This window comes from Pogona vitticeps, chromosome 2 (genome assembly GCF_051106095.1).
Source record: "Pogona vitticeps strain Pit_001003342236 chromosome 2, PviZW2.1, whole genome shotgun sequence".
Classification (NCBI taxonomy): domain Eukaryota; kingdom Metazoa; phylum Chordata; class Lepidosauria; order Squamata; family Agamidae; genus Pogona; species Pogona vitticeps.
The window spans coordinates 96,780,897-97,063,732 of record NC_135784.1 but is presented as its reverse complement, the minus strand read 5'-3'; the positions used below and the strand labels follow the sequence as shown (position 1 = coordinate 97,063,732).

The 282,836-nt window shown below is 40.5% G+C and overlaps 4 protein-coding genes and 1 long non-coding RNA gene across 14 annotated transcripts in view; 2 read left to right on the top strand and 3 right to left on the bottom strand.

Annotated features, from left to right (window-relative positions):
- Nucleotides 1-62,801: 62,801 nt before the first annotated feature.
- On the bottom strand, nucleotides 62,802-94,244 carry LOC140704472 (transposon TX1 uncharacterized 149 kDa protein). 3 transcript variants are annotated; one of them, XR_013541857.1, is made up of 3 exons: nucleotides 94,089-94,244; nucleotides 88,370-89,827; nucleotides 75,817-76,355 (listed from the first exon to the last, which is right to left on the bottom strand). XR_013541857.1 is itself a non-coding variant. In XM_072990094.2 (2 exons), exon 2 carries the CDS (start codon nucleotides 80,419-80,421, stop codon nucleotides 79,495-79,497), a length of 927 nt encoding a protein of 308 aa, XP_072846195.2. In that variant the 5' UTR covers nucleotides 80,422-89,827; nucleotides 94,089-94,228; the 3' UTR covers nucleotides 62,802-79,494. The 3 variants fall into 3 exon arrangements, 2 of the variants coding, with proteins under 2 accessions (XP_072846195.2, XP_072846196.2); XM_072990094.2 differs by having other exon boundaries at nucleotides 62,802-89,827; nucleotides 94,089-94,228; XM_072990095.2 differs by lacking the exon at nucleotides 94,089-94,244 and adding an exon at nucleotides 92,359-92,472 and having other exon boundaries at nucleotides 62,802-89,827.
- A 55-nt stretch (nucleotides 94,245-94,299) lies between these two features.
- On the top strand, nucleotides 94,300-146,556 carry CNOT6 (CCR4-NOT transcription complex subunit 6). Of its 6 annotated transcripts, XM_078385678.1 has the most exons (15): nucleotides 94,329-94,508; nucleotides 104,779-104,907; nucleotides 108,996-109,041; nucleotides 109,921-110,997; nucleotides 119,601-119,714; nucleotides 121,994-122,180; nucleotides 126,238-126,323; nucleotides 126,909-127,013; nucleotides 127,098-127,166; nucleotides 129,672-129,829; nucleotides 135,279-135,433; nucleotides 136,758-136,912; nucleotides 138,887-139,117; nucleotides 139,730-139,932; nucleotides 142,498-146,556. In XM_078385678.1, the coding sequence occupies exons 5-15, from the start codon at nucleotides 119,603-119,605 to the stop codon at nucleotides 142,708-142,710; spliced, it is 1,674 nt and encodes a 557-aa protein (XP_078241804.1). In that variant the 5' UTR covers nucleotides 94,329-94,508; nucleotides 104,779-104,907; nucleotides 108,996-109,041; nucleotides 109,921-110,997; nucleotides 119,601-119,602; the 3' UTR covers nucleotides 142,711-146,556. The 6 variants fall into 6 exon arrangements, with proteins under 6 accessions (XP_072846192.1, XP_072846189.1, XP_078241804.1 ...); XM_078385680.1 differs by lacking the exons at nucleotides 108,996-109,041; nucleotides 109,921-110,997 and adding an exon at nucleotides 97,256-97,597; XM_072990090.2 differs by lacking the exons at nucleotides 108,996-109,041; nucleotides 109,921-110,997 and adding an exon at nucleotides 97,251-97,597.
- A 4,339-nt stretch (nucleotides 146,557-150,895) lies between these two features.
- Nucleotides 150,896-164,341, bottom strand: LOC110073477 (uncharacterized). Of its 2 annotated transcripts, none has more exons than XM_072990087.2 (2): nucleotides 164,253-164,341; nucleotides 150,896-156,563 (listed from the first exon to the last, which is right to left on the bottom strand). In XM_072990087.2, the coding sequence occupies exon 2, from the start codon at nucleotides 156,559-156,561 to the stop codon at nucleotides 155,596-155,598; it is 966 nt and encodes a 321-aa protein (XP_072846188.2). In that variant the 5' UTR covers nucleotides 156,562-156,563; nucleotides 164,253-164,341; the 3' UTR covers nucleotides 150,896-155,595. The 2 variants fall into 2 exon arrangements, with proteins under 2 accessions (XP_072846188.2, XP_020638381.3); XM_020782722.3 differs by lacking the exon at nucleotides 164,253-164,341 and adding an exon at nucleotides 160,217-160,403.
- LOC144586813 (uncharacterized) lies at nucleotides 160,472-187,113 on the top strand. The gene is made up of 2 exons (XR_013541858.1): nucleotides 160,472-161,879; nucleotides 176,426-187,113. It is a non-coding gene; the product is annotated as an uncharacterized LOC144586813 (long non-coding RNA).
- A 27,917-nt stretch (nucleotides 187,114-215,030) lies between these two features.
- Nucleotides 215,031-282,836, bottom strand: part of ADAMTS2 (ADAM metallopeptidase with thrombospondin type 1 motif 2) — a 330,178-nt gene continuing 262,372 nt past the window's right edge. The window contains exons 9-22 of one of the 2 annotated variants that reach the window (XM_020782724.3): nucleotides 279,649-279,781; nucleotides 274,808-274,921; nucleotides 254,591-254,736; nucleotides 248,725-248,900; nucleotides 247,407-247,540; nucleotides 245,091-245,214; nucleotides 241,001-241,081; nucleotides 233,588-233,751; nucleotides 231,699-231,855; nucleotides 230,584-230,716; nucleotides 226,028-226,235; nucleotides 224,631-224,760; nucleotides 223,155-223,244; nucleotides 215,031-217,587 (exon numbers count right to left, since the gene is read on the bottom strand). In XM_020782724.3, coding sequence (XP_020638383.3) covers nucleotides 217,124-217,587; nucleotides 223,155-223,244; nucleotides 224,631-224,760; nucleotides 226,028-226,235; nucleotides 230,584-230,716; nucleotides 231,699-231,855; nucleotides 233,588-233,751; nucleotides 241,001-241,081; nucleotides 245,091-245,214; nucleotides 247,407-247,540; nucleotides 248,725-248,900; nucleotides 254,591-254,736; nucleotides 274,808-274,921; nucleotides 279,649-279,781 — 2,254 coding nt within the window. In that variant the 3' untranslated portion in view covers nucleotides 215,031-217,123. The remainder of the gene's footprint in view (nucleotides 217,588-223,154; nucleotides 223,245-224,630; nucleotides 224,761-226,027; nucleotides 226,236-230,583; nucleotides 230,717-231,698; nucleotides 231,856-233,587; nucleotides 233,752-241,000; nucleotides 241,082-245,090; nucleotides 245,215-247,406; nucleotides 247,541-248,724; nucleotides 248,901-254,590; nucleotides 254,737-274,807; nucleotides 274,922-279,648; nucleotides 279,782-282,836) is intronic. The other variant, XM_072990085.2, reaches the window with a different exon arrangement.

The following is a 282,836-nucleotide window of genomic DNA, read 5'->3' as shown; positions in this document are numbered from 1 at the left end:
CAGCAGGGATTCAGACCCAGGCCAGCTGAGTCGGTCACCCTTATTCACTACACACCACACTTAGGGTTGCCAGATGTCAGGCAAAAGGAGGACATGTCCTCCTTTTTAACCTAATGTCCTCCCTCAGGCAGGCAAAGATAAAAACCTTTAAAATGTCAGGCTTTTGTATATTTTATGTTATCATTTTGGATGGGAGGGGGAGAGGTGGCTTTCCCCACACCCACCTGCCCGCCCATCCCCGGTATTTTGAAAAAAAAAAGCCTCCATTGAATTTATTTTTAATTTTTAACATGACTGTTTCTTGGTCAGTTCACTAAGAGACATTTATTGGCAGCTGTTGTAATAAAATTGTATTGATTGTGGGTTTAATCTGGAATGATTCAAATGAAACATTCAGTATGTCCTCCTTTGTCCTCCTTTTTGTCTTTCTATGTCCTTTTAGTACCCGTGTATCGGGCAACCCTAACCACACTAGCTCTGGTGGAGTTCGTTAATATTTACGTGGTATCAGTATTTCCGACTTAGGGTGACCTTTTCCAGGTATTTACTTCCTATTAGTCTGTTTTTGGCTTTCCAAAGGCTCAAGTTGGCGATATAGCCCTGCTGGCTAGGGTGAGTTGTCTGTATGCCCATTCAGATCATGGGTCCACGTAGGCTGAGTTGATGAGTCCACTTGAGATGGCCGGGTTTTTTATGTGTTGATTATATGGGATGTGAATGGTGGGTGGCATCAGACTAACTGGCCTGTCCCAGAACTTGAGAAGCTTTCTCAAAAGGATTAGATAAATTCATAGCACATCTTTCAATAACTATGAGTAAAAGCAAGCCAAATGGAACTTCCATAACTAGAAGCCATATGCACAGATTGTTAGATTGTACAGAGACCAAACAGAAGAGCATGTCTTAAATCCAATAGCTAGTGCCGACTAGAGATGACCCATTTAATCAATGGGTTATATATATAAGAGCTGACTTATCATTCAGCAGTTGATTCAGTGGGTCTGCTTAGGGCTAGTGATTGGAATTAGATTTATGGAGGTTATGCTATACCCTACTGCTAAACTTCCCAAAGGCACTTCACTGTAACATTAAGAGAGGATGTATAATTAAATGAAGCAGATATCTTTCAGATTATGTTCTTGAGCATCTGTCAGTGTGGTACTGATTAAAGATTGCACATCTTTGTCCCTGTAGCCCCATAAAACTGATGCTATACATGTGAGCTTTCTTTATTTGAAAGCTTTTATTTTCTTTTTAAAAAATGTGATTGATCTAAAGAAAAGTATTTTTAAACTCCTTCAAACACAATTCTGAATACTTGTTTAATTTTTATATTTTCATATTTCTTCTGGCTGTTAGAGGACAGACTGCTGTAGGAGACTAGAGCACTAAATTCCTTTCTACCAGTACAGTGCAGAAGAGTCAGGTTTTCTGTACTGGTGGATTGACACAACTTACTTGCTTTTAAACATTTGAATTGCTTAACTTGCACTTACAGTACCTGCCACTACATTTTTTCATGTCATTGCATTGTCAGATATTGAATAATAAAACCTTGGACAGTGTGGAGGTATGGGGGAAGAGAGAGAGAGAGAGAGAGAGAGAGAGAGAGAGAGAGAGAGAGAGAGTACATAACTGGAAATTTTAAGCAACTGAAAGATTTTCAGTAAATGAAAATTCTACCATTGCCTTCATAAGGTTGTAGACTGCATCTTTCCTTGAACAAGTTCAAACGTGTACACTATTTCACTATCAACTTCCTGCAAATTTAGTTTGTCCTTTGTAACTCCCATCAGTATTTTGTGGAAAATTTGCCTGGTTAAAAACCATGAGATCAAGAGTGCACATTAAAGCTAGCTTTATATTCTGATGCATCAGAGCAGTAATTCAGACATGCTCTTAAAGATTAGATATTCATTTTAATGTATGCCTACTTGTTCATTTCTCTGTACTATTTGATGACACAGGCAAACTGCAGAATAAGCAATATTTCTTTGATATTTTATATTTTATAAATATACAAAGTTATACTACATTTGATAGAAACAAAAACACACATAACATTTTGGCTGCTAGTTTTGGGCAGAATAAATCTGGTTTAATTAGGTGGGTGGAGGACTTTAACAACATCCCTCATGAAATGTGTACTAAAGGAAACAAAAGGAGTGTTTTGTTGTTATGTGCCATCAAATTGCCTCCAAGTCATGGTGACCCTATGAATGAGCTCTCTCCAAATTGTCCTGTCCTCATCTACCCTGCTCAGCTCTTGCAGACTCAAGCCCATGGTCTCTTTTAGGGAGTCAGTCCATCTCATATTTGATCTTCCTCTTCTCCTGCTGCCTTCCACCCTTCCCAGCATTATTGTCTTTTCCAGAGAATCTTGCCTTCTCATGATGTGCCCAAAGTAGGACAGCCTCTGTTTCAACATACCTGCCTCTAGAGATATTGTAGTTCAGACTTGATTTGATCTAGGACCCACTTGTTAGTCTTTCCAGCAATCCAGGGTATCCACCAAACTCTCTTCCAGCACCACATTTCACCACATTAGTTAAGATACTATTCATAGCTAATTACAGAAGGTTTGGATCCAAAACACTGTGTATACTACAGTACTTTTAAAAATTGCACTATCAGTACTTAAGCTATCTGCCCTGCAGTCGGAAAAGTCTACAGTACTTTAATTCTGTAATGAATGGATGAGTGTTCTATCGGTTAGCTACCATTCTATAGTACAGTATAGTTTTTAGCTGATCCTGTGTTCCTATGAATTGCACTAAATAACATCAGAGTGTTAGAGAATCAATAGTGTTGTATGCTCATGTTTACACATTACACACTCCTCATAGCTGTTAGATTTTTCTTGTCCACCACCTATTATCCTCCTAGAATATGTGTAGAGAAGCTTAAAAAAACCAAATCATAGCAAAACTCTTCCATTCCCCCTAGAGCTTGGGCTGCTATTTTTTCATTAGTGACACGTTACTTATTACAGTACTATTGGAAGTGGATAGTGAGTGTCACAACTTTTTATTGGTGGCTTAGCTATGAGGTATGTTTTTAAAAATACTTAAATGCAAATCAGTTTTTAAAGGTACACAAGGACATTGCTAGAATTTGGGGGGGGGCATTTACTTGTCATTCTAAAAGAAACTTTTGTGGTAGTCAAGCAATGTTTTACAGTAGCAAGTAAATGCTACTCATAACCCCTCCCAAGCAATGGCATCACAAAAATAATATTTTGTTGCTACACATCACTTTTGGAGACAAATTACCCTGAGTTAAGCACTCAACATAAACATCAATCGTGCACTGAATCACACAACTCAGTATGCAACAAATAATACAGTATCTTATTAAATTGGGGCAATTTGCCTCCAAGAGCTAAGCCATTTGTGTTACGTCAGAGTAAGGCAAGAGGATTTAAACCATGGTGCTACTTTTAAAAAGTCATGCCACTGGTAATTTGTTGTTTAGTCATTAAATTGTGTCCAACTCTTCATGACTCCATGGCCATTGGTAATGTCACTGCTCAAAATTGTAACCTGCTCCAGGTAACCTCATTACTTTCGTTCCCCTTTGTTGCTACCACTTCAGGTTGTGAAGTTTAATCTCCATCTGTTCCATCTTTTAGAAGGCATAATGGCTTCGTATCTGTTGTGAGAGGCAGTGTAAATAATTGGTATCTTTAGATCATTAACAGAGCCTATATAATTGAGGAGGGGAGCTGGGACTTGTAACTGGTAGAGCCCCGTATTGTCTCTTATTTCAGGAGCCTTTGATCCCCTTATCTTTCAAATCCCTCTGAGGAGAAGCAGAATGGGAGTGGTGCCTTGTTTATCAATGAGTGTTGATAGAAATTCAGGTGCTTCTAATGCAATAGAGGACATCCGTCTCATTATTAAATGTATATTGCCAATTTTAGATGTGTCGGTGGTGTAGTAGGGAAGCACCAGGTAACATACAGAGTGTTTGACAATGCAGCCATCTGCCTATCTATTTAGAATAAGCCCTATCAAATTCAATTGAGCTTAATTCCAGATAAGTGTCCCAAGGGGTGCAAAGAACCAATGCTCAGCTGTCCCTCTGGTCTCACTCCTACTTAAGATTAAATTAATTATATATGATCTTTCTCAAGTACTTTTCACTTTAGAAAATAAATTATTTTTAAAATGCCTAATTAAAGGATACCCAGTTGGTGTGGATGCTCAATGTGGTATAGTGCAGTGGTTCTTAACCCTTTTGAAAGAAACGCCCCCTTGAGCCATTGAGGAAGTTATCATCGCCCCCCTCCCCACAGTGATTATATCTTATTTATTTATTTATTTATTTATTTATTTATTTATTTATTTATTTATTTATTTATTTATTTATTTATGACACTTACATCCAATGACCCCTGAAAACAAAATTCAATTCCAAGAAAATGAAATGCCCCCCAAAAGTAACATATAATGATTTAGTTGCAAGCGAATTTTAAGATGCAAAAAGAAATATAAAAAGGGCATAAAAACAAACCATAATGCAGGAACTAAAAATTTCAAGACAAAAACTCTGAAACTAAATTAAGATTGGAGGAAAATATATATTCATGCACACTGTAAAAAGGCTGCAGCCATCTTAACAGGTTTGGCTTGCTCCAGCGCCCCCCTACCGCCCCCTTCTGCTCCAGTGCCCCCACGCCTCCCCTTTTCATTCTACCGCCCCCCTGAAAAATGAAATCGCCCCCTGGGGGGCATTATCGCCCACGTTAAGAACCACTGGTATAGTGGATAGAATGTTGGACTAGGACTCAGGAGGCCTGGGTTTGAATACCTGCTGAAACAGGGAAACTCACTGGGGATGTGGAACTGGTAAAACCACCCCTTAAGTATCTTACTTACTTTGAGAGCTCAATTAGGGTTACTATAAGTCAGTTCCAACTTGACGGCACATAACAACAATTAATGTATCAATAAAGCAGGTAATTTTCAAATGTCTGCTGTTTCTAATATAAATATTCAGACCACTTTCATTGTGCCCTACAACATTCTAGTTAGTAGTATCAAACAATAAAAAACAAAATATTATACTGTATACTGAATAAATGCAGTAACCGTGTGTGTGTGTGTGTGTGTGAGAGAGAGAGAGAGAGAGAGAGAGTTGTGATATCAAATTCTTCTTAGGCACATTGCTAGTTAACATGTATGTTAATAGTCACACAGACACACCAATCCGTGAAAGAACAACTGATCAGGTCAGAGATGGCTTACGGATGAAATCGGGCAGAAGATGTTTCTCCAGACATCAGTTGCTTATGGATCAGAGTACACTATCTAAAATTATGGATATGTTGTTCCACCTTTGGAGAATTTACTAGAGCTGGATCCAGGTTTGAAGAAGGCAGTGCAATGATGTGGTGGGCTTTCTCCTCTACTGGTGGTCATTGACAGACTTACTATCCTGCTGTGATGTGGCTTCAAGCAGTGCTGGGAAGCTGGTCTAGCATCCTTTTATTGTCTCAAAAACCTAGAACAATAGTAGGTTGATTAAACCTGGGAAACCAGGAAGGTGACTAGATTCAGTGAACAGGGTTCCAGGGCCCTGACAGCTGACCATAGAGGCTGAATTATCCTGATCTTTGAACTGACACTTAATTGAGCAGACTAGTATAAGAGTAGTTTCTTTAATTATGTAATTGCAGCCCTACAAAACTATATATTTCATTATGAAGATATATTAAAAGGTTCTGTGTTCTTAACTGAGAAGTCAAACAAATCTAAAAGTGAGAAGCAGGTTTTCAATTTAACTCCAAGAGTGATTTTAATATAAACATCTAACAAAAAAACTTCTCTGGCTCCATGCATGGCAACCCATGCAATTTAATATTAAACCTATTAAAATGCTCACAGGTGTTTAAGATTGCAGCAAGTGGCTTGTATCCTGTTTGGTGTTAGCGGAACATTAACACCCTACTGGAACAATAATGATGGATATCTCACTTGCACACATAGCATTTTTCATGCAAGCACAGATTCCAGCTCCCCATAGCAATTGGGCAGGCTGTGGTTCCATAAGGAGGTCCCAGATGCCTCCTTGCCCAAATTGCTTAAAAGCCAGCCAGCTTGCACTATGGTCATTGTGTGAGTAGTTTGATCCAGAAAGTAACCTAGCTTGTCATTTTATGATATTCAGGTTGTGAAGAAATCTCATTAACGAGATTTGGTAGATGATGCCCTCCTTAGCAAGAAAAAAGAAACCAAAATTGTAGTTCTTGCACAACAACTGAAAAAGAAGGGGTTACCTTAAGTAGTTGCTAGGTACTACTCTTAATTTGGCTCCAGTTGACATCTTTTACTTACTGCTTCAACCAAATTTGAAGTTCAGTTCTTTGTTATGGGGAGTGTTATGTCTCCTTGTGCTTCTGCTCCCAACACAAAGCAAAGGGGAGTGGCCCAAGTGATTGGCAATCCTTGGTTTACAGTTATGGGAAAAAACAAGTCATCCTATGGAAATAACTGGATGCTTCAAGGTTGTGCAACAAGCTTCCAGTCTCTGTCTTGAGACATTACTGGTCCTGAGACTGCAACAAATTAAGTTTTTTAACTGTTCTGCTTCTTTCTCTCCCCAACTTCTCAAATTCTGCATTGGTCAGCCTAATCAAGAGTCTTGCTGGATTTGAATCCCGCCTGTTTTTAGCATCTAAGTGGTGTAATAAAAGTATTACCCAGTCTTGCTTCTGCATTTTGACCCAGCAAGACTATCGGTCAAGGGTTTTTCTCGTCATGCAAGAGGTTTTGTTTCCAGTCCAAAATGGAGGCACCAAGTGCTTTGGGAGGGGTAAGCCATGTTTTCCACAGTTTGCACAAAATGCCTACACAAAATTAGCATCTTTCATTTTCATGAATCTTAGCAAAAAAGACAAAACAAACAGTAATGGGTGTCAATTCCTGAAGGCACAATTCATGCTAAACATTAGGAAAATTACTGGGAAAGCTTACTAATGGCACAGACTGCCAACAGTGACTTTTTATCACCAGGTCTTTATGTTTGACACCCTTCTATCATGGATTACGTAGTGTGTTTTAAGAGACATGGAGTGCTTTGGAAAGGATTAGGTCCTTTCTGACACAAACCACTCTATTAATTTAACCAGCTCACAAAATAATACTAATTAAAATACTGATGGAATGACGTCCTTCTTCATTGTCCTAAATATTAATGTTGCCCGACTACCTTTTCTGATCTTCACAGGCATATACCAGCTGATTTTTCAAATGTTAAACATGGTAGATAATTTAGTGTTTCTCTTCTATCCGAGCAATGTGGCCAAAAGAGTCTGCACAGATATCCCTGCTGTTGATTTTAGTCTCTGTACACAAGGGATTGGAAAGGCAGATGTTGAAAGAGGGTGGATATTGTGAGGAAATGAAGAAATTACTAGATTTGACCTTCCAAGATGTCAAGCATATGTTTGTTTGTCAAATACTTGGATTTGTCTTGGCCTTTAAAAAGTATTCTAATGATAAAAATTAGAATAACTAGTCTTGTGACTGCATGGTTAAACATGAACAAACCCAATATTCATTAATTTTCTTTAATATTGCTACATGTTTTGATATGATGTCATCTTACAGCCAGGACTTTTTGTGAGTACAGACATCTGTACTTATAAGGTAGATGTTTAAGTAATTACCTGCAGGTATGTTTTAAACCAGCCATGCTCAACTTTTATTTTTTGGCCATGACCTTAGGACAGTATGAAAGAAATATAGGCCTAATCAAGATTGTAGAAATCATATAATGAACTTTATACGTTTGGGATGTGAAGAATTGTTTCCAGCCTGTGGACTCCTTCCAATGTGCCAGGCGCCCCCAAGAGGGCCATATAACCCCCATTGAGAATTCCCCTATAACAGCTGAGCAGTATATCACTATAGAGATTACTTAACACTTAAATAATAATTACGGTAGCTGCTGAACAAGGGTCTCTTCAAATTGGGAGAGGCCATGTTGCACCGCCTACTTCCAGGCTGAGCGCTCAGATGTCAATGTTCAGCTGGACTAGACACCTTCTGTTGCAGTTCCAAAGGCATGCTTCAGCATAACAGCAAAAAAGATCCCAGAGTTGGTGTGAGGACACAGCCCTGTTTCACTCTGCTTTGGATGTCAAAGGGATCAGATGTTGAGCCATCAAAAACTACAGTGCCTTTCATTTCCTCATGAAAGGACATGGTGATGTTAAGAGTTGAGGTGCACATCCAATCTTGGGAAGTATTTTAAAAAGGCTATCCCTGCTACCCAAATAAAAGTCCTTTGTAAGATCTATGAAGGCCACAAAGAGTGGCTGTCATTGTTTCTGCATTTTTCCTGCAACTGTCTGAGAGAAAATACCATGTCAGTGGCTGATCTCGTAGCTCAAAATCCACATTGTGATTCTGGATAGACTCTATCTGCAAGCACCTGGAGTCTCTTCAGCACAACATGGGCAAGCAACTTCCCTACAACGCTGAGAAGAGAGATGCCACAATAGTTATTGCAATCACCCCTGTTGTCTTTGTTCTTGTACAATGTGATGATGTTTGCATCCTTCATGTCCTGTGGTATTCCACCTTCCCTCCAACAAAGAGAAAAGATTTCATACAGCTCTGTGGTGATGATCTCTTTACAGCACTTCAGCAGGGATGTTATCCTTCCCAGGTGCCTTGCCAGAGGTGAGGGAATCTAAGGCTGCTTTTATTTCTGCTAAAGTTGGTTCACTGTCCAACTCTTCCAAGACATACTTGATGTTATTTAATGCCTCTTTGGTTACTATGAGGGACGTGGTGGTGCTGCGGGCTAAACCGCAGAAGCCTCTGTGTGCTGCAGGGTCAGAAGACCAGCAGTTGTAAGATCGAATCCACACAACGGAGTGAGCTCCCGTCGCTTTGACCCAGCTCCTCGCCAACCTAGCAGTTCGAAAGCACGTAAATGCGAGTAGATAAATAGGTACCATCTCGGTGGGAAGGTAAACAGCGTTCCAAATCTAAGTCATGCTGGCCACGTGACAATGGAAACTGTCTTCAGACAAACGCTGGCTCTATGGCTTGGAAACGGGGATGAGCACCGCCCCCTAGAGTTGAACACGAGTGACTAAAATGTCAAGGGGAACACTTACCTTTACCTGGTTACTACATTCTCTCTAGAATATAGCTCAGAGTAGTGCTGCACCCAGCATTCCATCCGCTGTGCTCGGTCCAGGATGATCACACCTGTAGCAGTCTTCAAAGGAGAAGATTTCTTCTGTATTGGATCTAAAGCCTGCTTGATACCGTCATACATTCCCTTGATGATCTGGCAGCTGATATTTAAAAAATCCCTGAGAGAGAGCTGATGCTCATTCTTGGAGATTTTAATGCTAGAGTTGGCGCTGATCACAGTTCTTGGCCCACTTGTCTAGGCTGTTTTGGCATTGGGAAGATGAATGAAAATGGCCAACGCTTGCTGGTGTTTTGCTGTTATTATGGTCTTTGTGTCAGCTTCAACACAGAGTTATCTGGAGTCAACAAATATCAAAGCATTGGCATTGGCCCGATTTGATCCTCACTAAACGCTCTAGCCTTCCCAGTATTACAAGCACACACAGTTATCAGGGTGCTGATTGTGATACTGATCGCTCCATGGTGTGCAGCAGTCAAACTGCGAATAAAGAGATTGTATCACACAAAAAAGGAAGGAAGACCACGTATTGACATCAGAAAGACTCACAATTGGAGAAAAGTGGAGGTATTTGCCCAAGCATTTGAGGAAACTCTTCCAGGTCCAGCTGGTGCAAATGCACCTGAACGATGGGAACATTTCAAGAATGCTGCTTATAACACCGCCTTGTCCACATTTGGCAAGAATACCAAAAAGACGGCAGACTGGTTTGAAGCCCATTCGGGGGAGTTGATGCCAGCCTTTGAGGAAAAGAGGAGAGCTCTAGCAGCATACAAAGCCTGTCCTAGTGAGTACGACTTGCAGGCTCTTCAAATTGCTCATATCAAAGTCCAACAGTCAGCCAGGAGATGTTCTAATATTTATTGGCTTCAGCTCTGCTCTCAGATACAGACAGCAGAGGACACAGGTACAGTAACTTATAGTTTATCAGCCTAGGAAGTCTTCAGTGCTCCCAGAAGAAAAGAAAGGAAGAAGTGGAACAGGCAGGTACAAGTGTTGTGTGTATCTCATCTTAATAGGCTAATCACATCAGAACCACCACTACCCATGAAAAGGAAACAGGAAATCATTGAGCAGCACATGCAAGCTTTTGCTTTTTTGTGTTTTCCAAAGGGTAGTGAATTATAACTAGGGCCTGTAGGTGACAGGAAAATACTATAATTATGTTTCATCAAGTTAATTCAAAATTATGGTGACCCTTCCCATTGTTTTCAGAAGTGGTTTTTCAGCCTTTCCTTCTGGTGCCACTCAAGAACTCTGCAGCTTCTCCATGGCAGCACAGGCTGGCATCTTTCCCAGAAGGCACAGTAGAGAATTGAATTCTGGGCCATGATGCTGGTGCTCCAATGCATTGAGCTGTTCTGCCAGCTACAACAGGCCTATAAACAAATCCATCCATCCATCCATCGACTGCCCTGCAGCTGCTCAAAGCAATCTATACTAACCATGATCAGAGAGATGGCCATTTTAATCTGCATAAAATAACAAAAAGGGGGGGAGTGGGGAAGAGAAAGAGAGCATCATGACATCTTTAATATTAATGGATTCATCTTATCATGAGCTTTTGTAAATTGCAGTCCAATTCCTTGGATGCATAGAATGCAATGTTGAAATCATAGGTTTATGTATGTGTATAATGGTAATAGTCTTAAAGGTGCCACACACATTTTAAAGTTTTAGTATTTATTCCCAACTGTTGCTTTGTTCTCCTGTAATTTGATTAGATGTCTTCAAGTATAAGTGTAGAAATAAGTCTCTTAGCCAAGAGTTAACAGATACAGCAAACAAAATGTAAGTTATGTTGGCAGTCACTGGTCTAGTCTTCATAACCTTCTTGAAATTGCTCATTTTAAGTTCTACCAGTGGCAAATCCATGTGGTTTTGATACTGAATTAATTGTTCCTTTTGCCTTAATTGAGTCAAAGAAACGGAAAACTGAAACTGTTCATGTGAACATGCTGAAAAAGCTAACTTTGTTTAAAAGCTAACTTTGGTATGGGCAAAGGACAATGGAATTTGTTCACCTATTTTAAAGTTAATGTTTTGCAGGTGATAGTTATATTGAAAATTGCACACATAATTAACACTAATTGGGTATTGTCAAGCCTTTACATTTACTTCTAGAATACTGCAACCAGGCATAAATAGCAAATGAGTATGTGAACTATTTCCAGCAGTTGAAGTAATTTCCTTTAATGTATTGTATATATTTTTTAATGCCGTAAATATCTAATGGGGCAACCACACAGTGGAAAAAACACAGATTTATTTGCTTTAATGAATTCACTATCGGTCATCTAGCAAGAGCAGAAGCAGAGAGCTCAACATACATTGAGACCCAAGAGCAGAAGCTGCCTTAACAAGGTGCTAACAAGTGCTGATTGGCAATGGTTTGGAGACAAGAGATGAGTGGTTGAGGAGAACTGACACTCCTCTGAGTACCCCTTTGCTTCGGATCAGACATTTACCCTGGCAGAAAGTAGAACAAAGGCAAAGCCAAATGATCACAACAAATTTAAACCACTCCTGGCGTCTGAACAAAAGAAAAGACAAATCCATTCTCAAAAAAGATGTTGTGTGGTCCTTTTTTAAAATCCATCACCGTCCAATCCAACATAAATTGCAGGATAAATGGCCTATGTAGTTGCGCCTTAATTTTTGTATCATGAAAAACTGTATGGGTTCCTTTGCTTATGAACACGAATCCTCAAGCCACTGTTAAGAGATATGAGATTAATTTCTTTTTTTATGAATAATTTTGAGTGGAATTCCTCTAAAAGCAGCTTCCAAACCGGATGTGAATAAGCTGGAAATGAAGCAGATGGAGCATGCTGACTCACAAAAGTAGTATTTTATCTCAGCCTCACGAAAAATGTTAATAAAGGAAGATCTTTGCCATTAAAGGTGTGTCCACGTTCTGAATGTGATGTAATTTTGCATCTTCCCCTCCCCACCCAGGTTTGCTTTTGTGCAACTCTAGGGACATTAGTGAACTATTAATCAATACAGATTTTCTGCAAGAGAATCCATTATCATAATCCAGGAATTTCTGTGCCAGAACTGCTTTACTAAACTTCACTTTTTAAAAAAACTGGTCAATTTTTATATGTCACAGTTTACGTTCAGTGAAATAGGAACAATGCTGCTAAGGAAAACAAAAACAAAACAGTCATCCTGAGCCAATTTCAGACTGTATAAGGTCTTGCTGACTATCTGGGGATATCAATTATGACAAATGTATTTTTTTCCCCTAGCAGTAGCACCATAATAGTAAGCAAGCACTGGCCTTCCACAATAGCTCTTGCATCCCTCCCATCACACTATGGCAAGCTTAAAAGGTATTTGGCTGTTAAGAATAATTTGTGAATAGGGGGAAAAAACATCAGCAGGCTGAAAGGTTTTGTTTCTTCCAAACCCTCTCTTTTTCTTTCTTTCTTTCTTTCTTTCTTTCTTTCTTTCTTTCTTTCTTTCTTTCTTTCTTTCTTCCCTTTGCACTAGAGATTGTAAAGCAGTGGTCCCCAACTTTTTGTCACCACGGACCAGTTGGGGGAGGATGGGGTGCGTGTGCAGGGAAAGCGGGGCACCTCCTGCACTTTTGTGAATGCATGCTGGGGCAGACGGCTCACGCATGCACTTGCATGCACTTGTGCACAGGGACGGGGCGCTCATGCGGGCGCAGGCACAGGAACAGGGGGTGTTCACATGGGCAGGCGTGCACTCACACATCTCCCCAATGCTTTTTAATATGTATACGAAGGTGCTGTGAGAAGTCATACAGAGATTTGGAGTTTGTTGTCATCAATACATGGACAACTCACAGCTCCAGCTCTCCTCATCGGTGCATGTTTTTGATAATGAACTGGATGAGGACCAACAAATTGAAACTGAATCCAGAAGAGATGGAGATTCCACTGTTGGGAGAATCATTGGACTGGTTAAAGGGACCTAGCCTCAATAGGTTTACTGGTTAGAGGGACCTAGCCTCAGCGGGGTTACACTTCCTCTGAATTGTAAAGTTTGCACTCTGGGGGTACTGTTGGGCCATTTCTCTCTATGGAGGCACAAATATCTGCTGTGGTCAATAGTGCCTTTCATCAACTTCAGTTGATTGTGCAGCGGCACCCCTACCTGGATAGGAAATGGCTAACAACAGTGCTCCATGTGTTGGTAATCTCCAGTATAACACTCTATACATAGGGCTGGCCTTGAAGTCAGTATGGAAATTTCAGCAGGTCCAAAATGTGGCAAACAGGTACCAGCAAATATGAATACATTTCCCACCGTCTTGGCACACCTTCATTGTCTCCCTGTTAGTTTTCATGCTCAACTTAAGTCATAACCTATAAAGCCCATAATGGTTTAGGACCTTGATAGTTGGTGGAATCTCTCTCTCTAAAAATAGCTATTCATCCGACATGCTCCTAGCAGTCCTTGATGTTAATTGTAACACCTAAGGTGGTAAAAAAAAGCCAACACAAGGAACCAAACATTCTTAGTTGTGGCCCCTTCCCTCTAGAACAAGCGTTTACAGAGGTTCCTGAGGCATCATCCCTTTCTGTTTTTAAAAAGCTAATAAAGACTGAAAGATACAAAGCTGCCTTCTACTAATTGTAAATATTGTTCAGAGATGTTCAAATGGGTTTTAATTTGTGTATGTTTATTTAAAGGTATTTTTAGCTAGCAAGAGGGTTTATTGTATTTCTTGTATGTTTGTATGTATTATATAGTGTTTTCATTATTTTATTGGATACTATGAACCACCCAGAGAATGGCAACACTAATGGAGTGGCATAGAAATGGAAATAAATAAAATAAAATAATCTCTTCCTCGTTAACACTGAGGTTTTTATATTTGTTTGTTTGTTGTTATGTGCCATCAAATCCAATCTGACTGACAGTGGCCCTAACAGGGTTTCAGCTGGCTGGATAGCTCAGTGGTTTAGGCATCTGATTGCGGAGCCAGAGGTTCGGAGTTTGAGTCCTCACTGTGCCTCCTGTCGGTAGAGCCAGCCTGTGTGGCCTTGGGCAAGCTGCACAGTCCCAGAGAAGAAGGGAAAGGTAAATCAATTCTGTATATTCTCCACCGAGAAAACTCTGGAATGTGTCGCCATAAGTCAGAACTGACTTAATGGCACACTATTATTAATTATTTAATAGGGTTTTCAAGGTATATGAGATATTTAGGGGGTGGTATTACCAGTGTCACCCTTCAGTGAGTTTCCATAGCCCAGTGGAGATTTGAAATGAGATCTCCTGAGTCCCGGTACACCAGTCTATCTACTATACCACACTGACTCTCTACGTTGTTATGCCTGGCCCAGGATGAATGTGAATTATTATCCCTGCTATACCAATAAAAACAGCACCATAATTCCCCAGCATTTGGATAGGCTAGGATAAGCATTCATGGAAGAAAGTCTAATCAGATAAGAGAACAAACTTTTATTTTTCTGCCTGTTCATTCTCAGTCAATGAGAGTTATGAAACTCCTCCACACACTTGAAGATTCCAGATCTGTTTGCTTTGACTTCTTGTAACCAAGCCTAAGGGTAAAGAGGAAGAAAAATCTGAAAATTTCCAGTAATTAATCCTAGACTTCTTAACTGTACGTCATCCAGCTCATTCTCTAAAGATATGTTGCAAACTGGGTCCAGCTGCACAGAAAAGAAAATATGGACACCACTGTGATTATGTTTGCACAGAAATGAAAGAAAATCAAGAAATACAGTATAGATTAAATTAAAATACAGTATGGACTAAATTAATAGGAAGGTGTAAATACTTGTTTTTTCTTCTGTATGGAATTGGTTGAACTGTGAAATGAACAATTGCCGAACATGAACCAATTATATTAGTTAAATATACTTGACATTATTCATTAGAAACATTAAACTAATTAAAAATGTTAAGTAGCCAGTATCTTACAGTCTAAATGTAGAGTGGAAGAACAATTGTGCTTACCTCCCACCTGATCCAGCAGGCTTCCCATCCTGTGACAAGTTGTGTAAGCAATCATGCAAAGTTTTCCTTGAATGCCTCCAGCATTGGAGTACTCACCATCTCCTGAGGTAACTGGTTGCACTGTCATAGTGCTCTAACAGTTAGGACATTTTTCATGATATTCAATTGAAATCTGGCTTCCTTTAACTTGAGCCCATTGTTGTGTGTCCTGCACTCTGGGATGATCGAGAACAGATCTTGCCCCTCCTCTCTTATGACAGCCTTTCAAATATTTGAAAAGCGCTATCGTATCACTCCTCAGTCTTCTTTTCTCAAGGCTAAACATGCCCAATTCTTTCAGCCTTTCCTCATAAGGCTTGGCTTCCAGCCCCCTGATCATCCTTGTGGCCCTCCTCTGAACTTGTTCCAATTTGTTAGCATCCTTTGTGAAGTGTGGTGTCCAGAACTGGACACAATACTCAAGGTGAGGCCTAACCAGTGCTGAATAGAGGGGGACTAGCTCCTCATGGGATTTGGAAACTATACTTCTATTAATGCAACCTAAAATAGCACTAGTCTTTTTTGTAGCCATATCACACTGTTGGCTCATATTTAGCTTGTGATCTGCGACAATTCCAAGATCCTTCTTGCATGTAGTTTTGCTGAGCCAGGTATCCCCCATCTTGTAACTGTGCAATTGGTGTCTTTTTCCAAGGTGCAGGACTTTGCACTTATCCTTGTTGAATTTCATGCTGTTGCTTTCCCATCACTTCTACATCGTGTCTCTTTGAAAACCCTGCAATTTGTTTTTCAAAAGTTTCGTCCACTTACTCTCTTTGATTGGGCAGTCGGTAGTAGACTCCAGCTACCAAGTTCCTTTTGTTTTTTGCTCCAACTAGATTGATCCAGATGCTCTCGATGGGACAGTCATTCTCCTCCTGTATTTCTGTGCCGGAATGTGAATTTTTGATATACTGTATACTGTAAATCCACTTCCCTTTTTATTCTCTCTGTTCTTTTTGATCAGTTTATATCTCTCAATTGCTATTTGCAGTCATGAGAGTCATCCCACCAAGTTTCAGTTATTCCTATCAAGTCATACTTACCCTCCTGAATTAAAATTTCCAGCTCTTCTTGTTTTTTTCTCATACTCCTGGCATTTGTATACAGACACCAGAGGTTGTGTGATTTGTGGCCTGTTTGTCTTTGTACATTATTATGAATATTATCATGATTATTGTTATGGTTATTATTGTTCATGTCATTGTTGTTGCCCTGTTGATCAGTTTGGTCCATTCCTCTTATTGTGTGTAAGACTTCATCTAGCCTTAACTCTGTGCTTGTGTCTCCCTCCCCCTTTCAATTCAGCTTAAAGCTCTCCTGATGAGGTTCTTCATGCTGTGCAATCCGTCCAGGAAGCTTAGTCCGTGGTCCCAAAAACCAAATCCCTCTCGTCGACACCACCTTCATAACCAGTCATTCACCCAGAGGAATTTCCTTTCTCTTTCGATTCCTCTTCCAAGTACCAGTAGGATGGAAGAAAAAACTATCTGGGCCCCAAAGTCCTTCAGTTTCCTTGCCAGAGCTTCAAAGTCAGATATGATTTCTCAGTAGCTCCTCTTGGCTGTGTCATTTGTTCCCACGTGAACAAAAAGAAAGGGATATGTATCTGTAGGTTTTATGAGTGATGGCAATCCTTCTATCACATTCCTTATCCATCCTCCAGGGAGGCAGCATACCTGGCGAGTCCATGGATTCTCCTGGCAAATTTCGGTCTCAATTCCACGCAGCAGGGAGAGTCCCCTACTACAACTACTCTCCTTCTTTTTGTAGGGTGTGGGTTCAGTGACTGTATCCTGCTGCGCTCCAGCCCTACTCATGTCCTCCTGTGGGGTCTCCTCTGCGTCCTGTCCAACAGACTCTTCTTCAAGAAACTGAAAGCAGTTGTGTAGTTCCACCGGGAAAGAGTGTCTTCTCCTTCTTTTGCTCCTAACTGTGATTCTTTTCCATGGTAATTCCTCCACTATGTGTGTAGCCTCTACAGCATTTTCCTCCACTTCAATGTTTTGGTTTTCTTCCACCAGCAGTGCCCCCTCTGATAGCTGCTGCTGTTCAAGAGTTCTATCAATGTAGGCTTCATCTTCCCTTATAGCCTTGGGTGTGGCTAGTCGCTGCTCCAGGACTCTGACTTTCTCTTTTAACAGTGCCACCAGTTTACACTTGTTACATGTATCATTTTGCACTCGGGAAGATGGGCAAACATAGCAGAAACTTTGTAGGTAATCACAACTGAGTTGTCTTCACACACCATCATCCCTTCTAGCTTTTTTACTTTCAGCTATTTGTTTAGGATACCTGTCCCTCTTGTTCTCTTTGTTTAAATGTAGTTGTATGTACAGTATACCCAAGGAACCAAAAAAATTGTTAGGGGCCTCCCCCTTGGCCTCCCGCAGCAAACTCCCTGTTTGCTCTCCTGTTTGTGAGCTCTGGGCACAAGCTTCCTGCGTCTGCCTTTATCTTTAGTTGTCAGCTGTGCTCTGCCAGAGTCAGGATCCAAAAGGCCCTCCCAGAACTCATAGCTGCTACTTATAGCCTGCAGCAGTAATCAGGACACTCCCCTTTCTGTTAGGCCAATCACATGGCTCTTCCTGTTAAGGACACACCCCTTCCTGCTCTACTTAAAGAGCACATGGCTCTTTAAGTAGAGTATGTGGTGCTTCGGTCTGGGCAATTCCTAGGGGTTACTTCAGGCCCTTTCTTGCTGTTACTCTACAGAAAAACCCACTTACTTCTCTGTTTTTGTCTCCTTGATCTCCTTTCTGTCTCTCCCACGGCAAACTCCCTGTTTGCTCTCCTGATCGCAAACTCTGGTCGTGAGCTCCCTGGGTCTGCCTTTAGCTTTATTTGTCAGCTCTACTCTGCCTGGAGTGAGGAACCAAAATGCAGTTATAGATAATCAAGGAGCTTAAAGCCTTGGTTATTTCTTAGCAGTACGTGTTTAAATATCTTTACAACTGAGACCCATGAGTTCCAAGGAACTTATTCCTATAAAGGTTCACAGAGGATTGTAACCCCAAAATATAAAGAACACAAAAACAGTGATAGTGTATATGTTCACTGTGGCAAGATTGTTCTACATAAAATATTCAAGGACAAATTAGATTCCCAAGCATGAAGAAAAGGGATTTGAATATGCCTTTATAAAAAAAATGAGCATGTTGCATAAGAGCAAATGAAACAAAAAACACACTCGCAACATCTTTCTTGTCTGATAATGTCTATTAGGTATAGAAACTTCATTTTGAGGTTGTTGCCGCCTCATCAGGATAGAAGTTAATCCAGAGTCATAGTCAGCAGAATGAACAGGAAGGACTCCAAACCCAGTATGGCTGATAGAGTGGCGCCTTCTTTCAAGCAGAAGCACAAATGCACATCCAAGCCTTAAAAACATCTGGAGAGTGAAACAACCCTTGTGATCCTTAAGCTCTTTGCTGCTGCTGTGAATTAAAGAGTTAAGCGAGTAAGTCCTCCTTGCTCCATTCCTCTCTCTGCTTTTCACTTGTCTGGCTGCCTTTGAACTGTGCTAGGTTCGGATGTTTCTCTTTCCTTTCAGAAACAGTCCTTCAGAATGATTCATTTTGACATTTCTCTGCCATTACTTGCTCCAGTCAAATAAAAGAGAAGGAGGGGAAGGGGAAGGTTTAAATCCAGTGTTTAAATGGCTGGAGAGTTTGTCTGCTAGCCCAGCAGAAAAGAAAAGCTGAAGAATACACGAGTGCATACTTTCTACCATATCTGCTTCTGTTGACGGTCCCACATTCCTTATCACTCTGTTCTTCAAGGAGTTGGTAAATCACTTCCGAGTACTTTATGTGTAGGAAATTCTGGCAAGGGTCACTATCAGTCTGAATGTATTTGATGACACATAATTAATTAAGCTATTTGCACCATTACATTTATGCTAGAATAAATCTACACTTGGATTCTGGCCAGAATTATAATTTTAGTAGAAATTCATTAGGTCACGACATACAGGCAAAAACTGTGACCAGGCTAACAGAGTTTTAGTAACAAGAGGAAATTTATATTAAGAATTTAAGATGACACTGGATCTCAAACATGTAATAGAAACTCTGTCAGGCTATGGTGAAGTAAATGTTTTACATAATTGTGCAAAAAAACAGAACATAGTCTTCTTTGAGGCTGTATTATTTGTTCATTTATTTAAAATCCTTATATCCTGCTTTTCTCCTGAAGAGGATCCAAAGCAGCTTTAGTTATTGTTTAAAGCATTTGGTCTACATTCAGTATGGTAAAGAACAAGTTAAACTATTACATTTACTCTTTTGCTCAAATTCAATCTGGGTATTAAAGTCATTTGTGTGAAGCTGCAAGGAAAGGAAGAGCTTATTTATCAGCTAGGCTGGCAACTCATTTCTAAGGGTGTCTGAAGTTCTGAACCTCCCAGGTATTTAGGGACTAGTAGGGATAAGAGGTTAGGTTTAGATAGGTTTAGAATCAGATAGGTTTATAATTGATCTCCACCAAGTAGTCTGGGTAATCAAACAATTGTTTATTTACTGTCAAAGACCAGCAATATATTACAGTTAAAATAGTAGTCTGGGTAAAGAGACTGTTGTTACGTATTCTTGAAGGCTTTCACAGCTGGGATCTGATGGTTGTTGTAGGTTTTTCAGGCTGTTTCACTGTGTTCTGAAGGTTTTTCTTCCTAACATTTCACCAATCACGCAGACTGGTGAAACGTTAAGAAGAAAAACCTTCAGAACATGGCCAGACAGCCCAAAAAACCTACAACAACCATCAGATTGTTGTTAGTTAAAAAGAAACAGGGAAGGCTTCAAGAAGGGCTTTAGTGGCAGGATAGGTAGCCTGATGAGGCAATGAAAGGGCTGAAAAAATGAAGGTGTGAATGCCAAAGGTATCACTGCATTGAAAGACCAGGAGGAATTATTTAGGAGTTAACTCCAAGCACAAGAAGAGGAAACAGAGAGAAGTTCTGCCAGAAGCAGTTTGGAATTAGGAGGATGTACTTGGGGAAAACACAACCTAATTCCTATTCCTTTATATTAGGGATGCGAAATTGGCAGAAGTCTGGAGGCTCTACATGCCTGTCCATGGACTTTGAAGGACCACCCCCAGTCCTCTGATCCCTATGCCTGCAAATGTTTCTTACAAAAGTGTGTTTTTTTAAAAAAAACCAAAACCGTATCTTCTCCCTTTTAGTGGCCAAAAGGTATTTGTAAAAATAAATAAACAAACATTGGGATGCAGAGGTCTGAGGCATTGCCCTCAAATGATGGCAAATGATTCCCCACACCCCCTAGAGGGATCAATTGGACTTTTTTTGAGCTACTGGTCTCATCCCCCAAAGGTGTATCTCCATGTAAGAAAACAATGTAGCTCATCTATAATTTTCCTTGATTCCAGGGCAAGGGGAATTTCTCACATGTAGTTTGTGCATGTAACAGTTCTTGCATGTAGCGCCAGCTTTGTACGCATGTGGATCCTGGAGGGAACAGAATCACAGTCCCTGATATTACACCTTCCCCCAGGCCTCATGAACTATCTTTGATCAGTCCTGCAAAACTGGCTCTGACTATGGTGGGGAAAGGTATCAAAAGACAGAGTGTCCAGAATATTAGATGGCCATCCAAGACTGGAAACAAGGGTAGGCTCATCTTCTAAAACCTAAACCTTTGCTAAACCTCTGGTAGGTGCTGCACTTTGGGCTCCCTAATGTGCTCCTAGATCAACTTGTAGCAGTGTTACAGCCAATCAATGTCAATTGGGTGCATGTAGATCTGTGGCCCATTAACTACCAGTCTTCTATTTGCCTTTGTGACGTGTGCCATGACATCACCCGCCTGTCTTGGCTAAGGCTGGAGTTTCCTGGCCTATGGCAAGGCAGGAGGTGGGTCTTATAGGGGTGGAGCTTGTGTATATAAGGGGGGTGTACAAGGAGAGAGGTTGTTGAGGGAGTTGTTGTTGGGGAATTAGACAGTGAGAGGGTTAGATATAGGCTAGGTGATTAAGAAACTGTGTGTTAAGAGATAAAGAACTGAGCAAGGTTTAAGGTCTGATAAATATAGTATTACAAGTAATTCTTTTACCCAGTGATTTCCATTTTATTTTTGTATACAATAAATCATCCTTTTTATTTTAAATCCACAATAAGTCTGAAGTGTCAGGTTTATGTGTGGTTGGTGGCAGCGAAGTACTGTGTGTGTGTGTGTGTGAAAAGGATCGTGGCCTGTCATCTCTAGTGGTGACGTAGGAGGAGGTGGCAGTCACGACAGCCTTCAATGGCCAATTGATCATTTTGCAATTGTGTGATCCCTCCTGTCCCCCTTTGGATTGAGGAGTCCTCCCTCTTTCATTCTTTGATCTTAAGTGAACCAGGCAAAAGGTACAAAAGAACTTGTGTTATTGAACTTGGATTAGAATCATGAACTTTGCATTTGGGATTGTGCTAGTACCATGGGCTGCATGGTCCCTTGGCTATTTCTTCCATCATGCACAGACTATAAGCCACAACAGCTGGGTATTCACCTTTTACACGAGTTTCCACTTTTGAGACATCTGAGATGATTGGGGAAAGTGAGATGGGCAAGGAGTGGCACAATAATGTGGCTTATAATGCCACTCTGGGAACAAGCAGGTCGGTCTTGGGTCCTCCCTCTCCATGGGGTTGTGGATCATGAGGGTCATCTTGTCGGGATGCTGGGATTCTGCTAGATTTGAAAAGTATTATCCATTGATTGCCTTGGGAATCCTTCTCAGGTTCAGTGATGCCTCTCCCTTCTCTCTCTCCCTTCCCAGTAGGTCGGTTTGTGGGGAGGCTTTGGGTTGTGTTGCTTCTTTGCCTCTTCATGAGGTTCCTACAGCTGCACAATTACCCATGTCCATGAATCTTCTTTATAGATGTATTCTGGGGGTTCTGGTTCTTCTGGTTCCCCAATGTCCAGATGATAAGTCTCTGCCCCGGGATCTTCTAAAGCATCCTCCCAACTCCTTCTCTTCCCTTTTCTCTAATTCTCCAACCACCCTTTCACCCAGGACTTTTCTAGCTCCCTCTGCTGCATCTCCTCCCTTCACATCTTTTGCTTCTCCTTTTATATCTTCCCCTCCATTGGGATCCTCCTCTCACTCTAGGGGTCCTCTCCTCTTCATCTGGGGTTTCTCCTTTTCTTGGGTTTTCCTTACGCTTCTCCCCCCAGTCTCCCGAATCCATAGAGTCTCTTATATCTCTGGAGAATCCATATTCCTTCATGGTCTTCCCCAGATCTACTGAGGAACTACTGGTGGGATAGTTGACCAGTGCTGGGGAAGGCTTAGACAGCCTGCTGACAGAGAAGTCTGTGTAACTTTCCTTTGTCATTATTTTTCCATCTTACTCTTATATGTTCAGTACTCTGTGTGCTCCTTGGCTAGTGCCTTGGCTAGAGACCCTTTCACAACTCTCCAGAAGCTCACCTGTTGTATTTTCAACTAATCCTGTAAACATTTGTATACCAGAATTATGCAAGGGCACAGAAAAACTGCTGAAAATGGCAGTATGTAATTCAACTTCCAAACTCTCCTCCAAGCATTCACTTTAAAAATAAACATATCCCTGTGACCAAAAATACAGTAGGATCCCCATATTTGTTGGACTTTGGGTCTAAGCCCCCCCCCCAGTGCAAACTGAAAACCACAAATAACAGTGAATGCTGTATACTTCATATAGCATGGTAAAAGGGGGGGGCAGAAAAATATATTCTTTACTAGGAAGTATTCGTAGCATAGTCTCTGACTCCCTCTTGTCGCTGGTTCTGGTAATACATGTAAAATGTTTTTTTCTGGATTTTTTTATTTTAATATTTTGAATATATTCAGACTGTGGATAAGCGAATCAGTGGATAGTGATCCCATGGATAAGGGGGTCCTACTCTATGCACTTGAAAGCCATCAGGTGACAACTCAAAAGCTAGAGAGGTTAAAGAGACTGTGGATCATCCTGTTTTTCATCATCTGTTTTGCCCTGAATTCCCCTGAATTGACCTCATCTGGTTAAGTATAGAGGACTCAGTTTGCCTAGCTTATAGCTATGCAAAAGTATTTTCACCTTTCAAATGACTGAGCTCAGTTTCCTGTTTAAGAGGGTTTTCTCATGAGAAAATGTGAGGTTAAAACATTACGAAGTTGGTCAGACCCAGTAGAATATATTATCTTCTTATTTGATTGTTATTTGGTTATCTGACGCTCCTGCCTGGTTCACCCAAAATGTCAGGGTCAAATGTATGACACTGGAACAATGACTTCAGGGATTATAAATTATATTGTAGCTAAGAGTAAATTGGAATAACTTAGTAGCATTGTAAACTAAGTAACATTGCACACAGCTGTTCCATCTGCACAATGTATATAGGCTGTATAATTCTGCTTTTTTAAATGCTGTTCTGGACTGTTTTGATACAGAACTGAATCCATGCTAGCCCTGTTCAAATATGATGCTTACAAATACCATGTTTCACAGGATGTGCCTACCTGTCACATTTCTTCCATAACGTTCTGTAGCCAACATCCAGTTGCTTAGCATAGTAAATGGCACTACTTAATCAGTGGGGATTTGGTGAGTCAACTTTTCCAGAAGTTACATAGATTTGGTCCTATTCTAACTGTACATTACTATGTTAAAGTAAGTCACAACTAGAGCAGGCCCATTTGAATCAATGGAACTTATGGGATAGTTGACTCAACAAAACCCTACTGATTCAGTGAGCTTACTGTAGTTCAGTTTATTATGCTAAACAGAAGGCTTTTAGTCAATATGTGGAATGTGGCATGTCTTCAGAGGAAAGGTTCCTAATTGCTTGTAGGCTCTCCACACAGATAAGACCCCTGTTTTTCAGAGTTCCTGTTCCTGCACAGAGCCTGCATGCAACCAGGAACTTCTCTTCTGTGGATACGTTGTTCTTTTTGTGGAGAAAGAAATCATGGAGAAGAGAAAGGCTGGGAGCTCCCCTAATTAAATCATGGGGAAAAACTGAGTCTGTAAAACAGGAATAGGGCTTCTGCTGTGATTCTTATGCTTGCTTTAACAACAAACTTTTCTGAGCCAATTATAAACTTTCATGAGCACATCTGACTATTTCTCAACCTAGAACAGTTGCTGAATTAATCTTCATCAGTCATGCTGCATATCTTCCAGAATGGTTTTCTGCCACCCTGTTCAGTTGTTGTTGTTGTTGTTGTTGTTGTTGTTGTTGTTGTTGTTGTTGTTGTTGTTGTTGTTGTTGTTGTTGTTGTTGTTGTTGTTGTTGTTGTTGTTGTTGTTTGCTGCCAAGTCGCTTCTGACCTATGGTGACCCTATGAATGAGCTATCTGTTACTATTGAAGTAAAGCGGCTCTCCTGGGACCTCTGTTCTGCAGTCAATCTCCTCAATGTGTTTGTTGTTTTATGTTGCTTATCAGAAGCCTCTCTGGAAACACTTCTCCTCTTAAACCAACCTATACATATTTTAAATAATAATTTTAAAAAAGCTACAGCAGATGGCGGTTTTGATGAAGCCTTTGATAAGAAGCTCAGTGATAAGTGCAATAGGCTGTTAAGCTGATTGAAGGATGATGACTAAAATAATCTTTTATTCTGAAGAAGCGAAGGGGACATGTGGTAAGAGATTTCAATTGGTGGTGGATAATTTAGCTAATAATTAACTTGAACAGAGATACAAATCACTTCAAGACTGTTGAGTGACTGCTTCAAAGCATCTCCTAAGTGCTAGTGTCTCAGTGGTTGTCTTGAACGCTTACAATTTCTAAGGAATGTACAACTGGCATTATTTGCAGTCAGGGCCAATGAAAAGTTCTTGGATTTGGAAGGATTAGCCATATTTTGCAATAGGAAAAATGAACCAAAACAGAACTGTCCTTTGAAACACAATTCCACCAGCATCTTTGCAAGTGACAATCTCCTTTGGGAAACTTTACAAGAAAAGTTGGATTCTCTCTTTGGAGAGTTTAGTAATAAATCAGATATGTTTTTCAACAACTTTTTAAAATCAATTCTTATGAAGAGGAAGAGGGAGAGACTGACTGTCCTGCTTTAAAGACTGTCTCTATTTTTCCCACCTTTCAGAGTTTTGAGGTGCAGTGAGTGATAGAAACGGCTTGTGACCTGAGCAGGAGAGCTCCCCTGAAAATGGAGGGCAGGGGATATTCCATTCAGGAGCCACTTAGGGTGAATGGTTTTAGTGAGATGAGGCTGGCATCTCACCATCAATGTCCTCAACCTCTATTCCTCCTCCTCCTAACTACTGCTTGTTGGATGACTGCTTTTTTTTTTCACTCATTACTAATCCAACTTATTCCTGGTCAGGTGTAGCCATGTTGCAGTTACATCTCTGTTGGACCACTGTTACACATTCTATGTGGGACTGCCCTTGAAGGCTGCTCAGAAATGTTACTTGGCCTTCCTTGCTGTTGGGAGCCTCTTGATAGGGCAAAGCAGTGTCTAAATTGTGTGTTGGGGGGCTGGTGGCTTGTGGCCCTGATTTAGACATTTGCTTCCAAATCCCTGATTTAGACATTTGCCTCCAAATCAACATGCACACAACCACCTGAGCTTATTTTTTGTTGTTTTGCTATATGTTCTAGAAAATCCAAATATTAAGTGTAACTGAATGAACATCCCCTTGTTCCGTATCTTTAAGGAAATAAAGCTAACCCAGGTTGAAAATGTAACTTTATGATAGAGCCACTCTGTTATAGAGTGCAAAAATTGTGATTCAACTGTGTAACATGGAAGGATCAAAAAGCTTGCCTTTGATGTGGCTCAATCTTGATTTTTCACCACAGAGTGCTGTGCTCAGTAGGAATGGTCAAATAATCAAAAAAGTAGAAGGAAATGCAATCTCCGAGTGACGTTTCCTTGTCAAAATTATTGCAAAATTTGCCCTCAGTATGTGCGCATATGTGTGAGTACACATGCTGTGTTATGAAAGGGTTTTTTTTATCGCTGGTCTATGACTCAGTAGCAGCCAGGCATAAAGTCCTAATTTGAATGATCCACAAACAAAGCAGAACAATGGTTAGAACATCAGTTGATTCCAAACACCTTTTAACAATTTCACTGCCACAGGACCTTGTTCTCACTTTCACCTTAACACAATGCTTTATCTCTATTAAACATTTTATAGCTCCTTTACGGGAATGAGTAAAAATTAAAAAAAATAGAAAGGGCATAACTTCCCATGTAGGTTGGGGGCTTGCAGAACAATGATGGCTGCAGCCCCATCTGCCCCTCCAGGTTCTTTTCTGCATTTTTCCTCTAGACTTCACCCCACCCCGTGTGTCCCCCCTACCAACCTAATTCTATTGCTTCTGCAACAATTGCTGTTGCAACATCTGACACAGGCATTTAAGTCGGATTCTTGTTACGTTGCAGGCTCCAAGCTTTGCTGCCAAGTCCAAAGCATACTTCCTGGGAAGTAAGTCCCACAGAGATATAGTTTAATATGCTTTTGGCTCTACAGACTCAGTTTCCCAGCCATGTCCTCACACATTCTCCTAATCCCTCCTCACTCACGCAACACACACACTGCCTTACAATGTGAAGATACTACGTTTTTTTGTTTTGTTTTGTTTTCATCTCTCTTTTTTCGATGCCCTTAAAGCAAGGGGCATTTTTAATTGAATGGAGACAGAAATGGTTTATGTGCCACTAGCCTGGGTTCAAGAAAAACAGCCAAATAATTTTTACCCTTAACGTGACTTACTGAGGTCATCCTGCTTTCTTGTGCCAATATGCACTCCCTTCCCCAGCCTCAAGGGCTCAGCTCCAATATGGATTTAATTACAGGCAGGAGTTGCTGAAAAGTCTTAATGTTCTCTCCATGTGGTGTTCCTTACTATACAGACAAGGGCGAGACAGAGGAACTCTCGGGTTAAGAAATTAAACGATGCAAATAGGTCGCGAAATGTGAATGCTTGTAGATTAGTGCTGATGTATGTACAGCTGTATCCAGAAAAACACTGGAAGGAGCATGAATAGTGGTTTAGCTAATGTCTGTAATGCAGATGCCTGATTTAATGGGGACCTCGGGCAGAAGTTTCCTCCTTCAGTAGACTTCTATGTGAATCATGAACTTTGGCTGTTTAAGTTAGGGGGCATTACTGAGTGAATGGACTGAAGGATGAATGGATACACTATTCTGCCACCCAACACATGTACAAGTTGAGTGGGATTAGCTTTTGGAGGGGGGGGAGAAGCATATTTTAGAGGGATTTTCTTCTTTCTGAAGTACTGTACTTTTAAGGTTTCTGAAGATTCTCTACTCTAGAGGTTGTTCCCACACAGCAAGATTTCTTAAAATGTTCCATGCTTGTTCTTGTTCCTTCAAAGAATGGAAAACTAAATACCACACCTAATGCAATCTGTAGCTTGTTGAACTGGAGTTTCAAAGTACCACTCAACAGTCTCAAATTAAAACTCAGCAAATATGATGCACAAGACCAGAACATAGTCACTGTGCCACACGAAGAAACCATACTTGCTCACCATGTGATGTGGCAATTTTCTGCATGCTTTGCCATTGCTCAATTCTCCACTTTTCAACCCAGAGATCTAGACAACTGCTGAAGACTGTAGAACCAGAAGCAGAAAATGTATGTATTGTTGTTGTTGTTTCGTTGTTACTGGTAAGTCATGCCCGACTCTTCGTGACCCCATGGACCAGAGCACGACAGGCCCTCCTGTCTTTCACTGCCTCCTAGAGTTTGGTCAAATTCATTTTGTTGTCCTTGCAGTCCAGGGGACTCTCAAGAGTCTCCTCCAGCACTACAATTCAAAAGCATCAATTTTTCGGCAGTCAGCCTTCTTTATGTCCAGTCCAGCTCTCACTTCCATACACTGCTACTAGAAAAACCATAGCTTGAACTATGTGGACCTTTGTCGGCAAGGTGATGTCTCTGCATTTTAAGATGCTGTCTAGGTTTGTCATCACTTTCCTCCCAAGAAGCAGGCGTCTTTTAATTTCTTTTAATTTCGTGGTTACTATCACCATCTGCAGTGGTGATGCATGTTCTTTAACTCCTCATCACTTTCTGCCATCAGAGTGGTATCATCTGCATATCTGAGGTTGCAGATATTTCTTCCAGCAATCTTGATTCCTGTTTTGGATTCCTCCAGTCCAGCCTTTTGCATGTTTATTTCGCATATAAGTTAAATAAACAGGGGGACAATATACAGCCTTGTCATACTCCTCTCCCAATTTTGAACCAATCAGTTGTTCCATATCCAGTTCTAACTTTTGCTTCCTGTCCCACATATAGATTTCTTAGGAGATAAAGATAGGCACTCCTATTTCCATATGTATATATATGTATACTCTCCTTAAATTGAACAAGGGTATTGTTTCCACCATTTGGCATGACAGTTAACAAGGAAAAAGCAGGCTTTGAACATGAAATTATTTTTAGGTCAGTCAGTCAGGAGGCACTGAAAGATCCTGAAGGGTACCGGGTTTCAGAGGGCTGGCTGGAGTTTCAAGGAATTACTGTGCTTTTCCAGGCTGAGAGACAATTCTTAAGGCAGGCAGTGCTTCTGGAGATGTGATTTGTTTGTGAGAGGTGTTTTTAAGGCCTGACACACATCCCCAGTCATCCCCAGCCAACACTAGTATTCATTGGCTTAGCAGAGTACTAGCCATCTGCCTTGGCAGGATGAAGAAAGAGGACTGGGGAGAGAGCCAGTGGCTGAAATCTTGTTGCAGCAGGCAGTGTTGTATAAGACTTACAGTGTCATCAGTGGCACTGTTTTTTTTTAAATTAGACATATTCTCCTCCTGTCTTGAGGGCCCTATGGGCCTGTGTAATCCCATTCATTATCAGGAATCTGGTATGGGTGAGGGCCAAGAAGAAGAAATCTTTAATTACAAAAAACAACAAACAAACAAAAAAACTGCATCCGATGAAATCATCCCACCATTTCTTGTAAAGACTTCCCCCTCCCCACTCACCATCTTCATGACAACGAACGTGATTCCACAAGAGCCTTTGGACCTTTTGGGGAGAAATCAGAAATGCTTGACTTTTGAAGAATGACCATAGCTCGTGATGTTGTCAGTCTTATCTGGCGTAACTTAGAGCAACAGGATTTCAGCCCCTTGGGACATGCATTTCAGCCCCTTGTGCCATTTAGAGGAAAGCAGAGAATGCCACTCCAGTGTTGGAGATCATTAAACTTCATCACAAAATGTTCCATTACTGCGGAATCACAAACCCGCATTCTCTAATATCTGTTTTGTGACCTGAAATTTCAAGGTCTGTTCACCTGTCAATCTTGCTGGTAGGTCCTGCCTTTGAGAATCAGTAGGCCTGCTCCACAGCAGAAAACAGTAAAACTCCTAGCAAGTGGTTTCTTTTTAGCATAAAATAGATGAACCAATTTTTCCGAAGACACTTTTACGGGGCGATAATGCAGTGTGAATAATCTGACGTTACAGGGATAGGAAAGACTACATACAGATGTTTAACAAATCATCCCTTTTTAGCTTAAACATTATATATTTTTAAAAACTGAGGATAAACCCCGACTTTTATGAGTTATGAGTCACACAGCATTACTGTTTTCTTTCATAAGAGTGGAATTATTTGAATCTATCTCTAGTCAAAATGTTTGCAAACATTTACATAGACCGGGATTGAACATATTGCTCTGAGATACACCCAGTTTCAGATGAAAACGCTGTTAGATAGCAGTTACATAGCTGTTTCCATTTCAAAATAATACTCACATTACATTACCCTATCTGTATTTAATGTCATGAGAATACTAAGCTATTATTTCACCCGAAACTTCTGAGTTTTTGACTTTTTTGGAATTTACTTTTTAAAATAGGTACATACTGAAGATGTAACAGTTCTCAACATTTGAACAATTTGGCGTTTTTTCTTCAAATATGTCAAAATGTGCGCTTTAAACATTTTATTTTGGAGGTTGACCTATCTGTTAGAATGAAGCAAAGGAAATGTTTTATTTGGATCATATTCTTTTAAATCACTCTGAATGTTAATGTTTTTGTAATGTTTTGGTAAGCCAAGATGACATTGATCACATTTCCATTTTGAAGTTTTTTCCAGATGTGAAATTAGTATTCATCAATAAAATATTTTACATGTTATTTATAAAAGAGGTAGCCTGGAATAAGGAATTGGCATTTGCAAGCATCTGTGAGCAAGCAGGGAGGCCCCCAACCAATTATAACCAAGTTCATCTTAAGCTGTAGAAAAGATTATTGTATTTTATGTAATGCTGCATTTGTAGCATTCATCTGGTTTTATTATATTCTATAAATTATTTATTTATTTATTTAGCTTTTAAGAGCTGTTAGCTACTCTCTGTGACAGTTTGGAAAGGAGTACGACAAGACTGTATAATGTCTCCCTGCCTATTTAACTTATATGCAGAACAAGCAAAATAATGTTCCATGATAAAAACACTATTAGTAAGCAACAGATGTTATAAAGTGAAAAAGCATAAAATAAGCTGGAATTTATCATTAAAAGTATATTAAATATTGTACCCATCAGCATCATTAAAATGAACATAATTTTTTTAAAGTGCAGTGTAATTAAAACAACATTTAGAAAAGTAATCAACTAGCATAAAACATGTAGCTAGTTAAAACTTTAGTTACTGTGAAATATAAATTTTGCTACATGTAAAAATATGTAGCAAAAAGTCAGTTTTATTAAAACATAAATCATAAGAGAATGTATTATTAATTATATCATTTATATGTCACCTTTCTCCCCTCAGGAAATGAAGGTGGCTCACAGTAGATAAAACAACAGATGTCAAAACATAGGATCACATTTTAAAAACAATTATAACACATATTAAGATTTAAAAAGGTTTAAAAATAATTTAAAAACATTTAAAAAATCTGTATGTTCAAAACCAGCATTCCTGAGACAACTTACTGCTTAAAAGCCTGCCTAAAGAGGAAGATATCTGCCTGACAAAGGAAGGACAAGAGGGAGCCAACCTGGCTTCTTGGGGCAATACATTCCAACGCCTGGGAGCAGCCACTGAGAAGTCCCTCTCTCATGTCCTCACCAAACAAGCTTGGGAAGGTAGCAAGAGAAGGGCTTCCTCTGAGGAGCAGAGAAGGCTCATATAGGCATATATGATCCTTCAAATACGCTGGACCCAAGCCGTAGAGGGGTTTTATAGATAATAATGAACATTTTGAATTTGACCTAAAACATTAGCATCTAGTGACACTGTTGTAATAAGGAAGTGACATGCTCCCTATGATCAGTGCCAGTCAGTAGTCTGGCTGCAACATTTTGAACCAGCTGAAGTTTCCGAACACTCTTCAAAGGCAGCCCCATGTAGGGCACATTGCAGTAATCCAAACAGGAAGTAAGTAAGGCATGTGTCACTGTGACAAAATCAGGCATCTTCAGGAACAGGTGCTGCTGGCATACCAGTTTAACTGTACAAATCCACTTCCAGCCACTGTTGAAATCTGTACATCCAAGCTCAATGGTTGAATCCAGGAGCACACCCAGGCTGCAGACTTGACTTTTCAGGGTGAGTGTAACCCCCCTCCAGTAAAGGCTGAATCCCTAGCCCCTGCTTTGCTTTGTGACTTAGCAGGAGCACCTGTGTCTTGTCTGGATTAAATTTCAATTTATTTACCCTCATCCAGTCCATCACTGACAACAGATGGACTGGATGAGGCAGAGAACAGCTTCCTTAGAATCAGATGAAAAGGAGAGATAGAGTTGTGTGTCATGTCATCAGCATATGACAGCACAAACCGCAAAACTCCAGACAACCTCCCCCAGTGGTTTCATGTATATCTTGAATTACATGAGGGACAGGATTGAGCCCTCAAGAACACCACAGCCCAATGGACAGGTGTGAAACAGGATTAACCCAATGTCACCTTCTGAGTTTGGCCATCCAGGAAGGATAGGAACTCCTTTAAAATGGTACCTCCAAGACCCATCTCAGAAAGGAGACCCAGAAGGATACCATGGTTGATGATAGTGAAAACCATTGAGTGATTCAGCAGAACTAAGAGGGACACGTTCCCCATGTCTAGTTCCCAGAGTAGGTCATCCACCAAAGTGGCCAAAGCTCTCTCTACCCTAATGAGGCCTGAAGCCAGACTGAAATGGATCTAGATAATATACTTCATCCAAGAACCTCTGGTGCTGAGATGTCACCAGACGTTCCAAGACCTTCCCCAAAAATAGAGCATTGGATACTGGCTGATAATTATCCAATTGTTGTTGTTTAGTCATTAAGTCATGTCCGACTCTTCATGACCCCATGGACAACAGCACTCCAGACCCTACTGTCTTCCACTGCCTCCCGGAGTTTGGTCAAATTCATGTTGGTAGTTTTGATGATACTGTCCAACCATCTCGTCCTCTTCAGCACTGGTGGTTCCAGGCACGTCCGCAGCTGAATGTCCTTTCGGCTTTGGCCCAACCACTTCATTAGCTCTGGAGCTACTTGTCCTTGTCCTCCGCTCTTCCTCAGTAGCATGTTGGATGCCTTCCGACCTCAGGGGCTCATCTTCTCACGTCATATCTTTCAGCCTTTTGTTTCTCTTCATGGGGTTTTCTTGGCAAAGATACAGGAGTCGCTTGGCAGTTCCTGCTCCAGGTGGATTGCGTCCACTATAACCTGTCCGTCTGGGGTGTCCCTGCACGGCATAGCCCCTAGCTTCTCTGAATTACTCGAGACCCTTTGCCATGACAGGGCAGCAATCCGTGAAGGGGAGAGCAACGCTAGCTAAGCAGAAAAATGTTCAGAACAGTCTTCTGCATCCTGTCATTAAAACATCTGAATACTGTATCAATCAAAGCTTCTTAAGTCATTACCAAGTATGAAATCCTACACTGATTCCTAGTTTGCTACTTGTGTCAACTATGTTATGCTTACCTTGTAGACTAATAATTTAAATTATTCATAGACTGATAGCCTTTTTAAAATAATTTTTTTAAAACTACTAGGAATGGGGTAGGGAATACAAAAGGCAAAAGGGAGTGCAAGGGATGGGAAAAAGGTTTTGAGGATAGGAGAGCACAGAGTATACAATCATCCACTCTATTCATATTAAATATGCATTTCCAGTACAAAAAAAACTTTGTATTCTTTATATCTGTATACTATTTGATTATCCTCTAAATATCAGCTTATATTCATATTTTAATTTAAGTCTAAGTTATTCCAACTCTATCAAGAAATCGAGACCAATTATAAAATACATCCCTTCTTTCATTTTCCTTCTGCCTTGGACATATCAGCCTGTCTGGAAAGATATCCATTTCTGGCACTTCCCATATTTTCTCAGTACCCTTCTCTCGTTTCTGTGCCTCTATTTTCTTCCAGTTTTGAGGAGATAAAATTAAATCCAGGACAGTAGTCTGATTTTTGAGATCACCTTTTCTGACTATTATAACTGGGTATCCCACATGGTAACTCTTAATCCCACCTATGTTACCTAGCATCTCTCTGAATAAAAACTGTTCTGGAGTTTCAGTTTCATTCAGTTGCTGTTTAACCTCAGATGGTTTCCCCTTCATCAGGTCTTCTACCTGTCTAAGGTGCTCATTTACCTGCTGAAATCCTGTTATTATTGTTATTTGCATAGTAACCAGTCATTCTTTGTCTGGCAACATTCCCACTGGGTATGTCCTCCCCCTCCTTGCCAAATATTATAACAGTATTCTCAAAATCCACACAGTCCAGTCAAAAGAAGGTCCAAAGGAAGCATCACACAGGGAACCAGTCTCTTCTAAAAAAAAAAAACCATCGTAGTCCTGTAATAACTCCAGATCTGATTTTCTTAGGTCCTCCGTCTGTTCTGTTAAGTTCCTCTCGCTGATGAGCTGATAGTTTACTGTCCGTTGCTCCCAGGGATTTATTCTTCCTTCCAAAACCAAAGACACTTTTGTTATCAAAGTCCCATTCGACTGGCTTCTCCCACTCTTCAGTCTATGTCGCCACACTGATGATTCATTGCCTGTTCTTTATTCCCCAAAGCCTGTGCCTCTTGCTCCAAAGACAAGGTTTTATTTTCAAAGTCCACTCAGCTAGTAAGAAAAGTCCAGATTACACAGCATTGACAAGATTTCAGTCCCTGTTGAGTAGTATTTCCTCTGGGATTTTTTTCCAGAAACACAAAATTTTTCCATCTCACAGTGTATCTGAATGACCTTGGGCCAACTTGCTAGTTATACACTTGCTGTTTATCAGGCAATTCACTTTGAAAAAAAAAACCTAGCTGGCATGCCGGCTCGCCGCTTCCTCTCTCCTTTCGGTCAGGTATTTTCACTTTAGTTTCTTCAACATATGAATGAGGTTATTCATAAATCAAAGGCTTACTTTGCTATTGTTTCTGTTCTCCTTCCTCGGGAAATTGGGGGTGGAGTTTTCTCACAGCTTTCTGCCATAAGATATGGCCTCCCGTCCCCTGTCTGCACGTGGATGGATTTTCAGAGGGAAGAAAGACCCGGTTGCTGCCAAATCTTCTACCATCTGCTTGGGGGTAACCTCTCTTGGCCCCCCCTTCCATCCCCCCCTTTCTAGAGGGACAACAGGCCAGGCGGTTCCAGCTTTTCCTGAGAGCTGTTCGCTGGGAGCTGCTGGCTTCACTGCAGTCAAGCTCCGCCTCTGGATAGCCTTTTATATTACTAAGAAACCATTGACACTTTGTCTATTACCTGTATCACTTTTATATCTGAGAAAGTAGACTTGATCCAGAAAGGTTCACATTAATGTCTATAAAATAGTCACAAAAATATATATGTCACAAAAATATATAAATCTGTGTTAGGTATCTGGCTGAGCTTGCATTCAGGAAGAGCCAGCTGTTGTGGCCTTGGGCCAGCTGCACAATCCCAGGATGCTTTAAAAAGAATGGAATAGCAAATCACTTCTGAGTACTTTCTACCTAGAAAACCCTGAAATGGATTGCCAAAGATCAGAATCATCCTGAGGGCACACAGAGATGATGATAATGGATTTCATAAATAGAGGGCCAAATATATTGTGAATCCAGAATCAGATATTTAATGAGCCATAAAAATTAGTATAAAACTATACCTTAAAGGAAATATATATTCCCTACAATTAATGTGTTTTCCTCCATGGATGGGATTTTCTCATAGATTAATGTCTCAGTAATAGACTTGTAAAGTAAGCTCAGGTTTACAGTTCAATTATAGTCACAGAACAGCTTAAAAGCAAGCTATGTTGTAGAAAGAAGCATCACTTGTAAATATGCACTAAACATACTATGTAGCTTGAGTTTTATTGGGTGCTAGTGCTGGGTATGGGCAGTAGTCTGGAATGAGTGAGGAGCTAGGTATTCAAACTGAAAAGCAAACAAGATCCACTAGCAAATCAGAAAAGCAAGACCAGAATGTAAGTCAGGAATTAAGGCTCAAAATCAAGACCAATCAAAATCAAAAAGACACGCCACAGCTCAGCCAGATGTTGTTGTTCAGAGTCCCATTAGGGCAAGAAATCTCTTGAGGGCCTTCTTGCCCAAGTGGAGGTGGTGGCCAACCTGGACAAAGGCAGCCAAGACTTTAATTGAAACTATTTAAGTAATGAAGACAAACCTTAGCAGATTTCCCTGAGGGCCCAACCTTCTCCTGGGCATTGCCTGTTACTGACGCTCCTGGGTTTTCTTCTGAGGGTACATCCCACAGTATGATACCCATGGGCTTACAGCTGGAAACCCTGATTGGACGTGGGTCTCCAAACTTGTACTTTAAAATACATATGTATTTGTAGGTAGCAAAAAAATACATATTTTTAAGATGAAAAAGGGATGGAACAATCTAATGCTCACACATGGTGATATCACAAAAATATATGTTTGTCTATTGCTTTTTAACAAAGCAACAGTGTTGTAAAGCAGGTAGCCCAAACCACAATGTCCAGCATTTCAACAGACAACACACAATTTAATCAGACAAAAGCTTGCTGGAAAAGCCATAGATGTGCCCTCTAATAGAATGACGTTGGCCCTCCCATGGGAAGACATTTTAGAGTTCAGGCATGAAAGCTGAGAAAGCCCTGCCTCATGGATCCATTAGCTGGAGCCGTGACAGTGCCAAGACACAAAGCAGACCTTCCAATGCTGGTCTGGGAGCACAGGGAGATTCATGTGGGACAAGACAACGGTTATGCCCATGTCTGTTCCTAGCTTGTTTAGTTCAGGCTTTACTAATAAATTGTCAACCCCTGAAGAAGTGAAAAACCAATACAAATTACATAACGTGAGAGATATGTCCTTTATACAGTGTATGCCAAATAATAGCCTCAACGTTGTATTCTAAACTAATCAGAGGCAGTCATAATGCATGCTAGAATAATCACATCCAGGTGTTACTAAGGCATACATGACAGTGGACAGGTCAGCACCCTGAAGGAAGAAGGACAAGTGGCACAACAGCTAAAGCTAGTGAAAAGCACTTTGAACCACTAGCGTTTCCATATTTAATTTCAGAAATATTGACAGATTCAGAAGCAATGCCATGCTACAAATCTGACACTGGATCCAAGAGTACTCATGTTCTGCTACAGACATTGCAAGTGTATGCAATCCCATCCAACTCAAAGTGTACGCATACTATTCAATGAAGCCACTAACAATGATTACCTCAGTTTGTTGATTTACATATTCCCAGTCCTTGACTGACCTCAGACACACTTTCAGAATTTTCACTGCCACTCCCTAGGATGGAAAGAGTTGAGTCTCATAATATCATCAGCATTCATAAAGACTTTGCAGCTCGGATCCTCACATAGCCTCGCCCATTGGGTTCACTGCAGATGACACATGGAATAGGAGACAAGATGGAACCATGTGCTTATCATACATGGCGAAGGCTAAGGCACAGTTTTCTGGTGCCATTGCAATGCCTTGCAGTGAACGATCCATAATTTTTGTGGTTTATTCTGTGGCACAGACAGAATCAATGATTTGAACTATTTACCCATGTGGAGATCACAAAAGTAAGGCCCAAGAATTCCCACATCCTTAAATTGAAGATGCAGGCAGTTAAATTTTTTTTGAAAAACCCATCTCCATCGTGTTATCCAAGAAGACTCTCAAGATGACTAAAGATCTGGTGAAAAAGTTTTTAGAAAACCAGTTATGGGGGGTTGTGTGAGATGGTGGTGGCCTGTATGTCTCCCAGATTTTGGAATACTGTTTCTCCACACTTTCTTTGCTACTAGGAAAGGTGTCAGGACAAATCTTTTTGGTGGGAGGTGATCTTTGTTTTTAACTATTTACATAATGGCTTTTGTCAGGTTTAAAGGTCAGAAGTGTTGGAGTTAAAATTTTAAGATCCGGCTGTGACCCTTGTTTTAATTTATATTGTCTTCTGCTATCATTCCAAATCTGCCTTTATCTTTGTATAGCTTGAGAAAGTTTGAGATTGTAATTTAGTATTTTTAGTATAAGCCACACAAAAAATTGTGGTTATTAATTGGCATGTTAATGTTGTAAATAAATAAATAAATAAATAAATAAATAAATAAACAAACAAACAAACAAACAAACAAACAAACAAACTATGCTCAGTGAGTTGGGGACCTGGCTGCAGAGTTAGAGGTTAGGAGTTTGATCCTCCACTGTGTCTTTTGGGAAAAGCACTAGGCAAGTTGTACAGTCCCAGAACTATCAAGGGGGAATGGAAAAACACTTCTGAGTGCTGTGCACCTAGAAAACCTTGGAAAGGGTCACCATAAGTTGTTCTTGTTGCTGTTGCTGTTAAATAAAGTAGTATAATTAACCCCTTCTTTTTGTCTCTTTTGAGGGAACAAGTGAAACATTAAAAATGACTCACAGGAGAAAATAGAGCATCTTTACCTCACCCACCATTCCTGTATTTGTGGCTGCATCTTCCAGTGATTTTTGGGGGGTGGGTGGGTCGAAATTATATGGCACTCTGAACAGCATATAGTTTTTCCCTTAATTCCAGAGAAAAATGTTTAGAATTGTGGCAACTAGGAAGGCAAAGAAGATATGCTGTCCAGTGAATAACTTTGCTCAGAAGTTTTCCTTTTCCCAGTAAAAATGAGATACTGTTCATTGTGCATTTTACAATGATAAATGCACTGCCAGGCAATGTTTGTGGTGAAGACATTCCTTTTTCTTCCAGAAATGAGAAGTCAAGGTTTGGCATTGTGGGATTTAGAATTAAAACATTCAGTCTCTGTTTCATCACAAACAGTAGATCTGGTGGCTTTGCTTTAGTTTAGTTTAGTTTAGTTTAGTTTAGTTTAGTTTAATCTAGATGATTGTTGGTGAATGACATAGTGAATTTAAATTTCGAAGGGAGCTTTTCCTTTCCATAGTCTTTTAATTTTACAGAAGTCTTATGTTCCCCAAGCTCAAAATACATATTTTCTGCCTCTGTTAGAGAAAAAGTAAAAAGCACCAATGCACCCATCATAGAAGCACAAAATTTATTTTCAGATAGTCCTAGGCAATGTTCTTCTCAGAAAATTGATTTTAAAAGGAAGATGAGAGCTTTTTGACCAGAGGTGACAGTGAGAGGAGAAATATCTATACACTGGGGATTGCGTTTAGTCGGAACTCTCCACTATGACCTGTCCATCTTGGGTGTCCCTGCACGGCATAGCCCCTAGCTTCTCTGAATTACTCAAGCCCCTTTGCCACAACAAGGCAGCAATCTGTGAAGGGGGACATGGCAATCCTTAAATATCGGCATAAGCACCTTCCCAAGTATGAAAGTTCAATCACTTTACGAACAGACACACAGATAATAGTGTAAAAATAGTGTAAAAAGTGTAGGAAATTAAGCTTAAGAAAACAGAAAGCAAAATTAAAGCCACAGGTCTAGACTTGGACATTTTTGGCTCACTTAAACTGGAGCATGCATACTATTTTTTTTAAACAGACTTTTAGATATTGAATATCAAGACCTGCTGACTGCTGCCAATTAGATCTGTTCACCTCTACACATGCATAAGGTGTGGACATATGGCAGATTAAAAAGTTGTAAGACTCATAAAGCCTTTTTATTAGCCAGAAGTAATGCTGTGCCCTCCAACATGTTACACAGTAGAGTTAGAGGAATTCCTACTGAGGAGAGGGACTGCAGGGGATCAACATATGATTTTACAATATATTGCCCCTTCTGTAAGGACCTTCACTCTGGTATCTTGGAGAGGTTCCTTAAGAAGGGGGAGGCTGGGCAGATCTGGAGAAAACAAGGTATATTCCTTCAGGAGTGAATGTTGATGTTTCAGAGAAGGCGGCAATTTTCTGGAAATTGATTATGCAGATAAGAAGGATGCTGCCCAGATCTAGTTAACTGGGTGCTATTAGATGGTCGGCCCTGCACTTGTTTCTGTGTCCTCTACTACAAACTTCGACTAGCCAGACTTTATTTGTCTGTTGGTTCTCTATTTACCATTGTGTTTTATTTTGTTATCCCAATAAAGGGATGATGCTGAGGAGAAAGAGAATATACCAGAAAGCTAAAATTATTTCCTCTTTCCTCAGTTCAAATTGCTGAGCTTTTTACATAACTTCTTAATCCCATGAACGTTGGATTGTGAATGAAGGATTGGCAGGCATTTTGCTTCACCCCATGAGTGACCAGTAGCTCTTTGCTCCAGCCCAGAACCACACCAATATTGTACACCTCACTTCATGTTTCTCACCTTTCACTTCATTGAGATAAAGGAACAGGGTACAAGGTTTGGTTGAGTGCCTGGTACAGGCGGTCCTGATTGTTTGTTTGTTTATTTATTCTGTTTATACCCCGCCTATCTGGTCATTTCGACCACAAGGAGGCCAAGTTAACTCCATTAGCCCCCTGCTGCTTCCAGTTCTCAACTGGGTCCAAGTTCCCATCACTGGGCACCAGGGTGGAGAAGACCGTTCTGAGTACAGATCTGCCTAGCTAGCATTGCTCTAGTGTAGCCAATCAACATTTTTGAATGGAATGATCTGAGGCAAGGTTATAAAGTTCATTTTCAGAGAAGCTTTGAAAGAAAAATAAAATAACAAGCATAGTATGCACTGAAATGTTTCATCTTCAGGATCCAGATCGGTACAGAATAACCACATAATGAGAGGCCAATTGTTTGCAGATGTTGAACTTCCCGAAGCCTCTCTCTGCTTCCTTTTCTTGCACACGCTTTGAAATTGCTCAGTAACAAAACGCTAACCACAGTCGCAAACCATTTTGAACTAGCCACAGGCAATGTTTGAGCAATGTTTAATCTTTCTGTTTGAAGCTGTTTCCTCCTGAGCCTTTTGCTGTGCAATCACCCTGCATTTTCCCACTGCATTTATAAACAGAGAGTTCAGGTGACACGGCTAGCTCTTCTGTGACTTCCCACTGTTTCTTCTACCTCTTTTTCCTTTGATTTTTTTAAAATCTGTTCCAGTGGGAAGATGCAGAGTTCAGAAAAAAAAGTTATATTTCTGGACTTCTTATTTTGTGCCTCTGTTACTAGAGGTTGGAGAACATCACAGTTATTTTGACTTTGCAAGGCTACTGGGCTCCTGAGTTAATATATTTATCTCCTTCTAGTATGTTAATTTGCATTTATTTTACCTTGAATGATCAGATATAACAATTAACAACATAATATGACTATTTGTTTTTTCTTCTTCTTTAGTGATACGCGTATAATCAAAATATTGTCTGTTCCTGCATTTGTATTGTGTAAGGACCACACAGCTTTCTTTGGGTGGATGGGGTGGAACCATTGCAGATACCAGAAAAAGTCACTCCACAACATCCCATACAACATGGACTCAAGCATGGACTCAATACATCTATTTATAACCACTAGGTAATATTATTATTTTGGCTAAGTACATTTTAACTCCAATTCCCTGATGAAGGTCTCCAGGTTTATGTGTTACTCTGTTTTAAGGCCAAACATGAACTCACTGTTTCAAAAGAAGGCGTGGGGGTGCATATGGATATTACCTGGTAATTCTTTGTTTGAGAAGCTTGGGGTAGTATCCACCAAACAGCTATCCAGAGGGTGTAGTTTGGAAACCATACCTTCAATGCAGCCTGTATTTTTGAAATCAGGCATTTCTTGCTCTATAGAAGGTAAAAGTCTTTGTTGCAACATCCTGAGCATCACTTTGCGCGCATCGAAAATTAGAGCAATGGTCCTATAGTTACTATGCTCCTTCACATCTTATTTCTTATGGGTTGGAATATATACAGTATTGAATGTTTCCAGTCTGTGAGCCACGGTTTTGTTTTCCATATTTGTTGGCATATACTTATTAAGATTTTGAGATTCAGTCTCTGTGGCTAGAAATCTACCTTTGGTGATTGATTTCTTCCCAATGCTTTCAGAGCAGCTTTCACTTCACTTTCTGGAATTGCAGACTCTTTTACAATTCTTCTTCTGAGGAATCTTTTGTACTTTTACCTCTTTTTAAAATAGTTCTTTATATTGTTCCTACCTTCTCTTTTTTTTCTCTTAGTCAGATAATGTGCTTCTGTGTTTGTCTTTCAGCATTCCTGACCTAGGCTTTAATTTCCCTTAGATTTGTTTTGGAAGATCTCTTGTTTTCCCTCTTCAATTATTTTCTTCTATTTATTTGCACTGATCTTGATAATAGTTCTCTTTGTCTCTATGTGACCAGTCACTGAAAAACTGTATTCAGGATTCTAGCCCTACTTCTGCCACTCTTTACTTTTGTTTCTTCCTTGTCTTTTACAATTTCGAGTGGCTTTCCCCCTATCATCTAGGTCTTTCTTTTGTTTTTACTACAGTACAGTTGTGCCTCGCTTAGCGACGTTAATCCGTTCCAGGAAAAACGTTGCTAAGTGATTTAATCGCTAAGCGATTTTAAAAAGCCCATAGAAGCGCATTAAAATGTGTTTAATGCTTTCCTATGGGCTTAAAAACTGACCTTATGCGAAGATCCTCCATAGGGGCTCCCATTTCCGGTGCCTCTAAAACGAGGCAAAACAGCGGGCGGCCATTTTGTTTTTCCGGCGGCCATTTTGTAACCGCTGATCAGCTGTGCAAAAAGGGTTGCTTTGCCATGATCGCTTCCCCGCGATCATCGCAAGGCGATTTTTCCCCATAGGGGCCATTGCTAAGCGATCAGTCTGGCGATGTCCAAAACCCCATCGCTAAGCGAGTTCATTGCTCAACGGAGCGATCGCTAAGCCAGGCACCACTGTAATTGTCTTTTTGCATTCTTCCTTAATAATAGCTCTAGCTGAATGATGGTTTTGTTGATGGGCTTTCCACAAAGTCTGATCGATATTATCCAATTAGAACTTTAATTATAACCCCTAACTGCCTGTGCTACATTGTGCCTCAGTATTAGAGCCATTCCATTTTTTCCTGAGATTATCATTTCCAGAATAGAACACTTTGTATTTGTCTGACCAAAAACATCCCATTCCAGTAGCTGGCTGACTGCTTTGTGTCCCAGGAGTATCATCTTTCAGCAATGTCTCTTGTTTCATTTTGAAATGTCTCATCGTAGGGTTTTCAAGGTAAGAAAGGTTCAGCAGTTGTCTGCCACTGCCTTCTTCCATGCAGTACTAACAAAAGTTAGCTTGAGTGTCACTGCTGTTGTCTGTGAAAGATCCTCTGCCAGCACCACCTTCAGCTGCCACTGCTGTCCAGTAACTGCCACCTCCATCACTATTGGAGCTATCCATTCTCTTCTGCTAATGCACTCATTACCTTAGAACTGGAGGGATGCATCGTAGTCTGGTATCTCAGCTATGACTATTTCACCTTGGGTGACCCTGTTAAGAGTCCAGGTTCATAATGGGAGCCTAGTGTCACATTCCCGGGGGTTACAACAGGCAAAGTCCGATAAACCAGCCCAAGGTCAGGAATACCAAGAATGCAAAGCCGATATCCAATTACCAAACCAACTTACAGAACGTAGTCCAAGGTCAGAGTCCAGAGTCAGGAACATGGTTCAAGGTTGTAGGAGTGTGGATGCAAGCCAGGGATTTTGACTTGTTGCTTCCACAGAATTCTTAGCTGACTAGGAGCTGTTTTTATAGCAAAACAGCCCCTTGAGCTGCTGGAAACCTTTTCATCCTGTCAATACTCAGGGCTATTTGAACGGATGTTTCTGTGGACAGCCTTCAAGCGTTCCTCTGACCTTTTTGCCATAAGTCTTCCCCCGAAGCTTGTCTGCTGGGGAAGGAGAATCTGGAGGCAATTCAGGTGTTTCTGATTGCTCAGCATTCTCCTCAGCCTCAGTTAACCCTTCTGGTTCCAGGTCTTCAGCTGCAGTCATGACACCTAGACTCCTGACTGCATTGCTATCGGCTTCTCTTACACAAACTCCCTTGCCGTGTTAACAGGTGCATCCAAGAAGGGGCACTGCAGCTAGGTGAAACTAATTAAGAAATGCTGGTTGTGTGCCTAGTCATGCGTTGATTACATAACTGGAAATGTGACCAATATCTCATTAATCAGATTCACTCAGCCATTGCGGCTTCCACACTTTTGCTAGCATGGGTGGAAAAACCCAAGTGGATTCAGAGAATTTTATGAAAAACAGATGTTTGAGAGTTCATCAAAATAATTAATTCATTATGCTTGCCATAGGCGTTCAGATAAATGTCATAGGTGAATTTTGGGCTCCTGTTTTTCCATTGGCTGTTACTGTTAACCTAAGTTACAGTGCAGATTTAAAATTTGTTTTTAATTGATGCTGTGATTTTAGCATGTGCAAATGTTAGGATGGAGATGCAGATGGAAATGCCATGCTATACATTTGATTCCGGCTGACATGACATATTATTAGATTCAGGCACTATACTGCATGAGTAAACGGGCATGGCTAGTTCAAATAGCTGACTCAAGGCTGTGTCATCCAGTGTCTTTGTAACTGCATCACCACTTTGAGGAAATGTTGTTAGCAGCTTAGTTGAGGTATTATGAATGGCTGCCCACAAAGCGCTTGTTTTCGAAACTTGGAAACAAGGCATCAAATACATCCTGTCCTGCATTAGGAGTAATAGTGGATTTTGACTGAAATGATTTAAAGGCCTCTCAGCAATATTTGCTGCAAAATGACTCATGTGAAAGAGTCCATGAATGAGAAAACATGTCTCTATTGGTGTGTAGCACAACATCAAAAACAACACTAGAAAGACACTGAATTAAACACCTTCCTTCCACACTTCTGTCTGGGTTCTTCAGCTATTGCTCTGCAGAAAGACCTGACCACAAGCATGAATAATTATGGCTCATAGTGCATTACAAAGTACTGTACACTTGTTAAAGTCTTTATAAAATGGATTGCACGCAACACCTCCTTTCAAATGTAAGACTGTCTAGGGCAGAGATAGGCAAAATTTGGGCTATGAATATTGTGACTCTCTGGAAGGCCTTCCAAATCCATATGCTAAACAAACAAACAAACCCAGAAAATGTGGGGGCACTTCAGTTTCCCATTTAAAGTCTCTCCCCCCTCCTGATCAAGGAAAAGATAGCTCCTGCCATTCTCTAAGGTTGCCTTTGTTGGCTAAAGTTCAGTAGAGTTTCAGTCCTACAGCATCTCGAGGGTGGCCTATTTCTCACCCCTGCTGTCTGGGGATCCTCCAGTGTTAAGCACCTCCAATGTTTTAACCAATGAATATCACAAAATCCAAGAATTCAGTTTTTGAGTTGTTTTCCATAAAAAGTCTTCCTCTGCAGCAGGGTTGGGCAAGGTAGGGACTTAGGGGACAAATTTGTGTCTCCAGCATCCCTGCATGGACTGCACAGAACTCAAAAATGGCCTATTCCAGCAATTAAAAAAAATAAATAAACTGGAAATGTCTGAATTGAGCACTTGCAGGCTTTTTGTTTGTTTGTTTGTTTGTTTGTTTTTTAATGAAGGGGCTTAGCAGACACACCATGGCACAAGAAGTGGAGAGCGGTGCTTCTAGAAAAATTTGGGAGCAGAAAATCACAGTCACTCATATTTTTTTCACTTTTTTATGGGGGCTCCTGAGAGCTGCAGAAATGCCCATGTGAATTTGGCCACCCATCCTGTAAAGAGATCTGGTGTCTGGTTTGTTGCCATATTTTGGCTCCAAAATAGAAACATACAGATTGCTGCTGTGTAGTGAGTGATGTCATTTTCTAACACTATAGAACTGAGTTATCATTTTGTTAGGAGTTAGGTATCTGCTTTGTTACGAGATAACAATCCCATGCTGTCTGGATAGCTCACTGAATTAGGTACCTGAGAGGTTGATTTCCCCCACTACACTGCCCAGGAGTAAAGCCAGCCTGTATAGCCTTGGGCAAGCTACACCATCCCAGGGCACTCCCAGAAGAAGGGAATGGTAAGCTACCCCTGAGTACTCTCTACCTGGAAAACCCTGAAAAGGGTTGCCATAAACCAGAATCCTCTTCACAGCACATCATAATAATTATTAATACAGTAAACCTGTATCTGGGGAAAAGATACAACCCACCCGCAATGGGTAGTCTTTTAAGACCAGTGGCCCCCAATCTTAGGTAACCTGGGTGTTCTTAGACTACAGTTCCCAGAAGCCTTCACCACCAGCTGTGCTGGCTGAGATTTCTGGGAGAGAAACCACTGCTTTAGACTATCAGGAGGCCCTGTGAGGGAGAACAAAACTGGAATCACATGTGTCTGAATGAAATGTTGGTTTCTAGTAAACAATGGCAAGTGTCCAGTGTATTTCAGAAACATAAGAGTTTCCTGCCCCACCCGAACAATGTTGCAAGTTTGTGGTATGCTCACGCCTGTGCCAAGGTAGAGCAAACTTGGAGTAGATTAAGATCCCCATGGTAAAATTCATCCCTTGGGTGTGATAGAAGAGTTCTGACTCGGGAGCAATGGGAACAAGCCAAAGGAACGAGCGTTGAGACAGAGAGCGTTTGATAGTTGCTTTGGGCATATATAAAACACACTGATTAACTTTGCCAGAATTGGGAGTTCTTACAGGAAGATCCCAAAGGTTGGTGGGATTTGCATGCGTGCGTGCGTGCGTGCGTGCGTGCGTGTAATGGTGCTTTATAATTTTTTAATTTAATTTAATTTGTTTATCTATGTGTGGTGCTTTGCTATGCTGTGGATTTGGGAATTGTGGTTTAGAGGCAGACACAAAGAAGTTAATATTTTTCCTTCCCTTAAAAGAAAGAGAGAGAAAGAAAGAATATGTTTCACGGCTCTATTGGGTTGGTATTGACAACCCCAAAATGGAATTTAAGAAACACGCAAAAATGCTATGTTATTTTCCATACCCTACTTTACAAAACTGCTGGAAACAGACTATTACCCCAGTTAGCCAAGAGTAATATTTGACTGTCTTACTATTCCATTCATTTCAGCAAGGACAGATCAGATCTCTGACAAGTTAGAAGCAAACATTTTTCAATAGATAGGTGATGGTATGAAACACCATTATGTTATGACCTCATAATTACTAGGGAGTGCATTATGAAGTGGTTCAGATCTGGGTTTTTTTAAGAAAAGTTCTGCAGACACTTCAAACAGCTGCTATGGTCCAAAACTTTCCCTTTACAGTGCTTAAAAACCAAACAAAATCAACAGAATGACCAGTCTGTTTTGAAAATATGTTTCACTATAGCAGGGACTCAAATATGTGGCACAGTTTTGTTTTTTTGGAAAAAAATACTAGAAGGATGTTGCTGATATAATTAGAATTACTATATTGTACAGATGTTGAGACTATTAAGATTTCTTTCAGATTATTGGCTGGATAGCTCAGTGAGTTAGGTATCTGACTGCAGAGCCGGAGGTTGGAACTTTGATTCCTCATTGAGCACTGTAGGACACTGGTCCCCAACCTTGGGCCTCCAGATGTTCTTGGACTACCGCTCCCAGAAGCCTTCACCGCCACCCGTGCTGGCCAGGATTTCTGGGAGCTGAAGTTCAAGAACATCTGGAGGCCCAAGGTTGGGGACTGGTGCTGTAGGATACAAGCTAGCCTGTGTAGCCCTGGGTAAGATGCACACTCCCAGGATGCTCCTAGAAGAGAATATTGTATCACTTCTGAGTACAATACTCTGTGCCTTGCAAACCCTGGAAAGGATTGCCATAAGTCAAAACTGATGTGGCGGCACACTATTCTTCTTATTAATTGAGAATATTTATTTATTTATTTATTTATTTATTTATTTATTTATTTATTTATTTATTTATTTATTTATTTATTTATTTATTTATTTATTTATTTATTGTATTTATACCCCGCCTATCTAGTCATTTCGACCACTCTAGGCGGCTTACAACAAATGATAACAAGAATACAGGATGACTCACTGTCTGACTGTTTGTCTATAGTTTGGGGGTCCCCAGATTAAGAAATTGTTTAATGGGCCTCAGTATTCCTTCTAAAATATACACTGTGCTATTTATGAAAAGGGTGAGAAAAGACTTTTTATTATAAAACTATTTCTTAAAAATAGGAATCTGTTAATTTTTAAAGACATCTTCAACAATTAGTAGTTTACATTTGGAGGTTAAATGAGTATGTTGATAGAGACTTATTGATTTTATTTGTTAGAAGTATTAGTATACTGTAGTTTTACATTTTCTTGTGATGCCTGTTGTTTCTCCTCCTGCTCCTTTTATTGTTTTAGTATTATGCTGTTTTTGTCATGGCTTCTATGGATTTGGAGTGTGTCTGTAGTTCATCCTGAGAGCTATTAAAGTACAGGACAACTAATGTACCTTAGAAATAATATAATAAACAATTATTATCATTTTATTTACTTTTTCTTTATGGTTATGAATGACATTACAAGAAAAACTTATTATTATATGGGTAAGATGTGGAAAATGTAGAACTGTGGGCCTGCAGTTCTTATTTCCCTGTTAAGGGTTATTTATACAGTAAAAATGTTTGGCAGTATCTTGAAAAGGGAGGCTCGGTGGAGTGAAGACAACTGAGGTTAATTCTCTGGTGTGTGAAGTCAGTAGCTCTTACGTCTTTCAGACTCTGGTCCACCCAGTCTAAGCCAAGAAATATACAGGCAGTAAGATCTCTGCCAGGGATAATTAAATGTACTTTGTGTCACTGAAGAAACCCCTTCACTTAGACACTACTGGGCCTACTGGCTTGCCACACAGTAGATGACTATAAAGTGGAGCCATCCATGGAGCAGACTCCCAGGGCAGTCTCCCGCCACTCTGTCTATGCAGATACATTCCATTTGTGAATGAAATGTTGTTCCACTAATCCAGTCATGAGGGAGTAGAAGACATACTCATTGATTTGGCCTGCAGCCCCAGTCTCTTGTACAGCTAAGAACCTTTTAGACATATAAACAATTACTCAGCTGTGAGGAGTTCCAGTTTTTTGAGATAGCGCTCGCTACCATCCCCCCTTCTACAGCATGGCTGATAGTTGGACATTCAGAGCTACTAAATGTTTTATGTTACTATCCACTTTGCAGCAACTAAGATAGATATCTGACAGCAGACTAGGTAAAATCAAAGAATCATACATTTGGAAGGGGTCTATAAAGCCATCAAGTCCAACCCCTTGCTCAGTGCAAATCAAAGGATATCTGCCAGGCGGTTGTCTAAATTTCTCTTGAATGCCTCCAGTGTTGGAGCACTCACCACCTCTCAAGGTAATTGGTTCCATTGCCATACTGCTCTAACAGTTAAGAAGTTTTTCAACTGAAATCTGGCTTCCAATAACTTGATCTCAATATTGTATATCCTGCACTCTTGTTTGATGAAGAACTGATCTTGCCCCTCCTCTGTATGACAGCCTTTCAAGTTTCGAAAAGTGCTACCAAATCTCCCCAGTTTTCTTTTCTCAAGGCTAAACAAGCAGGGTTCTTTTATTTTTTTCCTCACAGGGTTTGGTTTCCAGTCCTCTAATCATCCTTGATGCCCGCCTTTTAACTTGAGAATGATGGACACTGGTTCTGAGAGTTCTTCAGCCAGTTCCTTCAGCACTCTCAGATGCTATTCATCCGGCCCTGGAGATTTGAACTTGTTCAAGGTGGTAAGGTATTCCTTGACTATTTGATAAGCAATCTCCAGCTGCAATCTTGTCCTCGCCACCTGCACTTCACATTTCTCTGGAGGGTCATAGCCTGTCCTTTGGGAAACGACTGAGCTAAAATAGGAATTGAAAACTTCTGCCTTTTCTTTGTCTTCTGTTATTATTTTTCCATCTCCTTTGAGTAGCTGAGCCACTGTTTCTTACTTATCCTTGTTTGAGTTTACAGTGGTGCCTCAACTTACAAATGTTCCAACTTATGACTATTTCAAGTTACGACCAGTTCTGGCTGCAAAATGTGCGGCTGGAGCTTCCAGTTACGAACAAAAAAGGCAGGGGGAAAAGGCAGGAAATTGAAATTGCTAACCGTTGCTAGGCTAAGAGGCTGCTTCTTTGTAGCTCTTTCACCCCAGCGGTTAGAGTGAGTGCGATCGGAGGAGGCTTTGGACTGCCTGGTAAAGTAAGCTGCTGCTTTCTGGTTTTTAAAAGCTGTTCTGGGTGGGTTTGGCAATGTGGTTTTGGGCTGGGGGTTATGTTTCTGTGCTGCGATGGGTATTGGGGGGGGGTTTAAGCATTTCCTCCCGTTTCTGATGGGTCTTGGGGGGTTTCCTTGCTTTTTGGGTCCCCCCATTTCTGATTGGTCTTGGGGGGTTTGCTTGCTTTTTGGTTTCCCCCCCATTTCCGATCTCCCCCCATTTCCGATGGGTCTTAGGGGGTTTCCTTGCTCTTGGGGGTTTCCCCCCATTTCTGAAGGGTCTTGTGGGGTTTGCTTGCTTTTTGCTTTGCTTTTTTTGCATTTCCAATGAATCTTGCATGCTTCGCTTGCTTTCTGCTTTGCTTTTTTTCTGCATTTCCAATGGGTCTAGCATGCTTTGCTTGCTTTTTGCTTAGCTTTTTTTTCCATTTCCAATTAATGTTGTATGGTCCTCTTGCTTTTTTTGTTTTTTGCATTTGCAATGGGTTTTGCATGCTTTAATTGCTTTTCTTCCCTCCCCCTTCGGCTGGAATGGATTAATCGCGTTTCTGCTGGGTCTTGCAGTGATTTTTTTTTGGGGGGGGGGTACGATTTTTTTTCTTCAGCCGAATGGATTAATTGCATTTCAATGGAAATAGTGCTTCAACTTACGACCATTTTGAGTTATGACTGGAGTTCCGGAACCAATTAAGTTTGTAAGTCAAGGCACCACTGTATTAAAATTGGCTTTAAAAAAAATCCAGCATACATGGGTGGCTACACTCTGCTTTGGTTTCCTTTGAAATAAAGAATTCTAGTAGAAAATGGTCACTCTTGCCCAGAGTTCTCCTTACTGCCACTTCCTCCACCAAACCGTCTCTATTGGTTAAAATCAAGTCAAGGATGGCTTGTCTTCTAGTTTCTTTCTCCTTTTTTTGTAGAAGAAAATTATTAGCCACAAAAGCCAGGACATTCTTGGAAGGGCCATACTTGCCCAAATTTAACCCCCAACAGATATCAGAATAATTGAAATCTCCCATCACTACTAACATGTCTCTCTTTGAAATCCTTGCAGTTTGTTTTTCAAAAGTTTCATTTGCAGCTTTTCCTTGATTGGGTGGTTCCTTTTGTTTTTCAGTCCAACTACATTGATCCAGATGCTCTCAATGGGACTGCCAATCTCCTTCTGTATTTCTGTGCAGAAAAGTTTATTTTTTAAATGTACTACAATTCCACCTCCCATTCTATTCTTTCTGGGTTTTTTGAACAATTTATATCTTTCAGTTGCTGTATCCCAGTCATGAGAGTCATCCCATCAAGTTTCAATTATTCTTATGAAGTCATATTTACCTTTCAGAACTAAGATTTCCAGTTCTTCTCATTTGATTTGCATACTCCTGGCATTTTGCATACTCCTTTGCTGGGCATTTACAAAAGCCAATTGAGGACCTGGCTGTTTAAGCAGGCCTTCCAGCCACTATTTGATTTATTTTTTCTTTTTTCTTTCCATCTTGAACAATTGATTACTGATGTTGTATATTGTTGTTATGTTTAAATTGTTTCATTTTTAAGTGTTGTTAGCTGCCCAAAATGTTCAATTGACTAGATGGGCGGGATATAAATAAATAAATAAATAAATAAATAAATAAATAAATAAATAAATAAATAAATAAATAAATAAATAAATAAATAAATAAATAAATAAATAAATAAATTTGTATGCACTATCGGAGATTGTGTGATTTGTGGCCCGTTTTTCTTTGTACATTTTAATGAATATTATTATTAATGTTAATTTTATTATTGACCCCCATTAGAACGGTTCAGTCCATTCCTCTTATTGCGTGTAAGCCTTCCTCTATCTTTACCTCTGTGCTTGTGTCTCCATCCCCCTTCAAATTCAGTTTAAAGCACTCCTGATGAAGTTCATGCAGTGGCTAAACACATTCTTCCCAGTCCTTGTGAAGTGCAAGCCATTTCTTGCTAGCTGTCCATCTTCTAGGGCACTTAGGCTGTGATCCTGAAAACCAAATTCCTCACATCAACCTCACTTTTGTAGCCAATTATTCAGCTGGAGTATTCAATTTTTCCCTTTCTATTCCTCTTCCAAGTACTGGTAGGATGGATGAGAAAACTATCTGGGTTCGAAAGTCCTTAAGTTTCCTTCCCAGAGCTTCAAAGTCTGATGTGATTTCTTCAGAGTTGCTCTTGGCTATGTCATTTGTTCCTACATGGATGAGAAGGAAGGGGTATGTGTGTGTCGGCTTGATGAGTGATGGCAATCCTCCCATCACATCGATAATCTATTCTCCAGGGATCTATGGTGGATCTGTGGATCTTCCCAGCATACTTTACTTTCAATCCCACACAGTAGGGAGTCTCCTATTAGAACTACTCTTTTTCTTTGTCTTTTTGTAGGGTGTGGGTTTAGTGCCTCTGCTCGGTTGAGTTTCAGTCCCTCTCATATACTCCTGTGAGGTCCTCTCTTTGACTTCATCTGCTCATTGTCTGCCAGATTCCTCATCAAGAACCTGAAAGCAGTTTTGCAGTTCCACTGGTGAAGACAGGATATGAAAGTAGCAATATAAACCAAGAATTGTGTTGGAAATTTCAGGATCTTTTTGAAACATTTTACCATTTCCCTGGATCAATATCAAAGACCAATGCATTAGCTCTGAATTGTGAACTTATATTTTTTTCACAATCAATGCTAAAATGTGATGGATGGCTAGAGTAGCTTTCTCCAACTTTGTACCTTCTGGACATGTTAAATTATAATTCCCATCATCCCCATGATTTCAATTATAGTCCAACACCTTTGGAGGGTAATAGGGTAAGACGAACTGGTGCAGAGTGTCAGAATACAGCTGGGAGGGCCTGATTCAAATCCCAGTTCATCTTTTATGTATGGAGGGTGACTGTGCCCCAGTCGATATTCATCAATCTAATTTTCTCAGAAAGATTTTAAGAGGGAGAGGGAGAACCACATATCTGTCAAAGATCCTGAAAAGAAGAGGGAGGGGGAAATCTAATATTTATTGAATATATGTGTGTCCCACCTTCAGTCAAAGTTCCTGAAGAGAATAGAAATGTAACAAACATGTTTCACCAAAATGAGTGATAACTAATTAATAAATAACCCAACAGTACATGCAGTAAATAAAACAGAAGAAATAAGTCAAAAACAAACCATAACAATCATCAGAGTCTAGGAAACAAAGTTAAGACCCAGCTTACAGAGGAATGAAAGAAAAGCAAGTTGCACTGCTAAAATGGTATCAGAAATGGCAGCAGGGCAGCCTCTCTGATGAAGCCATTACACAGATGAGTTGCCATGACAGAGGAGGCCCTCTTTTTCAGTCATCTTCTACCTAGTTCAAGGTTGGGCAACTTTCGATGCTGCTGGACTGCAACTCCCAGACATTTAAGCCACAAGCCATCCAGGCATTTATAGGATAGGTGATCACAAGCACTCTGAATTTTATTCAGAAACAAATTGTTGACCACTGTAACTCTTTAATAACTGATGAGAAATGGCCCATATTCCTGGATGGTCCCAACTAGTAAGATAAAAACAGCATTCTATACTTACTGACAATTCCTGGAAATCTTTTGAGGCAAGATCCTGCCTAACACATTGGTAATATTCTAATAACCACAACATCCTGGTCAGAAAGGCCAGTGTTCTTATCCCCGTTTTCCAAGTGTTCCTGTGGACCATCTTGATACAATGAATTTTGTCACCAGTATGAGAAATGAGCAGTGGCATCCTGCCTTATTCCATGGTTGTTGTGTAAGTAATTTCACTCCTCCAAATGTCATTCAAGTCCTGGTTTCCAATTCCTTCTGTAACAGGAAACAGACAATGGCTATGCAGTTACATGATGGCCATGGCTATGCCTTCTCCCTTTTCTGAGGTTAGGTCCTTGGCCTGGGATCAGGTGGTTTGTTGCCCTTCTTTTTTTTAAATATTGCTTAGTCAATGTAGCAGTGAGGTACCCTGCCAAATAAGCAGTGAACTAATCTCAATAATATGAGGCAGATGCTTATTTCTGTCAGCCAATGATTTATAATGAGGGACTTTTTCTGTCTGAAATAATTAACGCCCATTGCTTCTCACAAGTGACTAAGGACACATGTTTGGCAGTGGATCTTAGAATATATTTTGAAATCAAAATTGTGTCTCCACTGTCACTGCTCTTCAGAATCCAGTTTTCCTCCTATAAACACATCCTATAACAATTCTATTTGAAAGCAAGCTGTCGTCTTTATGTACCCATTTTGATTTCTGCTGTATACGTGTTGTTTTACATAAGAATCCATAGAATTCTGAAGTGTAGACAAGTCTTGTGCTCCCCTGCTGGGGATCTTAGCACTCTTCTTCCTTTAATGACACCCCAGGAGAGAAGGATTTTCCCCCCTCACCCACTGTGCCTCTTGGAATTGATCCAAGATAATTTGCTACCCTCAACCACCAATTTAAGATCTGCATGTGACAGCAAAATCCACCTAGGCATGTTCTTTTCCCCATCTCAGACAAACAAATAAACAAACAAATATTAAATAACTTTCAATTTACTGCCTTTTCATGACATCAAAAATCCATCATCTGGGGTGCTTGCTACACTCTACTTAATAACAGGGCTGGCCCTGCCTTTCCTACACAACAGACTCTCTTGGGTCATAAAATATTCCAGGGTTTATTTATTTTATTTATTTTATTTATACCCCGCCCATCTGGTCTAAAAGACCATTCTAGGTGGCTCTTCAAATTATAGCCCCTTCAGTACCTTACAACACCCTAGAGTCTTTCCAAGGGCCTAATAATAATAATAATAATAATAATAATAATAATAATAATAATAATAATAATAATAATAATAATAATAATAATACGCAAAATCAGTATATAATTATTACATACAAACTTAATATATAATTATTACTTGCAAACTGAATATATAATTATTTAATTGAAAACTGTCTATAACCAACTGAACAGAAAGGGAACTTTAAAAAGTCAAGAGGCATGAAAAATCAGGTGCTTATTAATAAAATGATACTAAAGAATGCAAAAAGATGAAAAACAAACCTTAACATGGCCTGGATATCCAAATAAAAAGGTATTACACTCATTGTACACAGCTGGATTAACACTTGCCTAAAAGTATTTGGGATTAGTAAAAACATTCAGAAGTTCCTCAAGAAAAACATGGAAAAATGGAAAGCTGTCCTAATAGCCTATAGTGAAGAAACTGGGGAAGTTGGCATCAAAAGTGGAATATTTCAAGGGGATTCTTTGTCATCACTGCTGTTTAACATTTCACTAATCCCCATGTCAATAATTTTAAATAAAACTGGATTGGGGTACCATATTTCAGAACAAAGAGAAAAAATCAATCATCTCTTATATGTGGATGACCTAAATTAAATGCAAAAAGTTCCATGGAGATAGAGTCACTGCTAAACACATGTAAATATTTACTGAAGATATCAAAATGAAATTTGGAATTGACAAACGTGCACACCATGGCAAGATCCCAAAACGAGATGGAATAGAGTTTTAAAAATGGCAGTATTATTAAATCACTATCAAGTGACAACAATTGTAAATACCCTGGAAAACTGGAAGCAGATAACATTGTGCACACAAAAGTTAAAGAACTGACAGAAAGAAAATATATCAAAAGACTGCAGAAAATCTTAAAATCAAAATCAAATGGTGGAAATACAATCCAAGCCATAAACACATGGGCAGTTCCACTAATTTGATGCCCAGCTGGAATTATAGATTGGACTCAAAACGAATTAGAAAACTTGGATTCAAAAACACAGAAACTAATTAACATGCGTCACCCAAAAACTGATGTGGACAGATTATATTTACCATGAAAAATCTGAGGCTGTGGATCACTGCAGATACAGCAGATAGTAGAGGAGAAAAAAAGAAGCCTAAATGATTATATCAATACAAGCAGAGAACAATTACTGAAGGTGGTGAAAATTGAGAATATTTTGAATACAACAGAACCAAAGGTTCAATATAAGAAACAACAACTTGAAAATAAATTAAACAACTGGGGAAAAAACCACTACATGGACAACACCTGAGAAATATTGATGGAAAGCATGATCATAATTCAACATGGGCATAGCTAAAACTGGGGACCATTGAGAAAGAAACTACAGGCTTGATTTTGCTGCAAAAGAATAAGCGCTCCAAACCAATGTGATGAAAGCTATGATCCAAGGAATTAGTGCTAGCAGCAAATGTTGACTCTGCTGAGAAAAAGAATAAACTGTGTCACACCTCATCTGTGAATGTCCAAAGATTGTACAAAATTGCAAAGTTAGGCATGATCGAGTAGCAAAATTAGTGCACTGGTCATTATGCAAAAAATATAACTTGCAAGCCTCCCAAAACCCATGGCAACATCAGGTAGAGAAGGTGTCAGAAAATGAGGAAGTCAAGATCTTGTGGGATTTCCGGATCCAGACAGATAGATACCTTGAACATAATACACCAGACATAGCAGTAATAGAACGAAAAAATGCCTGGATCATTGACACTGCAATTCCACTGTTGAAAATAAAGAATTGGAAAAACTAACAAAGTACAGAGACCTGGCAATTGAAACATCTCGCTTTGGGAAGAAATACACTTCAGTAGTCACTGGGGCTTGGAAACAATATCAAGACATTTTCACACAGTATTATAAACAGTTGCAGGTCTCAGAAATAACACCATCAGAACTACAAAAACCAACAATATTAGGAACAGCATACATACTTTCTCCTTTTGAAGTTTGCCACACTTGACCTGAAAAACATGACAGGCTCACCCCCATTCTCACATAGGATTTTTCATTGAAGGGTCATGTTAGGAGTGGCAAGGAGAGAATCAAGCCCATCAGTGAAGTGTGTGAGAGACTAACAAATATAAGAAGAGAAAACTAGGGATGTCTAGTTAAAGTTTTGTATGGTTAATTAAAGGCAATATAGAAAATTACACCCTTCCACTCCTACCTCTAATTTGACGTCTGTTCTTTCTGTGCTTCTTTGCTCATAAAATTTTGGCATTTGTTTCCTAGCTGAGCTCCAAGCAACTCTTTCTATTCTGTTTGGAATCATTCAAAATACTTATGTCGATACAACCTAGAACTACATTAGCTTTTTTGCTGCCACATCAGATTGTGGACTCTCATTTGCCTGTTATTTGGCCATTTAGCCCCCCCCTTTTTTTTGAGTGGAGGATATTTGAAAATTATCTTTTATTATTTTGGTGCTTTTTAAAATTAATGAAAAATATAGGATATAATGAATTTCAGGGAAGCAGTTGGCAACTAGACAACATGTTGTCTAAATAAATAAATCATGGTGTTTATTATGAGAAAATGAGACAAAGGCTCTACTTTCTGTTGGTAGGAAATGGCCACGTTATGTTTAAAAAGAATGCTCGGCCTTACGTACTCCATTGCCCTCTCCTGCACTTCTGAACCAGCAGCTGTTTCCTGGATTTCACAATTTCTGAAAGGCTTTATTCAGGCTCCATCTCTTACTTCTTTTTCTCTCTCTTCACCTCCTGTACTTCTCCAAGGCTGTCTAGGGGGAACGAGGCAGAGGAAACTGTTTCCCTATGTGTGTGGTCATAACTCACACGTGTTGTCGCAGGAGAAAGCTCATCTTATTGGCTTGAGGAGACAGGGGACTTTTTGGAAAAGCCAGGCAAGAACAGCAATGTGTTGTAGTTAAGTGCTGCCCAGTCACTCCTGACTTAAGCAACCTTATGAATTGGTGACCTCCAGACAATCCAGTTGGTAACAGCCATGCTCATCTGATGCAAACGGCAAACCATGGCTGCCTTTATTGAGGCAATCCACCAGCAGCCTTCCTCTTCTCCTGCTCCCTTCAACTCTTACAGTGGTGCCTCGCTTAACGACGATAATCCGTTCCAGGAAAATCGCTGTTAAGCAAAAACATCATAATCCGAAATTAAAAAGCCCATTGAAATGCATTGAAAACCCCTCAATGGGCTAAAAACTCACAGTCCAGCGAAGATCCTTCATACGGTGCCCATCCCTAAGCACAGCGGGGAGCCATTTCAAGCACCTGGTGGCTATCTTGAAAACCCGACGATCAGCTGTTTTTGATTGTCGTAACGCGAAAATCAGTTCCCGAAGCAGGGAACCGATCATCGCTAAGCAAAATTCCCCCATTTAGACCATTGTTTTGCGATCACAATTGCGATTGCAAAAACATTGTCGTAAAGCAGATTTGCCGTAATGCGGGGCAATCGTTAAGTGGGGCATGACTGTATTGTGTTACTGTCTTTTCTCAGTGAGTCGAGTCTTCACATGATGTGCCCAAAGGGCAAAAGTTAGTTTTACTGTTTTTTTTTTTAATTTTAGATTGAAATCAGACTTGATTTGATCTAGGATCCATTTGTTTCTCTTTCTGGCTGTCCATGGCATCTGCAAAGCTCTCCTCCAGCATGACTGATTTTGCACTTCAAGCCTTCTACTGACAATTAGAGCTAACAAGCAAGTAAACAGCACCATAGAATTCACTAGATCAGATCTGGTAAGGACAGGAAGAGATTTCTCATGAAATGCCTCAACCATAACAAACGAAGGTACAAAGCATCGTCAAAGGAAAGTACAGGCAAGGTGGGGGACGACAACGTTAAGGGGGAAGATTCAAAGAGCTCATATGAAGCAACATTCCATCAGTGACGTAGAGAAAGTTTAATAGATGGATCACAGCAGTTCAGAGTTTTGACAGTAAAAATGCACTAAACTGGCATATAGAGACAACTGGAGAGTACACAGAGCCCTCCATCTGGAAATGCTCCCTTGCCACCTGATCCAATCCAATGTAAGCTTGGCACCTGATTCTCTTAAATATATACATTGGCTCTCAGAGTTTTTTCAGACATGTGAAAATGTTCTGCACTTTAGCCTAGTAAATTCTTAAGTATCAACTATATTTTTAAAAACACAAATACTGTAATTACCAGTTCGCCCAAACTCTTTATTTACTAAATAAGGAGCATCTCCCTTGAGTAACTTTGGACTACAAGACTCAGATGGTAATCTCAAATGTAAAGAAAAGCAACTGATGGTACATTTAATTTGTTTTTCTTGTTAAAGGTAAAGTTTGCCCTTGATAATTTATCCAGTCGTGTCCGACTCTAGGGTGCAGTGCTCATCCTTGTTTCCAAGCCATAGAGCCAGCATTTGTCCGAAGACAATCTTCCGTGGTCATGTGGCCAGCGTGACAAGACATGGAATGCCGTTACCTTCCCACCGTGGTGGTACCTATTTATCTACTTGCATTTGCATGCTTTCAAACTGCTAGGTTGGCAGGAGCTGGGACAAGCGACGGGAGCTCAATTATTCACATGGATTTGATCTTACGACTGCTCGTCTTCCGACCTTGCAGCACAGAGGCTTCTGCAGTTTAACCCGCAGCTCCACCATGTCCCTCTAAGTTTTTCTTATTAATTTAATTAAAAAGTCTTCCCAAATGATCTGAAAAAAAAACACAAATGGGCCCTTCTTTTTTCTTTGAGCTTTCCTCCCTCTGCCCCTCAGTTATGGATTTATTCTACTCTGCTGACAAATAGATGTTTCCATGGGGACCTTCCACCCCTAGCAGACATGTAAAAACAAAAACAAAAACAAAACAAAAAATAACCACACCCACACTGAACTTACGAAAAACTAGAAGTCCCTGTACTCTTCCCTGGTCTGAGTCACTTTTGGAGACTATGACATCTCCCAAAGGAAGGCTTAACTGACAAATCTACAGAAATAAAGTATATTAATAGTTTTAGTTTTTCTACCTTACAGAACAAATTTGCATCATCTAATAAAATATGCTGCAAGAAATGGAATGCGTTAATTTTGGACAGCCCTATCAAATAATTTTCTTGGTTCAATAAGGGATACAGAAAATATATTTAATTTCTCATTCCAGGTCATTACCTAAACTGATATTGTTTCAGGTTGTGGGGGAGGGGGGAATGATTGCTTTTTAATGCTTCTTTAATTAGCTTTGTGAGGAAAGAGCAAGAACAGTCATACCTGTGGGTGAGTTAGCAGGATTGCCACAAGGGACAGTGATCCAGTTTGTTCAAACCATATTACAATTATATGAAAACAGTGCAAAGAGAATTATGCCAGTCCGATCTATTTTTTGGACTTCAGCTGAAAAACAAAATATAGGTTTGGAGTCTGCATTTTTTCAAAATTATGATTTACTCTATCACAGTTACTTCAAAATACTGTACTGGGATTATAAAAACTTCTTGAGGCAACCCCTGGTTACCAACAGTGGATTTAGAATCTTGCATACTAAGGATTTGAAGGGGTTTTTATTTCCAAATGCCAGACATAGATTTTGGAATGTTAGTAGAAAAGAGTTTAGGTATTTTGTCAAAACAGTAAGCTTGAAAACCTAATTGATTTATATAACACTGGAAATGGACCCTTTTTAACATGTTGGTCAACATCGTAAAGAGCTTTTATGCCAGTGCACTGCAAACCACATCACTTTTAGAGGTGAATTTGCCTCAAGTTAAGCAATCACTGAAGACATTGTCTGCAGCATGCTGTGGAACAGTGATTTCTTAACTTGTGGTAATTCACCTCCAAATTTTATGCTGTTTATGTTACGCTTGCTAGCATAAATAACAGGATTTGGGCCACTAAATCACAGTTATACTAATTATGAATGTCAACATTAGAACACCACATGATTGGCATAGAAGAAGACATATCCTAATTTGGGTGACACTTTTGTCTGTAACATTCTGTTGCTTGAAATGTTCTCTTTCTTTCTTTTTTAATATTTTATTTTTAACAAAGGGTGACAAAAAGGAAAAGGGGATTGAGGTTAAAGGGGAAAAGGAGAAACAATGACATACTAACATCTATTCTATACATATTGCCATGTCAAAATTCCAAATTGCTCTTTTTACTATTTTCTGCCTTCCAAATTTAAGTTCTCATTTCAATGTATGCTCTTTATACGATGTCTGTTGACACAATCCATTTATAGAATAAGTCCCATCTTTCAGTTGCCTTTTGTAAAGGACAGTCCTTCATCACTTCTGATAAAATGCCATTTCCGCTGTTTCCCGTATCTTCTCTATGAGATCTTCTTGTTTCGGTACCGTCAGACTTTTCCAATTTTTGGCATAGAGAATTCTGGCTGCAGTGACTATGTATATAACTATATACTCCTTTGTCTTATCTATGTTATCAGGTATCATACTCAATAAAAACAGTTATGGGGTTAATGGCACCTTACAGAGCAATATTTGTTGCAACACAGCATGTACTCTTTTCCAATACTGTTTCGCTACTCTACATGACCACCACATATGATAATAGCTTCCCACATCTGCTTCACATTTCCAACACACATTTGATACATCTGTATACATCTTCAACAATTTTTCTGGAGTCATATGCCACCTGTAAAACATCTTGTATATATTCTCCTTAAAATTAACCAATCTCGTAAGCTTTATATTATTTTGCCATATTTTCAACCATTGATCAATATCAATATTATGCCCTATGTTTTGTGCCCACTTAATCATACATTCTTTAACCATTTCATCTTGCATTTTGATTTCTAACAGATATACATTTTCTTAACTATTTTATCTTTTGAACCTAGTAAAAGCTTATCAAACATCATTTGTTCTGAGTAGAAACCATCTATTTTGTCTTTTATATATCTAGATTCCAGCTGTGCTCTGGACCACCAGTCTGTGTAAATATTCTGTGACTCTAGCTCTTCTTTGGACCGTAATTCACCATCCTTTTTAAAATAAATCTTGATATCTTAAAAGTTTTGCTTTTGTCATGAGATTAGGTTGTGTAAAGGCCTCCATAGGTGATATCCATACAGGTGTTTTTTGATAAATTTGTTGTATAATCTTTCTCCACGTTCCCAATAAAGCTCTTCTTATCATATGTGAAATGTTCTGTTTCTTGGGGCTTAGGTTGCTTTCCCCAGCCTGGCAGTTTCTAGATGTGTTCAGAAGATCCCATAATTTGACTGCCTGCTGGGATATGAACCTGACACAACTCCGGGAGGCAGTAGAAGACAGGAGGGCCTGGCGTGCTCTGGTCCATGGGGTCACGAAGAGTCGGACACGACTAAACGACTAGACACACACACACACATAGTCCAATACATCTGGAAAGTACCAGGTTGGGGAAGACTATTCCCAAAGCATAGCATCTAACAGGATGTGCTGCTGAGTTTGACCACCTGTCTGCTGCATCCTTTCTGTTTGTTTCACCTCCACCAGCCCCAGCAATATGTGTGCCCTATTCATTTACTCTTCATACATTGTAGATTCTAAGACCAGGTGGCCTATCTGAAAAACTCCAACAAAAATGCCCATTAAAAGGCCCAAAATACTTTAAACATTACAGGCACAGACACAGAGCAATGTCATTCTCACACATTGTTTTTAATAATGGGTAACGTTATGCTCACTTTTTAAAATGTGGGTGGATTTGTTACAGATAATTGCATTGTTTAATTTCCTTTCAGTCTCTGGCTGAAAGTACTACGCATGCACTAAAGAAGTGTGTCTATTGGTCATTTCTGTTATTGAAAGTTTAAGAATTGGTTATCCCACACATTTTTAAAACTAGTCAAGACAGCGCATCTTGTATGGTCAGACACTGATATAGGGTATTACTCTTAAGAAGAATAACGCTATATGGCAAGACTGCAAATAACCACATTTTGGGAAATTAGCAGTATCACCAGGAATGAGATTTAGATATCCTGGACAACCCAGATAGTGTGACTGCTGACCTAGAGCCAGACATCCTGGAGAGTAGAAGTCAAGTGGGCCTTAGAAAGCTGGCTAACAAAAAGGCCAGTGGAGGTGATGGCATTCCAGTTAAACTATTTAAAATCTCAAAAGATGACACTGTTAAGGTGCTACATGCAATATGCCAACAAGTTTGGAAAACTCAGTGGTGGCCAGAGGACTGGAAAAGATCAGTCTACATCCCTATCCAAAAGAAGGGCAGTACCAAAGAATGCTCCAACTACTGTACCATTGCACTCATTTCACACGCTAGCAAGGTTATGCTCAAAATCCTCCAAGGCAGGCTTCAGCAGTATGTGTACCGAGAACTCCCAGAAGTACAGGCTGGATTTCAAAGGCGCAGGGGAACTAGAGACCAAATTGCTAACATGGGCTGGATTATGGAGAAAGCCAGAGAGTTCCAGAACAAAATCTACTTCTGCTTCATTGACTACGCAAAAGCCTTTGACTGTGTGGACGACAACAAACTATGGCAAGACCTTAAAGAAATGGGAGTGCCTGACCACCTTATCTCTCTCCTGAGAAATCTATATGTGGGACAGGAAACAACAATTAGAACTGGATATGGAACAAGTGATTGGTTCATAACTGGGAAAGGAGTACAACAAGGCTGTATATTGTCTGCCTGCTTATTTAGCTTATATGCAGAATACATCATGCAAAAGGCTGGACTGGAGGAATCCCAAACCAGAATTAAGATTGCCAGAAGAAATATCATCAACCTCAGATATGCAGATGATACCACTCTGATGGCAGAAAGTGAGGCGGAATTAAGGAACCTCTTAATGAGAGTGAAAGGGGAGAGTGCAAAAAATGGTCTGAAGCTCAACATCAAAAAAAAAAAATTAGATCATGGCCAGTGGTCCCATCACCTCCTGGCAAATAGAAGGGGAAGATATGGAGGCAGTGACAGATTTTACTTTCTTGGGCTCAATGATCACTGCAGATAGTTACAGCAGCCATGAAATTAAAAGGCGTCTGCTTCTTGTGAGGAAAGTGATGACTAACTTAGACAGCATCTTAAAAAGCAGAGACATCACCTTGCCGACAAAGATCTGCATAGTCAAAGCTATGGTTTTTCCAGTAGTGATATATGGCAATGAGAGCTGGACCATAAAGAAATCTGACCAAAAAAGAATTGATGCTTTTTTGAATTGTGGTGCTGAAGGAGGCTCTTGAGAATTTCCTGGACTGCAAGGAGAACAAACCTATCCATTCTGAAGGAAATCAACCCTGAGTGCTCACTGGACGGACAGATCCTGAAGCTAAGGCTTCAATACTTTGGCCATCTCATGAGAAGGGAAGACTCCCTGGAAAAGACCCTGATGTTGGGAAAGTGTGAAGGCAAGAGGAGAAGGGGACGACAGAAGACGAGATGGATGGACAGTGTCATCGATGCTACCAACATGAATTTGAACAAACTCTGGGAGGCAGTGGAAGACAGGAGGGCCTGGCGTGCTCTGGTCCATGGGGTCATGAAGAGTTGGACACGACTTAACAACTAAAGAACAACAACAACACCTGGAATGGTTATCTATAAGTAGATCACAAGCAGATCAATATGTCAGAAAATTCTGCTGTTTTGCAACTAAGAGTGTGACTATACTGTAAAGCTGTATTAGAACAATTTGGCTTTTCTTCAGCTTGATTCTCAGTTTCTTTAAGGTTGGATTTGGTTTAGCTAATTACACAAAGACCCCAAATTGTTAAAGTCTCAGTGTCAACACTGGCCCTTCATCCAATTAGATTTTATATGCACCCACAGCTCTCTTCCTTTGATACCTGCCACCTAGCAACCCCCAGCTTTCCTTTTGGGGAAGGGGGTCTGTGGAGAGGTGATCTAGTGCTAATCTAATGTATCAATGCAGTGATAAGGTGATCTAGGCCTAAACTCAGTAATTTGTTTAAATATATATTTTGGGACAACTAACGAAAAAGATAATGGCGATGGGTGTTCCAGCTGTCCCCAAACATCACACCCCAGCTGAATACATCACCATAACACTACCCAATGCCATGCCCCCTGTCCTTTTGTACAAAGAAAATCAAATAGGGAAAACACTATTCAAATTATTCTGGCATGAAAAAGTCAAAGCCCCAATAGCAGGAGGGGGGAAAAATCCGAAGCAGAAGGCAAAAGGGCTAGGTTGATTTGCATTATCTTTGCATTGTGTGATCATTGAAAAATATACTTTGAATTCACCTGTACTAACTGTGGAACAAACCTCAAAGTATTTGTCAATGTAGTTGCAGACTAAGTCTTCTGCAAGTAGCTTCAATAATACAACTTTATTTGAGTAGAACAGCTTTGGTTTTATTACTTTTGCCTCCAGTGATAGTTCAGGTTTGATTTGTTCTAGGATCCACTTGCTCATCTTCCTGGAAGTCCAAGGTATCCACAAAGCTCTCCTCCAGCACCACATTTCAAATTAATAATCCCCCCCCCCGTCTGCTTTCTTTACTGTCCAGCTTTCACACCCTTACATGGTGAGTGGGAATACAGTGCTGTGGATGATCTTAGTCTTGGTCTCCATCCTTACACTTGATTATCTTCTCTAATTTCTTCATTACTGCCCTTATGATCCTCAGCCTTCTTCTGACTTCTATTGGAAATCTACCCTTTTGGATTGTCAATCAACAACAGTAAAGTTGTGTAGTTTTTCTTTTGTCATGATCTTTGTCTTCTTAATGTTCAGCTGCAGTGCTGCTTTGGCTACATTTGTTTGGTAGGTGACATTTTGCTGATAAACACTCAAGCAAGTTCCCACCCAGAAGTCACACATGAAAACAGAGCCTGAATTTCAACTTACAATGTCTTTCCTAAACAAACTTTCAATCTGAGGTCACTTAATAAGCATAACAAAGCACTTACAGGAGATGAATGTGAAACATGCTGCCTGAATGCCATAACATGACAACTCACTGAGATCTGTTTCGGTAATAGTCACACTCGTGTAGAATGGAGTGAGCTTCTTGACAAAACTGTCCACTTTGTCCTGATGAGACAAAGCCTTGTGAAGTTACTGCACATAAAAGCATTTTTTAAATGTTTCAGCCAGAAAATGTACGCAAATACCTTTTCGTGAGTGGGAATAATGTGTGTACAAAAGTGTATGTTTTAGGAAAAATGTATACAGCAAATATGGGTGTAAGGCGAAAAGGATTCTGATACAAACAAAAGAGAAGAATATAGGTAAATTTGGAGAAACCACACAACTGAAACTGAGTTTTTCATATCTCTAACCAGGAGAGAAAACAAGTGACTGTCCTACATTTGGAAGGCAAACATGAGAATCAGAGTGATTCCAGGCAGATGATTGCAGCTGCCAATCAAAATGCATTATGCAGTTTTCCTGCCTTTGTTCCTTAACCACTTTTGTTTCTGGTAAAAGAAAAAGAAACGCGCGCACACACACACACACACAGAGAGAGAGAGAGAGAGAGAGAGAGAGAGAGAGAACAGAAAAGTCAGTGAGAAATACATATTGGAAGGCAAACTCTGAAGATGACAATATCTGGACCCTGTGTTAAATTCTATATTCAAACAGGGTGATAACAGGTTATAACCCCTTGCCTGGAAACATCTCAGTTCTTAATTTAAACTGAGAGCTCTACTTTTTAAGCTTTACAGTGACACCATTGAAGTGTCTTGGCGTTGGCCTGAGCAGGATACCTAACATGAGGACTGAAAGGGCCCTTTGGATTGTAGAAAAGAACTGCAGGAGCCTCTAGTGGTGAGCACTGGCTATTGCAGGATAAATCTTACACACTACAGTACATCTTTAGCCTGTGCAATGCCATCTGGTTGGTATTCAAGGACCTCTTGAATACCAGATGGCATTGCTTCCAAAAAACGTGGCGCTGTAATCCTTCCCCAACTATTCTACACTGATGATACAAATGATTTTATGCAGCAACCGTTAAACCTTTTGTGCTCCATCTTTAGCCTCATTTGCATGAATTCCAAGTCCTGCTCTCTCTTTTCACCATTAAAGGTGCAAGATGCTGCATAATGTGGACAGAGCCAGATCAGCGCTTTGAAAAGCCTGATGGCCAAACACTCAGCCTAAACTGGAAGTGTAATATTGTTTTCACAAGGTATACAGATTACTTTGAGTCTCCTCAGTGGTCCTTTTTGGAAACCCAAAGCTCACCATTACCTGTAAATACAAGATCCAATTTTCCTTATGTTATTCCTCCAAATCTATCAATCTGATCTTGTGCTGGAGTGAGAGGCTAAGACAGGAGCAATAGTACATGGCCAGATTTAGGCTCTCGTTGTCACTGTCCTCATAACGACGCCTTATAAGGAGGGAACAAAACAAGCAGTTATGTTGGGGTGGGCAATTAACTTCTATAGGGGGCACAGGAAAAATCTGAACCAGTCTGAACTGTGTTCAGGGGCTGAACCAACTTTACTTAAAAATAAAATGAAACAGTGATGTTATGATTGTTTTTATTTTAAACTTGTTAATCTTCACAAATATTAAAGAGGTTTTTTACGGTATGTTAAAGGTGAGCAACTGATCAACCTTAGACAAAAAGCTATACATGGTTTTGATGTTCAAAACTGTCCACAGGCAGGATAGGAGTGGCTTGTGGGCCGTATGTGGCCCTCGGGCCGCACTTTGCCCAGGTCTGAGTTATGGCGATCTATGTCTTTACACATATCTATCAGAGAATGGATTTGCTACTTGCTGGTTGTTGAATTTTGGGAGCTCCAGAAAGAACTTTGCAAGCGTTGGTGTTTAGAGAAAGAGGGTGTGTTGTGTGTGAGATAGAGTGTGCAAGAGATTTGGGTGGGGGACAGATCAGACAACATACTGTTGCTGGGAAAATCCACTCTCCTGCCTGGAAGACTGTAGGTACGTGGAGCTGGAAATACAACTTTCTCACCCCCAGTGATCTCATGCCACCGGCTGAAATCTCATGGAATTGCTGTGTTCCTCTACGGATCTTGGTGGGGCAGCAAATCTCAGACTGAGCTCCACTGGAAGAGGAGAAATTCTGATCTATGTGAGAGAGATGCTTTAAAGTCTGGGCAGAAAGCCTGGGCATCAGTGATAACAACCACTGCAGCTGCTGGGCACATCTGCCAGGTCTAGTGAGAAAGATAGCAGGGGTGGGTGTTCCCACTGTCCAAAACATCACACCCGATTTAGTGCATCACCAGAATCCACAGTCATTCTCCTATCGTTTTGGAGAATGAAACAACTGCTCACAAGCAGGTAAGTCCATTGAAATTGTTTTATCTTGAAGAAAAGTAGAAAGCCCCAGCAGCAGAGAAAACAAGCCCTCTGTGTTGGGAGTAAAAAGGGCTGGGATGATTTGGATTGGTCTTTTACTCTGTGTGATCAGTAATGCAAATTCATCCATCTTACATATACTGTACAGCAAATTCTGCAGTATTTGAACATGTTGTTGCAGCCTCAGGCTACTCCTGCCTGCCTCTGGAGGGAGTGGATCCAGGTCCCATCCATATTCTACTCTGGCTGATCTCCCAAATTCATCACATACTGTATGTTTGGATAAGAGAAAGAGGGATGAAGAGCAGAGAAAGATGAATATGAATGCATACCAACTGTCTAGCTTTGAACCCAGCCGTAGAAAGAAGCAGCTGGAAGTAAGAATATTTCTAATTAGGGAGGAATCTGTATTTTATTGCTTCCTAGCTGAGTTGTGGAGTAACTGAATCAGGTGAGGGTGAGACACTGTAAGTTGCCTCACCTGATTCAGTTACTCCACTGAGTTATATAGGTGCAAGCAGACAGCTACTCCTGTCTGCTTGCACCTATATATGTGTACACATGTGTATACCCATTTTATACCTTGAGCTTTTGCTCCCAGCTCCACCAAACATAGACTGTTGTGCCTGAAATCTCAGCAAAATGGATATGGCTGACTTGGCAACTAAGGGTGTGCCCTTTCAGTGTTTTGGACTGCAAATCGCAGAATTTTCCATCTGACAGACAAGATACTTTCAGATTCCAAAATGTGTCTTACTTGAGAGAAAGACTTACGTTGGATTTTTTGGATCCATTTCAATCAGGTTTCAGGCCGGGTTTTGGTACAGAGACTGCCTTGGTCGCCCTGTACGATGACCTTTGCCGGGAGAGAGACAGGGGGAGTGTGACCCTGTTGATACTCCTGGACCTCTCAGCGGCTTTCGACACCATCGACCATGGTGTTCTTCTGGATAGGCTGGCTGGGTTGGGAGTTGGGGGCACTCCTTCCTAGCTGACCGTGTCCAGAGGGTGGTGCTGGGGGACAGTTGCTCTGCCCCATGGCATTCATGTCATGGGGTTCCTCATGGCTCGATACTGTCCCCCATGGTGTTTAACATCTACATGAAACCACTGGGAGAGGTCATCAGGAGGTTTGGGCTGAGGAGTCAGCAATATGCTGATGACACTCAGCTCTACCTCTCATTTTCCACCAATCCGGGTGAGGCGGTTTCTGTGCTGAACTCGTGTCTGGACCTGGTTTGCGACTGCAACTGGTCCAGAATTGAGCTGCGCGACTGGTGAGTGGTGGGGCCGCTAGAGATCGCATCAAGCCGATTCTGTTTAGTTTGCATTGGTTACCAGTTGCTGCCCGGGCCCAATTCAAAGTGCTTGTTTTGACATATAAAGCCCTAAATGGCTTGGGCCCTGGATACTTGAAGGACCGCCTCCTTCCATATGAGCCTACCCGGGAGTTAAGATCTAGCCAGGGGGCCCTTTTGAAAGAGCCATCCCTCAAGGAGGTAAGAGGGACGGCTTGTAGACAAAGGGCCTTCTCGGCAGCTGCCCCCAGACTATGGAACGCCCTCCCGACTGAAATTCGTCTGGTGCCGACGTTGATGACATTTCGGCGCCAGGTCAAAATCTTCCTGTTCCAGAAGGCTTTTAATTTAAATAACACCAACTGTGGGTCCTGATTATGGCAATTTTAATTATATTTTAATTGTATTTTAATCATTTTATCTTTTATTGTATTGAATTTTAATTGTTGTAAGCTGCCCAGAGACCTCTGGGTAGAGTGGGCGGCATATAAATTAAATAAATAATTAAATAAAATAAATAAGTTTTTGTGGGCTAGCCTGGTCCTAGCTCTGCCTACACATGTAGGCATCCTTCAGTCTCAAGAGACTATAGTAACGTGCTCTGAATAGAGGTCTTAGAACAGCATCTAGTGTGCCTGAAGGGGGCAAATCGAGAGTGACAATCCCTTCCACATTGAAGACAAACACAATCTATCTCCTCTCCAGCTCCCTGATTTTCCTGGTTTCGGGACTGCCTCTTTGCCTCGGCCTGCTGAACAAGTGTCTCTTCAAATTGGGAGGCCATGTTGCACCGCCTGCCTCCAGGCTGAGCCCTCAGATGCCAAGGTTTCCCATTTGTTGAGGTCCATTCCTAAGGCCTCCAGATCCCACTTGCGGATATCCTTGTATCGCAGCTGTGGTCTCCTTCTGGGGCGATTTCCCTGCACTAATTCTCCATACAGGAGATCTTTTGGAATCCGACCGTCAGCCATTCTCATGACGTGCCCAAGCCAATGTAGACGTCGCTGTTTCAGTAATGTATACATCCTGAAAATTCCACCTCGATCTAGGACTACTCTATTTGGAACTTTTCCCTGACAGTGATACCAAAAATGTGTCGGAGGCAACACATATGGAACATGTTCAGTTTCCTCTCCTGCCGTGCACAAAGGGTCCAGGACTCACTGCAGTACAGGAGTGTACTCAGGACACAGCCTCTATAGACCTGGATCTTGGTATATGCCATCAGCTTCTTTCTTATTAACCCATACACTCTTTGTGAGTCTAGAGAACATGCATTTATCTTGCTCGACATCTAGCGAGAGAGTGTCAGAGATTGTTGAGCCAAGGTAGCTCTAACTAGCTTCCTGTTAAAAAAAGCAGCTGCCTCAGTGCTCGCTGGGAGCTTCCTTTTTAAACAGGAAGCTAAGCAGAGCTAGCTCTATGTTATTTATTTGGTTTATATACTGTCCCATTAGTGCAATGCGCTATTCTGGGAAGTTGACAACAATGCAGTGAGCTCAACAGAATTTATTTGGCGAGGGAGTATACCTAGAATTAGATTGCTGGGCTTTATCATTGTCTGAAAAGCAATACTTCTAACAAAGTTTATTTCCAGACTAGTTTTTTTTCCTAAATCTCTCACCCTCCACATCACACCCACACATTGTTCTTGCTGCTGATGTGCCATCAAGCTGTTTCTAATTTATGGCAGCTGTATGGATTAGTGACCTCCGAAAGATCCTGTCATTAACAACCCTGCTCAGATCTTGCCAGTTCAAGGCCATGGCTTTCATTATTGAATCTACCCACCTCATATTTGGTCTTCCTCTTTTCCTGATGCTTTCAACTTTTGACTGCCTTTTCTGCAGGTCTTTCTCACACATTGACACTCCAATATACTCCCCCCCCCATATACCAAAATGTGGAGGCCAAAACATTTGGCAACAATTTGAATTGAGTTCAGACAATATGAGTAACATTGAGTGAAACACCCTACACACCCTATATGACACACTGGCTAATACAGTCAAGCCAATATTAACAAAATTGTAAAAAAGTTTCCAGACACAGTTTTAAATCTGTTGTTAGCTCATTAGTGGTTTTGCACTTAAGAGGAGATGGCCGGACTTTTCCAAACAGTTTTGTCTGCATTTATTGCACAGTTGTCGCATTCAATCCATTATGCTTCCTCAAGCCAGCACTTACGTTGAAGGGAAATGATGGTACTCAAACCACATATATTAGGAAATATGTGCCCCTGCCGCAATCTAGGAGTTTAATTGAGATAATTAGTGCTATGTGTAATTATGAGTGTACATGTATTGCAGCAAGTGTCTATGATCTTACTGGTGCTATTGAGAACATACTCTTCATTTTTAAAGGAACGGATCCAGAGTTAGTCATACTTGCAACAGGCCCATTTAAATCAGTGGGGCTTAGTTTTGCAATAGTTGAAACCTATTGATTTCAATTGGTTTGCTCTATTGATGACAACGATAATTTCAAATTTTATGCACCACAAACTATTGAAGGACTTTAAAAAAATTAAAGTTCAAAGCATCTTTGAATATAAACTGCCTTCTAACACAGAGATGTTCCACAACTATTACCCTTCTTTGCTTTTATGTAATTTCTGAGAGGTTCTGTGGAAAAACGGGGTAGGTTTTCCCACCATTGCCACTAAATATACCCCTGCCTGTTTTTCTTTTATTGAAATTCTGGGACACAAGTCTCTAAAATTCCCTCCCTCAAACAGTTAACCATTGCCTGTCACCAAAATAAGCCCTCAGCCTAAAAAACACCAACTTTTTAAAAAATGGAGATAGTTTAGAAAAGAGAATAGTCATTCTTAAAATAAGGGGTTGGGATTGTTTAAATGTGCTTAGGTTTAATATGCTTGGTTATCTTTAACTCATAATGAATGTAATTTCTCAGCAGTTTTCCTCTCAGACCAGGTTTCCCCAAATTCTACCTCCACTACAGTGAAGAACACCTGCTGTACAGACACCATCTTCTTTTATTTCCTGGTTTCTAGGAGTCAAACTGCGTATGTGTTAAATATGTAGAATGTTGCCAAGGTTATTTTAAAAAAAAGAAACTTAGACGCAAACAAGCATATGTGGATGATACCCACCACGTCAGGTTAAACCTTGGCTCTCTCTCTCTCTCTCTCTCTGTGTGAGAGAGATCTTTCCCTAGCATCTATGCCATGTTCAATGGCTCTAGCTACCTTATCTCAAGACAATTCACGCCAGAGCTTCTTGAGAAATTATTTGTTGAGAGAGAGATAAGTGTATTTCAAGCATACAGAGGCCAAGTTCCATAAAGCTTGGAAAAATTAAAATCAGTTCTTTTAATCATGCAGTCAATGTGACTCATTAATGACTGGGCTCTCTAGGAAGATTGGGTAAAGTGTAGGAGTCTGCTGAACTGCAACTCCCAGAAACACGAAACACGACACCCTGTAGCAATTAATGGTTGGTTCACAAACCAACACTGTTTTGGTGGGTAGTATTTCTGCTTGATTTTTTTAAAATGAAGAATTTTATTAAAATAAATCAGAAATATGTTAATCCATTTCTAGATGGGAAATAGCATATTACAGTGTCTGGTGTGGCATCAAATTTGTAGACTAAGTGCAACAGCTGCAAGAGGCTTCAAAAAGCATCAAAACTGTGAGCTCTTATATGCATATTTGATAAAAAGTGGCTATGTCTTTGTAAATTTGTCTGTTGGCTCAAAGCTTTTAGATATTTTCAATTTGCAAGTCCATTTATCTGAAAGACTAGTTAACCAAGTTGTACCTGGTCAGTTTCAAATGCTAGGATTTTGTCCATTTTTTCCAGCACTGACTGTGACTAGCTGTGACCAGGCCCTTAATGGAAAGTTCCGAAGATTATCCCCCAAAATACTGATAAAAGCAAAATATCTCCTTTTTGCCATATAATGTTCATAATTTCTAGGACAGTGGTGTTTGGCTTTCAGTTCCAAAGAAACAGTTAACAAAATAGTCCAGGTGGGGAAGAGATGACAACCAAGAATCTGAAAAACACACTCTTTCCTTCTAGATGTGGATGCTTTTCTAAGAGCAATCCTACGTTGCAACTGTGTGGCAATATACTGGTCAAATCCTGCCCCCTGTGGGAACAGGGAGTGGCTTTTTGTCATATTATCCCTTTCATTTTTTCTATTATTAGTAGTATCCGTCCTATTTGCTTCTGTGCTTCAGGCAGCACCATACAATCAGCATTTCAGTGTTAGAACCTATAAAGGATTTCTTGGAAAAATGCTGGGATGGTTACATATCACACGTTTCATCAGACTTCTACTGGGTTTTAACTATATTGAATTGCTAGCGGCTGTTTCAAGATTACGGTATGCTTTATTGTTGTAAACGACCTTGGAGAGCGCTGCCAGGGGTGGGGAGCCACTAAGGTAAATATTTCTATAAAACAGATAAATTGAATTGACTCATTCTAGAGATTGTCATGTGGAATAATCCTTTGAGATTTTGCTAAAATCAATACATTTAGAATGTATCAACAAGTTGCAATATGCGTTAATACAACCTAATTTACAAGAGAGCTACTGACTTCTTTACTGGTCACACATACAAAATGAAACACAGGACACCATTTGTGATGATCACCTAGATGAGAAATCCTTACAGGGTCTCATAAAAATGAATTACAGTGGTGCCCCACATAGCAACGTTAATCCGTTCCAGATTAATCGTTGCTATCTGGAAACATCACAATGCAGACGGGAAAACCTCATAGAAACGCATTAAACTTTTTTAAATGCATTCCTATGGGGCCCAAACTCACCATTATGCGAAGATCCTCCATAGCGCCGCCATTTTCGCAGCCTCGGTGAGGAAACCGCGCGAAAATGGTTGCGGTGGCCATTTTGGGCACCTGGTGGCCATTTTGGAACCGCCGATCAGCTGTTTTAGAAACATCGCAATGCGATGTTTTGCCCATTAAAACATCGCAATGCGATCGCATTAGTGATCTCAAAAAATAGATTGCTATGCGGATTCGTCGTTAAACGGTGCGCTCGTTATGCATGGCACCACTGTATTGATAACCTCTCATTGGCAAATTCACCACCTTTGTAATTTCATAGATTTTAAAAAATCTGAGTTTTCTTTGTTATATGAGTTATATTCTGTCTCCCAAAACTAAGATTCAAGGCAGCTGATAATAAGGCTGACTGAAAATGTACAGATAAATATACAAGATACAATATTAAATTGCAATTGAATTAAAAGCTTTTTAACAACACATTGATAAAGCACATACACATAACATCTCTTCCTTAGCAACCAGTTAATTGCCCAAAGATTGCCTGAATAGAAAGGTCTTTGCCTGCTTGTGAATGGATAACAAGGAGGGAGTAAGGGGTTCCACTGCCTCTAAGCAGCTGTGTTTTTAATAGCATTCAAAAACACCCAAAGTTTTAAAGAACATTTACCTACAGCCTCCTGGATACTCTCTTTTGAGTTTACACTGTACATATTTTTTTTAGAAAAGGTTGCTTAGAGGCCATCATATTAAAGGTCAGCAGGAATGCAGTGAAGATAAACACCGGATACAACTGTTGCTCCTAATGCAGTGTTATGGTGAACATTTTCAGTCCCCCCAGCCCAGAAGCACTCCTCCTGCAAAAACATCATCTTTCTGCAGAACTGTCAGTGGAGCAAACCCAATTAATCGGATGAGTACAGTGATTACACAGAAATCAGTGATACCTACATTCCAAATCACTAAAGATTTTGGAGTAAGACAGTTCTTTAAGGTCCAAAACTAAAATCAAGAATAACGTACAGTATTCCAAAACAATTTTTTCTAATTTCCCAAATTATGGAAAGTAACTTTTAAGAAGGAAAAAAAATATATGACATCCTGGAACTCAAGACCATCTTCCCAGTGTTATGGCGTATTTCAATGTCTCATTATAGTCATTTCTCTTGAGCATAACTTTACAAGTTCTGCTTTCATACTGCAAGCATTTGGTGTCAAGTAGTACAGTGATGCCTCGCTAGACAGTTACCCCGCATGACAGTCTTTTTGCTAGACATTGAATTTTTGCTATCGCTATAGCGATTTGCAAAACAGTGATTCTTATGGGGGAATTTTGCTGGACAATGTTTGGTCCCTGCTTCGCAAACCGATTTTCGCTAAGACGACGATTTTGACAGCTTCCTCCACGCTCGCAAAGCAAGTGTTTTTGGGACCTAAGCTTCACAAGACAGCAATTTAAACAGCTGAACGGCGGTTCACAAAGCGGCATTCCTATGGCCAATCTTTGCTAGACAACGACGATTCTTCCCCATTGGAACGCATTAAACAGGTCTCAATGCATTCCAAGGGGGAAATGATTTTTGCTAGACAATGATTTCGCTAAACAGTGATTTCAGTGGAACAGCTCATCATCGTCTAGCGAGGCACCACTGTAATTAGAATTTCTTTTTGTGCTGGGACCTGTGAAAGCTGCTGGGATGTTGGTTGCTTTTGGGGGGGGACTACAGCTCCTACTGAGCCAGCTTTCTCACATATTCTAAGGATTACAATACAAAAAACTACAGTACTACCTATTTTCTATTCTGATTATAGTCCCTGCTGAACCATCCTACCATCCACCCCTGATTCCAAAGAGAACAGATGAGAGTACCCAATTATATTTTGCTAAGCAACCACCTGACCTCTGTATTTTTCAAGTAGGTAAACAGATTGTCTCTAGACTATATCCTGTGGTGAGTGAATAAAATGGAGCAATAGAAGCTGAGATGCAAGAGTTGGGGTATCTCGCAAGTTTAGTAATTCAAGATCAATTTTATTTTGCAGTGCAATGAACAAAAGAATGCCATCAGAAAAAGTGAGACCTGCACACAGTGCCAATGGCTCCTCTTCAGTGTTCTAGTCAACTGGCTGTTCTATGGTACTCTCCCTCTAAAAGCTCAGTACTCACTAGACCCCTGAGTCCCTCTCCAGGTTAATTTCTACGGATGTTCCATACCTCTCCAATCCCAGGTGTTCCTCCAAGCATGCTAATGTTACTCTTGAGGTAGACACTGCCATTCTGCTTATATAAGAATCATTTGATACTCATTTCAGAAAGAAGAGGAATGAAAAATGTCCAGTGATTTATATTACATGCTTAATAAGGAAAACTGTGATCGCTCAAATAAGACAGCTGTGCACCAGGTAAGGCAAAAAGCTCTTTGAGTATGAAAAAAACCCAGATCCCATTAACTGTGCTGAGGCTGGGATATTAAAGCAATGTTCAGTCTTCAAAATGCCATACACATTTAGGTGAAACTGTCCAGAGATTTGAGGCTTTCTGATCTTTACCTGCAGGAAGAAAAAGAGAAACAATGAAAGAGAATGCACTAAGGAGACAGCAGCAAATAAAATTCCATATGTACATAGCCACTGTACAGTAAAGATGACAGCAATGTGGTGTGCTCTGAAAGTTAAGTTGTCACACTCAGTTTCTCATATTTGTTGATAAACACAAGCAACTGTAAGTTGAGTCATGGCAACTGGGCTTCTTTCTTGTTAGATTGAAACGATTTGCTACTCATCGAAGTAGCTTCTTCAGTCTGAGGAAAGTTGGTAGGAGACTCGTGATATATCCTCCCCATTGGTTTCATTTCTCCCTGGCCTGAATAGGCTCATTAGATGGATAATGGATTGGGATTGAGTGAAATATCCCACCTCTGCAGTCCTTCTCCACACATTGACTCTCATTGCAACACATACTAAGGGTCATCAGGATGCTAAACTACAGAGCAAGAAACATCCCCACCTCCACAGAGGCAAGAAGAAGGCCTGTGAATAACCAAAATGGGCTTTTAACAAGGTAGTGTCCCAACCCAGGAGGACAATGGAACAGTCTGAGACCCAAAGCTGAGGGAAGAATCTGGTCATTCTTTACATGATGGGTGTGTCTGAAAAGATCAAAAGGATCTTTTCAGACCCGCTTACTTCAAACCCACTAAGGCAGAGAATCGCCCACACAGAAGCCCACACACCAAAACACAAGAGCAATATACTATATGTGGTCTGATGCAAAGACTTTTCGGAGCTCTACGCTGGAGAAACCAAACAGCCACTACACAGGAGAAGGCCCCAGCACAGGAGGGGCAATGACTCAGGATCATAATCAGCAGTGTTCCATTATTTAAAGCACTGGTTCTTAACCTTGGGTTACTCAGGAGTTTTGGACTGCAACTCCCAGAAGCCTTCACCACCAGCTGTCCTGACTGGGGTTTCTGGGAGTTGCAGTTCAAAAGCATCCGAGTAACAAAGGTTAAGAACCACTGATTTAAAGGACAAATGGCACACATTTGATGACCAAGATGTACTCAGAAAATCCCTCACTCAACAGGGGTGGAGGCCTTAGATACAATCTGTCTCCTATTTATCATCCTGCCCTTTTATCTGTCCCCAGAAAGATGGGGAACACAACCACCTGAAAGACCACTGTTAACGACCCACGACAATGGGTGGAGAAGGACTGCAGAAGTGGGATTACCCTGCAGAAATTAATATAAGACCCTGTCTTATTTTTGGGGAAACCTCACCCCCAGTCCTTTGTCCTTCTAATGAGCCTATTCAGATCAGGGGGAGGTAAAACCAACATGGAGGATTGTTGTGTCCACCCAGTGTCCTTTGTTTATTTTCCCTCTAAACACAAGTCCACCCTCTGGATGCGTTTCCTCACTTCACGCTGCCACCAGGTATTAGTCCTTCAATACCAAATAGATAAATCTTAGACACATGTTGCCAATTCAACAGATTTATTGATTTTATAGATGTCATGCAAATCACGGAAGTAAATCACAGATGTTTAGGCTTATTCATTAAATATCATTTGCTTTCACATTGGGTTGTATGTGTATTTATTCACTGTTATAATATTCTTTGACTATCTGTATATTCTCTATACAGTACTTTTAAACTCTTTTCTATTTTCTCTAGCCTTCTCTCTTAACTTTCACAATTCAATCTCCCAACTCTCTCTTCAGTTCTCTATCAGCAACCTCTTTTCTCCAACTCCACTCTCTCTCTCTCTGACTAACCTTCATAACTGTCCTTTTGGTTCCACCCCTCCTGTTCTCTCATAGGCTCCTGCCCTTGAGCTTCCCATGATGGACAGGCGTGATGTGGGGGTTCCGTTACATAGATATATCAGGGATCTCCTACAAACTCTCCTCAGACTGAAGAAGCTACTTGGATGAGTAGTGAAACGTTTCAACCTAACATGACTCAACTTCCAGATAACCTCACCTGGATGACTGAGAATCTTCACAGATAACAAGGAAGCAATCTTCTGCAAAGACTGTCTGAATATAGTTAGTTGTATAGTTCATTATGAAAAGAAAATAATTGCATGCAAATTGTTGCCATGTGTCATCCAGTCATTTCTTACTTATGAATTGGTGACCTCCAATTACTGACCCTCTTGGATGCAGAAGGTCAGTAATTGGAGGGGTTTGAGTGTGCCTGGAAACTGACAGCCATCAGGAGGTCACTCAAGGTGAACACAATACACCAGACAAAGATGCATCCACTCTCTTCAAGAGAAAGGGAATTCTCTTCAGCAGAAGAGAATGGACAATTCCAATGGTGAGGGGATGGAAAAACACCTGGAGGGGGTGACAGCAGCAGGTGACACTGGCAGAGGATCACACAGACAAATATAGTGACATTCATCAGAAAGCAGCTGTGGTAAATTACGTTTGAATTGTCGTCGTTTAGTCGTGTCCGACTCTTTGTGACCCCATTGACCAGAGCACACCAGGCGGTCCTATCTTCCACTGCCTCCCGGAGTTGTGTCAAATTCATTCTGGTAGCTTTGATGACCTCGTCCAACCATCTCATCCTCTGTCGTCCCCTTCACCTCTTGCCTTCACACTTTCCTAACATCAAGGTCTTTTCCAAGGAGTCTTCTCTTCTCATGAGATGGCCAAAGTATTGGAGCCTCAGCTTCAGGATCTGTCCTTCCAGTGAGCACTCAGGCTTGATTTCCTGCAGAATTGATAGGTTTGTTCTCCTTGCAGTCCAGGGGACTCTCAAGAGCCTCCTCCAACACAATTCAAAGGCATCAATTCTTTGGCGGTCAGCTTTCTTTGTGGTCCAGCTCTCACTTCCATACATTACGACAGGAAAAACCATAGCTTTTGACTATTCGGACTTTTGTTGGCAAGGTGATGTCTCTGCTTTTTAGGATGTTGTCAAAGTTTGTCATCGCTTTCCTCCCAAGAAGCAGGCGTCTTTTAATTTCGTGGCTGCTGTCTCCATCTGCAGTGATCATGGAGCCCAAGAAAGTAAAATTTGTCACTGCCTCCATGTCTTCCCCTTCTGTTTCCCAAGAGGTGATGGGACCAGTGGCCATGATCTTAGTTTTCCTGATGTTGAGCTTCAGACCATTTTTTGCACTCTCCTCTTTCACCCTCATTACAAGGTTCCTTAATTCCTTAATTCCTTAATCCTCACTTTCTGCCATCAGAGTGGTATCATCTGCATATCGGAGGTTGTTGATATTTCTTCCGGCAATCTTGATTCCGGCTTGCGATTCCTCCAGTCCAGCCTTTCGCATGATGTATTCTGCATATAAGCTAAATAAGCTGGGAGACAATATACAGCCTTGTTGTACTCCTTTCCTAATTATGAACCAATCACTTGTTCCATATCCAGTTCTAACTGTTGTTTCCTGTCCCACATATAGAATTCTCAGGAGATAGATAAGGTGGTCAAGTACTCCCATTTCTTTAAGGACTTGCCATAGTTTGCTGTGGTCCACACAGTCAGAGGCTTTTGCATAATCAATGAAGCAGAAGTAGATGTTTTTCTGGAACTCTCTGGCTTTCTCCATAATCCAGCGCATGTTAGCAATTTGGTCTCTAGTTCCTCTGCCCCTTCGGAATCCAGCTTGTACCTCTGGGAGTTCTCGGTCCACATACTGTTGAAGCCTACTTTGGAGGATTTTGAGCATAACCTTGCTAGCGTGGGAAATGAGTGCAATTGTACGGTAGTTGGAGCATTCTTTGGCACTGCCCTTCTTTGGGATTGGGATGTAGATTGATCTTTTCCAGTCTTCTGGCCACTGTTGAGTTTTCCAAACTTGCTTGCATATTGAATGTAGCACCTTAACAGCATCATCTTTTAAGATTTTAAATAGTTCGACTGGAATGCCATCACCTCCACTGGCCTTGTTGTTAGACAAGCTTTCTAAGGCCCACTTGACTTCACTCTCGAGGATGTCTGGCTCAAGGTCTGCAACCACATGATCCGGGTTGTCCGGGATATCCAAATCTTTCTGGTATAATTCCTCTGTGTATTCTTGCCACCTCTTCTTGATGTCTTCTGCTTCTGTGAGGTCTCTCCCATTTTTGTCCTTTATCATGTTCATCTTTGCATAAAATATTCCTTTAATATCTCCAATTTTCCTGAACAGATCTCTGGTTTTCTATTTTCTATTATTTTCCTCTACTTCTTTACATTGTTCATTTAAGAAGGCCCTCTTGTCTCTCCTTGCTATTCTTTGGAAGTCTGCATTCAATTTTCTATAACTTTCCCTATCTCCCTTGCATTTCGTTTCCCTTCTCTCTGCTATTTCTAAGGCCTCGTTGGACAGCCACTTTGCTTTCTTGCATTTCCTTTTCTTTGGGATGGTTTTTGTTGCTGCCTCCTGTACAATGTTATGAGCCTCTATCCAAAGTTCTTCAGGCACTCTGTCCACCAAATCAAGTTCCTTAAATCTGTTCTTCATTTCCACTGTGTATTCATAAGGGATGTGATTTAGATTATACCTGACTAGTCCAGTGGTTTTTCCTACTCTGTTCAGTTTAAGCTTGAATTTTGCTATGAGAAGCTGATGATCAGAGCCACAATCAGCTCCAGGCCTTGTTTTTGCTGACTGTATTGAGCTTCTCCATATTTGGCTGCAGAGAATATAATCAATCTGATTTCGGTATTGCTCATCTGGTGATTTCCATGTGTAGAGTTGCCTCTTGTGTTGATGGAAAAGAGTGTTTGTGATGACCAGCTTGTTCTCTTCACAAAACTCTATTAGCCTTTGCCCTGCTTCATTTTGAACTCCAAGGCCAAACTTCCCTATTGTTCCTTTTATCTCTTGACTCCCTACCTTAGCATTTCAATCCCCTAGAATCCAAAGAACATCTTTCTTTGGTGTCAGTTCTAGAAGGTGTTGTAAGTCTTCATATCATTGGTCAATTTCAGTCCCCTCAGCATTGGTGGTTGGTAAATAAACTTGGATTACTGTGATGTTGAAAGGTCTGCCTTGGATTCCTATTAACATCATTCTATCATTTTTGAGATTATATCCCATTACAGCTTTTCCCACTCTTTTGTTGACTATGAGGGCTACTCCATTCCTTCTATGGGATTCTTGCCCACAATAGTAGATATGATAATCATCTGAATTGAATTCGTCCATTCCTGTCCATTTTAGTTCACTGATGCCCAGGATGTCAATATTTATTCTTGCCATCTCCTGTTTGACCACATCCAGCTTCCCAAGGTTCATAGATCTTACATTCCAGGTTCCTATGCAGTATTTTTCTTTGCAGCATTGGACTTTCCTTTCCCTTCTAGATGCGTCCACAGCTGAGCGTCCTTTCAGCTTTGGCCCAACCACTTCATTAGCTCTGGAGCTACTTGTACTTGTCCTCCGCTCTTCCTCAGTAACATGTTGGACGCCTTCCGACCTGAGGGTCCCATCTTCCAGCGTCATATCTTTTAGCCTTTTGTTTCTGTTCATGGGGTTTTCTTGGCAAAGATACTGGAGTGGCTTGCCAGTTCCTACTCCAGGTGGATTGCGTTTAGTCAGAGCTCTGCACTATGACCTGTCCGTCTTGGGTGTCCCTGCACGGCATAGCCCATAGTTTCCCTGAGTTACTCAAGCCCCTTTGCCACAACAAGGCAGCAATCCATGAAGGGGTACGTTTGAATACTTTATATCTTAAAAATCCCATTATGGGGTACTTTGGATTGAAACATGTCAGTGAATTCTAACTAGAAGTAATCTGCACATCATCCAGGAGTTATTCTGAAGGGAGTGAGGATTTTGGAAAATATGAAGTACAGTGGTGCCTTGACTTACTATCATAATCCATTCCAGAAGATGGACGTAACTTGAAATGGTCATAAATCGAAGCACCATTTCCCACTGAAATGCATTGGAACACGATTAATCCATTCCAGAAGGAAAAAAATGCCCCCCCAAAATAAAATAAAAATAAAACACTGCAAGCCCCATAAGAATACACTGGGGCTGCCAAACACTCCACCACCACCAAAAATAAACCAGAGAGCAAGCCCTGAAGACACTGGAGCTTTAAAAAAACAAAAACCATGGAGCAAGCCCCAAAGGTGCTGGACTGCCAAAAAAATCACCAAAAAACAAAACAACACAGCACAGAGACATAACCCCCCCCAGCCCAAACCCACCCTGCAACCCCCCCCCCCCCCAGAAGAGGCAGTTTTTAAAAAGCAGAAAGCAGCACCTTACCTTACCAGGCAGTCTGAAGCCTCCTTGCAAACGCACACACTCTTACTCAGAAGCAGAAGACAGGCAGTCCCAAGTCTCCTTTGATTGCACACTCTCTAACTGCTGGGGTGAAAGAGCTACAAAGAAGCAGCCTCTTCTCTTCCAACAGCTAGCAATCTGAATTTCCTGCCTTTTTCTGTTTGTAACTGGAAGCTCCGGCCGCAAGTCGAAGCAAAATGTTGTGGCCAGAGCTGGTCATAACTCGAAATGGTCGTAAGTCAGGATGTTTGTAAGTCGAGGTACCACTGTATGAAAAATATTAGTCTCACTTGTGATTAGCCTTATGGACTGAGGCAAGCTGCAGGGACAAATGGAAAAGTCAGTGCATGAGCCTTTCTATCTGTGACTCATAAAGAAACAGAGCAAGAAAGGAGAAACATATGGTTTGTTATTTTGGCACAAGGTGCCAGGTTTCGAACTTTCAGTTGGAGGAAAATTTTCCACCAGCTCAGGCAGATCAGTTCAAGTCTGTAGTGGGAACAGATGGAGATCTTCATAGCACAGTGATGATGCAGCTCTCCAGGAGATGCAGTTTCAACCTTGACAGGATCAAGAAGGATCTGAGGAAGATGAAGAGCTGGAACTGATTACTGAGGGCTCAAGAGCTAGCTCTCATGCTCTGGTACATCAGCTGCTGGGATGCATACTGGCGATACCCAAATGGAGATGTTACAACAGGTGAAACTACAAGCTCAGCCTGTAGACACTGCCCATATATACAGAAGTCTACTTCCTGTCTATAAAGATCAGAAGGCATATGTGCTGGAGTGTTTCAAAGACTGGGACTAGATTCTACTTTACTTGCTTTTTGCTTATTGTGATGCTCCCCAAAAAAAGTCTCTCTGGATATAGCCTCAACCAATTTGAGCTTTGGGTGCAATTTAAGAGGCCCTTTACTTAAGGAGGACAGGGTGATGCTAAAGAAAAACACTAATTTGGTATGGGAGATCAAGTGTTGGCGCTGAGACCTCCTAAATGCAGCAAACCACAAATCTTGTGAGAAAGTTATTTTGTGAAGAATCAATGGCTTAGTGCCGTGAATTATCTGAGCGAAAAGACTGAAACTGCACTGAAGCACAAGGTATATTATGCTAATAGCCTAGCACTTTATCTGTCCAGGAACAGTGGGGTTCCAACATGTGTTGCCAGAAAGGAACCAATGGAGATTGTGAATGCGTTAGTAGAATTTCAGGAGGCTGGTGGGGTGGAAGAGTTGTACTGTACTTGTTTCCTGATATGACCAATCATGAACAATATAGACTATATAAGTTATTGCAAACATTTCAGCTTTCCTTTTCAAATAAGCCTGGTAAAACCTCCCTGGCTCAGCACAGTATTCTTATAGGAGACCATCCACGTATTCAGTCACCTCCCTATCATGCTACTGACAAACATATAGAAGCTCCTGAGAGGGAAATCAAAGAAATGTTGGCACTGGGTGTAATCAAACCTTCTTCCACTCCCTGGACTTCTCCTGTTGTTGCAGCTCATAAACGTTATGCATTTGGCAATGTTCTTAAGTGAGGTTTTGTGTGGATTATCACAAATTTAATTAAGGCACCCAGCCTGATCCACATGCCTAGTATGGATCATCTGCTAGACTTTGGAAAATACCAACTATGTTTTTGCTGTTGATTTGACCAAGAGATACTGGCAAATGCCCCTCGATACAAAAGCTTCTGCAAAGTCAGCATTTACTGCTAACTACGTAGTACAGCTAGCTTTCTTATTTTCTTCTGTGTTTGCTCTGTGTTGCTCCTGCTTCAAGCTTTTCATTATTCACTCCAAAAATTTTTTTGTCTTTGCAAGTGCTGAGACTGATTTTGAAAATTTTATGCTTTTAAAAATATATCATTAAAAAAAAAATATAAAAAAATCTTCCTGTCATTGTTTGATCTTTCAGATTAAGAGGGTTTGTGGTACTTATAACCAGGTCTTGCTTTGCCCACATACCTGGAGGCCATGTGTTTTGTGTGTCTGGTGGCACTTCTACCTTGGAGGACTGGCATAAGAGTCAAAGTGGTTTATCTTGTGGATTTTGGGGAACTCCCTAGAAACGCTGCTTAGTTGGGTCAGACTAAGATGTTGTGAGGGTGCCGGGCAGGTAGAGTCCTCCAGCCACCAGGACATTTGGCCCTCCTGGTTTCACCCGCACCAGGACAACCAGGACAGTGTGGCTAGTGGGCCTCCCCAAACCCAATGATCCTTGATACCAACTAATGGTGTAAGTAGGGTTTCCACTGACTAAATTCTAAAGATTTGCTTCCAAATGAATCCAGGTATATTCCAAACATAGGGAAATGCCCACCTCTTACCAAATTTGTATGGAAGCATAACATTTTTATTTCCGAGCAAGTGATGCAAAAGTCTTTTAACTAGAGATCAAGGGTAAACCAAGTGCAACCCTCTGGATGTTGGATTAAAACTCCTATCAGCCCAAGCCAGCATAATGAGAGGTTAGAAATACTGGGAGCTGCTGCCCACCAACTGGAGTGCCACAACTTTAGAGCTGTCATTCCCCAGCCTTCAGTAGAACACTGCTGCTTCTAAGAGACTTCTTGAAGTATTTTTACAGTTCTGCACTGCTGCACTGAAATTGCCAGTTTATATGCCTATAAAATCCAGCACTGTATGTATACTCAGTGAATAAAATGTTAACAGTTTAAGTCCCGGAAAAGTGCCGTTAAATTGATCAGTGAGCCAATGGTCAGAAACAAACTTATAGCAAAAGAAGACTCTGGTTCATAAATGCTGCAGCCTCTACAACCCAGAAATGGAAAGCGTTTTAAATATATATATACACACACACCTCTAATCCCTCCAGCCTCAATTCCTCTCCCTTCCCCCAACATTCCTTCCCCCACCCACCCCAGTGGACACCCACTATTGTGCAAACTTTTAAAAATTGTTCTGAAAGCTGACAGCCTTTATCTCTATACTGCAGGTGAGAAGGTTGCACTTAAGGAAGAGCTCAACTTTCAAGTGACCTGCAGTGTATTCTGCAGCTTAGAGGAAGGGCTTCCAATAGTCTGGATTTTCAACCAAAGAATGAACAAACAAAATACATCTCTCTCTCTTTTTAACTGTGTGCTAAAGAAACAAGTAGAATTACAGTGAAAGTCAGTCTTCAATTGCCCTCCCAGACTTCAATGCCAGCCAAAATCACTCGGTTGCAGACAGAAGCCTTATGGTCTATTGACATGCCTGGAGCCGAGTCACATTTTAAAATGTTTTGAAAGTAATAATTTCTGTCCACAACAAATAAGACCAGAGCTAAAAAGAAGAGCAATTATTGTTCTATTTGTTACTTGTTTTTGTTTCTGGCTAGTCATGCTGCTGGCCCGTCATAATCATGTTAAATTCTGGACTACTCCACTGTTTTCTATAGAAAGTTTTTGTCTGTGTCTCAATAGTGAAGAAGGCTCTAAAGAACGAGGATGATCACCCTCCAAATTAATTTAAACATTCCTCTTTCTGAAGGTTCTTTTAAAAATGTAGATACGTGAATAATGTTGTATACTCAAGAATCTCACAAATGCATATAATACATTCCTTATATTTGGATCCTCCTTAGCTTACAAACGGGTAAGACATACAACTACCGTGTTTCCCTGGAAATAAGACAGGGTCTTATTAATTTTTGCTCCAAAAATGCATTAGGGCTTATTGATGTTTTATTTTTTTCACGTACAGTGGTATCTCGACTTAAGAACTTAATTCGTATTGGGACTGCATTCTTAAGTCGAAGCACCATTTCCCATAGGAATGCATTGAAAACCATTTAATCTGTATCTGCTGTTTTTCCTTCTTAAGTCGAGGCGCTGTTCTTAAGTGGAAGCATTAGTTCCCGTAGGAACTAATGCAAAGCTGGTTAATCTGTATCTACCATTAAGGGGCAGATACTTAGATCAAAAAAGGGGCAGGAAAGGATTTTTTGGGGGGGGTTGGTTCTTAAGTTGAGGCTCTGTTCTCAAATCGAAGCAACTTTTTGCGAACGGAGCCGTTCTTAACACGAATCGTTCTTATGTAGGGGCGTTCTCAAGTCGAGTTACCACTGTACAACCATCTACATTTATTCAAATACAGTCATGTCATTTTCTTCTAGATGCTGCATGATGGTGGAGGGCAGAGTTTCAGTTAACTGGGGCTTATTTTGGGGGTAGGGCTTATATTGCAAGCATCTGAAAATCATACTAGGGCTTATTTTCAGGTTAGGTCTTATTTTCTGGAAAACAGGGTATCAGTTCATGATTAGAGGAAAATATCTGGAACTTGCAACAAAATGTCAGTATATCTCTACCTCTTATCAAGAATATTTCTACTCATTTTTAAAATTATTATTTTCCAAATACATCAATACAAAACAATACAAATATACTGACTAACAATCTAAAACCCAGTGCACCTCCATACCCTTGGGACCCTTTGAGTAATTATTTTATTACAAACATCTTTTACAAAATTGTATTGATTGTTGCTTAGAGGCTTTCCCCTTTCTTTTCACTAATACAAATTCAATAAATTTACCTCAAACAGCATAAAAAATATTCATACTTATTTGCCCTCTTTTCATCTTTAGTTCAGTAGTCAATTTGTCATTTAATGCAATGTCCCATACTTCATTATACCAATCTTCTAATTTGATATAATGTTTGTCTTTCCAGTATCTAGCTATTTATAATCTAGCACTTGTCATAAAATTAGAAATCAATTCCTTTGAGTAATACTCAAGTTATATTTTATCAAAAATTGATAGCAAAGCAATTTTTGAGTTACATTTATTTATTTATTTATTCAATTTATATGCCACCCACACTACCCAGAGGTCTTTTCCAAATATATCACATCTTTCCTTAAAAATCAATTTCCAAAATTTCTGAATCAATTTACACTCCCACCACATATGATAATACGTACCAATTTCTTCATCACATTTCCAACAGGCCTTATTTATTTATTTTATTGATTTATATATTAGATTTATATACTGCCCATCTAGAACGGGTCTAGAATAGTCTGAATTTGTTATGTTCAATTTCACCATAGTTGTAAACTAATTTTTAAAAAATTCTCCTTTATTCTTACCGACATTAATCTTAGAACTCTCATCTTCCAAATTTTTATCCCATCCTCTGTTCTAATTTCTGACTTTAAATCATGTTCCCAAATTGATTTTAATCCTTCTATTTCAATCTCATTTTCCTTCTGATCCAAAATTAGGTTATATATTTTACTTACTACTAACTTCTTCAAAGCATCCTTCTGCATGTCTTCATGTGATGATAGAAATTGTTCATACTTAGTACATTCTCTACATTTGCCATTAGTCCTCAACCATTCATTAGTCCATCTGTCTAATTGGATATAATTGTACTGTACCATGATAATTTATTAGTTTGAAGTTTAGCTATAATCTGATCCTTCGAACTCATTTTAACCATCCAATCCTTCTATCTGGCAACTTTTTTATCCTTAAACAAGTCAACAAAGTACTTCAAGTTTGCTGGGAAATTTTCTATTTCAGTCACTAATTTTAGTGGTGAAGTAAAAGGACAAAACTTTTTATATCTGTTCCACACATTTAACATGTTTTTTTAAAAGGAGTTATTCACCTGATTTATTATATTTCTTTTTACTGCACTGAACAAGTATTTTTCAATATTTCCATGTATTTCTGAAGATTCCATATCCCATCAAATTAATCTTCCTTCATCATATATAATATCTCCAATTAATCTTAGTTGGTTTGCTACATAATATTTTTATACAGTATTGGGAATATACTTACCTGGAAGGGGAGATACCTTGATCATGAAGAATATTTCTATTCAGGATAACACTCCATCTTTCCAGGGTAGCATATGCTTCAAATAGCTCAGACAGAACAATTCACTTTGATGTGCTACAGATCTGGTGGGGCAGTTGGGCATCTTTCCTGCTGATGAACCTCCTTTTTATTAAGAGTTTTTGAAGGGAGAGTGAGAAAGATTGAAGAGAGTGCCATCTGTCCTGCTGGACCACCTGAGTTACCTTATGCAAAGTGTGCAGAACCTTTTCACCTCTGACAGCTACAGTGTTTTCTGGAGAGCAACATAGGCTGCACACGAGCATGCACATATCTGCACACACACACTGTGACAGTTCCATTTTCAGAACATCCGTCTCCACAATAAAAGCACAAGTCTCTTTTAACTTTGAACTAGGAGAAAGGTTTATTAGAGTATTCAATTGAAAATTATTATAGAAAACAATTATTCCACAACTTGTTGCCTGTCGCCAATGGGTCAAACGGGGGTGCCCAAGCGTCTCTCAAAAACATGTTCATGTTATTATTATTCCAGGGTCCCAGCCAACCTACTAACCCTTCTTCTCTCAGGACCTCTCCGGCTTCTCCATCGAGGAGGGGGGTTAGTCCATCTGATGTTTCAGGTCCGGTAGAAGGGGGATCAGGGTCCATCCAGTAACCTCTCTTCTTCGCTTTCTCCACTCGCCATGCCAGTCGTTCTCTCTCTTTCCTTTCTACTACCTCATTTTCTTCCCTTAACTTCCTCTGCCACTCCTGAGCCTCAGTCTCACCCCAGGAAGAGGGCCTTTGGGGGATTCCCCTTCGGCAGCGGTAGTCTGCCTCTTCCCTTGGCAATCTCAGCCTTTCCCGCTTTCTTGTCCATGGGTCTTGTACCCATACCATCTCCCAACGCCCCCAGTATCGGATCTTCTCTCCCTTTTATATCGGCTATCCCCGCCTCAATCGCCACCCTCTTTTTCCTCCCGATTCCCGCCAATTCATCTGGAGTTTGAACTGCTACCGTTAGCCCGCACAATTATCTCTCTAAGTCCCTGGTATCAGTACCCTGTTGTTTGGTTCTTCTAGGCTCGGGTATTGGTGAGGGTTGTACCCCCCCCCTTTCTGTTTTTGACACAATGGACTGCACTCCGGCGAGAGCATCTTCCCTCTCGCCCCACGTCTCACACATACATGCACAAGGTGAGTTTGTGGAAGGTCATTCATTCATTTGACTTCTGTACTGCTCATCTGACTGATGGTCACTCAGTTTAGTGAAGCTAAAGTCTCCCCCTCACCCGCAGCAACTCTGACAGGCTTCACTACTTCCATGCTGTGACCAGCTCAGATGTAAAAGCGCAGCATGGGAACCACAGAACAGATGGGGTGGTTGTGACTTCTGCAGGCCACTGCAAGGCTGCCCAGCTGCTTAATCTGGGAGGCTCTTAGCCCTCCAGATAAGATCTAGGAAAATAGAAAGAAAAAAAAAGGAGCTTTGAACTTTTCAAGGTGGTGAACAGTCTGCTGCTTTTAAAATAACTGATTTGTCTGAAGTTTTCTTTAACTAGGTCCTCAAACAACTCATGGAGATATCCCTGCTGCTCTACAGCATGGCTTTGTCCATTCTAAATGCTTTACAAGACGAACAGGAATGCAGCCACTGAATTTCCAAAGGCAGAGAAATCAAACAGGCCATTCAGAGCCTGTGATGACATGATCACCTGTCCTCCAGGCGATTTCTGCAGACATCTATTTGAGATAAGCCTGAGTTACAAGGACATTAGCCTGCTGGGTATAGTAACTACAAATTTTGCTTCTGCCTGTACTTGTTTGGTCCAGTCCAGGCATGTTTGGACACCTTCTTTGTTCTCAGATTACTTATAAGATTATGAATTTCTAAGATTATGTTAACAATCCAGTGTAAACAGGCTGAAGAACCACAGACTGGAAATGGGTGCCACGTGTCATTTCTACCTATGAAAAAGTGAATCTATGAAAGTACTTTTTAAAGGCACATTTCCTGGACTTGGGAAAAAGAGAAAAAGTAACATGTGCAGAAAGCTTTTTTTTAAAAAACAAAGAATGCATTCTGCAGGCTGGCACTTTCTGCTCAGTACTGTACTTAAGAACAGAAAAAGATATAAACACAGAAAAAAACACCCTTCTCTCTCTCTCTCTCTCTCTAATATAAAAATATATAAAATAATATATTAAATACACATATATTTATATTTAGAAGGAAATAATCAAAACAAGAAACATTGATTTGATCAGATGAAACATAAACTTTCAACATGAATTGAAGCTTGAACGCATGTATTTTAGAAAACATATATACAGTGGTGCCTCGCTAGACAATTACCCCGCATGACAGTTTTTTCGCTAGACATTGGCTTTTTGCAATCGCTATAGCGATTTGCAAAACAGTGATTCTATGGGGGAATTTTGCTGGACAATGTTTGGTCCTTGCTTCGCAAACTGATTTTCGCTAGACGACGATTTTGACAGCTCCTTACGTGCTTGCAAACAGGGACTTAAGCTTCGCAAGACAGCGATTTAAACAGCTCATTGGATCTTCGCTAGACAACGATGATTCTTCCCACTGGAACACATTAAACAGGTTTCAATGCGTTCCAATGGGGAAATGCTTTACGCTAGACGATGATTTCACTAAATAGTGATTTCAGTGGAACGGATTATTATCATCTAGCGAGGCACCACTGTAGAAGTATTTTTTAACAGGAAGGTTTTATTTTAAAAAGTTTAAGAGGAATTAATAAACTTGAGCAATAAAGGTGTTGTAAAGGCCAAGTCCTATGCTTACACAATTCCCCCTGCGTTCATAAACGGAATACCATTAACTGACAAACTTAAGACCAATCTTTGCAATTATTAACATGAAATAAACTTTTTACATTCTAAGGATCTGATTCTTAACAGCCAAGCTAGCGTTAATTGCCTTGAGAAACCAGTTTGTCCCCCTCCCTCTTGTCTTTCCCTCCCCAGGCAGGCTTTTAAGCACTAAGTTATCTCAGGAATACTGATTCTTAACTTAAAGGTTTTTAAATGTTTTTGTATTTTTTTGAAATTAGATTTTAAACTTTAATATATGTTTAATTGTTTTTTTAAAATATGATATTTATACTGTATAGTGTTTTAAATCTGCTGTTTTATCTGTTGTAAGCCACCTTGGGTCCCCTGTAGGGAGAAAGGTGGCATATAAGTGAATAAATGAACACTCATGTGACATTATGGACAATGTGACATTTCTATTGTATAATTAATCACCGTTTCTTATGCACACACACAATGGCAAAACCCTTGTCAGTGATTTACATGTGCATAAATTGCTTACCGTAACTCACTACAGCCAACTGCCACTAAGGAATGAAACTCTGGTTGCCTTACAAAGTACATGCTTGATTAGGCAACAGGCATGCACCTAGTAATGCGACTGTCACCTTGTTAGGAGCAATTTGCCACAGTGAGTTGTGCAATGTAATTTTCATACACAGAAATCTCCAACAGAATTCTGGCTGGTAACAATAAAGCAGTATTGCTTATAAACTCCGTTCTTATAGCTGATGGAAGAATGACTGCATCTATGCCTTTTAAAAGCAGGGTAGATTTGATTTAAATTAAACATGTTATTATTATTATTTAAATTTTTAAAACTTTTTTTGTTTAATTGTGATTATTATCCACCCTGGCATTTATAAACTATAAGATGTTAGTAGTTGATTCCAAGCCATCTGTTTGGCTTTAAAATAACTCAGCTACATTTACAACTGATCATACAACAAATGCTAACATAATACACCTTCCTCCAGTATTAAAATATATTTAAGTGTTACTATTTCATGAGGCAAATGATTGGTTTTTGATTTCCAAATACTCGATCCTAGTACCCTGAACCAAGGTTAACTCCTCTTGCTCCCGACATGACTAGGTATTCACACTCTGTCCGCTGACACAGCAAAGTCTCCATACTGTACCTTCACTTCAAATACTGTATAGGGCCCCTTTCTTCAATAATGTCCCTCCTGTAGTTATCTAGGAGCCAGGATGTTGTAGTAGAAGATAAAGTTGGACTGGGACTCTGGAAACATATGTTTAAACCCCTCTGAGCCACAAAAGTTACCCCTTCAACCTCAAAACACGCCCACTGCTGTTAAGCCAGAAGTATATCTGCACTGTTTAAAAGGCGGATCTTCAAATTCTACACTCAACATATTCTTTTACAACAAGGGTAGGGAATTTCTTTTAGGCTGAGGGCCAATTTCAATTCCAGAGGGGGGTGTATTTGTGGTGGGGAAGGTCAAAGAAAAAAGAGTGGAGCTAAAAATACCAGTATATTTTAACCCAAATAATAATGATGATGGTGATAAATAATCTTAGAACCGCAGAGCTGGAAGGGACCCTACGGACCATCCAATCTAGCCACTGATAAGGAAGGAGGCACATATGAAGCACTGCACTCTGTTCTAAACTAAGCCAACCAAGAAACACTAGGCAAACTTGATTGCTTCTGTTCTGACTTGTTTAGATTGTGAATTCACCTTTACCAAATTCTCCCTCTCTATTCTGTTCAAATCTTACTGAAATGAATTGACTGCTTCAATTTCCCCCTTCAAATTACATAAAACCCCTATCAACAAACTTCTAACTCAGCTCTTCTGCTTGTTTATTTACTAAAAACAAACAAACAAACAACCAGTTAGCACCCTCCTCCCACTATCAAGTTATGGATGGCTTTTAGCATGCCCTTATAGTAACTCCTAAAATGAAACTTCCTTCTCTCTGGCTGGGGCAATTTGACATAGACGGTCATAGGAACAATTTCAAAGAGCAAAAGCATGGGTATGTGCTATAGGCACACAGACATAAGTGATCAGAGAGTTTTTGAGGAGTCAAAAGGAGTAATCAAAACTAGGGAATAGAGAACATCATCATGTTGCATGGGCACAACAGATTGCAGTTTTTTAAAAAGGAAGCAGGGTTCTTTGCAGCTGCCCGACAGCCAGCAAGTCAACAAATGACAAACTACCACCAAGTAGTGGTAGTTTGCCCTAAATACGCAGAACTCTACAGAAATTCCCTCATCTCATAGCATTCATCTCATCCATTATATTTACACACACACAGATAAACACACATATATAATGTATATGATGTGCATACACATACATACACACACAAACACTCTACCTATCTATACTCTCTCTCTCTCTCTCTCTCTCTCTCTCTCTCTCTCTCTCTATATATATATATACACACACACATACGCAAAATCTATCTATCTACGCGCGCGCGCGCGCGCGCGCACACACACACACACACACACACACACAGAGAGAGAGACAAAAATCAGCACAGCATTGTGTCTCCTTGCCTAGAAAACGACAAATCTTCCCATGGAACTGCCGCCAAAGCGTCCCGCTTCATCCCTTTCGGTCTCTCTATCCCAAGCCGAGAGTTCAGCCCCCTGCCCGGCCACGCTCCCGTCCTACTCGGAAGTAAGCCCCATCAACTGTCGCTCCAGAGTGGATCCTTGCCGCAAACGGCGCCCGGTGGGTCCCAGCTACAGCCGGGGGGGGGAGGGTCTGACACACCTGGGCTGCCCCACTCGCCCTTCCCCACCCTCTCCCAGACCCAGTGTACCAGGCTCCCCCCCCACACGCGTGTTTACTCAAAGGTAAGTCCCCCTTCGCCCCGTTGAGCTTACTCCCGTGTAAGCATGCTCCAACTGGAAGCGCTCCTCTTCCCGCAAGAGACAAAAGCAGGGCTTGGCGGGGAGAGCCCGGCCTCTCCTCGGTGGCCGTTCGGCCCGCGGGCTGCCTCAACCGCCGCCGCCGCCCGCGGAGCCCGCCCCGCCTTCCCCTTCCACCCAATAGCGGCAGGGAGTGGGCGGCCTCGGCGGGGCCGATCGGAGCGATGTGGGCCGGGCTTCCTCGCCGCCCCTGCCGTCGTTACAAGCCGCCGCCATGATGCTTGTTTGCTTTCAATGAGTGTGAGAAGGAGGCGGAGGAGGAAAAGAAGGAGGAGGCGAAGGAGGAGGTGGGGGGAGCCAGTTCTCCCGTCCGGCCCGCGGCAGGAAACAAAGAGCCAGGCAGGCAGTGCAGCGACGGGGATGCTGCAGCTACAGGTACGGAAAGGGGCGGGCGAGAGGGGGGGGAGAAGAGAAGAGCCCGAAGGCGGCGGTGGCAGCAGCAGCCCCGTCGGCCCAGCACCGCTCCGGGGGGGGGGGGTGCCCTTCTTTTCTCCTTCCTGGGCAGATCGGTGGGGTGGGGGCCGTGGCAGCCGCTTGAGGAGGGCAGCTTTCCAACGGGAGGGGGGGCAACCCGAAGGGAGGAGGGCGAAGAAGGGAAACGGTTGGGGCTGCTCTGTGGGCAGAAAAGGGGGGAGAAGCGATGCCCGGACAGTAGTGTGTGTGGGGGGGGGAAGGGAGAGAGGGAGGCGGAGAGCGCCGCTGCTTCGAGGTCGGGCAGAATTAGAGGCGAGCGGGGGGGGGGCGCAAATAGCTGACTTTCCGCGGGGCTGAGGGAGAAACGCCTTGTGGGTCGAGGTGTCGTGGGAGAGGAAAAGGCAATGTGGACGAGGGGGGCAGTTGGGGATGCCCCTGCGTGACAGGAGTGGGGCGCCGATATTGGTACTCCGGGACAAGGGGGGGGGAGGGCACCCGCGGGTGAGGTGGGGGCATGTTTTCTGTCCTCGGGGGAGCGAGTGGCGACCGTTTGGGGGGTAATCCTAAGGAGAAATATTATGGCAGTCGAAGGGAAGCCCCCGCGACTCCTTTCGACAGTAAAAGAGGGGGCGGGGGACGGGGGCGGACAACGAGGAGAGGCAGGAGTTTCCCAGAGTCTGTAAATATGAGGAGGAGTGCAAGGCCCAAGTCTTCCTGGCGGGTTTTAAAGGCTTTTATATCGGGCACCTTGGGGCAGGAATCTTTTTTTGGGGGGGGAGTGGGCATTTTGGGGACTAGGGAGAGATGAAGAGGGAGGGGTGGCCAATAAAACTACGAACAGGGACGTGGTGCTCGTGTACAGGCGCTTGAGAGGGGGTCCCTTTTGCTACCAAGGTTTTGTAGGCGGTTTTAAATATATACATATAAAATATATATAAATTATTGGTGCCCGTTTGTGGTGTTGTGTATATGTGCGAAGGGGGGGGGAGAAGGAAGATCAGGAGCTTAACTTAAAATGCCACCAGACGAAAAGCGTCTCGTCTGCAGCAAATGCAAGACTCGGTGCCCTGGTAGGAGAAGGCACCGAGTCCCTCACAAGGAGAGGGAAAAAGTTTCTGGCCTAGGCAAAAAGGACGGTTGTTTTGCGTTTGAAAGGGGGTGGGTGAGCCTTCCTGGAAGCTGTGGGAAGGTTCTGGAGGAAGTGACGTTCGGGAGGCTTGTTGACAACAGCCGAGGAGCTGGGCTGGTGGGGGGCCCGGGAGGTCGGAGGTGGGCCCTTATTTGAAGTGGGAGGAGGAAGAGGAAGAAAGGCCCCTTCACCTGCTGCTTCTAGATGCCATTAGGCTTCCAAAAACGTGCAGATGTCGATCTGGTGAAGGGATAGGCACATGGCCTAGCATGGCACCCTCTGTAAATGTTTGCACACACACACACCAAGGCAGCTGCAAGATGACAGGGACAGATGAAACTAGCTGCAGGCTTAAGCCTTTCTGGGGGTCCTCTCTAGAAATAAGGAGGAAGAAAGGGGGCCTTGCAGGGGACGTGTGTGTCTCTGCCCTTCGACACTCTTCCTTGTTTCTAGAAGAAACTGCTGTTCGAATTTGAACACCTAACTTCCAAAAAAAAAGAAGAAGAAAAAAAGAAGCTCTACTGAGAATGAGTAAGCCGCCTGCTTTGCCTCCTTGAAAGCAGGCGTCTGTATTTCATGGTCAATGAAAAGCTTGCTTGCATGGCTCTTGGGGCTAAAAGGCCTCGCTGGCAATAAGGAGGCCACAATAGACAGCCTGTGTTGGAAATAGAAAGGAAAGAGCTTTAGCTGAAGTGATTGACAGCGGTGGTGTCCAATGTAATAAGATGGGGGGCAGGCATTGTATTGCTGTGCAGGTAGGTGGGTGATGCAAAGAGACTCTAGAACTCACATGTAGGGGTAAATAGAAGGACTGGAATGCCATTATGCCAATCTTTTGGGTGTCTGTTCCATGTGTGTTTATGTGGAAGGGCTGTCTAATAAAATTAGGTGCTAAGAAAGCTAATGTCAGCAAATTGCAAGTAATAAAGGGGGGAATGCTAGTGTCTAAAAAGTGCAAACAGTTGTGAATTTGCTGAGAAAAATGGCTTTCTTTGTGTATTTCTATGAGGGTTGTGTTATTAATGTGTGGGTTTTAATGCTGAAATTTATTTTTGTGTCGGTCCAGGACTATACCAGAAATGTAAAAAACTAATATGGGAAATGTTTGTTTAACAATATAATGGCAGTTGCTGGTTGTGCAACCTGTACATGATTTTTTTAGATATGAAGAATTATATTTTTCGAAGAAAACAGATGCTGTTTTCAGTACAGACTGTTGTGAATTTTTAGTGAAACTGTGTTTCCAGAATTTTTCAGCAATATATAAATAAGGCAATGAGAAGATTATTATTTTCTTATTAATCAGAAGTAGGAAAAATTCTTCTGTTTAGATTAATAGGCTGTATACTTTTCCTGCAGTGCAGTACATTGATTGTGTTCTAAACAGTCTGGGATTTCTGTAGGACTGACATATTTCAGGGATATTTCTTTATCTAGATTTTACAACATTGATTCATAACATGTTAAATTCAAAAGGATTAAATAATGTTTGTGGTAATTATTTGGTTTGCATGTAAAGATTTGCCATTGTTGACTAGTAATTGTATTGTGTCTTGCATTTCTTTTTATCCTAGAGCAGGTCCTGTAATTGGGATTTATCATCATTTCCACTGGGGTAATTTTACAGAATTATCCACCTTGTGTTCTCTCTGCTGGTTCATCTGGACTCTGGAGTGTCCTACTAGGAATGATGCCTTCTCTGGGGTTTTATTCAGTACTGTTGCTGAAGTGGAGCCTTTCGCATATGGATTAAACCTTTATTCACTTTTCCATGAATTGCGTGGACTCAGTTCATTGTTTTAAAGGAGACTGATATGCATCACTTTGTTCTGAACTCTTGTGCACAGTCTTGATAACTTCAGGCTGTTTGTGCTTGAATCATTGAGGAAGAACTGAAATATAAAAATAAATGCATGGGCAGGTAATGATTTTTAGTGTTTTCTGTCTTCAGATGTTCTTTTTCATCTTAAATTTTTATTGATTGATAGCAATGTTTTCTCTAATTTTGGGGAGCACTAGGAAGGGGCTCTGCCCTGTGCACATGGGGTTCTCGCCACAACTGGAAACAAATGGGCAACAACACTGGCATGGCTGTATGCACCCAATGCAATGCTGCATGCTAACACAGCTGTGTGGCTTAGAAGGATCATTGATTCATAGGGTGTATTATTTAATAAGCATGTTAAAATGATAGGCCTAGGTGTTTCTCAAAATAATTATGCCAGCATTTGTATCCATACCTGACAATAGATTGCATTCTTCTGGTGGAAAATAAATTGGTTGAGAGTGGCAGAGTTGAGGTGGACTTCTGAAAGCACTGTGTTCATCTTAATTAAATTCAATATAGAATTAATATGTAAGTAGGTTAAATAACTCTTCAGATCCAATGCTGATGTTCACATCCTTCTAACGTGATGTTACTGATGCTGGGAGCCATGCTAACAGCTCGTGCTCATGTCTAAGACAATTTGTATGGTCTGTACCACTTGATATTTCAGTGCACAGATAGAGCATAACCTCACTGAGCATTGTGCAAATGTTATATCCAGTGTGTGAGAGTACTAGGCATAGATGGCTATGAGGCATTCTGTTGTGCTTTCCAAGGTGTAGCAGTTGAAAATTTCTATATGGTAACATGGACAGGAATCTGTGGTGAATTGTAAAAAGAAAACACAATCCCACTCCAAACCTAATCAGTATATTAGATATTTGCGCCCCTTTGCCTCTAGGCCAGTCTTCCCACAAAAGGTGTTACCTGCTGTATACCTATAAAAGTCAGGGAGAGATAGTTTTGGTCCTCCAAATGTTGTGAGACAGCGGCTTACAGCGTCGGTTATCATTGACCATGCTAACAATGGCTAGTGTGAGTTGTGGTTCTCGAGTGTTTTTAGTCTTACAACTTGCTACCGTTTAATTGGCATTGATGCGTGAAACATTCCATCCTTCCTTGGCCAGACTCTCTCACAAGTAAAAACCAGGCAAGTGAAGCCAAAACCATCCTGGTTTGTATTCTGAGGCTTTGGAAGGAAGCTTTGCCTTCTATACATCTAGCGTAGTAGAACAGCACACAGCACTGGAAAGTGAGAATGGTCCTTTCACCAGCTGCAAGTCTAGTTTTTGATTTATGTGAAGGATATGCAGGAAGCAACAGTGCCTTCTGTACATCAGTCATAGAGATGTGCAAATGGGCTCGTGGTGAAAATGTGGATTTGCACCACAAAGATTCCTGTGCGGCAGCCATGAGACCTTGGCAGTTCTTTGGTGACAGCAGATGGCTCCATTCTTGTGCCATCAATGTACTATGTTTCTGTATTGAATTTGGTTCCTGCACAGCCAGGATAGAAACACAGTAAGCCTGTGTTGTAGGCCTAGACTGCTTCATCCCTTCATCAGTAAGGTAAAGGTAAAGGTTCCCCTTGACAATTTGTCCAGTCGTGTCCAACCCATAGAGCTGGTGTTTTTGTTCGAAGACAATCTTCCGTGGTCTTGTGGCCAGTGTGACTACACACGGAACACCATTACCTTCCCACTGTGGTGGTACCTATTAATCTGCTCACATTTTTGCATTTTGTGTGCTTTCGAACCACTAGGTTGGCAGGAGCTGGGACAAGCAACGGGGGCTCACTCTGTCGCATGGATTTGATCTTAAGACTGCAGGTCTTCTGACCTTGCAGCACAGAGGCTTCTGTGGTTTAACCCGCAGTGCCACCACGTCCCTTCATCAGTAATCCGCCATTATTCTGTGGTAGCAGAAGAATACAACAGGTTGGCAATAGAACTAGAAACTTTCCTTTTCGCTGCCACCAGTCCTTTTATTTTATTTTCTGGTGGACAAAGAGAATTCTACTTTCTACATATCTGACATGGAAATGAAGTGAGCTGGTACAGGAAAGGTAAAATGCTCCATGCTGGTACTAACAATGTGCAAATGTTATTCTGGGCAGAGTAAGAGGGCTTTTCCTGTTCTCTGTGCTGCATAAAAGCACAGTGACCTAGCAAAATTGGAACTAAGAACTCCATACTCTTCTGGCATTTGCCTGGGCAAAATTGCTAGTTAAGAACAAGGCTTCACTAGGCCATTGATTGCCAGATGTATATTTAGGCCAACTAAATAAGATATCCAAATTATATGAAACTACTATTTTTTGAAGCATTTGGGATATTGTAGCTGAAATCCTGTTGCTTAGTATAATAAGTTGCACTAGAATAGGCCCATTAAATCAGTGGAGATTTGGTGAATCGGCTAAATGAGTTGCAGCTAGAGTGGGCCCATTTGAATCAGTTGAACTTACAAAGAAATTGGCTCCCATCACCGATTCAGTGAACCTACTGTAGCGTGACTTACTACACATGCAACAGGATTTCAGCCAATATATTATATAAACTTAAACATTTAGTGGTCAGAAGTTCAAAACATTTTGCTCTCTGCCTAAAATACACTATCAGCACAGTTACCTACTTAAGACAGAGGTGTAGTGGTAGACAAGTTAAACAAAATACCATTTTTGGCATAGCAGTTAGTTTTTCTTAAAAAATATTTCTCACATGCAGTTAGGCTGTAAAATTTCATTTCACACGCAAACTTTGTTCTTACAAATTCATATAGTTCTCACCTATAGACACCCTAAAGCTGCAAAATCAATTTGTTACACTTTAGATGAAAGTGACAATTAAGCAGCAATTATTATTCTGATCTGTGGCTTAAAAATAAATGTGTCATATTTAACCTTGGTAGCTTAAGTTTAGCATTTTTTAAAATCATGGCTGGTCTGAGGACTATTCATTAATTTGTTCTGCAAAGGAAAAGTATATGCTGTGAAGGATCTTTTCTCTGGCAGAGAAGAGCATCTCTTCTTCAAACTGGCTTATTAGTTTTGTAAGGACATCTTGTGTCATTATTACTGACCATATTCTGCTATGCATTTTAACTCATAGGTTAGTTTTCTGCTTCATAGTGGGTCGAGCGTTCTATTTTACTTGCCCTGATGCATACAATCTCTGGTTTGCCATTTTGCAAGCTGGTGATGACACTTTGCAACAAATGGGGCCTGTAGTTGTCTAAAGAGATACTGGATGCCTCCTTGCATAACCCTGTTGTTTGGTCATTAAGTCGTGTCCGACTCTTTGTAACCCCATGGACCAGAGCATGCCAGACCCTCCTGTCTTCCACTGCCTCCCAGAGTTTGTTCAAATGCATAACCCTGGGAAAGTCCAAAAATAAATAACAGTGAATATATGGACTAGGCTAAGAGGTTCCAACCAGGGTTTCTGAACCTCTTTGCCTAGTCCATATATTCACTGTTATTTAGTTTCTGAACTATACTCACTGAATTTTTCCTGTGAACTATACTCACTGAACTTAGTTTTCTGTGAGTATAGGAAAAATTTTACACTCAGGGTAGGATGTAAAACGGGTAGGATGTAAAACAGCAGCTGTTCAGAAATTGGGGATGCATGCCCACAGTGTTTCCATTAAACATTTGTTCTTGTGTTCTTTGGGTCTTGATATATGTAGGATGAAAAACATGTAATGACTTGAGCAACGTATGTGCAGAAGAGCAATTGTTTTACCTAGGTAGAATCTCACCAACATTTAATCAAGGCAAAGCAGAGATTTTTTATTTTTTATTTTGGTACTTGAACCTTCATCAGAAAAGAGCCTGAGAAAAAGAAAAAAAAAGGCAGAAAACAATCACAGATTTATCCCATCGAAAATGCATCATGGCCGCATAAAGTTAATGCTTAAGATACTCTGTATATAGATTTTGAATGTGTGCGGACCTCCTGTCTTTCGTTACTGCAGTCCTCTGTAGGAGACTGAAGATTAAGAGCCTGCTGGAATTAGTGGGGGAGGATTCCTGTGCACTGCAAAGTGCTTTTGCTGCTATAGTGGTCAGCTGCTAAAGCTATTGAAGCTACTTCTTTCAAACCTTCAACCTAAAGGCCATCATATGCATTAGTGGTTATGTCTGCAGGGTCCTGGCACTGTAAAAACTGTTGGTCTGTGCATACATATGCTATGGGAGGACAAAAGCATGCAGAGAGACACTGTACATTGCTGAATTTTCCCAAGCTTGGATAACAAATCACAGCACTATGGTGGCTGTCAGTCATAGGTCAGTTGTGATGCAAGCAGGGAGAGAAGACTTCAGTGGGGAGTATGTCAGGCAGTCAGCTGCTCGGGCTTCCACAGCTGCTATTTTATGCACCTGAAGTATGTTTATGCTTGACCTATATTTTACTTGCATGAAATGTGAGTGCTAAGGATGAAAAATATTACATGATAACACGACCTTTGAAAACAGGGAAGTGTTTCATTCTTTATGTAAATTGGGGGTTATAGAGTACAATAGTAAAGGTGTAAGGCTTTGTAAATTAGAGCTACAACTCCAAATATGTAGGAAACCAAAGCTAAAGAGGATATTAAATCAGGCTTGTATGTTCATTTTCTTAAATACCATGGAAATAGTCTGTATTTTTAATAGTTGAGAAACTAGATATTAATTTCACTATGCCAGTTTTCTTATGTGTATTGTGTGTCTAAATACACATGTCTATGAACATAGTGCTTTTTTTCAGCATTTCTCTTTATTACTTGTAGTGTAGGCTGTTTGTACAGGAACTGCGCCAGGAAACAAGTTTGGCTGGTGCCACACTGTGGTGGGCAGGCTGACCTTCTCCCATAATGTACAGTGATAGCCTATGGACTGTAGTATCAGAATGAGTATCATGTTCAGAGCAGCAACACTTCGGCCTTCACAGCATGGCCTGAGATTCATGTCTCTGAGTACAATTTGTACTAACATCATAGTTTACTCAAGAGGGCCATCAAAATGTTTAGACTGCGGAATAGTAGACATTGGGTGTTGCTTATAATTTGTCACAGTACTCTCCTTGACAATTAAGATTATTTTGCATTCACAGGAAATTTGGATAGAGGATATATATTTAAGTATTTTGAGCTGATACTTATGTTCAAGAAGTAGGAATTTGACATTGTATAAATAGCAATTTCTGCCCAAAGCACACAGCTTTACAGTTGCAATTCCCTGTAGTACATCGAGACTATAAATAGATAACATTTCTGCTTGTTTGGTATAATTTTCATACAAGAAAAATAGTATATGGTGACAACTTGAGTAATAACTTATTCTCCAATATTAATAAAAAATGTGCACACTGGGAGCTCATCAGCTAAAAGGAAGGAAGATTCTTTGTGGTTGTGGACAATCCAAACATGGCTCTGTTGTCTGCTGTTTCAGCAGGTGTCATGCCCAGTATCCTATTAAGCCTCTGTTAAGTAGAAAGTCCCACCAACATAGTAATGCAGCATTGTGCTCCTTGCACAAATGCTGTGTAAGCAGTTCTCTGTTGAAGAAGAAAGCCTGTCTTCCACTTGTATAATAGCAAAACAATCATTCCATATTGCCACAGTGGCAAGCTTTTCCAGTTAGTGGACACTTAATTCAATAATGTTCTCAGCGCACTTGAGTGGAGAGAGGGTAGTTTTAAGAACTAGTGTACAATGCTGTGATGAGATATATTTTTGAGCAAGGGTCTAGTTTCTTCATTTTACAGAAGCTTGAATTAAATGAAGGAATGATGCTGGAGATATTTACAGAATGAATATGAGACATTTTGGAGCTAATACAGTTGAATTCTGTACTAGTATATGTGGCAAGAGAGATGGTCTGTCATGATAGACTCTTAGAGATTAGCTCTTTCGCACTGCTCTTTCTGCACACAAGTGGTATGTGTACTGTATTTTATTCGCTTCAGGTTCTAGTTTGTGCTTCTCATTGTAGATTATACTTTTCTATCCATAAAATCTCTCTTGTCCAATCAAGTATCTTCACCTTGGTTGAAAATTTTTTTTCAGTAACATCTCAAGTTTTCAGTATGAAAATGAGCAAGAGAATGAAACCTTTCATTACTGTCTTTGGCAATGTGTTATCCCCCCCCCCGACACATTGTTGTTTCATAGTCTCGGACTTCTTCCTTGCCCTGTTTGCCTACATCCCATTGCCCTTTAACCTACTCACATCTCAAAGATCCGCTTCATTCTTTTTATATATATTGCTTTTATTACCATTCATGCTGTAAAGGTAAAGGTTCCCCTTGACAATTTTTGTCCAGTCGTGTGCGACTCTAGGGGGCGGTGCTCATCCCCGTTTCCAAGCCATAGAGCCAGCGTTTGTCCGAAGACAATCTTCCGTGGTCACATGGCCAGTGCGACTTAGACACGGAACGCTGTTACCTTCCCACCGAAGTGGTCCCTATTTATCTACTTGCATTTGCATGCTTTCGAACCGCTAGGTTGGCGGGAGCTGGGACAAGCGACGGGCGCTCACTCCGTTGCGTGGATTTGATCTTACGACTGCTTGGTCTTCTGCCCCTGCAGCACAGGCTTCTGCGGTTTAGCTCGCAGTGCCACCACGTCCCTACGTTCATGCTGTAGTACACTTTTATTTAGACCAGTGGTTCCCAACCACGGATAACCCAGATGTTCTTGGACTGCAACTCCCAGAAACCCTAGTTAGCACAGCTAGTGGTGAAGGCTTCTGTGAATTGCAGTCCAAGATTGGGAACCACTGATCTAGACTAATGTGTCAACTTCCTTGAAGATAGTCACAGAGCACATTGCAACTGAATTACAGAGTACAGTATGTGGCATTAAACTGTGTTCAGCTCTGAATTTAAGAACTACAAACAAAGAAGCTTTGTAGGACCTTGCACTATCCATTCCAGTAAGTCATTTCACTTCTGGAATTCATTCAGCATAGAGCTTGAACCTTCACGTCTTGAAGATGCGAGAGGCAGTGACTTTGACTTACATCTACTGTACTTGAGCATCTCTTTGTTTCTTTAAGAAACAAGCCTAACTTGCTTTATTAATATCATAGACTATGGAAAGTGCTTTAGGAGATGACAGTAAAAATAGCAGGTGTTTCAGATTTTTCTGTCTTTATACGTAGGTTAAAGCAATGCAAATAAGCTCTTAAGCCTCCCAGTTTTTAGCTTATTTGCTACAATTCCTTTTACCCAAAATAGGAACGTTAGTCTAACTGGATTTTCTCTTCTTTTTCTTAATCTGTTTTGCAGCTCTCCTAGTGGTCAGCCATATGTGGCTTCCAATGTGGATTTGACCGGGAGTACTGCAAATCTGATGGCAGGGGGTGCAAAATCCACAGCAGCTTGAAATTTCCTTATTATCCTGGCACACTTTTACCGGTAAATATTCTGTAAAATATAATCAAACAGTTAGGGAATGAGACTTCAACAGGAAAAGTTGCTTTTCTGTTAAATAATACATTGCACTAAGTGCAAAATAGCCATTGAAAACTAGTGTTTGAAAGTTCATAGAATGGTGAATACTGTATGTGTATACTTGATACTTTTCTTTATTATTCAGTTCAAGTACAAGTGGAAAAGTAATTATGCAAAAATGTTTATGAGCATTAGTTGGGGCCTACAAATTTGGATTCATAGGATTTCAAGTATTGTCAGGTGTAGAAGGATATGCTAGTGCTTTTGTGGTATTGTTATTTATAGTAGAAACAAACATGACAGGGATACTTTACAGTGGCACCGGGGAGTCACAGATGTTGAAATTTAAAGGGAGTCAAATTTTTGTTTGTTCAGGTCAGCCAATATCTTTTTTTAAGAAATGGTGTTTGTTACCACTTGCCAAGCTATTCTGAATGAACTTCTGCTTGCATTTAGTTTTTCACAAAAAGCATAAGTTGGTTGTTGGTGTGTGTGCGTGCATGCGTATGCCCAAACAGACCCTGAAAAACTGTTGAATAGCTCACTGGTTTAGATATCTCAATGCAGATTTTTATTTATTTATTAGATTTCTATTTATTTTTATATAAATAAATTACTGCAAAGCTAGAGTTTGGGAGTTTGATTCCCCACTGTGCCTCCTTGTGAGGGACTGGGCTTGGTAGAGTCCTTGTCTGCTCTGCTGTTCTAAAATTGTTATTAGCATTTTATTATTAAATTTTAACTATCACACAAAATGTGTTAACACTATACCAATATTTTTAAAATAATGTTGTGGCTTGATACTGTAGACCAGTGGTTCTTAACCTTTGTTACTCAGGTGTTTTCGAACTGCAACTCCCAGAAACCCCAGCCAGCACAGCTGGTGGTGAAGGCTTCTGGGAGTTGCAGTCCAAAAACACCTGAGTAACCCAAGGTTAAGAACCAGTGCTGTAGACGTACTTAGAAGTATATTTGTTCTTAGTACATGTTTTACAACAGCAAATTTTACTGTAACTATAACATGACTGGATTTTGAGATCTACCAGTGAGCTCCCTATTCCTAATGATAATATGTTGGCTTACCTTTTCCTTCTGCTTGCTTTTATTTCTTCATCATCCTGTTTAATGTATTTATGTGGCTGTTATACAGGATAATTGTGCAGTGACAATCAGCTCCACCTTGTGTAGTTGTTGTTTACTTAGTGTTGTTGCATGCCTTGGAACAGATCCGTTCTTTACCTGGATTTCACAACATGACCATCACCAACTGAGCAATTGCTAGTAATAAGTAATAAGCATTAACTATGTAGTAAAGGTTCTAAAATACCATTGATCATTCTGTGCTGTTTATAGCAGATGTGGACAGGTAAATAAACAAGAAAATTCTATAACTGAAGATGCAGAAGTAAAAGCTTTCAAGAGATATAGTTGAAGATAAAACCCAGTGCTTGAAATACCAAAGCAGAGTAAAATTGGAGGGGAAAATGTATTTATTACATGGTGGGGTGAGGTTGTTGCATATCCTGCCATCAGTAACAGAACAGATCATATATATGATGGGCGAGGCTTACTGCATGTTTGGCTAATTAGAAAACTGGGAATGTGGCAGACTTTGTCTTAATTGTCTTGTTGACCAGTGGTACTGATGACTGGCTTCCTATCAGTCAGAACTTGGACACACCTGGTCCCCCAGATGTTGTTAGACTGTAACTTCAAACAGGATACTGCTGTGCTGTAAATGTGTCTTTTTAGCCAGCATAGCTAGTGGTGAAGCATTATGGGAGTTATGGTCAGCAGCTACAGGGCCACACATCCTCCCTGCCAAGTTATAAATGTGTCTTGTAGTTTGATTGTATGTCTGTAGCCATCCATTTGATTATGAATTATTAAAGAAAAATGCATTAAATAGAAGTGGGAAGCAAAATGTATGATGTTTCTTTGGCAACCAATCTAGCTAAGAAATTCAGATATATTCTCGCAACACCTGCATATTGTCTCTGTTTGAAATGGTCACATTGCTATATACGGGCACATATAATAGAGGTATTATCAAGTTAACTTAAATCTTCTTACTGACTTAACCAAGACTTGAAAAGGAATTAGTTTAGCTACTTTTCAATTCCTAGTCCTTAATGATGCAACTGGTACGTGCCATCAGATTGCCTCCAATTCATGGCAAACCATGAATGAACGCCCTCCAGAATGTTGTATCACCAACAAACAACCCTCCACAACTCAAGCAAACCCAAGACTGTGGCTTCTTTTATGGAGTCAATCTGTATAATATTTGGCCTTTTCTCCCATAATTCTTTTGTTTTTTGTCCCTAGAATTATTAACTTTTCCAGCGAGTCCTGTCTTTTTATGATGTGCCCAAAATACAACAGTTTTAATTTCGTAAATTTTGCCTGTATAGAGCGTTCAGGATCGATTTGATCTAAGACTGACTTGTTTATCTTTCTGGCAGTCCATGGTATGTATAAAGCTCTTCTCCAGCACCATAGTTCAAATGAATCATAGAATAATGGCACTGAAAGAGACCTATAAGGCCATTGAGTCCAAAATCCCTTCAGTGTTTTTTACTGTCCAACTCTGGTTTAATGCTCATTACTACTTCTGTTTTAGTTGCTGGCGTAGGCTTAAAACCCCAAAGATAAAGTCCAAAATGCCTGCCCCTATCTTTAGTTCTCCTTGCCTGTGATGAAGAAATAGGAAAAAAAGCTGCTTCATTGTATATGCATAATTAATCAACATTATTCATTTCCTGTGATGAGGTCATGTGAGCAAGTCCGTAGTAACATCATGTTGTTTTTAGTGGAGAAGGCCCACAACTGGTAGGCTGGACCTGCCCACTTCTCTGAGATGGGAGAAAGTGGAAGAAGCCATATGGAGAGGTGCCTTGACTTTTCTTTTAGGACTGCCTTTGTTTCTCGAAATAAAGCAGAATTTATTCTGTAGAAAGGAATATAGCTCAATATCTTTCTCAGATCACAGTGGTTGGTGTATAAATGTTAGTGAAATATTCTGATAATAAATACAGTGGTGCCTCGCATAGCGAGGTTAATCCGTTCCGGATTAACCTTCGCTATAGCGAAACATCACTAAACGGAATAAAAAAAGCCATAGAAACGCATTGAACTTCGTTCAATGCGTTCCTATGGCTTGAAAACTCACCGTTCAGCGATGTTTCTTCATAGCGCCGCCATTTTCGCGCCCTTGTTAAGCGAGGGCAGGGCGCGAAAATGCGGCGCGGACCTTCTGGCGGCCATTTTGGAACCGCCGATCAGCTGTTCTCCCCGGCTTCGTTATGCGAAGATCGCTAAGCGAATCGCTTAGCGATCTTCGCAAAGCGGAAAAACCCCATAGGGGCCATCGCTGAGCGAATGCTCCAGCGATGGCCCAGAGTGCCTCGTTAAGCGATTTCATCGCTCAGCGAGGCACTCGTTAAGCGAGGCACCACTGTATCTAGATTGATGAGTAAAATTTGATTTCAAATGACTACTAGGGAATATTTTGCTACATTCCAAATCACTTAGGCTACATAAACACTAATTGAAGCAATGGATTGCAGCCTGTCAGAGTACAGTCTAAGAAAACTATATGAGTTATACATTATTTGCTGATATTGTTTTTTAAAGAGTGTTTTTTTGTACTTTGTTCGATTTAGAGAAACATCTCTAATAATCTGTTATTTCGTCATCTGTTTCTCGTGCTCCTCTTCACATACGTTACCTTATGTTGTTGAGTCTGTATCCAGATTTGGTACGCAAACTGAACAGATTGTGCAAAACCCTTCTGCTTTTGGGAAGAACTTTTCTTATCACAACAGATAGTATGATCTTCCTATAGCAACGGATAATCTCTAGGTCACTGCCCTATCCCACGAAACTGCATCAAGTTATAAAACCTGCATAAGTGGAGCTCGCCTTAATCCAGCATCCACAACAGACATAGCAACATAGCATAGTGTAGCATAGTGTGTACTAGCTACTTAATCTGTGACTCCTCTGAAGGATTTACTTACCTTCTTCTGTTTGTTCTGATTATTCAACAGGTTTTGGGTCACAGACCAAGGTAATACTGCATATATTAGGTACATGGTAAGTGCTACGAGCACACTGCACTTACATTTCTTTGGCTTGTGATAACTAGGTATGTATGAGAAATATTGTGGCTACAATTTTTGTGGATTATGGCCAGGTGGACACCCTCCATGGATGGACTGGTTTTTTTAAAAAAAAAATCCAGTTGAGACTTCTGGATGGTAGGGAAGGGGAGTGTTTGTTTGTTTCCTTGTTTAGTTGTTTGTTCAGTTTTTCATGAAGCCTCGTGCCCAACAAAACATGTTAGTTTTTAAGATGCCACAAGATCTATTGTTTGTATTAGAGTGGATAAAAATCAGTGATCTTTAAAAAAGCAAATTTATTTAAATCATTTTTAAAAATCCAATTTTTAAAATGTAAATCATGATTTAAATTGTGATTTAAATCAAATCCATCCTGGTTTGTATTACCATATTTTTCTGTGTATAAAACAAGACTATTTCCTTAAATAATTAAGACAAAAAATTGAGGGTCGTTTTGTACACAGAAGGCAGCCGCTTTCCCTGCCTTTTGCAAAGCCACAGGGCTTAGCCAAAAGGAAGGGAAGGCTCCTTCGGGTAAAGCAACCGTGAAAGGACTGCATGATTGCACCCCTTTGATCCTGAAGCCCTTTCATGGCTGCTTCAGGATCAAATAGGTGCAATCGTGTAGCCCTTTCATGGCTGCGTTACCTACTTTCTAAGCCCCGCATGGATCAAATTTTCTGATTTGGAGGTTAGAAAAGGAGCAGTCGTCTTATACCTTGGGTCATCTCATAAATGGAGAAATACGGTATTCTAAAGTCTTTAGAGCAGACACAGGGAGGTATGCAGAGTGTTACTGGAGGGTGAGTGAGTAAATAAATAAATAAATAAAACAAAACCTTTTCTTTTGCAGGCATAAGATGGTTTTGGAGTACAGAGGGGTGCAGCTGAACACAACTTTTCCCCTATCATTCAGGGTCAGAATGTGTGGCCATTTTGTTGTTTATTATTTGTTTCATTATTGAACAATAACTCCCATGATCCTTTGCCACTGGCTGTATTGGCCAGGGCTTGTGAGAGCAGTAGCTGAACAGTGTCATGGGGGGGGGGTTCATATTCCTTACCCCTGGTACACTTTCTGAGATTGGTACAGTGGTGCCTTGACTTACAAACTTAATCCGTCCCAGAAGATGTTTGTAAATCAAAACATTAGTAAGTCAAAGCACCATTTCCCATTGAAATGCATGGGAACGGGATTAATCCGTTCCAGCATTTCAAAAAAAATTAAAATACCAAAATAAAAATAAACAGAGCAAGTCCCATGCTGGGACTGCCAAAAAAATCACCAAAAAACAAAATTGACCCTCAATTTCCTCCCTCCAAACAAAAGAGAAGCCACCCACCCAAAACTTTTTTTAAAAGCAGCACTTTACCGATCTGAAGCCTCCTCAGCCTCCCAGGCTTCTACCGCCACTGTGACCGCCGTAGCCGGGAGGCTTGAGCTTGGCCGGGGTGCTTCGGGTGCTCGCTCCCCGCTTGCTCCTCGCTGCCCTCTGTGGGCCGATGGTGGGAAATTCAAATGACCTCCCAGCCGGGCTCTGACTCCCGGCGCTGGGTCCATTCCCGCTGCTTGCTGAGGGTGGTGAGGAGTGGCGAGGACTGAGGTGGCTGTCCCAGCGAGCAGCTGCTGGTTTCGGAGCTGGAGCCGGTGTCAGGCATCAGCAGCAGCAGCAGCGGTTCGCAGAGGGTGGCGAGGAGCAAACGGGAGGTGAGCTGGAAGGCGAGAAGCCGAAGCACCCCAGCCAGGCATCACTCCTGATGCTGTTCCACCGCTGCTTCCACCACAGCCGGGAGGCGAGCGGCTGAAGCACCCTGGCTAGATTCAAGCCTCCTAACCCTGGGCCATCACTCCCGACACTGGACCGCCACCACATCCCTTTCCCAAACCGTTGGGGTGAAAGAGCTACAAAGAAGCAGCCTCTTTGCTACGGTTAGTACATTTAAATTTCCCGCCCTTTTCCCCTGTCATTTTTCGTTTGTAAGTCAAAGCTCCGTTTGCAAGTCAAAGCAAAATTCTGCAAACGGAGCTGTTTGTAACACAAAGTGTTCGTAGGTCAAGGCGTTCGTAAGTCAAGGCATCACTGTATTATGTTCCAGTTGATTTAATTTTTTGACATCCCTGAGAAGATGGAGGGCAAAGCAGTATGTTGTAAATGAAGTTGTAAAATAAAGCTATGGGAAAGCATAGAAATTTCCTTCTATAATGTTTGTAAGATTGAAAGAAATTACCCTTTTTTCTGCTTTGGCAAATCAGTTTGGCATGTGAATAAATGTACAATTGAAAGTGGCCAGGGTGTAGGTCTGTGCGATATGCATCACAATACAGTGGGGTCTTGACTTGAGAACTTAATCCGTATTGGAAGGCGGTTCTCAAGTCAAAAAGTTCGCAGGTCAAATCTGCATTTCCCATAGGAATGCATTGAAAGCCATTTGATCCGTATCTGCTCTTTTCCGTCCATAGAAACTAATGGGAAGCTGCTATTCCGCCTTCGACCACTAGAGGGGGATATTTTGTTTCTTTTTTTCTTAGGTCAAGAAAGGTTCAGGGAAGGCAGGGAAAATACAGTCCAGGCAGTACCAGGCAGTCTGAAGACTGTCTCCCAATCCACTCTAAACGCTGGGAGGAGTGAGGAAGCAGACAGGCACCCTTTTCACTGGCCAACAGTTAACTGAAAGTTAAAATTTTGCACTTTCCCTGCCTCCCACGTGGTTTTTTTCAGTTTGTAACTCAAATCTAAGTACGTAAGTCAAGTCAATATTTTCCTATGAGAGCGGTTCGTAAGTCAAAATGTTCGTAACTCGGGCTGTTCATAAGTCAAGACCCCACTGTATAACAATTCATTCCATTGTCTCTTTTGTGGGTTTTTGAAGAGGAAGTGGGCAGAAAATGAGTTATTAAATGGAAAGGGGAATGTTCAGAGACTTGTTGCATTAAACCTTGTTTTAAAAAAACTCACAAAAGTTCAAAATTCTCCTTCCCTGTGATAGAGATATTTTATTGCATGCTGAACAAGAGAAGATAATGTGAAGGCAAATAAGGAGATAATGAGAAGCAAATAATGCAGCTTGAGAAAAGTATTTATGATTAATTTCTTTCTTTCTATCACAGCATTGCATAATTTAAAATACAGTGGTGCCTCACTAGACAGTTACCCCGCATGACAGACTTTTTGCTAGATATTGACTTTTTGCAATTGCTGTAGCGATTCGCAAAACAGTGATTCCTATGGGGGAATTATGCTGAACAATGTTTGGTCCCTGCTTCGCAAACCGATTTTCGCTAGACGATGATTTTTACAGCTTCCGCCGCGCTTGCAAAACAGGTGTTTTCGGGACCTAAGCTTCGCAAAACAGATTTAAACAGTTGATCTGCAGTTCGCAAAGCGGCTTTCCTACGGCCAATCTTCGCTAGACAACAACAGTTCTTCCCCATTGGAATGCTTTAAACAGGTTTCAGAGCATTCCAATGGAGAAATGCTTTTCGCTAGACAATGATTTCATTAAACAGCGATTTCAGTGGAACGGATTATCATCGTCTGGCGAGGCACCACTGTAATGGAAATATATGAAACATATATTAATTAAAAATTAAAACAAATTAAAATATTAAGATACAGTGGTGCCCCACATAGCGACGTTAATCCATTCCAGGATTAACGTCGCTATCCGGATTCTTCGCTATGCGGGGGGGGAACCCATAGGAACAGAGTTTAATGCGTTCCTATTGGGGAAAAACTCACCGGTAAGCAAAGAATTCCCCATCCAGCCGCCATTTCCGCCGCCTCGGTAAGCGAGGCGCGAAAACGCTGCAGGCGGCCATTTTCCCCCAGCTGGGCGGTGCTGGCTTCCAAGTGCCCGCAGTGGACACTTCCCCGGAAGTTGCTCTGAAGTCAGCGCCGCCCAGCTGGGCGGCGCAGGCTTCAGAGCAACCTCCGGGGAAGCACCCACCGCGGGCGCTCCAACCTTCTCCCCCCAGCTGGGCGGTGCTGGCTTCCGAGCGCCCGCAGTGGACGCTTCCCCGGAGGTTGCTCTGAAGCCAGCGCCGCTCAGCTGGGTGGTGCAGGCTTCAGAGCAACCTCTGGGGAAGCATCCGCCGCGGGTGCTCCGAAACTTCTTCCCCCAGCTGGGTGGCGCAGGCTTTGGAGCAACCGCCGGGGAAGCGCCCGCTGGTCAGCTGGGGGGAAATGGGGCCTACGGGGGAAAATCGCAATGCGATCGCTTTTGCGATCGCAAAATCCGCATTGCTATGCGGATTCGTCATTAAACGGGGCACTTGTTATACGAGGCACCACTGTAATTAGTTATTTTTGACCAGAAGGTTGCTTCAGTAGCATTATCTCAGCCATGTACTAGATTTTCTTTTGTACAGATGGTGAGGCATAAATTGCATGCACATAAAGTGCTGCATTGATTGAATTTCTCCACAATCACAGAAAATTTGTCCTGTATCCAAGTAGGCCCATTTTACTTGATTATTCTTTGCTTTGAAGTCAATTAATTGGCTTCCAGATGGTCCAGCTAGTTTTATCCTGGTAGGAGACACTATTTGGCATTCATCCATTTGGCAAGGTGTGTTGTTTTTTTTTCCCCATAGGTTTAGCCTAGCCTCTCTAGTTTAATATTTATAGCCTGAGATGTATGCCGAAAGTGTCTCTTTGATTTTAGCTGTTATCTAGATGGTTGGTTTCCATCCTATTTCATTCATTATTTGCTAGTACCTCTTGACATATGTCTGGAGGGGAAGTTCCAGCCAACTACAGTGGTGCCCCGCATAGCGAGGTTAATCCGTTCTGGATTAACCCTCGCTATGTGAAATCGTCGCTAAATGGAACGTAAAAGCCCGTTGGAACGCATTAAACATCGTTTAATGCGTTCCAATTGGCCCTAAACTTACCGTTCAGCAAAGTTTCCTCCATAGCGGCAGCCATTTTCGCGCCCTTGGTAAGCGAGGGGAGGGCACGAAAACGCTGCATGTGGCCATTTCGGGCATCCGGCGGCCATTTTAGAAGCGCTGAACAGCTGATCACCCGACTCTGTGGGAGGCTTGGGGGGGGTCGGCAGCAAGAGGAGGAGAAGAGGGAAAGTGGGGGGGAGGACGCGCGAGCGCACGGCTTCCCTCCTTTCGCCTGCCTGCCTGCCTGCCTCGCAGCCTGCCTTCGTCCCTGGGGGCGTCAGAAGGACGAGGAGGAAGAGGGAAAGTGGGGGAGAGGACGCGCGAGCGTGCGGCTTCCCTCCCTTCGCCTGCCTGCCTCGCAGCCTGCCTTCTTCTTCCCAGCCAGCGAGGCCCCGCATCACTCTTGCGGCGGCGGCTCCTTCCTGGCACCCGTCTTTGGCCCGTCTTCGGTAAGCGAGTTTTTTGCATAGGGATGACGCTATGTGGATTCGTCATTATACGGTGCGCTCGGTATGCGAGGCACCACTGTAATAGACTTTTTCAATAGGTGTAGTAGGTTCTTGCATGATTCATTAAGAGCTACATCCACTTGTTTGACATGCACTTGTTTGTACCATATGACACTAACATATTCTGCTTTGGAGTAGCACAGGGACAAAGCTGTTGTTCATATTGTTTGTGGGTGTGCACCCCAGTATAATCCAGCCCGTTTTCTAAGTACTCTACTGTATGTTATTTTGGTATCAACTTTCTGTTTAGTGTTTGGACAGTGGTTTGTTTGTTTGTTTAGGGTTGGATCTAGAATGATGCCCGAATACTTAGGGGTAGAGCAGTGTTCCAAAACTTGCCTTTCCAGCTAACTTGGAGCTTCCTCTCAGTTTCTGTATTGTTTAAGTGGAAGACACAGAACTGTATGTTAAAAGGTTTGGTTTCAGCTCATTGTTTTCATAATACAAGGAAATATCTTCAAATGCAGATGTTAGCTGATGCTGAGTAGCCTCAGTGGTTTCTCCCTGGACTGTCAAGTCAAGATCATTAGCACAGATGAAGCTTCTGGGTTATGGGATGATGATCGCTGCTTTGTTGCATGGACTTTCAAGGATAAGAAGTATTGGATGAGTTGTTTTCATCATTTAAAACCACTGACCACTTCTTCTGTGCTTGTTGTCATGTTTATATGTTACTTCTCAAAAATGAAAGGATATTAGGTTTTTTAGCAGACATTTCGCACAAGTTATGGAGACCTTGACAAGGAGAAACAGTGTCCTTGTCTTTCTCTGATGGAAGAACAGTGGGGTATTGAGTTCTTACTGCTGTTGGCCCACAGCATTTCCAAGCTAGTTGTGGAGAAGGGAATGTAACGGAAGACTGATGTGTGCGTTTGTGGCAAGAAGGAGATCCAAGCCGTATTCACCAGGCTATTCACCTCCATAGAATTTCCAGTTGCCTCTGACTACCAGATAAACTATTAAATGGAAAGCTTCATTAAACAGTCCAAAGGAGACAGCATTCTATCAACCATTCTAGGGGAAACTTGCATTCTTTAAGGTTGCAAACATGTTCCAGGATCCAGTGGGAAATCTTTAATGTAAGCCAGATTCAGATTAAGGGGCAGTGATGGTTTTTCACAGGTGCATACTCGTCTCATCAGCTTGCCTGCACTGACTTTTCTAAATAGGTAAATTTTGTATCTTTACTGCTAACATGTCATGTTTTCATTGTTTAGTCATGGGCACTCTGGATTTCATGTATATGCAGTCAGCTGTCTTAACATTGTGGAACTACTGTCATTTTTATAGTTGCATAAATAGGCAAATCACTACCCAGTGTCTTCATTTTTATTCTTGTTTTAAAACAAGATATTTTTATGGAGACAGATTACTGCAAAACTGAGGGGAGGCTATATAAATAATAAATTGCTTTTTTAGGGGAAGCCAATAATTTATATAGTTTCTGCACGGGGGAAGGGGGCAAAGATCTTAAGAACAAACTATAGGAAGTAACTACAAAAAACATTTGGTACATACATTATTCATTTCTCCCATTTTCCAAAGAGTTTGCACTTTGAAGTGGTTGTATTTTAATTAATTACTTTTAATGTTTTAATTGTTTTAAGAAATATTTTAGTATATGGTATTTTATACTGTTTCTTAAAATGTTTTTAATGTTTTTAGGTTTTGATGTTGTACGCCGCCCAGAAGCCACTGGCAATGGTGCGGCTGAAAAATATTGTAAATAAATAAATAAAAAATAAAAATAAATATATGAAGTTATTGTGTAGTTGCAGTCAGACAATGCAGACCATATATCCCTGTTAGTGTAAAAAAAAATTATATTCAAAGGAGAAGTTTGAGGAAAACCTGTCTCTCCAGTGCATACATAAGAGTTGATGGTCAGAAACTTACTGTTCCATCTTTGCAAGAAAAATATCCTCACGTGCAGATTGGAGTAAAATTTTTCCATTGTAGGTTTTCTGAGGAAAGACTTCTAAAAACCTAAATCTTTATTCATTACAAGGAGCTGTCAGTGATAACTATCACTTGTTATTTTTGTATAAAAAGTTTTGGACAATAATGAAATACCTTCTTTATTGGAACACATGAATTCTTCAGACTAGTCCTTGTGGTATATGAAACAGAGATAGATTACTAATTTACAAAGTTGTATTATACGTTTGTGATGAACTTTACTTTTACTTGATTTAGATTTATAATCCGCCCCTCTAGGGCGGCTTACAAAAAATGATAAAATACAATAGAACTGTATAAGAAATTATTTGTTTCACTCCTCTTACATAGTTGACACTTTTATTCAAAGAGCACTGTGGTCAGTTAGACACATACAACTATTTTGTTGTAGCACTTACTATTCAGGTATTTTAAAAAGATGATTCATACTGCTGTAATTTTGAATTAAAGGAACAAATATTTGATTATGGTATTGGTCTTAAATTTGTAAGGCACTGCAGAATTAACAGTGAGTACCATCCTGTATACCTAAAAGCAAGGTGAATCTGATTTCAATCATGCTTTAAATTTTAAAAAACACACATTTTTGATTATTTAAATACAATTATTTTAAAGTGCAAATTGTGATTTAAATCAATTTGATTTTTAAGTCATTGATTTTTTTATCCACGTTGCTTAAAAGTAATAATCTTTAATTTCATATTTTACACTTAATTTGAGTCACTGTAGAATTTATGTAACTTCTTTAAAATGTTGCTTTATTGAGATTGCCTGTCGTCATTTTAGAAAAGTGCTTTTTACATTTAAGTGTGGAAGAGCTGTGTTGAGACCCCCTCACATAAATACACACAGAAGATTGTGCAAGTGTGCCAAAAAACACTACAGAATGGATGTACCAAGCTTTTATGAGTTTATGTTGTAAAATAGTGCCCAGTATTGACAGTTAAGACTGTTCCTGCCTACAAGGCCAGACATATTTGTTTGTGACCTGTGAAGTAGAGGTATCGTAGATTTTTTTGTTGTTCTTCTTCTCTCTTGGAGGGGGAAGCACCTCATAAATGTGTTGCCTTTACCTGAGGGATGGGAACACATGCCCTCCCAGTGTTGTTGGATTGGAATGATCATCTTTGATCCAGCATGGGTGTGGAAAAGGATGATCTGCCTTGCAGTCTAACAAAATATGTTTCCGATACCTCTTGTATGCAGAGCAATTGGGAAAGACTGTCCTACTGCCATCTTCTGCCTGGAGAACAAGAGAAAGAAACACGATTCCCCAGTGCATGTTTATCAGAAATCTCAGGTGCCTTCATATTGTCTGAAGGGGCAAATGTAATAGATCAAAATTGTAGGACTCATTGTGCCATCAAGGTTTTTGGAAAAACCCTGATGGTAGTATTGGCATTAATAAACATGCATCTAATTCCTCTGGTGAATTAGTTACTGTACAGAATACATGGGTCAGATTTGGATAGTCTGACACTGTGGTTTGGAGAAGTGGGAATGAATAGCAGTTAGTGTTGGGCTCACAGTGCCCATTAGTGCCCATTATCTACTTCTCTTACACTCACGCCCGTACCCATTCATGGCCTTCCTTTTTCCTTTGGTGCGTATCTTGAGGTCTCCATATCTTGGAGGTCTTGGAATTATTTATGTGAAAGTCATATTGATTTACTTCTGTTTTGAAGTCTTTTTAAAGTGTATATGAATCATTGGATTTTCTGTGTCGCTAGCTTTTAGGAGTTGGTATTCCAACGTGAATGAAATTGTCTCAGTTTTATAGCATATGGGGGGGGAACCTTTGCTTTCTTTAACTGCACTGAAACCCAAGGTGAAAGAAAAGGATCAGGGTAACTGGTGTAGGACTCCTAGATAGAAAGTACCATACTTTTTTACTTGGTCGGAACTTCATATTAGTGAAGATTTTTTTTGTATAGAATTACAGTGGTGCCCCGCTTGACGACGATAATCCGTTCCAGCAAAATCGCTGTAGAGCGAAATTGTCATAAAGCCAAAAAAAAAAACCCATTCAAATGCATTGAAAACCAGTCAATGCGTCCCAGTGGGGGAAATACCTCACCTTCCATTGGAGATCCTCCATAGGGCGGCCATTTTCCGGTGCCTGTCTTGCAAAGAATTCATCCTGAACACAGCAGGGAGCCATTTTGAACACGCAAAGATCAGCTGTTTTTGATCATCGTTAAGTGAAAAATCGGTTCCTGAAGCAGGAAACCGATCGTCATCAAGCGAAAAAATCTCTTTGAATCATCATTTTGTGATCGCAATAGCGATCGCAAAAAACTTATTGTAAAGTGGATTTGTCATTAAGCGGGGTAATCATCAAGCGGGGCGCCACTGTATTAAGAAAAGAGGGCTCTAGAAGATTTTATTGTAACTTTTCAAATGGAAGCTTATATATAGATAATTTGTATGGACATTGTTAAGTCCAATACAATAAAGGTAGTGCTGCTGCAAGCTGTTTTGCTTGGTTTGAAATGCTGGATAAATTCCAAGGTTTAGGTACATGGCTAGGGCAGTGGTTCCCAACCTTTTTTTAAAGTTGTGACTCCTTTTATAATAGCCACATAACCTGCGACACCTCCTTGCCATATTTGCATAAAAAGGCATTTTTAAAGGGGTAAAGTCATCCCTTCTCAGAAATTAGAGGTTTCTTTCTTCCGTAAAATGCCTGTTTCTCTTACATACACATGCATACGAACTTTAATACCCCACTCTGAAAGGTCAAGGAAGAAATTATTAAACACATATAAGTAGCCAGAAAACACTTTGCAATGCCCTTGAGAGTCATTATCCACACATTGGGCTAGAGGTTGTGAGTTTGATTCCCCACTGTGCCACCCTGACAGGGGCTGGACTTGATGATCTATAGGTTGCCTTAAATTCCAAGATTATTGAATCATTGCCTTGATTGAAAGATAATCTATTATGATAATTCAGTTCAAAAACAGGTGCTTCTTTTAAAGGTTTCTGCTCATAAGAAGCTATTTATTTATTTATTTGATTGATTGATTGATTGATTGATTGATTGATTGATTGATTGATTGATTGATTGATTGATTGATTGATTGATTGATTGATTGATACCCTGCCTATCTGGCCCATCGGGCCACTCTATTGTTAACTGAACAACTTTTCGATCATTGCTTTTAACAGGAATGCCCAAAGAAAAGTACGATCCACCTGATCCACGGAGGATGTACACAATTATGTCCTCAGAGGAAGCAGCAAATGGGAAAAAATCACACTGGGCAGAGTTGGAAATAAGCGGTAAGAGAGGAAAAGCTGTTTAATGGGAAAGCAGGGTAGCAATAACTGGTTATCATTTAAAAATTTTAAATGGAAAAGGCCAACTGTTGTATTAAATGTGCTATTGCAAAACAGTATGTTTTTGTAAAACTTTGGCACTTCATGTATGCCTTTTTTAACTTATCCATCCTAGTAGCCTAGCCACATACCAGCCAAGTCTGGTAGTTAGATTAAACTTTTTATTATTTAATTTTTGTCACTTGTTTGCCTCTTTTACTTATTTAAAGTAAAAGTGAGTAATGCACCCACCCTAAGAAAAACAGTTCAGCTGTGTAGTTTTCTACAGTGAAGACTGATAAAAATTAAAAAAGAAAAATGTCATGAAATGCACATGCCTTCTTGGCTGGTATTTAGTCATTTTATTGTTGGCCTTAATGGGTTGGATGCTAAGTTGTCCCCCAACAGCTGGATCTTATTATTTATTTTATTGGTTATATTTATATCCCACCCATCTAGTATCTCAGTGCTACTCTGGGTGGCTTTGGTTAATAGACTTCTGCTCTGCAACATTGGATTTAAAGAATTAAAAATAATTAGTTGTAAAGAGAGGAAGCGTTTAAAAAATGATAGGAAACAAGTACACTTATAGAATTAAGCCCATGGTTGCTTCCAGCTGGTCAGAAGCATAGATGTTTATTACATCACAAAATATTACCTGTTGCAATTTTATATATACCCTCTTAGTGTGGAAATTAGTATGGTCATTGATTATTATACTTCCTCCTTTGACTGCCTCCTTAATACCCCTCTTCATCTTTTTTCTTCTCCTCTAGTGGTATGTACCATTTATCAAGGCTCTGATGCTATGCATACTTACATACTGGGGCTTTATGTGGGAGGAAGCATGCCTAAAATCTGGCTGTAGATAAATCTGAGACCTGTCTTTACACCCATTATGATTCTGTGAAGGACTTAAGTTTCTAATTTATTGGAATATTTTCTGTTGTTTGGTACACCCAGTACATTCTACCCTATCTTTCTGCATATGCAGAGTTTATCTTATTCCATTAATTCTCATAATTCTATCAGGGTTGCAATAGGCTTATGCATCCACGTCCTTTTAAAAAAAGATTGTTGTACTCTCCTGGTTCCCTTTCACTGGTTCTACCCTGTTTTCCCAAAAATAAGACAGGGTCTCATATTAATTTTTGTTCCAAAAAGCGCATTAGGGCTTATTTTCAGGGGATGCTTTATTTTTTTCATGTACATCTTCTGGTTGCTGCACAATGGTGGAGGGCTTTCACTTAACGGGCTTATTTTTGGGGTATGGCTTATATTACAAGCATCCTGAAAAATTATACTAGGTCTTATTTTCAGGGAAACACGGTAATGTTGGCATAGACAATGTATATATTGTTTTATCTCAAAATGTCTTTCTTGCATGCAGTTTTTCTTACAATTTCTTGGCATTTAAATGGCCATCTTTTTATTATTGTTTCAAACTTCTACCTTGTTCTTCTATTGATGATTCAGCCTAAGGGATGAATCATCTTGAATTAAATGTTCCCTAGCTTCTGTTCCTTCCTTTCAGAAATATTTTTCAAAACTCCTCTAAAGCCTTTTTGAAGTTGAACACCAGATGTTTACCAGTGATGCAGAAGTTCTGATTTGGAATGTATAAATGATGAATACTTAAGTGCTGTACTTTAGGAAACAGCTATTGGTAGAATATTCTGCAGGTACTAGAGTACAAATTTATAAAGTTCCCCAGGAAGGAGGCTGCCTATGTATTCTTTGTTGGTAATGAGGAAATGCAGAAACAGTGGATAATGGTATCAAAGAATTTCAAATGTTTATTGAACTCAGTGCGGGAACTGTGCCTACAACATATGCATATGTGAAAAAATGTTATTCTCACATTTTTTAATTTAAAATCATTATTCTGGTGTTGTTGGAACATATTTTCTTGCTGTCAGAACCTGTCCCCCATATTACCTTTTTGCTCTTTGGTCAGGAAAATGTGTTGATATTCCGTAAGCTATGTGCTGTGTTTTGCTTGTGTTAGCTTCATAATTTCTGCTTGCTTGTAAAGAAGCATTTTATTGCTTTTGGAGCACAAAGTCTTTAAATATAAAAGACGAAACATTTTGCATTTTAAATCATGAAAGGTATATCACACAGGAAGGGAAAGAGATACAATACTGTAGTTATGAAAGTTGTTTTACCTTTTTCTTATATTACAGAAATGCTTACACAAGTGCAGGATTAGACATAATTTCTGTGTTCCTATTATTTCCCAGGGAAAGTTAGAAGCCTCAGCTCATCTTTGTGGTCACTGACCCATTTGACAGCTTTGCATCTCAGTGACAACTCCTTATCCCGTATTCCTTCAGACATTGCCAAGCTTCACAATCTTGTATATTTGGACTTGTCATCTAATAAAATCCGCAGTTTACCAGCAGAGCTCGGAAACATGGTGTCACTCAGGTACATGCGAGTTCAGTGTAAAATTGCTTAAGATTTCTTCATTGTTTTGTATTGTGAGTTAGCTGATTTAACTGATTGTTAGTCCTTGTCTATTACTGTGGCTTCGGAACTAAGATCTACTGGGCTGATTTATTTTCAATATGCACTAGTATTTCTGATTCTGTTGTCCACATTCTTTAATCCAGATGAGAATTCTTCTGAATTCCAGGGAATTGTATGTGCACAGAGTTGTTCATGTGAGCTCCCATTCCTTTCTGTTTCCCCCCTCTCCATTTTTTAATCACCGTGAACTGGAAGTTCCCTGTGCTTGTCTTATCATTGTGAGAGCAGAGAACTGTTTTTCAAAGGAAGAGAGACAGAAATTTCTGCATAGCCCCCGGATCAGGTCCTAGTTCTTTAGCATTGATGGTGATAAAACCATAAGGATTTTATTTTACTGTATATCAGGTGTCATTATATGCTTGCCCTTTTTGCTACACAGTATTCTATAGATTTAGAGGAGGGACAATGGAAATTTTATTTTATACTTCTTGTGATTCTTTGCAATTGTCATTGCTATGTAAACTGCCACAAGTAAAAATATCACTAAGTTGGGAGGTATATAAACAGATGATGTTCAAAGTTTCATGGACATTTTTCCTAAAATGGTCTGTCCTTCAGAGCTGTGTTTTCGCTGATGCGCATACAGTATTTTTGTTGCTTATTAAAAGTGCTAAATTTACTAGATATCAAATGTAGAGTTCCCAGGTACCTTTTCCTTAAATCCTGTCATCTTCTGTGTATGGTTTGATGATGATGATGATAATGATTTGGTTTGATCTGGCAGCCAAGGCCACTCTGGGCTGTTTACATCAACTAAACAGAATAACAATAAAATAGCAAAATATGACAATAATAAATCAACAAATTAGAAAGTGCAAAAGAAAATATCATAAAATGCAGTGGGAGACATAGTGGAATAGAATACATTACATTTAATAGCATAAAACATGGCGGTATGTTAAATGTTACACTCTCAGAAGCACTTTTGTATTAGGATATTATTTGTTCTGGAAAGGCCTGCCCAAATAGTTTTTAGTAGTTTTTAATAGTTTTTTAAAAGTGCCTAGTGAGGGCACTTATTATGGCATATTTCCATGACAATAGTAACAGATAACTTGGCAATACCTCTGATGTTCTTGAAACCACTTCATCAAAATCAGAAATTCAGTATGTAGTTCTGTTTCCTGCTGGCTTGTTGGTAATACTCTTGGCAATGTTAAACTGCAACATAAATCAGTATAAAAGAATCGGCAGCAATATTGGTATTCAACACTTACCAACATATTGTTGTAAGTTGTTTCATACTAGAAGCAGACAAAGAAATTAGTTAGTTCTTTTATTTATTATCTTATCTAATTATCTGGATGTGTGTTGCTGCAGTTTTTTCTTCAGATTTGCTATTAGCGTTTCTGGAGCAGATTGTCTGAAAATATTCAGTTCTGTTTTGTATTGCACCCAGCAGTGTTAGTGTCTTGCTTGTTTTGCTTCAAGGCTATGTTTTGTGGACTGTCTGTATTCAACACTGCTTAGATTAATTGGTAGAGACCTGGAAGGAGGAGGGAGATGCAAGGAAGAGAACTTTGCCCCATCTTTCCTTTTTCCCCACACAGCAATTCCAAACCTCTTTCTTGCTGCCACCTTCCACCTGAAGGGAGACATAACATTTATTATTTGTGGAAAGGCACTCTGCAGGATGCACTTCTCTAAACCCTCAGTTGTTAGTTGGATGCTGACATTGTTGAGATGGTAGAGCCAATCTAGGCATCCCGCCCATTACCAGCGTGCTTGTGCATGGGCAAGCGCGTAATAAGATTATGTGCTCTAGTATACTAGGACCTACTTTTTGGGTATTCAGTGGTGCCTCGCAAGACAAAATTAATCTGTTACACGGTTAATGCCGTCCACTGAAAATTTCGTCTTGCGAAGCACTTTTTCCCATAGGAATGCATTGAAATTTAATTAATGTGTTCCTATGGGGAAAAAAGTCAGAAACAAAAAAATTTAAAATAAAGTCATTTATCAGGTACTGTAGACTGAGCCTGGCTCCTCACAGTGCCTTGGTAGCCCCCCAAAAGTCAGAAAAAGAGCGCCAAACAGCTGAGAGCCTGTACCCAGCAGAGAGGCGGCAGCCATTTTGTGCTCTGTTCCACTCCCACCCCCCTCCCCGGCTTACAGCTGATCGGTGCTGGGTCTTAGAGGCTTGCCCAGCACCAAAAAAGGCAGGGAAAAAGAGCTGGAAATAAAAAAAATGGTGCTTTTCCTCTGCCGCCGGGGAAGCCTCTGAAAGCAGCCCTGCCCCCTCCCCCGCTGGCATATAAATTTAACAAAACAAAAATATAGAAATGAATTATATGTATTGATGTGACTTGTAAATGTGTTTGCTACTTTTATCTAAATTAGGCTATGTTGAGAATAATTACATCCTGTAATTGAAGGTTGTTTTTTTTTTAAGGAAAAAATATGGTTCACTGTTACATACCAATAAAAGTAAGCCTCAGGGATGGTATATGGCTCTATTATTTTAGATACCATAAAAGTTGTAATTGTTAAGTGCAAAAACAGCATAGTTCAAATTCCACAGATAGAACTTACAAAACTTCGTTCCCCTCAGTCAATAAACTCTTGATGTGTCCAGCGATCATCCTGTTTGCTAGGTAGGCATTAAGCATTCTGTTAATTGAAAATAAATGAATATACCATGACTTCTTATGAACTTTCTAACATTTGAACTATAATTCGTGAACTTAGCAATGTGCAAAAAGGGCATTAAAAGCACATTTAGTTGGATTTTATACTAACATGGGATTGACAAGTATTGAGAGTGTGTGGGCAAACAAGCTACGGTGGTGCCTCGCACAACGAGTGCACCGTAGAGCAATGAATTCGCTCTACGAGGCCGGTTTTGCGATCGCAAATGCGATTGCATACCGATGCCTGCATAGGGCGAAAATCGCAGAGCGAAGGTCGGTAACCGGTTCGCTTACCGACCTTCGCTTTGCGACCCGCCGATCAGCTGTTCAGCGGGTCCAAAATGGCCGCACGCAGCGTTTTCGCGCCCTCATTAAGCGAGGGGAGGGCGCGAAAATGGCTGCCGGCCATTGGAAAAGCATCGCTGTACGGTGAGTAAAGCTGCTATTTGAACGCATTAAACTAAGTTTAATGCATTCCAATGGCTTTTTCCTTCCTGTACAGCGATGTTTTCACACAGCGAGGGTTAATCCGGAACGGATTAACCTCGCTGTGCGAGGCACCACTGTACTTTATTGGGCATGACACCAGGTAACATAGATGGGATAGAGAGTTATCCAGTGACCTATGCAGCTTCCAAAATTAAAAAGCATTATGTTAAAAATCTCAAGAAAGCAGAGATAATGAAACAAGAGAATCTTATTGTGAAAATATGGGAAGTGACAAAAATGGATATTCTGTCAGATGGGCTGAAAGACTGTTCAATTCAAAAGGAAACTGAACGATGGGATGTATTGGGTAAATGGCTGCAGTTACCAGATAGTGTTGGAGTAACATAGAATTAAACTAAAATTAAATTATAAGATGAAAGCAGGAGGTTAATCAAATTGTGAAAAAGCAAAAAGTTGATTTGTTATTGTAATACAGTATGAATTGATTGTGTTTTCCTATCCCCCTAACTCTTTTCCCCTCTTCCCTATTTCCCCTTACTTTTTGTATTCCCTACCCTGTCCTTAAATAAATACTTTAAAAAAACTACTGTTATGGCCGTTTGCTATTTTAACCAGCAATCCTGATTGTAGGAATCATTGTTCTGCCATTTTTACTTCATTAGCAATTTAACAGATAGTGCTTAGAAGACTTCCTAGTTGGTTTGCTTTTAATGTTTAATATTTTTTTAAATTTTGCAAAATTTCTAATCTTTATAATTTAGTGTTTCATTGTTTTTAAATGTGCTTTAAGATGCGCTTTTGTGGTTAAAACAGTAGTTTAAAATAATTAACAATGTATACTGTATTACTTTTGTCTTCATGTGACTTGCTAATAGGGAACTCCATTTAAATAACAACCTGTTACGAGTTCTACCATTTGAGCTGGGAAAACTGTTTCAGTTACAGACACTGGGTTTGAAAGGTATGCACTTTAAAAAATTGTCTTGCCCTTTGTCTGTTTTTAATTTGCTCTCAATACCTCAGTATTTAGTACTACCAAACTGATAAAATTAAAGATTGAAAATGTTACTTTTTTTTATTGCATCTCCCCAAAGCCCTCATCAAAGCTTATATAAATGAGCTGTAGTCCCCCAAAGCTTCAATGGGGGCTTTGAGGAGATGCAGTCCAAAATATATATCTCCCCAAAGCCCCCATTGGAGGGGGGAATTAGTAGAATAAGATTTAAGTTTTCTGAAATTGAATCCTTAATGAATTTTTTTCACACTGCTTTGCTTCTTGAAAAATGCTCTCTTAAGTAATTTACCTAACAGCCCCTTTTCATGCTTGTACTTGAAGCTTTGTTATAGACTTGAGTTTGTCTTCCCCCATCTACCCACGCAGCAAGCCAGCACAAATCAAGCTAGCTTAATGATAAATTTATGAAGTGAAGGCCTAGGTTTTCCTTAATAACCTTGTTTCTAGTGTTCTGAATTGAACATGTCAGAAAAAAACACCTAAATCATGTTCTAAAGGTCTGTTTTTTCTTCTTTCTAAACACCTTTATAGGAAACCCACTTACACAAGATATTCTGAATCTCTACCAGGAACCAGATGGAACAAGAAGGCTACTGAATTATTTGCTAGATAACCTGGCAGGTACTGCAAAAAGAAGTAAGTGTGACTTTCTAACACATGTATTTGCGCCCTTTAAAAACAACAACATTATCTCATATTTATTTTTGTCTCTCTTAATAGTTTCAACAGAACAGCCACCTCCAAGATCTTGGATTATGTTGCAAGAACCAGATCGAACAAGACCAACAGGTAATGCTGAAGCAGTCTGTCCTTTCTATTCTTAACAAATCAACTTTACCAATTCTTAGCCTTTCTAGCCACTTTTTTCTTAAAGCCTACTCGTTTATAGACATTGTAGAGGCAAGTATTGTAGAGGAATCTCAAAGGTAATCAACCCATGACCCCTACCAGTGCTTGAAATCCACAGATAAAGTATCCTTGACAGATGGCTAGCCAACCTTTCTTTCAAAAGCAATAATGAAAAATCCACTACCATCCATTCTATTATCACACAGCTCTTACTATCAGCATGTTTTTTCTTAATGTTTAGTCAAAATCTCTGTTCTTAAAATTTGAATCCATTCAAATCCTACTCTGGAGAAGAGAAAACAAGCATGTTCCATATGCTACAAGATAGCCCTTCAAATGTTTAAAGATATCATATCACCTCTCAGTCTAACACTATTTCTCCTGTTAAAAGTATTATACATTAGTTCACACATGCTGTCAAAACGTACTTGAATAAGTTATTTTGTTGTTATGTGCCATCAGGTCTTCTCTGACTTACGGCAACCCCATGAATGGATGACCTCATGAACAGATCTGCTCAGCTTTTATATACCCAGGACTGTGGCTTCCTTTGAGAAGTCAGATCTATCTCATATACAGTGGTGCCTCGCTTAGCGATGTTAATCCGTGCAGCAAAAATCACTGCTAAGCGATTTCGTTGTTAAGCGATTTTAAAAAGCCCATAGAAATGCATTGAAACCCCTTCAATGTGTTCCTATGGGCTCCAAAACTCACCTTAAGCGAAAATCCTCCATTGCGGTGGCCATTTTCAGTGCCTCTAAAGTGAGGCAAAACAGCGGGCGGCCATTTTGGATCAGCTGTGCGAAAATGGGGGCTTTGCGATGATCGCTTCCCCGTGATCATCGCAAAGCCCCACCAATCAGCTGTGCGAAAATGAGGGCTTTGCGATGATCGCTTCCCTGCGATCATTGCAAAGCGAATTTTCCCCATAGGGGCCATCGCAAAGCAGTCGCTTTTGCAATCGCAAAAACAGCGTCACAAAGCGATTTCTTCGCTATGCGGAGCAATCGCTACGCGAGGCACCACTATACTTCTTGCTTATTTTAACTTTTCCTAGCGAGAATTCATTTACATGGTAGAAAAATGCTCACCAATACCCCATGTTTCTATTCATTTACCCTCTCTGGGCATTAGTCAAGGACTTTATATATTTTCTTTGGTTTCCATTGAAACTAGCATTTGTGATTTCTGGGTGCTAAAAGCTCTCTCCCCTTTTGGGTCACAAGGTTCCCAAAGGGTTCCCCATGTCAAAAGGGATCCATAGGGAGCCTTGGAACCTTGGAATGGGGTCAGGGAGGGGGGTAGGAAACTTTTTGCTAAAGATTCAATTCCATGGATGATGTCATCAGCCATACAGATGGGAAGCTACACAAACAGGATTCTGGCCATTGATTCGTTTTGGAAGTGCTTCTGATTTTTAAAAATAAATGCAGTCCAGTTATTGTGATAGTAATTCTTAAAGTAAATTCAAATTGAATTTACATGGCCTCAAATCATGTAAACTTATTTCCACCTTCACTAGTTCAATCCTGGGCAGCCCATATACTCAGAAGTACTGCTAATTACATTGGCTTTTACTTAAGTATATTTTAAAATACTTACAAAGGAAGGCTTCAGTTAATATGAGATTTTAGTTAATTGAGACTTAGCTGTTAGAGCAGTATGACAGTGGAATGAATTATCTCGGGAGATAGTGAGTGCTGCAACACTGGAGGCATTCTAGAGAAATTTTGACAGCCATCTGTCAGATCTCCTTTGACTTGGATTCCTGCATTGAGGTTGGACTCAATGGCCTAAGTAAAGGTTATCCTCATCTTTGAAAAAGTTCTTCAAGTGAGTTCTAAGTTGTGTTTACAGTAGTGATTGATCATGTAGGAAAAGTTCTTCACTTCCTTGTAAAGTATATAGTACCAGTATATTATCAACAACAGTATTCTTCCTCGGTGGATGAAACAAATATATGTGTGTATTTATTACAGCCTTTTTTGTACTTTTTTGTTGTACAAAAGTAGCACTTAAGAGATCTGTGAAATTATCAGTATAAAATAAAGCGATAAGTCAACAGTTAAAATGAATTATCTGCCATCTATTTTCTGTAGAGCACAACCATAAATAGACTGTTTTCTAGGGTCAGCTACTCAACTGTATTTTGAAGTAAGTAGGGAAAATCTAAAAGTGATTTAACATTGATCAAAATCCTATTGGTACTGCAAATTGTGCTGCAAGACAGCCATCATGCTCCTCAGTTTTGTAAGGGTAGCCAATTGTATGCTCCTTTACATGCTTGATGACACATTGAATGGCAAGCAGCAAGGACAGCAATATTCTTTGGTTGCCTGTACACCCTTAGTTCTTCCAAATAGTATTTTGAAAAGAAAATTGATTAATGATGTCACATTCTGTATAAATTAGATAACCTTTGTATGTAAAACTCTTATTGCACAGCTCTGTTTTCTGTCATGTGTTACAACGTCCTCTGTGATAAATATGCTACTCGGCAGCTATATGGCTATTGTCCATCATGGGCACTGAACTGGGAATACCGGAAAAAAGCTATTATGCAGGAAATCCTAAGCTGTAATGCTGACATTATAAGTCTTCAGGTGAGAAGTGACTTTCCCCTTTCTAAGTACTCATGCATTCTTCACTGTTTAAATGTAGGTAGTTTATGTCATTGTATAAGATGGTGTGTATCGGTAGAAAAGAAAATAGCTATCACTTGTTTTCAGAATTATTCAGTTATAACTGCAGTAACAAATGCAGAATAGTTAAGAATAACCATAAACCTTAAATGCTGTCTCTCCCAGCCCCCACTCTGCAGTGAGAAGGCAAGAGAGTCATTTCCTGATTTATTCTTCTTGAGATTCAATTGCTCTCCCATCTGTTAGAAGGATGGGATATGTGGCTGCAGATGATGTGCCAAGCTAGCAGATGCAGTTAAAAGAGTTGTAGAGCTTCTCTGTTGAGGATTACATGGGTCTCGAAGCAGAAAACAGGAATTAGGGTCAGCCTGCTGGCCAATGCACACTTCATCAGACAAGGGAAATTCTATTTTGTTGCTTGTACTAAATATTGTAGCATATTTTGTCTCAAGAGCTTGAGGTGAGCATTAATAAATCAAAGTGAGCATTAATGAATCAGAAATTGTATGTGAAATACACGATTCAGGTTGCAGTTAAAAGTGATCAAATCTCTGTTTAGCTTCCCTGCCCATCTCCTCCATTCCATTCTTAAAATACATAATTCTTTTCATTCTGGCCTGGTTGTTTTCCTTAATGTTAGGAACATACTGTAAATCTTGTCTGAGAATGGATTTAGCATGTACCTTCTGGTGTGTGTCATGTGATGAGTCTTCTGAGATGCTGTGTCACTAAAATTCTGACAATTAGAAAAACAAGCACAGTTTGTTATGCAACTGAAGCACTTGCTTGCCCTGTGTTTCTTTACAAAAACTATACACTGCAGCTTTCTGGTTTTTAAGAAACTTACCCTAATTCTGGATTGTTCAGTCCTTGATGATTGCTTTTTATGGAAACTCTTATTCATAAAAGTTTTGGATATTGGAAAATGTGATATTATTAAGAGGTACAGTACTATAGGTTTATTACAGTTGCTGGTGTACTGTTATAGGTCACTGGATTCATTTACAGTTTGGTTCATTATAACGATAATTTTGTGGATCACCTGCTATCCAGCTTGATCTTCTGTGAATTCTTTGGGTTCCAGATCTAGTTGTTGAACAAAAGAATGATATAAAATATAGCTGGTGACAGTTCCAGCATATTTACTTCTTATTCTATAAACCTCATTTTGAATTTAACTTAAATGCTTATTACAGTGTTATTTCTGATGTGTTCTACCTTTTGAAGTGTTGGATCATTTCAGTTTTAAAGTGGATGTACCTGCTAAACAATATCAGATTTACTACTTTTACAAGTCACACACAGATGGGGGCTTAGGGGTCTATTTCATTCTCTTTCATTCAGTTGCTTCTGTAGTCTATTCCCAACAGTTTAAAATGCTGATTGTTGGGTAATCATGTCCCACTCTCCCTTAGAAAGCTGAGAACAGCGCGCAGGATTTGGTTGATCCTGTGTACACCCATTTCTATGGAATGTAAAAGCTCCCCTTTTCCTTTCTTCCCCCCAAACCCCAGGAGTCTCATATACACTGGAGGCACAGTTTTCTCCTAAAACTAGGTGTGCCCTTCAAGACATTTTCCCCCTGTGTCAAATTCAAGTTTTGTTTGTTTGTTTTTAAAATGGAAGTGGTCTTCCGTTCACTTTCATTTTCATTTGGAGATGCCCCTTCATATTTCTGGCCCCTGGACCTTGGAGCTTGCCCACTCCTGTCCTAGACGATTTGGGAAGCCTTCTTCCTGCAGTCATGGCCAAAAATATTGGCACCCTTGCCATTATGTCAGAAAATGCAATCCTCTCAGAAAATTGTTGCAGTTGCAAATGTTTCGGTACTCACATGTTCATTTCTTTGGTTTCTATTGGAACAACACACACACACACACACACACACACACACACACAAACAGAGAAGAAAAGTCAAACCTGATACAATCCCACATAGAAACCCAAAAATGCACTGGCCAAAATTACTGGCACCCTGTATAGAGTGTAAGAAATAATTGCTTTTCAAGCATGTGATGCTCCTTTAATTTATATTTAGACACAGCTGTCACAATTAAGAGGTGTGGCAATATAGTAATCACACTTTCAGCCGGTTAAGATGGAGAAAAGTTGACTCAACCTTTGTGTTGTGTGTGACACTGAGCATGGAAAAAAAATGAAATGTAAAGAGTTGTCTGTGGATTTGAGACAAAAAATTGTGGAAAAACATCAACAATCTCAAGGCTACAAGTCCATCTCCAGAGATCTTAATGTTCCTGTGTCCTCTGTGTGCAATATCGAGGTTTACAGCCCATGGCACTGTAGCTAACCTCCCTGGACGTGAACAGAAGAGCCAAGTTACAGAAAAATTACAATGAAGGGTTGTTTGAATGGTGGATACAGAACTCAAATTAATTTTCCAACAAATTCAAGGTGATCTGCAGACACAGGGTATAACAGTGTCAGCTTGCACTATCCGTTGCCATCTGAATGAAAAGGGACGCTATGGAAGGAGACCCAGGAGGGCACCACTGCTGACACAAAGGCATAAAAAACCAAAACTGGAGTATGCCAAAACTTATGTGACAAAACCACAATCCTTCTGGGAGAACATACTGTGGACAGATGTGGAAAAAGTAGAGCTTTTGGGTCAAAGGACATCATGGCACTGTTTACAGAAAAAGAAATGAGGCATTCAAAGAAAAACACAGTCTCTACAGTCTAACATGGTGGAAGTTCAAAGATGTTTTGAGGTTGCTTTGCTGATTCTGGCACTGGATGCCTTGACTGTGTGAATGGTATAATAAAATCTTTTCCCCCCTGAATATTTCTTTAAGAGCAGGGTAGGGTATACAAAAAGTAAGGGGGAACAGGGAAAAGGGGAAAAGGGTTAGGGGGATAGGAGAACACAGAGTATACAATCATCCGATCAATTCATATTACAATAACAAAACTTTTTGCTTTTTCATAATTTGATTAACCTCCTGCTTTCATCTTATAATTTAATTTTAGTTTAATTCTATTTTACTCCAACACTATCTAGTAACTGCAGCCATTTATACAATACATCCCATCGTTCAGTTTTCTTTTGAATTGAACATTCTTTCAGCCCGACTGACAGGATATCCATTTTTGTCATTTCCCATATTTTCCAAATAAGTTTCTCTTGTTTCAGTATCTCTGCTTTCTTGAGATTTTTAACATAATGCTTTTTAATTTTGGAAGCTGCATAGGTCACTGGATGACTCTTTATCCCATCTATGTTACCTGGTGTCATGCCCAATAACGTCAGTTCTGAAGTTTGTGCAACTTCATTTAACTGTTGTTTGGCATCTAACGTCCCCTCTTTCATCAGATCTTCTATTTTGCTAAGACCTTCATTCACTTGCTGAAACCCTGTTATTATTGTCCTTTGCATAGTAATCTGCCATTCCTTTTCTATTTCTTGTACAACTATTCCTAAACTTTGAGCTTTCACAGACCAAGTCTCCATTTGATGTCTTAAATCTTGGGGGGCCATCTCAGGCTTTCAAATAAGTGGGGTTTGTATAGATGATACTATGTCCTTAACCACAATAATCGCCCCTTAAATATCCTTCAACAGTTTCCACAATTTTATCAACAATCCAAATCCCTAATTATAAACCTCCCCTTAGATCTCCCTCCAATCTTTATCCAAATATTATAATATAAAAATCAACTTTTAACCCAGCAAATTCAAATTCAAGTAGAACCATGGCACAATTATTTCTTCTTCTCCCAAGTCTAGCAAGCTACTATTATCAGACTCACACACAGTCCAACAAACCAAAACAACCATCACAGAGTCTCAGACTGTCCAGTAGTTGTCCTTCAAGCCAGTCTTATGATCTTTCTATTAACCCATTGATACTCCTCAGTCCAGTCAACCACGTCAGCTCCTTCTTTCTTCTCCAGAAAACCACCAGATTCTATTATCAAAAGTTCACAGAGTCCAGGAAAGAGAAAAGAGAAATACGTCCAAGCCAAACTGCATTCACAAAACTCAAGTCTCTTGAATCCTCTCCGATGGTATTACCATCTGGGATTCTTTTCCAGAAACACAAGATTTATTTTTCCATCTCTCTCGGCTTTGAAATCAGTCTGCTGTATTAAAATCAGTCGCTTTTGAGGCAGACTGATAAGATAGGCTCGCCGCTGCTTTTCTTCTTTCAGCCAAATATTTTCATTCTTATTTTCAGCTTAATGGGGCTGTTTCATAAATCAAAGGCTTCAGCTTACTTAGTTGTTATATATTTTAAGCTTATATTGGTTGTTCTTTTCTCCCCCGGTAAAGGGTTACTCATGGCTCAGTGCCAAATATGGCTCCCGCCTCGATCCATGCTGGGTGATTTCTTCAGAGGGAAGAAGTCCGGGTTTGCCTCCCATTCTTCTCCTGCTGCTCACCATCTGCTTCAGAGAGAATTCTCCTAGACTCTTCTTCGACCCCCGTTTCAAAAAGGGGATCCCAGACCAGATGGTTCCAGTTTTTTCCAGAGAGCTCTTCTCTGGAGCTACTGGCAGCACCGCAACAAAGTCCCGCCTCCTCTGAATGTTATCATGAAATCTGATGATTACCAAAGAATTTTGTAGTGCAACGTAGTGGCCAGTGTCAGAAAGTGGTGTCTCCATCAGAGGTCATGAGTCTTCCAGCAGGACAATTACCCGAAACACACTTCAAAAAGCACTCATAAATGGTTACAAAGCACAGGAGAGTTCTGAAATGGCTAGCCATGAGTCCAGATCTGAATCCCATAGAACACCTGTGAAGAGCTCTCAAAACAGCAGTTGGGAGAAGGCATCCTTCAAATCTGAAGGCCTTGGAGGAGTTTGCAAAAAGAAGAGTGGTCCAAAATTCCAGTAGAGAGGTGTAAGAAGCTCATTCATGGTTACAGGAAGTGATGGATTTCAGTTATTTTTTCCAAAGGGGGGTGCTACCAAATATTAAGTTAAGGGTGCCAATAATTTTGGCCAGTGCATTTTGGGTCTCTGTGTGGGGTTGTATCAGGTTTGACTTTTCTTCTCTAGTGTGTGTGTGTGTGTGTGTGCGTGTGTGCGTGTGTGCGTGTGCGCGCGCGCTTACTCCTCTCTGTGGAGGTCTGTGCTTCAGTCTCCTTAGTAAGCGACTTGTTAAGGAATCTTTTCAGGGGGTTGCTAGAGGAGCCAGAGATTGAGAAAGATGAGAATAACTTCCAGTATCTTCTTTATCCATGGTTTTCTTGGGATGCAACCTGTTACATTTTTTTCATCTCTGCTTCCCAACCTCCATCCTACATATCTCAGTTACTCTTTTCTTCTAATGAATATTATCACTGCATGTCCTAAAAGAAGCTAAGTTAAATTTTTGCTTGAAAACTCTGCGTCGGGATGGTTTGACGTAAATTCATTGTCTTTTGTGTGATTCTATTTTTAGGAGGTTGAAACTGAGCAGTACTACAATTTTTTCCTAGCAGAGTTGAAAGAGCGTGGATACCACGGGTTCTTTAGTCCAAAATCAAGAGCTAGGACAATGTCAGAACAAGAAAGAAAGCATGTTGATGGCTGTGCAATATTTTTCAAGACAGAAAAGTAAGCAGAAATGTGTACTTTTCCCACTGGCTATAGTGAATTAATTTTCACAGTAAAATCTATTTTTAATTTTTCTTGTTAAACTTCTGAGGCATTTCTGTATTCTTCTTGACAGTTGCTTTGTGGTACAAGCAGTCGCTTGGGGGGGAACAAACGTACTTCATGGTTTTTCAAATTGAATTGCTTAGGTCATAAAATTATCAAATATGAGACACTGATATCATTTTATGAATTATTATAATAGTTTGGCTTTTTGGTTAAATGTCAGATATTTAATACAAAATCTGATTTACTGATTGGAATGTGCAGGTTTTTTGAGATAGTTTGGATACTGATTGAAGACGTATATCATGACTTTATGCTATTTGACTGTGTATTGTATATATTGTATCACAAATTTAATGAAATGAACATTTATCTAACAGTTGTAAGGAATTACGTCTTAGGAGACTGAGGTACAAATCAGGAGGCCATCTATAGATTCACTGGCTGACCTTGGGCAACCCTCTGTTCTCTCATGTACACCTCATCAGAAATATAAGCATAATAATACATGGGTTGTAAATATGTAAGGATTACAGCTAGCATATAGTGGTATGCAGTACAGTGGTGCCCTGCTTGATGACGATAATCCGTTCCAGCAAAATCACTGTAGAGCGAAATCGTCATCAAGCGAAATAAAAAACCACATTGAAATGCATTGAAAACCGGTCAGTGCATTCCAATGGGGGAAATACCTCACCGTCCAGCGAAGATCCTCCATAGGGCGGCCATTTTCCGGTGCCTGTCTAGCGAAAAATCCATCCTGAACACAGTGGGGAGCCATTTTGCACAGCGGGCAGCCATTTTGAAAGCCCGATGATTAGCTGTTTTTGATCGTCTACCAGTGGTAGAGGATGGATTAACCGGTTTTGCATTTGTTCCTATGGGAACGAATGCTTTGACTTACAAAGTGTGCCTTGACATAAGAACAAAAAACAGCTGGAACGGATTAATCCGGTTTCAATGAATTCCTATGGGAAATGCCGCTTTGACTTACGAACACCATTCCATTACGGATTACGTTCGTAAGTCAAGGCACCACTGTATGTATTACCAGAGGTGTATTACCAGAACTGGCTACTAGAGGGAACCAGAGACTCTGCTATTTATAAGACTGTGATATCCACAGTTTTCAGCATCTGGGGGGGGGCAATGTAGAAACCTACTGTATTGTTTTTAGGTTGTGCAAATATTTTGATGTAGTCCACTTAAATAAAGTATATCAATCATATTGAAAAGTAAAGGGATGTATATATATAAAAATATACTGTGTTGTTTTAAGGTTCAGCTTGGTTCAAAAGCATACTGTTGAATTTAATCAACTTGCTATGGCAAACTCAGAAGGATCTGAAGCAATGCTGAACAGAGTGATGACAAAAGATAATATTGGAGTTGCTGTTTTGTTAGAATTACGAAAGGAATTAATAGAAATATCATGTAAGTAATCATCAGCCCACCTTTCCTACTCTCATTGTTTGTGCATGCATGCACCCTTTGCTGTCTTGGAGAAGAGAAAGTGTCTGCTTATCATAAAAAATAAGTGGTCAGCAAAAAGGGTTAATATAAGTTGGGGAGTCTTTGACCGTCCTGATGGCCTGGAGTTAAGTTCTCAGAAGTCCCAGTCAGCATGGTCCATAGTAAGCAATTATGATAGATGTAGTCCGAAATAGCTAGAAGGCTAAAGTTAATCGCTAACAAGTGGTATTTTTAAAGCTTTTTATATTCTGTAGAGATGCCAGTTTATGCCTGAAAATTGGCTATAGTGTCATGTTTGTTATGATGATAGACACGGCAGTTTTGAGGTGAGAGGCCATTTTACTGTCAGAACTGCCTAGAATTGTGCCAAAAGGACAATTTGTCACTTTTAACACCTAAAGAAAATGTTTTACCTACTTTGAGACACTTTAATATATTAAAGAATGCTCTGCTTTTGGCGGTGCAATGCAAAATTCTTTGATAATTTGATGAGAAATTAAGCATGTGAACTAAACATCTGTTAGCATGTGCAGGCAGCAGTAAAAAAATAAGTTTCTCATCAGATCATTGCACGCTCCTTGTCTGGGTGCATATATAGTGCCCTGCTAAAATGTGAGAAATGTTAGATAATTACATGATTATATTGCCTTTGAAATTCTTACATAACAAATGCATTTTTAATCCCCGTAGTTCTAAAAAAAAAAAAAAAAGAGTTAATAGGCCTGAGAAAGCAGAGGCCAAATAGCAATTTATTAAGGCTTCAGTGCTTTCTCCTTCCTTAGACCCATCTCTGCTTCCTTGAGTCCTATGATTGTCAACCATCTTTTCCTTTTGACTGTTTTACAATTTGCATTGTTCTGCAGCTGAGCTTAACACTAACCGTCTCTAGTAGTACTGAATGAAACCTGTGTCTTGTCAACCATATGTTCTTATAGTTTGTCACTGAACACAGTACCCCTATTAAGGTATTACTTGGACAAAATGCCAATCTCAATGAAAAGAGCTTTAGAATCACATGCTTAGCTCTGCCTTTGAGGTTACATAGGTCCATCTGCCTTGTTGTGAGCTGAGATATGTCTTATTTATGAGGAGCTACTAGCAGACAGTCCCTCAAGCTTAATCCAGTTGTGCATTGGCTCATTAAGTCAATGGGACTTACATAAGAGCTGACTTCATATTCTAGTTAGGACTAATAATTGGATCTAGTCCCGTATGTTTCAGGGCTCTCAGTCATGTGAGGAGCCTTCATGTAGGTAAAACTCCCCATGGGTGTGGGTGGGTTACATTTAAACATGTGGAGGCTATCATGAATTGTGGAGGTTGAGGACATTCCCTTTTCATAGCCATAACAGCTCAGTAGGCCTGAATAGCCTTTTCAGACGTTAGAACTCTTATATATGCACTTGCCTTTAAATGATCAGCAAGGGATAGAATGCAGCAGCCAAAGTATATTGCAAAAAAAAGGTAGAGGTCTGTGACCAAAATCCTATGGCGTTTGTGTAAGGTTACCTGTAAGTTGCTACAGGTAATTTCCGTGGTGCTAGCGTGCATTTCGGTTGTGTGCCTGGTTGTTGCACAACCAAGATATGTCCCAATATCTTGTCAGTTTGTTATGCAAATCTTACGCAAACACCAATAGGATTCTGGCCTGTGTATACATTATAAATAGTATTTGCTAAAGGAAACTGCATGTAGTAGTATGTGCTTTGCAGACACATAAATTGCAGTCAGTCCAATAATGTAATAAATCCAGCAGAGGGAGCACAGAGCCTCTTTTATTTTTAAATCATAACATGGCTGGCCAAGTTTTAAAAAAAATCCTGAATCTGTGGCATTCAAGTTAAATACCACTGACTGACTTGGATTATCACTAGTGAAGCTGTTTTCATAACAGTCCTCTCTGTTATCTAAAATTCCTTATATTTTCTGTTTTAGCCGGCAAGGCGCACCCTGGAATGGATAAGCAGTTAGTTTTGGTAGCAAATGCACATATGCACTGGGACCCAGAGTATTCAGATGTGAAGCTGGTTCAGACCATGATGTTCCTTTCTGAGGTAAAGAACATAATTGACAAAGCATCTCGGAATCTTAAGCCCAGTCCTTCAGGAGAACACACAGCAATTCCACTTGTACTGTGTGCAGATCTGAATTCTCTGCCAGATTCTGGTAAGCACAGTCATAGTCAATTTACTGATTATAACTCTTAATTCGGTGCCTTTTTAATTTAGTGAATTGTTTTTGTTCTGAAATTGTTTACGCTTTATTTCATCAGTTGTGCTTGAAGAACATTGATATAAGAGGATTATAGATAAAACCTGGCAGTTAAGGAAATCATAAATGTCAATAAAATCTAAAATAATATTGAGGAGGTGGAATTAAAGCAGCAAACCCTATGTCCCTCAACAAGCTATTATTTTCTCAGCCTCAGCACTTCATTTGTAACATGGGGATAATAATGCAAACCCTTAAATGTTTGTTGTAAGAATGACTCATATACATGAAGTGTTCAGGAACTCTAAACAACTACTTGAATGTTGAGTGCTAGTGTTGAATTGGATTTCTTGAATTTAGATACTTTTTCTATGTTGTCCTTAACTGGGTCATTTTGTGCTAAATAATCTTGTGAACATGGAGGGAGGAGTTGGGGGAGCTTACACCAAGTGTTATAATAAGAACTATAAGCAGAGTTTTTAATTGCTTATGTTGTTCAGATGGATGCAGCAATATTATGATGGACAGCTTATTTACTTGTATTTCTTTTTACTACCTTTTCCGTAGGTGTAGTTGAATATTTGAGCACAGGTGGCGTGGAAACAAACCATAAAGATTTTAAGGAACTGAGATACAATGAAAGCCTCACTAACTTCAGTTGTAATGGGAAAAATGGAACCACCAATGGGAGGATTACTCATGGTTTCAAATTGAAGAGTGCCTATGAGAATGGTCTAATGCCTTATACAAATTATACATTTGATTTCAAGGTGAGACTGTCATTTAAAAGAAATCCCACCCCCTTAAGCTTATTTTATGGTTTATTTATCTTATGGTGTAAACCCTGCTCAGAAACTTTGGTTACTTATTAGGAAAGAAGTTGAAGTACAGTGGTGCCTCGATTTATGACCATAATCTGTTCCAGAAGATGGACGTAACTCAAAATGGTTGTAAGTTGAAGCACCATTTCCCATAGGAATACATTGAAATGCAATTAATCCATTCTGGCCGAAGAAACACACACACACACACACACACACACACACAGACACACACACACACACAGACACACACACAGACACACACAGACACATAGACAAATCACTGCGAGACTCATTGGAAATGCGATTAAACCCTTTCGGCTAGAGGGGGGGAAGCAATCAGGTGTGCAAGACCCATTGGAAATACACAGAAAACAAATGGAGCAGATTGGAAATGCACAGAGAACAAGGGGGATGGGTTGGAAATACAAAGAAAACAAAGGAAAAAGCAAGGGAAGCATGCAGGACGCATTGGAAATGGGGAACCCCCCTTAAAAAGCAACAAAACTCCCAAGACCCATTGGAAATGGGAGGAAACCAAAAAGCAAACAAACCCCCCAAGACCCATCGGAAATGGGGAAAACACTCCAAAAAGCAACAACACCCCCAAGACCCATCACAGCATAGAAACATAACCCTCCCCAGCTCAAAACCACACAGCAAAAACAGTTTTTAAAAGCAGAAAACAGCACCTTACCAGGCAGCCCGAAATCTCCCTGCAAACACACACACATGCTCACTCAGAAGCAGAAGTAAGGCAGTCTGAAGCCTCCTCCATGCACACACTCTAACTGCTGGGGCAAAAGAGCTACAAAGAAGCAGCCTTGTCGCCACCTACAGTTAGAAATTTGAATCTCCCACCTTTTTTCCCTGCCTTTTTTTTTGTTTGTAAGTGGAAGCTCCAGTCACAAGTAGAAGCAAAATTTTGCGGCCAGAGCTGGTCATAACTCAAAATGGTCATAAGTAGGGACATTTGTAAGTTGAGGCACCATTGTAGTAGTTAGGGACACATGAGTTGTAAAGATGAGTTATTAATCCAGCAAAGAAGAGCTTTTGGAGAAAGTTATGGAAGTTTATAATTGGAGGAGAACCTCCCTCAGGCAACTGCACTTCCTTCACCTTCCCAATACTGTAGAGGTGTGCAGATCTGTTTTTTGGATTGCAGCTCCCAGGATTCCCCAGGCAGCACAGTTGCTTAGGGAATTCTGGGAACTTTGGTCTGAAAAGACAAATCTGTGCACCTCTGGTCCCCAGATGAATGACCAGAATATGTGCTTAAAAGAACTGTGGCCAATGGGGTGAATGTTCTCTCCAAGGTGACTGATCTCAGATGTCCAGGCACAGAAAGTATTACTGAGAATGCATTTAAGGCAGGGGTCCTCAACCTCCGGTCCTTGACCCGGCAGCAGTCTGCAGCCTAGGCAGGATCAGGTCACGGACACAGATCTCCTGCCACCCGTGACCACTGATGCGTGCGTGCGAGCACACTCCACCCAATGTGAACGCGCATGCACGAGAGCAGCCCCTGCAAATGCCGCAGCATGCAGGTGCACTCCACCACCCCCATGAGTACGCAGGCATGCAATGCCCCCCCAACTGGCCCGTGGTTGGGAAAAGGTTGGGGACCACTGCTCTAAGATGTGTAGCAGCCCCAAAGTGTGCACATGCAACTCTGCCTTCCTCCACGCAACTTTCTTCCTCCTCCGCACAGCCAAGTGATTATCTAAATTTTCTTGAATGCCTCCAGTGTTGGAGCACTCACCAACTCCAGAGGTCATAGCTAGCCCCTTTGGTTCTGATGCTGAGGGAGCCCCACGTGCACACAGGAGAAGGTGCTGAAGAGAGAGGTGGTGCCCTGCCCAGTGAGGCTGAGACTTAGAGGTTACGTTGATTACTGACCATGTTATTCCCTCTTGTTAGTAACTGTGTGCCATCAAGTCAATTCTGGCTTACAGTGGGGACTCTTCTCATGTTTCTTTGTAGGTGTAAAGTACTCAGGAGTGGTTTGTCATTCCCTCCTCCTGGTAGTGTTCTGGGACTATGTAGACCAAACAGGCTGGCTTTTTTCCTGGGAGACACAATCAGGAGTTGAACTCGTAACCTCTGGCTCAGTTCCCCATTTAGGGAACTATCCAGCCCGCTTTCCTCTAGTGATTAAAGTGATTTTATGTACTCTCTTTTTCTGTACGTAGTACAGCGAGTGAAAGACTTAGGGTGTTTTTAAAGTTCCTATGCTACCTTTTATTCTGCTGTTACCCAGTTAGGCATAAGACACTTAAAAAAAAAAAGACAAATTTTAAAACCAAAAACTAAGAACAAAATGATCTACAGTGAAATGGGAAATATTACAAGGTTAATTTGGGCCCAGAAGCATGCTGGTGGCCAATGCATGCCACTTGTGTTTTTTTAAATATGAAAATGATATAGAAATGCATTTAACTATGTGTAAGAACTGGATCTGCTTCATGGGACTTGAAAAATACTCTTTTGCCCATTTCTTCTCTCCCTTTGTAGGGTATTATTGACTACATCTTCTACTCTAAACCTCAGCTGAATATTCTTGGCATCCTGGGACCTTTGGATCCTCACTGGCTAATAGAGAACAATATAAGCGGCTGTCCCCACCCGCTCATTCCTTCTGACCACTTCTCACTTTTTGCACAACTGGAGCTGGTATTGCCTTTCCTGCCACCGGTAAATGGAATCCATTTGCCTAGCAGGAGGTAGTCAAGTACATTTTAGAGGATAACCTCAGTATAATTTGTAAAATTGTAAAATCTGAATATAAAGGAGTGAGGTATGGCCAACAGGGATCTTTCTTAATGATCTTCATTTTAAATCTAATTATTTGATAAAGAAATAGTAAAAGCCAGGTGCTATCAGACACACAATTCTGAGCCCAACATGCTTTATATACTGTTAGACAGGGATTGGTGCTTTTGCACCCTTCTTAGATTTGTTACAAGTAATCTGTTCTATCCAATGTAATATTTCATGCCTTGAAAATAGGGAATTGCTATAATAAATTCTCTTTTGCACAGATACCTGTAGCACTACTTTTTTGAGGCCAGTAGTAAAACATCAAAAGACCATTCTTCCATACTTCACTCCCTTCTTTTTCAGACTTGTTTGTTTGTAAAATATAGAATTTGAATTTAGCCTTTATTGATTGTATATGAACAACAGAAAACCTGATTTATGAGATTTTGTACTTTAAAAAAATCAGATTTGGAAAATGATTGTATTGTAAACTAAGGCTAAATTTTTATCTGTTTCATGTGTTATAAAGGCCAGCTTGTAAAAGAAGTTGCACCAGGCTTTCTCTGCTAATGATTTGCACTGTTAGGGTTTTTAGCCCTTATGTACTACTTCATTTTTTAAAAAACTGAGAACACTGCTTTGAAATCTGAATTTGATAAAATCATAGCAAATTCCTTCAAGCTAATAACATACATGCATTTCTTTCTTTCTACTGAAATCGAGGTCATCAGCTTGTCTTAGAACATGTAAGCTAAACAGTGACTGAGTTGGGCTGTTGTAGATAGCCTTTGTCAAGATGGTCAGTCTAACCGTTTTGTGTCAGAAGTTGACCTTCAGAATAACTGTGTACAGCTTTTCAGTTTCTGTGTCAAGTCACCCATTTCCTATCTCCACTGTGCCTGCTTGATTTTGTTCTCAAATAGCACTGCCTGTGCATGCAGAGAGAACCTGTGCATCCTCTTTTATTTTTTTAAAATAATGTTAACATTTTGTGAAAATTTTATGAAGATACTTTTGTATAAGCTGTGGCATCTATTTTTTTTCCTTCGTGAAACGTTGAATATCACTTTTTGAACATGTTCAGATTGTGGGTACACAAATTCTAAGCTTCTTAATACCCGTGCACTGCTTCTTTCAGTGTCATTGCACAAAGCTGTGTGTGTTCGTTTCTCTCTTCCTTCTCCCCACCTCCCCACCCCGCTCGCTGAATACTATCATGTGAATTCCTTTTCAATTTCAGCCTGTTCATTCCTCAGTCATCATTCCTTGGAGATAAAGTGTACCGTCTTTGTTTTATGAAGCAGTGTAACTAGAGATGCATTTTCAGTACAGGTCCCCTAGACAACACTTCAGATCGATCATTAAAGTGACCAAGTTCTAGTCTGTGAAGTGTCAACAAAACATAGGTTGTAGTGTACCCTTAGTGTGCCATTAGTATTTGAAAGCCAAGTACACTATAATATACACAGGTAAAGCAGATATATTCTAAAAGGGAAATTCAATCTAATCCTTAGTAAATCTCTTCAGTAATAAATCCGTTTCATATTGAGAGAGGGAACTTGGTCAAACTGCTTTTGTTTCAACTGCAGGCAGAGAAACAAAAGGTTACTCTTGAATTGAGGAGTTCTGAGGATAATGAATTTTTAAAAAATAAAATGGGTCTTAGTAATAATGACTGAAAATTTTATGAAGAGGATACTATCTGCGTGTGGAAATATGTCACCATTTTGTTTTAGAGAAAACAATAAATTTGCAATGAGCTCATGTTTAAAAAACATTTTAAAATTTCAGTAGGAAATGTCTAGATCTTGAATCCTTGTCTAGGACCTGATTTCTCTTTTGTTATTTTGTTGGGTTTTTTTTTTTGTTTTGTTTTTTGTTTTTTAGCTGTTCCAACACCAAACATGTCCAGTTTATAATCAGTACATCGGAATGCTGGTAATAATTGATGTAGTAGATTCAATTAGTAGTGTTGCTTTCTCTGTTTTGTTTTTTGGGTTTTGGGGTTATTTTGTAAAAGTGTGAATAAAAGGTGTTTTACTCATGTTTCCTTAACAATGTGTTGGTAATGTGCATCATGACAATTTTCAGAGGCAATGAAGCCAATTTAGCTTGTCATATTCAGCAACTTGTTTTGTTTCCTGTTTATCTGGAATACTTAATAGTATGTCCAGAAAGCTTTATGGAAGGGAAGCACTTATTCATTTTATATTTCTTAGAAGGAGGTTTTTTTTTTCCTTTTAAGCTGGAGCTTGAGTGCACTTGGTATATCCTAAAGGTTTAAGCTTTACACGTGTTTTTACCTTTATTTTTCAGTCTTAAATATATCTATAATCTATAGTTATATGAATTTATGGGAGCACATTTAAAGATTAAACACTTATTCATGTGCTCAAAGATGCTGCATTGCCTGGACATATTGCAATCTATGGGCAGCTCAAATTACTTATCCATGTTTGGGATAGTAAGATTCCTGAAGTATGGAGAGAAAAACATAGATCCCCTATGGTATCAGTGAAGCTTTTGGTCAGGTCCTACTGCAGTGGATTGAAACTTACTCTAAGGAAATACCATGCATCTTTGGAGAATGATAGGTTGCACCAAATGTGTCTGGCAGTAAGTATCAGAAAAATAATACTTTGAAAGACAATTTTTCCTGCATCAAACAAATTTAGACATTTCATAAATGAATGCAATAAATTATCTGTCTTCAACAAAATGCTCACTTAACAATAACCTTAACACTTTATCTACTCAAGGTGGCTTTGGATGTTGCCATAATATATGTTCAGTGTTTCTTATTAATGTAATCACATATATTTTTAAAGAAAAGTGCATAGAGCATTGCTGGGCATGAGGCTCCCTCTCCCCCTCCTGCAACTTAATCAAACTAGATAGGAACACATATGGAAAAACCTCATAACTACAGCCTGCATATTTCTGGTTGATAGTTGTCATGCACATGCATAAATTCAGTTACGGTGGAACTTAAGTGGGAAGTATAAAGTGTCAGAACTGCTGGCATTTTTAAGATCACAGAGGAACTATATATAACTATTTTGGTCCCTTTTTATTTGTGGGTTTAAGAAATGGAAGTCTCAAATGTAAAAAACCATTCAGGATGCAGACTTGCACCCACTGATGTAAATTTTTGGTAAAAATTCAATCATTTCTGCTGTGGCTTAAATGTGTAATAGTAGGTTCTCATGTCAAGTTCTCACTTCATCCATGGGACAAAAATCTCCCAAAACAAAATAATTGCACTACCATTTTCAGCAGAATTAATCACATGCAAATTTTGCAAGTCAAAATGACTGCTTAAGTAGTGAGTCTGTTCCCACCCCCCACATCCAGCCTGACACAGTATTTTAGTATATGTTAACTTCTGCTATACTTTTTGGTTGTGTAAGCTTTTTTAAAATGTAGGTATCTTGGTATGTTTAAGTAGTGTCTAAAATTTAGATGACCTAGTCTCTATTCACAGTACTTCTGTATAACGTGTAATGCACTGGACTAACTCTTGTTTACCATACGTGTAACAAAAACAAAAAAACAAAAACCAGCACATCATCTGCACTAAGCTCAAAGAATGTTGCATTTGTCTATAGGCAGCTCTTCAATATGATAAATGGGAAGTTGAATATGGTCTGATGGTAAACAAGGGCTTTTACTGTTCTCTTCAGTGGAACTTTCTTCTTGGTCAAATTTTAACTAGCTAGTATTATATTTATATACAGGGTTGTCTTTTTTTCTTTACCAATGTATTTTCCTACTCATAGCTGACCAATAAATTCAATATCTGTTTCAAATCTCTTTGATGTCTAATATTCATATTTCACCTCTGCAGTGTGAATGCATCCAAACTGACAGGGGCTTTCTGGTTTGGTCTGATAGGGTGTTTGGCCAAACGATAGGGGCTGTTAAGGTCCTATGCTGAGAGCAGTCTCTTTGCAGTTGGGTCATAGCTCTGTTTTACCTACAGAAACATAACAAGATTGTTTGTATCCCTGCATTGGGGGGGGGGGGGGTTGGTTTGACTGTATCCCTGCATTGAGCAGGGAGATGGACTTGATAGCCTTGTAGGCCCCTTCCAACTTCACTTTTCTATGATTCTATGATAAGAATTTGGATCTGAGGGAGAGGGCATAGTCACTTCGTACCTATACTTTCCCCTCCCTGCTTCTCATAAAGGGAATTAAATCTTTTCCCTAGATCCTGGACAAATTCAAATAGCACTTTTGTCAGTGATAAAACCAAAACGTAGATGAGTGACTGGCCAACGTGACTGGGGAGAATGGGCATGGGAGTTAATAAAGTCACTTTCCTGCTCCCTGGATAAAACTGATGTGGATGTTGTCTGTGAAAAGTGACAAATGTATTTTGGCATGGGAAGACAAAGCTGCATTACATTTTTAGAAACATTTGCTAAATTTGTATTCGCAAAGGCTTTCACGGCCGGGATCTAATGGTTGTGGGTTTTTTGGGCTCTTTGGCCATGTTCTGAAGGTTGTTCTTCCTAACGTTTCGCCATTCTCTGGAGTGCAGTCTCTGGAGTGTTAGGAAGAACAACCTTCAGAACACGGCCAAAGAGCCCGAAGAACCCACAACAACCATTTGCTAAAATTGTTGGTAGATTTTAAATGCATGTTCTTTACAGTCATGAAGTAAGAACCATTCCTTTTTATTGCTTCTAAAGTAATTCCTCACAGTACAATTTTAATGAAGGTTTCAACAACACAAGAAAAGCTGCATTCAGTTGCCTTACCAAATGCTGTATCTGGGTTACCATCATCACTAGTAGAATTATCTGCTATGAAAAATCACCTTTCCTAGGATTCAGATCCATAGGCATCCAACCTAAGTTAGTGCAAGGAAACATTAATGTTATAAGCTAGGCTGCATGGAGGTATTTGGGATGCTTGGGGTTGTAAAGCCCTTAATGCAGAGTGAAGGGGTTTGTTAGTGGGACCATCACTAATTTTGGAGGGCCACATTCAAACTCTTATACCGTTATCCCCAACCTGTGGGTCCCCCAGATATTATTTGACTACAGCTCCCTAAATCCCCAACCATTGGCCATGCTGGCTGGGGCTTATGGGGTCCCAAGTCCATTCGCATCTCAGGACTCAAGCTTGGTAACCACTGCTTCCAAGTGTAAGCAGCTCCACTTATATTACGTTTGCTCTCTTTTCATGTTCCTGGAGTATGTCTATACATCAAATTCTCGAATATTCCTAGGGAGCATAACATGATGGGGTTCCCCGTTGCAGCAATATGTCCTGCTGTTTCTGGGTTTCCAGTAGCTATCTTGTAGGAGCAAAATGCAGGACTAGATAGGCCTTTGGCTGGATCCAGCACAGCTCTTCTTATGTTCTTATTGATGGTCTCTGTGGAGAAGAAGCTGTTTCTTCATCCCTGTCAAATGCTATTGTCACATAATTGTGATAAAAGAATGAGAACTGATACAGCTCAGTGGCCTGGAGCACCTGGCCTCAGGTCCAAGGGTCAGGAGTTAGAATCCCCACTGTGCTTCCTGGAAGCACATGTGTGGCTGAGTGGATTGTCTGCCCTGCCACGTGTGTGGCTTTGGGCTAGCTACACATTCCCAAATTGCTACTTGCAGGAGGGATGGATAAACTGTTTCTGAGTACTTTCAACCTAGAAAATCCCAGGAAGGTCTTTTAAAATCTTTGAATAATTTACTGCTTTTAGCTTTTAATATTGGGTTATTGATTATGAAAGCCACTTTGGGTCCTTTTTCAGGAGAAAGGTGGGGTAAAAATACTTTTAAATAAATAAAAGTGCAGTAACTTAGAACTGACCTGATGGCACATAATTGTTATATATAAAGTATGTAAAATGCTAAACTGCCACTAGATGGCAGAATTGACATATATACACATGACAGCAGTACAGTACTATACTCTCTCTTAATCTAGTACTGTATTTTCATGTGTACCATGAAGATTGGGGTTATGTTTACAGAGTTTGGAAGTCTTGGACTGTGAAAGATATCCCTCAGATATTTTTATAAGTAGAAGATGAGGAGGGAAAGAGAATAAGAGCTTTAGTTTTGATAGTTTCTATCATTTTAGTCAGAGAAAAACCTACTTGCTACTATGATGATTCTACATCCAATTACAGGAGTCTGAACAGTGATGCAGAAAGAATTTGTCTTTTGGTGTCAATCAAGCAAAAAAGGAAAAGCCAGCACAGCTGCTTGCCATGCTTTCAGGAGGGTTCTTGAAGTTGCCGTCCAGAATCGCTTGTCCACAATTGTTTTTCAAAGTGCTGGCTAACAAACAGGATTCAGATTTGTTTAGAGTAGTAATGTCACCATTCTTTTTTATTATTAAGGGACATGGTGGCGCTGCGGGCTAAACCACAGAAGCCTGTGCTGCAGGGTCAGAAGACCAAGCAGTCGTAAGATCGAATCCACGCAACGGAGTGAGCGCCTGTCGCTTGTCCCAGCTCCCGCCAACCTAGCAGTTCGAAAGCATGCAAATGAAAGTAGATAAATAGGGACCAATTCGGTGGGAAGGTAACAGTGTTCCGTGTCTAAGTCGCACTGGCCATGTGACCACGGAAGATTGTCTTCGGACAAACGCTGGCTCTATGGTTTGGAAATGGGGATGAGCACCGCCCCCTAGAGTCGAACACGACTGGACAAAAATGGTCAAGGGGAACCTTTACCTTTACCTTTAAACATAAACATAAAATACATAAACCAAAATACAAATTGACTGTGTTTCCCACCACCATAGACGGGACCTCTTGCGATATTTTTCTTTTATTGTCCTCTTCTCCAGAACTGCATTAATTCTTGAATTGGAGCTTTCCCTTTTCCTCTTGTTAACACATATTCCAAAAATCCACCCCATATATCATAAAAAGTATTCTTTTTCAACTCTCTTAACCTTAACATTACAAGTTAATTCATCGTTTATAGCTATATTCGATATTTCATTCTACCATTTGTCCATTCGAAATTCAAATTTTGATTTCCATTGCCTTGCTATTATCTAGCTGCTGTTAATAAATTGGTAATCAATTCTTTAGTCATCTTATCATATTCTACATTCTAAAATATTGACAACAAAGCGATCTGATCTCAGGATTAAATTCTATATCTTTTTCACATATGTCATTTAATTCTTTAAAGATTAATTTCCAAAATATTTGTACTTTTCACATTCTAACCACGTATGAAAGTATGTACCAATTTCCTTCTCACATTTCCAACAGACATTCAGATAACTAGTGTTTATTTTATTTAATTTTGTTGGTGTTAAGTATCATCTTAAGCCAATTTTTTTTAAAAAAATTCTCTTATTCTCATTGACACTAATCTTAAAACCCTCATTTTCCACATCTTCCTCCATTCTTCCTCATTTATTCTTTTTCCAAAGTCTTGTTCCCACACTAACCTCAATCCTTCTTTCTCACTTTCTTCCTCTTCTAAGTCAAGCATGAATCCATAAATTTTACTCACTGTACCCTTTACTGAATCAGTCATCTGAAAATATTCATATGATAACATAAATTGTTTATACTTTGTGTATTCTCTATCTTTGTACAATTATTTTAATTGTCTTTATGGTATTTGGTGTATGCCGCCCAGAGTAGTCGAAACGACTAGATGGGCGGGATAGAATTTAATAAATAAATAAATAAATTTGTTACATTTCTTTACCCATTCATTAGTCCATCTTTCTAATTGCATATACTTTCAAGCATGAAATATTATTCTGAAGCATTTGTTTCATTTGATCTTTTGATCTAATTTTTACAACTAGTCTTTCTATCTAATCACTTTTTTTCTTTAAATATTTCCACATACGTTTTCATATTGACAGGAAAATTGTCTAATTCAGTCACTAATTCTAGTGGAGAGAAATGGACATAAACTCTTTCTATATTTATACCATATGTTTAACATTGTCTTTAAAATGGGTTATTAATTTCACTTATTTTATATTTCTTAACCATACCAAATAGGTATTTTTCAATATCTATCTGTAATTCTGATTATTCCATTTTCCACCAAATAAGAGAATGCTGGCTAGTAGGGTCCATGATCTGATCTTCTTTCTGCCATTTTCATTCTGTACTTTGTTACGACAAAACAGCACTTCAGTCACCACAGCAGGAAGATCTTTTAAATGTTTATTTCCATTAATTCTCACATCACATACAGTACATATATAATTATCACACTAGGAATCTTGTGTACAGAACATGGCAGCGTTTCTAGGCCTTGCACAACTCTTCACAGCTGCTCAAATGGATGGTTAAAAGAAAAAGATTACGGTATCTTTCCATATAGAGGGGCAGGAGGGAGGATGTTAATATAAAGGCAATAATCTTCAGAGCTCTTCTTTCTTGATTCAAGAACAGGCCCCCTAGTCATGATGGGGCCCCACAGAAGTGCAACCAGCAATCAGTTCTACCTCCTCTCCCTTTGTCCTGTCTTTCCAATGCAGGCCGTGCTTGTCCTATCTACCATATTTTTCCATTTATAAGACGTCCTCCCCCTTTTCTAACCACCAAATTAAAAAATATGAAAATTTGCACACTTGCACCCCTTTGATCCTGAAGCCCTTTCATGGCTGCTTTACCCTGTGGCTTTGCAAAAGGCAGGGGAAGCGGCTGCCTTCCGTGTATAAAACAACCCTCAATTTTTTGTCTAATTATTTAAGTAAAAAGTGTCATTTTATACACGGAAAAATATGGTATATATCCTTTTTCCCCTGATATCAAATATGGTGTATACTTAGTAATGTATTTAGATGTTTTGCACCTCACTTTTCATTTAATTATTCTGGCCACCATCCTTTGATTAAGGCCTCCCCTACTCAAATTTTCTGGTTACAGACTGCCTTAAGGGACTTCTGCAGAGCCAATAAAGAAGGTCTACAGGTGTAAAAAGAAGAGAACCTAATGACAGGAGAAGTCAGTCATTTTCCTCTGGTTCCACCAATTCTAGGGAGTGCTAGCTAGGTGTTTTTTTTTTTTGTTTTTGTTTTTTTTTTTTGAATAGCCACCAAAAAAAGGCCAGATGCCAAACACATCTGAAACTATTAGTATTTCAAACCGGAATCTGGAAAAGTGACTTTTTTTACAAATTCCCAGAATCTCCCAGACAACTTTGGGAGTTTTAGTCCAAAAAAGGAACTTTTTCAAACTTTGTTTAAAACTAAACAGATTTGTTTGGCGTGGACAGGGTGATTGATGCACATGCCTCATCCATTCTGATGTAAGTGAGCACAGCTTCTGTTAAATAATGTGGTTTGGAGACCAATGCGGAACACAGAAACCCCCTTAAGGGGAAAAATTAGGAGCAGGAGACAAAAGGTGGCTCTATGACAGCATTACTCTTGAAGAGGATCTTAGCAACAGAACTTCGGTTGTCCTTTGTTTTCAAACTATGCCAAGAAGCCTATCTATTATCATGGACAATCATAGAGGCTGTGTGCTTCTTGATGCTTACACTCAGTCGTGAGTCGAAAATGTAGGTAAGTACCTCCCCACTGACTTGCAATACTGATTGCTAAATATGAGACCTTAAGAGTAGGGTGGGCTTGATATCATGGTAGGCTAGAAAAGAATTAAGGCTGTAAGAGGGGAGGCCTTAATTGGCTTGAACTGACCTTTGCAAGTCAAGAGAAGCACTTTTTAAAGCCCTGATGAGCCTACCGATCTGCCAGTTGCTGCCCCATAGACTGCTTCTTCCTAATGTTTTTTTAATATTAGCTTTTTTACTTATTTATATTTTTAAACCTTACTATTCTTAGTATATTCTTCAGGGCTAGCACACATATTTATCTAACAGATTTATTTCTTAGCAAACTTATGTGTATTAAGTTGGGAGTACATCATACTCCTAATTCACTTGGGGTAGACTGATGCACTGCAACCCAGTACATTACTTAAGAAAGTCCATGTAGACAAATGGAAAGTATATGATTGCATACCAGGATGCCAAAATACTCCACACGTCATGTACCACCATCCTTTTGATACCCTACAAACATACTCAACATTGATTTGTTTGCTTGTTTTTTATGCTCATTAGAAACTGGGTGATGACATTAACAGAGTGTTGTAACTGTGTGTTTTGTAACACAGTATTTTTTGGGCCCAAACTGGCATTTCTGCTTTGCTTTGTCCACTAATGGGGGCTGAGTCGATACATATCACAAAATGGATCATGTCACTTCAGCCCATAAAAGACAACTTTTGAATGGTCTCTTCTTTTTGAAAACATTGCCCTGGGAACAGGAAACTAGCATATCAGTCTGGAAAGGTCAGCACAAGCTAATTGCTTGGTATTCTGAGTTTATACGCATATGTTTATGTATATATCGTTTCTAAAGCACAAGGAGATTTTTAAAATGTCACCTCTCCACCACCTCCATCTGATGTCTGAAATGATCTACCATCAGGTACCTAAATTGTGGAAAGCACTGACAGATTTGTATTTTGGATCGAGGGAGTTATATAAGTAGAATTATGAAGGTTCTCGAGAAAATTCTCAAGTGTAAACATGTATCACTGGAGACCAAGACCAAAATAATTCATAATGTGGTATTCCCAGTTACAATATATGAATGGAAAAGCTGGACAGTGAAGAAAGCTGATAGGAAGGAGTAGAATTGTTAATGTTGGGAGCCCTTGGAGATCACACATTCATAGGGTTGACATAAACGGGAAGTGACTTGGTGATACATAACAACAACAATTTTGGATTGAAATTAGGCTTCTTCCAGCTCTGCACTGTTGTTTTACAAATCTCTCTGCATGTAGAATGTCTCATCATGGAATGAGGTTCATGTAGCAGATTCATGTTCAGAGCACCTCTTCCAACATAAAATTTGTCATTCTTAAACAAATTTGTCATTCTTAAACATTAAGGATTCTAGGATGTGGGTGATGTAGCAAGATTCACCAGTATGAAATGTAACAGTGGGGCTCCCCTTAGATGCATTTTGCAACTGAGAGACTTAACATGGGTATCCCAACTAGGTCCAACAAAACATCACTTTTTCTTTGATTGAATGGATATGCCACATGCAAGATTTGAGTTCATATTACATGTACATAACCTCCCCCCAAAAGTAGAAATAGTATACCACAGAAGCATACACAAATGTATCCCCCCTTCTTTATTTACAGTAGACTGGCCTTCTTGGTGGAGAATTGCTAAGAGTTGGAGTCCAGAAAAGTAACTTTCTCCAGATTCTGCATCAGGGAAAATTAGCAGTAACTGCCATATAAGTCTGCTTGTCTTCTCCAAACTAGAACTACTTACTAGTTTTGTATCATCAGAGCATTTTAAATTTAAACACAGCATGCAACACCTCAGTATCCAACAGAATGGTCTTGTCTGCCACCAATAACTGCATACAAAAGTGGCGACCCCATTGTTGCTTCTCCCCAGTGGACCATGAGGGGAGGAGTCTCCCTTTCTAACTGAAAGAATATTAGGTACTTTTGCTTCAGTGTAATGAAGAAAATACATTACACCCAACTGCTTATTTTAGTATCTGGACTAAAATGTAACCAATTTTTTAAAAAAAGGACATTTCAATGTTTGAAGATATAACTTAACATAATTTAAAATAATGTAATATGATTTACAAAAGGGAAAAAAAACCTGCTAAAAGACTATTGGCTGCTGTTTAGGAAACAGATGGGTATTCCTCCTTGTTGGGAATTGGCAGGTGGGGTGCCCCCCTTGTCAAAGGGATGGTGTGAAACACGTTTGTGAGGGAGATTGGATTTACTCTGCTGTCGACCTATATGCAGCAATGATCTACCGGCAGATCCAAATATCAAGGAAGTCAAAAGGAAAAGTAATTCCTACCACCACCACCACTACCACCAAACAGGTAATTTGTGAATGCAATTAGCTGCCATAAACTATGGGGACAGCTATTCGATCAGAAAGTTTTAAAAGGGGGTGGGTGGGCTAGTTCATGGATGCTAGTAGATACAAGCGACCCAGCGGCTGTCTGTGCCTGAATACTAACTGCTGGAGTGGCGAAGCAACCATGGAGGAGGCCATTGACTTTACATAGATGCATATGAGGCGTGTGTGGGAGGGGGACTTCCCAAATGCATCAGATGGACCATGAGGAAAAACAGGCCACGGGCTTCAGTAAACAGCAGGGTGGGGTTGGCTTTTGTTTTGTTTTTTTCATATCTTGTGGTTAGGCCTGAGATTCTGGACTCTTCTGCAATATACCTTTGGTGATCGTGATAGTAGTACAGTATTTTTTTAAAAAATAGCAAAACTGAAGCAGACCTATAATGTGATGGGAGAAGCAGATAATTTTCCTCTGCAGTTTCCTTAAATGGTTGTATGGCTGTTTTGCATGTGCGCAACTGGCCAACGGGGAATTTAAAAGCCACGTTTCTAGACAAAATATACAGCCAGGCTCTGAAGAGCCTGCAACTCCATTACTGCAGAGTGGAAAGCATTTCATATACAGTATGGCTTCTCTATTTTCGTGTAGTCAAAAGGTATAGAGGGTTATGAAATGCACAACAATTATTACAATTCCATAAGTGTATCTGAACCTGCAGTAGGTTCTCCATATAATGCTGTAATTTGTTCTTCTTACTTGATTCTCTGAACTAATGTGCAGCCTCTGGATCACTGCCACATGGCAGTTTGCATCATTACAACTAATTAAGCCTTCTGGGACATTAAATAAAATAACGCACCCACAGAACCATAGCATCGTAGAGCTGGAATATCATCCTATGCAGAGCTAGAGTGTCATCCAACAGAATGCTCTTTGAGAAAAGGGAAATGTTGCCCACCTTTTCTTCAGACAAAATGGCAGTTCATGATTCGGCAATGGCTGGGAGCAGGCAAGCCCTCATCTTTGCTTCTTTCCATGCACTTTGGTATTCTGAAAGCCAGTCCAAATTTGCAGCCGGTTGATCACTATGGAAGAACTGCACATGGTGTTCTCTGCTACTTGCTTCTCTCTTGCTATCTGGAATATAAATGGAAGATTTTACCTTCTCTCTTTCAGAACAGGTTGCTGTCTTCACTGTTGGTTGCCCTCTTTGTGATCTCATAACCTTGGCACCAAGTGCGGCTTCTTTGGGTGGATGCAGCCATATGGATTTGCCATTAACAATAAGGAGTTCATTTTCTTTCTGATTTGGATTGCTTTTCAGAGTTTGCATCTTGTCTTGGTTTTTCAGGTTTCTTAGCTCTTGGCCACCATCCTCCTTGGGCGGTGGTCTCGGGGAGGGAATTCTTGGAAAGAGGCTGACAAGATCGTGTTTCTCTATTACTTTTTCTTGAGGTGTGCCCAAACTGATGCCATGAAAGTTGTGCTTTGCGTCATCATTATCAGTGTTCTCATAGCCCTTAGGACATCTCCACCTATGATTTTTCTGAGTGTCTGTATCCAATGGGTCCATGTTTGAGCTGGAGTAAGTTTTGATGCAATCAAGAACGAAGCACTGTCTCTCTAACAATAGCATGTTAGGAAGGGTATATCTGGAGACCATTTTTGGTGTTTCTGAGAATTTTAAGACCCTGTAATTATTGTGTAGCTTTCTAGATTTGTTGATGTCTTGGATTTTATGCTTATTTTCTGGTGGTACCAGGAACGCAGGCCTTGCCTGCTGGTAGACAGATTGAAGGTAGTTTTCTTCACCAGAACAAGAATCCGAACTCAGATAAACATTCCCAAAACTTTTTGTGTTGCTTGTTATGTCTTCTAGCACTTCCTCAAAAGCTTCACTGATGGTTGGAAGAGGCTTAGCTAAGTTCAGTCTTATCCGAGGAGCCATTTCTGTAAGAAGCATGCACAGTATCATTAATGAGTGTGAATGGATTGCAAAAATGTCACTGGGGCACCATAGTTTCTAATAATCAACTTAGCATCACAAATTCTGAAGCCCATATTGGGCTAATTAGAAGGCCACAGAAAGTTTTGAAATCTCCAGATCTGTTCAGTGGATAAGATTTTAGAAAAAGCAAGCTGAGGAGGTACAATAGACAACAAATAGAAGATTGATTCAGTGTTGCTGTCATGGTGCCTGCATGTTCAGAAACTGAAGATGGAAGGTAGTTAGAGAACTCCGAATGATCATAATAATCATGTGCTGTCAAATAAGTTCTGACTCATGGCAACCCTTTGCAGGGTTTTCCAGGTAAAAAATTCTCAGAAGTTTACCGTTCCCTTTTTCTGGGCATCCTGAGACTCTGCAGCTGGCCCCAAGGCCACAAGGCTGGCTCTACTTGTAGGCACAGTGGGGAATAGAGCATCCAACCTCTGGCTCTAACGGGTGATGCAATGGTTTCAAATGGTACCTTGAGTGACCCCTAAATCTGACCAGTACAAGAAACAAAGATATGTCTGATACCCCAATTTTTGGAAAATAGAAAATTCAGCTATTACAGAAACAGCTCAGTAGAAAATTCTGAGCATGCAGACCAACCTCTGCCTCTAATGCATTTTAAAACAATAATAAAATCCTACATTTTAAAGGGAGCAATTCCACACACACCCCTGTTCCAACTCTACCAAAAAAGTGATCCTGGTAATCTCTTGGGAACGAGCCAGGCTTGGAGACTGGTGGCAAAAAGTATTAAAAAATGTTTAGTTCACCTTAAATGAAATGAAGAAAACAATTCAGTCAAAGTTCAGTTGGAGCTGGCAAATGTTAAACAATTAAAGTAGTGTTAACTGTTAAAAGTCAGTCAGAAAAGATGGGGACTTCAACTGAGATGGATTGCTTCGATAAAGGAAACTATGGGCTTTAGTCTGCAAGACCTGAGCAAGGTTGCTAGTGAAAGGATCTTTTGGAGGTCATTAATTGGAGGTCACTGGATAGTTCAGTGGTTTAGATATCTGGCGGAGTTCAATTCCCCAGTAGATCCTGCCTGTGTGGCCTTGGGAAAGCTGTGCAGTCTCAGGGCACCCTCAGGGAATGGCAAACCACTTCTCAATCTAGAAAAGCCTGAAAAGGATCGCCATAAGTCAGAATTGGCTTGACGGCACATTATTATTACTATTAACTCATAGAGTTGCCGTAAGTCATAAACTACCTGATTGCATGTAACAAGGGGAAAAAATGGTGTTAAATTTCTGTTTGTATTAGATGACTGAAACATTTCCGGAAATCAGGGTTCTGGTTCCTGCTAGTGTGTGTGGTCCCCAAAAATGGCTGAAAACGGCAACCCTTCAAACACAGTGGAATTTAATGAAGAGTGAGCATCTATAGGACTGTGTACAGACCTACAGTGGAGAAAAATACTGCTCACCTTGTTTTTAAACCTTCATTTCTACGGTTTATGGAAAAACATTTTTTTTTGCTTGAAACAAATACAGACACTTATGTAGGATTAAGACAAACCATGATTCAGCGTGATTCTGCTTAATGCCCTATCCAGGTTTTTAAAATTATATCTCTCTCTCACCAGTACAGGCATGGTACGCACACATAGAATCTTAGAAAAGTGAAGTTGGAAGGGGCCTACAAGGCCATCAAGTCCAACTCCCTGCTCAGTGCAGTAATACAATCAAAGCATATATGCCAGGTGATTGTCTAAGTTTTGCTTGAATGCCTCCAGAGTTGGAGCACTCACCAGCTCCTGAGGTAACTGGTTCCACTGTTGTGCTGCTCTAACAGTTAGGAAGTTTTTCCTGGTACTCAACCAAAATCTGGTTTCCTTTAACTTGAGCCCATTGTTGTGTGTCCTGCACTCTGGGATGATCGAGAACAGATTTTGCCCTATGACAGCCTTTCAAGTATTTGAAAAGTGTCATCACATCACCCCTCAGTCTTCTTTTCCCAAGGCTAAATATGCCAAATTCTTTCAGCCTTTCCTCATAAGGCTTGGTTTCCACCACCCCCGATCATCCTCGTCGCCCTCCTCTCAACTTGTTCCAATTTGTTAGCATCCTTCTTGAAGTGTGGTGTCCAGAACTGGACATAATACTCAAGGTGAGGCCTAACCAGTGCTGAATAGAGGGGGACTAGCACCTTGCGGGATTTGGAAACTATACTTCTATTAATGCAGCCTAAAATAGCATTTGTCTTTTTTGTAGCCACATGACACTGTTGGGTCATATTTAGCTTGTGATCTACAACAATTCCAAGATCCTTGACTGCATGACTATTAAGGAAGTCCACATCTACAACTGACCTACATAGACATCATTTGCTTTTTTGCTTTTGTTTTGTTTACACTCGGCACGTACACCAGATCTACCTTGAAAACTCCAGGGCTGAGTCACAGAACTACATGATAAACTATCATTCATCCTCAGAGGGAACCCAACTTTGAGTGGAAATTTTTAAGCAGATCCTCCTACCATAAAACGAGTAGCTGGACAACTGAAGACTTGCAGTATATCTTAATGGAAGTGCTAAACTCTTATGATGAAAAGTGCAATCCAAATCAAGTGACTTTCATTTTAAAAATTAACCACACTTTGTCTTTATTTGTGCAATTTTTAATAGTTACCACTAACTTCCTTAAATCTGACATGTTACTGCTGTCCTGTAGGACAAAGGTTATTTATTAAAAAGTAAGGCCTCTGCTCAGGGTTCTGTGTCTTCTTCCGGGATGTTTCATAGCAGTAACATGTCAGATTTAAGGAAGTTAGTGGTACAGCCTCCAAGATTCTTCAAGGCGATCCTTGAATGATTCATGAATTAAACCAGATTACATTTATTTTTATAGACACATCTCAGAAGATGACACCCCTTCAGAGATGATTATTACCTACCTGGAAATAGAAAATGGGACTTTCTATGTATAAATAACACACTTTACAATCCAGTTACTGTCCCTTATCACATCAATTCTCTCTGCAGTCCATTCCCTCATCCCTCTCCTTCATCTGCTGTGTTAGACAGGATCTAGGTGTAGTTTAGAGTAGATGAAGGAACACAACAGGAGATTGGGAACACAGTGGGAATGGGCAGGAGGAGCTGCAAAGCAACGCCATCTAGAAACCTCGGGGAGAGACACACATAAAAATGAGAGAGAGAGAGACAGAGAGAGAGAGAGAGAGAGGTAGCTTGATTCTAGGAGCAAAAGAAATAAATTCAAACTTTGTTCAAAAGCTTCTTCACCATATCTCTGTGTCAGCTTTCCCCTACCATTGAACTGTAGCCACAGCTGACCTTTTCATCCAGTTTCTAAACAGGTAACCTTGCTAAAATCAATAGAGCAGACACATAAAAATCAGAGGGCAAAAAGGTGTCACAGGCACTGTTGCTCCTGAGGTCCTCTCTGACCAGTCGCCTCTCTCCTCTGATACTTTATCAGCCTTTTAGATTTTCTCTTTCCTTATTCACAGAAATAACAAACACCAAACTGGCATTCACGGCCTGGCCATGCCTGCATATATCTTGTTCTTTTTCTTTCAGCTTTAGATTCTAGTCTCTGCATCTTCTTGTTTCCCCTTGCAAAGGTCCATGCTTTTCTTACCTGACTGGATCTGTTTCAGGGTATGACCCAGATGCTCTTAAACGTCCAGGCTCAGCGTCTCTTCTCTTGTGCTGTCTGTCCTCCTTGATTCTAGCGTTGAATATGTGCTATCTAAACCAAGGCTGCACATCAGGGTAGCAGCTTCCAGTCAGCTGATTCAGCTGCTTTGGGGTTGTTGTTGCTAAATATAGACTGGTCTGTGCCATTCTGTTTCTGAAGAATTCTAATTTGATAAGTGCTTCATGTTACTGGAAAGGCTGAAAGCAGGGAACTGGGGAGACGAGTCTAATACAATCTCCAGGATATGATCTCCAAAGAGAATCATTTCTCTTTGGCACAGCAAAAGCATTGCATTATGCTTTATACTTTAAATAATTCAATAGGCCCAGGGACTGTATATGTTTCATGCTTGCATCTGTAGGTGGCAGTTAGCAGCATGTTAAACCAAGCTGCAAGCTGCTCTCCCTGCTGATACCGGGATGCGGCAATTTAAAAAATACATGTGGATGTTACAATTAATAGGTGTCCTGTTTTTGGCCTTCAGATGATAGAGAGTGACAAAGTCTCTGTCCCTGGTCCCTCATCTCTAGAAAAGAGGTCTCCAGAAATGCATGCTATCCCCTCAGAGTCTCATGGCTTTTGTTTGGGACAGAGAAGGGAACATTTTCATTTTCTAGACTACTAGGCTACACTGAGCCTCGTGGCACAGTTGTTAAAACTGTGCTCACTGCAGCCAAAACTCTGCCCAAGACCTGGGGTTCAAATCCCAGGTAGCCGACTCAAGGTTGACTCAGCCTTCTATCCTTCCGAGGTCGGTAAAATGAGTACCCAGCTTGCTGGGGGGGGGGGCAATGTGTAGCCTGCATAATTAACTTGTAAACTGCCCAGAGAGTGCTTGAAGTGCTATGGGGCGGTATATAAGCAGCACACTTTGCTTTGCTTTGCTTTTACTATGCTGGGATGTTCCAGGAACAGTACTTGAGAAAGATAATTTTACTATTTCTGATATGGAAGACCTTTTTCTGTGTGCAAGATTGTTCATCCGTATAATTTCATTTGGGATTATGGTGAGGCCCAGGATGTAATTTCTGGGAGGATCCAGCCTCAGCACTTATCTTTAGTGCTTAGGGCCGACCCTGTCATTAGGCAACTGTAGCCAATGCTGAGCGATGGCTGGCTGGCAGACCTCTGTCACACCACCTCTTCTCCACTCAGATGCAGGGAAGTACTCTATCACTTGACAAAGCTGATGTATCTTTCAGCTGCCGGACTGTCTGGCATATTGGCAACAAAACTAAGAGAGAGACACCCGAATTAGAAAACAGATCTTCAAAACCAGAGAGGGGCCTTCAGATGTGGGATTTCCACCCCGCCCCCCCTCAGATCGAGCCCTTGTGCCAGCATTTAGTCTCCTCAAACAGCTCTGAGGCACTGGAATGATACCTGTTGTGGGATTGTGTCCACCTGCCTGCCTTGCCTGCTCTTGGTCTGAACTTTTCTAGCCATGTTGGCAGGCCCCTGTAAGCCACCTGTGAACTTTCCTGCAATCCTGTGAGTGAGAATACCTCAAACTGGATTGACTGAGCTCAGGAAAATAAAAATACTGTACTATGCATCCCCAGGTCTCTGGCAGAGAGGAGAGTGAGGTCCGAAAGGAGTGAAAGTAAGGCACAAAGTTTGATTTTATTGTATGTGGTGAATTTAAAGTGGAGGCTCTTCTCCTTGTCACTTCCAGATGGCTAAGTCTCGGGGGGAGGGGCTGATGCCTCTTAAGACAAGCTTTTTACCTGGTTGGTAGGGTTTGATTTAGCTTTTCCAGTGGGTCACCTGTGCCCTTTTAGCACCTCAGCTGGTCCAGATTCTAAGCATTAATTTAAACACTCTCACCCACAAACACTGTTAAATCTGTTAAACACTGTTAAATCTTTCCACCCTTGTAGAACTGGAGATTTAGGGCAAACCATGCAGTTACAAGTTGGGCCTGTTTCTTTAGCAAGAAGAAACAAACCTTTCTGTGTAATTAGCCGGGGTGGGGGGGAGTCATCCAACAGCCTCACGGAGACATTATAACATAATAATATGTTATAGCCCTGGAATTTCATTGCAGAGTTGCTTGCATAGTATTTCACAATTTTTACCAAGGGTCTGAAGCCTACATGGTGGTCCCAGGTTTTGGCCTGAACTCTCCAGGAATGGAAAGCTACTGAACTGGAAATTGTAAGGCATTGTGGATAATAAGATGGTGAGCTCTCCAGGACTGGAGGCATGGGGGGGGGGGTGGAGGGAGAGGGAGAGCTAAATAACCATCTGTCAGATATGCTTCAACTTGGATCCTGCACTGAGCAGGAGATTGGACTCAATGGTCTACTCTTATGGGATGCTTCCAACTCGATAATTCTATGATTCTCTGGTTAAAATAGTGAGCCATGCACAGTTATTCATCACATGTTGCAATACTACTACAACTCAGGCCTGTCTGAAAGATGAAGGGCTGGGGGGGGGACTGTGAAGGAGGGCTCAATAAAGAGTACTTTTGCCAGCAACCCTCTCTACACCTGGAGCTGACTCTGAAGACATGATGATGCTTGCTGCCATGTGTCTTCAGACCTTACCCCAGCCACAGCCAGTCATTGGGGCAGATACATGTGAAAGTTTACAGGCATATACCAATACACTAGGCCTCTTCATCAAATGACATGGATCCTGTCAACAAATCTGAGTAATTTCAATAGACCCGATAGAGACAAGCTGGCATGTGTGAAAGCTGTGATTAGTTTTCCTGGCCTCTTTTGCTTTGTGGGAAAGAAACTGTGAGGGCCCTTGGTTAGGTCAGATTTATAGCTTTGGACTGGTTTCTTTTAAACCCTCTTTAAATACAATTTGCCAAGTTGAAATGAGCTGTGTCGGTGGACTGGGAAATACTGTATAGGCACTATTCCTTTGGCCCCAGTTAATATGGCTAGTCATGGATCCTCCACCAGCGCAAGTTGAATCATCCTAATGGCATGTTGCCGAAGCCAGTTCAGAACTGTGGTGGAAGTGCTCACTGGAAATACAATACAGTATTGCTCTTACTGCATAATTAAACTTTGTAGAACAGACCTTCTCTGTACATGCATGCATGTGCCTATCTATACTAACTCATTCTTCCCTGCCCCTGCCTCAGATTTGTAGGGAAGTGAAGTCTTAAAATTTCTCCTTTCCCAGTTGTAAACTATATCAGCTCCAAAATAGCTGGACAACTGAGTGATTTAGGCATCTCCTCGTTGGGAGTGCAATTCCCCATTGTTCTTCCTTGAGAGAGGCTGGACTTGATGATCTATTGGGTCCCTTCTAGAAAGGTTGTTGTTCTTCTTGTTGTTAAATCTAGGAGGATGAAACTACTGTGACGTTTTCCCCTAGTGATTTGAAGACCTGTAGGGAACTGAAGCTGCCATTGCTCAGTTAAAATATGAATGTAAAATGCCCTTGAATTTGGATCTTCCTCAATGCTGATGAATATTGAACTTGCGTGTTTGAATCCAATTTGTCTCCCTCTCTGTTATTGAATTTCAAGATTTGAGAATTGTGAAAAAGAAAATACCGAAGAGATTCTTCCTTTTTGATACTTAATGGAAGTTGCCCTTTCTTTCAATACTTTCAAAACAACATTTATACAAGGATTTTTGTAAGATGCAAATTGGTGTGCATTTAGAGTGCAGTCCTGTCAATTTCTACTCAGAAGCAAATCCCACTGAATTCAGTGGACTCCATTTCCAGGCAAGTGGATATAGAATTACAGCCGTAATAGATCAGAAGCCAGATAATAAGATGACAGCTCTGCTGATGTGCTGTATTGATTTGAATGCAGAAATGAGTAAATAATGCATTGCATCAAGTAAAATGAGGCATCTTCCCTATATAACTCTGATGCTTTCAATTATTGATTGCCTGAAAGCATTTTTAAATGTTCTAGTGTCACATGCATATTTCAAAAGGCACTGCTGTTGTAACCAATATATTCCTTTGATATAATATAAAAGAGGGTATTATTTACCTATGAAGCCACCACTTTTCTTCTGTTTCTTCAATTAGTCGTCAGAATAATAATAATTTTAAAAAGCCCTGAAGCTTTGAAGAATTCCCCACCTTTACAGAGTCTGAAGATAAAGACAGCATTGGTATTTATACCTTTGGGAGTATGTAATAAATCAGCACGGGTAAAAAGGAAAGACAGTAAATAGCAAGGGCAGCGCCTGCTCAAACAAGCATATAACTAGTTAACAGACCTCGAAATATGAGGCTACCCTTTAACTTTTGACATTCCATAGATTTGTTTCTGTCTCTAAGTAGCAAATGAGGGAAGGAAACATTCCTAAAGAGATCTAACATAGCCAGTATGCTGAAGAGAAAACGTGAGCAATAACATTGCTGTTGTGACATGCTTTAGCCCTTTTCTGAATGGTGGTGGTAGTGGTTGGGGAAATCATTTCTAACACATTGTTATGCAGGCTTAATGCTTATATCCCACCGAGCTCAGTGAGTCTTATTCATTTTATTATTTTTTTATATACCTTGTCCCCATAAATACACTCAATGGGGCCAGAAGCCAATATAAATTTAAAAAGAACTCTTAATTAAAATTTTGCATCAAGGCAAATAAATCAAAAACACAAAGAAAATGCAATATCTCACCGGAACTGTGAACTAAGTACAGTAGTTATAAAGATGGTAGACAATTAAAGCAGTGATTAAAGCATAACTACATTGCATTGAATTTGTAACTTAACAAGGGATAATTTCGCTCTTTCTGTAGTGTAGATGTAATTTCTGTCTTGTTTCTGAAGCTACACCTTATTAAATGACAAATGATGCAGTTTGATTTCTATGATGATTTGCTGAGCACATGTCCACTATGGTGGACAATAGATGTGCTAGATAACAGCTGGAATCCAACTGTACATCACAACTAGAGTAGGCCCATTCAAACAATGTGGTAACTCCTCCATAAATTCTGATTATTCATTGGACCTACTCTTGTTGCAACTCATTAGTGGATTTCAACCACTGTAGGTTAAATATTGGAAAATTCAATCCCAATCTCAAAGAAGGGCAGTGCCAAAGAATGCTCTAACTGCCATACAATTGCACTCAATTCACACGTTAGTAAGGTTATACTCAAAATCCTACAAGGTAAGCTTCAGCAATATGTGGACCGAGAACTCCCAGAAGTACAAGCTGGATTTTGAAGGGGCAGAGGAACTCAAGAACAAATTGCTAATATGCGCTGGATTACGGAGAAAGCCAGAGAGTTCCAGAAAAATATCTACTTCTGCTTCATTGACTATGCAGAAGCCTTTGACTGTGTGGACCACAGCAAACTATGGCAAGTCCTTAAAGAAATGGGAGTGCCTGACCACCTTTGTCTATCTCCTGAGAAACCTATATGTGGGACAGGAAGCAACAGTTAGAGCTGGATATGGAACAACTGACTGGTTCAAAATTGGGAAAGGAGCATGACAAGGCTGTATATTGTCCCCCTGCTTATTTAACTTATATGCAGAATACATCATGTGGAAGGCTGGACTGGATGAATCCCAAGCTGGAATTCAGATTGCTGGAAGGAATATCAACAACAACAGATTTGCAGATGATACCACTCATGTCAGAAAGTGAGGAGGAATTAAAGAACCTCTTAATGAGGGGGAAAGGGGAGAGCACAAAAATGGTCTGAAGCTCAACATAAAAAAAAACTAAGATCATGGCCACTGGTCCCATCACCTCCTGGCAAATAGAAGGGGAAGATATGGAAGCAGTGACAGATTTTACTTTCTTGGGCTCCATGTTCACTGCAGATGGTTACAGCAGCCACGAAATTAAAAGACTCCTGCTTCTGGGGAGGAAAGCAATGACAAACCTCGATAGCATCTTAAAAAGCAGAGACATCACCTTGCTGACAAAAGTCCGAATAGTCACAGCTATGGTTTTTCCAGTAGCGATGTATGGGAGTGAGAGCTGCATCATAAAGAAGGCTGACTGCCGAAGAATTGATGCTTTTAATTGTGGTGATGGAGGAGGCTCTTGAGAGTCCCCTGGACTGCAAAGAGAACAAACCTATCCATTTTGAAGGAAATCAACCCTGGAAGGACAGATCCTGAAGCTGAGGCTCCAATACTTTGGCCATCTCATGAGAAGAGAAGACTCCCTGGAAAAGAGCCTGATGTTGGGAAAGTGTGAGGGCAAGAGGAGAAGGAGATGATAGAGGACGAGATGGTTGGACAGTGTAACTGAAGAGACCAACATGAATTTGACCCAACTCCGGGAGGTAGTGGAAGACAGGAGGGCCTGGCGCGCTCTGGTCTATGAGGTCACGAAGGATAACTCTGCACCATGCAACAATCATAAGAAAACTTCTGCCCTAAAGTTGGGCACCTGGAATGTTCAGACAATGACCGCTGGCTTTTCTGACGACCTGCAGGAAATAGACAATGCTCACAAGACAGCTGTTATCAACATGGAACTGCATAGGCTGCAGATGAACGTTGTTGCTCTGCAAGAGACAAGATTGCCAGACTCTTGATCTGTCAAAGAAAAAAAAATCTTATTCTACTGGCAGGGAAAACCATTGAATGAGACCAGGGAATATGGTGTTGGCTTTGCGGTCAGAAATACTCTGCTGAGATCCATTGTTCCATCTACTGTGGGGAGTGAAAGAATTCTGTCTCTGCAACTCCATTCATTTCTCCATCAGGTCTGGTACCCTTATTAGTGCATATACACCAACACTGTCATCTACAGCAGAAGTCAAAAACAAATTTTATAACGATCTGGCAGCTACTATCAAAAAAAAAAAATCCCTGAGAGAGAGCCACTCTTCATTCTTGGAGACTTTAACACAAGAGTTGGTGCTGATCACAATTTTTGGCCCACTTGTCTAGGCCGTTTTGGCATTGGGAAGATGAATGAAAATGGCCAACGCTTGCTTACGTTTTGCTGCTATTATGGCCTTTGTGTCAGCAACATGTTTTTAATATGAAGCTTCGACACAGAGTCTCTTGGAGACAACCAAGATCGAAGCATTGGCATCAGCTCAATTTGATCCTCACTAGACACTCTAGCCTTCCTAGTATTACAATCACACACACTTATCAGGGTGTTGATCGTGATACTGATCACTCCCTGGTGTGTAGCAGAGTAAAACTGAATAAAGAGATTGTATCACACGAAAAAGGAAGGAAGACTATGTATTAACATCAGCAAGACTTGCAATCAGAGAAAAGTGAAGGAATTTGTTCAAGTGCTTGAGGAAACCCTTCCAGGCCCGGCTGGTGCAAATGCACCTGAACAATGGGAACATTTCAAGAATGCTGTTTATAACTCTGCCTTGTGCACATTTGGCAAGAAGACCAAAAAGACAGCAGACTGGTTTGAAGCCCATTCAGAGGAGTTGATGCCAGCCATCAAGGAAAAGACAAGAGCTCTAGCAGCATATTTTTATTTATTTATTTGATTTCTATCCCATACAAAGCCTGTCCTAGTGAGTACAACTTGCAGGCTCTTCGAGCTGCTCGTAGCAAAGTCCAACAGACTGCCAGGAGATGTTCTAATGATTATTGTCTTCAGCTCTGCTCTCAGATACAGATAGCAGTGGACACAGGTAACATCGAGGGAATGTATGGTGGTATTAAGCAGTCTTTAGGTCCAATACAGAAGAAATCTGCTCCCCTGAAGTCTGCTATAGGTGTGATCATCCAGGACCGAGCACAGCAGATGGAATGCTGGGTGCAGCACTACTCTGAGCTATATTCTAGAGAGAAGGTAGTGTTACATACAGCACTGATGTTACCTGTCTGTCATGGGTTTGGAGGGAAAGTTCCATCCTATGGGGAGTGGAAGGCGGGACATCAGGAGGAGGGGCTGTACTGTATATATATGTGGAGCGTGTGTGGAGAGCAGAAGAAGAAGCAGCAGCTGGGAAGAAGAAGCTGGTGTGGGAGTCTGTGTGTCAGACAGGGTACTACTGTGTGTCAGTCAGTACCAACCTGATAGGTTCAGGTGTCTGTTGGTTAGCCAGAACTGATAGGTTCAGGGTCTGTGCTTCAAGTTAAGTGTTCTGTGTGAACCAAACTGTGTGCATGTATGAGTGAGACAAAGCCACGTTACTATATCTTATTCACCTGATTATTTTATTTTCCCTGTGTGTTGTTTTAAATAAACCTTATTCTTTTATTTGTTGAAAATCCATCCCTGGTCTGTGTGACTTCTTATAGGGAATGGTTGGTGGCAGCTTAGTGAAACTGTGGCATATCCCAGTAGGTCTGGGTTTGTCACATTGATTGGTGTCCAGCGTGTGGGATACGACTGGTCCAGTTGTCCAGTGGTCCAGCAAAGCCTTGGCAAGTGTGCCCAGAGCGAGGGGGGTCTAGTCAGGGACAATCTGAGAGCGCGTAGGTAATCTTCTAGGTGTGCCTCACGGGGAGGTGCACTAGTAGAAGAACGTGTAACCTCAGATTGGGGGCTAGATTAAGGAGCTCTGAGGCAGCCTGTTTTGGCGGGAAAAAGCTGAGGCAAAATTGTAAAGTAGAAGTGATTTAGCCTGCCTGCTGCGAGGCCCAGCAGAGGGGGGTAGACTCTGGCTCGCAACTGTTGCAAGTTAGTGCTGAAGGACAGCAGCAATCTATAGAGAAAGCTGGTTCTGAGGCAAAAGAAAAAAAAAGTGGTCGCTTTATTTTGAGGCTTGACTTTTGAAAGCAGCCTGTTCTGGGGGGGGATTATGCCCTTGACTCGAAGCCAAATGGCAGAAATGGGTGAAGTGAAAGACCCTCAGGTTGACCAAGGTTCTGAGGATGAATTTGGCTCGGTGCAAGGTGACAGCACGGGAGAACAGAACCCAGAACTCAGGAAAATGCTCATAGCCCAACAGCATGAACTGAGGATGAGGCAATTGGAAAAAGAAGAAAGATTAGAGAGAGAGAAAATTGCTCTGGAAAAGGAAAGGATGGTGTTTGAGTTAAGAAGATTGGAACTGATGAATCAGAACAATAATAACAATAGGGATTCTGAGGGAGGCCAATTGTCTAAAGCTGACCTGAAGAAATTCCCTGTGTACCACAAGGGAGATTGTCCTGAGGTGTTCTTTTCCTTAGTGGAAAGAGCGTTTGTGGACTTCTCAGTGAGGGAAACTGAGAAGATGACCATCATGCGATCTTTAATCAGTGGCAGCCTTGCTGAAGTTTATTCAGAGATGCCACAGGAACTGATGAAAGATTTTGCAGAGTTTAAAAAACTGGTGTTTGCAAGACATGGGATAAATGCGGAACAGCTGAGGCAAAGATTCAGGTCAATCACCAAGAAACCAGAGCAGACTTTTACCCAAGTGGGGGCCCAATTGGTGAGGCTGCTAGAGAAATGGCTATCTCAGGAGGGGACAGAGACCTTTCAGCAGCTCAAAGACTTGATAGCGCTGGAACAGTTCTATTCAGTCCTGCATGGGGAACTGAAATTCCAGGTGAGGGAAAGGAAACCGAAATCTGTGGCCGAAGCAGCGGAGATTGCAGATTTTATTTATCAAATAAGAAAACCCTTAGGTGCTGAGTGGAAATCTGTAGATAAACCCAAAGAAACCTACAGCAAGTACTCTCAGGGACCAGGGAAAAGCCAGCAAGGGGGAGGGGCCCATGGTGAAGGGAAGCCCTCAGGCATGAAACCAAGACCTCAGATTTTGGAGGGAAAACCAAAACAGGATGAGAAAGACTCAACATATAGCAGAAAATGTTATTTCTGTCAGGGAAAGGGCCATCTAATCTCAGAGTGTGAGAAATTAAAGCAGCTAAAAGGAATTGTGCCTCAGGATTCGAGTGGAACCAAGCCAAAAGCTGTGTTCTGTGTCCAGAAAGAGCAAGGCTCATTGCCACCCCAATCCCGGAATAAAGACACGAGACATTGGTTTGGGTTAATGCGGGCCACACTTTTATTCAACTTGGTAATTCAACTAACCAGCCTTTCGGCCAACAAGATATATGGGGGCCTGCTGTAGTGCGGAAAACCGTAAAACTGGGGTATAATCATACCCCAATCTGATCAGAAGGGCGAGTCCCCGGCCGCCAAGCTCCTTCGGTCGAATAACCGTCGGATCCTGTCTAGCCGCTAATAAACACCCCAGACCTCCAGACATCTTTAACCGATGCCTGTTGGTCTATGAGTGGCCCAGCGCATCCTCCCCCCACAGGCAGAGTGATCGCACGATCCGCAATGCCGGAAGGTCAGATGCGCTGTTAGCTTACTTGATTTATCCATTGGGACACACCGAAATACCGGTTCTTTCCGCACTACCCGCCAGTGTGACCGATAGTACATCCTAAATACTGCCAACAACCCCAGATCCAGTGTGGGATAGGCGAAAAATCCCCCCATCCAAAGCCAATCAGGATGAAGGTCAAAAATTCCTATCCGGCCCCAAAATAGGCGACCACAATTCACACTAGATCAAAGGGCGGGCGGGTGGGTGCCCAGAAACGAAAGAGGCCGATGCGGGTGGAGAGCCCCCCTTTAAAACCTGCTCTCCCCGCTCGGCCAAGCCCGATCTCGCGATGCCTCGTGTCCTTCCGGGGTGGGTGGCAAACCCCGCCCACCCGCTCAAAGTCCGAGGACTTAGCGGCGGGCTCACTCTTGTCACTGAGGGAGCCTGTTGCCATGGCGACTCAATCTGGAACAGTGACATCTGCTGATCAGGCTGAGGAAAATGGTCCTCTTGTAGAGGTCAGGCGCTGCCTACTGGTGAGAACAGATTCTCAGTTGTTTGAAACCGCAGGGGTGGACGTAGGAATACTTGACCATCAGTATAGGGGGCTGCGGGACACTTGTTCCCAGGTGACCCTGTGCCATCCAGATATTATTCCTAGGGAATATATAATCCCAAATGAGAGCATGAAGGTGGCAGGGATTGAGGGGCAGGTGATCTCACTGCCAGTAGCGGAGGTACCTGTGAACTTTCAAGGCTGGAGGGGAGTTTGGCGGCTAGCGATTTCATTGACTCTGCCAGCAGCCGTGCTCGTGGGAAATGACCTGGCTGAACATGTGAAACGGGTGCTAGTGATTACACGTTCACAAGCCACCACGGGGACAGTTCAGGGGGGTACTGATGAGCCAGAGACGGAAGCAGAGGGGAGTTCAGAAGCTGTGGTGGAAACCTTAACCACAGACAGCCGATTTGGCCAAGAGCAAAAGGCAGACGCCACTCTCCAAAAGTGTTTTGAACAGGTGACTGACGCCCAGCTAACACCTGAAACCCCAGTGAGATTTCTAGAGGAAAAGGGGATTTTGTATAGAGAGACCCTGAGGAATATCTCAAAAGGGGGAGATGGGATCCAAAGTCAGCTAGTGGTACCTGAAAAGTATCGCCCCATGATCTTACAAAGGGGGCACTCTGACATGTTTGCTGCGCACTTAGGGGTGAACAAAACACAGCAGAGAATCACACAGAATTTTTACTGGCCTGACATAGGGAAGCAGATCAGGGAATTCTGTAAACAATGTGATGTGTGTCAAAGGCAAGGGAATAGCCGCGACAGGACCAAAGCAAAGTTGTGCCCTTTGCCTGTGATTGACACTCCGTTCAAATGCATAGGGGTGGATATTGTGGGACCGTTGCCCAAGGCCACAAAGAGGGGGAACAGGTTCATTCTCACCATTGTGGACCATGCCACGAGGTACCCTGAAGCCATACCCTTGACTAACATTGAAACTAACACAGTGGCAGATGCCTTGGTGGGGTATATGTCCAGGATGGGATTTGCCTCAGAAATAATCACAGATTTGGGCGCATCGTTCACATCGAAGCTCATGAAACGCTTATGGCAAATCTGTGGAATTAAACACCAGGAAACCACTGCCTATCACCCTGAAAGTAATGGGTTAACTGAGAAGTTCAATGGGACTCTAATGCGCATGATTAGGGCTTACTTGGCAGAGAATCCAAACAATTGGGACCAGAAGCTGCAATCCCTTTTGTTTGCTTATCGATCAGTGCCACAAGCCAGTACCGGGTTCAGTCCGTTTGAACTTTTATTTGGGAGAAGGGTGAAAGGGCCCCTTGATTTGATCAAACAAAATTGGGAGCAGATCACCCAGGATGACCCACAAGACGTTGTGACATATATAGGCACTTTAAGGAATGACTTAAAGAGAAACCTAGAGCTAGCAGCAGAGACCCTGCAAGCTCAAAAGGTCAGAAAGAAAGCTTGGGATGACCAGGAAGGCAGGGAGAGGCACTTTGGCCCAGGGGAGGAAGTGCTTTGGCCTAGGCTCTGCAAAGAGAACAAACTGCAGCTGGGTAGCCCAGAAATAAAATACTTGGGTCACATGGTAGGGGGAGGAGTGATAAAACCCCTAGAGGCCAAGATAGAAGCAGTTCGTGATTGGCCTAGACCCAACACCAAGAAAAAAGTCAAATCATTTCTTGGGTTGGTGGGCTACTACAGAAAGTTCATCCCGAGGTTTAGCGAGATTGCGGCTCCGCTGACCGATCTGACGAGGAAGAAGGCTGATGACCGCATCCCGTGGACCAGCGACTGTGAGGCGGCGTTCCAGAGGTTGAAGCAGGCGCTCATCAACTATCCAGTGCTGCGTGCTCCAGACTTCGACCGGGAGTTCATCATCTACACCGATGCGTCTAACAGCGGGGTAGGAGCAGTTCTTTGCCAGGAGGATGAGAATGGTGACCAGCATCCAGTGTCCTACCTGAGTAGGAAACTCCAGAAAGGTGAGAGACATTTGGCAACCGTGGAGAAGGAGTGTCTGGCCATAGTCTACACGATCCAGAAGGCCAAGCCTTACATCTGGGGAAGACATTTTATTCTGTGCACTGACCATTCACCACTGCAATGGTTAAAGACAATGAAAACCCACAATAGCAAACTTATGAGGTGGGCTTTAAATCTGCAAGACTATGACTTTGAAGTGAAGGTGGTCAGAGGGTCAGTGAACTGTGTTGCTGACACCTTGTCAAGAAGACCTGAAGAATGAAGACGGCGAAAGAAACATGGACTATGTATATATATTGATGACAAAAAGTTAAATGTACCTGTTTTTTGAACTTGGTTTGTATGAATAAAGGTAACTTGATGTAATGTATATGGTAAATGTTTAAATGCCTAATTGATATGGTTAACTTAGAATGTAAGTATAAGTAAGTATGATATTGTATGTATAAATGTTTTTGTATGTTTTGGATTCAGGTTGTTTTTTGGGAAAAAGCACCTTAGCTTTCCCCCAACAAAACAACTTATAGAGAGGGGAGGTGTTACATACAGCACTGATGTTACCTGTCTGTCATGGGTTTGGAGGGAAAGTTCCATCCTATGGGGAGTGGAAGGCGGGACATCAGGAGGAGGGGCTGTACTGTATATATATGTGGAGCGTGTGTGGAGAGCAGAAGAAGAAGCAGCAGCTGGGAAGAAGAAGCTGGTGTGGGAGTCTGTGTGTCAGACAGGGTACTACTGTGTGTCAGTCAGTACCAACCTGATAGGTTCAGGTGTCTGTTGGTTAGCCAGAACTGATAGGTTCAGGGTCTGTGCTTCAAGTTAAGTGTTCTGTGTGAACCAAACTGTGTGCATGTATGAGTGAGACAAAGCCACGTTACTATATCTTATTCACCTGATTATTTTATTTTCCCTGTGTGTTGTTTTAAATAAACCTTATTCTTTTATTTGTTGAAAATCCATCCCTGGTCTGTGTGACTTCTTATAGGGAATGGTTGGTGGCAGCTTAGTGAAACTGTGGCATATCCCAGTAGGTCTGGGTTTGTCACAGGTAGTAACCAAAGATGCATTAAATTACATTGAGTGCCTGCCTGTCTTGGAAAAGTTGGACAGTGAACCAACTTTAGCAGAAATAAAAGTGGGCTTGGATTCCCTTGCCTCTGGCAAGGCGCCTGGGAAGGATAACATTCCTTTTGAAGTGCTGAAGTGCTGTAAAGTAATCATCACCACTGAGCTGTATGAAATATTTTGTCTTTGCTGGAGGGAAGGTGGAGTACCACAGGACATGAAGGCTGCAAACATTGTCACATTGTACAAGAACAAAGGTGACAGGGGCGACTTGCAATAACTACCATGGCATCTCTCTTCCATGGCATCTCTCTTCTTAGTGTTGTAGGGAAGCTGCCTGCCTGTATTGTGCTGAAGAGGCTCCAGATACTTGCAGACAGAGTCTATCAAGAATCACAGTGTGAATTTCGAGCTAAGATATCCACCATTGACATGGTATTTTCCCTCAGACAGTTGCAGGAGAAATGTAGGGAACAATGACAGCCACTCTTTGTGGCCTTCATAGATCTTACAAAGGCCTTTGATTTGGTTAGCAGGGATGGCCGTTTTAAAATACTTCCCAAGATTGGATGTGCACCTCAACTCCTTAACATCATCAGGTCCTTTCATGAGGAAATGAAGGTCATTGTAGTTTTTGATGGCTCAACATCTGATCCCTTTGACATCTGAAGGGGAGTGAAACAGCGCTGTGTCCTCGAGCTGACTCTGTTTGGGATCTTTTTTGCTGTCATGCTGAAGCACACTTTTGGAACTGCAATATAAGATGTCTATCTCTGGACTAGATCATATGGAAAGCTCTTTAATCTTGAGAGCGAAGACCAAAGTCCAGCTGAAACGCATTCAGGACTTCCTCTTTGCCGATGATACAGCTGTTGTTGTCCATTCTGCTGAAGACCACCAGCAACTTATGAATCTTTTTAGTAAGGCCTGCCAAGACTTTGGATGAAGAATCAGCCGGAGGAAAACACAAGTCATGGGCCAGGGTGTGGACTCACCTCCCTCTATTACCATCTCTACACAAGAATTGGAGGTTGTTCATGATTAATACCTTGGCTCAAAAATCTCTGACACCTTCTCTCCAGATGTCAGACTCGATAAATGCATTGGCAAAGCAGCTATCACATTCTCTAGATTCACAAAATATGGCTTAATCAGAAGCTGACAGCATATAGCAAGATCCAGGTTTATAGAGACTGTGTCCTGAGTAAACACCTGTACTGCAGTGAGTCCTGGACCCTTTGTGCACGGCAGGAGAGGAAGCTGAACACATTCCATATATGTTGTCTACGATGCATTTTTGGTATCACCTGGCAGGACAAAGTTCCAAATAGAATAGTCCTAGAACGAGCTGGAATTTTTAGCATGTCCACATTACTGAAACAGCAATGTCTACATTGGCTTGGCCATGTCGTGAGAATGGCTGATGGTCAGATTCCAAAAGCTCTCCTGTATGGAGAATTAGTGCAGGGAAAGTGCCCCAGAGGGAGACCACAGCTGCCATACAAGGACCGGCAAGTGGGATTGAAGGCCTTAGAAATTGACCTCAACAGATGGGAAACTTTGATATCTGAGCATTCAGCCTGGAGGCAGGTGTTGCATCATGGCCTCTCCCAATTTGAAAAGTCCCTTATCCAGCAGGCCAAGGCAAAGAGGAAGTCCTGAAACCAGCAAAATGAGGGAGCTGGACAGGGGACAGAGATTATATTTGTCTTCAGTGTGGAAGGGATTGTCACTCTTGAATTGGCCTTCTCAGCCACACTAGATGCTGTTCCAAGACCTCCATACAGAGCACATTACCATAGTCTCTTGAGACTGAAGGATGCCTACTCAGGGACAAACTTCTTTCCGACACTTTCAAGCTGTTACCCGATTAGGATCATGAGGGCGTAGCACCACTCTGCACCCCTAATTCACATGAAATCCACAGGTGTCTTATCTCACTTACAGTTAAGCGATATTCTTGTTTGGTCTTCCTTCTAGGCCCCTGTGGCCTTACCTTCTTATCTCTTTACCAGGCAAAGTAACTCTCTGCAAAACATTTTCACACATTCCATTGCTTTTAACTTCATCTTACACAGAACCTAACAGACTCCATCTTCATATGACTACAAGTCCCAGTTCCCTTCAATTTAATTACAGTTAAATTGAATACACAGCTTGTTGGGGGGCAAAGTGTTCTTTGCTTAATTATGTTTTAAACTGCCCAGAAAGTGTTCTAAGCGCTATATGGCAATATACAAGTTCAAACAAACAAACAAACAATAAAACTAACATGTATATGTCTGAGGAAGTCATGCTTTAGGAGGGAAATGTGTTAATCATTGGGAATGTACATTCCCGATAAAAGTCTGGTTTGACATTTAAATGAAAGACACTGATAGCTTTTCTTTCCGAATAAATGCAGGTTCAGGCATGCCAAGGCATCCGTCAACTCACGCACAAGGAATGAATATGAGGTAAGCAAAGGGTCTGCTTCTTTTATTCCATGCTTGGCTGATAACTCAGAATGCCCTGTCTCTCTCAAGCTGGATTCTTTAACATGGAAAGAACTCTGTCTGGTTCTTAACAATTTGTGAGGACAGGAGGATACCATGCTTGCTTCACTCTTGTTTGGTTGTAATTTTCATCAAAGTAATTATCCTCCTTCTTTTTTTAATCATGCAGAAAAGCACATAAATCATGTGAAGAAAAGCACCTTCTATAACTTCCCACACAGCAGATACCAGATAGGCGGGGTATAAATAAATAAATAAATAAATAAATAAATAAATAAATAAATAAATAAATAAATAAATAAATAAATAAATAAATAAATAAATAAATAAATAAATAAATAAATACACTTCCAGTTAAGAAAATTGTACTGTATGGAATTGCAATATCACATGATATATTATTATGTAATACAAAATATTATTATGGAATATGCTGTATGATGGCAGAACACGTGCGTGTTGGACCTGAGATGACACACCCACACAAGGTGCTGCATCTACTGAATGGTGTATTGCTCATGAAGGTCTTGATTTAAGAAACATGTAGTTAGGATGCATAGTGGATCACTTCCTCTTCCCATCTTACAATCACCTCTGATCAAGCTTTAATAGCACTTGCTTCTCCAACCTATGGATTTTGCTTATCTCCTTTACTGAAGTGGTAAATGATAGATGTGTGGTTTAGCCAGAAAACTCTATACAGTACTCATCCCTGGAACATACTACAAGTCACTTCCTTATATATGGAGGAAGGAGAAATATAATTTCAAAATTTGCTGAATGTGTCCTGCTGTTTGCTTAAAATACCTTGAATGTAATGTGATGCATAATAATAATATGTCAAAATCTAGACACTCATTAAAAATTATAGCAATAGTTGAGCAGGGGAAGTCCTTCTTCAGTGGTAAGGAAAGTGTTACCTATTAAGTCTGTGAAGATTCTCAGTCGTCCAGGTGAGGTTAACTGGAAGTTGAGTCATGGCAACCGCATTTCTTTCTTAGGTTGAAATGTTTCACTACTCATGCAAGCTTCTTCAGACTGTGGAGAGTTGGTAGGAGACCCCTGACATATCCTCCACATTGGTTACCTGTCTTGTGGCCCCTGAAAACCCCACTAAAAAAATAACCTCAATGGCAACAGCGACAACAATGAAAATAACAACAAAAACAACAACGTTGCAACAGAGAAACATTACTGTATACCATGGCTCCTCTTTTGTAGGATTCACAGTCACTTTTGCAGCTATTTAATTTGCAGACCATATTGGTTTAATTTATTCAGGGTGCAACTAGACAAGATTAGTTATCCTGCGTTGGATTGGGCTAAACAGGATTGCTTAGAGAGTGTGGTCTGAGGCTCAGAATGGTCCTTGTATCCATACGCAAAGATTGGGTTTCAGGATAGGAAACCAGAACACACCTGAAAGCAACCCTATTTAGCCTGTTGCTTCTTCTCGCCTTCAATGCCACTGCACCTCCCCCTTCACAGGGAACAAGGGAAAACTGGAGGGGAAATCTGACTTATTGATAAGTGACTTCATTGGCTTGTCACCCATAGGACTGGATTGTAAAGAAAAGCGGTGGGGGAGTCCTCTGCATGGGAGAAGAAGAAAACTGGTTTTCCCCCCTGTTTGTTGGTAGGTGGCATGTCACTTCATTGGCTTGTCACCAAAGCAACTTACTTACTTACTTACTTACTTACTTACTTACTTACTTACTTACTTACTTACTTACTTACTCACTCACTCACTCACTCACTCACTCACTCACTCACTCACTCATTCATTCATTCATTCATTCCCCGCCCATCTAGACCAAAGTCTACTCTGGGTGGCTAACAACAATAGATAAAAGAAAAACAATATAATTATAAAAAAGACATAGGATTGTTGGAGGAAACATCTACTAGGACTGCTTTGATTCAATACCGGCAATCATCCATACTGGAAACCAAACTAAAATGGAGCAATGCTAACTGCATTTTAAAAAGCAGTAGTCCCTGCAAGTGATCCAAAAAGATACAGATAGCCATGAAAAAATGTCAGTCTGGTTCGTGAGTGCCTTATATGTCAAGTAAGTGTCAGAAAATAGCTCAGAATTGACTGTGCCAAGAGTGATCCAAAGCGCAGGACAAAGTGTTATCTGGTTTCACCATCAGCTACTATGGTGAGGTCGGATGGCAATGATAGCATCTTTATTTTTTTGCCCAAATCATCTGTTCTTTATCTTAATAATCTTAATTGGAGAAGGAAGTCTTCAAATTCTGTATTTACCTTTGAGAAGGAGAGTTCTATGTTTCATGTTGATTAACAATTGCAATGGTTGGAAACTGTTTAAGCATCAGAGAATTGCAGCCCTGTGGTTCTGGGGATGCCTAGCTAGCCCCTAAGGTGAGACTGTTTTTTCTTAAAAAAAATTAATTAAGAACATAAGAAGAGCCCTGTTGGATCAGGCCAGGGAACCAGCTAGTCCAGCTTCCTGTATCTCACAGGGGCCCCACCAACTAGAGACCTGTCTCCTGATACCTCTCCCCTGCATCTGGCATTTGGAGGTACTTTCCTTCTAAGCCTGGAGATTCTACATCCCCATCATGGCTTGTAACCTGCGATGGACTTTTCTTCCAGGAATCTGTCCAATCCCCTTTTAAAGGCATCTAGGCCAGATGCCATCACCATATCCTGTGGCAAGGAGTTAAATATATTTTATTTTATTATTAAGATATAAAAAGAAAAATAATGAAAATAGAAGTGAGTGTATGTACAATTCATGCATTTTAAGAGCACCTGATATTTGTATGCATGATTTATAATCTATGTTTTATGCTAAATTTACTATTCTATGCTCTAGATTTAAACTTCACCTTTTGAAATATATGCTGTGCTCATCCTAAATTCTATCTTATTCTTAGTCCACATTTTTACTTTTTTGACATCTGCTTTCCTATTTATGAGCATTTTTACAGCATTATTTCTGCACTATTTGTTTAAATAATCAAAATGATTTCCCCACTCTTTTCCAATTTCTTGGACAGGTCTTCTGTTTATACAGTTTGTAAGTTTAACCATTGTAGCATAGTCAAACATTTTCTCTGTTGATGAGTATGTCTCTGTTTTCCAGCTCTTAGCCATTATTGCTCTGACCCCTGTTAACATACAATTAAACAGTTCTTGTGTGGACATTTCCAGGTTTTCTGACGGTATTGCCAGACTGTCTCTAGCTTCACCTCAAATCTAACTTTCAGGATTTTCCTCATTTCAGCATTAATGTCTTTCCAGAATTTCTTTGCCTTTTTACAAATCCACCACATGTGGTAGTATGAGCCTTCAAGTTCCTGACACTTCCAGCAGAGATCTGTGTAACGTTTATCCATATTTTTAATGCCTGTCGGTGTTGTGTACCACTGATAATATATTTTGTACCAATTTTCTCTTAGAGTTTGACATACCATTAATTTAATTTTTTTGTCCATAATCTTTCCCATCGTTGAAAAGTTATCTCTTTTCCTAGATTCTGCATCCACTTTAACATATTGATATTGGCTGGTTCCATTTCTGTGTCAAACTGAAGTAGTAATTTATAGATATGTCCTAATAGTTGCTCAGTTTTTTGTAAACTCTGTTAAATTCCTTAATCTTCCCCTATTGTCTCTTTATACAGTATCTTGAAATTAACTGATGGTAGGATAGCCAGTTTATCTTTTTTTCCCTTCTTCTTTTATTACTTGCCATGATTTAATTCTCCCTAAGGTGAGATTGTTAATGGAAATAACTTACAGTCCAATCAGCACAGAAGATGCTTTCTGAGAAATAATATGGTGACCAAGGACTTCCTTGTTCAGTTGAGATCATTAGGTCAAATAATAGGCATTTTACAGAAAAGTTAAAATGGCAAACTCTCTTTAATGAAATGACACTAACAAAACAAACAAAGCAACAACAAAAAAATAACTGGGAACTTTCCGTGCAGCCGTTTTAAGAAATAGTGAAGCTGTGGTTATATACATGTACAATGTATTTGTTATATATATTGGCTTCCCCTCCCCATCTGTCAGGACCCATTAAAAGTGTTGACAATGTTGCATCACAAAGCAGCACACAACAGCCAAGCCTGGCCTGCCTGCTAGATTTTGCAGCTAATTGTCCTTGTTTCACATTATGATCGGACACCTTTCATTCCACCGGGGAGCATCTGCAAAGGTATAGATTTTAAAGTCTCTCAAATATTGCTGCTCAGGCTTATGCCTCAGTAATGCACTCCTAATTTGTGAGTAATTTTGTTTGTATTTTGTACTGTGATACTTCCTCTTGAGTTGGTATGCAGAGGTGGATTTTGGATGGTCATCATGTGTTGCCTTTGCTTAATCCTGAGTAATCTAGTCTCATCTGTGAGTAGCTTTCTCCCTGGTGTGATTGGGGAAATGTGTAGATTTCTTCCTGGATGATGTGGAATACCTTCCCTTCTCTGTTTTATCTTTCTGAGCCCATTATGTGGCATACACTACTAGGAACTGGCCCCACTTCTGGGGACCTTGCTCTCTGCACAGCCAGCCACAGCAGGCAATAGCCACTAACAGGGGATTTGCAGTAGATGGCACCGAAATGGACTGGTTTCATCTTAACACCATATATTAAAAGAAAGTAAAGATGGTAGGCGTGTGTTTTTTTTTTTAATGCACCCTAGTGTCTTGATACCTATATGCAATGCTTAAGGGAAATTATGTAAGTATCTCTCCTGTTCCAGCAGACTGTTCGCTGTGTGATTAATTGCATGGCCCATGTCACAACCGTACATGCAGTGGAGAGCCTACTGTGGGGAGATGCTTAAACCGTGACCTTCTGCTCCGTGTTTTGGTGACAGGATTCCAAGCATATTTACATAGTCCATTAACCTGCGGAGCTTTTTGTAGTACAGTCCATTGGCATCAGCAACAATTCCTCGATGACATTAATGAGCCAAATGGACGGTAACTAGATGGGGCAGGTTTTCCCAAACAGTCTTCTGGGAATCATTCAAACTTTTATGCTGATTACTGAAGCAGTACACTGGTAAGCTCCCCAAAGATACAGATCAGTAATGTGGAGAAGAAAACCAAACAAACATTAATTCTGTAAAAGTTTTACAGTATTGTTTCTAAAAGCCAGTGTGAGAGATATTTTTGGGAAGCTCAAGCCAGACAACACAGTGGGCTGTGGATGTGGTCTTGTGATCTGACTTTGAATTCTACCTAGCAACAATGGGTGCGTAGCAGTTTCTGTAGGAACATATGGATGCCTTCCTTCCTTGTTTACCTGACAATAATAAGAAATTAGCTAGAAAAAGTATAGCAGTACTAAACATCACTCCTCTTCTTCTAAGAGGTCATCATGTGATAGCAAGCAGCAGATTTCATTGCCTTTTTTTGACTTCAGACATGAAGCACTGGACAATAGAAACTGTACCGTCTCTATCTTCATCACTAACTTTGTCTTCATTTCCCACTCCTTTGGTAACAACTCAGATATTGGATGGTGTTAACATCTGGGGCATCAGTACAACATCTGATAAAATAACTTACTAAAGGTTTAAGAAGCTCTAGGTCTTCTTTTAAATCTAAGAGCATCTGCGTGGTCAGTGGTGTCTTCTAAACTCGCACTAAGCCATTCAACCTAACGGCCTCTTGAGCTATCTGTTTACAAATTTTGGAGAGCTTTCCTGGTTTCTATTCCTGTATTTTTCCATTGATAAGATGCCCCAATTTATAAGACACCCCCCACACACTTTTCTAACCCCAAAATTAAGTATTCAGCCTCTGGGCTCAGAACGCTCAGACGTTAGGAGTCCCTGTTGCATCTGGGCCTACATGTGCCTCCATCGAGGTGTGTTCTAATTGGTTTGTTCAGCATCAGCTGATGTGAGCTCCATAAGCCTCATGATTGGAGGAAGCTAAGCATCATGATTGAAGGAAGAATCTTTACAGAGGCAAGGTACAGGCTGTTTTGTTTTCTTCTCAGCTTACTTCTGTATATAAGATCCCGCTCAATTTTTAGTGTAATGATTTTAGGAAAAAGTAGCATCTTATTCATGGAAAAATACAGTACTTCTGCTAGATGATGATGAGAAATATTTGCTTTGAGTCGACCCACCTAACTTGACTTTTCATCTGGAGAAGTTGGTTTTAAGACTAAATGTATTCTTTCCAAAATTTATTTTTTACATTTCATGTTAAATAAGATAGAAATCTGCCTACTTTCTTCCCATTCCCCTCATTCCGTTTAGCATTGACCTTACATGCTCCGGATCTGAGGAGGGCATTGTTTTTTTTATGCACACAGGAACAGGGCCTTTCAAAAGTCTCAACATCTGCTTATTTGGTCATAAGAAAGGATTACTCATGTAATTACAGAGATTTGTCAAATGGGCTGGCTGGCAAACAAGCAAGCAAGCAAGCAAACAAACAAACAAACTGTTAATTGTTAGTTTTTTTCCTCCTTTGTATCATATCCCTTTTTTGCCAACATGCTAAAAAAGACTAACACAGTTACCCTTTTAGAAATGCATTCTCAACTGCTATTAAACTTGCTTACCAATTGGCAAAAATGCCACATCCGTCTTCCATAGAGTACCACTTGGAAAGGGCAATGGCTGTTTCTATTGTGTTTCTTAGAGCGGTTTGTTTGGCTGACATTTGTAGAGCAGCAACCACCCACGTTCTTCCACATTATAGACTGGATGTACATTCATGGAATGATGCTGCTTTTGGGAGAGTGGGACTTTGTTTCTCTGCCTCCAATAAATGAGTCTATCAATCACCCACATGCATGAGTCACAAGGACCATAAAGTACAGGTTGCTTGCCGGTAACCTCTGGATCTTCAAATGGTTGGCTGTGAACTGAGGTTATAATGTGGCTGGCAGTGGGCTCTAAACAGAGGTAACTGAGGAGTGCTGGAGACTTTGCAATACACAGGTGTGGTAGGGTTTCCCCTGAATTGCCTATCAAAAGAATCTCTTTCATCACTTGATAATGGAGAATGAAAGCAAACAAAGGATTTTTTTTTTTTTAAAAACTAGAGTCCTGAAGTGCAGATAGAGTAAACTGGTACCTGTAGAAATTAGTCCACCAGCACTTTAGGACTATAGAGTAATAGGACTCAACCCATTTCCCTGGCACATGAACCCATCTGTTAGTCAAAATGGGAGTTCTTATCTGCTATGTCCATTATTTCCATCACCCATATTTTATATATATTTACTTTATATATATATACATATAGATAGATAGATAGATAGATAGATAGATAGATAGATAGATAGATAGATAGATAGATAGATAGATAGATAGATAGATAGATAGATAGATAGATAGATAGATAGATAGATTTACTTTACTTTACTTTACTTTACTTTACTTTACTTTACTTTACTTTACTTTACTTTTATATATATTTACTTTACACCAAGCCCTGGCAACAGTCTTTTATTTAGAGTTAAAGGTAAATGTAAATATCTGAGAGAAATATAAATATAGGGAGGCAAGAGACATATACATGGAACTTCACATGCCACCATACCACACACACTGGATAACAACAATATTGATACAGTATCAGGGAGCATCAAGTAGTATCGTGTAGCAGCAGCAACAGCAGGTGGCAAGGACAACAGGGATTTTCTTCCATGGATTCAAACAAGTTGGGCTGGAGTGAGTACTTAGAAATTTTTTTTGTGTGTCACTATAATAAGCTTAAGTCTAAAGACTGCTCAAAGTTATAATGCTTTTTACTTTTTAATGATGTATTTTAGAGTTGAATTCTCTGGTTTTTTACTATGCATTTCAGACTACAAACTCTTGCACTTTTAAAATGTAATTAAAACATTATTTTTGGTATTTTATTGTGCTTTTTACGCTCCTGAATTTTGTGTTGAATTCTGACAAGTATTTGCCTGCACTTTAAGTTTAGTTTCCATATATTTTTAAGCATCTGTGCCTACAGTTTTCCATAGCTGTAAGACTTTTGAATATTTTCAATATTTGGTACGGTATTTCTTTTTGTGCATATTGCGATTGTGCCGCTTGTCATCTACCTCCTTTTTCTTTACTTTGTCCAAAGAAGAATTCGCCACACCCAGTTCTTCTAATAAAACCGATTTATTGTTTAACATGGATTTCTCAATTTTTGAGTCTTGTTTGTCATCATCCAACTTCAACGACAAATCATAAATCCCAACATTATTAAAACTAGGTATCTCTTGTGATAAGACAATGGGGAATAACAACGTCTTGGGTCCATTTGGGTCTGGCACCCATCAACTTTGGTGTATTCTCAGGCCACTTCAAGTTTGTGGATGAGCCGTCGTAGTTCCCTGCTGTTCCCCTTTTGTTGAGCCATATCTCTCTCTCTGTCATGGTCTGAAGGGGCTGGAATCACTGTACATTTTTGCCTTTCTTTCCTTTGTTCTTCCCTCTTCACCCACACCCTGTATTCCTTCTTTTGCTTTCGCTATTCAATCTCCCCCCAGTATGGTGGGCTTTCTATACATTTGTCGCCTCCTTTTCCCTTTTGGCATACTCAGGAGGCACTTTGAATTCTACCCCCTCTCCTGTCCAAGGATCTTCCTGGATCAACTGTACTTGTTCTTCCTTTTCCTCTCCTTTCTCCTCCCTTTCCCAACATGCTTCTGTCCTTATTTGAGAGTCGGACAGTATACTCTCCTGATCCTGGGCGAGGTGGCTCGTCGCCTCACAATATGAAACATAGAAGCAATTTAGATAAACAAAGCTTGTAAAAATAGGCAAGCTGATGCTGCCTACTAATTGAAACAATGAAAAGATTTGTTCTTTGATGAATTTCAATGCAATTGGAATGGTTTATCTGATTCCATTCTGGAATTAATATTTAATGGGGAAACTGCCAGCTGTGATGAACACAGACTTCTGATTTTTCCCTAGAGGTCTCTATTTTTCTGTAGGGCTCTTAGAGAGATGTTCAGGTGTCACACTCCTTGACCTGACATAGGAACCAGAGGCAGAGAGAAGAAAACCAGTTTTTTGGCATGGGTGTAAGTTTCTCAGGTTTTCCCTGAGTACTAGTCAGCATGACTAGTGGCTGGAACATCCTAGAAGTTCTAGTCAAAAGAGGAATTTCTCCAAACTCTGCTAGAGTTTGCACTGCAAAGATAAGGCATGGCCATGGATATAATTCTGGCCTTGTGATTCATTTAAAGCACTGGCCCAAACCTTCTTATCTGAGATGGTTCTATATCAGATCACAAAGCCCAGAAGCCAGCATGTCTATGGGTCATTCCTAGAAGCTATAGTCTGAAGAAGTACCTTTTAAAAGTTTTGAATACTAGCTGTTAAATAAACTCCTCTGTAGAAAGACAAGTGGGGATGGGAGAACATTCACCTCTCTGAAAAGATACCCCCTTAAACTGACTTAAGATTTCAAGTGAGCACCATGAGGACAACAGCTTGTTTTGTCAGCTTCGGGGGGGAGGGAGAAACATTCCATAGTTGCCTAGCAATGATAGGTCATGCCCCGAAAGGGAACAGTTTTCCCTCCTGTTCTTCTCCCAAACCTTTAGCGCAGCAGCTGATTGGCTGGGGTAGCAACAAAACAGGCAGCAGCCCTGGCAAATCACTACTGGCCATAGTCTGAGGGTGAAAGGTGGATGTGTCGGTTTGGGTCCTTTTTCTGAGGAGACAAGGAAAGAAATTGTGTGGCTTTCAGCCTGATTTGAAAAAAGCCTCCAAGCAATTCACTCAAATTGTATTCTTGAGGTTCCATAGAGTATTACCAGCGATTCTCCAGTCACAAGATCTATCATCCGGCCAGTCCCTCAGAAGCCTTTGCAAACTAGCACAGTTCCTGTTTTGTGGCATTTCTCCAGAAATATGTTCGTGACAAATGTGGGTTCTGAGGGCAGGAAGTCTGAAAAGCAATAAGTAAGGAAAACAGAGGTAAGGAACCTGTGTTGCCCCTTGCAAACGTAAGTATCCACCAACTCACTACTGATCTGATTTTCACTACAGTAGGAAATATTGGTCTGGGCTGTACCATGTCAGCCTGTGGACAGGAGCTCATGTGGTGGAATGCTCCTCTCAGCAGTCGTTCCATTTTTTAACACACCTGTGTCCCAAACTGGAAAAGACAGAGGTTGGCCAGACTGTCTCAGTTCAAACCATAAATCCAGTTCCTGAGTGTTTCTTTGCCCCTCTATCTACCTTGAGAGGACATCACTCTCTGGAGACCATATTCCAGTTCCAATGCCCATTCTCAGCCATTCAAGTTCATTTGTTGAAGTGACTTGTTTTAGTTGTTCCTTCACACCCATTGAGACAGCCAAAAATGAGTCACCATAAAAACGTTTTTGTACTTGAGAACTAGTCCTTAAGGGTACCCCCATGTGTCGTTCACATCTCATCCCTTGAAAAATGTACCATGGAGGCAAGGGCTTGTCCCTTCCTTGACCATGCTCATGTGTATTTAACAGTTCATTTTATTTTTATTTTACTTCCCAGGAGGAAAACTCATTGAATTCCCCAGCCAATTTAGTCCATGCCTAGGGAATTCTGTCTAGAGAATAAGAATTGCAAATAAGAGTGTGCCATTCTTCCTGCCTCCCCCCTCCCCATTTCACTCTCCTCTAGCTGAGCCTAGCCCTGTACAGCTGTACAGCATTCTAGGCCTCATTTCCTGCTGCGATGCTTCCTGGGCATGAGAATCCTTAAGGACTGCATAGAGGATACCTCCCTAAGAACTGCCATATCCAGGATGCAGTGCAGCAGCTTCCTCCCCCAAAAATGAAAGTCCCATCCCTAATGGTAATCTGCAATTTTAAAATCCAAGGGCATATTTTATTACACGTTTTTCCCCCCTATCCCCTAGGAAAAAAGGACCCAAAGCCCTTTGCAGCTCTTTGCAGCTGATGGTATATGTGTGCAGGAACTCAATTGTGGCAACAAATCGATGTGTACCAAGTTGGTCTTGGAGTGCTTCGAAACAGCTGCTTTGGCAAGCAGTGGTGGGGCCAAATGGGAAGTGGGCATAGGAGGCTGAATAAGACATTTTCAAACTTTTTTGCTATCTAGTCCAGAAATTTTTACAAGGATCAGTAGCAGTTCACTGGGGCCTCATGAAAAGTTCTGCCACTGCATCTGCCATCTGATGCTTCTGTTGTCATTAGTTTAAGGTTGAAGGAATAGGAGAAAAAAAGCTAGGGCAGTCAATGAACAGTGCTGAGCCTGCCAGTGCTCCATTTGCTTGCTTGTGCTGCCATCTAGTGGCTGTTGAGTATAAAAAGCAAAAGACAGTTAATGCTGCTGATCTGACCCTTAGAATTTGTTTTATTTCTTTGTTCATGAGGCAATGTCAACATGAGTAGGACTCTTCAGTGACTTCTATGTTCAGATAGTTCACCATGTTTTTGAAAAGCCTTGAACATGGGAATGGGAAATTGTAAGGCATTAGAATTGTATCCTACAGAATGCAGGAGAAACAGCCATTGCCCAGAGTAACATAATCCTTTTTAAAGCTATACTACTTCAACTGCATTGCTAGAACGTTCTTAATTTTCTAGCCTATAGGCTGATTCATACATTACCTAAATGGCATGGAAACCTTCTGTGTGTCACTGACCCATTAATGATATTTGTAAGAGGCAGTGATGTGGGTTGAGTAACTGATATGTGCAATAATTATTGTCTTTGGCAATGGGAAGCTTGTCCAATTTAAAGATGATGCTATTTGAGGAAGTGCCACTTGTGTGGAGCAAGTACAAGGTAGGCAGCACGTAAGGGGTCCTTGCTATCTGAAGTCCCACATCACCCCATATGAGTCTCCTCAGCTTTCTCGGGAAACCCTTCTCTCAGTCCCACCACCCTCACAGCCACATTTGGTGAAGACACAAGACAAAGCCTTCTTAGTGGCTCATCCCAGACTTTAGAATGGTCTGCCTGGAAAAGCCAGGTTGGATCCATTTGCAGGCAAAGATCTTCTTTTTCAGGCAAGCTTTTAAGCAATAAGTGGGGGTGGGGGGGTCTTAGGAATGCTGGATTTATTGAGTCTGGGGATTTTAAAAGGTTTTTAGAATTGTTTAAAATTGTTTTTAATGGTGGCTTTAAATATTATGACATGTTTAGTTAGTTTTTAAAGTTTTGTTTCTTATGCTGTTTTTAATTATGATTATTCTTCAGCGTGGTCTTTGTGAATGTACACAAAAAGGGTTAAATCAGCACCAGCGTTGGTCCTCTCAGAATGTTCTCAAGCTTAAGAGAAAAGAAACAAAGTTTAAGGTTGCCTGTACTGCGTATGCAACCACAACCCAAACCTTCTCGGAGGTTTGGAACCTCTCGTTCGAGCTCTGCTATTTTTCGCTTTTTTACTCGATTTATACTTGAATTCCTACAGATTTTTGACTTTGCCTGGACTGACTATTCTACTTTCTCCACCCCTGACGCGGATTTTGGACTTAACGGATTTCCACTGGGTTTTTCCCTTTGTTCTGGTCGCCATCGGTTTCCCATGCTTTTAACGGACTGCCTGTCGTGGTGAGCTATCGACTTTTTCTCCAGCCTATGTCCCCCTCCGGTCCCTTTAGTCGGTGTTTAGACTGTGACAGAAAGCTCCCCTTTCCTGACGGCCACAGTCACTGCCTTTTTTGTTTGGGAGAGGCTCACTTAGCTCAAAGCTGTAAACATTCTAAGGCGTTCACTAAGGCTGCATTGAAAGCTAGAAGGCAAAGGCTTCAATACCATCTCTGGGACCTCACCTTGTCATCTTCTAAGCCTGCCTCAATGGAGCTCCCCTCAACTCCTATAACTCCCCAGGCTGAGGGTCCTTCTTCTTCACAAGTACCTGAGGACAAGCCGGCAGAGAAATCTAAGAAGAAAGCCCCTGCAAAAAAAATCCACAGCTTCGAAGTCCGCTTCGGCATCGATGTCTGGAAAACAAACAAACAAACAAAAATCCTCAGCTAAAAGTTCAGACACCTTAAAACAATTACCACCGGTGTCTATCTCCGTTCCCTCTCCCATATTGGAGGACTCCTCAAGGGACAGGGATTCATTCTCGGAGGTTGCCCATTCTCTACCTCGACAAGCCGAGCCAACCCGACCTGCGGGCATATTGTCACCGATGCCGAGCCAGCTGGTCGGCACTACTGCAGGCCTAATCTCCGCCCCACACAGCACCATATCTACAGGGCGGGCTTCCTTGGCTCATTCTGTCTTCAATTGCTTCGAGGTCAAAGTCTCCACCTCATAAGCACTATGCTAAGAAAAAGAAGCATTCAGCTGATTGACACCGATCTCCGTGTCGAGACGCAACTGCTCATCATCACCATTCTCGGTGTTGACATGACTCTTCCTCCGAGGATGATTCCCATGACTCTGATTATCGACGCAAGAGGCAACATCACCGGCGTCGAAGGGACTATTCGACGTCGGATTCGTCCTCGACCTCATCAGATCGCCACCGACGCCGTAGGAGGGTGTGACGTGTGCCATGACGTCACCTGCCTGTCTTGGCTAAGGCTGGAGTTTCCTGGCCTATGGCAGGGCAGGAGGTGGGTCTTAAAGGGGTGGAGTTTGTGTATATAAGGGGGGTGTGCAAAGAGGGAAAAGGTTGTTGTTGGGGAATGAGAGAGTGAGAGGGTTAGATATAGGTTAGGTACCTGAGTGTTAAGTAACCAAGAACTGTGCAGGGTTAAGGTCTGAGAAATATAGTTTGACAAGTGATTCTTTTACTGAGTGATTTACATTTTTATTTCTGTATTCAATAAAACATCATTTTTATTTTGAAATCCACAATAAGTCTGAAGTGTCAGGTTTATGTGTGGTTGGTGGCAGCGAAGTGTGTGTGTGTGTGAAGGATCGTGACCTGTCATCTCTTGTGGTGACGTAGGAGGAGGTGGCAGTCGCGACAAAACTGGTGGCAGCGGTGGGATACGAGTTGTCCAGTTGCCCAGTTGCCCAGAAAAGCCTTGGCTAGTGTGACCAGAGCAAAAGGATTTTAGTTAGGTGCACCTGAAGTGGGGTGTGGGTAACTCTCTAGGATTTGTCTCCAGGGGGGAGCAGATCTAGTGGAGAGGCACCTAAACTTCAGAGTGAGGGAACTGACTTATGAGCTCTAGAAGGTCCATTTTGTGAGGGAGATTGATCCAAAGTAGGAGGCTGTTGTGACTTGGCCTGAGAGTCCAGAGTTGGGAGAACTCGGAAGGGACAGACAGACCAAGGGCAACGAAGATTTGGGGATTTCTCTAGTGAACTACAGAACCTGAGAGAGGGTGAAGCTGTGGTGGATTTTGAAGTAGAGCCAAGGGCAGAAAATTAAAGTAGCTCTAAATCTGGCAAGAGGCCCAGTGAAGGGGCAGAAGCCATTAGAGACTACAGTAACAAGCCTAGCCATATCTGTGGGTATACCCTGTTGAAGAGTGTCAGACCTTAGCACAGGAAAGGAAAAAGTGACGTTTTAAACAGAGGCTTGAAAATAGCAAAGAGCCTTCTGTGTGATTAAAATGCCTCTCACGCACAGTCAAATGGCAGAAGTGAGTGAACAAAGAGACCAAGCAATGTCAGACTGGTCTGGGGATGAGTCAAATGGTGAGGGAAGAGTTGCCTCAGTGCGGGAAGAAGCTAATGGTGAACAGTTATCAGAACTGAGGAAAATTCAGTTAGCCCAAGCACATGAAGTTCAAATGAGGCAGTTAGAAATGGAAAGGGAAAGAATGGCCCTAGAGAAAGAGAAAATGGAATTAGAAAAGGAGGAAAGAATGAGGCAAATGGAGATGGAAAGAGAAGAAAGATTGGAGAGAGAGAGGATGGCTTTTGAACTTAGGAAATTGGAATTACTGAACCAAAACAACAACAACAACAGAGATTCTGGTACTGAACCAAGCCAGTTATCAAAGTCAGATTTGAAGAAATTTCCTACATATAAACAGGGGGATTGTCCTGAAAACTTCCTTAAAATCTTTGAACGAAGTTGTGCTGATTTTTCTGTGAGGGAGACAGAGAAAATGATAATTCTGAGGTCTCTCCTGAGTGGAAAAATGGCTGATGTGTATGCTGATATGCCAGTTGAGCTCAGTAAAGATTATTCAGAGTTCAAAAAAATGGTTTACAATCGATTTGGCATTAATTCAGAACATCTTAGGCTGAAGTTCAGAAAACTTACTAAAAGATCAGATGAATCTTATACCCAACTTGGTTTTAACTTAGAAAAGTGTTTAGATCGGTGGCTTGAACAGGAGAATGTAAAAACTTTTCAGGAATTGAAAAATGTTGTGGGCCTGGAGCAGTTTTATTCCTTACTCCATGGGGAACTTAAATTTTTAGTTCAAGAACGGAAACCAACTGATGTTAGAAATGCTGCACAAATAGCTGATTTTATTTCTCAAATAAGGGGTCCTAGTTGTTATGAGGGGAGAAGTGTGAGGAAAACATGGGACCCAAAGTTCTCTAAGGAACAAGCGCAGAGACAGACTAAAGTAGGCGGCCATTTTAGTGAAAAGCCCTCAGAACAGGGCCAGCACAGTAAACAAGTTTTGGAGGGAAAAGAGAAACTTGAGAGATTTGATGGGAAAAGCTCATGGGGGGAGAGAATCTGCTTCATTTGCAAAAAGAAAGGCCACATTGCTGCACAATGTTTTAATACAAGGCAAAATAAAGAAATTCCACCTCAGAAAGTTAATGTAAAAGAAGCAAAGGCTGTATTTTGTGTTCAGAGTAAACCTCAAGCTTCTTCTATTGAAAGTTCTGTTGCCATGGAGACCCAGGCAGAGGCAGTTAAGAGCTCTGAATTGGATACATTGAAGGAGCTACCTCTCGCTGAAGTTGTCCACTGTTATTACATACAGACCAATTGTGCTTTATTGGAATCTGCTGGGGACAGGATAAAAGTTTTTGAAAATGAATATTCTGCTTTGAGAGACACTTGTTCTCAAATTTCTATTTGCCACTCAGACATAGTACCACAAAGTTGTATGATTGCTGACCAGACTCTATCTGTGAAAGGGATTGGGTCAGAACTAGTTTCACTACCTGTAGCTGATTTGAAAATTGAATATCAAGGTTGGAAGGGATTTTGGAGAGTGGGGGTGTCTTCTGAGATTCCTACCCCTTTTCTTATTGGTAATGACTTAACAAAGCATGTCAAGAGTGCCATGGTGGTAACACGTTCACAATCAGTACAAAATGAAGCCAGTAATAAGACTGACTCTCAAGAGCCAGAGAAATTTGTACCACAACCTGAGGCATTCTCAGTTGAAATACCTCAGAAAAGCCTCTTTGTCAAGGAACAAACAGCAGACCCCACCTTAAAAGACTGTTTTGGAAAGGTGACTGATAAAGATTTATCACCTGAGTGCCCTGAACGTTTTATTATTAAGGGTGGTTTACTTTATAAAGAAAAACTGAATAATATTTCAAAAGGGGGGCCTGAAGTCAAGAGACAGTTGGTGGTGCCTGAGAAATATCGCCCTATGATTCTGGAAAAGGGACATGCAGACATTTTCTCAGCTCATATGGGGATCAACAAGACCAAACAAAGAATAGCCCAAAACTTTTACTGGCCTGATATGGGTAAACATATTAAGAGTTTCTGTCAAAGATGCCATATTTGTCAGAGACAGGGTTCTAACTGTGATAAAACTAGAGCAAAGCTATGCCCATTACCAGTGATTTCAACTCCTTTTACACGTCTAGGGGTGGATATCATAGGTCCATTGCCCAATGCCACTAAGCGGGGGGACAGATTTATTTTAACTATAGTAGACCATGCAACGAGATATCCGGAAGCGATCCCATTACGTAATATAGAGACCCAGACTGTAGCAGAAGCCTTAGTAAATTACATGAGTAGGATGGGTTTTCCTTCTGAGATAATCACAGATTTAGGAACCTCTCATACATCCAAACTTATGAAAAGGTTAGGCAGGGGGGTCGTTCACATCAATGCCCTGAAGCCTTATTACAGAGAGACCAACCATGTGCAGTTTGCAATAAAAGCGGCTGATAAGGAGGAACATGGGTTGCCCTTCGGGGAAGGGAGGGGCCCACAAAAGTTCAATCCACAAGAGGTGCAGATCAGCCCTGCTCTATCCAGAGAACAGCAGAATAGTTGTAGAACGCTGGTTACAAAACCTCAAGAAGTGTTCTCAAACAAACCTGGTGTTGACAAGGGAGTGCTACCCAGGACTGACACAGGGAATGCTTCTCAGTCTGTAACACCATATAGAGTAACAGGTTATTACTTTGACAATATTCGCAAAGAGCTAGACGAAATGCTGAACGATCAAATTATTGTACACTCATCTAGCGCTTGGTTAGCCCCTGTAGTTTTAGTAGACAAGCCGGATGGCAGTGTCAGGTTCTGTGTGTACTACAGCAAGTTAGATTCAGTAACTAAACCTGATGCTTATCCTATGCCTAGGCTTGATGACCTAAGTAAGATGATTAGAGGTTGCAGAGTCATATCCTTTTTAGGTCTAACCAAAGAGTGTTTGCAAGGAAGAAGTGATCCTAAGGCCCAAGAGAAAAGCGCATTTGGTAGTCCATTTGGCCTGTTTGAGTTCCGGGTCCTCAGTTTTGGCCTGAGAAACTCACCAGCAACATTTCAAAGGCTCATGGACCATACTCTGAAAGGGCTTAGTGACTTCACAGTAGCTTATATCGATGACATAGGGGTCTTTAGCAACACCTGGCAAGATCACCTGCATCATCTAGAGTTAGTGCTACAAAGATTGAAAGATGCTGGCTTAACCGTTAAAGCTAGTAAGTGTCAGCTAGGTAACTCAGAGATGAAGTACCTAGGTCACATAGTGGGAGGAGGCCTAATCAAACCTTTAGAGGCCAAGATAGAAGCAATCCTGAATTGGCCCAGACCTACCACTAAAAAGAAAGTGAGATCCTTTTTAGGTCTGGCAGGGTATTACAGAAAGTTTATACCCGGTTTCAGTGAGATTGCTGCACCTTTATCAGACCTGACAAAGAAGCAGAGCAGCAACAGCGTTTCCTGGTCGGAAGAGTGCGAGATGGCGTTTGGACAGCTGAAAGATGCTCTAACCAACCATCCAGTGCTGCATGCTCCTGACTTCAACAGAGAGTTCATCATCTACACGGATGCGTCTAATGCCGGTGTGGGAGCGGTACTGTGCCAACAGGATGACAGCGGAGACCAACATCCAGTGGCGTACCTGAGCAAGAAGTTGCTTCCCAGGGAGAAGAATCTTTCTACCATCGAGAAAGAATGTTTGGCGATCATCTTTGCGATCCGGAAGCTGAAGGCTTACGTCTGGGGTCGACATTTTACCTTGTGCACTGATCACTCACCTCTATCGTGGTTGCGGACTATGAAATCACAGAACAGTAAACTGATGAGGTGGGCGCTTCTTTTGCAGGACTATGATTTCGAGGTTAAGGTGGTCAGAGGGACTATAAACTGTGTGGCTGACGCCTTATCCAGAAGACCGGAAGACAACATCTGAAGGACTTATGGACTCTGTGTATGGTATATGGCAATGTAAAATGTTTGGAAAGTTATGTATTGTGTTATGATAAATGTTTTGCATTGCATGTTTTTATTTACCTGTATGGAGGAAGTGTAAGTATATTTGTAGTTGTGTTAAACTGTGTTGATAAATGTAATGATTGATGTTTGTTGCAGTTGTTTTGGGGAAAAAGCACCTTAGCTTTCCCCCACAAAACAACTTATTAAAGGGGGAAGGTATGTGACGTGTGCCATGACGTCACCTGCCTGTCTTGGCTAAGGCTGGAGTTTCCTGGCCTATGGCAGGGCAGGAGGTGGGTCTTAAAGGGGTGGAGTTTGTGTATATAAGGGGGGTGTGCAAAGAGGGAAAAGGTTGTTGTTGGGGAATGAGAGAGTGAGAGGGTTAGATATAGGTTAGGTACCTGAGTGTTAAGTAACCAAGAACTGTGCAGGGTTAAGGTCTGAGAAATATAGTTTGACAAGTGATTCTTTTACTGAGTGATTTACATTTTTATTTCTGTATTCAATAAAACATCATTTTTATTTTGAAATCCACAATAAGTCTGAAGTGTCAGGTTTATGTGTGGTTGGTGGCAGCGAAGTGTGTGTGTGTGTGAAGGATCGTGACCTGTCATCTCTTGTGGTGACGTAGGAGGAGGTGGCAGTCGCGACAGAGGGTGAAATACATTTATGTCTCCTCCTCTTCGACGCTGACCCTGCGAAGAAAACATTGACACCAACGGAATCTCGGCATCGGGGCACCTATGCCTACTGTTTCCTCAGCTGAGCAACCTACGGCTCCTCAACAGCCGGCAGCCCCGGTTCCATTGCCTTCAACATCTACTGCTGCACCATCTTCTCAACGTACAATGGCCTCTTCCCTCGATGTCGAGCGCAGGCCATCCAAAAGACCCCATTTAGAGATGTCCCATGAAGAGGCCTCTTTCTCTTCTCAGGATTCTGACTCTGATGAAGAACAGCCTCAGTGCCCACCCAAGGGTGACCTTCCGGAGGGTGAAGTGGTTGAGTTGGACATGGCAGACCCCCATGCTTCTTCACCATCAGAGGATTTCTCCTCCTATACACAAATGCTCTCCAGACTGGCGAAGGCACTTAAAGTACATGTTGATCAGCCTGCACCCCCCACGGAAGACCTTATATTTGGGGACATCAGTCAGGAGTGCTCCGCTCCCCCTAGCCTCTTTTCTACCTGCCATACTGGAAATCATAAAAGAAGTGTGGGATCAGTCTTCCACAACTCCGCCAATTTCTAGACGCACTGAAAATTTTTGGGTCAGATACAAAATTTTTGCTTAAGCATCCCATACCTAATTCTTTAATCGTCGAGACCAGCTGCACTAGACCTACTGGAAAGTCTCACGTTACCCCCACAAACAAGGAAGGGAAGAAGCTGGAGGTGCTCGGCCGTAAGATGTATTCCCTCATCTCCTTCCTCCTGAGGGTAACAAATTACCAAACAGCCCTGGGGTCTTATCAGATGCAATTGTGGGTCCGGATCTTGCCTGGACTTAAGATGATACCTGAGGACAGCCGCCAGGCGTTTCTGAACACTTATGAAGAGGCCCAGACTGTTTCCAAACACCAACGACTATCCACTTGCCATCCTGTGGAAGCTGTGGCTAGAGTGCTTGTATCTGCTGTATCCCTTTGCCGGCATGCATGGTTAAGAGCTGCCAACATTCTGGACGACGTCAAAACTAAAGTGGAGAACTTACCCTTTGATGCCTCCGAGCTTTTCAATGATAAGGCTGATGGCCATCTAGAGGAACTGCATAAGGCAAAGAAAACAGCCAAATCTTACTATATGCAACCACAACCCAGGTATAACAAGTACCAATGGAAAAAGCCTTATGGTCAATATTACCAACCTCCACAACAATATAGACAATACAAGACCACTTCTCAACAAGCACCCTCTACTGCCAGCTCCTCTGCTCCTGCCTACCGTCCACAGCAAACACATCACAGACAATCTTACAAACTTCCTGCTAAGAAACCCAAGCATTATCTTCAACTTCACCACTACGGTTCCTACACCACATCCCACTACAAGGCTACAACCCTATCTCCCAAATTAGCGCGTTATTACAAATGACTCATAGGTCTTGAACATCGTTCAATCAGGCTACCTTCTGGAGTTTATAGAATATCCTCCTCTAGGGCATGTGGAATTTACATCTTACGATCCTGCTCTAGAGGAAAAAGTTCTATCTCTACTAGAGAAAAATGCTATTCAAAGAGTCCCCAAAAGAGACGTCGTAAACAGCTTTTATTCAAGGTATTTCACTGTTCCCAAGAAAGATGGGGGCATAAGACCCATTTTGGACTTAAGAACACTGAACACATACCTTTGTCCCTGACGCTTCCGGATGGTGACATTAGAATCAATAATCCACCTGCTGCAAAAGAACAGCTGGTTCGTGGTAATAGATCTGAAAGATGCCTATTTCCGCATAACCATTCACCCGACGTGGTGGCGCTGTGGGCTAAACCTCAGAAGCCTGTGCTGCAGGGTCAGAAGACCAGCAGTCGTAATATTGAATCCACGTGACGGAGTGAGCGCCCGTCGTTTGTCCCAGCTCCCGCCAACCTAGCGGTTCGAAAGCATGCAAATGCAAGTAGATAAATAGGGACCACCTCGGTGGGAAGGTAATAGCGTTCCGTGTCTAAGTCGCACTGGCCATATGACCACGGAAGATTGTCTTCGGACAAAACGCTGGCTCTATGGCTTGGAAACGGGGATGAGCACCGCCCCCTAGAGTCGAACACGACTGGATAAAAATTGTCAAGGGGAACCTTTACCTTTGCCTTTTTATTCACCCCAATCATCGCAAGTTCCTGAGGTTCATATTTCGAAACAATGTCTATCAGTTACTGGCCCTCCCATTCAGACTTTCAACGGCTCCACGGACATTTATGAAATGCATGGCCCCAGTGGCAGCATACCTGCGTCTGAATGGCATGCAAATCTACCCTTACATAGACGACTGGTTAGTGGTCTCATCCTCCAGAAGTCAAGCCCTGAAAGACACAAGGTTCATTCTCCATGTTTTGCACAATCTGGGACTTACAGTGACCCACAAGAAGTCACGCCTTATACCTTCACAAGTTGTGGATTACATTGGGGCCACAATAGATGCTACCATGGGCCGTATTTTCCTCCCAGCAGAACGCACATGGAAACTACATAAAGCCATCAAGAAATTTCGTCCAGGTGTCCGGGTGTCATGGATTGATTTATGTGGATTAAATCTTGTACTGAAGATGGGCTATGTAGTAGTGAATAATGTAAAATGGATTCCATATTGGTTCTCTATATAAATGACTTCTGCATGCTGACAGTGTGTTACTAGAGGGATGTGGGAATGTTTTCTTGTAGGCCTGAGGAGGACATTCCTAGATAAGAAGACTGGTCATTTGTTTTGGCAGAGCTGCAGACGTGCTGAAGAAAACAACACCTGTTTCTCATGAGAAGAGAAGAGAGACGTTAAGGAAGGACTGTTTACCTGACTTCATGCCATGATTGGATGACAGCGTGAGAGACGGAGAAGAAGGGGGGTTCCAGCTAAGCTTGAAAAAGGAACTCTTACTATGGACAATAGACCTTTCCTGATTTCTCATTTTTGGGCCTTTTTGGACTACAGTTTTGCTAGGTCTTGTTGCCTGTTGCGCAGTGCAGGTAACAGACTGATAGAGATGTAGGGGACTAGGTAGAAAGGGGGGCTTTTTGCCTTTTGCCCACCCTAATAGAGCTTTTTATAGAGTTTCTAGGATTTTTAGTGTTTTTGTATTTAAAGAGAATTATTGCTTCATTTATATTTTGTATCAATCCTTGAAAATGATAACATGCTTGCTTATGAGTAAAACTGATTTTATTTTGTGAATTTCTGTATTTTTCTTAATAAAATAATAATTATAAAAATCAATTGGTCTCTTGAACAGTGTAGCTGTCTTAATATTATCCAGAGGGGGAATTTTAGGGCCACATCTTGCTACTGATTCCTACCTAGATTGAGCAAAGTGAGTCTACTGACTACATAGCTCATGTGTTTTTCTTGTTTGGAGTTTTCTAAGGTTGCTGAAGTATCTTTTTAGGGCAGACTTGTAAGCAGAAGTTGTGGGGCGGCCTTTGGCTGAAGTTACCAGGACTTGACTCAGCCTAATGAGGGAGCACAGGCTTCTAGTTACTCTCTGTCTGCACGGTCAAGCATCTCTTAGGAGAGCTGATTGCTTACACCGGGTATGTGCGAAACATGCCCAACACCTCCTAGGCCTGATGGCATCGACAACACCTGATCTGGCCCATGCCCGTCTCAAACTCAGATCTCTTCAAATTTGGCTCCTATCCCTGTTTGACCCTCTCATGGATCATCCGAAGAAGCGTCTCAAAGTAACCTGGGAGTTAGCACACAGCTCCAGTGGTCGACCTTTGTGCCTCACCTCAGAGTAGGCTGACCATTCACACCTCTTCGACTGACTGTGCAGGTGACCACTGATGCAAGCCCCACAGGATGGGGAGCACATTGTGGGCAGCATCACATTCACGCTCTATGGTCATCACAAGAGCAAATTCTCCACATCAATCACCTGGAGTTAATTGCCGTCATAAAAGCCTTCAAGTCCTTCCTTCCTCTAATACAGGGTCGTGGTGTTCAGGTGGTGATGGACAACACCACGACCATGTACAGTGGTGCCTCACTTAACGAGCACACCGTTTAACGACGAATCCGCATAGTGACGCGTTTTTCTTGCAATCGCTAATGCGATCGCATTGCGATGTTAAAATAGGCAAAACATCGCATTGTGATGATCGGTAAGCGTTTGATCAGGTTCCAAAATGGCCGCCTGATGCAGAAAATGGCCACCCGCAGCATTTTCGCGCCCTGCCCTCGCTTACCGGGCAGCGAAAATGGTGGCCGGATGGGGGAATCTTCGCTTACCGGTGAGTTTTTCCCCAGTAGAAACACATTAAACGGTTTCCCCCCTGCATAGCGACAAATCTGGATAGCGACGTTAATCCTGGAACGGATTAACGTTGCTATGCGGGGCACCACTGTATTATATAACCAAAAAGGAGGGACCCACTCCCAGTCACTTCTTTATCTAGCTGTGCACCTCTGGGAGTGGTGCTACCACAGACACATTTTTCCGGTGGTGGTCCACCTCTCCACAGGGGACAATATGTTGGCAGACAAACTGAGCCATTGCACCAACCAAACACACGAATGGGAGCTACACGACGAGACGTTTGCAGATCTGTGCCATCGTTGGGGAACTCCTCAAGTAGACATTTTTGCCACTCACCACAACAAGAAATGTCTATTATACGCATCCCAAGCAGGTCTAGGACTCAACTCCCTAGGAGACACGTTTATGATACCATGGACATTCACCTTCATGTATCTGTTTCCCCCGCTCCCCCTGGTTCAGAAGACCCTAGTGAAGCTTCGTCAGGATTCAGGAGAGACAATTCTGGTTGCGCCCTTCTGGCCTCGACAATCATGGTTTCCTATGCTGTTGGAAATGGCCTCGGAATACATGATACTTCCTCTTTCACCAGACTTACAGTCGCAGGATATGGGCAATGTTCTCCACCCAGAGCCGGAGACTTTGCATCTGACTGTGTGGAAGATATCCCGGAAATTAGGGAAGTCCTAGACAAATAAAAAAAACTCATCCACTACCCTCTTATACAGATACAAGTGGAAAAGTTTCTTGAAATTTACCGAGTCTAGAGGACTGATTTCTTCCCCTGTTTCTTTGTCTACACTACTGCAGTTTCTGCGTTACCTGTTTGATTTCAATTTATCTGTTTCTACCCTCAAGGTCTACATAGCTGCAATCGTCTCCTTTCAACCTCGCGACTCTGACTCATCTCAACTGTTTTCTCACCCTACGGTGAAGGCCTTCCTCAAGGGACTTATCAATTTGAGACCACCCGTCCGACCTCTAGTTCCCCAGTGGTCTCTCCAACTGGTCCTGCACACTTTAGCACGTCCTCCATTTGAACCCATGGCTACCTGTAACCTTAAGTTTCTATGTCTTAAATGCCTGTTTTTGGTAGCATTACTTCCACTAGGAGAGTCAGCGAGCTGGCTGCTCTCCGAGTTGATCAACCATATTTACAGTTCTTCAAGGAAAAGGTGATGTTATATCCAGACGCATTGTTCCTCCCTAAAGTTGTTACAGACTTTCATCTGAATCAGCCTCTTGTTTTACCTACGTTATTTCCTAATCCCACTACTGACACTGAGCGCATGCTCCACATGTTGGATGTTAGGCAGTCACTTGTCTTTTATGTTGCACGAATTAAGGACTTTAGGCTTTCCAATAAGCTGTTCTTGTGTTATTCTGGACATAAAAGAGGTCTTCCAGCTTTCTCCTCAACACTTTCTAGATGGTTAGTCTCCTCCATAACCTTAGCCTATGAACTAAAATGGAAAGACCCTCCAGAAGGCCTTCGGGCTCACTCTACCAGGGCTATGGCTTCATCTACGGCCCTGCTTCGTGGTGTTGATGTGCCGGACGTTTGTAGATCCGCTACCTGGTCGAACGTCTCAACATTCATCACTCTCTACAAGCTGGACCTGAGGGCTAAGAAGGAGGAACTTTTGGGAGAGCGGTATTGACTTCTGTTCTCAAGTGACGGCCCTCCTGCCAGTAAGTTAGCGTGCTAGTCACCCTTTTTGTGTGCATTCATAGAAGACCACACTGAAGAAAGACGGGTTACTTACCTGTAACCATGGTTCTTCAAGTGGCCATCTGTGAATTCACACAATCCCGCCCGCCCTCCCCACTATCTGTCACTGTCAATACAGTATCTGGCTCTTACTCAGATATCTCTGGCGGAAAAATGGAACTGAGGTTTGAGTGGGCAGAGCATGCGCAGTACAGGCAACCTTAAACTTTGTTTCTTTTCTCTTAAGCTTGAGAACATTCCGAGAGGACCAACGATGGCACTGATTTAACCCTTTTTGTATGAATTCACAGATGACCACTTGAAGGACCATGGTTACAGGTAAGTAACCCATCTTTTTGAAGTTTTAATTGACTCTTATCTGACTTGAGTCCCCTTTTGGGAGAAAGGTAACAAATAAGTTTGTAAGTGCATAAACAAGGAGCCTACTACAACTCTGCTTTTATTTCTCTTTTGTGTTTTATTGCACTGGTTGACTCCTGAGATTGGGGTGAACAAGGCTATTAGGCTTATTTTATTTTTCATTGTTGAGCACATTGTTTAACATTTACCTATGGATTATGAGTAATAGATTACTAAAATGATACAGGCAAGTCACAAAAAAGTCAGAAAGAATTATATAAACCTCAAAATCACACTATCGAACTAATTACCTGATATATGACATCAATTATTTACAGGATAGAGTCTACACTTACGCCAGATTTCACACCAGCCTGAAAAAAATGTTGTAGCTGTACTGCTAAAATGATACATTTATACTTTTTATACCTATTTTGGAAAGTTATATATTTCTGTCTAATTGGGGTGAAAACTCCTGATGTGCTTTATTCAAACTTGTCAAGGAAGGGTGCCTTTCATTGGATAGCAGAGATTGAAAAGATACTAAGGTTTTACTACCACTTTGAAACTTATAGCACAAGCTGCTAGAAAAGTTATGCTTGGCATGATTGAGTTCATTCTGTTTTCAATGAGAATCGAGTGCATTTAATATGCAGTTGTCAGACCTTGGCAAGTTATGCGAAATGTTTTCTGCTACTCGGCAGGTGCTCCTCTGCCACCCCAGTATCTCATTAACATTTCATTCATTGAAAAGCTTATTGCATTCTTTGTTATTTGCTATTTCCCTCTTTTTTTCTATTATATGTGTGAAAAGGTAAGAATTAAACATATAACACACACATATACACCCAGACACACGAATCCTCCAAAGCATTTTTGCCCTCAAAACAGTAATGAGAAGAAGTAATGAGTAAATGTTACTTGTTTCATGAGAAAAGTAAAAATGTTATCCACAGATACTTTTTTCAGAAAAACCAACATTATACTCTCATTACCCTATAAGTAGAGTTGTTACTTATTAATATGCTATGTCCAAGCTCAGGTTATGGCATGCACCTTCTCAATGTCATATTGCAGGTGACTAAGAGGAATGAGGACCATAAGTGTGGATCGTTGGGGGGAGATTGCAGTTCCCTCCCTGCCCCATTTCCTTTCTTACACTTTCCACTCCTACTCAGAATTGTCTCAAAAAATCTCTTCGGAATGTATTCGCAAAGGCGATCTAATGGTTGCTGTGGGCTTTTCTGGTTCTTTGGCCATATTCTGAAGCTTGTTCTTCCTAATGTTTTGCCAGTCTCTGTGGCCGGCATCTTCAGAGGACAGGAGTAGCACTGTCCTCTGTGCACACACAGAGTGCTACTCCTGTCCTCTGAAGATGCCGGCCACAGAGACTGGTGAAACGTTAGGAAGAACAACCTTCAGAACATGGCCAAAGAGCCCGAAAAACACACAACAACCATCTCCTCATAATCTTTCACAGCAGCTCCAGAGGGCTAAAAAGAGCTGTAATTCAGACATCTTGGAGTGACTGCCCTTCCACTTGTCGGATGCACTGACAGTGAATTCAGTCATAGGTAACTTCAGGATTGTTACTGTATATGGGGACTCTGTGGGAAAAGGAAGGCCTAATACACTGCTGCTGAAGTGGCCCATAGAGAAACACGAACTATTTTGAGATCAGTTCTTTTGTTACACCCTGTAACAAAAGAACCTCTCTGGTTAAGAACCTCTCTGTTCTCTTTCCTGTTAAAACAGTTGCTGGTTAGCTGCATGTCAGTGGGATGGCTGGAAACCACCAGGGTCGTTACTATTGCTGAAATACTTTCAGCACTTCCCTCAAATCTAGTTATAAAGGCACTACTTAGTTGTAATTCCATTGCAGTGCTATGGCAGAGATCGTGCAAGGATTCCTAGCACCATCTAGTGGCATGGGAGACAGAATAAACACAATTTTAAAAATTTTAATTATTATTTTTTTAAGCCGGTGGCCCATTCTTCATTGAATTTGCAATTTTTACCTTGTGTCACTCCACCTTAGTTTGTTTCTAGGAGAAGAGGTGAAATTAAGAGACCTACCTATTTATACACTGGTACACGCTAATGTGTCGTGTACAAGAAAGGTTATGTCATGCAGGCAGGAGCCGAACTCATTTTCGCAGCATTTTCTTTGGTCATAATGCAAGTATTGCAGAATGGTCGATTTTGCTTTTTTACCCATGAACCAGCTCAGTTACATTCATATTTTTTTCATTTCTTTCTTCTAGTTAACTCACAGGTGTCTGAACCCTTCTTGGATATGGGAGTGTACAGTATGTATAATTGTATAGAATCATGATGATAAACTGCTGCTAACTAATAATTAGCATATATCTTCTTTATCACATGCTAGTTGTGTACTTGGTGTGTCCCAAAAAATGTGAGGGACAATCAGTGGCAATCTGCCACCATGATTTACACATCAGCTTTATACCTATGCTGGTGCAAATACCAACTTGAATCTAGGCAAAGGGCTATTTCTGTAGGGCCTTCAGCCTTCAGCTGTGGCCATCAGGTGGCACCTTTGCCCATGTAGCCTTTCAAAGGATCCGATGTATATCTCAAAAAACACAGCTCGATAAGGCAGAACCACTTTATATGTTTGGATAGTTTCCACATTTTGTAGACTTTTAGCATTTTTGAACCGCAATCAGGCTGTGGCTTTAATTAATGGAGCTAAGCCAATCGGAAGTAATGAAGTTAATCTTAGCTTAATGTTTGCTAATATGCTCTCCATAAAGAATTCACTATTTGTGGTTTCAGCAGGATATAAAATGAACATGTTAACAAGACTTAGGATTTTGGCTTCAACGACAATGTTTTATGCTAATGCATCCTTTGTTTCTACAGTCAAAAAAAGTATTGTTAGTTAATAATGTAGCTAGAGCAAAGAAATGAATTCTGCAAGAAAGTAACACACTAGTGTCTAGGAATTATTTGCAAGGTTTTTTTAAGGGTTTATTTCCATATGTTGTTGACAATGCATGGAAAACAGTGCAGTGTAGTGGATAGACTCAGGAAACCTGGGTACAAATTCCCCTGCTTGGCCGTGGAAGCATCCTGGTGGATGGCACAGGCAAAACCACTCCTTAAATATCTCAAATACCTGGAAAACCTGTTAGCGTCATGCGAAGGCATTCAGTCTGTCCACTGGTAAATGGATGTCCAAGGGACCACTAGGTGTGCTGGTCATCATAAGGAAAGTTCGACAGCATTTACAAGCAAGAAACTCTTCATGGTAGAACTATTTAAAAGGAGATCCTTGGACCCATGGGCAATTCTCTCAGCCCTTCTCCACCCTATAGTCCAGTCCATTAATCACACTTGCTGGCACTCCACTTCACACCTGCTGGCACTGATAATTAAACAGAGAGAGAAATAGTTCACAATATAATCTGTCCTTCTTTCAAGTCCTGGGCTGTCTGGTGTTATTGCTTGAACTTTTGCTATGGTCTCCACCTTTTCAGCTGGGGGGTCAGTGTGTGCTTTGTAGTTGGTGTTGCAGCTGGCGGGGCCTCCCATTGACCCATAGTAAACTTGTCTACTTTGGACAGATACTACATCATTCAAGCCTTGCTGCCCTGGGGGGTGCTAGACTCTGATGTGGAAGGCTCCCTAGTTAAAGATAATCCAGCAAAGTAGATACAGACCAGTTGACTGTCAGCCTTGCCCACTCTTCTCTTCTGCCTCAGTTGAACTCTTCTCCACTTCAGTACTTCCCACTCTTCCTCTGTCCAACTATCCCTTAGTCTTCCTTGCAGGTTTGTCTTGCCGTCTAGTTGTTTTATAGTCCTGCTTGGGTGGGAATTTCCTTTTACAGGAATTTTCCCAGCCATTTCATTCTTCTGCCTTCCTGTACTCTTCAACCCAACAGCTGGGGCCAATGACACTCCTCTTCGATAGTGGACTGGGGATGGAAGCCATCCCTAGTCTTCCATCAGCATTTGACTGGGACTCCTAATGTAGCAGGGAAGACACCATGGCTGACCCCAGCTGCAGGCCAGTGCTCAGCTGCTCCCAGGTCGCCATAAGCGGGATGCAGCTTGACAGCACATAACAGTAACTGCTAACAAAACCAACTTCGGGTGTACTGAGATGTTGGCCAATGACGTTTGAAATTCATACATTTTCACAAGATGTCTGTGCAGAGTGTGAACCAGAATTCCTATCATATGAATTAAATTCCAACAGGGATGACCTTGTTAATGGGGTTGAAGTGGTGTGTTCCTTAGGTGGGAGTGACAACCTCTCTTGGAATTTGTTATACAGTAGGAAAGGGAAGCCAACTGCAGCCAAACATGCATTCTAGACTTTAAGAAGGCCAATTTCAGTAAATTTAGGGAATTACTGTCGGTAATTCCATGGACAAAGATTCCATGGACAAAAATACTAAAAGAGGGAATTCAGGATGGATGGGAATTTCTTAAAAGGGAGATACTAAAAGCACAATCTAAAACTGTTCCAATAAGAAGAAAAAACAGAAGACGTCTAAAGAAACCAGAATGGTTGATTAAAGAACTTTCAACTGAGCTAAATGTTAAAAAAAATGTACAAGAAAAGGTAACTAGTGGGATGCCTCGGGGTTCTGTTCTGGGCCCTGTGCTAGTCAACATCTTTATCAATGACTTGGATGAAGGAATACAGAGTATGCTGATTAAATTTGCAGATGATACCAAATTGGGAGGGGCTGCTAATTCCCCAGAGGACAGGATTAAATTCAAAATGACCTTGACAGATTAGAGTCCTGGGCCAAAACTAAAAAAATTAATTTCAGCAGGGAGAAATATAAGGTCCTACAGCTAGGCAGAAAAAATGAACTGCACGGATATAGGATGGAAGACACCTGGCTAGACAACAGTACCTGTGAAAGGGATCTAGGAGTCTTGGTAGACCACAAGCTGAACATGAGTTTCAAACTACAGGAAAAGAGATTCCACCTGAATCCCAGGAAGAATTTCCTGATAGTCAGAGCTGTTCAGCAGTGGAATAGGCTGCCTCCGAGTGTGGTGGACTCTCCCTCTTTGGAGGTTTTTAAGCAGAGGCTGGATGGCCATCTGTCGGGAGTGCTTTGATGGAGTTCCTGCATAGCATGGGGTTGGACTCGATGGCCCCTGTGGTCTCTTCCAACTCTGTGATTCTGTGAAATACTAATGGTAAAGGTGTGGTAAAATAACTCCAAGTGATTTGGCAAATTTGGTCATTACACTTGGTGATTTTAGTTAATGAGTCACAATGAGCACACTAAAAATAAGGTAAGGAGGAGTGGCAGTCATGTCTACCTGGATGAGTGAATCTATTTTTTGAACATAATTTTCCTAGAGTAGTGCATTTATTGGTTTAAACAAAAAAGGATACTTAACAAGACCACACTTTGAGCTATCGGACAGAAATGCATAGAAATGTTGTAAAATCAGTTGAATAATGGCTATTTGTCTTTCTGAACCATGTGCCTACATCTGCCGACTCCTTACCTGTTCCCTTTCAGGCTGAAATGGAGGAGGCTTTGGTTAGGTATTTTTTTCCAAAAGTAAGGTCAGCCAATATGGCACATATAGATTCTGAACATCAGTTGTCTCCAAAACAATTATCAAAAATTGTAGCCCTAGAGGCAAATTTGCGTGCAAGTAATTTTCACCTATAACTCAGAGGTTTAGGCATTTGGCCGTGGATCCAGAGGCTGGGAGTTTCATTTCCACTGGGCCTCCTTGAGGGGCTGGACTCAATAATTCATAGGGTCCTTTCCAGTGCTGCAGTTCTACGATTATTATAAATAAATAAGGATCAGCAGAAATAAGTAGGATCCCCCCCCCCCCATCTCCTCTCTTTCTGTGGGCAGAAAATGAATGCTGTAGCCTAAGTACGTATTGACATATGGAGCTTTATTATACCAGACCAATAGCCCTTGCTAATATTGCCTACAATTATGTTCTCGAGGGTTTCTGATGGAAACCTTTCCCACCACCTGTCTGTTTGATCAGAGATGATGGCATGTCACCCTTGAGTGATTTAATATTGTACTGTATTTGTTTAATGATGTTTTAATATTGTAATAATTTATTATTTTGCTTTTCTTTTAAACACTGTAAGACACTTTGGATACTTCAAGAGAAAGATGGCACAAACAAACAAATATCTGTGGTTGCTGTTCAGAGATAAGAACAAGACTTTCTCTTGTCACTGAACTTTGAAGGGAAGAGGTGCCAGGGGCCAGCCAATCACTGTGATGAAGCAGAACTGTATGTGTTCAGAAAGGGTATGCCCTGATTTATTTAATGTTTATTCAGAAAAAGAAAGATCCAACAAGAAATATCATGGAAGCTGTAGTCAAAGAAAATAACTCACCAAAGCCCAGAATATTTTTTTTTTAAAAGGCCATGAGTGTAACTTTAAAATGTCTTCTCAAAACTGCTACCACAGGGTCCATCCATTCTCCACATTACACTTCCAGACATTGGATTCTGAATTCCAAATAGCACCCTTCTCTAGAATGGACTATTTTTGTTGTTTGTTTGAAACAGTTAATCCAGACACTACTGTCAGATTATTGCATGCTATTGTTTTCCTTTGGACTTTCCATCTCCACACCCCATTCCAGTTTGATTTATGGTGCTTTTAAAGCAGCTTAATGTAATCCCACCCCCCCACCCCCATCCAGTAAGAATTGGCAAAGGACCTAGTGAGGCTTCTCCTGGCCACCATCACCTGTAATTAGTCATTTCCTTCCTCTCCCTTTTCACTACTGGCCTTTTATTTAGTCCTTTCTCTGCAGGCATGGCCACAGCATTCCTGAACTCTTGAATGCTCTATTTTAATGCTTGGGCTTATGCTTCTTGCTGGCAGTCAATTGTGAGAATTGATTTTTCTAAAAGTAAAAATACAGAAAATGGGAAAGCAATGGTGCTGTAAAATGAGGTGATTAATTATAGAACTTGATGGCAGGGAACAGAATCTGACTTATTAAAAGGATAATTCAGGAAGGCTTTGGCTGGAGTGAAAGGAAACCAACTAATGAAAGAGCTTGGAGCCAAGAGTCAGAATCCACTTCAAAAGAAAGGTCAAGAAGGTAGCGACTAATTAAAAGGCTGGTAGGCAAGTTGCAGTGCACAAAATATATTTCTGAGTCAGCCCCGACTCAAGAGTCTTGCCTATGGGACTGGGCTTTGTGGAGCTGTAGTGGAAGATAAAGTGCTGTATCACACACCGCATGAATGTGCTTAATCCTGCCTTCCAGAGATGACTGCTGAATAGTGATGCCATGGCACCCCTAACGGCTGCTTGAGTGGAAGAAATCTCGGGAAGAAAATGACAATAACTGCAATCTGGAAAGGCCAGTATATGCATATTGAATGTTACTTGGTGTGCAGATTGAGTAATCAAAGTTTAAAAAGTCAAACTGCTTGCAAAAGAACCCAGACATCTGGACTTTAATAAATTATAAAATTAAAAGTTCTGATTTGTATATACATTTTAATATACAACTCATGGCTATTCATTGCAGCTGACGCTAAGGCATATGCATTGCATGTGAATGGCTGTGCCATAGGAACATAGATAATACTGTGAATTGCAGGTGAGTATATAAAGTAAATGCATTATATAATAAAAGTAAATCACAAAAACCCTTTGAGTACTGGATACAGCACCATTTAGTAATATTTCAAATAAAGTATTTTAAGGAACCTATTCTCTCAACTCCTGGGGATGTGTAGCAAATAGTGATTTCCTTTCCATGGGTAACTGGTCATAAGCACCCACCATCACAGCTGGGGTCCAGGTTTTTTTTGTTTTTGTTTTTTTTTTTTTTTGCAATTGCAAATACTATATTTTTCTCCTCCCACCCCTGCATCCTCCAGCATACACTGAAGGCAGGATCCTGCATATGGCCATGAGTGCATTTATTTGGCTGGGCTCAGACAAGGAGCAAACACCTGCAATATTTTAAGACGCTACCGTGCACTGGATGACCATATAATGAGGATAGGTACTCAGCTATTGAACTGATGCTGATAAAACAAAGGCCATAGGTCGTGCCTGAACCACGATAAATGTTACCTAAAATGGCAAAAATATGACTAGAAGCAATACAGCTATAATAAGGGTTCCATTTTGAACATTGCCACTACAGATATGCAGGATTTGTTAGGGACTGTAACCACTTGGGGGAAAATGTGTTTTGCTGAGGCAGTTGGGTAGAAGGTTTTCGAATGAGTGAGAATTACCCTGGAAGATTCACTTGCTGTGAATTGCAGGCTATACAGTTAGCAATTAGCCACCGAAGTGTTCCATAACATGGAGGCAAACCTGATCATTTGTGGTCCAATACATACAGTTTACGCCATTATAAAATTATTAGTCTGTGAAATTCCATACAACTCTTGCATGATTTCACTCACGTTTGCAGGTCAAATGGCAAAAACATAGAGGCAGTAGCGTTAAAAACACAGGAGGGGAAAACAGAAGGGGAGGAAGAGAAACTTGGCATTCCTAACTGAATAAATTTCAAGACCAAACAATCAAGCTTATTAGGTTCTTTTGACAGAACATGGGCAATCTCCCATTTGTGGACTATGGAAAGAGCCACCCAGTCCCTTTTGGAGTATGGCAGGAATACTAATGAAATATCAAAATCCATGTTCTGACATAAGTATAGTAATTAAATGATTGTATTATAATGGCTACTGACTTAAGTATTGCTATGTATAAAAGTGTATAATGATGGAGATAGGTTTGTAATGAAGGGCTTGCACACGTCTTGCAGGGTTTCCAATGACTCTTACAATAAAAGCTTCTACTGTACATTGCAAAGTTCCCTTAAAAAACACCTTATAAGGAAATACAATCACGTTAAGGGAAGAAAAAGATCCGTTGTCCAAGTTGAGTTACTCTTCAATTTTAGATCATGGCTGACAGCTATAGGACAAAAAAGAGCTTTCACTTTGCCTGAAACAAATAAATGTATTAAACTGATCACTTCTTCATGATGTTGCTGCAGAGTATTATGCAACAAGGCAGTGGGTCTGTCAATCTTAAATTTAAAAAAGAATTTAGCCCCAAATTACTGTACTTTGAAAACACTTTTCTCTGTTTAAATCATGAACATATTATATGTTTATGCAAAATATTTGTAGCCAAGGGGAAGCTGAAATTTGTTCTTCTGTATTTCATAGGCATGTATTGTTCCACAAAAATATGTCATTTTATACATCCCTAGTGATTAAAAATGTAATTGTATAAATTCCCAGATATTGCCAATGAAGTTAATTGGTCAGCATGGTGGATTTGTTTCTTCATGCATTTCAGAATAACAGGCTACATAGTGAATGAACAATTCCCACAGTTGTCTTACTGCACTTTAAGAGTAGAAGAACTGCTAAAGGGTACTGAAGCTATTAAAGGAGACCTACATGAGAAGGAGGAGCAGACGATACAAGTAGGCTTCCCACTAAAGTGACTGACAGTAAGAGAAGGCATTTTGCCCCATGAGAAGAGGTACTTATCAATGCATGATTATTCTAAGAATCTTTGGCAAAGCCTGAATGAGATAATTAAATTTATAGTGTTTTCTAGTTCTCATTTCAGACCCATATGGCTAATTTAGTGATTTTGGGAGGTGTGCCGCTTATTGCACACGTCATATGTTCTGCTAAGACAGTAACGTTCATTTAAATTATGCCAACCTCACCCCTTGGAGAATCATTCATATTCGCCTATGAGGATCTATGTGCTAAAGCAAGCTTACAGGTGAGCAGCTCATGAGCAGATGGGATTGTGTGCAGATATACATTGACATGCACAACCTCAACTACATCACCATGCTCATCTAAGTACTATTTTAAAAAGTTGACCCATATTTTGATGTACCATGAAAAATGCATCCCAACCAAATGCCGGTAGATCAGGATGAATAAATGTACAGAGTAAATGAACAACTCTCACACTGATCAAATGTGAAGCCAATCCTGCCTTGAATGTTGACTGTTCATGCCAAATGTGCAGCCGATTGATATAAAGGCTAATTCTCTGATTATGCCCCATTGGTCTCATTGGAGTGGTATGAACTGGAAGCAAATTGCATGATCAACTTGTAGACTACAGGATAAATTCTTCAACAGCAACAATAAGATGTGCAACTGATTTTAGATTGCATAGTAAATTGCCACTGAACTGTGCCCTTATACTTACATGAAAGTGGTCTTCAGTTAGATTTTGGGAGTGAGAACTGCAGAGGATAATACGGTTGCTGTTGTTTAGTCGTTATGTCCGACTCTTTGTGACCCCATGGACCAGAGCACGCCAGGCCCTCCGGTCTTCCACTGCCTCCCAGAGTTGGGTCAAATTCATGTTGGTCGCTTCAATGACACTGTCCAACCATCTTATCCTCTGTCATCCCCTTCTTCTCTTGCCTTCACACTTTCCTAACATCAGTGTCTTTTCCAAGGAGTCTTCTCCTCTCCTGAGATGGCCAAAGTATTGGAGCCTCAGCTTCAGGATCTGTCCTTCCAGTGAGCACTCAGGGTTGATTTCTTTATTTCCTTCAGAATGGATAGGGTTGTTTTCCTTGCAGTCCAGGGGACTCTCAAGAGCCTCCTCCAGCACCACAATTCAAAAGCATCAATTCTTCAGCAGTCAGCCTTCTTTATGGTCCAGCTCTTACTTCCATACATCACTACAGGAAAAACCATAGGTGATGGGACCAGTGGCCATGATCTTATTTTTTTTATGTTGAGCTTCAGATCATTTTTTGAACTCTCCTCTTTCACCCTCATTAAGAGGTTCTTTAATTCCTCCTCACTTTCTGCCACCAGAGTGGTATCATCTGCACATCTGAGATTGTTGATATTTCTTAATTCCGGCTTGGGGTTCCTCCAGTACAGCCTTTCACATGATGTATTCTGCATATAAGTTAAATAAGCAGGGGGACAATATATAGCCTTGTCGTACTCCTTTCCCAATTTTGAACCAATCAGTTGTTCCATATCCAGTTCTAACTGTTGCTTCGTATCCTATATATAAATTTCTCATGAGATGGATAAGATGGTCAGGAACTCCCATTTCTTTAAGAACTTGCCATAGTTTGTTGTGGTCAACACAGTCTAAGGCTTTTGTGTAGTCAACGAAGCAGAAGTAGATGTTTTTCTGGAACTCTCTGGCTTTCTCCATTATCCAGCGCATATTAGCAATTTGGTCGCTAGTTCCTCTGCCCCTTCGAAATCCAGCTTGTACTTCTGGGAGTTCTCGGTCCACATAGTGCTAATGCCTACCTTGGAGGATTTTGCGCATAACCTTGCTAGCATGTGAAATGAGTGCTATTGAACTATTTGGAGCATTCTTTGGTACTGCCCTTCTTTGGGACTGGGATGTAGACTGATCTTTTCCAATCCTCTGGCCACTGCTGAGTTTTCCAAACTTGCTGGCATATTGAGTGTAGCACCTTAACAGCATCATCTTTTAAGATTTTAAATAGTTCAACTGCAATGCCATCACGTCCACTGGCCTTGTTGTTAGCCATGCTTTCTAAGGACCACTTGACTTCACTCTCCAGGATGTCTGGCTCAAGGTCAGCAACCACACTATCTGGGTTGTCCGTGATATCCAAATCTTTCTGGTATAATTCCCCTGTGTATTCTTGCCATTTCTTCTTGATGTCTTCTGCTTCTGTCAGGTGCCTAAAGTTTTTGTCCTTTATCATGTCCATCTTTGCACAAAATGTTCCTTTAATATCTCCAATTTTCTTGAACAAATCTCTGTTTTCCCCCTTTCTATTATTTTCCTCTATATCTTTGCACTGTTCATTTAAGAAGGCCCTCTTGTCTCTCCTTGCTATTCTTTGGAAGTCTGCATTCAATTTTTGTAACCTTCCCTACCTCCCTTGCATTTTGTTTCCCTTCTCTTCTCTGCTATTTGTAAGACCTCACTGGACAGCCACTTTGCTTTCTTGCATTTCCTTTTCTTTGGGATGGTTTTTGTTGCTGCCTCCTGTACAGTGTTACAAGCCTCCATCCGTAGTTCTTCAGGCACTCTGTCCACCAAATCTAGTTCCTTAAATCTGCTCTTCACTTCCGCTGTGTATTCATAAGGGATTTGGTATAGATTATACCTGACTAGTCCAGTGGTTTTTTTCTACTTTCTTCAGTTTAATCTTGAGTTTTGCTATAAGAAGCTGATGATCAGAGCCACAATCAGCTCCAGGTCTTGTTTTTGCTGACTGTATAGAGCTTCTCCATCTTTGGCTGCAGAGAACATAATCAATCTGATTTTGGTATTGCTCATCTGGTGATGTCTGTGTGTAGAGTCACCTCTTATGTTGTTGGAAAAGAGTGTTCGTGATGAGAGTGCTTTTCTCTTGACAAAACTCTATTAGCCTTTGCCCTGCTTCGTTCTGAATTCCAAGGCCAAACTTTCCTGTTGTTCCTTTTATCTCTTGACTCCCTACCTTAGCATTCCAATCCCCTAGAATGAGAAGAACATCTTTCTTTGGTGTCAGTTCTAGAAGGCGTTGTAAGTCTTCATAGAATTAGTCAATTTCAGCTTCTTCAGCATCGGTGGTTGGTGCATAAACTTGGATGACTGTGATGTTGAAAGGTCTGCCTTGGATTCATATTGAAATCATCCTATCATTTTTGAGATTATATCCCAGTACAGCTGGGATAATAGGGTATTCCAGTCCAATTCATTTCAGTACCTTCAGAATGTCTATGTCTGTAGCAATTGGGCAAGACATATGGGCAGTCAAAAAGGCAATGCAAAAGCATATCCTGTGGCATATCCCAGTAGGTCTGGGTTTGTCACAATATGGGCAGTCAAAAAGGCAATGCAAAAGCAGACATTAGCTGATATTTCAGAGCCTGCTCTTTAAGGAATAATAAAGTGTACATTTGCAGTCAGTGTCCCCCCCCCCCACAAACTACGTTTGTGATAGTAGCAGGAAGAGCCTGTGAGGTGCAGTGGATAGAGTGTAAGACTAGGACTCGGGAGAGTTGGGTTGAAATTCCCACTCAGACATGGAAACTCCCTGAGGGATGGCACACTTTGGACAATTCACATTCCTTATGCCCCTCTAAATCAGAAGCAACCAATTTAGGTGATCCATAACAATGACAACAGTAGAAATACCTAGGAAGCTGATTCTCTAACAGTTTAAACCAATGTGGTTGTTTTGCTAATTGGCTCAAGTTTTAAATCTACAGCTACTTGTTAAGATGGATGATTCTGAATGTTCAAATAAGCAATTTAAATAGCCAATATTACACCACAGAAAACTTACTAGGAAGTAAATCCTATTGATGGGGCTCGCTTATGAGTAACAGTGTTTAGGATTTGGCTGCACATTTGTCTTTGAATGAAATAAATGGCAACAAACGGATGCTGCTTGTGTCCATATAAGCTTTCCCGAAAACTGTGCAAGATGAAACCAGTACTCAAAGGGCTGTCAAGCTACACATTGCTAAGATCTAAGTAGATTCTGTACTGTGTATACATATATATGAATTATGACAAATGCTCGTTTTTGCTGCAATACAGCAGCCCTGATTTGCTGTTGATAATACAAGTTCATCACTACAATGACAAGACACTGAATTACAGAAAATGCAATAAACAAAAGCTACATTTTCTTCACAGAGAAGCACCAAGTGAAACAACAGGGAAATCCAGTCATTTAAATTAATCAGAATGTTGGTAGAATTTGGAAGAAAATATCTTCACGATTGGGACACTGTGAGGAAGGTGGAGAAAGATAGAGAAAGGTACCCTTTCAGAGCAACTGAAAATGTCAGGGTACTCTGGAAATGAAATCTCAAAACGTGACTTTTCCTATTTTTGTACTGCATTACAATAATTACAATAAAATGGCTGTGAAATTCAGGCACTTGAAAACAACTGAAAACATTAAAACTTGGGGTCATTTGGACACTCTGTCCTGTGAGTTAGCAGGTTGATTTCAATTTAAACATATGTCACAAGTAATATTATCTGATTTATGGGAATATGCACACACATACCCCTCTACAAATGATTAGATTAAGCTTTATGGAATATCTAGTTCAGACTTAGGCACTGGGTTTTGTATGTATGTCTGCCTGACATTGATGGGGCTAGTATATGTGTGAGCATTAAGGCCATGTTGGTCTCTAAGTGTAAAGAAAAAGAGTCTATAACAAGGTAACTGTTTACTAGCCACGCATCTGTGTAAACATTTTACTTTGCAAGAATGAGTTTAAAGTTCCTTTGACCTGCTTTGGATCTAGGACTATAAAGTATGTTTCTTGTGTTTCTCCTCCTATACTGTCTCTTCTGAAGAACAGTCCTTCCCTTGCTGGATTTTGTACAGTAAGTAGCATCACTTCTCAGGGCTTTGTTTTTCAAGTGGTTCACCCAAAGCACGTTTATGTTTGATTCCTGAAACAGGAGTTTAAATGTCTCCTTGTTCTTGCAGTGGCGTCCTTTCTTGCCCCCTGGATATGGGAATAGCACCTCTGAGTTCAACGGAAAGATAGGTAAGATTGGCACCCTGGATTCTGGCACAGGGATTCTGAGATAAGTTCCACTGAAAGCAATTGGGCTTATTTCCAAATAAGTATATTAAGGATTTGAGTGTTTAAAAAAAGCAGGTGCATGCTTCCTTGAAGCTGAGGTTCTGTTGGTTATCCTATAAGTCTCCAAACAGCATTGAGACTTAAGAGATAAGCTATTGAAACCTCTTGTCAACGATGCTGAGCATATCCCAATAACATTCCACTGAAGTCAAAAATACACATGAAGGGAGCAAGACAAACCACAAGAAATAAGATCCTCGCTGCCCTTGGCTAGGTATGAGCACTTGAATCTATGAAGATATTGCACTAGTTTTTGCAGCTAGCCATTATTTAAACATTTATATTAACCTTAATTAAATAACCCTAAATTTCCATTTATTGCAGGCAAGAGCAACTGGCATTTCTGCCATAGCACCACTATTTATCTGTAGCCTCTATGATAACATGGGCATTACTGCAGTATTGGTAACATCTCTATAAGAGAGGGAAAAATGTGCTGTTATATTTCCATTTCAGTGTAATTTCCTGAGCATCTCTTGTTTCCTTTTTTCAGCAATCAGCTCCTGGATTCTTTGGTTCTTTGTCCTTTCATATGGTGGTCTCCTTCTCAAGATGATGTTGTGGTGTGGGACTTCATTTTCCATCCCGTGAATTTTATATGGAACGTCCACTGCGTTACCTTCTGGCTGATCTATTGTTGCATTGGGACTGCTGACGGTCACTTTAGGAACAGCTGGCGGACCTGAAGTGGTATGTGGGATATGAACTTCAACAGGTGTAGTAAGTGTAGGAGTGGTGTCTTCTTCAATATCATTAACTTTATTATGGTTGGATTCTGTTGAGTTTCCATTTTCTGTTTTGTTACTGTACATGTTACACGACCTGCAACACAGTTTTTTATAACCAGGAATTGCACAATATTGATAGAGAACCTCCATGCGACAAAACATTGACTTGTCTCCTTGGCAATGTTCTGCTGGGAGAGAAAAACAAGATTATGTGTATGCAGTAAATCAGAGACAAAATCAAACACAATTGGACTTATAGACAGTCTTGTATACATTGATATAACATAGGCTAGCAACAGAAGCTCTCTCACGTGTCTTGCATGAGTCTGACATGAAAATAACCCACCCTATCTCAGAACATCTGGATAGTATATATAAGCACCATGCATGCTCCTGCTTTCTGTTTTCTATGGTACTGTAGCAATCAAAGTGATATAGACCTCTCAGTATGATGGAAGATCTTGCATTAGGGCAATGGACCAGATGCAGTCTCATGTAATTTTAAGCCTAATTCCAACAATAAATATCATAGATGAATTTTTGGTGTCACTCCTTCTATAAACTACTAGGGTATTACTGAACAGTTTTCAGTTGTTCCACACCTTGCTTACCCTTTCATCAGAATAATAGGACCTTGTTAAATGCAAGAAGCTGAAAGCAATTTTACACTGGCTTCTCACTCCCTGACAGGCAGCCTACAATATGACTGAGATGCTCCTAGTCGTAGCTTAGAAACCACTCAGATGAATTCACAAAGATGGAAACGCTGCATGAATAAGATTTTTGTTCATGCTACTAAAGCCAATTTGGTATTTCCCTTGCTTTCAACTCATAAAATCTGGAATACACAGAACTTGACCTTGAATCATTTAAGTTTACTACTTTATTATTTATTCATTGTTATTTATTTATTTATTTGATTTGTACCGCGCCTATCTGGACTACTCGTCCACTCTAGGCGGCTTACAAGTACAGTATAGATATCCTGCATTAGTAAATGGCAATTAAATGCTTCCCTTGCTAAATAACTGAAGAATGCAACACATTGTGAGGTCTCTATCTGGACAACTGCCAACTTCAAATTCAGTTGGAAAAAATATATATTGAAGAAGTTGACATTTTCTTATTTAGAATGAAGTATACGTCCATATCTGAATGAAGTATGCATCCATATACTTCCATGTTGTACATCTATGTTAAAATATGCATTGCACAGAAGGATAAGACAGCTACTTCTTTTCCTGTAGAATGCAATACTTGGGGGGGGGGGGGAACAATGGTGCTGCGGTCCCACAGAATGCCTTCCTTTGTGGAGAAGCAAACATATATCAATCCTTCCTGCTTTACTTTTGCACACTTACAATACAGATCATGCTGTATAACATGGCTGTGCATAATCATGTTTTCAAACTGCAGAATGTGGAACAACTATAAGAGAAAATAATGGATGCATGCACATGCCAACTGTTCCTCGAAAGGACATGCTGTGGAAAAGAGAAAATATTAGCATGAAACTCTGAATCACTACTGCCTGGAAGAGTCAAGGCTGCATGCAGCAGTGAGAGACATACGGTTTGGTGCCTGGATCCATCTCTCAGTTATGTTGAGCACGAGGCCAAATTATAAGAGAAGAAAAGCATTTATGTGGCTGTGAACTGGAGATCATAGAAAATCGAGTACTGTATATGTATTTACATCTGAAATGCTGCATTCTCTATCTTGCTGCAACATAGCTTTCTTTCCAGTCCACTGAAAAACAAAGCTATAATCCCAGCCTGACATTGTCCACATTTTAGGGACCAATCATGTTGCTCTCTCTACAGTGGTGCAGTATTCCATATAAAGGAACAGCTGTCTTGGTACATGTGAGAAGCAGAAAGTGAGGTTCAATCCAGGCTCCCAGCTTTTTGCACATATAAAGGCCATACCATCCATTTCCCCCATATGCCAAATCATTTTCCTTGTCATACTTCCAGTATTATGCTAGAGATATCTAAGTGGCCTTCCCTTTATATAATGAGAGGCAGCTGCAATAGGAAACAGATTCTGACCTGTTATGAGTGAATGACAAAGTTTGTTCCTGGTTTATTAGCCTCTAAAAATGGGCTAGCACTGAAAGTAAAAAAAGTTTCAGATGAGCAGAACAGTGATCTTGTTCATTTCCTGTTCATTTCAGTGCCACATAGATTGGCTGCCTTATAGTGCCTCTCTGTGGACACTGGCATTCAGTGTGACAAACATCCTTGCTAGTAATATATGAAGCTTTTCTAAGGCTCCAACAATGTACTATCAACAAAAAACATTAGCTCAGTAACGCTTGTACAACAGAGCTTGCCTGGGGAATTTCTTTTTTGATAAGCTACAGCCTATAGAATTCCCCAGGCAGCACAGCTGGGGGATTTGGGGAGTTGTAATTTTAAAAAAAGGAAACTTTTCTAAGCTGTGTTATAGACAAGGAAAAAAGTTTATCAGATGGAGAAAATGGGAGCATGGAAGCAGTGAGTTGGGTGTGTGAAGAACCAAAGAATTTGTTCACCACCTGCCGTTTCCCTCTTCGACACCCCAATCACTGTCTGCCCCATGAGGTCTCAGATGCATGTTGGCAGCAAAGAGAGCACCCACCCAGAAGCACAACGCTATTGGAATGACACTCCAGATTGATACAGCAGCACGAGGCTCATTGGTATTAAGCTTTCAAGCACATGGCAACATATAGCATCACCTGATCAAATGCAGAAGCAGTTGCTGATTTTAGAAAGGACGCATGATGTCTCTCCACTTTTCTTTTACTTAAATAAAACAGGGCCCGTGTGTGTTTAATTGGCAAACATATCAGTCTAGCATATATACCTTTTTTCTAAAAATTTGTCAAGGTAGGAAATAATTTTAAATTAGCTACCTTATGTATGGACTACCAATCCTTTTTTTTTTTTAATTCTTTTTCTAAAAGAATAATGAGAGTGTTATTTTACTTGATCTTTAACTTGTTTAGTACGAAATCTAAATTCTGTTAAATGAAATTCATAAATGGAAATAGAGCCTACTTAAAATTCTTCTCTACAAGTGTTAATCCAAAAAAATAGAAGAAGAAAAAAAGGATCAGAATATATCCAGAATAATAAAATGGCTAAATCATGATACATAATAAATCAATCTGATACACATTTTAACTGCTAAGCATAGGATTTTTTTCACTGTTTAATATAAGAACCAGTTGAAGCATTGTTTAGAAAAATGCCTTCTTTTTCAGCATTAGACGACAACCTCTAGGAACATGTAAACCAGGACAAAACGGATTCTAGTGCTAAAATAAAAATATGTTCCCGTCATCTACTTTATCTAAATAAATTTTCTAGTTCTTCCATAGAGACAGACATGTTACTCTATTGCAGTAGAAACAAGAAAGAGCTTCATGGCATCTTGAAGACATATAGATTTATTTTGGCACAAACATTTCTGGTGACTGAATCACCTTCATCCACAAAAGCTCATGCCACTTTAACAGTGAAACCCTGCACATCCTTACATAGGTCCCACTGAAGTCAGTAAGGCTGCTTCTGAGCAGATGTGCAGAGGATCACATTATAAACCTATTTGTATTTAAGGTGCAGAAGACTCTTTAAAAACAAAAATTAAACTTGTAATGCATATGCTGTATTTCTGAATAAATTTACATTTTTTCCTAAAGCAAAACCGCCAGACTTGCTGAACTTTCATTTAATTTTATTTTGTAGTACACATGACAGACTGAAAGTTATGTCTTTGACTCAGCAGTAAGAAAAAAAAAATAGTCATTTGCACAGTCACTTTGGTACACATTTCAACTGGCCTCATAAAAAATATTGAACAGCAAACTGAATTGGCACATCTTTAATATTAAGTTAAATACATACAAAACACTAATAAAATATCCCTGATAAACCAAAGTGCATATAGATCTAGTGCACAATGCCCAGATACCTTATTGCACCATTCTCGATAGCCACCCATATTTTGAAACATCACTTAACAGTTGTCTATTTAAAGGTAATTAACAGTCATGAATAAATTGATAACAGTTAAACACCAATTATTTCACATAACAGTATTTAGTGCCAGATAACTTGTCTTTGCCTTTGACGTTGCATGTATAATTGTCAACATGTTGCAGCAGAAAACCATTGTAGTAACAGCAAGATTTAGATATGTGATCACATGATAATGACAATTTTGAAGTGCTACATTGTTAAAGATCCACAGGGCCACCTTTGTAAAGGATATAATTTGGTGAAGGAAGGTGGCAAGCAAAGAGCTATGACACCCAGGGATGAATATGCTTCCCTTATTTGATATTATGTAAGTCACTTTATGGGTAAGGAGTCCTACACCTTCAGCACAAATACATGCTGAAGCAATCCACTGCTGTTTAAGAGAGTATGTTTAGTAATGCATCTTTTCTGTGATTAGGGAATAACCTACGCCTTCCTCATGAATGGACTGTGCAAACTCCCTTCCAGTGTTTTATCATTCAAGTAAAGGCACAGTATATGAACACAAATCCATAATACTAGTGCACTGTTTATATTTAAAGCTGGAACTGGTGGTTAATGCCAATGCAATTAAAGTTTAAGGCATTTTTCTAAATGCAGCTTCTTTCTCCCTCAGCAAAATGAAACAAAGCAATAACAATTGAGGTAATTCTGTAGTTCACACACTGTTATGTTTGCCAGTTGACACACATCAATAGATCGCACACATACGCACGCAGACACACAACTGAACCAGTCAAGTCAAACATGCAAATGGTGAAAAAAGACTGATGGATGCGATAATGTATAAAGAGTTGATAGTTGAGCAACTTTTGACATTGCACAGTATGACAACGTCATATTGACTCAATTATATTAAAATACTGCACACCACAACTTGCAGCATAGCCCACCACATGTTTTTGCCGTATTGTATTTTCAATTGCTTAAAAAAACGAGCAAGAACATAAGGACCATTTGGCAAAATTGTGTGAAGAAACTTGCTGGTTTTTGAAACAAGGGAATGAATGAATGAATGAATGAATATATGTAAGTAAGGGAGATTCAATAAAAGCATAGTACAATAGCAGCATTTGACAGGAATAACAAGAAATTCTCATCTTCCTGTAGTAAAAAGGTATTTTCCCCATGGCAACAAACACACATTTTAAAATCAGGAATTGAAAAAAACAACGATGAGATGTGAGTTTATAAGCAATGAAACTGTAAAGAAAGATGGAATGATTATGCTTTCATTTTGTATTTATTATCCTGCAAAAAACACTGATGCTAACCTGTGGTGAGATAAGAGGACCTTTAGACAAAGGAGAACTTCAGCACTACAAGGTGTCATTATTGTGATGTGATCACATTCACAATAAGTTCTCAGTTTCACCATCAAACTGAAATCATGAGCCAGTTAAGAGCCTTTTTTCACCATCACCAATCAACAAGCAAACTGATATCAGCTCACTTTTTAGAGGACTTGCAACATACTGGAGAGATCCTACTCCACACATCCAACACCTTCATGATCTGCACCGCAGCAAGTGCTACTCAACCTCCAGAGAAGAAAGACACTGTGCTCCAAGGCCCAGTGCTGAGAAAAAAAGATTCAGCCCAAGAGAACACTTGGCAGACTCAAGGAAATTTTCCATATAGGAAGAAGAACAGAGCAGAAGGCAAAGTCCACATTTGATGTGGCATGCATTTAAGGGCAAAAGCAGAGTTATAAATGGGTCTTTTACTTGAAGAGATCTTCTGGATAGGATACTCTGGGTCTGGTCGTGATAGCCACTGTATCATGTATGTTTTCTTCGACGTATCTGATGAATTTTCTGAAAGAGAAAGAACGCAGGAAGTGGGAACAGGAATATACCTGTATATGCATAAACAGATTTGTAGCTTTCAATATATTCGCAAAGGCTTTCACGGCCAGGATCTAATGGTTGTTTTGGGTTTTTCGGGCTCTTTGGCCGTGTTCTGAAGGTTGTTCTTCCCGACGTTTCTGTCCTCTGAAGAGACTGGCGAAATGTCAGGAAGAACAATCTTCAGAACACGGCCAAAGAGCCCGAAAAACCCAGAACAACCATATTTGTAGCTTCTTAATGCAAAATTTAAAATCTTTGGATGAGTGAAAAGAATTAATAACTACTATTTAAAAGAAGTTATTGTTTTGAAATGTATTTTAAAAATCACGTTGTTAGTTTAAAACAAACAGTTCAGGCATTTCTGTTCAGCTCATTAGATGGTGAAATGCCCCCAGAAAAGCTAAAACAGACAAATATATACACCATACAAATACTTTTATAGTGCTTTCCCACCATTTTAGAAATTCTTCACATATTAGATTTTTAGGCATGTAAACCAAATGTACTTACTGTACATAATGTAAAAATTGAATGTGTGTGAATAAATAGGTGCCACCCCATAAGACTGGCACAATCCACCAGAGAGTATTTGTCTGTGCAAACATGGGGTTTTCTTTTCCTGGAATGTTATCAGGAAAACAAAACATCTCACAAAATGGACAAGTTGCTGGTGATGTTGGTAGGGAAATCTCTTGGCCATCTATGCTTAAATTAAATCCCTTAAACTCAGGAATGTTGGCAAGTTTTTAGGTCTGAGTCCTAAGTCCAAGACTGAGCCTGATCCTTTGGTACCAAGTCCTGAGTCACAAGCCTCAAGTCCGAGACCCTATTAAAACCAAGCTCTTTGCCCCAGAAAAAAGGGAGTGGGGGTCACTGGTTTCTGAGCTGCAAGTCAAATCCGAGTCATTTTTAAAAAACAAAACAAAACAAAAAAAACCCAAACCAAACCCAAGTCAAGTTCAAGTTGAGTCACCAGCACGACGTAAGCCTGACTTGACAGTGAGTCCCCCCAACTCAAGTCTCCATCTCTGTCAATTTCCCATGGCAAAACCTCAACAAAAGACTTTGGCTTATAAATAACTCACTGATGAGAGGGGTCACTATTGGAAAATGACGCCATTGTTTTGATTCCTTACAATGGTCTTTTTCTTGTTCGCATTTTATTATTCTATGATATCCGTCTGCTAGTGTCTCCTTTTAATTTGGAATAATTATCATTAATACATGGTATACAATGAAGAAAGGTGTCTAAGCCGTTTCTTAGAAAATCTATTTACGTAAGTAATTGTAGCAGTGTTTCATGTCTCAGAAACCCCCATCCCAAATGTTTTTGAATGAGGTGTAAACACTCACTAGGACATAAAGGTAGCCTGCATGACCTTGTTGTCTCCGGCTTCTCTTCTCTGCAAAAACCAATAACATTTTCTCTTGTCCTGCACAGAACCTGTCTGTCTTGTGTGCCATTGCCACAGGTTACGGAACACTAGAGAGAAAACAAACCTAGTTTCAACTTCCCTTTTGCAAATTATTTACATTTGGTATTTATTAGAGATAATATGAGTTTTTTAAAAGCTTTTAAAGACTATTTATTACTTGTTGTCATTATATCCATTCAGTACAACCAGGAATGTTAAACCAAAATTGGAACCTTATTATGACATAAATGTGAGACTCCAACACTGTACCCTCTTACTTTTTCCAGGTGCTTGGGCTCCGATATCTGTACAAGTCCAGTCCCAGAGAATAGCTTGATTTCAGTACAGTGAACATGTCTACATGTATAAACTTTCCATTTTTTCCTCCAAGAAGATCTTATCTCTTCTGAAATCAATCCATAAGCCACATGCACACTTTTGTGATATGTGCACATCTTGAAACCCAGAGGGCTGTGGACTGAAACAGCCACCTATGTGAAATGCCTACAACTACAAAAGTAAAAGCAGCCCTATAAACATTGTAAGGGAAGTACTGATTTTATTTTATTTTTTGCAGTAGCTCAGCTTCTTAGATTTCTAATGAAGGAGCTTTGTCTGATTAATTACAGGTTGCATGGACCGCCATCAGCATGAATGCTCAAGCATTCCAGATTGCGTCTCTGATCCTGTATTGGATGTAGTCCTTACAGCTTTACATATTCCCAACCATATGTACTTTTTAGCTTCTATTCCCATGTCTGGTATGTGCTTCCATTCCTTGCTGCAGCTTTGGTTCCTGGACTCTACTTCCTTGGCACTGATTTCAACTTCTGGAATTGTCTTACATCCCAGTTCTAGCAACAGCCTTGCATTCATTTGATCAGATCAGATCACAGACATTGCTGTCAGGCTATATGGTCCAAGAAGCCACTCCTAAGATTTGTGAGGGATAGCACTTTCAGGACAGCATCTCATGCCATAATTTATACAAAGGTATAGGATCCATATACAAAATCATCATTGGATTCTGATACCAGATCTGCTCCCAAGAAAACAAGTACCTAGAGGAACATTTGAGACACATATATGAAACACAACTAAGACATCAACTTTACTGGAGTTACCCCAAGACATGGCTCTTGTGCAATCTCTCCATGAATACCCTTGATTCTTCCAAAGTGGCTTTCCAGATGACAGGAGCTGACTTTTTATTTTGAGAGGTGACATATTAGAGATTCATAGCAGTTCTTAAATGTGCTTATTGCTAGGGATGGCAGCAGTTTGATACCACCCTTGTTGTAATTAATATTAGCAACAGTGCAATTTCCTACTTACCTGTGACCAGGGACCTATCCGCCATTGTGCAGGGCAAAGTTCCCGGTTGCAAGCCCTCCTGCCCTCAGGACGATTGCTGCTGCAATATTTGGTATGAACTGAGCGGTTTGTGTTGTCATGCAGCGGCTGGATACACCGGACTGAACGCACCTGATAGCCTGATTTCCCACAACTTTTGCTGCATGGTTCCCAGTCACCAGTAACCCATCTGGTTCAACAAAAAGGATCCAATAAGCTAAATTAATAGCAAACAATCATAACACATATAGGTTTATTAATTCATAATTCTTAAATTTCCAGTTTCAGGACAGCATCTCATGCCATAATTTATACAAAGGTATAGGATCCATATACAAAATACATACGCACACAAATTGACTTAAAAAAAATAAGAACACAACCCAGGAAAATTCTGAGCCACACGTCTGTATGCATTTTTAACACTCAAGTAGGCAAATACAAGGAGACATGGTCCTTGAGACACCTTAGACTCAAATCATTTTGTAAATCTTGTGTCGCAGAAATGAAAAACCACCTCAGTCATGTCTCTTGAACACTAATATGATTCAGATCTAATTACAAGTTATCTGCAAGGCATGGTTTGCCTCTCGGTCTCATGCTGGAGCCAAGATCCTTCATGATGGCAAGATGTTCCTTGCTTGGATATCTTGTCATGTTAGATTTGACTAAAATTTTGGCAACAGTGAGATTTATTTCACATTCCTATTGAATCCATACACAATATGGTTGTGAGATTTCAGTGCGAACTCCCACTTCAGCCCCCCATTGTAACTTGAATTATTCTACCTACGGTTTCTCTTTTTCCTCCCTCCTCCCTTTTACAAATGTGTTGAGTTTACAAGAACAGAGTTGCCTTCCGGCCTTCCTAACAAAAGCTATTTGCAATGTTCTAAATAATGCATGTGGAGGCCAACACAATAAACCACAAAAACGTGTGTTGTTGTTAGCAAATGCTGGCACAGTAGCAACATAACTCTTGTAGAGGAATTTGCTGCTTTGGATTTTCCAACAATTTAGCCATCAACTAAAAACCACATGTAAAAGAATGAAGTCTGTGTCAAGCAGTTTATCCTGCCATTATGAAGCTTTTAAAGCATTATATCCATTTCTCTCAGGAACAATGCCTTTCTAAAGCTTTATTGTAGCATGTTAATAAATGGATTGTTAACCTCTGTACTAGCTCTGTTTTGCAAAATTCTGTAGACAATAGGTTCCAAAAGAGAGTTTAACATTTTACTGAGTGCAGGTTCAAAACTCTCAGTGGCATTACACATATAATCCTGATGTTGTAGAAAGCAGTGCTTGATGAGATGGAAGATGTAATTTATATCTACAGACCATAACCATTACTTACTCAAATGCTGCAACTCCCTAGATATTTAGCAAAGGAAAGAGTGAAAAATTTGGTAGAAAAATAGGAACTGTGGTAATAATTAATCTGTGGTCAGATTAATGCTCTACCCTTGCACTACCTGGCATTATAAACAGGTTTTCTTGCCATTAACCAGGCATAGTTTATCAACAGAATAAACTTGTCAAAAGACCATGTGGATTCAATGGGATCAAAGCCTTTCTTTCTTTCTTTCTTTCTTTCTTTCTTTCTTTCTTTCTTTCTTTCGAGCATTGCATATTTTACAGATGTATAGGTAAAATTAAAAATAGTTAAAATTAAAAACAAATTAAAATGTTAAGATAATTAGACCATTTTGACCAGAAGCTACTTCAATAGCATTATCTCAGTCACTTGCTAGATTTTCTTTTGTACACATGGTAGGACGTAAATTGCATGCACGTAAGTGCTGCATTGATCAAATTTCTCCACGATGACAGAAAAATTGTTCTGTATCCAAGTAGCCCCATTTTACTTGATTATTCTTTGATCTTTCTACTTCACTTCAGTGTCTATTAAGTGACTTCCAGATGGTCCGCCCAGAGTCTTATCCTGATGAGAGACGCTCTTCAGGACTCATCCTTTCGGCAAGCTGTGTTGCTTTTGTTCTCCACAGGTTTAGCCGAGCCTCCTCTAGTTTAATATTTACACCTTAAGATGTGTACAGAAAACTTTTTCTTGATTTTAGTTGTTGTCTAGGGGATTGGTGTCCATGAAATGGGTGGACTTGGTGCTGTATTACCTTATTTCATTCATTATTTGCTAGTACCTCTCAATCCCCTGGACTGCAAGGAGAACAAACCTATCCGTTCTAAAGGAAATCAACCCTGAGTGCTCACTGGAAGGACAGATCCTGAAGCTGAGGCTCCAGTACTTTGGCCACCTAATGAGAAGAAAAGACACCCTGGAAAAGACCCTGATGTTGGGAAAGTGTGACGGCAAGAGGAGAAGGGGACGACCGAGGATGAGATGGCTGGACAGTGTCTGCGAAGCAACCAACATGAACCTGACACAACTCCGGGAGGCAGTAGAAGACAGGAGGGCCTGGCGTGCTCTGGTCCATGGGGTCACGAAGAGTCGGACACGACTAAACGACTAAACACACACACACCTCTCAATGTACTTCTGAAGAGGCAATACCAGCCAAATAATAGATTTTCTCAATGGGGCTAGGTGTCAGGCAGCCAGTAATAACCCTGCAAGATTCATTAAGAGCTACATCCACTTCTTGTTCCAGAACCATTGCACTTGAGAACAAAGTATCCACTATAGGTCATGCTCAGACTTAGATGCCTGTCTCCTTTCTTTTCCTTCAGTGTCTCTGTTTTGTTTTTGAGCTTGAAAATTCAAGCCATATCAGATTTTCAGTACATGGCAGTGCAATACTCTACCTATCTGTTTACCAGTCTTACTGTAGTCAGTGGGATTTACTAAATAACTCAGTGGTTTACGTATCTGGCTGCAGAGCAAGGGGTTAGGGGTTCATCCTTGACATGGGATAGACTCGATGATCCATAGGGTTCCTGCCAGCTCTGCAGTTCCAAATGTGTACAGGATTGCACTGAAAGCCTGCCTAGTCTTTTATGATTTGTAATGATCTTTATGATCAGCCAGCAATACTCCTACTTGGTTCCCAAAAGGGGGGAGACATGCCCCTCTGCAGGGAGCAGGAAAAAAAAATATCTAAGGGCACATGGAACTGTGCAATTTTCATTATGGAAAACTACTATCAGCTTCAACTTTAAACAATTTCAAATTGCACACCACAAACGCTGTCTTTCGATGTGAGGTGGCAGAGCTTCAGGTTAATGGAGAAACTGATAATGATTTAGGATGTGATAGAATTTTAGAAGATGCTTTTGGATGATGGCAAAGGAGGTGTGGAAAAGTGAAAAAGTTTTTCAAAAACAAGTAGGGACCATGCTGCTGAAAAAAATTGGGAGCTGCTCTTCTAGACAATTTACAGTTCTAACAAAAGCTTGTATCACAATTGAGAAACTTCTGTTTCCTATTGGTTACAAGAATCTGAGCCTGAACATTTTTCAACCCCCCTCCCCCCGAAAGATCACCACATCTGGGCTGGCTTTGTATAGCTAGTCACTGCAAATTGGAGGCATTTAATTTAATGTGATATATCATCTTGTTATTTCTTAAAAGCTGTCTCTAACGTCTGGCAAACCTGGCAAAAGGATACAAGTCGTCACGATCTTCACCAATATATTTCTACTTTCCACTCATTTATCTACTCACTTTTAAATACAGCAAACAATTCACAGTGAAACTGTGTGTAGACATGGTATGAATATGGACATTAGCTTGCACTAGATATGGACAGGGATGAGAATTCAAACGCATTTCCTATTCAAACCAACAAAGTGTAGGTGGGCTTTATTTTCATTCTACTAGAGTGTCTATCTGGAACCACATATGGAAATTCACTGAAATTATTCTTGGAATTCTTTTTATGCCCTCTTACATAGGTGGATGTTTTTTTTGCTAGATTGGAACAAAAGAATGTCCTCCGTTTTTATAGCCCCTTTCCATCTAAATTATAGGGCATAAATATCTCCCACACCAACAACAAATCTACAGTAATAAGCATGAAGTGGAAAAATATGCTAAATGCTTAAGCAGAGCCAAAAATACTGATTTCCTACCCAGACCCATTTATTTTAAAGTTAGGCTATAAGTTTTATTGGTAGGACTGGTGGTAGATGACATTTACTTTAGTAATAGCCTATAAATATTTTTGTTTTTAAAACATAGACACCATAAAATCATTATGCATAAATCCATTTCACATCTATTATAGCTAATTACCTAGAATGAGCGAGACACATAAACATAGAGATTATTATTTCTTTTCCTCACTATGATAATCTGCTATGGAATCAGTGGGGATCATTATTTCATAGGAAAGTTGGTTTTTTTCAACAGACAAAATCCTGGCAAGTCTATCACATCATTGCATAACTCTAGATCTGGTAATATTGTAAAAATTGTGGCCATAGAGCAGCCCTAACCCAAAACAACCACAGGAGGAGGGGGGAGGAAAGAGGTCATCTGAGGCCAGCTGAAGATGCTTTTCCTTCAGTTGATTATTATGCAATGGCAAAGAATTATTCCAGCAGAGAGAAATACTTACATTGGCTGAGAACATTCCTGCAGATTGCACACTCGCCGAATGGGCTTTAGCTTCTGGATGGAGTCACAGTAACTGCGATGAACCATCTTGTGGTCAGTCTTCCTCCGGCAACCATATTTTGTAAACTGATAACCTTAAGAAAGACAGTTCTTTTCATCTACAGCCTGTTAAGGGACTTCCACATAATTCAAAATTAATTCTTCTCAGTATTTATAATACAGTGAAGCCTACTTAAGTCCTTTTTCTTTAAAAAAAAAAATCCAGTTAAGCATAGGGTAAGTATGGTCTGTCTCTCTGTCTCTCTGTCTCTCTGTCTCTCTGTCTCTCTGTCTGTCTGTCTGTCTCTCTCTCTCTCTCTCTCTCTCTCTCTCTCTCTAAGTCAGGAAGGCCTGGCTTGGATGCTTGTTCACTTCTGGGAACAATATCTGATGTGTGGGGACCAGGGTAGGGCTGGGGAGGAATGAGGGAAAGCTCCTGATGCCAAATCCATATCACACCACAGGGAGAATCCTAGAAGCAAAGAATGAATGAATATACAGGGCCTTTTCTAGATGTGTGCTTCTCTGAGAAATAGATGGGTCACAGACTAACAATCTACCATGTGCATTTCCTGTTAGAACTGCTACACTTCACCATTTTATCAGCAGGCACTCAAATAAAAAAATAAAATAAATAATAATAAATAATTTATTTTATCTTAGTCACTGAATGGAACTGTCCTAATAAATTCTATTTGCTGCCCATTTCCTAGATATTCACTAGGTTATGAATAGTAGGCAGTCAGCAATAATCAGATTGCAGAGTTTTTCCTCCAGCCTTAATTTTTGATACTATTTGTATATTTCCTGCTGTTAAAATTCAACAAACATGAATGCATATATTTTTAAAATGCTGTTTATACTTTGGTTGGGTTTCCACAAGCAAATACATCACCACTGATTCCAGAATCACTGGGTGGATGCGTCACCAACTAACACCACAAAGGAAATCACATATTCAGCAATCACTTATATAATATTGAGTAACTAAGTCTCTGTGTGAACATAATTGGTTCCATCATTTTAATGACTGACAGAAAGCTACAGAGTTTCATTAATTTGACATTCTTTCCTTACCTCCTCCACAAGGTTTGGAACACTGCGACCATTTTTTCAAAGCCCACTCGTACGTTACCGAATCTTGTAAAACGTTGTTGTTATCAACATTCAAAGAGTCTTCATGGATCATGTACTTGTATGTCAGTGAAATTTTGACATTACCATGAGGAATTGCCTAGTCAGAAAATTAATGCATATATATTTACAAAGATCTTTAGAATATGACAGAAGCATTTCAGAAAAAGATCAATGCCATGATAAAAAGGGCAGAGGCATTAACATTACAGTATTGTATAATTTCCCCTTTATTTTGTTTCATTACTGCATTTTGTACTGTTTTTCTATGTTTTACAGATTACATGCCCATTCCAAGATCTTGTATTATAATGCTCCTCTGTGTTTTGATGTAGTCCAAAATTCTTTTAATAATTTTTACAAAATAATAAAAACATTAAAATTTGTCATCCTAAAAGGATTTTCTTAATGTGCTTTCATAAACATGCCCTATTTAAATCAATGATTTATACTGTCAAATATTTAGTATTAGAATTTTAATTGCATATGCAAACTTATGACAAGAAAATGTTCTTGAAGGGTTAATTTATTACAGTTCCATAATCATTGTTTCATTAGTCCAATAAATATCGATATAAAGGAAATATGTCTCGGAGATTAAGGACATCTTTCATCCCAATTTGGATATAGGATTACCTCTCAGGATTGTATGCCCAAGTGATAGGCACAATTATAATGATAGCTGGATACTATACTTGTGAGACCCTCATATATCCCTTTCTCGCTATAGAAATGATGTAATTTGAGTTTACTCTAAGGATAGCCAGAGTTAAAAGTAGAGGTTCTGATTCTATCAACGAGCATTTCTTCTGATGGAACCCCTTCAGGCTACAGCATGGGGGTTCCCAACCTCACATAACAACTTCCAGTCCTTGAACTCCAAGAACCTCTGGGGGCCAGATGCTAACAACCCATGCGATCAGTTATTAATTCATGTGCTCATTTGTTATCAATACTTTCTTAATGCACTTCAATCATAATCCCTTGCCCTATTTACAAGAAAAAAATAATTAAAATGTAAATACAACCCACTCCTGTAATAAACAGAAACAAACTTTTTTACACCACCGAACAAGCAATATAATGCAAGCAGCTGGATTAAAAAGTATACCTAAAAATCTTTGAAAATGAAAAAAAAAAAGAGAAAAAGGTCTCCAGCTGGTGATGAAAATACAGAAAGATAAATGCTGGGTAAGAAGAAGAAGAGGAGCTACTATCTTCTTCTAACTCTGGTTTAACTCTTACTCCTTTCCTCAGCCAGTCTGTTCGCTGGCTTGGCTTCTGTTATACATCCGGGGTAGTCTTGGTCCTTTGGCGGGGGCAGGGAATATGGAGCCAGAGAGAGCTTTAAGCACTGTGGGGCAGTATATAAGCACCAGCACACTTTGCTTTGTCCGCTAATGCTGACCCCTGGCCTTACTTGTACAGTTCTCGATTCTTGCTGCAGGTCTATCCAGCAGATTCTTTTTTCTGACAGTTCTATTTGGCAAACCTACTTCTTCTTCCACCTCCAACTCCACGTCACTCACATTTATTATTTGCCTTTTTGTTATACTGTATATACTGAAGTAGAGCTTGGAAAAAACCCTTTTTGGGGGTCTATAGCTCCTGGAACCCTGGATGAATGATCTGGGACATGATAATCCAAAAAAAGAAATATTTTCAACCTCTGCCTTGAAACTCATATAAGCAGAAGTGGTGATGTGTAAAATTGGGAAGAAAGAATTAAGCATGTCCTTGATTTTTGAAGCAGATGCTTTAACAGATGCACTCCATAAAACACTGTATGCCTGAGTCAGAGTAACCTAGACACTCATATTCAAAAGACTTACCAGAACGGCGATTCCACTGCGTAACGGGCCCATCGTTTGCACCATTTCCCTATCGTCATCATTCCGATACTCCCATTCCACACCCATGTTGACAAACACTTTAGAATCTGGCACATAGTTGTCTTCATTTAAAATAAATTTCCCCGTATCTCTGTTCTTGATAGCTAGAAACAACATGACAAATGTGAAATCCTCAAGAGATGGCAGTTATTTTCTCCTGTCTCATTTTTAATTTGCTGGGACAAGGAAAGAGACTAGAAAATTCCAGGCAGAGCACCTTCCATTTTTTATTTTATTTCAGGAGCTGTAGATACTAGCCTTTCATGCTTAAAAACCCCTTCCAAACATAATATGTTGGTAGAAATATAAAATAGGATTAGCACAAAAAAGCAGAGAGAACACAATGCTCTTCAAAATACCTGATTGAGGGCTGAAGTCCTTAATAGAAGAACTGTTCTTCTGAAACAGTAATTTAGAGCTTCTGACATTTGAGCCACAACTGGTTTGCTCACAAAGCCTACCCATCCACACACCACCAAATCCACATCAGATAATGCCTCTTCACACTCATGCCTCTGTATCTGTCCCTCCTCTACAGCAATCAAATAATGCAGGAAAGTGGTGCTTTAAGATTTTGAGCTTGAATCCAATTAATAGTCCTTGTAGAGCAGACCCATCATAGGCATCCTTCAGTCTCGAGAGACTATGGTATCGTGCTCTGCATGGAGGACTTGGAACAGCATCTAGTGTGGCTGAGAAGGCCAATTTGAGAGTGACAATCCCTTCCACACTTAGGACAAGTACAATCTGTACCCCGTCGAGCTCCCTGATTTTGCTGCTTTCGTGACTGCCTCTTTGCCTCAGCCTGCTGGGCGAGGGTCTCTTTAAATTGGGAGAGGCCGTGATGCACCACATGCCTCCAGGCTGAACACTCAGATGTCAGGGTTTCCCATGTGTTGAGATCCATTTCCAAGGCCTTCAAATCTTGCTTGCAGATATCCTTGTATCGCAGCTGTGGTCTCCCTCTGGGGCAATTTCCCTGCACTAGTTCTCCATACAGGAGATCCTTTGGAATCCGACCATCAGCCATTCTCACAACATGCCCGAGCCAACGTAGGCGTCACTGTTTCAGTAGTGTATACATGCTAAAAATTCCAGCTCGATCTAGGAGTACTCTATTTGGAACGTTGTCCTGCCAGGTGATATCAAAAATACGTCGGAGGCAGCGCATATGGAATGTGTTCAGCTTTCTCTCCTGCTGTGCATGAAGGGTCCAGGACTCACTGCAGTACAGGAGTGTGCTCAGGACACAGGCTCTATAGACCTGGATCTTGGTGTATGCTGTCAGCTTCTTATTGAGCCATACTCTTTTTGTGAGTCTTGAGAACATGGTAGCTGTTTTGCCAATGTGTCTATCCAGCTTGACGTCTAGGGAAAGAGTGTCAGAGATGGTTGAGCCAAGGTACACAAATTCATGGACAACCTCCAATTCTTGCATGGAGATGGTAATAGAGGGAGGTGAGTCCACGCCCTGGCCCATAACTTGTGTTTTCTTCAGGCTGATAGTTAGTCCATAGTCTTGGCAGGCCTTGCTAAAACGATTCATGAGTTGTTGGAGGTCTTCGGCAGAGTGGGCAACAATGGCTGCATCATCGGTGAAGAGGAAGTCCCGCATGCATTTCAACTGAACTTTGGTCTTTGCTCTCAGTCTAGAGAGATTAAAGAGCTTTCCATCTGATATTATTCAGAGCTGATTCAATGGGTCTACTCTAACTAGGATCAGCAACTCAATTCAGGCTTTATGAAGCATGCCATCTGCTTTGCTATGTAGTTTGGTTTTGTTTTCAATTTGTGTAGGGCTGTGTGGCTACCATACTATTATGATACTGCATGGACACTATTTCTGGTGCTGAAATGCAGCTTCCTCTGATATCACACTTATTTTGCATTCACCTTTCTACTTTCCCAGCTTATAGGTTATGCATTTTTTTCCATCCACTAAGAGAAAGATGGCATGTAAATATTTTAAATGAATAAAGAAATTATGGTTGAATCTGAAAAAAAAAAAGAACTACAGTATAGTCTGCAAAAGTTTATGCCCAGTAAAATGTGTTAGTCTTTCAAGTAACAGAAGACTCCTTTTTATTTCTAAAATAAGCTTTGTCTCCTTTACACAGAAATAATGTTGTTGCTTTAAATATATGTGGAAACGTTTTGGACAGTGCTGCTTACTTGGCCCAATCTCTTGGGAGGCAACACAGTTTTTTCAGTGGATACTCTCAAATCCCAGTGAAATTGTCATTCTGAGAAAAAAAACACACAGCCATATGGATTTGGTGCCATCTGGGGAGGGAACTGAGGGAATTTTTTTCCTTGGGATTGTAAGTTCCAGAACTGTTCAGCCGGCATGACAACACTGGCTTGGCTGGAGAGGGGTTTCCTAGTAGTTGTAGTCAAAAAAGGGAATTATTTTCAAGCTCTGAAGAAAACAGTGGTTGAGGGATCCTTGTCTATTTAATTTATAGGAGCGGCTCTGATGTTCTTTATAGCAGGCATGGATTGAAGCACCATTTCCACAACAATTATGTCTCTGTGGTTATGAACGGTGGAGTTGGCTTGGTTTGTCATCAGAAGACAAACACGGCTCCATTTCCCACCCTTTCTCATTCCTCTTGCTGGGAAAGTAGCCTTTGATGCAGTCAGCTATTCATCTTTGAGTTAGTATATGATTTGTACTAAATCTTTACTATTCTATTCCATTGATCTTTCATTGCAACCCTGGAATAATCTCAAGTCATCTCATAAAAGATAAAAAAATACATATTGATGTGTATTAAAAATCCACAGGGATGGTAAAGAAATGGCTCTATTAGATTAAAAGAATAATGCTCACAGGGTGTTTGTAGGTGGTTGGCAAATTTTGCTGTCACGGGCTCTCACAGCAACCCACTAACATGTTTTTTTTTAAAAACTGCTTTGGTTTATAATATCCAAGACAGCAATTTCTGAGGAAGCCCTAACTAGACTACTGCTTCTTCATTCATACTTCTGAACATCTGAGTAAGACTCCCATTTTAGGCTGCCAGTCATACTAGAATTTGGCCTTTGGCCTGATCAAGATTGCCCATCTTTGGGCTAATGGGGATCTTCCCAGACACTAGCAGTAGTGATTGTGTTGCAGCCAGGTTGATTTGCAGAATGGCTGGGGGGGGGGTTAGGGGGAGGAGAGAAATATCCAGCTTGATAAGGCAGAAAAGAAATATCACAGGCCTGCTCCCCCTCAGTTAACAAGGCTTTATCCCCACTTTCTGCCCCAACCCACCAGCAGCCTCTCAAGCTCCTGACAACAATCAAAGCAAGTTCTGAGAGAGGATGAGATGCTAGAATACTTGAGTTCAAAGCAGTCTCATCTACAATTCTAATTCCACATAGATAATTGGTTGTATGAGTGGAATGACACCACCGAACCCAATCCCAGGTGGCATTCTGAATCCATTGCAGCCCATCACCACTGTTGTCTTGTTGTGGCTGGCCCAGGTGGAGAGCAAAACAGGGATGTAACAGAGTCCCTAGTGTGTTGCTATACATGGTAGGCAATGGAAATACATTGCACGTCTGTGAGACTAAGTTGCACTGACTATTGATGTTTATTGTTTGGTTAGATAAGAGTAGACCGTTTTTCAATCCTAAAAGAGAAGTCAGCGAATGAAATCAATTACCTGAGGTCATCTCCTTTGCTGAATCGTCTGGCAGAGATGTAAAGCACAGCAAATTTTTCCTCTGTGTAAGTGATTGGATTAGATGAGGCCCCTTTGAACTCAAAGATTGTACCAACTTATTCTCCCTCTTCTCCACTTCAAACAAAATGTCTGCTATAGTCTTTGCTACTGACCTTGGTAGCACTGAGTTCCTTGGTTAATTTCAACATTAAAAATTTTAATACCCCTTTCATCTTTATCTCTATCTAATTTTAGAAATTTTCCTGTCTTTCTTGTTGCTTAAGTAAATGACACCTCTTCTTGTAAGTCAGATTGATTTCTGATGTGTGCTCAGCAGCAATATGCTCATTGGAACTACAAAACTCAGGGTTTACATCTTGCTTGCACTTCTTCAGAAACAGTTTGCCTAAGAGAAGTAACTGCTGTTTAGCTCAGTAGTTTAGCTATCTGGCTGTGGAGCCAGAGGTCGGGAGTCTGATTCACTACTGCACTTTCTTGATGGGGCTGGACTTGATGATCCAACACTGGAGTTCTAAGATTCTAAGGAATAGGTCTGTGCAATGAATACAATTAAGCCCATGAGAGCTACCCAGAAGAAGAGTTCAGGGGAAGCATTTACTAAAGCAAAACCTAGGTGATGCATAGCAAAGTTACGAGCCCATTTGATGAGACTGCACTCCTAATTAATCACAATCTACAAGACATGGTTTGTCATCGATCCACTGAATTGTAAGGAGAGGATTTCAATTACTGTTTAAGCTTTGTGATTGATTGAACATTCTCACTGCGGTTGGCTTGGAATCTGAGACAGAATAAGCCAACATGTGAAATGCAGGAGATATAAATGAAAGTGGTGGGCCCAAATATGTTCCCTCCATCTGCTGCCCTTAGGAGATCATCTTGCAGGGTGACCAATGCTGTCTCAGTACCATGTCACAACCTAAACTCCAACTGAAATGGATCCAGACTATCAGTTTCTTCCAAGAACACCTCCAACTGATCAGCTGCTGCCCAATTGATTAACTTGCCCCAAAACAAAATATTTGAGATGGGTCTATAGGTATTCAAATTGTCCATTGCCAAATCAGTTTTCTTAAGAATGAGTCTTATTATAGTTACATTTAAACAGGAGGGCACATGGCCTTCCTGAAGAGAAGCACTGATGACATTGTTGGCCCATTTTACTGTTATATGAGTATACTCGGCAGAATGTTATAGTCAAGATGGGCAAGGATCTAAAAAAGAGCTATTAATCTTATAACATGCAAGTGCTTTGTCCACATCATCAGGCCTTACTATTTGAAACTGATCCAATAAACACTGACTAGGCAGTGCTGTGGACATCTCAGTCCTATCTACTGGGATAAATAAGGAGTCAAGGTCCCAATGGATGCATTCAAACTTGGATCTGAAATGGGTTGTCAGTCAGTTGCAGTTCTCTATAGTTGGTTGTAATGTTTGCATATGTCTAGTATTTGTAAGGCTGAAGGCAACCTGAAAGAGTTTTGCCTGTTTGTTAGAGGCTGTGTTAATCAATTCGGTGTTACAACCTCTTCTTGCTACCATAAGTAAATTACTATATTTGCCAGCCATCTTCCTGACTGTAGCAAAGTTGTACTGTGAAGAAACTTTCCTCCATCTGCTCTCTAGCCATATTCTTCATTGCTTCATCAATCCCAAGTCTTCTGTAAACAATGGGGGCGGGCTCTGCAATGAAGTCACCTCTGAACTTCGACCTGGAGCACCAACCAGATCATCCAGAAGGACATTCTGGAAACCAATTGGATCCATCAGTCTTATATGGGTGGAGCATTCTAATAGGTCCAAGCCCCCCAACGGGCATCATTGTACAAAGCACAGATATCCACAGGTAATGATCTGTCCATGACAAGGCAGAAGACACTAGAGCACAGAGTGCTGTCCTCTGAAGATGCCGGCCACAGAGACTGGTGAAACGTTAGGAAGAACAACCTTCAGAACACAGCCAAAGAGCCCGAAAAACCTACAACAACTATTAGATCCTGGCTGTGAAAGCCTTCGCGAATACACAGAAGACACAAAGTTTACCACCTTTAGATCATCTTGTCTCTGTCCAGACATGAACACCAGGTCCAAAGTTTGCCCTGTCACATGTAGGACTTGTGAAATGTTTGGACAGGCCCATGGATGCCATGATGTCCATGAACTCCAACACCACCTTGGCAACATGAGTTTCTGCACAGATGTTAAAATACCCCAGAGTTAAGAGTCGGGGGGACCTCAACAGCACACCCAAGAAAAAGTCCATCAGTCCTGAGGGAAAGCATTGGGTTGTGGGGAGCGTAATACATCAATGTGATTTCCACTCTGTCTCGCTGGTTCGATATGAAATGAAAGCACTCCAGGCCTGGGCCTGAATGGGCAGAGATCTTGAAGACCTTAATAGATTTAGTCATCTAGGATACAACCAGTATGCTCATTACAGTAATTTCCTAATACCAAGGCACTGATGGCTGTTCATGTGCACTCTGTTTGGCACAATCACTTGGAAGATATCAAAGGACATAGGTGAATCCTTTAAAAACATTTAGACTGTGGTTTTTAAAAGGGGGAAATGATATCTATGTAGTATTCATACTGACTGTAATGGAGGTAGATATCTGGAAATTCTGAATTCTGAATCAGAAGGGCTGAATCTAATTTTTGTTGCTAGTGCATATCCCTCATGAATTCTATATATGATTTCATTCACTCTTTCTTGTCAGTCAAATAAATAAATAAATCTCATTGGGACCTTTTGTTTTCCACTGGGAAAAAAAAAGAACCAGTTGGAAATACTGTAAGTCATGTCTAGCTCCATTGTTCAAAAGTAAAAATATCTAACTGATTCCTTCTAAACCTACAGTGGACAAGTGCAGCCCTCAAGGCTGTTTTTTTTCAGCCCTCAGTTCTTTCTTGGTGTTCATGTTTATTGGCAAAAAAAAAAAGAGCTCCTGGAAGCCTTCGAGCATGGCACTTCCTTCAAATAGCTCCCAGAGGGCCCCCTTTTTACCGTTTAACATCTGGAAAATACCTATTGAAGAAATACCATTCTTCAGAGGGTATTTTTAGCACTGAAGTGGACTTCTACCTACTTCTGATGCTTTTTCTTCTTTGCTTGTTTGTATTTATGGCAATTATGAGGACTCCAGGGAGCTGAAAACTGACCCTCCCCCCAGACCAATCAAACTTGCCCACGCCAATTCAAATGCTTAGATACTGTGCAACATAAATAGAATAGCTTAGTGCTAGGCATGCTCAGGTCCCATGATCAATCACCTGTATCGGGAAATAATATCCCAACTAAGACTGGGAAAGAGGCCAAGATGTTGACAAGTGTGAAGAGTATAGCTCTGCCCAGAGAGCATTCTGTGGCTGTATGAAAGGGCCTCTGTAGCAAATACTTCCTCCTGCACTGACAGAGGGATAACACTACTGCACAGTGGTGCTGAAGGTCTCTCTCACCATCTCACGTATGATTGTACGGTTGTTCTAGTTATATAGAGCTGCCCTAATCTCAGTTTTAAAAATGACGGCCAACACTCCGCACTGAGGTATTTTCAAACTGTCATCAGAAACAAATCCCCAAGGGAAAATCATGGTGGTGGTGACAATGATGAAAATGGTGATCACAGGAAACCAAACAACAACAGGAATTCAGTAGTGTAATACTCACCAAGATTATGAACAGTAGCTTCAGACTCTTGTATGAGCAAATGCCTTGCACCTGATGGGATCTCAAACATCTTAATGTAACCTGTAAATGAGGTTAAAACCAGCACAGATTACTATCATAAACAAAAGAAAAGAAACCTGGGTTTATAAACAGTAAATATCTGTGTCAAAAAGGAGATTTGGAATACAGTATAGAACTTTTTTCTATACAACAGTTATAGCATTATTGTAAATAAGTTATAAACCACTAGGTGGGGTATAAATTGAATAAATAATGAATATTAATTAATTAATTAGTTAAACTTTCTGTGCTGTCCAATTCAAGGATGCCATCCTACTCTCCTAGAAGTAGGGTAGCAAGATACTCCTTCCTTTATCAGCTACATCAATTAGATCTGAGTTCAGTGTAGTATGATCTTATTCTGATTTTTAGTCTCTTTCAAAAAAAAAGCAGGCAACCTATTAATTCCTTCAAAAGGAAAAGAAAAAAATGCAATTTTATCTCAGTTGAGACTTTTTGGGTTGCTTTTATTTTTCGGTGACTGTCACAACTTGGCATTCAAGGTACCGGTCTCACTCCATAGCCTCAAGCACTACCTTTCACAAATGGACATACAGAGTTAGGAAATACTATTTTGGTAAACAGGGTAGCTGATTTCAGGAAGTTCTAAACTGTCTTTTCCCGTATTCATATTTTCTTTCACAGTCTGAGAAGATACAAAGAACTTCAACTCTGTACATATCCTCATTTGCTCTTGACTCTCTGGGATGAAAATAATTTATAATCCAATAAAATAGCAGGTTAATCTAGATATATCCCTGAAACCATTATCTGTATCTAGGTTAAATAAGGATACAAATAGTATATTTAGAGAGCTCCTGAGTACAGAGACGAGTTTTAGCTGTGAGTCCTGCAAGATCCTGTTTCTCGCTCATTTCCACCCTGACTGACTCCACACGCAAAGACTGATGCTGCCTAGAAAGTGTCACTCAGCTTGGTGTATGTAATGGAAAGAACTGGAGGTGATCTATGTTTTGAGGTCCTTTGTTGAAAGAAAGAGGCTTTCATGCAGGAAGACATCACAGGTGAGTGCCAGGGTGCAAAGAGGCTCATGAGAAAGAGAAGCAAGCCCTTGCTTGTGAGCACTGACAAGTCTCCTCAGCAGGGGCTTTGAGGATGGCTGAGGGGATGAAAAATATGGGCACAATTCCTGCTTCTTTTAGTTTGATGCAGTGTAGAACATCTTTGCTGCTAAGATGTTCCCCTACAGGCAGACCACAGCCCACAGAGGCAGATGAAGTAATGTTCTATGATAGTGTGAACGTTTCCTGATCACTGCAGAAAAATCCAACTGATTAACTTTTATGCTGTAATCCTATGCATATTCACTTGGCAGGAAGCCTCTCTGAATTTATCAGGGCTTTCCTCTGATGAAACACTTTTAAAGTGTTTAATTGCTAGGTTTTATGCATTTGGCTTAGGAAGATAATGAAGTCCACAACTTGCCACCAACCTTTGGAGTGAGCTCTGCCACCCATAGGCATAGGCATCCTTCAGTCTTGAGAGACTATGGTAACAGAGGAATGTCCTCTCCAGAGCATGAAGCTTGGGTCAAGTAATATGGAGGATAGGCTGTTACTCAAGCAGCAAATCCCCCCTCTCCACAGTGCTGAAATGGTCCAATGGAAAGGCAAGAGCCAATACAACTGGTTCCAGCAACGTCGCAGGAGTTGGCAGAACAACACGAACTGCCTTCGGGACTCCAGCTCCGGCTTTTGCCTCTAGGTTAACTCCTGAAGCCTTTTCCATGAGTGGATATAGCCACAAGGCAGTGGAGGTTTGAAATCGGGAGTTTTCCTTCTCCTAGATGGGCTGCCTTTCATGGCTGACGAGCCCCACCTACTCGGCCTGCTCTTTAATAGTGCAGAAGTATGATCCGACCCTTAAAGCGTTCCTGATTCCCATGTGTATGCAATTCTAATTGGCTTTCCTATCTACCATATTAGGGTCAGAGATAGAATCAGAGAATTTGATAATTTCACGCACCGTTAGGTGAGAGGTCCTGAGACATCCTCATTTAAAGCAGAAAGCCCCACCCCCTAGACCCCACCCCCTAGGCCATGTGGTGGGGGAGACCAAAAGAAAGCCCAGTCAAAACAAAAAACAAAACAAAACAAAAACTCCTCAGCAAAATGTCCATGCAAACATACCTGGCCTTCAGCCTCAGCCCAGCTTTCTAGTGATACCTAGGCTATAAGGCATCCCTCTTCCTACCAATAATGGCATGGGTATTACCATATTTTTCCTTGTATAAGACAATACTTTTGTCTAAAATCTTTAGACTAAAAATTGAGGGCCGTCTTATACAAAGAAGTAAGTTGAGGAGAGAACAAAAACAAGTGGAGAGGGGAAGATATCAAAGAGATCCTGCCGCTCTTTAATTGCTGCTTTCCCCCTCCACTTCTTAAGCCCCATGGAGCTTAGCAAAAGGAGAGGGGAAAGCAGTTATCAAAGTGATCCTGCAGGCCTTTGACCACTGTTTTCACCCTCCTTTTGCTAAGCCCCATGGGGCTTCGGAAGTGATGGGAAAAGTAGCAATCAAATTTTCTAATTTGGGGTTAGAAAAGTGGGGGTCACCTTATACATAGGGGCATCTTATAAATGAAAAAATACGGTATTTTATTTGACACCAGCAGTAACAATTTTAAAATATCTTCCAGATCTTAAAACACAACACATTTGTCTACGCTGTACAATCTGAGGTTTACACCAGGCTGACATAAGTACCTATTGTATTTGTTTTCACATGTCCAATAAAATAGATACCAGTATAACACAGGCTACACCTATGCCTGCAAAACAAGGCAGTGAAATCTTCATAATCAAGTGAAATCTTGTTTCCAGAATGAGGCGGAAGAGCTGTTACCACACATGTGACAATGCATTTTGATTGTCCTCTGGTTAATATGAAAGGGAGGCAGGTCAAAACCTCCCCAACTTACTCAAAATATTAGGCTAATTTAAAACTGAGCTCGTGGAAACTCTGACCGAAGAGCAAGAAAAGAGTCACTTCAAATAGGACGTGAAGACAGCAATCCAGTATAGCAGGAGTGAGCAGATCACAGCCTGTGGGCCACAAGTGGTTTGTGCAGCCCACAACAGGTTCTGTACCTTTAATTTCTTGGGCTAATGCTACATCATGGGATGAACAAAGTGTGGTGTGTGGACCATACGCACCCCCCTCAGGAACCAAATATAGTGTCCTCTAGTATCCTTGGCCGGGGATATGTGACCTTTGGAGATCACCTACCTCTGACATTTTGCATTGTGTAGAGACAGTCATCCCCATGCTCCCTGATTGCAAGTAGAACTGAACATCTGTCTCCCCAAAGTCAACAATTTGATAGGCTAGCAGAAGGCCAAGAGTGCTAAGAAACTTGATACATGGGCTGACTCGTTCACATGTGTCCTGTTCATTTTCTTTGGCATGGCTGTTTCCTGACTGCTCCTATTGATTCTGATTTTTGTTTAGGGCAGGGCATTAGCCCCATTACAGTGATCCTACTCAAAATCACTAGGGTTGTGGCCAAGTTAATACTGCCCTCAGCAGTCTGGGGAAGTAAGTGTGTGTGTGTGTGTGTGTGTGTGTGTGTGTGTGTGTGTGTGTGTGTGTGTGTGTGTGTGTGTGTGTGTGTGTGTGTGTGTGTGTGTGTGTGTGTGTGTGTGTGTGTGTGTGTGTGTGTGTGTGTGTGTGTGTGTGTGTGTCTCCTTAGTTACCCACCAAATGCTATATGATGCTCAGCCATGCTACGCAGCCAGATCTGGAGTAAGCAACCTGATATCAAACAGGACCAACCTCTGAAGGGACATATAGAGGCCTAAGCCATTGGGCTGATGGTAAGTGTACAGATGGGCTCAAAGAAGCAGAGTAAGAGTTTCAATACCAACTGTAACTCTTCCCCCAAATGGTTCAAAATGGTCTCATGGTGCAGTACAGGACAGGTACAGCTAATGGGAAGTTTTAAACTTCCACTACAGTGTTCTTGCATATTCCTCTGGGGCAGTGGCAAGACATTCAAAATGAAATGACCTTGTTTCTTTGGTACTCTGGCGAATGTGCCTTTCACCACTTTGCAATGGCTATTGTCTCCACCACACACTCCGCACTTGTCCTCTTGCTTTGAGGAACCAATCACTTTGTCACAACCGACTTTCTGAAAAAAAAAGGACAAAAAGAAATATTCTTCTTTGTAAGAGCATATATCCTTATTATAATTTCCAGCAATGAAAGATATTTTTAAGTATTTTCCTGAAAGAGTAAGGTGGTACCTAAATTAATATCAACATCTTGGGAGAGAGAGAAATTTCTAACTACTTGCTTAACTAAACCCTGATATAATAATAGTGCTTTATGAACCTATTACTACTCAGGATCTGAATATACACAGGCATTTCATTCAGTTCACACCCAACTTTGACCCATGGGCAAATGCTACTGAGTAAATACGTCCCCCCCCCCCAGTCAACCTGAAGAAAAGACTCCAACTTCCAGTCATTTCTTATTTATTTATTTATTTATTTATTTATTTATTTATTTATTTATTTATTTATTTATTTATTTATTCCATTTCTCTTGTGACCTTCTTCCCTGCAGAGACCCAAGATACAGTATTTGCTAGAGCACTGGGTGCCATTGTGAGTCTCATGACAAAGGGATAACGTAAAAGCTAAAGGTTAGGTACTGGTCCCTTCAGCATCAGTTTATTCCTTGTAAGAGTAGCTTCACTTGTTTGTTTGTCGCAGCAGGAGCTTCTTTCACTTTCTAATTCACTTGCTTTGTTTTGCAATTGGCAAGGGATTCTTTGTGAAATCTGAATTCTCAAACTGAGAAGACTGCTTCAGTCACAGGAATGTCCTTTCAGCAATAACTACAAACTTTCTACTACACTAATTATCAGCCCAGCTTTATACCCACAATTTATATAGGTCCTTTCAATCTGCATCTATTGCTTCTTGCAAACCTAAAGATTTCCTCAACATTGTTTAACTTTCCAGCATTTAACCATTTTGGCAGCAAAAGATCATTATCCAGAAAAATGAGATAGGGGTCTTGACTTGAGAACTTAATCCGTATTGGAAGGTGGTTATCAAGTCAAAATGTTCTCAAGTCAAATCTGTATTTCCCATAGGAATGCATTGAAAACCATTTGATCCGTATCTGCTCTTTTCCGTCCATAGAAACTAATGGGAAGCTGCTATTCCGCCTTCGACCACTAGAGGGGGGATATTTTGTTTCTTTTTTTCTTAGGTCAAGAAAGGTTCAGGGAAGGCAGGGAAAATACAGTCCAGGCAGTACAGTACCAGGCAGTCCGAAGACTGTCTCCCAATCCACTCTCTAAACGCTGGGAGGAGTGAGGAAGCAGACAGGCACCCTTTTCACTGGCCAACAGTTAACTGAAAGTTCAAATTTTGCACTTTCCCTGCCTCCCACATTTTTTTTTCAGTTCTTAACTCAAATCTAAGTACTTAAGTCAAGTCAATATTTTCCTATGAGAGCGGTTCTTAAGTCAAAATGTTCTTAACTCAAGCCGTTCTTAAGTCAAGACCCCACTGTAGTACATATGAAGATTTATACCAATAAAGGTAGAACAATTATGGCAGAACAAGCGCAAACCTAACTATGTTCTACTTGGTGGCAGACTATTCCAGTCACCCAAAGGAAAACAGCGAAGCCATTTGTTGCCACCCTCCAAACACAAAAATTAATGAATTCCCCCAGAAAAATCATTGGTCTAGTGTGCTGCCGAAAAACCCACAGTGGTACAACTTTACAAGTCCTTTCTTGGCTTTTAGATGGCTTATAAATGTGCATTTCAACTTAAATTTAACTTATTTAGTTATGTCCGACATTGTCTAATGCCTTTTCTTTGCTTTTAAATCATCTTTCTATACTCTGTCACTCAAATGAATGAGGGTCTTCAGGCTGTTTACTCATGTAACATGACTTCCTTCTGCTCTAATTTGACAGTTACTTGTCAAGAGGCAGGGTCTGTTTAAGAAACAGAAAACTGCAGATTTGTGATTTACTGATGCCTATATAGTCCATCACCATGGAAACATACAACAGAACATTGCATAAAGTCTCCAGTTAACATGGAAGGAAGTTAGGAAGTACACTCCAGTGGAATACGTCCTCATACAATTAAGCAAGGTAAGGTACAGAAAAGCAATTTTAAACAAAAAAAAATACAGATATCAATGTAAAATTATTAAATGAATTAAATTAAGAACTACTTTTGTGAGATCAGTGATGGGGGAAAATACCACATGGTAATTATAGCAATGTTATACCCATCCTAGGCAATAGTAACCTCAAAAATCAGTTGCTGAAATAACTACCACATACCAGGCACTCCCCTCGTACACAGATGCTATGTGAATCCTTATATGAACACCGGGTTCCATCATGTACAAGCCTCTTCATATACACAATGTCACTAGTTTCCTTTGACTCACAGTAGAGGTGGCACCTTTCTTTAGCTGCAAAAATAAAAATAAAATAATTATACTTAATGAAACACTTTCTACTTTGTATTCTTGCAGGCTTTCACGGCCGGGATCCGATGGTCGTTGTAGGTTTTTTAGGCTGTTTGGCTGCGTACTGAAGGTTTTTCTTCCTAACGTTTCGCCAGTTTCTGTGGCCAGTATCTTCAGAGGACAGGAATTCTAACTCCTGTCCTCTGAAGATGCCGGCCACAGAGACTGGTGAAATGTTAGGAAGAAAAATCTCCAGAACATAGCCAAACAGCCTGAAAAACCTACAACAACTTTCTACTTTCTTGGAGCATAATAAAATTTGAACAGTCACAGTCACACAGACTGAATTAATAAAACAATAGAAGATCAAGCTTTTGACAGGAAAACACATCCTGTCATCTTCCAGGATACAAACGACATACTAACTACGGTAATATACACTCAATATGATTGCATCACACATTGTAGTTAGTATGCCATTTGTATTCTGAAGATGGCAGGACATTTTTTTCCTGTCAAAAGCCTGATCTGTTATTGTTTTATTAAAGTTTTTACATGGAAGCTAAACCCGTTAAGTTGTTTGGGTCAATTCAGTCTGTTTGACTGCTATTGGTCAACTTTTAAGCATACTTATTATTTGTTCTGTTTGTAAACGGTGGTTCCACAGAGGTTTTATGGCAAGATGCTACTATGTACCTTCCTTGTACTGGATCAAAAACTCCCAGCAACTTACTGAAGAACTTCCATCTATTTAGAAGGGTTTTCAATGAAATTCTACAGAAATAGACTACAGTCAAAACCAGAGCAGAGACTATTTATATCCCCCGTCATCAAGGGATGGACTCACTAAAATACATTTCTTGAAAAAGTTTCTTAATTGCTATTGCAACAATCTCCTGTATATGCCATTTATAGACAGATTTAGTACAGAAGCTAAGTAATACGTGAGTGTGGTAAGTGAGTGTCAGGCTCCTCTGTATGAAAAAAGAGAACTCTCTCCTGAGGAAGCATGATGTACACCATGCTAAGTCTTCCAAATTTGGTAGACGAGTACTAAGTTCCCCAAGCTATGAAAGGTTACTTTTTAAAACTAGAATTCAATCCCCCTTCAAACCACAGTCTCCTAAAATAGGTTTTCCAAATTATAGAAAGTCCACTAAATGAAGAAGAATAGGAAATGTGCTAACCCTCAGTATGTTCATATGGAAGCCAGTGGTGTTTCGTGTTCTGATATTCAAAATAAGGATCCCACTGTCTACACTGCTCCTCCCTGAAATCTTCATAATCTTTAGGACAATCTTGTGTGCTGCAGAGCTGGAATTCATAGCTTGGCCCGAAACATGTGCGGCCTCCATTAGCTGGGCTAGAAATAAATAAATAAATAAATATTGGGTAAGTGACACCATATAACTGAAGCAAAACAGCACCAGATAATGCATTTGCTTTACAATTATGAAAACAGAAACGAACTACACTTAGAAGTAAGGTCCACTGGATGCAGGACAGATGACTGTAGGCAAGCCATTGTTTCACAGCCTCTGTAATATGGGAATCAGGATCATCATCAACGTAATGACCTACCTTTTTGCACAGATACACAGCAGGTAAGAACTATAAATGTTCCATACCAAAGCTAAATATCATGGTCATTATACAGGGGAACCAAGACATGCTGAACTGCAGGTGCCCACTAACTGTGACACATTTATCACAAAGTAATACTTGAATCTTGAATCTTTTAAGAGAAGACTGAGCATCTTGCACAAATGTGGTTGTTAGTAATTGTCTGGGCACTGACAATGCAAAAGATGGCCATCTCTAGCGTATGACTTTAACATTAATGACAAAACCAACCTACCAACAAAAATAGAAATATAGAATTATTTCATTAATAATTTGGAACAATCCATTACAGTGGACCCTCGACTTACGGAATTAATCCGTATTGGAATGGTGGCCGCAGGTCGAAAAGTCCATAGGTCGAGGGTCCATGTCCCATAGGAATGCATTGAAAACCCTGTAATCCATAACCAGCCTAAGAAAAAAAATCCTGGGATTCCAAAGCCGCACCTGCTGCCCTCTGCCTCCTGTCCCCAGAGCCCTCTGCCTGGAGGCAGAGGGCACCGGGGACAGGAGAAAAGAGGGCAGCAGATGCAGCTTTCGAAGCCCAGCAAGCCGAAAGCCACGGGTGGCTTTGAATTTCCTGCCTTTTCCACCTGCCTTTTGTAGGTCGAAGCTCGGGCCAAAAGTCAAACCAAAATTTTGCAGCCTGAGCTTTTCGTACTTCGAAATTTTCATAAGTAGGGACCTTCGTAAGTCAAGGATCCACTGTACAGCTCTGTAGTTTGATCTAGGTAAGAGAGTGTCACTACCCTCTTTTCCTGAAAATAAGATCGAACCTGAAAATAAGCCCTATTATGATTTTTTTCAGGATGCTTGTAATATAAGCCCTACCCCCAAAATAAGCCCCATTAAGTGAAACCCCGCCCTCCACCATTGTACGGCAACCAGAAGAAAATGACGTAGCTGTATTTGAATAAATGTAGATTGTTGTACATGAAAAAATAAAATAAAACATCCCCTGAAAATAAACCCTAATGGTTTTTTTGGAGCAAATATTAATATAAGACCCTGGCTTATATTCGGTAGTTACAACCATTACTTCCCCTTTTCCCCTCCCCATGGAGTTCAATTGCTCTTCCAAAATTGTATTGACTCTTGCAAAGGTGCATCTCCCTTCTTTATTAATATGCTTTAATAACTTTAATACTAGGTGTTAACTTGTCATTAATGGCTATATCCCAAACCTCTCTATATCATTTATTTAACTGAACATTTTAGATTGTTTTACATTTCCTAGCTACAAATAATCTTGCCACTGTTAATAAATTAGAAATTAATTCTTTAGTTGTCAAATTACACTGCTCCGTCAAATATTGAAAAAAAATTGCCATTTTAGGATTTGCCTCTAAATTTAACGTAACTATTTCATTTATTTCATTGAAAATCAATTGCCAGCATTTCAATATATTCTTGCATTCCCATCACATATGAAAATAAGCACTCACTTTCTGACAACCCCTCCAACACAACCTGGAAGAACTAAAATCTATTCGATTTAATTTCACCAGAGTTAAATTCCATCTTCGTATAGCTTGTAATTTTTCCCCTTTATCCTTACATATATTTCAATATTCTTAACATTTTGAACATATCCTTGTGAGGATATGGGTTTTGCAGTACAGTAGTGCCTCGCTTAACGAGCGCACCGTATAACGACGAAATCACATAGCGATTAGGGTTTTGCAATCGCAAATGCGATCACATACCGATGGCCCCTATGGGCGAAACTTGCATAGCGAAGATCGGTAAGCGTTTCGCTTACCGATCTTCGCTTTGCGATGCCCGACGATCAGCTGTTCGGTGGCTCCAAAATGGCCGCCGGAAGCCCCGAAATGGCTGCGCGCAGCGTTTTTGCGCCCTCCCCTCACTTACCGAGGGTGCGAAAATGGCTGCTGGCTATGGGAAAACTTCGCTGAAAGGTGAGTTTTGGAGCCTATTGGAACGCATTAAAATTAAGTTTAATGCGTTCCAATGGCTTTCCCCGTTACGTACAGCAATGTTTTCACATAGCGAGAGGGTTAATCCGGAACGGATTAACCTCGCTATGTGAGGCACCACTGTACTTGTTTCCTAGAGTTTGCAGGTGTTCCATCTCAGCCTAAGACCCAGATCTTGTTGTGGAGAAAAATTGAGGCCACATCTCAAGACTGAAAAACATTGCATGGGGTCATCAGGGGGTGTGGAGCATCGTGTCACCAATATGTTGATGACACCCAGCTCTACGTCTCCTTTTCACCAACTGCAGGTGATGCCGTCCTGTCCCTTCAGCGCTGCCTGGGGACTGTACTACAGTGGATGCAGGAAAATGGGCTGAGGCTGAACCCGGACAAGATGGAGGTTCTGAGGGTGGGTACCCTCACTGTTGGTGGTCTGGGTGACTCTCGTTTGGGGGGGTGACCCTTGCTGCAAAGAGTGGGGTTTGCAGTCTGGGGATCCATTCCATGATGGAAATGCAGGTGGCGTTGGTGGTCCACACTGTCTTTTCCCACCTTTAGCGGATAGCCCGGCTGCGACCCTATCTTGATGTGGGGGTGCTCACCACCTTGGTGCATGCGCTGTAATCTCAAGATTAGATCACTGTACCACACTCTACGTGGGGCTGCCTTTGAGGTTGATGCGGAAACTCCAAATGGTGCAGAATGCGGCAGCCAGACTCCTTAGTGGAGCGAGGAAATACCAACATATTTCTCCTATTCTGGCCGCGTTGCACTGGCTGCCCATTCGGTTCCACTTTGACACCAAAGTATTAATGCTTACTTATAAAGCCCTAAATGGTATAGGACCTCAATACCTGGTGGAACGCCTTCTCCCACCAAGATCTACCCGTGTCACTCGTGCGAGCCAGGAGGTGAGGCTGAGGAGCCTGACGCCGAGAGAGGCCCGGAAGGAAAGATCTAGAAACCGGGCCTTCTCGGCGGTGGCTTCTCACCTCTGGAACAACTTAACTCTGGTGATTTGTGCGGCCCCTTCACTGGGTATCTTAAAAAACCAACTAAAAACATGGATGTTCGTACAGGCCTTCCCTCCAGCTAATCCTTGATTACTTCTTCTTTCTCTTCTCTTGCCATCTTGAACAATTTATTAATTTATTAGCTGATGTTATAATTTTTTGTGTATATTTGTATATTTTTATGCATCTGAGAGAGAGAGAGAGAATTGGAAGAAGAAAGATAGGTGCAAAGCCTTCTTTGATTGCTTAAGGAAATGCAGTCATGGTTACATAGGATAGACTAGTAATTAAGTAGTAAAACTTTTAGCTAGTTAATCATCTTATTGTTTTATGGGAAAATCTTACAGGAGCTTATTTAATACGTACTTAGATGTTTGGCATTTAACCATATAATTTGTGTCTTTTTGTATTTCTTTGGTTTTATAACTTTTTACTCCTTTTGAATAAATATTTCATATTATAGGTAAAGATAAAGGTTCCCCTTGACAAATTGTCCAGTTGTGTCCAACCCTTGGGGGCGAAACTCATCTACATTTCCAAGCCATAGAGCCAGAGTTTGTCTGTAGACAGTTTCCGTGGTCATGTGGCCAGCATGACTTAGACATGGAACACTGTTATCCTCCCACCGTGGTGGTCCCTATTTATCTACTCGCATTTTACATGCTTTCAAACTGCTAGGTTGGCAGGAGCTGGGACAAGAATTGGGAGCTCTCGTGTGGATTCGAACTGCTGATCTTCCGACCTTGCAGCTGAGAGGCTTGCAGCTTAATCCACAGCGCAAGGGTGAGAGTGCCTAAATAAAGTGCCTTAGCCACAAGGACTATGTTTGCTATTTTTGTTATCCGGGTGTCCTACCTGGTAAGGATGGTGTGCAAGGTTTGAAGTACACAGCTAAAGCGTTTTAAGCTTAAATAACTGAGTAATTGGAAATCTAGGGACAGAAGCTTGCTCATAGTTGCCGACTCACGGACCTTCTAGGTCTCACCCAAACTAGAATAAATAGGTGATGGAAGCTGGGAACCACAGTTTGGCTCCTTCCCCTAGTGCAGGGGTCTCCAAACATTTCAGTGGGCAGACCACGTCATATATGCTCCACATTTTTGAGGGCTGAAGGTAGACGTGCACACTCCAGCACACACATACGCCCGCCTGCCCACACTCCCTTTGTCAATCTTTTAACTATCTTTATTGGCAACATCATAAGTAAATATTTACCTTGGGTAAAATCTTTATTTTACATACGCTATGCTACCAAACAAAAGTCCAGTTTTCCTAAACTTATCTAACTTATTATTAATTTCTTGATTCAGTGTTTTAAAATTATCCTCTTTCAATCTTTCTAAATTCATTGCCTCTCCCAATCTGAAGAGACCATTGCCCAGCAGGCCAAGGCAAAGAGGCAGTCACGAAAGCAGCAAAATCAGGGAGCTATACAGGGTACAGATTGTATTTGTCCTCAGTGTGGAAGGGATTGTCACTCTCAAATTGGCCTTAGCTACACTAGACACTGTTCCAAGTCCTCCATGCAGAGCACAATACCATAGTCTTTCGAGACTGAAGGATGCCTATGATGAGTTATAATGAAAAATGTAATACACTTTTATTTATTTATTTATTTATTTAATTCAATTTATATGCCGCCCACACTATTTTCTAATTATGTCTATATCATCTTTATAATTAAACATCATTAACTCTGATTTATACCCATTTATCTATAATCTTGTTACCTTTCCAAATTCTTTTATTTATTTATTTATTTATTTATTTATTTATTTATTTATTTATTTATTTATTTATTTATTTATTGGATTTTTACTCCGCCCTTCTAGACAATGTCTACTTTTAAATATGACTTTACCATAACCATAAACTTTAGTGGATTTTTTATTGCTAAAAGAGTATTACCAGGAAAATTATTTTAACACTATCTTTAGGACCAATACCACAAATTAACTTATCTTCTCTAACAGCGTTTGTTAGTAATTCTATAAGAAAGACAAACAATATTGGGGACATCCTTGTCTAGTACCATGGCCTAGGGAAATCTGTTCCATTATTCCATTATTTACTAAAATTGCTGCAATATTCTCTGAATATAATTGGTCTATCATATCTTTAAATTGTTCTCCGTGTCCTAATAATATTACCTTTTTGTTTCTACACCAGCAGTGCTGATAACATGTATTTTAAACTTCCCTGGAAATGGCAAATTTAAACCCAGGTTTAACAAAGATGTAACCTATACTTGTCTAGGTATAGCAGCAGTTCCCGGGATCAAAGTCTTAATACAATTTCTTAATACAAAGAGTAGTAACATGTTGTGCACTGTTTCATCTATTGTAACAATATATTGTTTGACAGATTACTATGAAATGACCACAATAATACGAAGACAGATATTTTGATCAAAACTAAAAAAAACACAATACATTATTACTGTACATTTATAGCCAATAGTTTTTTTTAGTTCAACTTACTGTGGATTATCACACTGCCGGGTCCTGTATTTCACTCCGGTCCCACAAGTTCTTGAACAAGAACCAAATTTACTCCATGACCCCCAGTTTCCATCTTGCTTCAAGATATCTGGCGTTAACCAGATACAGTGACCTTTGAAACAATGCTAAAAGAGAAATATATATATATATGTATGCATATTTTCATAACTAATTATATATATTTGTTTCCTACTTTTTTTTTTGGACAATGATTTTTTGGATTCCAGCTGGTATTCTGCTGCTGAGAACAGTCCCCGAGGAAAGGTCTGCTCCAAATGTGCTCCTCAGCAGAAAGAGAGGGAGGTGCTCTTTTCCCTCTTCTGCTATGCTCATCTATAAATCCCTCTACTCCCACTGTCCTGGAGGGTCCCCAACCCTCCAGGCCAGATTTGTGGGGAGGGATGAGAGTGCTCTCCTGTTCTGCCATATACTGATCTGTTGGATTGGAAGTTGTCCACATGTAGAAGGAACCCTTCCATCGGTGGAAAAAAAAACAGGATCCAAACCACCACATAATATTGATAACAGTGAAAAGACAACACGATGTCTATATATAGATGAGCACAGACACTGCAGCAGAGAGAGCATTAATGGCAGTGACAGAAGGCAGACTGGAGAAGTATAGTCTGGATTGGCCCACGGTATCTCAAGTGTTGCAAAGTGATGTCAAATGCCAGAGTTCTGATACAATTCATATTTCATTGTTTTCTTCTGGACTAGACTTTGCCCATGTCAATCTGAGTCTTTTTTCAATTCATGTGAAAGTGGTCGTATTTCAAGAGGTGAAAACTAGGCTCCAAGGATACCACTGATTTTTGAAAAAAGGCAGTGCTGAGAAAACAAGATTGTGAATTACATATACAGTATTAGCTTGCACGAGCCTGTAGCAAGCCACATGAAATGATTAGTATTTCTTATTTTTATAGCACTATATCTATGCGGAGTACATTAGAGGCAATAATTATTTTGACACTTCTGTGAAGTATGTAAAAATATAGCTGCAGTAGGTAATTATTATTTTTTTACAGTGGCAGTTTGAGCTAAAAGAAGCCCATCTTCAAATTAAAAACTGTTCACAGAACAGATTTCATTTCCACATTTTTTTACACAAAGAGTTTTCCCACACTGGCTAGTCAAAAGTAGAATATACTGAAAACTATTCAGTATGAGGTCTGAATATTTCTTTGGCTTCCATTTTGTATCCCCCCCACAGGGTTTTATTTCTTTTTCCCTAATAATTCAGAAGGAGCACAGTGTGATGTAGTGGATACAGCGATGGACTAGAACAAGGGATCGAGTCGCCACTTGCCGATGGAAACTCACTGGGGGAGTGGAACTAGTAAAACCACTCCTTAAATGTCCCACTTACCGTGAAAGCCCTATTAGGATTGCTATGAGACAGTTCTGACTTGACAGCACAGCGCAACAACAATAGCAGCAATAACCCATAGCCGGTGAATTAATGGGATTTGAATAAGTGTTGTCTTACCGCTAAATTAGGGCAATCCATGAGTCTAAGAACACACGTATGCTTGGATGGATCCACATGGCTGTGAATCCTTGAAAATTTCTGGGTAATGATTATGTGGACCACATGGAGGGCAGAGCGAGGGTGGAGATTCCTACTCTGTTCATCCCCTATGGTTGTATACCAGGAATAGGGAGCTTTTTGGGATTGAGGGCCACACTGCTGAAGCAAAAAGGCACCGAGGGACGCAGCAGCAGGCATGGACAGATTTCAAAGTGGGTGTGGCCTAGAAGCCAAATGGCACACTTACCACAATGGAGGGAAATATTTAACTATAAAATGAGTGGCTCCAAAAACTGTTTTCCAGCTTGTCTTCCAGTTCCAGCCACTATACTCTAGTAGTAGTATGACCATTCCAGCACCTCTTACTATTGCCACAACATGCACACCAATATTTAGTTCCTACATTTTGATGGCATATCTTTCTTCTGTCCTCAGTCTTTCTTCTGCCTTCAGACACCCTGAAACAGTTCGCTGAAACTTGCTCCCAGGTATCTAGCTGTGGTCTGTGCTTTCCCAACGTGATGTTCTCTAGATGTTTTAGACTACAACCTCTACCATCATTGACAAACAGCAAGGCTATCTGGGGCTGATGGGATTGGTATTCCAAGTCATGTGGAGGACACCACTTTGAAGAAGGCTATCACATGTCTCTATTTGTTTGAAAATATGCTGCTAAAATGTGGAGCTATCATTGCTCTCTGAGCATAAATCATTGCTTAATACTTGTTTTCTCACTGTAACCCCCCTTCATATATACCAATACTTTTTGCCAGTATGGGGCTCTGAGGGGGTGTGCATAGGTACAGATGGCTATAGCACCAAGTGCCATCACTCACTTGCAGTTGCCAATTACCAACTCTACAAGTTGAATACAGCTCAGCCAGTCTTCAAATCTAGGCATTTGGCAGGCACTGTATGCAAAGCATATGGTTAAACACCCACTGCCAGCAAAAACAAAGAATTTGTAAAGCAACATCTCACTTAAGCAAATAACTTAGCAGGAAAATCGTGAAAAGGTGCCAAAAGCTGGCAAGGAATAGCAAGGAAAGGCCAGCATTTGCAGAATTATGACACAGAGAACATTGTTGGGATGATCAGCAGTAGACAAATACAGAAAATGCATTGGGTGCTCATCGGATGGCTCTTCAATATGTTTGCAAGGTTAAAACAACAGAAAACTATACTCGTCAGAGGAGAGTATGAAAATAAGAAACAGAAGGTGGGGAAAACAGGGCATATTACAGAATTAAACATGCATTTTCCATGGTTGCAATCTACATACTCCATTACAAGTTCATTGCCATGTGAAGATTGCTAATATGTATCCTGGGAACTTGACATACTGTTGAGGACTCATACGTATATGAATACAGGCACAATCCAGCCATGTTGACATTAGTTAAACATGCTCTTCGCTACAGTCTAACAAATACTGACAAATTTTCTTGCCCTGAATGAAAAAAGGTATCTCGTCAAGAGGCACCACATCAAACAAATGTACAACTGATGCAAGAATTTTGTTCCCATATAAGAGTGAAAAGACCAGTGCCTTTCCCATCAGCCACAGTAATTGAAACCACCACCCCCTTGCTCTGGGTTTGGCATGAAAAACTAGCATTTAGTATTAAGGAAATTTAATGCAATGTTCCATACTTGTTAGTATTGTGTATTTGTTTTGGAAAAATATATATATATTTAAATAAATTATCTATATAAAAGTATTAAGGAAATTCATATTTTGCACAACATCTAAGGTGTGCTGTATAAAGTAGTTTTTTCATGTGCAAAAGAAAAAATTAATAATATACAAACACTATACTAAAATTTCAAATATGCAACAAATGCATGAAAATTCTCAGTCTCACCCACTGGGGAGAAATTTTTTCATCATTATCTGCAAGAACAAAATCAGCTAAGACTTATATTCCTTCACTTACATCTCTCATAGAAATCAGTGGAACTGAATAAATATGATTGCCAAAATATTGCAGTAGTTCAATCGCAAGGAAAAAGAAAGGATATTGGCTATTAACTCAAGAGTTCTGCTACTTCCATGAGCTTCACCTTCTCCAGAAACATTTTTTAAAACAACATTTTGCTTCTCCACTGAAGTTCAGGTACTAGGTATTGTCAAATCACGCAATATTATCTGCATAAAGAGAATGACTGTGTGTGAATATGGTCCCCATGATTTGGCAGATTAGATGTGATAGCAACAAAGACTGCTGTGGCACCTTATTCATATGACTATCAAGTTTTATTGTTAGTTGCCATTCACAGATGCATAGATATGAGCAAGAAAACTACAAGGATATACCAGTTCCATAATTATCATGTCATGATAATCACTTAAAGGAATAAATCTATATTTTGGAATGGGCTACCCTAGCAGTTCTTAACCTTTTCTTTACCACGGACCTCCTTTAAATATCTTTTGTTGCCACAGATCACCAAGTATTAACTCAAGATTTAAAACCTTAAAATGAATCAAATATTTATTTAAAGTTCCTCATGAAGGGTCTCATTGACAGATATTCCTTGCTATAATGGCAACACTTTTCAAGATGACTGGAAGGAGCTCCATTTTGCTTTGAGCACGATGCACCCTCATTAACAGCATCAGTTATTTTACATTTCAGATCCGGCCAGTGATCCATTCCGAGGCTCAGCCAAAATGTATTGTTATGAAAAGCACTGCTATAAAATTGAAAATTCCCTTTACTGGACAATAACCAAATGGTTTTATTAGCAAAAATCAAAGAAGAAACACAATCATGAACTCCATCCAAACATTCACTCGCACTGACACTAACTCTGACAGCTTTTGACTGCACAGTAGCAAGAAATGTCACATGCTGTGTCTCAGCTACACAGTGTCATTACTTGCATGTTCTCAACACGAATTCGCAAGGGAAATTAAGATTTTGTTCTACATCTCTCTTTTTTTGCTTTCTTTCATTAATTTATTCTTTCTATTTTAACTGCAAATAGAAAGCATTTCTTCAATAAGAAGAAATTGTGTATGGGCTACACAATTTAACAGCAACCATTGTTGAGAAAAAATAGTACATCATCTGTTACAAACGTGAACAAACATACTTTCTGTTCATGCTACATTCCCTCAGGAATAATTTGTTGGAAGTTGCATGCAGGCAGTGAATGGAGTGAATGGCGGTGAACAGAGCCAGAAACAAAAGAGGGATGGTGCCAACATCAAATTGTTCCAGAATAAAGAGAGCACTGCTTCAGTTTTGTGTAAAGTTACCTCAGATCAGAATTCCCATTCCACTTCAAATCATACACTTAAGGCATAAGAGGTGTTTCACTTGTCCTTTGCGACAGAACATTCACCTCAACTAACATGTGTTTAAAGGCCAATTGGATGCTGGTCTCCTCAGAGACATCTTTCTGCATTTGACGGGATTCAATCTGAATAAGTATAAGAGATCAACGCAGCACAATTTTGAAAAACAAGCAATTCATTGCTGACTTTGATGTCTGTGCATGAGTGTACCTCTCTCTCTCTCATAGCTGTGTAAATGAATGCATTGTTCCTTTTAAATGAGTTGAATTCCCACGGAAGAGTTATTCTTTGGCTTGGGCTGGGTAAAGTATACCCTCATGTGAAGATTCTTCACTATTTGAATTGCTTTAACAGGATATCTTCTGACCTTTCTGATAGTTACATAACAGGGAAGGCAACACCCATTATGGATGTAGCATATGCAACATTTACAGTTCAGAGGGCTGGATCCAATATCTGTCTTCCCTATATGGAATAGCTCCAGTCACAAAAGGTATCATAACAACCTAATTTTGAGAAGCCCCTTCTTCATGTGTGCCATAACTGTTCCTTGTATTATGTTTTCAGATAGCTGGAGGGGTTACAGGGCGGTGGACAGATAAAGACACCTGCTTCCACCAACATACATAGAAGAAGCTAAATTTGGAGACAACCCATTAATGAGTGGTTTCCCAACTATGAAGTGATGGGAAATCACAAAATGTCTTGTTCTCTGGGATTTTCTGGATCTTGGCATGTCAAGATTCCTTTATAAGACTTCCACTTGCATTCTTGTTTCCTTTTTTATTTTTGGCCTCCCTTCATTTTTCACCTGTTGTTTGGCAGAGGAAACTGCCACATTCTGTGAAGCTTAATGTCCTTTCTGATGAATTCCGCACAGAAAACATGCCATTCAGTGCAGGAACCATAACAGTCTTGTGCTGCTTGGCATTTCTTCCAAAGGAAAAAAAAAAAAAGGGGGGGGGGAGATTTCACTAGGGGAAGAGTGTCTTTTCCCTCCCTTGGTTTCTCTCTGAGAGTGAGAAATTGCAAGATTCATATTCCTATTATCAGTCTTTGGCCTTTCAGATCTTTTGGATTTCAACATACAGCATCCTTGGCCACTGGTTGGAACTTATGGCGACTGAAATTTATTTACCTATTTAAAATATTTTAAACTTGCCTTTCTCCTTGAAATGGACCCAAACATTTGGAGAATTCAAGTTTGAGAACTGCTGCATTAGAGGTAACTTTGTCACATGTGATTGGTATGATGTACTTTACTCAAAAATACACCAGTCATTAATGGTTTGTATGAAAGGGAATGGAAGGCATGAGAAAGTAATCAAATGACCAGGATGAGGATTTTTCTTCTTTATGTGGTAAACTAGGTCCCTCTGTTGGTTGACACAGAACCAGAAAATAGGTAGCCTCAAATCAATCTTAACCCTCTCAAATTATGATCACTTTATAATATGAACAGTTTCAGCTCCATAATAGAATGGCTGAAGAAGGTAGCATAGTCATGATGGGGTGATAGCTTTGATGGGGAACTTAAGTGGTCCATCTGTTGCCAGTTCCACCCTCACCCATGTAAACAGATTACAGAATGAACAGCATGGTATTCTCCTCCATCCCTATTTCAACACCTTCATTTCTGTTTAGTGTTATGGTAAAATCTTTTTCAGATAGAGATTATATTTCTTTATGACTTAGCCATATACTGCTAGAATTGGTCTACCCCATGGCATCTGTTGATCGGTTAAATCATTATTATACATAAAGCCCACAGAAACAGAAAAAGGTTGTGGCAGCCAGTGAAAATTCTCTTTTAGAATCCAAGATCCTCTGTCTCTGTGGTGACTAACTCAGCACATATTTATCCATCTGTCTCCTGTCTAGGAGAAGCTGAGGTCAGCTTTCTCAGCGGGAAATCATCTGGACTGGACTGATTGCCTTTGGAGAAACATTTTCCTTTGGTTAATTTCCTTTATGGTATCTTCTTATTTAATTCCCCAGCAACTGTGGAAAAAAAAATCCTACTGGAGAAGTGGGAACCCACAAAGAAATACAAGGGAGAAGGGGGTGGGAGTACAGGAATCTTCTTATTCCTTTGCCTCTGGCCACTGCTCTTTCTTCTGCAATAAATCAACTTTTCAAGGGAACAGTGGATGGAGCCCAGAAGACATTTTCTCTGAGCCTAATCTCTTCTAACCCATTTCTTCTCCAGATGGTTGAAGGAAAGGCTAGGTTTCCTTTGGCCTCAAAAACAATCAGAGGGGACAGCAAGGTACTGGCAAATTCAGACAGGCAGGCTCCCCTTCAGGATCACATCACACCAGGTCTTTGTAGCCATGCCCTTTTCTGCAAAGCCTTCTAAGATTATATAAAGTCACACTAGGAGTAACATAATGAAATAGAAAAGCAGCTAACATATTTTGCTGAATTATTGGAATTTCATGTCTAGTTTAGAATACAGACAATAACTTTCAAGAGGAGAGTATTTGCATTAAAGTTTTCTTGAAAGTGTTTTGTTTTTTCTTTTTAAAACTGTAAACAGCAGAGTTTATTTAGATTTCTCTCAGGTTTATTAAATGCAGAAGCCAGCTAAATACATAAAGATTTTTAATGCAATATCTCAATTAAAACAGCACTCCTTGAGAAAAAAGTTTACAAAATCATATATAAGAATTTAATAAAATTAGATTTAAATGAAATTTCACTCAAATCTCAATCAAACAACCTGTATCAATACATTCCAAACGTCGAAACAATACACTTTAAAGCCTTCATTTCTTCCATTCAAAGGCCAATGAAGACATTCCTTTATCACAGATATGAGCATTCTTAATAGTAGTAATCATGTGATATCAAGTCAGTTTGGACTTATGATGACCCCTTCCAAGATTTTCTAAGTATATAGTACTCAAAAATTGAATTGTATACTAATCCTTTCCTTTGAGGGTGCCCTGGGATCTTGCAGCTTGCCCAAGGGTTAGAGTACATTAAAAGATCTTCTTAAAGTATAACAAAGGAGACTTTATGAAGTTGTGACATAGGAATGATGGGGTTTCATTAAAATGTGAGGTGGATATCTTATTTGTTGATTTCTTCCTTGCATGCTCAGAATCAGTCTTTATTAAGTTCAGTAGGATTTACTCCCATTTAAATGTGTATCCAGGATGTTACCTGAACTGCAAGTATTCCTAATGTTTCCCTTTGTCTGCCTATACGACCTCCAAACCGACAGTCTTTGCCCCATGTGCTACATCTTTGTTCTCTGACATCCACCCACAGTTTTCAAAGATGTTTCCAGAAGCCATCTGTTGCATACAATAGAGGGTATGCCAACACAAATACACACTTTACGTGTACCCAATAGATTTGTACAAGTAAGAGGAATCCAGCAGCGAAGGGCAACAGGAGTGCCACCAGGATGTACTAGACACAACCACTGATCATTCACTAGTTTGGTTTTGTTGTTGGCGACGGTGCAGGAAAATGCAGGCCTTGAAAATGCATTTGTGTATGTGGGACAGACCAACTCAGGTAAGTTCCAATAAGTAGTACTAACAACTGGATTTTGCTCAGTTATTTATTTATTTATTTATTTATTTATTTATTTATTTATTTATTTATTTATTTATTTATTTATTTATATCCCGCCCCTCTAGACCATGTCTATTCTAACCTCTATTCTATTCTAATCCTCACAGAACTATTTTTATTTTGAGCTCTTTATAAAAAGAGTGACATATGTGAGAAGTGGATAAAAATGGTATCACCTGTGTCATTTGAAGCTGGAATTTAGCAGGCCTCTACATGTTGTCAGCTGTGAGAGTGAAAACCAGGCACTCGACCTGACCCATTGTCAGCAATTCCCCTAATCGACCCCGACAGCAACATCTTTTCAACTGCAAATACCATCACTCCACCTCCCGTCCACACACATTTGCTCCACTGATCTATGAAGTTAAAGAACAGAAGCAGTTGTGTGTGGTATGGGGGGTTCTGTGGACTGAACTGGCCTGAGGCATGTAGCTACCTATTTTGTGAATACAGGAGATAACGATCGGAGATGTCTTCCAAGGGGCCCGAGAAGTGTTCTCTTTCCTTTCTGAAAAAGAACTGTTATCAGTAGATATAAATATTAACATTTCTGTGGCTACAATCCTATGTACACTTACATGGCAGAAAGCCCAACTGAACACATGGAGACTTACTTCTAAGTAAGCATGCATTGAAATATGCCATTAGTACTGTCAAGGTATGGTCAGTAGCTTGTTGTCACCTTACTTGGATACTTCTGTAAGTTTTTACAAGCTTCACAGGGCAGAGAAAATTGTTTTAGTTTATTATGCGAAACATGATGTTGTTAAAAAAAGCAATTTGCTACTAGATTTACAGAGAGCTGATGCAGCTGTTAAACTCTTTAGTATGTCTGAATAGGAACTAAAATAAAAGAGCAAATTTAGGACCAACGCTGAAATGCACTTTCCTGAGACATTAATTATGTGCACATTGTGGATTAAAAGAAAAAGTCTCACACATGTCACATCCTTAATTTTCCTTTAAAATGTATTCTTAATACTTGGTGGGGGCTGTGAGGAGGGAATCATCATCAGTTAATAGTTTGGTGCCACTTAAAATATATATTCTAGAATGTGGTTGGGATGCTTGACTTGACAGACTGCAATTGTCAGCTTGTATCACATTTCATCCATTCAATGCACCTTATTTTGCATATTCATCCCCCTCACACAAATGCATTTTCAAGTTGATGTTACAATAGGTGAGTCAGGTATCAGATTCTCTTTGGACCATATCAAAATTCCAACCTCTTCCACCCAATTTCTGATCTCTCACATCAGGCAATCTTCCTCAGAAAATGATTATATGTAATATTTAGAGCATTTGACTCTTGATAATTCTCTCTGTAAAGAATCATCAGGAGCCAAATCCTGTTTTTTTTCTGTCCTCTACACACATTTGTGGTTGGGAAGAGTTAAGAGAACACTTATGAGAGCTAACGCTTGCTCAACAAAACCAACATCACAACCACTTCTAGCACTTAATTTCTTCAGCTGTTGTAAAGCCAGGATATTTTCATGACAGCCCAACCATGTTTACATTGGCTTGCACTTTAGTAATAGGCGCTGGGAATAGTGGTATGAAATCATGATAACTGGATGTTTTTAACACTGGAGGTGGGGGAGAGAATGGATTTTTTTTAACCAACATCTTTAATTGATTATAATTCTGTTCTCTCTTTTCCTGACATCATTCCAAACAAAATATTCAGACAAAGTGAGATTTGAGAGGTTTCCACCCCTTTCTTTGTGAACTTAACTGAGGGAGACAGAACCTACTGGAGGGAGAAAGAACTCAAAGAAAGTTGAATACTGTATCTGTAACCTGATTCCAGTTGTTAATTACCCAAACTGATTTGGTAGCTAAAATAATGCTTCATGCTTACCTGATATTATTATTATTATTATTATTATTATTATTATTATTATTATTATTATTATTATTATTATTATTATTATTATTATTATTATTATTATTATTATTATTATTATTATTATTATTATTTATTTATTTATTTATTTATTTATTTATTTATTTATTTATTTATTTATTTATTTCGCATTCGACCACTCTAGGCGGCTTACAATCAACCAACAATAAATATTTAAAACATTACAAGTAAACGTAGATAAAGATCAAAAGAGTATAGGAAGAAAGGATCGTCAGGGATTAACTGTTGGGAAGGCCTGCTTATACATGAATGTTTTTAATTGTTTCTTAAAAGTGCCCAGCAAGGGAGCCGCGCGAATCTCAGGAGGTAAGTTGTTCCAGAGGCGAGGAGCCACCGCCGAGAAGGCCCGATTTCTGGTCTTTTCCTTCCGGGCCTCTCTCGGCGTCAGGCTCCTCAGCCTCACCTCCTGGCTCACACGAGTGACACGGGTAGATCTTGGTGGGAGAAGGCGTTCCACCAGGTATTGAGGTCCTAAACCGTTTAGGGCTTTATAAGCAATTAGTGTGATATAGCAGATAGAGTGCTAGATTAGGCTTAAAGAGACCTGAGTTTGAATCTCTGCTTGGTCATGGAAATTACTTGACAGGATATAACAATGACAGAACAACATGTATACATGAAGGAGAACAATAATCACAATCTTGGAAAGCTTCTTTTTTGGATTACAATTCCCAGAATTCTCTGCTAAACATGGCCAGTCCACCAAGTGAAAACCATAAAAAAGAAGCTACTTCAAACTTATTCTGTGAATCTTGCAACTTTGCCCTAAGGATCTGAAAGTTGAGTCATGGTAACTGGACTTCTTTCTTATTAGACTTAAATGTTTCTCTACTCATCCAAGTAGCTTCTTCAGTCCAAGGGGATTTGGTAGGAGACCCCTGATATATCCTCCAAGTTGGTTTCAGTTTCCCCTAGTCTGAATAGGCTTGTTACATGGACAATGGACAGGAGTTGAGTGAAAATTCCACCTTTGCAATCCTTCTCCACCGGTTGACTCTCATCACCCATTGTAACACATACTAGGGGTCATCAGAATGCTAAACTACAGAGCAAGAAACATCCCTACCTCCACAGAAGCCAAGAAGGAAGAAGGACATCTGAAGACAGTGCTTAAGGCCTGTGGATAACTAAAATGGGCCTTTAACAAGGCAACATCTCAACCCAGGAAGACAATGGAACAGTCTGAGACCCAGAGCTGACGGAAGAACCTGGTCATTCCTTACATGGCAGGTGTGTCTGAAAAGCTCAAAAGGATTATTGGTAAACACCACATATTGGTGCACTTCAAACCCACAAGCACACTAAGGCAGAGACTTGTCCACCCAAAAGACCACACACCAAAACACAACAGGCGCAATATAGTATATGTGGTCCAATGCAAAGAGAAGTTTTCAGAGCTCTACAATGGAGAAACCAAACAGCCACTAAACAGGAGAATGGCCCAGCACAGGAGGGGCAATGGCTCAGGACCACAATCAGAAGTGTTCCTTCATTTGAAGGAAAAAAGGACACTCATTTGATGACCAAGATGTACTCATTTTGGATCAAGAAGATAGGTGGTTTGAGCAAGGGGTTAGGGAGGCCATACGTGTGGATACAGAAAATCTTTGATATAATCCGTCTCCTATTTATCATGCTGCCCTTTCATCTGTCCCAAGAAAGATTAGGACCACACACACCACAAAGACCACTACGACTGTTAAAGACCCATGACAATAGGTGGAGAAAGACTGTAGAAGTGGGATTTTCACTCAAATCCACCCCCCAGCCTTTGTCCATCTAACAAGCCTATTCAGACCAGGGGGAAGTGAAACCAACTTGGAGGATATATCAGGGATCTCCTTCCAACTCTCCTCAGACTAAAGAAGCTACTTGGATGAGTAGCAAAACGTTTCAGCCTAATAAGAAAGAAGTCCAGTTGCCATGAGTCAACTTCCAGATAACCTAACCTAGATGACTGAGAATCTTCACAGATATATGTCCTAAGAATGTTTGTTGTCCATCATGCTTGTAACCTGCAAAGAGCCAGGACAGCATATATATATGATTCACTGAATCTTGAATCAAAAAATTACTACTAATTCTGTTCTGCCTTTAGCAGCAGAATGTTTATCATGTTTTTTCTGGTGACTGTAATTTACTCCCTATTCTTGGTAAGTACACGCTCCTTTTGGTATAGATGCATCTGCAGAAAGCTGATTATATCACCAGTAGAAGTAGATTTTCACTAATGAAAGACTTTCCCTTTCTGTTCCACACATAGAGGAAGGGAGTCTTTTATTACAGAAACTTCTCATTGTCTGATTATGTTACCAGCAGGACGAGATTTTCAGTAATCAAAGAGCTCCTCCTCCCATCCCACAGCTCCCATAGATGCCACTCGACAATGGTGGCTATTTGCAGTTCAGAAAACCTATGGGAGAAAAAGGGAAAGTCTTTTATTACTGAAAATCTACTGCTGCTTCTTACATCCTCACTAGAGATGGGGATATTCGTATATGTATGCAAATATCACTGTGCACCTGGACTTAACGAGGGTCCAGCCCCCGGGGCTGGATCATCCATTGACATGTCCAGCGGTGACAGTGGCCTCACTCATCCTTTCAATCACTCCTGGAGCCCTGCTCACTTCCTGCTCGGCTGGCCACTCGGCAGCCATGCAGGGAGATTCGTCCTCCCTTCCCTGCCCGGAGTGGCTAGCTGAGCGGGAAGACAGTGGCACTCTGGGAGTGACTGGAAGGATGAGTGAGGCCGCTGTCACTGCTAGTGTAGCTGTGTGGGGATATTCGTATTCAGATATGAATATAAATACCCCCACCTCTAATCGTCACCCTTCCGGCCTCTGGATGGCAACCTAAGATATAAAATGATAATAGTAAATGAAGGAATTCAAAGAGACCTTTAGATCAACTCACCTGATTTTACCTGTAAACTGGAATGTGAAACTACATTACTGGGCAAATTAAAAATAGCTAAGGAAGGTAAAAATGGGAGTCTTGTAACTAACAGAACAGCAGAAAGAATTAGGATCATCCATTGAAGATGACACGATTTCTCTAAAAATGTTTTTAAAATTATACATACAGTATATATATTTGTCAATGTTATAAGCAAATTGGCTGTCAAGTAGTATTGGCATATTTTTTCTCTAAAGTGACAAATCTATGGCTGGGTTCTGTTATTGCAGGTACAGAACACTGTACAGTACAAAGAAAACTAGAGATCAGGGAGAATGGTTCTAGCCATGCTAGTTTTCTATTAGCAAGGAAGCAAAACTGGTAGTCTAAAATCATATTCTGGAAATAGTTTTACCAGTTAACTGAGAATAAGTCTTTGCAAGTATGTTAGCTGAGATCTTCTACAAGCAGAAGCATGTACAACTCACTTGCACAGGCAATAAATCTAAGGAAATCCTTGCCTGCTTCACTCATTTTTCCAGCTGACTTACATAACTCTGTGTAATAGAAATGCTGAGCAAACCGTTAATATTAATATATATTTATAGAGGACATACAGCAGCCTCTTCTGCTCCTACTTCTATTTAAAAGTTTTTGGGGAGGAAAATAAAAGAACAGGAAAGCACAGATCTCTATACAGAACAAGATGCCATAAGAGTCTGATTTTTCCTATTACATGATAATGAAATATGTACACAAGGAAACCATAATCCCTTCAAGGTAGCCAAAAAATTCTTTTGCCAAAATGCCACATTAGACATAATAGCAATTCAATTTGTCAAAAATTGGGCATACTAGCAATGAAATATTGCTACATGATGTTTTATTACAGTTGAAGCTTTCAACCCATCAGTAAATATTTTAAAAATTAAAAGTCACGGGCAAAGTAGGATTTAACAGTGTGTACAAGAAATTATAGAGTTTTTTTAAAAAAAGTAGGAGATTAAAATAAATAAAGATACAGAATGTGAAACAGAAAAGTTGTATGTTAGACCTCACCTGTCAGGCAAGAATGAGGAAGCTGGATATTCACAGCTTAAAAAATTATAATAATCAAGTAACTAGAAAGCTTCATAAAGGTGGCCAGGTGGGCCAGTTTTAACTCAGAGCATCAACAAGTTGTCGTTGTTTAAAAACACCAGGCACAATCAATGTTATAAAAACACTGACTGGTGGTTAAGAAATACAAAATACGTGAAATTAAAAACCCGTTCTTAAAGACAATGTTAAACATATGGTAGAAATATCGAAATAATTTATGCTCATCTAACTCTCCATTTGGATTAGTGACAGAAATAGAGAATTTTCCTGTCAATATGAAAGTGTATGTGGAATTATTTAAAGAAAAAAAGTGATTAGATTGAAAGATTGGTTGTATAAAATGAGATCAATAGAGAAAATGAAACAAATTCTTTAGAGTAAGAATATCTCATGGTTGAATTATATACAATTAGAAAGATGGACTAATGAATGGGTAAAGAAATATAACAAAGGTAGAGAATACATAAAGTATGAACAATTTCCATTATCATATGAAGACATTCAGATGACTGATTCAGTAAAGGGCACAGTGAGTAAAATTTACGGATTCCTGCTTGATTTAGAAGAAGAAGAAAGCGATAAAGAAGGGGTGAAACTAGTGTGGGAACAAGACTTTGAAAAAAGGATGAATAAGGAAGAATGGAGGAAGATGTGGAATATGAGGGTTTTAAGATTTATGTCAGTGAGAATAAGGGAAAAAATTTAAACTGTGTCTAAGATGGTATTTAACACCAACAAAATTAAATAAAATTAATGCTAGTTATCTGAATGTCTGTTGGAAATGTGAGAAGGAAATTGGTACATACTTTCATATGTGGTGGGAATGTGAAAAAGTACAAAGATTTTGGAAACAAATTTTTAAAGAATTAAATGATATATGAGGAAAAGACATAGAATTGAATCCTGAGATTGCTTTGTTATCAATATTTGAGAATGTGGAATATGATAAGATGATTAAAGAATTGATAACTAATTTATTAACAGCAGCAAGATTAATAATAGCTAGGCAATGAAAATCAAAATCTGAATTTCACATGGATGTATGGTATAATGAAATATGGAACATAGCTATAAATGATAAATTAACTTGTAATCTAGAGGTTAAGAAAGGACAGTTGAAAAAGAATATTTTTTTATGAAATATGGGGCAGATTCTTGGAATATGTACTAACAAGAGGAAAGGGGAAAGCTCCAAATCAAGAATCAATGACATTCTGGAGAAGAGAACAATAAAAGAAGAGGAAGAATATAGATTGAGGAAGAAGATTATTGCAAGAGGTCTCATCTACAGTGGTGGGGAATACAGTTAAATTGTATTTTGGTTTGTGTATTTTATGTTTATGTTTATGCTTTAGTTAATTAAAAATAATTTTAAAAAATTGACTGGTATTAAACAACAGATACAAGTTTTAATCAAAAATCTAAGTATCTGTTAAATATTGGCGCAGTATCTATGTTGTTCCTAATACTGCCATTTTTTGTAGCTCTGATGGTGTGATTTCTGAGATCTGCAACTGCTTACAGTACTGTGTGAAGTTTCTTGATATTGTTTCCAAAGCCCCAATGATTATGGGGACCACTGAAGTGGGTTTCTTCCAGAGGAGATATGTTTCAATTGCTAGGTCTCTGTACTTAGTTTTCCCTGTTCTTTATTTTCAAGTTTAGCATCCCCTGGAATTGCAATGTCAATGATTCAGTCATTTCTTCATTCTATTACTACTATGTCTGGTGTGTTATGTTCAAGGTGTCTATCAGTTTGGATCCGGAAATCCCACAAACTCTTGACTTCCTCATTTTCTCTACCTGATGTTCTCATGGGTTTTTGGAGGCTGGACGTAACCTGAACTGGTTGTAAGTCAAAGCACCATGTCCCACTGAAATGCATTGGAAGGCAATTAATCCATTCCAGAAGAAAAAGAATACACCCCCCCCCAAATAATATAAAAATAAAACACTGCAAGCCCCATAGGAACATGCTGGGACTGCAAAACAACAACAACAAACTAAAAATAAACAACGGAGCAAGCCCCGAAGGCGCTGGGGCTTTTTTTAAAAAGTCAAAAATAAACAACAGAGCAAGCCCCATCAGAAGGTACTGGGGCTGCAAAAACAAACAAACAAACAAAAACCACCACAAATAATAATAATAATAAAAATAACAACAGAGTAAGCCCCGGAGGCACTGGGGCTTAAAAACAAATCAAAACCAAAAATAAACAATGGAGCAAGTCCCACTGGAAGGCGCTGGGGCAGCAAAAAAAATCACCAAAAAACAAAACAACAACACAGCACAGAAACATACCCCCGAGCCAAAACCTACCATGCAAAACCCACCCAGAACAGTTTTAAAAAGCAGAACGCAGTACCTTACCTTACCAGGCAGTCCCAAGCCTCGTCCGACGCACTTACTCTAACCGTTGGGGCGAAAGAGCTACAAAGAAGCAACCTCTTCGCCTACCAATGGTTAGCAAATTTGAATTCCCCACCTTTCCCCCCTGCCTTTTCCTGGGTATATCTCGAAGCTCCAGCCGCATGTTGAAGCAAAATTTTGCGGCTGGAGCTGGTCGTAATTCAAAATGGTTGTAAGTCGGGATGTTCGTAAGTCGAGGCACCACTGTATATAAAATATATCAGCCACTCTATCATGTCTAATTTTACAACCTGATGATGATGATGATGGACTACAAGTGGCTCCTGAGCATACTATCTATTTGATTCTAGGAGCTGTATTTCACAAAAAGTAAGTCTTCTACGTTGTGCTTTAACTTTTGTAGAAAAGGGTAGAGGTAGCAGCTTCGAAAAAGTGTAATTGATAGGAAATGCCTCTGACTAGAGGTTGCAAGTAAGAGGGAGATGCAGATGAGGGAGAAAATAATGTTCATGCGTCTTATCCCAGAACTTGGAGATGTTACTTTTTTGGGACCACAGGTCCCAAAATCCTGCAGAGAACACAGGAGTTGTAATCTGAAAAACTTATCCTGAGGGAAATGTTTTCAAGCTCTGTTTTTTCCTGACACAAAAGGTGTTGCCTCTTTTTTTGGCAACATTGATCTGTGCAGCACTCTTTTTATCATGAGGAGTTCAGGAAGGAGATGAACACAATCCCAATCCCATGTATCACCTGTCTTCACTTGAACAAGGATGCCTTTGCTTAGCAAAATGGATGACATATGTATTTTGACTTCTGATGATATCTCTGAGACATCAGAGATCAGACATGTGAGTGTAAGGGACTCTTGGTGCTTACCTTAAATGATGGTTAAGCTTTTGGTCTGCTGTTTCCTCCCCACACTCATTCAGCACCATGACAAATCCTTTCTACAATCTTCATTGGATAGTCTATATATTCTATATTCCAGATCACCAGCGAACCATGGAGTGGAGCAAAGGGAGGGCCTTTATTCTCACCCATGGCAGCCCTGTTCAGATAGTACCTATTTTGCTGTTACTAACATGCCTAGCAAGGAGTAACTAGGCCCTTCCCTGTCCATCATTGCATTCTCTGTGTACAGAGTTTCACATCTTAGGAGGGGATATCTCTGCTCACACTTACACTTTACACATGAGCAAGAATCATGGAAAATTGGGGCTGTTTTCTCACATGTTGAGCAGGCACCTTTCATTTTCAGATTCATCATTCTTCACATGGAGAAAGCAATGGTGGAGATGATGTGGGCTAGTGATTCCACAGTTAGCATTGTGATACTTGTTATGTAATGACTGAACAGGGCTCAGGATAGGCCAAATACAGTTTCCCAAGGTCCTCTGGTACACTGCAGCAGCATGTCAGGCACTGGAGCAGGGAACAGGAGGAAGACTTTATCTCTCCTTATGGCTTATTGGCCTAGTTACTACTGAAGCAGAAGGAACATGGCCTCTCCATCCTCAGAAGCATGACATGAAAAAAGAAAAAGGCATGGGAAGACTGGTGGAAAATAGAGATTGGGTGACTCAAGAGGTGAACTTGCAGGTAGACTTTAAAATAAAGAGAACTATTTTCCAACTTTTGAGGAGGAAGTGGTTTTCACTTTTTTTCTAAGCCAAAATGGAGCTCAGGGGTGGAGATGGGGAGAGAGAAGGCTACCTATCACTTTATACACCTAACCCATGCCAGATCTGGCAGCAGGCAGGACTCTTCTCTTTCACACACTCAACGTTTCTCTAGCAAGGCAGTGCAGATAGGTTCTGGCTCCCCACCACCTGCTCAGCAACAAACGAATAACATCATAAAATATGTATACATTCAGGCTTGTAAGGAATATTACAAATGAGAAAAAGAAAAGTCCTGCAAGGTCATATCTGCAATCTTCTTACACCAGCAAGTCCAATATTTCATGTCTGGTTTTTTTTGTGATAGTTGTCTTGTGCACAATCCTTCCTTCATTGCCTTAGGACTGTTGAAAAGACTGCAGTTAATTTATTTTAACATGCATATTTTGAGCTACACAGTAACAATAAATACATTTCCCAAGAGATGGGATTTCCAGCACTGCATTCCTACTTTTGTTTTTATTAGGCTAATTATTTCTATTTATTACATTTTGTCAAGGGTCATAGTAAACTATGAGGGTTTTTTTTATTAAAATGCGCAACTGCTAACTGTTATGCTTTAAGGTGCAAATAAAGCTTTGTTCAGAAGCACTGCCGTCTCCATTGTTAATTTCTTTTATTAAACGGTTGCTTTATAGAGTCATTCTACAATGAAAGCACTGAAGTCATTAATTAATATTAACACAGCTGAAAAAAACAGAAAAAGCAAAAGCGTTCTTAATGTGTCATTGCAAACCAAACCAAATGTCTTAGGAAGTCCTTTGCACCTAGTGAGAGGAGCATGGGCACACTCCTGTCAGCCCTTGCTTGGTACGGATACATGGTGACTTGGGACAATGACTTGAATGCATGTTCAGCATGGACTCTAGCATCAGGACCCTTGTACCTCAACCTATGTAGAGTTTTAGAAATGTGGGGAACAGGACCATTGCACCCTCTTTTTGGACATTCTTCAGAATTGTCCCATATCTTTTATATCACTTTACTAGATAAGAAGCAGAAATTGCAGCCTTGCCTACTTCCCGCTGCTCTTTCTCTTCCTAATTCCTCCCTCTCCTTTCTCACTGTTTTTTTTGTCTCTCAACCCACCCTGTTCCTTCAGCTTTTCTCTCTCTTCATTCATCTCCCTTAAATATCATATAGCAGGAATGAGCTCCTTGTCTCTTTGTCAGGCACTGTCTACCCGCCACCACTGCCAACACCAATTTTCATTTGTTTGAAGAATTCTGGTCCCTGTAGAGAGAAGCAAGACCAGGAGACACCTATAAAGATTCTCCCAGGCCTGCTTCCAACCTTCTGTATAGAAAACTAGTAATGCCCAAAGTTTATGGATGGTACTGCAGGTTGCAGACAGATGTTGATTAACCAAAATTAATCCATTTAACAAACAAAATAACCTGAAGATGTCTAGTTTCCTTATTATCCACACAATGTTCCAAGTGTCTAAGTGTCATGGTCTTGGAACCATGGCAAACACAGGCAGACTGATATGTAAACATTTTTATGACAATAGATGTTGAGTTTACTCTTAACAGTACCAATTTCTTTAACTTGTCTATTCCACATTTTAAATTTTCGCCTACACAGTTTTGTACCCAGGAATATTGTAAAGGTCTTTTGTTTCCATGGTTAAGTCTTATTCTAATACGAATATTTCCTCTTGCTTCGAAACATAAGATTCCAAAGAGAAATTACTAGAAAGGAGGTGATGATGACCTACCGCTCCTTTTTCTTCTGCTTTTGTCTCTTACTTAACCTGAACAGTAGGATATTATGAGATACAATTTCTTACCTTTCCAGGAGCACACATAGTTCCATCTAATGGAGGTCCTTTCTTCGTTTTGCAAAAATAAGGGTTATCAGGATGGCTACACCACAGTTGTTTGCAGGGATCAAAGGTGCGGAACTAGAAGGAAGGGATTTATGCCATATATTATGCTATAATCAGGTGTGTTTGTTTTTTCTCCCCATACCTATACTGTACATGAAACACAGCAGAGTAGCGAAACGTTTCAACCATACTAAACTAGGTTGAAATTGTGGAAGCATAAAATTAATGTGCTAGATTCTGGTCAGACAGAAGAAAATGGAAATGGACATCACTGTGTGACTTGTAGAAGCTACTGCAGATGTAGAAGCACTCCAGTGCTGCATAACTGAGGGTGCAGGAGACTGTGAATAATAGATATGCATCACTATCCTTCCCCCACCCCTTCAAGTCACAGACATGCATCATTAATTTATTGCTATCTGCATTTAACCTCAGCCTGTATCCTGATGTCCAAACTCCCACAGCGGCTAGACATTGGGTAAGCACTGAGACTCCAAGGTCTGAGCTGGATTTAGAAAGAGAGGATGTCATCATAACTTCAATCCAGTATTTTGCTCAATAAAACACTGGAGCAAATTGACTCAGCTGAGGTTGGTGCATTATTTTTCACTGTAACTTAACCTGTTGCTGCTCTTTCAACTGCCATTCTTCTGACTGAATTGCTTGTCATTCTTACCATGAATTTTATGTTTTATCCATAATTTCAGTCCGCCATATTATTTTTTAATTGTATGAATCAGCAAAATTTAAATGGCTGAAATTGTGTAATTGTAGGTATGTCTGTGGAAGTGTGATGATGTCACCAGTGCCACAGCTTTTTAAAATTCTAGTGATTAATCCCTTTCCTTATATGGAAGCCATGGGGGCTGCACAACAGAAGGAGGATGTCTTTCATTACCAAGACTCTCCCCCTGAAAGACTTCTTTCTCCCATCCAGCAGTTTTCACATGATGAAAGGAATTATTTACAAGTCAGAAAATACACAGAAGGAGAACGTATTTCATTAAGGAAAATCTCCACCTGCTGGTAATATCATCATCACTCTGCAAGCATAGCTACATCAACAGGATTTTAGCCATTTAAAAAATTGTATAAACCACATTTCCTAAGGGTTGTGTATATGTATTTACATGTACATTTGCTTTTGTAGACCTATACTATAATAATAACTTTACACATTGGTTGTCAGGATGCAGAGCATCCTAGTACTACACATGGATTTGGACTGTAGATCAGTGGGAAGTACTTTAACAGTTCAAATACAGTGGGCTTTCCTCAAACAAAAACACTCGAATGAAGACCATCCATACACTTAATTCAAATCTAGAAGGGTACAGTACACTAGTAGACATTCCACAGATGTGGTTTTAATTTTAGTTCTCTAGCATCCACAGCAGCTGGAGTTTAGTTGAATTTTTTACTTTTGTACTCATTGCCGAAGATATACATGCAGGCAAATCTCTTCCAGGTGTCCTTAAGACTATACTCCTGAGGAGCTGGGATGATTTCAATAAAGTTCACAGATATGTTCTGTTTCTTACTTGCATTCAATAAATGGAGCATATGTGTCAAGTAGACACATACGAAAGCAATTATCTTGGCCAATGCACTATAGTAAATGTAAATACAGTTCTTAAAAATGGCCTGTTTATGTGTGCAATGAAACAGTACCCACTAATTAGCAGTTGATGGCCGTCAGAAGGGTGTTCCTGTTTGAAGCTTCGCTTGCTTATACGCTAGGGGTAAGGAATCCACTGTATTTGTACTATTCATGTACAGTACTAACCACAAATACCTAACATTTATAAGACGATGACAAATGGGACATAGGAGAAGGATTTTTTTAAAAAAATAACATGTACATTTTTATGAGCTATATCCCTTGTTACTCCCAAGAGCAGACCCATTGAAATCAACAAAATAATATTATTTATGAATAACAAATCACTTCATTTCACTCTACTTGGGACTAACACTGGATTTAGCAGAAAGTATTTTGTTAAACATTTTTGAAAGTGTAATTATCTACTGCTAAGAAATACAAATATAGGGGTATGATCATTTCCCTGTTCATACAAATGAATGTATACAAAACAATAACCTCCCCCCCCCATGGCTTAAAAGGTATGCGTTCCTCCTCCTCTCTTGACACGCATACAAGCTACACAATTAGGAGGTACAAGGGATGGGCAGCATCTGTGTGCTTCCCACATCCTCTGTCTAATGCCCTCCTTGTACAGTCATGTTAGGCATCAAAAGCAATTCTCTTCTAGTGTGAGAGTTATATGAATTTGCCAATCCGTGTCTACTAGCATATTATATATACATATTTTAGTGTAAATTATATCCCATAAAAAGCTTCACTAACAATGAAGAACATTGATTGAATCCCCTCTAAGGATTCTTGAATACAGGACATACGTAAAGCTTTATTAATTTTGATGGAAGGCTCTTTGATACAGCAGATATTTCCGCCAATGAAACTGGAACAAATATGATTTCCAGTGACTCCTCCTGCCCTGAAGTCACCCACTTCCCCCTGGGGCTCCAGATGGTTGAGGGATCTAAAGACTATGGAAGGTGGTATTGGGGCCTACAGTAGAGAGGGGGAATTGGAATAATTTGCCTTCCTGCCTGTGTTCCACTTGTGTAAATCTCTGCTAGATTAAAACATCTTCTGTTATTAGGGGAGAGGATACCAAACAGAAGCAACCTTGGGCTGTATGGGAAGAGTAAAAGAGGGTCATTAATTCATCAGAAGCACAGTCTATGCCAGTGGCAAAGATTGGGACCCATATGCAAGGCTGCTTTGCTCCTCCACCTATGAATGCACAGCTTGTATGTACTACAGAACCACCGATATGCATGTTCATGATTTTTGAGAGAGCCGAGCTTTCATGGACAACTACGGTGGATCAAAGATTGGATTATGTAGGTGAAACTGGGAAACTGTTTTGAAACAAGAGGTTTTGAAAAATTTACTGAAAGCACAGCTGATTGCTTTCCTCTGTGTGTATTTGTGTGTCTCTGCACATTTTTTGTACAAAGAAAGTATTCATCACATACTTCAGGGAAATGCATTCCACTCAGATGCTATCTGACTGAAGAGTAAAAAGGACACCATGCAGGAATCAGTGGAAACTATGTCCACAAATGTTGAACTCCTAAGATTGTGCAGAAGAGGGTGGGAGACAAAGGACACATACCCCAGTATTCTAAAGAAAGGCACAGGGCGCACAAATATCTAGCCATCCTGAGCTGGAAACATTTGAAATCTGCCTTTTTAGTGACTAGGAAAGACCACCTCAGTTCCTCACTGTGGACCTTCTGGAAGTTGGGGGAGAAGATGTGGCCTCTTCAGGAAGGCATTTAATGTATAGTTTTAAATTGCTATTTAATTGACCTCTATTTTGTAATTGTTTAAAACATGTTATTGGCTATTGCTCTGTGATTTTCTGCTGCTGTTTTAGTGTTTTCTTTTATGTTTTGAGTGTTAAATTACTGGCTTCTTGTAAGCTACCTTGAATGCTTCAGAAGTAAGGTGGAATGTAACTTTTAAAACAAAAAGAAAAATGCCCTTGGAAATGTTGATGAGATGCACGAAAAATAACATCCCTACCCCTTAAGAAGCCACAGTAAGAAATTCCTTTGCCCTGTCAAGTACAAGCGATCATGGGCTGAAATTCTTTTGCATAAAGTTTTGCCCACATAAACTGATGATATCATCAGCGGCACTCCTTTATCAGTCAATAAAAGTTTTGTATTCCAGCCTCCCAGGTTCCAAGGCTCTCTCAGGAGCCCTTTTGATATGGGAGAGTCTTTGGGAGTCTCAGGACAGGAGGAAGGGGGAAAATCAATCATCACCAAAGGGCCTGCTGCCAGGGACCATGGGCAGCAATTTTGGGGCATAAAAAGTTCCCCAACCTCATCCTCAAGGCTCCTGAGGGGGCATCAGAACCTGAGGTGAGGATGGCATAGTAAACTTTTAATCAGTAATAAAAGCTCATGGCTGATTATGCCATCAGCTTGCACAGGCATAACTTTATGCAGAAGGATTTGGGCTGGGGACTGTCAACTCATGATAGCTACACATTGGCTGAAACCTATTAGTAAGCTGCAACTAGAATGGGCCCACTGAGTGAGGTTTTGTTGAGCCAACTCCTCTATAAGTTCCATTGATCCAACAGATCTGCCCTAGTTGTAACTTACTACTAGAGTTTCCTTTGGTCCTTTTCAGGAGAAAGATGGGGTAAAAACAAACAAACAATATTGACTTCCAAATCAGAGGCAGTTATGTCTCTTATTACTAGCTGCAACATGAGTGAGAGGCTATAGTTGCATTCATGTTCTGCTTGTGGGCTTTCCAAAGGCAACTGGCTGGCCAATATTCGAACAATATGTTGGATCAGAGAGGCCTTAGTCTTATCCAGCCCAAGGTTTCGTCTTATGTTTATGTCCTGATACATATTTGCACTGTACTCCAAAAGGGGAAACAGAAGCCCTTCACCCAAGTTGGGTTTGGAGCTCTCCCTGATAATTAAAAGCAATGTAATAAGATACTCACTCTTGCCTTTGTCGTTAATTTTTTTAAGCCAATAAAACCAGATCATCATAATTTCTGGGATCCTGATTTCAAAAACAGGACGGCGACACAACTTTCAGCGACACCTTGCCATATGTTATGTTTTATTCTGGGTAAGTCAGGCACTGTGCCTTCCTTTGGAGGCTCTGTTTTGGGGACAAGTGTGAAAGGCCCTGGAAGAACAACTCAGTTACAGCAGAACTCTCAGTTAAGTACTCACAGCTGTGCACATCATGTATCCCAAACCAAAATCAAAGCGGCACTGCTCGTTCATGGAGTAGTGGATTCCTGGCAGCTGAGGAAGGGAAGGCCAGTCGTGGTCAAAGGGATCGTCACGCAAACAATCGTAGGAACTGCAGCAGAGGGGGAAAATTAAAGCCACAGAAAGGAATGTGAGACATTTGTGGGGGTTAGGGTTGCAGCTCAGATTCATTCCCAGCAAAATAAAGGGGATGCTTTCTCAAAAAGGAGCTCATGGTTAATGCCTCAGTTACAATCGACATGCTCTCAGGCATCGCTTGGTGGTGGATCAGGGAAAAGGGCCAGCAGCACCCCTCGATCACCGGCTCTCTCCCAAGACAGCGCCTCTTGCACCGTCCATCCGGAACTGCAGCCTGCCAGCCGGCAGAAAGGCATGATGGCTGGCAGGCTGCAGTTCCGGATGGAGGGTGCAAGAGGTGCTGTCTTGGGAGAGAGCCAGTGATTGAGGTGAGGCTTTTTTTTTTACTCTTGACAGCAGAGGATGCGTGGGCGCTTTGGGGGGGTCAGGCAAGGCGGGGGCTGCAAACTATCATCCGGCGAGCCGCAAATGGCCCCAGGGCCGCATGTTTGAGACCCCTGATCTAATGTCTGTTTCTGGCCTCATTTGCTTTGATTTGTTGCAGAGCTGGAAAAGCTACCTTTTAGACTACATCCCTCTGAATTCCCCAGCCAGTGTGCCATTAGGGCTCTGGGAGTTGCAGCCTGAAAAAGTAACTTTTCCAAGCTCTGGACATTGTTGTCTTAACACTCATTATGGGACTAATTAAAATATATACTAAAATTGTAATTCATGTGTAGGAAAATTGAGATATAAGCTTTCACTGTATTTCCTTTTCTGAGATGTGTGCCAGCATCGAGTCTTTTGAATAAAACTTAAACAACAAAGGCCAGCGTGGTCATTTGAGAACATGTATAGATATTAAGCTTCATAAATAAGCGATAGTGTGTTTGAGCCTAGGAGAGGTACAAATATATACAAGCCAATGCTCTTTTGGGCCTTTTGCTTTCTGAAGTGTTGTGTAGACCTGTTTCAGTTGTAACTGCATTTTCCCCTAAGCTTTCCTGTAACAGGGATCAATTCTTTTTATTCATTTCTAATAATTCTACTATTTATTTTATTCTGTTATTCCACTAAGCAGAATTGTATACTTGAGATTTGCTGACCAACAAACAATAGGACTGAGGATCGTTTCCCCATACCTACTACGACTTAACTTTGGTTGATCTCAGAATGGGACTGTTAAGAGGGAGGCAGGAAGCTTGAAGGCAGTGCCACCCTTCCCTCCACGCTCATTCAGACTGGGTGTTAAGGTGAATGTGTATTCCTTATGGTTCATCCTTTTTCCCCTCTGACAACAGCGTTTCCACAGTGACACAAGCCTTGGCAATCCCGACCTGTGTTTACCTTTTGATGACCAAACCAAAAACAAAGCACACTAGAGGCACAAGACAGAAGTCAGGCAATGATGTGTTGAGACTAAATAGTTTTACTATTTGGGAGATCACCTCTGCCAAAAATGTGACAAACGTATCATGTAGTCTGACTCTCAGATTTCAGAACTATTTGATAGGCTTAGCATCTCATTCTGCTGCCATAGTTCAATAGTGAGTAGGCTAATTAATAAATGATGAGGAAAAAGAAGGGTCAGAGAAGTAATTAAAGCTGCTTGGATGCCACCTGGGGGGGGGAATGACCAGTTAGACAAAAGAGGTGGTTAGAGGTGGTTACATAGGGGCCAAGCTATAGGTTTTTGGGTCATTCCTGCTAATTGGTTCAGGTGGCTTTCCATACTTTGTCATTGTGGGTTCAAACCAGGCATTTCTAAAGCTAACACTCTTTCTATAGTTTTTGTTTTTCTGATAATTATCAGTGGCCTAGTAGCCCAAGGAGACACTCCAAGCTTATGTGCCCCCTGCTTGATTCATGAGCCACCCCTCCCAATATCTATGACTGGGCCCTGGAGATGAGGAAGGAAAAACAGGATGTGTTTAATTGCTATTTGCCGTTGTGGCCCTGTATTTAAAGAGCTGCCTTGCAGAGTTTGCACTATGAGGTGAGGTCCTGCACTCTCTTTTTCATACAAGGACACTTTCCTACAAACAAACAAAAGGGACCTCTGACAACTCCCCCCATCTCGATTTTGCTCCTCTTAGGCTCAGACTCCCATTTTCTGCTTCTGAATCTCCAATACTGTCATCTGGTCTTGACTGGTGCCATACTGGGGAGTTCTGCTTGCCATTGCTGCACATTCCACAGCCCTTGTCTTGACCACTTAGCGAAATAGTTTTTCCCTCCCTGAGGAGGGCTGGGCATGCTTTTCACAGCTCCCCTTTCCAAGTGGCTCTGTAGGAGCCATGAGGTAATGGTTCTCCACCCTTATTTTTGTATGTGCTGTATTTCAGATGACAAAGGGGATTCTAATCTCTCTCTCTGTTGTCATGCCTGAGGACTGGCAATAGCCAAATAAAAACAGACTTGACAGAGTGGGTGTTTTCTCTTGCTATATGTATTTGTTTTTTGTATTTTTATTTGTCTGGAAGCCGCCTAGAGTGGTCTCAATGACCAGATAGGCAGGGTACAAAATAAATAAATAAATAAATAAATAAATAAATAAATAAATAAATAAATAAATAAATAAAAATAACACAAATATGTATGCTGAGACAGTATCCCCATCTGTGCCTGTTTACTATTGCCATCCAAGTGGGGGCAGAAAGTGAGTTAGTTGCCATGGTCCCTGAGTGGTGGATGAGGTTCCAAGGCCACATCTGCCATTTTTGTGCCAATTTGAATTTTCCAGTTTTGTTTGTTTTGCCTCATGTACTGTATCTTAGGCTAAATGTGGATCGGATACAGCAGCTGTTGTCTGGGCATTTTAAAAATAAACACGGTGCACTCTCAACTTGATTCCAACTAATGACAACCTCTTCCAGTGTACTCAGAGGTCGTTTACCAATTCCGTTCTTTTGGCAGCACTCTGCTGCTGCACAGCTTGCCCAAGGCCACATAGGCTGGTTTTTCTCTCAGAAGCAACAGTGGGGTATCAAACTCCCAACCCTTGGCTCCACAGCCAAGTACTTCAACCCAGTGAACTAACCAGCAAGAGTTTCCTGGCAGAGCAGGGGGTTATCTCTGTACACCTCACC

What these genes read in the sequence shown, in the direction of transcription:
- LOC110073477 (XM_072990087.2), bottom strand. Translation starts at nt 156,561, where the DNA reads ATGGCTCCTCGGATAAGACTGAACTTAGCTAAGCCTCTTCCAACCATC.
- CNOT6 (XM_072990091.2), top strand. Translation starts at nt 119,603, where the DNA reads ATGCCCAAAGAAAAGTACGATCCACCTGATCCACGGAGGATGTACACA. An exon ending in GGAAACATGGTGTCACTCAG is followed by an intron (nt 122,181 to 126,237) that starts GTACATGCGAGT and finishes ACTTGCTAATAG; the next exon opens with GGAACTCCATTTAAATAACA. An exon ending in ATTATACATTTGATTTCAAG is followed by an intron (nt 139,933 to 142,497) that starts GTGAGACTGTCA and finishes CTCCCTTTGTAG; the next exon opens with GGTATTATTGACTACATCTT.
- LOC140704472 (XM_072990094.2), bottom strand. Translation starts at nt 80,421, where the DNA reads ATGAACATGATAAAGGACAAAAATGGGAGAGACCTCACAGAAGCAGAA.